At 39.7% G+C, this 288,358-nt stretch overlaps 1 protein-coding gene across 3 annotated transcripts; it reads right to left on the bottom strand.

The window, feature by feature from the left end:
- Positions 1 to 138,675: 138,675 nt before the first annotated feature.
- PID1 (phosphotyrosine interaction domain containing 1) lies at positions 138,676 to 277,290 on the bottom strand. Of its 3 annotated transcripts, none has more exons than XM_089509157.1 (3): positions 277,271 to 277,290; positions 222,607 to 222,753; positions 138,676 to 140,599 (listed from the first exon to the last, which is right to left on the bottom strand). In XM_089509157.1, the coding sequence occupies exons 2-3, from the start codon at positions 222,739 to 222,741 to the stop codon at positions 140,123 to 140,125; spliced, it is 612 nt and encodes a 203-aa protein (XP_089365283.1). In that variant the 5' UTR covers positions 222,742 to 222,753; positions 277,271 to 277,290; the 3' UTR covers positions 138,676 to 140,122. The 3 variants fall into 3 exon arrangements, with proteins under 3 accessions (XP_089365283.1, XP_089365282.1, XP_089365284.1); XM_089509156.1 differs by lacking the exon at positions 277,271 to 277,290 and adding an exon at positions 276,610 to 276,829; XM_089509158.1 differs by lacking the exon at positions 277,271 to 277,290 and adding an exon at positions 235,349 to 235,368.
- Positions 277,291 to 288,358: the final 11,068 nt, after the last annotated feature.

Genomic DNA, 288,358 nt, shown 5'->3' with positions numbered 1-288,358 from the left:
AAATGGCAAATCTAGGTTTGGTTTTTGGAATTATTATATTTTCAAGCAGTTGCTGCTTGATTCTGTGAATTAAAATGGGCTGACTGTAGAAGAAGAAAGAGGAAGGGAAGTATGAGGTGTGAGGGGACAGGTCAGGTATAGGAGCTTATCTCATGAGCAAATAAGCTGGCTTATCTCTTCCATCTTGAATTCAGGATCTGAGATGCCCCCAGATGTTATCATACCTAAATTGCTGCCTATCTATGCAGGATGCTGCCACATGGATGTATCCCGGGTCGAAGCCTTGCTCAGGTAGCTTCCAACTTCAAAGATTGGCCAGCTGAGAGAGGCTTTGTCCCAGGATGCATCTGGGTGATGGCATCCCATGTAGATAGGTGGCAATTTAGGTATGATAACATCTGGGGGCATCCTGGATCCTGAATTCAAGCCGGAAGTGGTAAGCCGGCTTATTTATTCATGGGATAAGCTACATAGTCAGAAGAAAAGGGGAAGGAGAAAAGGGAAAGAGAATAAGAGAAAGTGAAGAGGACTATTGAAGGAAGGAGAAACCATGGCTGGCATTCTGTTAGTGACATATTCATACATACATTACACTATGCATGCTGAGGGAATCACCCACCATAGTACAACAGAGTATTCTGCTGAAAATGGTAGAAGCATAGTTGTGCAAACAATAACATCGTGACTGTGCATTGCACATTGCTGTTGTGCATTGCACATTTCAACTGTACATTGGACCTTGTGCATTGTGGTTGTTCATTGTACATTGACCATTGCACCCTTGCCACCAGTTGTTGACATGTATTACATAACATGGAGAAAAATGGGGAAGGGTAAATGATGGCATTTGACCAGGAGGGAGGGAAGGGAGAAAAGGACAAGAAAGAGAAAGGCTAGGGTTGGGACTGAAAGTGAAAATTTAAAAAGGCAGGAGTTAAGAGGAAGAGGAGGATAAAGGCAAGACAGAAAGAAAGAAGAGGGATTTTTTTTTAAATTAGGATGCACAGGTGAAGAAGGAAGAGGGTGAGAAAGAGAGAGAAATGAAATCAGGGTTAAAAAGAGAAAGGAAGCAGGGCTGAAGAGGAAAGATGTTCATATCAGGTTATTTTACTAGCAATGGGGCAATCATGTGAAATGAAATTAGACTATGGCTTCAACTATTTGGGTTTGATGGAAGGTGGGCACCAATACAGGCAAATTAAAAGTAAGAAAGGAAAAGCCCAAAGTGGCAATCCTGCAGTATCACATTTAATTACTTTTGAGGCAATGAATACTGAGGCTTCTTCTTCTTTTTGACAGACAGCTCCTGTCTCTCCTGATCCTCATGCTGGTTGCCCTTTCAGAGATCCTAAAAGGGGAGGAAGGAGCACAGGCAGATCTCTTGTAGAGTCTGCTGTGTCTGTTCCAAAACAATCTGCAGTAAGAGGAAACAGAATCCACAGTTTTGAACAATGGCATCACTGGGGTTGGTGCCACCCCAGTGCAGTAATTCATTCTGTCTCCCTAGGCTGCCTTTAAGGCAGCAGTTTGACCCTAAGATTCTTCCCCTAATTTTGAGGCCTGGGAGAATGGAGCCAAGATTAAAAACAGTATCCTGGAAGTGATGTCTGAATGCTATAGGCAAGCCATGAGCTAAATCATGATGTATTCAGCCTAAAGCTTTCCAATTCCATATTTGTAAGCATAATTATTAAGTGGAATGACTTTGTGGCAGACCACACAACATATAATTTTGCTTTGTCTTAGAGTACTTCAACGAAGACTGGAATCAAAATTTATTTATTTTTATTTTACTCATGTAAAAATCTACATCCTAGTCTTCTTGTGTTCACCTCTAGGGTTGAATAGCGATAATTAAAGTCTATCATAAAAACAATAAACATCCAGACCTTTTTCTTCCACCTCTAGTAACACCCATATACCAGATCTTCAAATGAAAAAGGCATTCATTTATTTATGCAGTTACTTTATGTTATAACTCACACATATGACTGATTGTTCAACAGTCAGCAGAATTTTACTGCTGAACTACTAGAATGCTTTTCTGAATTCAATATGGTGGTTCTTTGGCAGCCAATATTGTTCAAACCAGTGTGAGTTAATAAAAAATTCATTCCTACAGTCTGATTTCAAGAAAGGCCCTTTTAATTGTTGCTATTGGAAGAAACATATCAACATACTGCATCTTAAATCATCTAGAAAAATGTGATCTTTGGCCATTTTTCCATTGAGCAAAATGTTGTTTGAGGCATAGAAATGGGTCCCATTTCTTTGTACATTTTCAGTGTGTTCTTTAGGGCAGTGCTATTTACTTTGCAAGATCATTGTAAACATTATGCTATTTTATTCGGTAGATTTTTGAAGCATGTCCTGATAGCTATGAGATGAGGTGACTAGTGCTTTTGTAAGTTCTTTGGGATGCATATACTGATATTTCATTAACCTATAAATGTTTTTTTTTTAAATATACTGGCCAGGTTTATTATAGACCTTTCAATAAAGATCTGCCAAAGGTTAAATGATTTATTCAGCAATTTCAGAGAGAACAGCTGAATAGCAGTTGTTCTACAGGAATCACATTAATTTTATTTAGTTATTTTAAAATCCACATCCTCGTTTGCTTTATATGCCAAACAGTACAAAATAAATGGGGTTTTGGAATGGGAAATCTCCAAGCATGTAGCTAGCTGGGTGTGGTTTTTCAGTCATACATATTATTGGAAAGTTGCACATTGCTCTTGGCTATGCAGTGTTGCTAACTGAACTAGATTCCTGATAACGTTGTTAGACTGCACACATTTCTGTAGATGCTTATTTCAGCTGCCAAAATTTTAAAGAAATTGGACTGCTCAAAATTCCTTTAAAATTGTTTTTTTTTTTAACAAGGACACTGGGACATTAGACTTTTCATGTTAAATATTAAAACAACAGATTAAACTACAGTAGGCAAAGACTTTAAAAAATAATGGGAAGAAAAGGATATCTCAACCAACATCTGCTCTTTCGTAGATGAGACATTAGAAAATATAATCAAAATTTTCCAGTATTTACAGGATTCTGCCCATGCTTTCTCATTTAACTTTACCAGGCAAAGCATAGCAAGATTCAACATTTTTCAGTGTTATCAATATTAAATCATTATTCTGCATTATAACATGAACTCCAGTTTCCTGTGTGTCTTCACTATATTAGGGATATATCATTCCAGTGGCATAAGACTCAATGGCAAGACTGGAAAACCTCAAACCTTGGGATCAGTATAGCCCTCCTGGTCTTTCCCAGATGGCTATACTCCCTTCTCTATTACACCATCACTTAGTGGTTTCCCAGCTTTTCCCATTCCAAAAGGCTGAAATGCCTTGCATAAAGTTTAGCTGCTGGCAATAAAATCATTAATAAAAATATATATTCAATTCCCCTCGTTTTTGCTTCATTACCTCTCACATTTGGAATGTGACCCCAAGAACTTATCTGAAGTTGAATTTGGCGAGAAAAAGCTTTTCCACCTTACTTTTCCCCCTTTCATTCATAATGGGTTGCCCTCAAATATCTTCAGGCCAACAAATGTAGTTTGGTTTTCTTAGTTGAATGGTGTGATAGTGGTATGACACTTGGGGTTATGTAATGTATGGATCATTTTATGTTGAGATTTAGCCTAAACCCACTGCAAGCAAGAAGTTTAGAATGCTAGAGACACTGGCTTAATTTTATAATCCATCTATGACCCTCCTTTTACAGAGACTGCTTTGCTTCAGCCATCCCTGTTCTGACAGCCTCTGGCTGGATTACTGCAGTAGGATTTAAATGCAGTGTTCTTTGAAAATAGTCCAGAAATGTCAGCTGGTAACTATTAGTCCACGCCATGGCTTTATTGAGACTAACTGAAAAGAACAGAGCATGCACTTCCAGGCTGAGTGCAAACTGTTGTTTTTGACCTTTAAAATCTTCAGTATTTGTACGGAATCACTTTTCTAGATCCTAAGATTGTCTTCAGAAGTATGCCTGCAATACCTTCCAACATTTCACAGATGAAAACCAAGACAGATGTGGCAAGTAATGTCAAAGTGTGGTCAAAGTGGTAAATGTTATTAATAAGGAACAATGCACAAACTGGGAGACACTGCAGCAGTTTGCTTTCGCATGAGCCTACTATAAAGGGCAAAACTCCACTTCTCCTGTCTTCTTCCTCTACTGAGATAACTGAATTCAAAATACTGTATTTGTACAGTAACTGAAGTAACCTGAGGACAGAGGGGGAGATTGGGAGGAGGAGAAAGATGCTGGGACACTTTAAAAGCTTCTGAAAAAGTGGAATGATGGAGTCTCCACCAAAGTGGTACAGTTGAAGGGCAGAGAGGTGTGGTTGATGTCTATTGATGAAAGTGTCTTTTCAATACCGGTACCCTTGTTATGAAACACCCTGGCATCTATTTGGCTACCATTTTGACACCAAGCCTTTTAGATATTGCCAGACCTTAAAAACCTGTTGTTGTTGTTGGGTATCTTCAAGTCATTTCTGATTTATGGCAAACCTATCACAGGGTTTTCATGGCAAGGTTTGTTCAGAGGAGGTTTGCCGTTGCCTTCCCCTGAGGCTGAGAGCATGTGACTTGCCCAAGGTCACCCAATGGGTTTCCATGACCCAGCAGGAAATTGAACCCTGGTCTGCAGAGTCATAGTCCAACACTCAAATCGCTGTGCCATGCAGGCAGTTGTAGCTGTTGTAGCTTGTTAAATTTATTTGAATCAAGGGCGGGTTACACACCGCCATTTAGTACGTATTCTATACGTACTAGGGTTAGGAAGGGGTGGTGCTTCCGCACCCCCCTAACCCTAGTACGTATAGAATACGTACAAGATGGTGGCGCCCTGTTCATACGGGCGCCGCCATCTTTACGTATCGGACGCTGTGCATCCGGACGTTGCGCGGCGTCTATGACGTCGCGAGTCCGCCCCAAGCGCCTTGCGACGTCATAGAGGCGCCGCAAAAAGAAGCTCCAAAATGGAGCTTCTTTTTTGCTCCGCGTGGGAGCCGCGCGGTGTGGCTGCTGTGGCTCCCTCATGGAGCAAATGGCGCCGGCGGGAGACCGCCGCAAAGTGGCGGTCTGTAACCCACCAATGTTATGCCTCCTGTTTCTCAATTTGAAATCCTATTTTAAATCACTATTGTTATTTAATGTTAATAATATATTAAAATATATTATTTTAAGTTGTAACCTGCCCTGAGATCTTTTTTTTAATGGTGTAGCTGATAATTATAATTCATAAAATAATGATAATGTTGTTGTTGTCATGTGTCTTCAAGTTGTTTCCAATTATGGCAACCATAAAGCCATAATAAGGCCTGAATATCTCCAGAGTTATTCCAGGATAACTCATCCTTATATAGACTATGGAACAGAAGTACCAAGAGGCAGTTTTAGTTACACACAGCAATGAGAGTAGAGTGTGTGAAATTCAGAAGTATGTAACACTAGAGCCAAAGTTGTAAATTCCATATTCTTCTACATATATAGACAGGGGGAAAGTAGAATGATAAACACAGAGCTAGTCATGGGGGCCAACTGGAAAGGAGTAAAACCATGCATAAATGTCTTTTTAAAAGGCAGCTTGGTATTAGACTACTTAGCATAAATATGCAGATAGAATACATGGCTCTCAGCTTTCATTTCCCAATCACATATACTTCTAAGATATAGCAAGCAGAGTTTAGGGTGTAAAATTCTCTATACCTTATTGGCCGAAAAGATTTCTGAATTAACATGGGTAGTCCAAAGTAAATAACCATTCTAAATTTAAGCAAGCTAGTTCCCTATTGTGTATTCTCCTGCTCTCTTGTAATATAAATGCAAAAGAGATGAAAGAGAGTTTTAGGAATGTGCTAAGATCTCATAATAGTGTTTATTATTCATTTAATTACATGTACTGTATAGATAGACCTCCATTTTCATGGCAGACCTTTAGCAAGTCAGATAAATAGATGGGTTTTCACAGAAACATCACAAACAATAATTAAAGCTGATAAAACAATGGTCTTTCCTTAACTAAAATCAAAATAAAGGAATAGAAAAATAATTTTGTTCTGTTTCTTGGCATTATAATTCTTTATTTTAAAGGGACTGAATCGAATTGCTAGTCCCAATTACTGTAGATTGACTGAATCAGTAGTTTGGCAAGTTAAACTTATACTCTGATTGGGAACTAACCACTGGATTTACTTAGCAGTGTTACTATGCTAATCTCTACTGGCAAAAGGACTCATGACAACTGTCATCATATTTCCAAACTCTGTTGAATTCAGGAGGCCACTAATGGTAACTATGATTAGCAATGCAAGCAAAGGGTTTGACACAGATTAACTTAGCTGAATTTATGTCCCATTGAAATTAATGGAACAGACTTAAATCCTACCAATTTCAATGCCAAACAAGTTCAGCTAAGATGTTTTATTCAGACAGGCTTTTGAAAATGAAAGTGTCTGGCCACAGAATGATCGCCCCTCACATCATGTATTAGCCCACCACTCTGTCTTCGTTATATTTTTATTGTCTTAATATATTAATATTAACAGATATTTTAATCTCCAGTTTAATTGTATCATCTTTAATCCAGTTTTAAGGGGGGGGGGAATTTGAGACATAATATTGAATGTGAATATTTTACTGTGTTGTGAGCTGCTTGATTGTATCATCACAGAAAAGTGGGATAAAAAGTATTATTATTATTATTAGTAGTAGTAGTAGTAATTGAATATTTTTGTGAAGGTGTTTTCAACTGTTTCTAGAAGAATTGGGCACTATCTCTTTTATGGTTGTGTTTCTAATTGTATTATAATTTAGTTTTATGTTATATTTTAATTACAAGTTTAATCTAAAATTGTATTTCATTATTCTTAGCTGCCTTGACGACAGCCAGTGTGGTGTAGTGCTTTAAACACTGGACTACAACTCTGAAGACCAGGGTTTGAATCCCCACTTGGCCATGGAAACCCACTGGTTGACTTTAGACAGGTCACATTCTCTCAGCCTCAGAGAAAAGCAAAGGTAACCCCCCCCAAACAATTTTTCCAAGAAAACCCCATGATGGGTTCACAGTTTGAAGGCATATAACAATAAGTTGCTTTGAGTACCAATTTTATTGGGAAGGTAGAAAATAAAATTAAAAAATAAATAAATAGCTGAATCTGAATCTGAAGCCATCCTGAAAGTCAAATCTTACTTCATTGTCTGTTCTTCTTCTTATTATTATTATGGCTTCCAAATGCTGGCTTACTGCATAGATAGCTACTGGGTGAGCTGGAGAATACACACACACACATTCCTATTTCTTTTGTTAAAGTAAAGGGCCAAGCTAGCCATTACACCATGCATACACATACCAGATTATGATGTAATGTGAGATGGACTATAACATAGTATATCTACCATTGTAAAGCATATTACAGTCGGCCCTTCACATTTGTGACTTGACTTTTGCAGATCTTATTACTCATAGATTTGATTAATATGTTATGTCTAGGATTCTCTAGGTCCCCCTATGGTCAAATTCTGCCAAATGTGCTGGAGGATCTAGAGGTTCCTAGAAAGAACACTTCTCTAGGCATTTGTAGATCCTCCACAACAATTCTGTGGTCAACTTCTAGCAAATGTTGCCCATAGAGTTGCTCTGGAAGACCTAGAGATTCCTAGAGAGGTGATATCTCAGATAAAAAAATCTTTTTTTTAATTTGTGGCCCTAACTCCAGTGAATGTTGTAAGCTGTCCTGTGTCCCAGTCTTGGGAGAAGGGTGGGATAGAAATACGTATTAATAATAATAATAATAATAATAATAATAATAATAATAATATGGAAGGAATGTATTTTTATTTCTATTTAATGTATATGGTAAGTAGTTCTGATGGTGGATGGAAAATGGTTGGCAAGTATGGAATGATATACTTGCATATGAATGAAGTTTGACTAGAAAATGAGAGGGGAAGATAGAATTTGTAATGCTGTGATGTGAGCAAGGGTGAAAGTGAGGTAGGTATCTGAAGCAGAGAATTAGAAAAGATAGTTACAAGAAAGCATGTAAAGCATGTAAAGCAGCAAGTCTGAAGGGACATTTCATGAGAAGACTCTCTGTGTGTTCAAGGGAAATCAAAGCATTGTGACTTGTGGGGGCAGAATCACATTTAAGATTGATAAGGTGAATGTAAGAAACATATTCAGGGGTTGGCCATGCCACAAAGTAAAATAACTGGGACTACAGAGTTTAGCAGATAAAGAAATAATCCAGTTTACCTCTTTTGCATTCAATTCAGGATTCAGGATGTCCCTGGATGTTATCAGACATAAATTACTGCCAGACTAGCAGCGATGCCACCACCTGGATGCTTCCTGGGTCGACGAAGCCTCCCTCAGCCAGCACTTTTCCAAAGTCGGAGCTCCTATATTTGGCACATTTTACCAAAACAGCACCTAAACGTTTTCTGGTGCAAGGGCATGGAGAGCTTCATAGAACTTCAGTGTTCACTACCTAATGAAGAGGGCTGTGATCTCACAATGGATGGAGACATAAGTACCTTTTTGCATTGCTAATGGAATTCAGATTTTTATCTCCTAGACTTTGGAATGCTTTGTTCCAGGGACGTAGCCAAGGGGGGGGGGAGTCTTGGGGTCCGGACCCCCCCTTTCCATTAGAAAAATGAATGGTGCGTGCTGCTATGCTGCCGCACCCAAGCACCAACATAATGGTGGCACTTAGTCTGGACCCCCCCCCCCTTTCTAAAATCCTGGCTACGTCCCTGTTTGTTCCCAGTGCCACATGGCCAAAAAGGAGGAGGAACTCGCTTGCATAGGCATTTCCCCAAAAATCAACACCACCTTGAGAAAATGCAAGCCTATGACTAACATCACCATTTTATAATTTTTTTTCTCCAGTATGATTCTTTATACCTTTGCCTGATGAAGAAGCCAGTGGAACTTCGAATGTTTGCATCATGTATTTTATGCATTTAGGTTGGCTGAATAAAGGTATCACTGTTTTGTGGATTTTGGATGTTAGTGAATATAAGTAGCAGCATATGTTCCATGATAAAATTATTTGATAAATATGTGTCTGTAGTCAGATATTGGTTATCCAGTACAACCTTTAACCCAATTTTTTTGTGGTGAAGGCTACTGAGAAGTCAGATATAGTTCTATAATATGCTTATTGTTAATTGACATCAGGTTGGCTTCAGCTTATGAATGAGAGACCCTCAGAGATGGCATTTTTAAGAACTCTGGTCAGGTCTTGCAAACTCAGGGTTGTAGCTTCCTTTGATGAATCAATCTACATATATTGTCATCTTCCTCTTCTCCTATTGCCTTCAACTTTACCAAGCATGTCATCTCATGATATGTCCAAAGTATGATAGCCACATTTTAGTCATTTTGGCTTCTAATGAGAATCCAGACTTGACTTGCTCTGGGATCCATGTATATGTTTTCTTCCAGCACCACACTGCAAACGGGTTCATTTGCTTAATATTGAGAGACTGTAAATCATTATTCTTGTTTCCTTTTTTAAAAACTATGCCAATTTTTTTGCTTACCATGTAGAAAATATAGAAGTACATAACAATGCCTTATATGCTTTTGGTATTAAGTGTAGAACCTGTGTAAAGGTCCTGATGGCATCCTTTCACTGGCTTCCCCTCCCTTTCCGCATTCAGTATAAGCTCCTGCTGTCGACATTTAAAGCCCTCCATGGGCTGGCCCCTCCTTACTTATCAGACCTTCTTTCTCCTCACCTTCCTACTCAGGCCTTCCGTTCTGGTAGTCAAGGTCTGCTGTCTCAGCCCAGGATTTCCTCTGCCCCATCCCGGATTCATCCTTTTTCACTTGCTGTCCCTCATTCCTGGAACCTTCTTCCCCCACAAGCAAGAGCCATCACTTCTTTAACTAGCTTCAAAACGGAGTTGAAAACCATCCTGTTCAGAGAAGCCTTCCCAGGCATTGCATAATTGTCGCTTACTATTTGATGTTCTTATGGTGCCTGTTTATCTAATCATTTCCTGTATTGCTATGTACTGTATATGTATTATCCTACTTGAGAGTATGTATTTTCCCTGGAAGAAGATTAACCATCCATTATGAAGCCAAGCCCTCCCTCCAGTCCATCTGCCTTGGTCCAGGCCTTGGAGGTAGAGAGGAATTGCTGGACCTCTTACCCTTTCCTTCCACCACTCCCTTCTCCTTTTGTGTCATGTCTTTTTAGATTGTAAGCCTGAGGGCAGGGAACTGTCTAATTAAAAAGATTGTATGTACAGCGCTGTGTAAATTTACAGCGCTTCATAAATAAAGGTTAATAATAATAATAATAATAATAATAATAAATGATGGTAGCATAAATTCAAACAGAAACACATGTAAAGATGTTTAGTCAGGGTAGTGGAATGAAACCTACTAACGAGTCTTAAAGGGAAGGAGGTTAAGTAAAAGACAGTACACCATTGGAGAAGGGACAAAGAAAATCGGCAGCATATTTCCTTAATACATTTAACTGGTATGAGAAGTAGAAAAGGGATCAAAAAAGTAAACATATTACATCACTCACAAATGTGTAGATAGCAAAATGCATTCGATGCAAACCTGGTCTGGATTACTGAGAAATACAAACATACTATAAACTCATATAATCCCAAGTAGTCTAGTGAAACACAGTCAAAATAAATGGGGGCATCTCCAAAATGAGGGCCTGAACAGACAGGCAAAAATAAAGCTGCTTTGGCTCACTTTGGAGGTATCCTGTTCAAATGACACATGCATCTTAAGAGGCCAGAAGCTGAACCAAAGCTGCGCACTAGTCCTTAGGATTGGAGCATAGCTTTGGCACGGCTTCCCGCCTCTTAGGACTCATGCAGCATTTAAACAGCATACCTCTAAAGTGATCCAAAGCAGCTTTATTTTGGCCTGTCTGTTCAGGCTCTGAGACGACATTAAACCACAAATATTGAGTAGTTTTGAAACCATAATGATACTAAATGTTGAAACCTCAGTCACTTATCTCCATATATGGCTTAGACCCAGATTATCTGAATGACTTTATCTGCCCATACAAATCTGCCGGAATCCTAAGAGCTTCAGGGGAAGACTTTCTCTTGGTTCCACCACTATCACAGGCTCACTTGGTGAGGACATGACAGAGAGCCTTCTCGGTGGTTGCTCCCACTCTCTGGAACTCCTTCTGTGGGAAGCTAGGCTAGCCACCTCTCTGCTCTCTTTCCATTGGCAGGCAAAGAGTTTTCTGTGTATGCAAACTTTTAATGAGTAATTGCTTGCAGGAAGGCTTCTTATGGAAAGGGACGGTACTTTTTAACTTTGTATGTTTTTTAATTGTATTTGTAATATGTTATTTTAATGTGATGATTTGAATTGTGTTTAAAAATTGCATTGTTATTAGCTTATTCTTTTGTGAGCTGCCTTGCATTCTAATCCAGGAAAAAGGTGGCATATAAATAATGAAATGAAACAAACAAACAAACAATCTAGTAGATAAGGTTTCCTACAGCCTATAAGGTCCAGGAACTAAATAACATTTTTAACATTCTTGCAAACAGAATTTTCATACTTGTGCTCAAGGATAAGGACATGTTTTTCATACTGCTGCCAAATATGGTGTTGAACATAAGAAATTTCTCCAGGAATTGTTGCTGCGGTTGCATATTGAGTAATAATGTCTTGGAAATAATTCTCTTTCCCTTGTTTACATAAAGCTGAACTTTGGTTTATATGCTTTGTTTCCCCACTGCAGTTTTAAATCTTAAACATGGAACAACTCTCTTTTATGCTTCTGAAGTGTAGTGTTAGGTACAGCAATGAAAGAGATAAAGAGAAATGGATGTTGTATAAAATGTAATGTTCTAGCAGTATAATGGCTGCAATGGAAATTAGTAGAATGCCAAGGAAAATCCAAGCTGGAAGTGTTGCCTTCTTTCATCTCTAAGTGCTCTGGAATGAAAGTTAAAAGCATGCTGGAGAAAACAGTATATGTGATGGGCAAATAGAAATATATACACAAGTGAGCTGTAGTTCTGAAACACTATAACAATTCTAATTGTATAATTCAAATTACTTTTGAGCACATGAATGACACATGTGAGGAATTTTCAGAATCCTAATGAATGCCCATTTAGAAATAAGTTCCCACTTACAAATTGTTTCACCGAAAACTTTGAAATATTAACTGTCTAAAGAACCTACCGCTCTAAATGCAATGTATGGAGCCAATAAAACAAGTAATAAAGGACTAGTGCTATCTTTTAGGGAGAGAAGTTAGAAACTAAAAATGCACACCTTCCTAATAAACCTAATGAGAAGAAAGGGAAGGACTTGGAAAATTAAAAGAAAAGGCTGAACATATTTCATTAACCATTAATCAGTCAGAAATGCCAATGTATTTCAGGTGGGGAAATTTTTAACACATTAAATTGGCATTGACTTGATTGTTAATGATAACTTTAAAAACCATATGATTGACAGAGAAAATGGCATAGGATAATACTAGTCAAAGGGTTGGTATGCAGTCTCATCAATCCACCACATTATTTGAGCTTGAGGAACACTGGCATAGTATAGTTTTGTTGGCACCATTACCCATCATTGCCCAGAAGTGGTCCATTTAGTTGTTTGGTTGCAATTTGATTGCCAGGTAAGAATAGTCAGATTTGTAGTCCAACTAATCTAGAAGTGCCCATTTGGGGAAGATGGTCTGAAACCCACCATAGGCCACATGTATATAGATAGCTGATTTATCCATCAAACATTGTGGTTTGTTTAAGAGGCAATTCAATAAAACAAAACATTCCTGACAAAATGTCTCTTAAATAGTTTTTTGTGAGTTTTTCAGTCTATATGGCCATGTTCTAGAAGAGTACTCTTCTAGAATGTGGCCACATAGTCCGAAAAACTATGGATCCTGGCCGTGAAAGCCTTTATCTCTTAAATACTTTTAAAAGTAATATTATAAAGTAGCTAGAAAATGCTTACTGTTGTTGTGAGCCTTCAAGACATTTCAGGTTATGGCGACCCCAAGATGACCCTATCATAGAGTTTTCTTGGCAAGTTTCTTCAGAGGGAGTTTCAAGTTATGGCGACCCTAAGGTGATCCTATCATGGAGTTTTCTTGACAAGTTTCTTCAGGGGGAATTTGCCCATGCCTTCCCCTGAGGCTGAGAGAGTGTGACTTCCTCTAGGTCAACCAGTGGGTTTACATGACTGAGCTGGAATTCAAACCCTCATCTCCAGAGTCCGAGTCCTAGTCCAACACTCAAACCACTACACCACACTGGCTCCAGAAAATGCAACTTGTTATGAAACTAAATTTCTTCATTCCCACCCATTATGCTACTTTTGGCATGTAACTTTGTTATGTCCTCATTATCACCATGGGTAACTTGTGCCATGAACTTTGTGACTTCAGCTCACCATGTCCAAACTTTGTGAGGAAGCTCCACCATGTTCAAAAAAGCAAGTTATGAGGTTAGCATTCAAGGGATTCAAAATAATGATGTGATGAAATAAAAATGTGTATTTGTTAGATTCACAAAATGTTGTCTTCAGTTCCTGGGTTAATTTCATGAATTTTCAATGAATCACTTGTTTGTTTATAGTCCTACTCACAAAATGAACATGAGATAATTTCAATCTGTGGAGCTTCAATTTATCAAAAATGAATGTGATTATGGGGTCAAAATTTAAATCTGTAGGAAATACTAGCTGCAGTACCCAGCATTGCCTGGAGGAATAATTAGCCATTGCTAATTATCTTTCAGATTAATCTGTATGTCTGTCTCCTTGGGTTCTTCACATTGCATATCAGTCTCAGTTGCCCTTTCCCAAATGGTTGTCACACTGCTGTGTATGAATGAAAAATTATTTTCCAACAAAGTGAATTACATGTGTATCACATCCTCTCCAAATCTGGTAGAAATCCATCTACTCATTTTTGTGCAGTACAGTAACAAACATACAAATAGAAACTGTGGCTGCATCTAAATGGTAGAAATAATGCAGTTTGAAGCCGCTTTAACTTCCATGGTTCAATGGTTAGGAATTCTGGGATTTGTACTTTGTTGTGGCACCAAAATTATTTAACAGCAAAGGCTAACTATCACACAAAACTACAAATTCCAGAACTCCATAGCATTGAGTCATGGCAGTTAAAGCAGTGCCAAACGACATTATTTCTACAGTGCAAATGCAGTCTGTATGAGTACAAATGAAGTACCCTGAGGATGCACATCATGCCTAAAGGACAGCATCTTTTTTTGTGGGGGGGACCTGCACTTTTGAGCATTTATTTGTTAAATGAGTTGCTTTGCCCCCACCACCCACCACCCATAGTGTATCTAGTAATGCACCTTTGGAAATGCCTGATTAAAACTTGGTCTTGTTTAAAAGGGGGGAAAAGAATAGAATTACTTTTAAAAGATACCAATAGTCAAACACAAATATATATCTGAAGGGGCTATTGGAGGACAGAATGTTTTATTCATTTACATACAGCAAACACGTTTCATCCATGCTGCCCAGAATTGCAAAATCATTTTGAAACCCAATAGTCTCATTTACTGCAGCTATGAACTAACTAAGCTGAAGTCCCAGAAGAATGTTTGCCTCTTGTTTACATTCCAGGATTATGTTAGAGGGGAAATGTTCTTGAAACAGCATTTTGACCACGTACCCATTTATTCCAACTACTCATTTATAAAATTCTCCACCATCAATTTTACAAGCTTTTAGACTCCAATTCCAGAAAGTGTTATTTATCCTGGCTTTTTAAACTGTATATAATGACTCAATGCTTTTCTTCATGCATATGCATGTCTCCCTCCTTCCACCATGCTCTCTCTCATTCTATCCATAGTGTTTTTTACAATCTTCTGATTATTTTTTCTGGTGTTATGACTTGTATATAATAAGATTTCCCATCCAGTGAACTCTTCCCATGATGATTTTTATTTAGCTTAGTCGGTTTTAATATGTAGTTTTTAATCTTACATTGTTTAATCTTGTTTTAAGGGGGGGCATTGTGTATATATGGATGTATTTTAACCTGTTGTACGCCGCTTTGATTGCCTGGCAAAAAGAAGGATAGAAATTTTTTAAAAAATATTTATTTATTTATTTATTTATTTATTTATTTATTTATTATGTTGCATAGTGATCTGAAATTTTTATTTGATGGAAAGTGGTGTTAAAATTGAAATGACTACAATAGCGTAAGTTCAATTGTACCAAACAAATTAAAATTACACAAAAATAGTAAAATATATCCAGTCCATTCTGATAATTTGGCAAAAATAAAAATATCTTCAGTGGCCTCCAACAGGAGATAAGAAAATAAGATATATAAACTACTGTATATACTCAACTATAAGTCGAGAAATGTATGGCCCAAAATTGACCCTAAAATCCTGGGTTGACTTATACAACCAGTTACAATCAGTAAACTAATACAACTTCAAAAGGTCCTGAAACAAGCAAGCCTGATGTCCCACTCTTGGTGCGTTGGGGCACGTGTGTGTGTGTGTGTGTGTGTGTGTGTGTGTGTGTAAGATGTTCCCAGTCTGATCTACAAGGCTTCTCTTCCCATGGCAAAAACTTCCCATTTAACACCACTTGCATCACCCCAGGGAAGGACAATAAAGGTCCCAGAAAATACTTGCAGATATACAGCTACAAATTTAGCAATCAAAACAGAGATGAAGTTGTACTGTTAGTAGGGAAGATAAAAACCACGTGACCTGTGTGCCTGATCAATCTGATGCCACGCTGCCAACTTTGTATGAACAACTTGAAGACTGCTACTCTCCTTCTTATTGCTCAGATCAGTATTTGACTACAAGTTTATTCAGATGTTGCTGTTTTTAGCACGACTGTGTGGATAATTTCACTTATGCATTCCAATTTTGTTGTTCACACTATTTTTTTTTTATCAGAACTGCAAGTCTGCACATCTCTGTGAGATCTGTGGCTCATATGTCTCAGCACTGCAAATAAAGATGGAGTCAATGATGCAGATGCATCTGACGTGCATTCACGTTATGCAGAGTTTTATTCTGGTTTATCCTGGATCTATTCATGTTGGTTATTCACACAAAGATGACAATGAAAATCACTGCATCAATCCAAGAGAATTTCTTAGGTAAAAATACCTGCAAAACTCCACCTTTTGCTGGTCATCCAGGTTTTCCCCTTCTATAAATAATTTATTTAGTAAGCAAGGGATTTTTTCCATATCTTTCACTGGCTGGGGAGCAAATACTTTTCTGCACAGGTCAATCTGACCTTGGATACCTGTCTGTCCATACAGATATTCTAAAGATAGAATCACATTCTTAATAAATGCTTCATTTTTCACATGTATAAGCTGAGCATCCCCCAAACGCTGAATTATAAGACACTTTGCCTTACAGTTTCTATTTCCTATCTTGAAATGTCTGCTTCATCCTGGGTTGACCTTTCAGGTTTCAAGGCATACAAAATTCTTTCTTCTTCTATCTAATTCTCATTTCTGTAATGCTATGCATGGATGTTGTCTGGCTGCAATTTGAGAATTAAAGTATGCCCATTTGTGTTGGTCTGTGGCATCTCTGCTTGAATAAAAATGTCTTAGCTTCCTGGTGAAAGGAAAACAGGAAGGGCATTCTAGAAAGTGGAAGCAGCTACCAAAATGTCTCTGTCATTAGTCCTACAATCACTCATTGTAAGTCTAATCACATTTAAAATACTTTGAAGGTTTTTAACAGGTTGGCAAGTCACATAGTTTATGAATAAATAAAATTTTCCTTACTCTTTTGGGTGTATTCTACACATGGGTGGAAAATATGATCAGTGTTAAAGATTTCACACAAGGGAAACATGAGAAAAGAAAACACTTACCTAGGGCCTGATCCCTTTCTGTCCTACATCAGAGAAGCAAAAAGACAAGAGAATACAAAAGTTTGCAAATTAATCAAGCGGCATAATTAGTTAAGTAATGGGTACTGTGGTCTAGACATGATTCACTACAAAAGGAAATAATGCTTCATACTGTGGAAGGCAATTCCCACTGGCCCTGAATGCACCCAATGTCATTTTGGCTGAGGGCATGGAAAAACGCACTTAACCTGGTGTATTCGACACCGGGTCCTTAAGCGCATCTTTTTTAAGCACTGCAGTGATCTAGATCTTTGGTAGTGTGAGTATGCTACTGAATCGATCCAGATTGTTCTGCATCATTCCTGGAAATGGAGGCACTTCCATTTCAAATCAATATGTGTATGCTGGAGGCTGCGTAAGGCGTACGACGCGGGCTCACTGTAGTTTTATATATAATTGATTCTGAAGCAGACTATTTCAGGACTTATCACTATGAATTTTAAATCCATACATGTGGGCTTTTTTGCTTGTTTTTGGGGTAGCCTGCCTCTTTTCATGGAACTTTCTAACGTGAGAAGAAAGTGCTGGAGTCTCATTACCAAGTTCCAGAAGTCTTTCAGCAGCGTTCGCCAACAGCACCATATTATGATCAAGATGATGACTGATCTACAGTAGATAGCAAAATAATGTTACCCAGAGCTGCATAGACTCTATGGGTTATGTAACACTGTGTGAACCAATTGATAAATAAGTGCTGAATTTCCTTGCATATTGATAAAAATATGCAGAATTTCCTTGCATATTTTCCCTTTCAAAGACTTATTTCCATTTTGCTATAATGACTCTTGATTTCCTATGCACATCATAAGGGGATCTTTCTGCTGCCATTGCTGTAAAAGACAGGATTACAAAATGGCATCAACATTACTCTCTTCATAGCACATAGATTTCCACTAACCATTACTCATCAATCATTCCAGGTGACTCCACCATTTTTTCTTCTTCTCAAGGAAAAAAAAGCATGGCTGCAGGAATGAAACAGGTGCTTCCCGCTGTTCCCATGGCAACAACAATTTTAGCTAAAATATTGTACAGGCCAAAGATCTGCCTTTGTCTTTAAACAGGAACATAGTAGCGTGGGATTTACATCTAACCTCATTTTAAACTGATGGTGTACGCTAGATTTTTTGGTTGCTGTTTGTTTGTTTTATGTAAACACAAGGCTACATTCCACATGCATTTTAAATTGGAGGCTGATAATAGCTTTGAAATGGGAGTGTTTCACTTAGGCCATCATGGAATGGCTTTTTTGTGGTATTTAATTATTTAAGAGGCTTCTGTGGAATTACTGAAAGAAGGATGCAAGCCTGAGAAATGAGGATGTTGGGAAATTGTTCAGAATGAAGGCAAAAAATGCAATATTTGTTTCAGTAACTGCCACATCTTGGAAATCTACTTTTAAAAAATGATTATCATTATCATTACTTGTCATAGCGTTCTCTCTTCAAAAGTAATGCATTACCATGACATGTTAGAAATCATTATCCATAATGTTGGTTGTTGCACCACTTTGCCACATTGCTTATTGTTCTTCTTTAAAAAATACCCCTGACAATTAGTAAGAAATTTATATAAAACTTTTAAATTTCTTTTTAAATACCTCTTCAAATGCAGTTAAAACATTCAAAAATATTCTTTAAAAGTAACTTATAAAAATAGTATATGGCTAAAGTTCCCCTGCTTTATTTTACTTTTGAAGTAAGCCATTCTTCACTCTCATTACCAAAAAATAAGTAACAAGCTACAAGTAATCATGAAAGGGTGCCATTCTCTCTAGAGCAGCTAACCTCAACCTAAATGTTTGGATCATCATCCCAAGAATCACATGTACAGGACCAATTCCACATGGGCACACTCTAGGATCCTCGAACAGGCACCTTGTATCTACCACCCAAAATACATAAACCTGGCAAGCCTGGATGGCCCATTGACTCAAACACTAGAATCCTCATTTGTTGGAGTTACTGCATATGTGGACTTGATTCTTAGAACATATGCTATCAATACTACAAACTATGTGAAAGACAGAACTGATTCCCTGAGGAAGATATATTCTATCCTCAAATTCTCAGAGAACACCACCTAGCCACTATGGCACACCTAGCCGCAAAACTCTGTCATTTTGTACTCAGTCATAACTACTTCATTTTTAGAGATCACATGTGCTTGTGAGATGGTTTTTTAGTTCCTTTACCCACAAGTCCTTCATCTGCTTTAGGTATGTTGAGATCTTTATCATTTGGACTCATGAAAAGGAATCACTTAGGATATACAGTACATGTGGCCCAACTGTGGCCTTGCCATCCATGGATTTGAGCATCCATGGATGGCAAGCACCATTGAGTTTAATGGTCGCACATGCGCATGGTTCTAGCAGAGAGGCTGCACATATGCACTTCACCATAAAAAAACCTGTGGGACCTCAGGTCCCACAGCTTTTGCAATCTGTGGGGGAATGGAATGGAACCTCTGAGGATAAGAAGGGCCCACTGTACCACCAGAATTTCACTGCACAGGTGCAGAATACCCAGTTGCATGAATTACAGAAGCAATGAGGAAAAACCACATCTAATGGTCCAAAGGATAGATTTTGATTGAACATTAGATGGAACCTCTTGATAGTAAGAGTGGCTTAGTAATGGAACCAATTACCTAGACCAGGGGTAGGCAACCTGCGGCCCGCGGGCCGGATGCGGCCCGGCAAGGCCTTGGGACCGGCCCCAGCCTGGTCCTGCCACCGATTGCCGCCGGGGCCTTTGGGGGGCAATTGTCTATAGAAGCCTCAGAAACATGCATTTATATTAACATTTTTTAAAAAATCAGCAAATTTTTTTCGCGTGTCCTCCATTTTTTTAAAAAAAGTGTCTTCCATTTGAAAATTTTGTCCTACATTTGTCCTGGTTTATTTATATATTTAATTTTTTTTAAAAAAAATTATTTAATTATGTATTTTTTGGCTTCGGCCCCCCAGCTGTCTGAGGGACAGCAACCCGGCCCCCGGCTCAAAAAGATTGCCTACCCCTGACCTAGACAGTTGGTGAGGTTTCCTCCTCTGGACATCTTCAAGGAAGGAAGGAAGGAAGGAAGGAAGGAAGGAGCTGGATGCTCTAACTGGGGATCTTGCACTGAGCAGAGGGTTGGGGTCCATGGCCCATGGGGTCCCTTCCAACTTAATGATTTTATGACTATTCAGACGATTGTTCTCCATATGTAGAGTATGTTGAGAATGTGTGAAGAGGGATGGAGTTAGAGTGACCATCCATGCTGTCCTTTTATGTATAATCAGGATGCAAGGAGAATGTCCAAATACCATCTCATTTTAATTTGAAGACAAACAACTATAAGTGAGATGGGGAAATTTTGCCCATGATTTTTGGCTAGTAATAAAGGTTTGTGGGAGCTGTGGTCCAAAATATCTAGAAGATCAAAATTTCCCACTTCTGTTATTCAACTTAAAACCAAAGACGTCCATTACAATCAATGAGCAAAATGTATAGCCGCATTGAACCAGGAGCTGAATTATAAGGTCCAAAACACACTGCAGAAATAATCCAGTTGGAGGCAGCTTTGACTGCCCTGACTCAGTGCCAGGGAATTCTGGGAACTGATGTTTTGTGGGACATTTAGTCTTCTCTGTAAAAGCTGTGGTGCCACAATAAACTACAATTCCCAGGATTTCCCTAGCACTGAGCTAGAACAGTTAAAGTGGTGTCAAACTGGATTATTTCTGCAGTGTGTTTTTGGACTCAATTCAGCTAGAGGCTAGGTGGTTAAGAAAGGCTCATTTAGAGAAGAAAATGAACATGCCATCTTTATTACAATAACAATAAAAAGATCCCCTCAACCAGACTTGGACTTGCTAGAAAAACCAAATATTAACAGTGTGATAATGGGAAATTTGAAAGAATATCAGCAAGGCAGAAATTGTTTAATGAGAGAAAGGTCTTGAGGGCATGTAAAGGTGTGCTTTCAGGGATTATTCAGGATGAAAGTGATGGGACATGGACACTTAAAAAGTTTATTTTAATATAATGTATGATCATCAGATTAAATACAAATATTGTGCATCTATTTTCAGTTAGTGCATAATTCAAATTCTATAATATTAGAATGCAAGGGGAAAAATACACATTCATTTGTGACTTTTTGTTTGATGGATTTCAAAGGTCATAACTAAATACTGAATCCTTGCTAAGTAATAAGAAATTTTTATATCTCAACATGCTAGTGATGTGTCACACCTTGATCCACTGCTGAGCTTGATATAAAAAATAGTGGCCTTTAATCTTGTTTCCAAATAGATATATCCATTTTCCTGTAGAGGAGTTTTATAACAAGCTCAGGTGGCACATTCTTTTTCACAGAGAGCTTCAGGTTTTGCAAATTACTGTGCTGGCAGTAAAATGTCAGATACACACATGCACATGCACATGCACACTTAAAGAAGCCTGTCATGCTTTTCAGACTGGGATGACATTTTCAAAGCAAGACCCCCTATGAATCTATTTCTCTGTTCATGTTAGTTAGACCTGGCTCAAGATTATTCCAATTCAAGACCTTTCCTGCCATCTTTCTGCTTCACAAGCCATTTAAATAACAGCATTGGCATTTATCGTAAATTAATAGTTTAAATATAGGTAGGAGTAAAAACAGTAAAACAAGAAAATCTTCCTAGGTCTGTGACTAAAAGTTATTCATTGAAGTATTATGAACTTTACTTGCAATTTTGCTGTCATTTTTAGAATATTATTGCAGTGTGATACAGCTTGATACAGCTAGAGATGTTCTCCAAGTTAGGCCTGCAAACTATATTTAGGGCTTGTAAATCCATGAAAGTACCAGTGTTTCCCAGAGTAAAACTTAGGCTATAGTTTTATTATTTGCAATGCACCCTCTGTTCAATTCAGAATGAGAGTTCTTTGGCATTCCAGGTTTTTGTTGGACTCCAGCCAACATGGCCACACAATATTGTTGGACTCTAACCTAAACCTCCCTGGCCAATGGTCAGAGAGTGCAAAAGCTGGAGAAACACATTTTTCTGACTTTCTAATTTACGTAGAAATGGCATCATCTTTCTTACTCAGTGAAACAAAATAACTATTATGTATAACTAAATAAATAAGAATGTAAATGTTTGTTTGTTCAGAATCTTAAGTCTCTGAAAATTCTTCACTGGTTGCTTTGAAATTTTGACACAACGTTCCATTTGAATACACGCATGTTTGTATATACCTACTATGTTTTTATATACCTACTATGTTTTTATATACCTACTATTATATAAATGTCACACCTGTGACAGGTAAAAACATGTTTTTTAAAGAAACAGCGCCATCTGTTGGACACAATAGCAACACATGCTATATTAATATTTTATTATTCTATTTCAATGTTTCCGATTGCATTGTTAAATTGAATTTTCCTAGATTTTCATTTATTTTCATTTTGATTTAATTCTTTAGTGTGACACTGCATTGCAATTGAGCTGTGTCATTTACCATAGCATTCATTTCGTGAGTATACTTTATTTATTTTTTCATTGTTTTTTATTTTGTTTGTTGTTCTTATTTTTCAGTGCTATTGGCAGTGGAACTGAGCTGTGTCGATTGATCTGAGTTTGATCTGAAATATTTTGTCAGTATTTTTTGTTTTGTTTTGTTTTTCTTTGTTTTTTAGTTCGTGTTTTTTTCCTTTTTTAATGTTTTACAATGTTATATGTTTTTGTTATAACTTTCTTTCTTCTTTTTCTCTGCAATCGATCTGCTTGAGTTCACCCAGATAATGCCTCACAGAAGATCAAACTTAGGTCGTCGAACTCGTGGAGTGGAAGCAGTGTGACGAGTAAATGTAAATCAAACTGAGGAAGAACGGGTATCAGTGAACAAGCGAAACAGACAAAGAATGGCTCAAATACGTGCCAAGGAAGCAAGAGAGCGATGTGCAGCCAGACTTCAGGATGTATGGTTGCGAGCATGGCACTCGCATTCTGCAGCTTCAGATCTGCGTCTTTCTCAACAGAATGAACGTGACAGGCTGAGAGTGGCTGAAAGACATCAACAAGAAACAGTAGATCAATGTGAAATATGACTTCGTGCTCACCAATCACACGATTACAACCACCTTGCATTCTGGTTCAACCCAGATGATGATTATAATTTGAGCCGTATGTTCTCATCGCCACTATGACTGAAGTGTATCTTTATTACAAGGCCCTGAAATTTAATGGAGAAATTATATAGAGAGCGATTGTCTGGCAAACCAGACAATCTCTATATCTACACAGACAATGGAACAACAAAAAATATTTTATACCCACAAGCATTGTGAAATTAAATATTTCAGAAACATGCACTTTCTCTTTTCTTCCTTTTCCATTTAACCAGACTGAGCCACAGCAACGCGTGGCCAGGTACCGTATATCGATGAAAACACATCACTGTTAATTCTGTATCAGGCAATGTACCTAGGAAATGTATGTTGAAACAAAGTATCAGTTCAGGATACACATAACCAAGAGTTTATCAAGCTGGAATACTGCTCAACAGAAGACATGATTCCAGACTCCCTTATCAAGACATTGGTCAGAGGCTGTTAGCAAGCTCTACAAGAGAAGAGGAATCTTTGTTGAGAAAGTGGTGTTTGAAGGGCAATGGTGCTCTGTACTGAAGAGTCAAGAATACAAGAATACCTCAGAGTGAGCTGTAGCAACAGGATTAGAAAGTCTTAGTGACCCAAAATTTCCTCCCTGCCTCTCTATCTATCCTACTTCTTCTATGATGTAAACTGATACTCTTAGGGAGGTATTCACCTCTTCTTCTTCCTAGACCTCATTCAGATCTTCCCTAGAAGGCAGCTAGACTAGCACCCTAGGTAACCTTGCCATCTGAGAATGGAGTTAATGTAATAAAGCCATTACTTTGTTTTCTCTAAGCCATTCGTGTCTTTGCTCCTTAGTCAACATCTGTAACTGCTGCACACACTAATTCTAATAAATATACCATATGTAATGCTGAACTACTCGGAGGAGGTGTGAAAATTGGAGGAAGGAACAACAGTACAATACAATCATACTATTAGCATAAAATAGCAAAGACTTGGAACAATTATGGAAAAAAGTCGAGGAAGAAAGTGCAAAGGCAGATTTACTGGTGAACATTAAGCAAACAAAAATAATTACCACAAAACTGAAATAGTTCAAGATTTTCCATATCGTGGCCAGGTCATTAATCAGAATGAAGACACTACAGTCAAGAAATCAAAAGACTAGAACTTGGAAGGGCAGCTATGAAAAACTAGACAAGATCCTGAGTTGTCAAGATATCTTAGAGGCTGTACAGAATCTATCTACATCAGATCAAGGCCACAGCAACCGCACACCGTGGCCCTGATCTCTCCTTTCTTGTTATTCTGTGGGATAAATAGAATTGTATACTTTGGCATGCATTTACTGCCTAACAAGAAGCAAAAGTGATTCTACCAATGTATTTATATTTGGATATATTTTCTAAGTGTTTATAAGTTTTATCCCCTATCCAAAGTCACAGAGATAAGGCAGATTTAAAATTTCAAGAGAAGCATTTGTGAAGGAAGTTCACACCCTTTCCTTACCCATAACTGTCTTCATCTTCCACACTTGCAGTAGCTGCTGTCACACTGCAGAAATAAAGCAGTTTGACACCACTTTAAAATACATGGCTGAATGCTGTGGAATTCTGGGATTTGTAGTTTGCTGGGGCATCAGAGCTTTATGACAGGAAAGGCTAAGTATCTCAGAAAACTACAAATCCCAGAATTCCATAACATTTAGTCATGGCAGTTAAAGTGGCATCAAACTGCTTTATTCTGCAGTGTAGATACACCCAGTTTCAGTAAATCATGAGTAATATTTTCTTCCCATAATTCCAGAAGTAAAGGGAGGCCATCATTTTCAGTAAAAGAACACACAAAGGGCATAACCCAACTAGAATCAAGTGGGTTTATGATAACTGAATTCAGTGATGTTTCAAAGCAATCCTCTCTGTATGCTAAATTGGTATCTGTTCCTTAAGAAAACCAAGTCTGAGATAGCCAAGAAATTTCATTTTTCTAAGACATAAGAGTAACCTTTGAAGAGGGATCCGTTGAGAGACTTTTCCTGAAAGATGCATTCAGAAACAGTTTCTAATAAAGTGCACTGGGAGACATTACTCAGGATATAAAGTACAGATTTAGGATTTTGTCATGGGTTAATAACAATGTCTCTTCCTCTTTCACCTTTTATATTTTAATTTTATTGCCTAATATTAATCTTAAAGAAGTGTTCTATTGAATTTGACACCATGTCATAACTCCACAACTTTCCCCATTGTCCTAATAAAGGCATTGGACTATTTTTAAATCCTCACCCCCATATCTCACCCCATCCCAAAAGCACTGACAGGGCTCCATGAATTTCTTTGAAAGAGAAATGGAAGCACATTCAGATCTTGGAGAATTTACTGAGACAGGAGTAAACAGTTTGGCTGTATCTTCATCGCCTTTGGCGTTCCCTATGTAAAATCAAGTAAACAAACAGAATAGTTTTCCATTAATTTGTGATTTCCCATTTCTTACAAACTGGGAAACTATGGCGCGTTACAGACGTGACGAAGCAGTGTGCTAGGGTTGCCTCGGTACGTATTAGGGTTGAGAAGGGGCGTCCCTTCTGGACACCCCTAACCCTAATTCGGACAGAGCCCATACAAAATGATGGTGCCCATTCCACACAGGGGCCACCATCTTGATGTAGCGTACGTGTTCTGTCCACACGTCGAGTGGTGCAGTGTGCCATTGGCGCCTCGCGGCATCATTAGTGCGCCGCAAAGACAAGCGTCATTTTGGGGCTTCTTATTTGCAGTGCGGAGGAGCCGCACGGTTTGGACGCTGGGGCTCCTTCGCACTGCAATGGCGGTGGCGGCAGACCACCCGTTCTGGGCGGTCTGTAACACGCCTGTAGTTGGTTAACTTCGGAAGAAGCCAGGTTGAAGCCAACTTCAACCATAAAGCCATAGTTGAAGTTGGCTTAAGATCCTGCCTCCTTCTTAAGCCATACTTTTAGGGGAATGGGAAACTAAATAGTTAATTAAAGATTACCTGATATATATTACCTGATATATACATTGGTCTCAAATAAGTTTCTTAAATTGGCAATTCTTAGAGTTCAAACAATTTCCAAAAATATCAGAAGAGATAGGGGTTTATCACACGAGAGGAATTGCTCTTAATTTCGAATGAAAAGAAAATGAGGCCAGAACGCATTCACGTGAATTCGCTAGTTCAGCGAGTTTACGTGAATTTGAATTGCATTCGAACTGACTTCCCATTGCCTGAAATTGTGTATGGTAGTCTATCACGCAATAATGTTAAACCCCATGATTGCATTTGGATTGCCATTGGATTATACTTCCGATTTCCCTTGTCTGATAATGTCCAAAGAATAATAACTTTTTATCAGTTCTATAACAGATCAGAAACTTCAATTGGCATTTACTGTGCTTTACATTAAAATTGATTTTACACTGGTATTACAGAAATCAGTCCAGATGTGAGCTGCTCAAATGGCATATATTATATTAACTTAGTCTGATTCCTACATCCATTTTAGTTGATGTCCTTCAGCTGACTGGGGAAAAGTTGTGTAATACAAATCTGGATCCTTTTTTTTTTATTTTTTTTAATGGAAATCCAGATCATTTCAATAACTTCCCTCTATCTTTTCTATCTCTGCTCTTCTTGGTTTTATCCTTCTTATACCAGGTGTTTAGAGCACGCCTTGAAACTGCCATTCATCATGCACTTCAGTCACATGCATGATTGTCACACATAGCCATCTGGCAAACAGTTATCTCTAATAAAGTCTGCCACAGTCTGCTGCACACAATTTCCAGCAGATGATTATGAAATGCAATCGAATCAAGGCCAGTCTTATCCAGCACCCTCATATAATGTCTCTGTCAGTTTAATATCATACAGAAGCAGCAGTCCTTCTTCACTCAGAATGAGCCCATATTGTTGTCTTTATACTGTTGAGGTGCCAGTGTGTAACCACCTGGAAATGGTAAGGCTGAGGAGAGACAGCTTAGATTTTGGTAAACTGTAAAGAACCAATGGTTTTCCATGGTTGAGGAGGGAGTGAATTCACACCCTTGTGTTGAATCTCAACTTTAAAGAAGCTAAGGTTCTGAACTTTGAATGGCTTCTTTAAAGTTCAGAGTAAAATCCAAAGAAGATACACTGTCCTACTGATCTGGAAGCCATCAGCTACCACTGCTTTGGATGTGACTATCTTGGGCACGGGACAGACTGCCCATAAAACGCTCCACCCCCAGGCAACCCTAACAGGTGACAAGGGCGTCGCAAAGGGCCCGTATGTACCAGGCCTTGGCTTACCAAATCAAGACCCCTTCATTCTCGTCCCCTTCTCTTCTCCTTTCTCTGCATGCCACAGTTCAACAATTCCTGGGCCAGTTAATTAGCTGACCATAGTTTCTCATTATGACTAAAACAGGAAAAACAGTTATCAGAAATTGAACTGCTATTGTTTTAAATCATTATTTACATACAAGCATAGCCAGTGTGGTGTAGTGGTTTGAGCATTGGACTACAACTTTGGAAAACAGGGTTCAGTTCCCTGCTCAGCCATGGAAACCCACTGGTTTGACCTTGGGCAAGTCACACACTCTCAGCTCCAGAAAATCCTGTAATGGGTTTGCCTTAAGGGTGCTATAAGTCAGAAACAAAGTGAAGACTCACAGCAACAGCAACAGCAATCGACAATAAACTGAAAGACCTCCATGTTCATTCCCTTACCTCTTTGCACTCAGGTTCTCTGTGTATGTTCAGACTGTTCTATTCACACTGCAATATCCACTCTCCTTTCACCTTTTTCCTCATCATCAGTCTATATGTGACTCACCTTATTACAAAAACAACTTCCTACCTACCTTAAGAGCTTCAGTTAAAATCCTTCTTCCAATCTCTCTTCAATAAAAGTACTATATATTGTGATGCAACAATGGAAAGTTGGTCCTTTCCACTAAATGATGACTGGTACCAAGTTCAGCAGTACATAGAAACCTTCAAAGATAACCCAGTGAATAAAGAATTCTCAATTTGAATTTTTTTCAGTGTCTCTGAACATGTGCAGAACAGTTTTCATCAAAACTGAACCCTACAAATACTATTTTTGTCTGTCTTGTCTTTGATGGCACTGATCAATGTGACAAATAGAGTTCTTGGTTGATCATATTATTTATTAAAGTTATCTATATACCACTTTTCACCATAAAAGATAACAAGATGAGTTGTCACAACAAAACCAATACAGTAAAATCACTGTAGTTGTTTTTTCTAGACTGGTTTTATTTCAGAGGACCATTACATGTGGCAAGATACTCAGAGTATCATCAAGCTGGCATTAAAATCTTATCAAGTTTGGAAAAAAGCAAAACAAATGTAAATGTTTTTCAATAATATTTTCTTCTCTCTTCTCTATAACTTCTTCCAATTATACTTTTTGTAATAGCTCTCAACCTCACAGCCAGGCATCACCGTGATTAAAGAAGACGGGCACTTCACTGGACTAAATATCACTGTTCCCTAGTGAAATTGTTTTTGTTGTTCATTTGGCACCATATGTAGACAACCTTGACTGAAGGGTATTCTAAATTATCAACTCTGTTAAAAGCTATTTATAACTTCATTGAATGCCAAGGCCCAGTAATCTTATTTAATGCAATGCAGTTTCTCTGTTCCCCTGAGTAGAAATGGGAGCTCACATCCAAACATAATTAGGAACCTATCACATTCAACATAGCTCTCCCAATGCAATCATATTACCTCTTAATCATTTAGCCTTGAGAAGAGACAATTAAGGGGTGATACAATTGCCACCTTTACATATTTGAAGGGCTGTCACATAGATGGAACAAATTTGTTTTCTGTTGCTCCAGAGATCAGGACCCAAACCGGTGGGTTGAAATGACATGAAAGGAGATTTTGATTAAACAGTGTGAGCTGTTTAACATTGCAATAGAACAGACTGCTTTGGAAGGTTGTGGTCTTTCCTTTGTTAAGCAGAGCAGCTACTTTTGGCAGGCCTCCTTTTCAGCTATAATTTCCCCAAAATTTCAAGGATACGCTGACATGGCTGATGGCAGGGATGTTACTAGGGTAGGTGTCACTCACTGCAGTAATTCATGGTGTCCAAGTATCTAAGGTTCTAAGTGTTTTTCTTGGTGTGAATCTGTGTAGATTTTTAAATTTTATTTATTTGTTTGTTTATTTATGTTCAGATTATTGAAATTGGTAAAAATAGCTGTGAATGGTTTTAAATGATTTTATGTGGTCTTTTTTACATTGCTTATCTTACATCTTATAATGTGGGCAGGGCAGAAATGTTTTAGTATTTAGTAGAAGAGCCCTAGTGGTGCAGTGCTTAAATGCTGGAACTGCAGCCACTCACTCACAAATCACAAGGTTGTGCATTGAATTCCAGCCTGGGACTCAGAGTTGACTCAGCCTGGGATCCTTCCAAGGTCACTAAAATGAGTACCCAGCTTGTTGGGGATAATCGGCTTACAGTTGTAAACCGCTTAGAGACTGCTTAGTGTGGTATGAAGTGGTATATAAATGAAGCTGCTATTGCTATTGCTATTCTGACCATTCCAAGGATGTTTTTGGTAGTAGAAGTAACTCCAGTCACATTGGGTCATTTGGTTATATAGTACAGACATGGGGATCACCTTCCAATTTCAGAGAAGTTTGGGGGGGGGTAATTAAGCCATATGTATAGATATGCTGATATTCCAGACTAACATGTCTCTGAATTCTAAATACAAAATGGTGTTTTGGTGTTTCATGTATCAACAGATGTTCTCCTGTTTATAAAACACAAGCATGTGAAAGGTGTTATGTTAATGAAGGCATTAAAGTTTTTCATACAGATATACAAAGGGAACTTGTAGCACCTTTTTGACTAACTGTATCAAAGAAGTTGTAGCATAAGATATTGTAAGAGATGGTCAACAGTGGAACACACTCCCTCAGAGTGTGGCAGAGTCTCCTTCTTTGGAGATTTTTAAACAGAGCTGGATGGCCATCTGTTGGGGCGCTTTGATTGTGTATTCCTGCATGGCAGCAGGTTGGACTGGATGGCCCATGTGCTCTCTTCCAACTCTATGATTCTATAAGCTTTTGCAGACTAGGTCTACTTCCTCAGATGCATGCAAGTACACCAAGTCTATAAAAGCTTACACTACAACTTCTTTTGCACAGTTAGGAGATTATTGCATGCCTCTTTTTGCCCAATCCGGGCATAGTCTGAGCATGGATTTAAACAAGTGAAAATGGATTTTACTGCACAACTTCATACGCAACTCAATTGCATTGTGTACCCAATCTGGTCTCCTGGTGTACTTTTCGAAGAACAATAATTTCTTGTTCTTCAAAAAGTACACCAGGAGTCCAGATCGAGTATATGATGTGGCCAAGTTGAACGTGGAGGTGTACAATGAGATTTGTTTAAGCCTGTGCCCAGCCTGTGTCCAGCCTGGGCAAAAAGGCATGTGATATTTTCCTTAGTTTTATGAATGAGATAGGTTCTTGTTTCTGTTTTTCCAAACATTTGTATATATCATTTGTTGTTTCCCTCTCTTTTTGACTATTGTAGAGTAAGCTTGCTGCTCGTTGTTTGTATATTTTCCTTAGTCTCAAAGATGCTACAAGACATGGTTGCATGCTGATATTCCAGACTAACATTGCTAGGTCTCTGAATTCTAAATACAAAATGATGTTTTGGTGTTTCATATATCAAAAGTTGTTCTCCTGTTTATAAAACACAAGCATGTGAAAGGTATTATATTAATGAAGGTGTTAAAGTTTTTCATGGTAATATTCAAACTAAATCATAGTATGTGTAACTGGTAAACAGAAATAAAATTAAAGGATATTTAAGGGTAATTGTTAATGGTTTCTTTTAATGTTACAATCAATGCAATTCATCCCTTCCTAGCAAAAATATTATCATATAGTTATTGTGTGCCTTCAAGTCATTTCTGATTTATGGCAACTAAGGCAAGCCTTTTTTTTTTTTTGGCAGAATTTGTTAAAAGGGAGTTTGCCTTTGCCTTCTTCTGAGGCTCAGTGTGACTTGCCCAGGGTCACCCAGTAGGTTTCCATGGCCAAGTGGGGATTTGAAGCTTAGTCTTCAAATGTCCTAGTTGAACAATCAAAGCACTACATCATACTGGGTCTCATAAATAAAGTGTGAATGCAGTCCCCATTAACACAAATTATGTAGTCGAGTTTCTCCTATTTGGCAAAATTGCATGGTTCAGCACACCTGAAGTGCAATGGATGAGCCTGAGGAAAAGACAGATTTCACTGTGAATGATGAAAAGCTGAGATTAACAAATGAAGTCTCAATCATAACTATTCACACTACTATTACTGTATGCAACATCCCACAGATCTCTGCAACCTCATCATGTAGCTGCAGTAAGAAGAAAGAATTAAGTTCTTGGGTCTATTTAAGCACCAAATATGTTGACTGAGATCTTGCATGATACTAGTAAAATTTCACTAGGTGCAGCTTCCTCAGTCAATCAGTCTATCTATTTATGAGCTACTTTTTTCTCCTAGAGAAAAGATGCTTTACTAAAGATGTTTTACAGAATAAAAAGAAATACAAGTAAAACTAGATATAGATAAACACATTCAAAAGTGAAGATTAAAATAATAATAATCTGTAGGATTCAAACCATGTGAAATGTTCATTTAAAAGCATAGATTAAAACAGTACAGCAGTATTGTAGAGAATCATTAGCTACTGAAGATCCCTAACTCCAGGAGGATGGTCTCATCTTCATATGTCTGGCCATAGCTCTGTATAGCCACCCCTCATCTTACCCAGACACTAGACTGGAGTGGGCAAGAGATCTTGAGGCATTTTTGTCACATTTTGCTCTCCCAGGCCAATTTGGGCCCAGGAGACGACTGTTTTGGAAACAAGAAGTGAACCAGGTGTCTTAAGTGTTTTTAAAAAAATCTCCTTGAGGGTCTTAAATCACCCAGGGGAAACTAAAACATGGAAAAAATGCCCCACTGAACCCCATACAATGTATTTGTGAACATTTGGGGAAAAACATTTTTTTATGCACGTCTCATGGGGGATTAATGTGGTTCTACACTGTGCCACCTTTGCCCTTGCATACTTTTTCAAGCTAACATCAGAACCTTCAATCCCACAATATGTTATATTAACTCAAGTTTTCTAATACATTAACTCTGTTAAACTTAATGGAACATCTGATCTCTCTCTCTCTCTCTCTCTCTTTCTAATCTGGTTCTGAGTTATTTGGCAGACACAACTCTGCATCTTGGAGTTACTGAATGTCCAGAGCTGCTCTTCAAACATCCTTAACTGACTCTTTAATGGGTTCAAAACGGGGACATAAATATTCTTAGAAACTAGATCTACTTTGATTACATTACCAAATGTCAATTTACCTGTAAAGTTACAGTCTGTGCATGAGGTGCCCTGGCCTTACAAAAGAAGTGTCACATTAATTAATTAAGGTTTTACAAAAATCATTCATTGTTTTTCCAAACATCTTTATTTCTGAGCATCCGTTTTGAATCCCAAACATAAATTAGCACTATATGCATAAAAAAGACAAGGAATGCTGTTTCCCACACCACCTTTTTTATGCCTTGGAGCTAGATTTAATCAGATGTTTTAACCATGAACCATTCAGAAAAGAGCTTCAATTCAGAAGATATTCAATGGCCAGAGAAGATAATCCCACAGGGAGAAAAATAATTTTTCCCTAGCAATCCTCAGGGCTATGGGAAGATTTGATTATTGAGGATAGCAGAAAACAGAGAATACAAATGATGTTATCTCTATTCCCAGTCTAGGTCGAGGGTAGTCAGGAAATTCTTTCTCTAAATTAAACAACTAAGAAGCAGGACAAATCTGCTTTATAAATTATGCATAAGAATCTAAAACAATTGAAGTCATTTATTAAACTGAGGTCATATTTGGCTGCATTATGGCTGCAATTCTATCCTCACTTACCTGGGAGTAAATGAAGTGGGACTTGGAGTAGGCACATGTTTAGGAGTGCATTTTAAGTGTGCAGTCCAATATATATTTATTTAGAAAAAAGCTCTTTTGAACACAATGGGATGTACTTCCTTGGAACCCAGAAAATTATCCTACCACTCCTCCATCAGATCTTGGAAATTTACACTTTATGCTATTAGTGGCCATGCTTGCATGGAAATTTGGGGAACTGCAGTCCCCAAAGTAAAATTTCCAAGCTCAGTTAGGGGCAGTTTTGGCATGTCGGTATGTTTATTCTTCTTCAAAGTAACTTTGCAAGCTTTGAATCACAGTGTTTTAATTGCATTATGCTGGTCTATGTCATTAACAGGATGCTATCTGAAATCTCAGTTGGAAAAAATAAAAGCCATTTTATTCAGGTCCAATTATCAAATTACTATGTGGTAAAGAATTGATTACATTTGTTTCCAATCAACTGATGGCGGGTTGGAGATGGTGGTAATAAAAAAGTTCCAATACTGTAATGAGAAGGGGGAGTGCTATATTCAGCACATGAATATATGATAGCTTCTACTTTTCTAGTTTTATTATAATTATATATTCTGTAATCTTTCATTACTACTGTTATTTTGGTTTTATAATGTACTGTCTCGAGTTATAATTTTAGTTTGAATGTTATATTATTTATATTTTGTAAACTGTAAACTAACATTTGTTATAAGACCATGTAAAATACAATCAAGCAAGCAATCAATATCTATTTTCCTATTGTAATTAAAGTTTATTGACTTGCTGGTCCAAATACAGCACTTATGCCATGACTATTAATTTCTATACACACATTTAACCATGCTTTCTTAACACTGCAATCATATACATAACTACTGAGAAACTACTTTCTCAGAAAAGGAAAATGGTGCTCAACATGAGGATAATGGAGCAGAGGAAAGAATAGGGGAATTTCAGCACAGAATAAGTAAAGAGATAGTACAGGAATATCTGGTTAATCTAAACGAATATAAATTTCCAGGACCAGATGAACTACATCCAAGGGTATTAAAAGAACTGGCAAATGTAATATCGGAGCCATTGGCAATAATCTTTGAAAACTCCTGGAGGAGAAGTCCCAGCAGACTTTAGGAGGGCAAACGTTGTCCCCATTTTCAAAAAGGGGGAAAACGAGGATCCCAACAATTATCACCTAGTTAGTCTGACATCAGTACCAGGAAAGATTCTGGAGCAGATCGTTAAACAGAGAGTCTGTGAACATCTAGAACGCAATGCCATAATCACAAAAAGTCAACATGGGTTTCTGAGAATCAAGTCATGCCAGACAAATCTGATCTCTTTTTTTGATAAAATACAAGCTTGTAAGATGAAGGGAATGCTGTGGATATAGTATATCTTGATTCCAGTAAGGCTTTTGACATGGTTCCCTGTGACATTCTTGCAAACAAGCTAGTGAAATGTGGGCTAGACAACGTAACTGTTACATGGATTTGTAATTTGTTGACTGACCGAACCCAAAGGGTGCTCAACAATGGCTCTTTTTCATCCTGGAGAGAAGTGACCAGTGGGGTCCCACAGGGCTCTGTCCTGGGCCCAGTGCTATTCAACATCTTTATCAATGACCTGGATGACAGAATTGGGAGCATACTTATCAAATTTGCAGATGACACCAAACTAGGAAAAGTAGCTAACACCCCAGAGGACAGGATCAAAATTCAAAATGACCTGAATAAACTAGAAAGTTGGGCCACAGCTAATAAAATGAACTTCAACAGGGAGAAATGTAAGGTACTGCACTTAGGGCGGAAAAATAAAATACACAGATATGGGATGGGGGACACATGGCTGAATGAGGCTACGTGTGAAAGGGATCTGAGAATCCAAGTAGACCACAAGTTGAACATGAGTCAACAGTGTGATGCGGCAGCTAACAAGGCCAATGCGATTTTAGGTTGCATCAGTAAAAGTATAGTATCTAGATCAAGGGAAGTAATAGTGCCACTGTATTCTGCTTTGGTCAGGCCCCACCTGGAATATTGTGTACAGTTCTGGGCACCACAAGTTAAAAAGAATGTTGAAAAACTGGAACGTGTCCAAAGGAGGGCGACTAAAATGGTGAAAGGTCTGGAAACCATGTCCTATGGGAATGACTTAAGAAGATGGGGATGTTTAGCCTGGAGAAGAGAAGGTTAAGAGGTGATACGATAGCCCTGTTTAAATACTTGAAGGGACGTCATACTGATGATGGAGCTGACTTGTTTTCAACTGCTCCAGAGATTAGGACCCGGAGCAATGGATGCAAGCTACAGGAAAAGAGATTCCACCTCAACATTAGGAAGAACTTCCTGACAGTAAGGGCTGTTCAACAGTGGAACACACTCCTTCCTCGGAGTGTAGTGGAGTCTCCTTCCTTGGAGGTTTTTAAGCAGAGGCTGGATGGCCATCTGTCAGGGATGCTTTGATTGAGAGTTCCTGCATGGCAGGGGGTTGGACTGGATGGCCCTTGCGGTCTCTTCCAACTCTATGATTCTATGATTCTATAAGCCCAATTGATTTTAATAGGACTTGATCTGAAGTAACAGTGTAGACTTATCTCAAAGAAGTTGCTAACTGTAGGGAGTTAGGATGGCATACAAACCTCTTCTGCTTGTAGAATGACCTCAGACAAAAATTAGACCAGTGTCAGGGCAAAGTAAGGAATTTCCAACATCCCTAGACTAAGAGAGATGTGGATTCAGCACAACTTCAATTAGCCTAGAGTTGGCTCAGATGGACATTGCCCATCTTGGCCAGTTATAATTTCCTCCTAAGGGCTTAAAAGATTGTAACTTAAACGTCATTTCGATGATAAAGATTTTATTTTTTTATTTTTTTAAAAAAAGAAAGGGTTATTATTATCATCAAAAGTGTGATAAATGATTTAGCAACTTTATTATACTGGGATTAGAAAACGAATGACAATGGGCTATGAAACAATAGTTCAACTAATACAAAAAAGAGTAGAAATTCCTTCACCAAGACTTTGCTTATGGCCTGGGCCTGTCCTGGATGGGGTTACACTTTCCATGAAAGACTGTGTTTACAGCTTGTGGGGTGCTTCTGGATCTGTTGTTCCAAATGACAGCTCAGATAGATGCAACAGCCAGGAGTGCTTACTACCAGCTTCAGCTGTTACACAAGCTGAGCCCCTACCTAGAGCTGGAGCACATAAATACCTTAAGATGGTACTGCATGCATTGGAAACTCAAGACTGGACTTTGTAATCTGGTGTACATTGGGCTACCTCTGTATCAAGTTTGGAAACTACAGTTAATTCAAAACATGACAGCCAGATTGATTACTGAGACATACAGGAATGATAACATTACACCAAAATCAAAATCACTCTACTGGCTGGCAGTTAGTTACTGGACAAGGTACAAAGTGTTGGTTATTACCTTTAAAGCCCTACATAGTTTGGGTCCAGGTTACTTACAGGATTGCCTCCTCCATATAATCTGCCCTGTACTCTCGGGTCGTCTGGCGGACATTTAGTCCAGCCAGCCAGAATTAGGTTGGCAACTGTCAGCCATAGGACTTTTTCCTTCAGCTGCCTAGACAGTAGAATAACCTGCCAGAAGAGATTTGACAGCTGAATATGCTATCTGAATTTAAATGAGCATTAAAGATGAGTCGCTTCTGGCTGTCTTATCCAAATGATTTTTAAATTATGAATTTTAAATGATGCATTTTAAATGTGGATTGTTTTAATATGTATACATTTATTTGTCCTTTCAAATTGACATGTGTTTTAACTGATGTTGTTTGTCTGTTAATTATTGCTCCCCACCTCAACCCATGAGGAAAGATGGGTGTGTTGTTGTTGTTGTTTGTTATTGTTATTATTATTATTATTATTATTATTATTAAAACCAAGTACTCAGTCAATGTGGTGCTGGATAAAAGTTCTGCAAATGCCTGCAAATGAGTCTGAGAGGAAATCAAGCCTGACCTCTGCGTATATGCCAAGATGACTAAAGTTAAAAGTGTTGTACTTTGGACATGTGTAATGAACCTTGGTAAAGCAGAAGACAGTAGGAAAAGAAGTAAACCAGACTGAAGGTGGATAGGATCAATCAAGGCAGGAACGTAGCTAGGATTTTAGGAAGGGGGGGGGGGGTCCAGACTAAGTGCCACCATTATATTGAGTGCAGCGGCACAGTAGCACACACCATTCATTTTTCTAATGGAAGGGGGGGGGTTCCGGACACCAAGAACCCCCCCCCCTTGTCTACGTCCCTGATCAAGGTTGTTGCGGCCCTGCATTTGCAAGATGGGAGTAGGGCTTTTGATAACAGGCTGACTTGGTGCTTCCATCTTCCTGCTCTCTCAACTTTCTTTGGAAAGATGGTGAGATAAATATTTCTTTTACCTGAACTAGATTACATAGGTTCTATGTAAATATAGATTAAGGCCATTAGTAAACTTTTGTTTTAAACTACAAACTACATGTTTGTTGTTTTTTTGGAGTCATTCTCAGTTCTTAGGAAAGCATAGTTAGACAAGACCACATTTCTGCCACTCTGCTAATTTAAAGCTAGACTCTAACAGGCTTGGCTTTGACATTTTTGATAGTCTATGTTTGTTTCCTTAGCAAAGGATGAAGCCTTAGGAAACTTAAATTACTCTACACTTTCCCTTTCTTGTACTTGTACTATGACTCAGTACAAGCCTAGGGAAGCTTATAGTCCAAGCATGAGGTGGCACTATACTCCCAAAGGTTGAACAGAGTCACTTCCTTGCTTGAATCACAAGCCACTCCTGGGCAGCACTCCTGTTGGTGGCAATAAGAACATCTTAAAACTAATATCCTAGCCACCTGTGGAAGGGGTTCAGAGAGTGTGCCTGGGAGGGAGATGAACAAACTCCCCCCCCTCACGTGACTTTCAAAATTGCTTGTCCATCTATAACAAATACTTTGTGTGTGTTGTAGTGGTTTGCTTGACCAGAGGTCTGCAGCACCAGGATGCAAATCCTCACTTAGCCATGGAAACCCATTACCTTGGGCATAATTTTGGGCAAGTTACATTATCTCAGCCTCAGAAATAGGCAATAGCAAGCCTACTCTGAACAAAATTTGCCAAGAAAACCCTGTGATAGGGTCACCTTAGGGTCACCATAAGTTGTAAAATATTGAAGATAAATAACAACAATTACTTAATTGGAAGGTGAAATATATTGAACATAACATGTAAACAGTAAAAAGCTAGATGGACCAATGGGCTACTTTGATGTATGGCAGCCTGTGAGCTAACTTACATGCATATTTCCAGTTGGGCCAATGGCTTCACTTAGTCAATCCAGCCAGAGATAACTGAGCACTTAAGCCTCCTTCTATGTTCATTGCCAATTTGTGCAACCACCTCTATGCACAGCCCTATTCTACAGCTGCAGTGAAATGTTTGTTCCACCATATTAAAAAAATCAGTTCTACATTTCAGCAAGTTCTCATACATTTTGTCCTTTATTGATACATTTTGACCTTTATTGGGCTAAATGGGGATATGGGAAAAACTATTTCTGATGTAAATGGCAACTGACAGGAAAAACAAAAAAAGTATAGACTTGGCTGGCTGATCAAGCTCTGGCAGCCAAACATATAACAGTCTTACCAATTTATTCTAATGTAGATAGCAGTTTAGCTAGCTGTGTAATTTAAAACCATTTTCTTAAGCATGATCACCATCAAATAAAATCATAAATGACATGCTTAACCCACTGTTTTCTTAATTCATTGTGGGTTCATATTTTATCATATATGCAATCTTGATTCAATTTCTGATTGTGCACAGCACTGACTCCACAAACACAATTAAGTCACTATTTTATGTATGAACAATGTGGGAAAGAGAAGGCCATTTCCCCCCCATTTCTGTAAAACACTGGAGCAAGAGAGTTGTTATCATTTATCTCAATCAGTATTTAAGGAAGCAAAACAGTACACCCACAAACTTCCTTTCTCTCTTCTTAAATTTCTCAGTGTGTAATTATTTCTGAAGTATTCTTTTCTGTAAACACTGGAAATACTTTGGTAAAAGAAAAATACTCGTGTGTTTTAGATGTTTCTAACTACTTTGTTTACTAAAATTAGATGTGCTTTTTGTGCTTTTGCTTTTTAACAAAGCAAAACAACTTCAGACTTTGATTTCATTATTCTTCCAAGGAATAATGAAGATCTCTGAGAATGCATCAGGTAGGATCACTCAGGAGACCTGACTGTGCTTTCTTCAGGTGAAAGAGCATGATGGTACCAAATGTCAGTATACTGAATTACATTCTGAAATAATCATCCCTGCAGCAGCGGTGATATAACACGCTGTGAATAAACCACATAATTTCTAAGTGCAATAAAGACATAAAACCCCTAGTACAATAAAGCCAAAGTTCATCTAAACCAAGAGTGTCTTTTTGAGTAGAGAACTCCAGATGTCTCCTGTTAACATATTTCTGAATGTACATCACCCAATGACTTTGAACAACCTCAAATAAAAATATATCAATTGATCATCCAAATGTGAATTTATGCCTGGGCTTGCCATTCTTCCACTTTCATCTGTTGGTTGCCAACCACATGGTCCCATGTTCCTTCAGGTTTTATGCAGTTTTTGGTGTCTTCTTTGCTTGTGAGAGCACATTATCACAATGCCTTCAACATTCATATTGATATTTAAAATCCAGAAATTCCACATGATACTTGTGCAAAAAAGAAAAATCTGAGCAAGCCCTGGGGGGACAGAGAATGAAATGCAGAACATGATATTCTGAAAGAAGTGTATATTAAACCTGCCACATTTTCATGCTGGGAATTTCTGCCTAAGATCTCCTACCATTTTATCCAAGACTCATGATGGAAGTCATCTTATCATCATTACAAGTGGGTTTTTTTAAACACAGAAAGTATATTTTGTACTTCAGTTGAAAGTATCTCTTTTCTTATGCCAAATTGTTTTAAAGGACACAATAGTTTAAATATCAATACAAATCATTATGATCTACATAAAAATGGAAGTCCTCCTGTAAGATAGGGCCATTTTCCTCAACTCTCCCATCAATACAAATGCCTGGGCCATACAGTAATGCATAACATAATGCAAGAGCACTAGAGAATATGGAAAGTTGCAGATGGACCTCTCTCTCTTTGAATGTCATAGTCCTCAAGAGCAGTGAGGATATGGGAGGCATTTATATAAAGGAATTAGAGGAAGATCTGGATATAGTCTGATGAGCAAAAAGCAGTGTGCCACCGCCGATAGTGGTGTGCCGCTGCCGATACTAGGGTTCAGGAGCACACAGTAACTGCACGCTCCCTAACCCTAGTATGTGTGGGTGCTGCCATGATTGCATGGCCCTGCCCACACGGGGTATGCATCCATGACGTGTCCTGTGTGGCGTGTCCAAAATGCGCATTGCACAGGACACATCACTGTGCTGCTGGAGGGCCCTTATGGCGCCTTACCAGCAGCGCAGAAAGGATCTGCATTTCGCTGCTTCTTTCTGCACATGCAGCAACCACATGGTTTAGGGTCGGGGTGCCAGCGGGCATGAAGCCACAAGGGAACCCCTTTTCCGGGCCAAAGAGAAGTGGCACTTTGGCCCAGAAAAACATCGGACTGGGGTCACAAGGCTGCACATGTGGTTGCTGTGGCCTCAATCCTGCGCTTCCAGGGGTGGCAAAGAGCCACCCCTTCCAGGGCTGTTTGTACAGCCCCATAGTCAATGGGCTTTATTACAGAATCTCTATGTAATAACAGGATAATTATTTAGGATACTATATGGAGATGCTTGCCAAAACTGATCTGGTTGGGGAAGGAAGTGAAATAATCCCTGAGAATATCAGTCTACATAATAGTTGGTACAGAACAGGCAAAACAAGAGGGGTAAGCATTTGCTGGATTTTCTTCATCGCTCAGCCAAGGACCAGAGAAACCCTCTCACAGCTGCAGGATTTTACCACATACCATGCAGCTGTGGACAAGTCTACATAGGGACCACCAAACACAGTGTGCAAACAAGAATCAAGGAACATGAGAGACACTGCAGACTGGGCCAGCCAGAAAAATTAGCAGTAGCAGAAGATGCCACAAACCATCCTGGGCATAAAATACTGTTTGAAAACACTGAAATTCTGGACCATGCCAATCACTACCATGTCAGGATGCACAGGGAAGCCATTGAAATCCACAAACATCTGGATAATTTCAACTGGAAAGAAGAAACCCTTACAGTGAACAAAATTTGGCTACCAATCCTGAAGAATAGCAAAATGAGGACTCAGCAAATGCAAATGGGAAACCATTCAGAGTCAGGGGCTTTCCCAGCAGATAATGATCACCAGTTAGCAGACACTAATTCTCTTTTGCATTAGCCTCCCTGCCTGAGGCCTACCATCAGCACAGAACAATACACATGCAAATCACTCCTGCATTCCCAGGCTTACACAGTGTGTGTGTATAAACATACACATACATACACATACCCAACTTTTTCCAGGCAAGCATTCTCTGAAGATGCCAGCCACAGATGCTGGTGAAATGTCAGGAAGAAACTCTTCTAGAACATGGCCACATAGCCCGAAAAACCCACAAAAAACTATGGAGCCCTGGTGGCGCAGTGGGTAAATGCCTGTACTGCAGCCATTCACTCAAAACCACAAGGTTGCGAGTTCAAGACCAGCAAAAGGGCCCAAGCTCGACTCAGGCTTGCATCCTTCCGAGGTCGCTAAAATGAGTACCCAGACTGTTGGGGGCAAATTAGCTTACTTGCTAATTAGCTTACTTGCTAATTAGCTTACTTGCTGTTCACCGCTATGATCTTTGGAATAGCGGTATATAAATAAAACAAATTATTATTATTATTATGGATGCTGTCCATGAAAGCCTTTGACTTCACAATCTAGACTCAAGCCATATAGGGCTTTAACAGTCATAACTAGCACTTTGAACGGGCTTTTTGCAGACTGTAGGTTTTCTTGCTTTTTGCAGACTGTAGGTTTTCTTGCTTCTTTTCATAAAGCGTTTTTGCGCTCCTCTTCACTACCAATAATACAAACCTCCCTTTCTCAACAGGGCATTCTTGTGTTGTGTCATGTATATTTATAAATTCACACTGAAGTGGAGGAAAGAAAGGCAGAACTCTTCTGAGCCCTTTAAAATTTATGCACAGAAGGATGTTGTGCCTGTACTTGACCAGACCAGGCAGAATGAATTCTTCAATAATTCAATATAATTAATGTTGTAACAGAAATTTCAGGAAACTTAAAATTCTAGGCCTGGCAGAGCAAAAGATTGACAAGAGGACCTAGTAAATTGAAAATCCATAAGTTTATTTCCAATTTGTCAACAAAGGAGACTTGAACTCAGTGGAATTCAAAGTTCCAAAATCTGAGGCCCAGAACAAGACAAGATGGCCTAATCTTATAGTCAATTACACAAAGAAAGGTTTTCATCACTTTTCATTGGCCAATTACAATTTAAACATACAGAATTCTTACAATCAGGACAGAGATACATCCATACTGTTCTGGGCCTCAGATTTTGGAACTCTGAATTCCACTGAGTTCAAGTTTCCTTTGTCGACAAATTGGAAATAAACTTATGGATTTTCAATTTACTAGGTCCTCTTGTCAATCTTTTGCTGTGCCAGGCCTAGAATTTTAAGTTTCCTGAAATTTCTGTTACAATGTAACTTAAAGCTGTTGGAGCTTTTTTTAAACCTATTGTCATCTGCTAAGATTGCGTATAACTGGATAATTCCTAAGCCCCCTCCCAAGATAATTAATTGTGCAAATTACCTGAAGTAATACAGTTTTGACAGTTTTGACTCCATATTCAAATTAGTGTATTGGATTTCTATTCTAAAATGTAAAGAAATATAAAGTGTGATCATTTTGCAGTCAAGCTAATTAGCAGAATGGAAATGCTAAAACCAATTTATTAATGTAAAGGAATCTCAGAGGAGTGTGGGAAGACAGAACTTCATTTCAGTTTTAATCCAGACCATTACTTTTATTGTAGTTCTGTATATAATGAGCTGGTGATTCTAGGTGATTTCATGGAGACAGATTTATATTCACAGAGCAGAACTGTCATTTGGTTCCTTGGGACAGGTATGGAGAATAAAAATGCCAAAGGATTCTGCCATCTAGCAGAAAATTCCAGGTCAAAGCAACAACCCAGGTTTTCTTATAAGGCCTCCTTAGAAATTAGCAGGTTAATAGGAATTAGAAAATTGAGAATCATTATGCAGTTAATGTGAGCAGTGTGGTGGACCCAGCCAACAGAAGTATCCATTTCAACTAGTGGATCTCCAACAGTGGGCAAATCATGTACATACAAACCTTTCTGGAGAGCAACAGCTCCTCAAAAGGCTTAACTCTCCAGAACCAGTCGGCCCTAAATGCTTGATACTGAGGATTCTCTATGTTGGGTCAAATATATATGGATGGATGGGTGGGTGGGTGGGTGGGTGGATGGATGGATGTTGTGTGCTGTCAAGTTCTTTCTGACTTATGGCGACCCTGTCACAGGGTTTTCTTGGCAAGATTTGTTCAGAAAGGGCTTCCCTTTGCCATCCTCTGAGGCTGAGAGAGTGTGACTTGCTCAAGGTCACCCAGTGGATTTTCATGGCTGAGTGGTGATTCAAACCCTCTTCTTCAGAGTTGTAGTCCAATGCTCCAACCACTACACCACACTGGCTCCACAAATATTTACAGAGGAGCAAAAGGAGGCTTCCTTTTGGAGTCTCAAGTGTACTTTTTCATTTTAGTGTATCCAAACAGATGTATATCTAGCTAGTCAGCAAGAGGTTTTGAATTATCTCTTACAACACTCCTGCTAAGGAGTCCTGCTTCAAGATTCAGGCTCTTCACTTTTTGGAAGAGACAGTTCCTGAGCCAGGAGCAGCTTGAATGAATGTTGCTTGCTCTTTTCTAGTAACACCACATCTGCAAAATTTAAAAGATACAGATAGCCTAGAAGTATAATGATAATATAAACCTGGTGATATATGATCAAACAAATAAAAATTTAATTGTGGTATAGCTTTTATAATAATGTGCCTGCTTCCAATTACATCCAGACTTTTCTAACTGTAGGTATTTCCCCTTTTTATTATCTGGAAACAGCAAGATACAGTTTGAAGTATGCTAAACACTGTATTGTATTTATCGAATTGTGATCTAAATCCTAGGGTTAGTCCTGAGTAGAGTTCGACCCACTGAATCAATTAGATTCGCCTATGTGTTGATACATCATGCAACAATTAATTCAATGGGTCTACTTTATTTGGGGTCAACCATGTGTTAGTCATACTATTAGACTAGCTAGGGGCATCTACAGGACAGGCAATCAAAAATTGTAAACACTATATATTTTTAAAAGCAATCCTTATCCCATGTGCCACCACTATTTTGTCTGTTTGTTTTGTAAACAAATAGTCCCCCCTCCCCCAGCTTTTTTAGTGATGACTGTTACACTTTTCTATGGAGGAGGAATTTTCTGGACCCTTTTCACTTTGGATTTCCCAGATGGAACATGATTGCTGTCCCAATAAAGAAAAAAAATACAGAAACCCAGCACTTTAGCTGTGACTGAATCTACCTGCAACCTCTAAATACAACTTGGACAGAATATGCAGTTATAACAAACCTGTGCATTTTCTCTCTTTCTCTCTCTCCGTTTCCCTGAGTGTGTGTGAACACATTGGATCTTAATATGATAGTTATCATGGAAATGGACTGGGAGAATTCAGAATTTGACAGCATTAATACACAATGGCATGGGCATAAAGAATTTCACAAATTATATGGAGTAAGAAAGATTTTAAAACAGCAATGAACAGATTTAAAACATTTAATATACACCTCCATCCACAAAAAAGGAGACACAAAAGACTGCAGCAACCATAGGATCATAGCATTAATTTTCCACACAAGCAAAATTATGCTTAAAATTCTGCAACACAGACTTCAAGCACATATGGATAGAGAAATCCCACAGGTGCAAGCAGGGTTCAGGAAAGGTAGAGGTACTAGGGACCACATTGCAAACACACAATGGCTGATAGAGTGCACCAAGAAATTCCAAAATAAAATCAGCATGTGGATTGTAGAGTACAGCAAAGTGTTTGACTGCATCAGTCATGAAAAGCACTCTCAAAGGTGTGGGAGTCCCACTGCATTTGATAGTTCTGACTGGAAATCTGTACTCAGGACAAGAGGCCACTGTTAGAACAGAATATGGAACAACAGAATTGTTTCCAGTTGGCAAGGGGATCAGGCAAGGCTGCATTTATCACCCTACTTGTTCAACAATACAGAAAACATCATATGAAAAGCAGACTTAGACTGAGAAGAAAGAGGAGTGAAGATGGAAGGAAAGAACATCAATAATATAAGATATGTGGATGACACCACAAAGCTTAGGTAAAGAAAGAAAATGCAAAGGCAGGCTTGCTGCTGAACATAAAGAAAACACAAATAATGACCACAGAAATAGAAGAAAGAGAGGAAGACTGGACATGGGATGGATAGACTCAATCAAGGAGATCCCAGGCTGGAAATTACAGGATCTAAGCAGAGCAGTAGAAGACAGCGGTCCAAATGGCTAGACTCAATTAGGGCAGCCACGGGCAGGAATCTACAAGACTTAAGCAGAACAGTAGAAGAGAGAGGTTCTTGGAGATGTCTCATCCACAGGGCTGCCATGAGTTGAGATCAACTCAGCGGCAGTTAACAACAACAGCAAAGACCAGATAGGAAACACCTAAATGAGAAAAAAAAACCTGTAAGAATATACTGGGTATTTTTTAGCATCACTGGCCTTATCATAAGTTGCTAACTTCACAAGATTTGCCAATGAAACACCCCCATGTTTTAGAATGAGGGTTTTTTTTTTCCATCTGGGAAACATAGATGAAGAGATGTATAAAGAGAAACAGTGGGATCTGCAGAAAATATCTTTGGCAGAGGAATAAGATGTGACTGCCTTCTGTCAGGAGTGAGTTCCCTGTTTACTTTCCACATAATTGACAGTCACTTTTCACATTTGCTAATTTACAAGAACATTTACATATCTTGAATTTTGAACTGCACAAATATTTTCAGAGCTGCATATTTTATGTGTGAAATAACAAACACAAAATAGTTTTTAGAGAAGAAGAGGACTACTGTATCTAATAGGCCTGGACACTAGGTCTGCCAAGATAATATCCTGGGGATTTTCTCACATTGCACAATAGCACTATGATTCCACTTGGCCATCTCAATACCCTATGGAATCCTGGATTTGTAGTTAGGTGAAACATTAAAGCTATCTGGCTGAGAATTGTAAGCACCCTTGTGCCTAAACCAAAAATCTCAGGATTCCATAGGATGGAACCATGGTGATTAAAGTGGAATGTGTGTAGTGTAAAAGTCTAAGAAATCTGCATTAGTCAACTTCTCCATTGTTTCATAGTGAGTAGAATTGGTCTCTTGCTTGTCAAATGGTTTACATTTCATTTAGAAGGACAAAGTTATTCCAGAAAAGTTACTTTTTTGGATAACTCCCAGCATATTCCACCCTGTAAGATTCTGGCTTAAAAATTCTGATGACCCAAAAGGATAATGCTAAGTATTCCTTTTGACTTAAAAAAGGTAACTCATGAGCTAAACAGACAGGTGTTTAATGCCAGCCTTGGGGCAGAGTGGGGGTGTGGCACCCAGCTACACCGCAGGGGGCATCATGGTGCTCCTTTGGCTCAGCTTTTAGACACTCTACACCAAAGGCGCACAGAAAAGCTGCCACCACAGCAGCAAGGGTGCCTTTTTGCCAGTGCTAAAAACATTTTGCCATTCTTTTTAGTGCCGGCAAAGCATCACAGCCAGTTGCTGTGGCCCTGATCCAGTGAGGAAGGGGGTGGTGGGACTCCACTCTATTGGGGTGGTCTGTTGAGCCCCTTTGTAATGAATTTGACTATTTGTTTACCTTTTGAGATAAATAAATATAGTTTATTAGTTTTGACCTTTTTACTTATATTCTTTATTGCCTAAGAGGGACGCCGCCGCGGACACAATGATAACAGCATTTTTGGAGGTAAAGGCCACCACTTTAATAGCATAACAAAAGGTAGAACAAAACATGAAATGTAGGGTTGGCTCCAATGCATGAGGTCTGGATCTGTCATCCATCAGCCCAGTGCTGAGTGGATGAACCAAACTGCTTGGTCACGACCAAGCTTCGGGATGGCAAGGGATTATCGGTTATCGCTCATACTCCATATATTGCTCAAGCGATTGATCGCATATCCGCAATGCATATCAACGCATAACTATCCCTTGTCAATGGGGGACGCTGTGCTGCTGATGCCCCCGCAATGGCAACACCACATTGCTTGCAGCACCCCCGTGTCTGAATGGACTCCCAATCCAGCGCTACGCAGCCCTGGAAACCACGCCCACCAGATCCAAGACCTATGCAACCGCCACACAAAGTTGTGACAACAACCCAGACCCACAGAGGGAGGGTGGGTGGGTGAGCAGAGCTGAAATGGCACCGGCTCAAGCGCCTCGTGGGCCTTTTGTAGGCCCTCAGACCAATGGGAGGCTGGGAAAGAGCGGCAAGGCCGGCCTCCCAGCCTCCTCACCAATCCCAGGTGGCGCCAGCTGATGACACCGCCCAATCAGTGGCTACTTCCGCCCGCGGGGCCCGCTGGGACCTGTAGTCCCAGCAGTGCGGGCAGAAGTCCCGCCTCCCACCCCTCGAAGGAGCCAATCGCGGCTCGAGCGGCCCAGCGCTGAGACTTCTGGAGCCCCTCGAGCCGGGAGAGGCTTGCGCCCGTCGTGGGGCCTCCCCCAGAAGCAACCAGGCCATCCCTGCCGAGGCGGGCAGCCTCATTTAGTTCACTGGTATAATTTATTGAATTTAAGGATGTGAAATATATGCCCTTAAAAAAAAAACTCCAGCCCAAATACATAAGGCCAACTCTCTGTTCTGTTTTGTTCTTGTCAGCCACAGGCCCATTTCTGAGATTACTGAAAATCTTCTGATCAATGTAGCTGCATCAGCACTCTGTTCTCACGCACTTTCCCTCACTTGTTTGTGGCAACATATGTTAAAATACAGATCAAAGCAGCTGTATATCTTCTGTGTGGAATGGAACCAAGTTTGCCAAACACTCTTTATACTGTTTAACCTCCAGCTGCATAGCTGTGCAATGAGCAATTGTAGTATTAATCCATCTTCTTTGCAGAAGAATGAGCACTCTTGCTCCAGACAAACATTTCAGATATTACCAGCCACATGGCTGTTCTTTTGCTCTCTTTGGTTTCCAAATTGAAGCAGTCAATCCTTGGAAATAACAGGCATTTTTACCACAATGATTTTTTTTCCTGAGATATTATCCCAGTCAATTCAACTATGTCTTACAATAGAGTTTGCTGGATGTGATGCTAATGTAAGCAACATGGCAAGGCCTCAATTACTTCAGAATTGTACTTGCACAAATCAGAAAGTTTACAACAATTTACAACTTACAGAAACTTACAATTTATTGGATACAGCTTAAATAATGACATTTACACAACACAGCTGTAGAAGTAGAATCTCAGCCCTATCATATGCTTTGAAAACAAATGAAGGTTATCACAGATTTCAAATCTGGTTATTTATGTAGCAGAAAATGAATTGTGTCCCATAGGCTCACTCCTTGACTTTCCTTCTATTTCTTCCTTCATTCACCCAGTTTTGGCACTGGAATCATAAATATTATTAAACCATCACTTAAATATTATTAAACAACCAGATGTTCAAACAAGGAAATAGTGGTTTATCAAGTCAAGATATCAGGAACAAAGTCAGAGGTGTGAGGGGTGAAAGGGAGGAATGACAGAGAAAATGGGACACAAGCTTTGTTCTCAACTAGTGAGTCTATCATACATACCAAGATTATAATGTCTGAACAAGACCATTATCTTTCTTCTATTAATCTATCTCTGGAAAAGCAGAAGACATGTCCATTCTGATGTTATTCGACTGCAACTCCCATTATTCCTCCTCATTGGCTATACTGGCTACACAGTCTCGAGGGTCACCTATTTACCATTCCTGATCTATGCATGTACATTTAGTTCATGCATCACACTGTACCCAAATGTATACCCTGTGAGATTCTGGCTTAAATCACACAAACCTCCTACTATAAGTGCAATATTTGGTATGGAACAATTCCTACACATACAAGTTCACACAGTAACAGAAATTAAATTGGCCATTCTCAACAAAAATGAACTCCAACGCTATTTTCATGATCTTCAGTCTGTTAACTCTAACCATCTTGGTCAGACCCTGGACTCATCTCTCTTTTCTTGGCGACTCTGCTGACTCAGCAATGTCTTTATTTAACTCCACTCTTTCATCGACTCTTGACCACTTTGCCCTTGTCTCTGTACGCACTTCTTCCCCCATGACTAGGCCTCAGCCCTGGCTTACCCCCATTATCAAGTTTCTCCGGTCCTGCTCTAGAGCGGCTGAACGTCTTTGGAGAAAGTCCAAACAGTGGGCTGACTTTATCCCCTTCAAATTTGTTCTTTCGTCTGTCTCATGCGCCCTCTCTATGGCTAAACAAACTTATTACTAATCATTGATCTCCGCCAATGAGAGACGCCCGCAGCAATTATTCTCCACCTTTAACACTTTGCTTAAACCTCCCTCTCCTCCTGTCTCTTCATCATTCTCTCCTATTGACTTTGCTAATTATTTCATCTCAAAGATCACCACTATTCGCTGTGAGATAGTCCCTCCCGATTCTTCTTCTGCTCATAATCTTCTTTCGCCCTCGCCTTAAAAAATTTCTGTGTTTCCTCCTGCTTCTTTGGATGAACTCTCTACACTTCTGAACTCTTCCAAATCTGCAACCTGTCCTCTTGATCCAATTCCTACTCGTCTTCTAATTTCTATAGCTTCCTCTCTTCTGCCCTCGCTTCTACATATCTTCAATCTCTCTCTCTACACAGGCTCCTTCCCGTTGGACTTCAAACATGCGCTCATTTCCCCAATTCTGAAAAAACCTTCTCTTTGTCTAGCTATTGTCCGATTTCTCTTCTTCCCTTCCTTTCTAAAGTTTTGGAATGGGTTATTTATTCTCGCCGTCTTGAGTTTCTTGAAGCCAACTCCATCCTCAATCCCTTCCAGTCTGGTTTCTGCCCAAGGCATTCTACAGAGACAGCTCTCACTAAGATCTCGAATGACCTTTTACAGGCCAAGGCTAATGGCCTTTACTCTGTTCTCATCCTTCTTGATTTGTCTGCAGCCTTTGACACCGTTGATCACTGTCTCCTAGTTGACATACTCTCTGACCTTGGGTTCTCAGACTCTGTTCTCAACTGGTTTAGATCTTATTTGTCAGACAGATCTTTTGCAGTGGTTGCAGGTGGTCAGACTTCATCTCCTGTTCCCTTATCTGTTGGAGTTCCCCAGGGCTCTGTTCTGGGTCCCCTTCTGTTTTCTCTCTGCACACTGTCCTTAGGTAAACTCATCAGCTCTTTTGGTTTTTCCTACCATCTGTATGCCGATGACACCCAGTTGTATCTTTCCACCCCTGACCTTTCTCCAAGGCTTGAACAGCAAGTCTCGTCTTGCCTCACAGCTGTCTCGCAGTGGATGCGCCATCGGCGTTTGAAGCTCAACATGTCCAAGACGGAGCTTCTTGTCTTTCCTCCTAAGTCCACCCTTCAGCACTCCTTTTCTGTCTCTGTGGACAACATTTCTATTCAACCAGTCCAGCAAGCCCGTAGTCTTGGTTTTATTTTTGATTCTTCTCTGTCATGTATCCCTCAGATCCAGACCACAGCCAAGGCTTGTAGATTCTTTTTGTACAATATTGCCAAAATCCGACCATATCTCTCCGCCTTTACTGCCAAGATCCTGGTCCATGCCCTAGTGATCTCACAACTTGATTACTGTAACGTCCTCCTGGCTGGGCTTCCTCTTTCTCACCTCCGTCCTTTAATTTCTGTCCAGCATTCAGCTGCACGCATTATCACATCCGCCCACCACTCTGACCATATCTCTTCTGTGTTGGCATCCCTTCACTGGCTCCCCCTCCCTTTCTGCATTCATTATAAGCTCCTGCTGTCGACATTTAAAGCCCTCCATGGGCTGGCCCCTCCTTACTTATCAGACCTTATTTCTCCTCACCTTCCCACTAGGGCCCTCCGTTCTGGTAGTCAAGATTGGCTGTTCCAGCCCAGGATTTCCTCTGCCCCATCTTGGATTCGCCCCTTTTCACTAGCTGCCCCTCACTCCTGGAACCTTCTTCCCCCGCGAGCAAGAGCCATCACTTCTTTAACCAGCTTCAAAACGGAGTTGAAGACCATCCTGTTCAGGGCAGCGTTCCCAGGCATTGCATAATTGTCACTTGCTATTTGATGTTCTTTTGTTGTCTGTTTTATTGAATCATTTCCTGTATTGCTATGTATTTTATATGTATTATCCTACTATAGAGGCCCCTTCCCCTCCACCACTCCCTTCTCCTTTTGTGTCGTGTCTTTTTAGATTGTAAGCCTGAGGGCAGGAAACCATCCAATTAAAAAGACTGTATGTACAGCGCTGTTTAAATTTACAGTGCTTTATAAATAAAGGTTAATAATAATAATAATAATAATAATAAGTAACAAAGCAAGAATTCTTGAACAGAATAAATTCTGTAAAGCAGAGCTTAAATAAGATTCTTCAATTTTTTTTTAAAGACAAATCAATTTATCTACTAACCATCATTGCATTACTCATGTAATTTGTAATATAGGCTAATGCTGATGGTTAACATTAATTTATGTTACAAAAAAATGTATGAAAAGAGACATTGACTATCCTGTTAACTTCCATGGATTATGTGCATTTCCACTTCTAGCATCTGAAGAAGTATGTCATAACATTTGAAACTCTATGTCATATTTAAAACTAGGTAATCTCAAAGGTACATTTTGACTGAGACATTATACAATTTAAACATTCCATAGTTTTACTAATCAGAAAAATTAATAGTGTATTATCCATCTGGCAAGAGTCTAATTCATACTGAAGTCATATGATGATATACCTTTGTTTACAAAGGATGGAGAACTGGATCCTTTTGTTAATAGACTGGTCCCTGGAAGCCAAGATGATCAAATAGAGCCTGTTGTACTTAAGACACATCGTGAGACTTATTAGAAAAGACAATAATGCTACAAAAGGTTGAGCGTAGTAGAAAGAGAAGACTGAATGCCAGGTGGATAGACTCAATCAGTAAGATCATGGGCCTGAGCCTGCAAGACCTAAGCAGATCAATGGAAGACAAGGGTCTTGCAGATGTCTCATTCACAGAGTCACCATCAATCAGGATCAAGTAATTGACAGTTAACAACAAACAAACAACAAATCAATATATGCTTTCAAAAATACACATGGACTTCAGGTGCATGCAAATTCTTTTCAATTTCTTTGAACATAATGCATTCCTTAAATATGAAATAAGCCAACTAATCTATATCTTTCTGACTTATTTCAGGTTTACTGACAATTTAAGCAAGATCATAATGCCAATCAGGGATACTGGAGATGGAAATTTTAAATCATACCACTTGGGCCTAATCCCCTGAATGCCACTCCTGGACTACATAGTAGATGTAAGGAAATAAGTATAATTACATGCTATTAAACAAAAACATGTTTTCCCCTTCATCATCATTTAAGGCTAAATGCAAGGGAGCGCACATGCTGAGGATTTTTTCAGACTCCTAATTCTGCTGGCAAGTCCAATCACTACACTCTGAAGGTGAAGAAAATCACTCAGAGTTCTATTCTGTGAGCTGGGTGGGATTGCCACCAGGCAGATCTACAGATCTGTGGTAGCATATATGACTGGCAAACGTCCTATGTTCAACCGCCAACTACTGGGTCTGGTTCATCTTGAAGAACCACTTCCATTCTAGATAAGAACTATTGGATTGATCTAATCTGATGTAAGTGTGCTTTCAACAAAAATTAATCTTGCACCACTATTGTCACCAAGTATGAAAAAAAGACTTGCGGGCATATATGAGACCCAGGTTAATTTCACAATACTGTTTTATGTTTGGAGTATTATTTCCTTATGTTATTATTGGAAAATTTAGTATAAACCAAAATACATAAATGGACATTATTATGGAATTCAGACTGGGATAGATCCAGTCTTATATGAGTAGTATTTAACTTGTGACAATTGGTCTACTCTGAGAATAATTTAGAATGTTTCCAGCAGACAGCTACTAGCATTACCAATGAAAATAGATGACACTACTGTTACATTGTTTATATATGATACATTCCACCTTTAAAGGTTTTGTGGGGTTGGATGGGTGGAGAGGGAAGCAACAACAGAAAAACATAGAAGGGCTATAAGTGAACCTCCATAAAATTCTGTGAATGAGTCAAGACAATGTATGCACATCCTAAAATTTGGTCCAACATATTTTTAATAAGGTTTCTTCTAAAATACTTTGTCCTGTCATCACCTTATCTTTATCCCTCTTCTTTTATAACATAGCTAGTAAGTCTCATTGTGCTGCTGTAATGCCATCATAAAGAGCATTCCTATTTCTTTCAGTGATAAATGTGCACTATCTTTGCAGCAGAAAACAAATTAAAAGTATTTTCTAATCAGAAACATTGATAAATGTTAACAGAAAGTATACAGCACAAACAATGAGTGTTTTGTAGTTTGTCACTTATTGAACTCATCTCTGGATATGATTCTAGAACGGAACACTCACACAGTTTTGCCAAAGAACAGAGTTTCATTTTGGGTTTTTTAAATTGCATGCTTTTGCATGTAATATCTCCAACATCTGGCTTCAGTGAAAATAGAAATAAATTATAAAATCTGACTGTTTCAGATATCATTTATTCGACACTTTGTAAAAATGTCTTTAAAATTAAGAGAAACGCTTACTTTTTGAAATTTGACCCCATATCTACTTCCACGAGCATGCTCTAAATCTTTCATGTTTACCTTCACTTTTAAAAGCTAGTTATTTTATTGCCCAATCCAAGAAGAACTCAATTATATTCTCTAATAAATCTTTGCATGTATCAGCAGTTATTAAATCTTCAGCTTGCTCTTTTTCTAAAAGTAAAACATCTGATCCCAAAATATAACATAATAATAGGATAAACATACATGTTAACCTTTCTCTAAAGCATCAAAATTTATTTGAAACATCATTGAAATCACATAAACATAAAGCTGTACACTGATTTTATTTTACTTTTGTAAGAACACTACACTTACTATTCTCTGGCTAGAACATTTTCAATATTGGATAGAAGGATTTAATGGACCCTTTCTCTCTTTTCACTTTTAATAGGAAAACCCAGATGCAGATTTAAGCTTGATTCCAGTGCCAAGCTGACTGTTCTGTTTAATAAAGGGTTTAAGACAATTTAAATCAAAGAAGCAAAGTGCTCCAAGGCATCAACATGAGGAATCTGGAATCTAATTAATTTCCCCCTTTTCACAGTTGTCAGAAAGATTCTCTTTCTTACACATTTACTAACAGGCCATAATATTCTGCAAATTTAACATTTGCATGGACCGTTGAATATCCTCAAATAAAGTACTATTTTTCATAGTTTAAAAAAGACTGGATGCTAGAATGATTCTACAGATTCTGGCTAGGACCACCTTTTGTAGTCAATAGCAATTTGCAAACGTATCTAAATCATATTAACAGCCGAACAAAAAAACAGCTTTTAAAAATGGAGGGGGGGGGGTATGTAAAATTTTGCAAATGTGTTTCCTTCCCACCAAAGCATCTATATGAAATTTGGGTAGTTTAATCCCCTCTTAATGTCACCAATTTTTATCCAGAGGTATATAATCATAATCATAATATACAGTCATCATCATCATCATCATCATCATCCAGTTTTGGTTCCCTAATTAAAATCAAAACAAGACTTTTGTGTGGGGGGAGGGGCTTGTTTTGTTTTGTTTTAAATTAGATGGATTAGATAGATCAATAAAGGATATATAGTATAGGCAATGTCTAATTTGTATAGGATTTTCATTGATGTTTTATTTTAGATGTGTGCGTTGACCGTGAAGAATATAACAAACATATGCCATGTTAAGAATGTATATATGTTAAAAATAATGTTAAAAGAGAAAATAAAATCAAAGGGAGAAGACTGGAGATCCAGATTCCCAAATCTCAATTCAGATTCAGGATACAGAACAATCTGGACTGAATCTGGTGTACATCCAGTTCACCCAACTGGGCCTCCCTTGTTGATGTCCCCATGTGCACCCCTTGTTTAAACCTTGATGTAAATTAATTTTTCCCACTATTACATATATTTCCTTACATAGGGCAAATATCCCACCAATGGCACTACCTTTCTGTGGTGCTGCGATTGTGAGCTTCTGTGAGGCAAGAGGCTATTCTGAAGGCAGCAGTGTGGTTGGTAGGGTCTCCCATGTCAGACAAACTTTTCCTGAGGAGCCAGACTAAATGTGCCAAACATCTACTGGACAGCAGCATTAGTGGAAGGTGACTCTGGTGAAAGATCTGTCTAAGAAACAGCGGCAATGGCACCATAGCAAATTGTTGTTGGTACTGTGCAGAAGGAGGTACATTTTGAACCCCAAGGTGAAACAATCCAAAATGAATCAAGGTCAAATGACACTCAACAAACTACTAGAGAAAAGCAGAAAAGCTGAGGACAAGCAGAAATGACATTCAGCTGTTCACATGCTTAGAGGCAAAAGGAAGGTCTGAAGTTGCCCAACACATATTATAGGAACATAGAATGTGAGAAGCATTAATCAGGAAAAGGTAAACATAGTAAAACAAGAAATGGAATGTATAACCCCCAATACCTGGGATGTTTGAGCTGAAGTGGACAGAAATGGGACTCAGATAATTTACATGTTGTTGTTTTTTAACACGAGAAATGAAAATCTAAGAAGAAATGTCGTGGCATTTATTGTAAGGACAGATACAGGAAAAGCAGTCAAAGGATATAAAACAAAGTCTGATGGAATACTGTAATGTCAATAAGACTTCAGGGAAAATCAATCAGTATGACCTTAATCCAGTTTATGCTCTAACTACAGAGGCAGAAGAAGAAGAATGTGAAAGAATCTATGCTGGAGTCCAAGAGGAAATTGATCATATACCAAAACAGGTTGTAGGCAATTGGATTGCCAAAAATAGGAAACATATTAGAATCAAAGATTGTAGGAACATTTGGCCTGGGATCAAGAAATGACCAACTGATTGAATTTTATGAGAGAGACCAACAGTTTGTTTGTTACAAACATTCTTCAAGCCCAAGAAGTGACTGTATATATGGGCATCTCTGATGGCCAATGTAAAGAAATTACATAGGCTACATAATTGTGAGCAGAAAATGGAGAAGTTTCATTCTTTTTACAAAAACAAAACAAGGAGCAGAGTGTGACATAGACTGTAAATTATTAATATCAACATTAGAGTAAAGCTAAAGAAGAGCATTAAACATTTATGCCACTTTGTGTCCCAATCTTGAGGGGAAAGTGGGGTATACATAAAGTTAATTGTAGTAGTAGCAGTAATACACCATATTGGTATTTCAATATCTATGTATTATAAATCCTTATTTTTATGTTTAAACATTTAATTTAGGACTGTCATTTCAATCAGCCAAGCCAGTGTTAAAGGATGATAAGCTGCAGTCTGGTAACACCTGGACAGTCAGATGCTCCCAGTCCTGATTTGTACATCTATGATGGTATGCTTTAGTACAATATAGATACTATTTATATATTACTGCCTCTTTCATTTATTAGGAGCAGGTGGACACCTTTACTGGGTCCAATGGAAAATTCCCCTTACCCTAAAAACCTACTGTGCACCACTTAGTGAAGCATTTCTGCTTCCAGTTGCAATTTCCAGTGCCAATACTGTAGTAAATCCTTGTTTATAAATAAAGCTGTAACACATAACCAAATATAGATTCATGTCTTCATTCAGTTGTGGGGGCTGGTGGCACGAGTGCTTCACAGTTTAAACAGATAACATCAAAATGTTCAGAAAGAGAATACCTATTGACCCATCAGCCAAAAACTGCAGATGTAGTGAGGCAAGCTTGCAGAGAAAAAATTGATGAAGTTACACTAATGGATCAAGTTCTAAAAATAATTAAATAGGATATAGGTGAGCACACCAGCACTTTTAATGGGAATTTAAGAATGGTTGTCAACTTAAATCTCTATCCAAAGCATTGCTTGCTATTATGAATATGACTCTTTATGGATCATGCATAAAAAAGGATGACATTAGCTTACATAATATCACAATATTTTTCTCACAGATTGTGAGAGGACTGAAAGCACTGTGATACAGCAGACTTGGAGATTTTGTTACTATATACAAAATGTTCAGCATATGAGAAAAAGGGACTGTGGAAACATCGCCTAAAGCTGATCATCACTGGCTTGAACCAATGAGAACATTTGCTGTAAACAAATCACCATTTCTAAATCTAATAAAACTTGTTTGCCTGACAGTAGGATGGTAAAAAGGATGTTAAGCCCCACATATTGTTAAAAGAAAAAAGACAACAGGATGAAGTCACATGATTCCACTCCGTTCACATCAAAGCAATTTAACAAGCTACTAACTTGCAGCTAGAGTTTCAATAGCGAAATTATGGAAATCGGAAGTGGGGCCAACATGGGATGATTGGATGCAGAAGGTGAATGAATATAGAGGACTAGACAAGATATCCTGTCATGAACAAGAGCAAGATATTACAAAAAGGAAAAAGGATTGGAAAAAAGTTGGTTGTATGGGAATTGAGATGGAATATGAAAACTAATATATTGGATGTTTAATAGTTTATAATTCCATGATGACAACTTGCTTAATGAGTTCTTTTTTTCTCTTTTTTCTTTTTCCTTTCTCTTCTATATTCAATATGATACTCTTTATAACTGCATGTCTGTAGATGAACAAATGGCATCCCCAACAAAGCATTTTACACAAGAATAAGAGCTGAGGATTTAAAAATTGAATATGTAGTTAAATAAGCAAGGGCAAGACTTTGTGTTAAGATAAGAAGTACTGAGATTTGTTTTTTTAAATTAGTCTTAGCTGATCTTTATTTATTTATTTTTTATATACAGAGTACAATACATAATGAGACAGTTGGTTTTTCTCATAGTTTAAGGGAAGAGTACTCTTTAAAACTCTAAGAACTCTAAGAACCAGAGGAACATCAATGAAAAGCAGTTAAAACAAGAATACAAATGTAATTTCATTTGAACTTTTATTATAACATAAAATTTTATTATATATAACCAATAAAGATTATTTTTTTAAAAATGGCTTTCTTATCAAATTTTTCAGGACTCTTGTTAGTAAGTAATTTCTGCTAGCAGTCCTTTTAAACAAAATTTGTTCTTAAATTATATGTAATTTTAAGGCCCTGACTTAACAGTTCATTCCAGGGTGGCTAAAAAGTTACTACAAATAGACCAGGTGAGAGCGGCGAGCTCAAAAGCCGGACGCCAGACCTCCCCGCCACGCCCCCTTTGCCTCCTCGCCGGACTCCGCAGCCAAGCCGCGCTTCTGCCGGGCGGCCTCCTCCCTGGGTGTCGGAGGTGCGCATCTGCGCACCGCCCCGGGAGTGCCGCCCACGGACTGGGGAGCACCGCAGCGGAACTCTTTGTTTTTAGGCTGCTTTGGCCTTCGGCGGCAGCCGGGGAGAGGGCCCTTTAAGACTCCTGGGGGGAAGGCAGGGAGTGGAGCTCGCCAGGTGAGAGCGGCGAGCTCAAAAGCCGGACGCCGGACCTCCCCGCCACGCCCCCTTTGCCTCCTCGCCGGACTCCGCAGCCAAGCCGCGCTTCTGCCGGGCGGCCTCCTCCCGGGGTGTCGGAGGTGCGCATCTGCGCACCGCCCCGGGAGTGCCGCCCACGGACTGGGGAGCACCGCAGCGGAACTCCGCAATTGCGCAGCTGCGCAGTTTTTACGGGGCTAGGGAGGCTGTCGGTTAGCTTGGGCAGAGGATGCCTGCAGTGGCTAACCTCTGCCCCTTATTTGCTGGTGTAGGGTGGGTGGGGGGAGGTCATGGACGCGGGGGATGCATGGGCTGGGGAGGAAGGGGACAACATCACTCTGAGCGGAGCTCCTATTGAGGTTGTGTGGGGCAGGGGGAGGTATGGCGGTGGGAGGAGGGACATGCGTTCCAGGGGAAGGCGAGATCGATGCCTCATATCCATCTCTCCTTCCGGTCCCCCTCCCAACCTAAGGGACCTGAGGGTCGCTCCAACCGTGCCACAAACCCTGTCGCTGCTCCTGTGAAATGCCAGATCAATTAACAACAAGACCCACATCCTCCACGACTTGCTGGAGGACCGAAGTTGTGATCTGGCTTGCATTACCGAGACCTGGCTTGGGCCTGAAGGGGATGCTGTGTGGGCTCAGGCCCTGCCTGCCGGGTTCTCGGTGAAGGACCAGCCCAGGTTAGGTGGGCGGGGGGGGGGGGGTGGCCTTGATACATAGGAACACCGTGTCCCTCACTAGGAACCACATAAGACAGACGTCCTATATCGAGTGTATTTACCTGACCCTTAAAGCTAGGGACAGTCTAGGGATTCTGTTGGTGTATCGGCCACCCCGTGCGCTAACGGACTCCCTTAACGAGCTGACACAGCTGGTCGCTGAGCTGATGCTGGAGACGCCCAGGCTACTTGTCCTGGGCGACTTCAACATCTCCCTCATGACCAGCTATGTTCCATCCGGTGCGGCTCGCGAATTCATGGACACCATGGCTGCCATGGGCCTGTCCCAGCTAATCCAGGGTCCTACGCATTGTGCGGGTAATACTCTCGATTTGGTCTTCTGTTCGGATGTGGAAAATCCGTGGGTGGAAATATTTGATATTTCCCCCTTGCCATGGACGGATCATTTCCTGGTTGAGGTGAAAATCAAGGTCTCTACCCAGATCCCTCCCGGGGGTGGTGGACCTATTAGGATGGTCCACCCTCGAAGGCTAATGGAACCTGGTCGGTTCCAGGAAGCCCTAGAGGGACACATGGTTGGTAGTGACGGCGATTCTGTTGATGCCCTGACTGGTATCTGGAATACCGGTCTTTCGAGGGCTATACGCAGTATCGCTCCCAAGCGCCCTCTCAGACCCGCTTCCAAACGCAAGCCCTGGTATACGGAAGATCTCCGGGCAAGGAAGCGGGAGCTGCGACGGCTAGAGTACCGTTGGCGGAAACACCTTCGCTTAGACGACAAGACTCTCCTAGCCCAACGGTTAGAGGACTATGGAGAGGTGATACGAGCAGCAAAGAATTCGTTCTATGGTGCTCATATCGCGTCCGCGGAGTCGCGTCCAGCAGAGTTGTTCAGGGTAGTCAGGGAGCTTACTCAGCTCCCTCCTGCCCTGAACCAGATCCTTGAACCTTCTAAGGCCTGCTGCGACTTATTTAACGACTTCTTCGTGGATAAAACTTCTCGGATAAGCAAAGGTCTTAACGCCGACATTCAAGCAGAACCTAACGTAGAGGCGTCCAGGGCCTCCGTGGACTTAGTTAAGCTGGATCGGTTTGAGTTGGTTAGTACCGAGGATGTGGACAAGATCCTCGGAAGTGTTCGGAAGACAACCTGCTCTCTCGATCCCTGTCCCTCGTGGCTAGCAGCCCAGGGGGGACCGGCTGTAACTTCATTGTTACGCCGGATAATTAATACATCTCTGAGGGAAGGGCAATTTCCATCTGTCCTTAAATTGGCCGTGGTAAAACCTTTGTTAAAAAAGCCCTCCCTCGACCCCCTGGTGTATAATAATTATCGGCCTGTTTCACTGCTGCCATTTCTAGGGAAGGTAATCGAGAGGGCGGTTGCAATCCAGCTTCAGGGGGTCTTGGATGAAACGGATTATCTGGACCCATTTCAAACTGGCTTTCGGGCGGGTTACGGGGTTGAGACGGCCATGGTCGCCTTGGTCGATGATCTCCGTCTGGGCATCGACAGGGGAAGCGTGTCCCTGTTGGTGCTCTTGGACATCTCAGCGGCTTTCGATACCATAGACCATGGTATCCTTCTGGGACGCCTGGCAGAGGTGGGAATCGGGGGCACTGCGCTCCAGTGGTTCTGGTCCTACCTCTCCGGGAGGTCCCAGATGGTGCAGCTGGGAGACGTGTGCTCCGATGAGAGGGCCCTTAAAACTGGGGTCCCTCAAGGAGCCATTCTGTCTCCCATGCTATTTAACATTTACATGAAACTGCTGGGAGAGATCATCCGGAGACATGGGGCGCGGGGTTATCAGTACGCTGATGACACCCAAATAATCTTCTCTATGTCTCCGACTGATGCAGTGACTGAGGATGGCGTCTCTCCTCTCGTGGCCTGTCTGGAGTCAGTAATGGGCTGGATGAGGGAAAACCGACTCAAGCTGAATCCAGAGAAAACGGAGGTACTTGTGATAGGTTCCCCTGGTCCAGGAATGGCGGTGGTTCCACCTGTCCTGAACGGGGTCACGCTCCCTGTGAAGGACTCCGTGCGCAGTCTGGGGGTGCTTCTTGACTCGTCGCTTCACCTGACTGCTCAGGTGAATGCGACGGTCAAGAGCACCTGCTATCAGCTTCGGCTTATTCGCCAGCTGCGCCCATACCTGGCCCAGAGGGACCTTGAAACTGTGGTACATGCCCTGGTAACCTCGAGATTGGATTTCTGCAATGGACTCTACATGGGACAGCCCTTGTACCAAACCCGGAAGCTTCAAATGGTGCAGAACATGGCTGCAAGGCTGGTCACTGGCACGTCCAGGGCCAGCCATATAACACCGGTTTTAAAAAACCTCCATTGGCTGCCCATTCGCTTCCGGGCGCAATACAAGGTGCTGGTAATGACCTATAAAGTCCTAAATGGCTTGGGCCCAGGATACCTGAAGGACCGCCTCTCCCCATACATTCCACCTCGCACCCTCAGAACATCTGGGCAGCAACTCCTTAGGGTCCCTGGGGCGAGGTTATCCTCCACTTCTAGGAGGTCTTTCTCCATCGCCACCCCGGCCCTTTGGAACACGCTGCCCATAGAGCTCCGCTCAGTTACCTCCCTGGCCCAATTCAAACGGGAGTTGAAGACTTACCTGTTTAAAATTGCATTCCCCGATTAAGTCCTTATAGGCCCCCCCGCCGCAAAGGCCGCACAGGCAATGGTTGGCTAACCCGGGGGCATTTGTTGTTGTTTTATATTTGTTTTTGTTTTGTGATGAAGCGTATCGATGTAATTTGTAATATGGTTTTATTGGAATTTTTTATGTATTTTTAAATGCTGTAAACCGCCCTGATCTTACGGAAGGGCGGTATACAAATAAAACATTTATTATTTATTATTATTTACCTGAGGTGTTATGTAATCTTAATTCCCTCTAAAATTCATTCAACTGAAGTAAATACCAGAAGAGATGGTAATGGTAAGACTAACATTTATGTTTTTCTTTTAGCATGTTGATAATTTATCACGTCATTTTATTTCCTGCTTAAATCATCAGATAGATGACATTTGTTGTACACCAGATTACTTGTGGGACTCAATCACAGGCCTTTGGACTAAAGGAGTGATTATAAATATCTGATAATGTAGGGAAATGAATCTTTTTGGCCTGAATTTTTTTCTATTTCCTAAAAATCTTCTAAATAAGTACAGAAAATGGCAGGCCCAAGAAACCCATGCATAAATTTCTGATTGAGGAATTAAACTTTTTTCCAACTACATCATCTCATGTATTCTGAAAAGGTCTTTCAACAGCTCTGTGGACTCTGGTATTGCAAAGCATGGCAGGTCATGGCATAAGGCAACATAACATGGGATGAGAAGCTCCAATAAATCTAAATTGAGAATAGCTTGTGTATTAGTAGAAGTGACTGCCACTCGTGTGATGGATTGTTTGGATCTGATATCAAAGAGCATTAAAATGCATTGTGTCCTAACTGGGCCTGAGAGAGTGTGCATCATGTGAACAATTTCCTTAAGGCCCAAGAATAAAATGAAGGATTTCCAAAGCCAGATCTTATCTGATGATTTTGCCATGTATTGGGCTTCCTTGGAAAGTGAAAAGGTCTTTTTTTAAAAACCCTGTCAGTACATGACCTGGAAATTGCATGTCCCTTCATTCCCTGCTGGAAGAAAAAATCTCCTGGGTCTAAAAGATCATGGTATAGGAAGTATGTTAGACATGCCCCCCAACCCTCTAGGGTGGTTGGGAAACTATTTGGAGAAAAGAAATTGTTGGTTTTTTTAGGTGCAAGGGAACAGTGGAGGGGATGAGTCCCAAGGGCCCTAGAGGGCAGAGCACACACCCACCCACCCCTTATACATGCTCACCACTGCTTTGGGGAAGAACTATAACTCAGCAGCAGAGCAAATGTTTTGCTTGTAAAAGGTCCCAATTTCAGTTCCTACCATTTGCTGATAAGATTAGGCAAGATCTTTCCTAAAAGCCCTGTGGATCACTGTCAGCGTATGTGGAAAACACAGAGCTAGACAGATCAGTGGTCTGTATAAAACTGGCTCTTAACTTTTGTGTTGTTTAGCCCTCCTTTTGAAATAAATAGGATTTAATTTTGGCTGCATTAAACCCTCACTGTATTGCTCATAATTTTACTAATATTTAGGATGTAATTGTATATGAACACTATTATAAATTTAACATTTGATAATCCACACTAGGAACCTCTTGACAATTCCTACATAGAATAAAGGGATCATAAAATGGGGCCACAGGAAGATAAACAGGAAGCCTAAATGAAAAAGTACATAATTTTTAGAAATAATTGTAAGCCCATTTTCATACAGAGTATAAAATAATCAATGTGTTTGAAAAGAAGAATTTAGCCCCTGGGAATCAGTTTTCCTAGCAGCAGGAAAATGAGAAGATGATGATGCCCTAATTGCTACAGTTCTAAAATGTAAAATAAGGGCATTGGATAAATATCATCAAGGCAGCCACTGATTCATTTTAACCTTATTAATACTGGTGGCATTTGTTGGTCCTTTGACATGATGGATTGTGTTCATGGAGCTAGAGCAATTGTCAGACACTGGCCATTAATTAATTTGCAGATAAGCCATGCAAGGAAAGTCACACTGTTCTTGAATATCAGCTTCAACTCCAATTATCAGAGCTTTCTGCCTGCTACTAAAGATCAGGAGAACCAGAAGTCAGCTTGGTGAGGGACCCAGGGTGATTCAGTTCTCCCAGACAAAAGATGAGACAACAGTTCTCAATTTAGTGAAAAAATGTCATTCGGTTTTAGACTTGACTTCTTGTTGTTTTTTAAAGTGTCATTTGTTTTGTCTCCACACCCCACTTTTGCTTATTTTCTCATCAAATTCTCAACAAGCTGAGCCACTATGATGGTGTCTGGATGGGCCAGAATACTGGCAGAGCAGCCCAGAGTATTCTGGGCTCAGAGCTGCCCTAACATCCTTCTGTTACCTGGCACTCCAGAGTAACAGCAGCTGTCTTTTCTCACACATGCCCTGCTGTACTGTCCACCACCAACACTGCTGCCTTGGGTCATTCCCTATGAAGCCAGAAATGAGGCATACAGTGTCAGTCACATATCTGGGTGCCACTTTCTGAGAGGTGCTGCTGCAATTCTTTTTTTTTAACACCCTCCCCACTCCTTTTTATGTTGCAATAGATTAAAACAGCTACTTCTTTGAAAACTGTCTGCCTGGTCACACCTGACCGTGTGTTTACGGATATTTTCAAAATACTCTAAAAATTAATGAGACAGAACTCACTTTCACAAAAACATTGTCGATTCTTTTCTCAGTGATTTACAAAAAAAGTAACTTTTGCAAAGTCTGCTCAATTTTAAGCAGTCATTTTGGCTGATCTTAACCCTTACTTGTTCAGTAATCAGCTAGTAAGTACATTTTAACACCACAGTTGTCAGGCCTTCTGACATAGCACTTCTCTGTGTAACTTTTTCCTATATTGATTCCCTGTTTCAGTAGAGAAGAATATACACTTGGAGTTTATTGGAAAAAGTTGATGAGGTGCACTGTGAATTGCCTTTGTTCTGGAAGTTATTAAAAATACGTTGGCTATGCATCAAAGATGGTCTAGGTGATAATATCCTGCCAGAGCAGAGTTTGGGGTTAGTTGATCTCAAAGGCCCATTTCAAATTCTTGTTAACAAGGTTACTATTATACACTGGGCTGATTTTTGAAACAATGAGTTATCAATCACACAGCAAAGAAAGCTTTCCACTGCATGAGCCAAAACTAACTGACTACGGAAACTTAAGGTTTCCTCCACACACTACTCCACCATCTTGCATGTCTTTAAAATAATTTGCCCACTGAATCTAGCAATTAACTTATTTTCCCAAATTTTAGCTCCACAAAATACTTCCCCTTTCATGATGCTTTTCTCTCCTCTCCTCGCTTCCCCTCTTTCTATGTGTATGTGTGTCTATGTAGCACACCGCAGCATTTCCAACAGTAATTCCTCAGTAGTTCAAACTAAAGACCCTCAGAAGCTGGCCAAGATGTCAGCCACAAATACAGATGCCATTCCTGGAAAAATACCACAAAGCCTGGCAGCTGTACAGCAGACTAGAGTTCCCTCTGTGTGGCCACAGTTGTTGTTGGCTTCCCTTTGCCAGGGAGGAGGCAGAAAAGAAAGACAGAAAAGAGAGCAGCATCCAGCGGGTTGGCAAGCAACCTCGCCAACACATATAGGACTGCTCTGAATTCTTTTCAATACTAGTTTCAACCTCACATGACCTTTCCTTGGAATGGCAAGGCCTCCCTTGTGAACCTGAATCTCCTGACAAGATGAGTCAAGATCATAGATTGAGACTTTTAAAAAGTATTTTCCTTTTTTTAAAATGGTGCATTTTAAACAAAGTTTAATAGCCATATTGATTTTTCTAAATGATCCCATTTTAGTACCACACACTCTTGTTTTTTAAATAGCATTTTATATAAAGTTGGCTTCAAATCTTAATTTTATACACTGGGGTAGCTTTCTATATTAGAAAAAAATTCAAAAAGGGGAAACACAAGTAAGGCATGCTTCCATCATTTGGATTTCTGACATTAATATGAGAAGTGTGGGTTCATGTACCTCCTCTCCAGTGAAATGTGTGTGTGTGTGTGCGTGCGCGTGCACATGTGCATGTGTGTCCCATACACATATACACATACTCAAGATGTAGGTGCAGTTTACACATTTCAGTGTCAGGTAAGATAAGCTAATTTCTTCTTTTGTATGTTATACTTGTTTTTCAAACAAGCATGCTTTTCAATAACAAATGAAACCACTTTTAAGGCATATATATGTGATGGTCTTCTGTAGTGGCATGCTTTCATATTAGAAACATAATCATATCCTTAATTCAGGTTGATACCTTTTAACACCTTTCAGAGTAAGGTGGTAAAGGAGTTCCAGCCCTTCCTTGTCCCCAAATCTGTTGTGCAGAGTCAATCCAAGTGAGACAAAATAACCATATCTAGTTTGCTACAGGGATCTTGTTGTACCTTTGAGCCTAATTGTGCAAAATAAATTTTAGCATATGCTTTCATAGGCTAGATCATAGGTCCACTTTGAGACCTAGTCTATGAATACTCATGCTACAACTTCTTTCACAGAGTTAATCTCAAAGGAGGTACAAGATCACATTGCATAGTCATATTCCAGGCTAACACAGCTATGTCTCTGAATTCAACCCCATGGAAAGCACCTGGTTTGGCTAACATCATCTGTTTTCACATCCAAATAAACCTAAATACATATCACCTTTCCTCACAGAGGAAAGATGCATTACCATTTTAATTGCTTTCCTCTGTGCCTTTTCCATCTGTTCTTTGGAGATGGAATAGTGACTTGTATTGTACACACAAATTCTCCGAGCTTGAGAGATCTTCACATGGTAGCTTTTTTGGTAATGGTAGCCAGTCCAAGGGCTGTAGCCAGAACAGGTCTGAGGAAGATTGGGGATGTGAAACTAAGGGGAGATGTCATGGAAGTGGCTTGGAAGTTCAGATGAAAATTTTCACACACTCCATTTTTTTTTAGCGGCAGCAACCAGCTCTGGTAACAGGGTTATTACAGCTGAAGACACAAATAATAACAAAAAACATTTACTCGTATAAGTGAGGACAAACTCTTCATTAAATAATTACCTCTTTTGGCTGCTGGATATGATCAAGTTTCCATCATAGTCTCTTTTTCAACTGCCTGAACTTTTTTAAATGGGATCCAGATGTTATATTCGTAAGAGAACTGCCTTTTCAAAGGGGAACCATTTGTCCAAACAGAAACAGTCCTTGTAGCCAGTGTATAAGCTCAATCTATTGGCCCCTTCTTTCTCCCCCACCACCACAACTCAAAAGCAGGAATCTCTGGAATGAGCAAGCAACAACACTGAATATCCATTCTCCTAAAAAGCAAGCAACATACATTGGTATTCTCCTTTTTATAAGCCTGCTTCATCTGATCATTTGGAAAATTCAGGACTTCTAAATCTTTTGCCAAATTGCTGAATGATTTTTTCCCCTGTCATACACAGGCAGAACACTGACCCATCACTACCCTTCAAGCCAGTACTGTCCAATTTTTACAGCTGGTAACCACCAGCCACTATGAAAAGGCACTGCTCCTTATTTAAACATGCATCTACAAGTAATCAATACCCATTTGAAGAAGATATATAGCTTTTTAAAAACTAAACAAAATTCCAGAGACAGTTCTTTCATCATCATTCTCATCACAATATTTTACCAGCTTGGTTTAGCAGTCTTCATGAACAATCAGCAAATTGGAGACAGGATAGATGTGGAGATGCATTTTATATTAGGAAGCTCTGGCCCATTTGACCCTTGCATCTCATCCTATTTAATTTTGCCAAGATAATACTGGCCCAGTACACACAGGCCTTTTAGGCACGCTCATCACGTGCTAGGGGTTGGCTGAGGGTGGAACGCCCACGCACCCCAAAACCCTTGCACATGACAAGGGCGTAACAATGGCGGCACCCTGTATACATGGGTGCCACCATTGTTATGTAAGTGCCACGCAGCATCCAGATGGCGCTGCATGGCACTTACATAATGAGCACACCAGTGGCGCACTTGTTACATTGCCACCGCAGCATCAAAAGAACCCATTTTTGCAGGTACTTTTTCCACTGGCGGGAAGCCTCACGGTTTGGCAGCTGAGGCTTCCCTCTGGCAGAAAAACAGGCACCGGGAGGCTGCCTTTTTTGGGCGGTCTGAACCGCTCCATTATGCCACATTGCACATGAAGGCAAGATGAGGTTTTTGGGCAATCAGAGTTTTCCCCCAAAGTCTTACCCACCTACCAGCTGGGGCATATGTATCAGGGGGTTGTGGTATTCGTTTCTGTAGTTCTCATTTAAACAAAAATTTGACTATTTTCTGCTAAATTCCAGCACATGCTGTAACATTTTATTCCCACCCTATAGTGGATTTATTTTCAATTCCAAGACATATTAGAACAAAATATCATCTCCTCTTCTCCTCCTTTATTTTTTATTTAACATCTTAGAGTTATAGCACTACAGTGCATTCAGCACATCAATGAATTTGGCACTCTAACGCTACAGGTATAGCTCAGTTAGGGCCTGGACAAACCGGCACTTTGTGCTGTCCTGGGCCTGAACTAGGGCTGTTGTAGAGTGGAGCGTTCACATGCTCCCAAGCCCTACCGCATGCCATGAACACCCAAATGGTGCAGTGCACGAGGGGCATCATAACACCACACCATGGCAATTTTGGCACCCATTCTGAGACGCATAAAGAGGCCCCTTTGGGGGCTTCTTTTTGAGCCATGCACAGGCCATGGCATGTGGTTGCCACGGCCTGCTTCCAGTTCAGAAAGGGGTGGTGTCTTGCTGCCCCTTTCTGCCAATCTGTCCAGCCCCCAAGTTAGTTGATATGTTACTAGGCATTACTTCTTTAATAGAAAATTTGGTATCAGAGGCAGATGTAATGTGGAAAGAATGGGGATAGATTCCTACACTTCAAAACAGAAGAGCACTTCAGCATGTTTCAGCAAACTTTTTATTGAAAACTAACAACATGCCAGGTCAGGTAAACTTTACATGAGTACCCTAAAACCTTCTGATCCATTTATAGGCCTTTTCCAAAGTTTATCTAGGGGTGGCTTTTCTTTCACCAGCTTCCACTATTCTTGGAATTTGGTGGCCAAACTTATAGATCTATATATTTTTCTTTAATATGCTGTAGCACTTTTTCTTTGTTTGTCTGATCATGCATTCTCAGTAAAGGATTCTGGAGGCAGCTGTTGTTCACTTTGTGTGTTGTATGCAAACACATGTAGAGACAGTAAGATTGGCAAGAGCGGAATCCTGCTCTTTGTGCTGCTGCAATGTAGCACCAAAAGTCCATATTTCTCCAGCCCATCTTGAACATCCTTACATGCTGATCCTACTGAAATACTTGCAGCTAACAGAGGAAGAGAAAGAAAAGGGGTCTAGAAAATAGTAATGAAAAGAATATTCCAAAATATTTTTAAAAGGTGAAAATCCATGGGTTTTATGTTTGCTTCTTTGTTTGTTTTGTGTTTGTTTTTAGTGTCAAATAACCATGATAAGAAGAATTCTGGACTGACAAAAATCTTTGCAGTGCAGGATGTACTTTATGCAAAATTCATACTTTTTTTTGCAAAAAACGGCATTTTTTACACAAGAAACAGCTTTTTCTGTTCTCAAAAATAGCATATCTGTTTTCTATCCAGAAATATGGTAGTGCACAAAAAACTATTGTGCACAAAATTCATATGTGGTCAATTTGCACAAATAATAGCATTTTCAGCACAGGAGCCAACTGCTCCTGTTTGAATTGTATCATCAGATGGAGCTACAGTGATGAAGGTCTGTCTTCATAGCTACTTATGTTAATGCTAGTGGCCCAATGTGCAGCACTTTAGAAATTCCTCAGTTTGGGCACTATCTGGCTTAAGAGGTAGATTTTTGGTCATTAAAAACCATAAGCATAAATTCCAAAATTGATGAGATCATAACAGCAGTTTATGATCTCATAAGCCGCTGTTATGATATCATAAATACTGATCTGGATGCCAACCATTGTTTTCTGTGCCAAACAACCACAAATGAACTTTGTGCAGAATAAGTTCCAAACTGTGAATAGATTTTGAAGACAATGTGGTTTTCGAATACCGTACTTTCTTGAGCAAGAAAAAAATGGTTAAAATTACTTGTACTTCTTTTCCAAAGGAAATTAGTAATAGATTACATCTCCACTTAGTAAGCTTTTTTTAAAGTAGCTTCACTATCAGAGGCTTTGTTAACTGTGGTATGCCTGTATAACTCTAAGAACTTTTAAAAAGAATAAACGAAAGAAAGAAAGAGAAATTTTCCCCTTAAAAGAATAGCATCACCTCAGCAAATTGTATCCCCCATTTTAAAAGAAATAACTTTTGGAAGAGTGCTAGAGTAGATCTGAGACAACACTACAACTAGCCCCCCAAAAGAATGGAATGAGTAGCTATAGAAGTGGCAGCAACTGGCAAACCTTTGAAAAACCCAAGAAACTCTATTGCAAGAACCCAGATTTCTTTTGACTAGTTCGAAAGAGACCATGATTTTTCTTTTCCCATATCCCTCCAACCAAACAAAACCCTGCATTAAATATGGGAAATTGTATCATCAAGGGGCAGGTTTCTCCATTTAAATTCTATTTCAGGGGTATCTAAACTTTTAAAAATCCCATTCTGGAAATGACCTTTTCTAGTTTTGAAAAAATCGATGGATGCAACCTGCAAGGATCAGGGTATTTGTGAAAAATGGAGTGGAGGCAGCTTCCAGACCCTATGCCATTACCCATCCTGATATAAAGCCTTCCCACTGATTCCACAAGCCTCTGCTGCTATCACCAATCAGTGATCAGAATTCACTTATTCTCAGTTAGTGCCCAGAACCAAGCTGAGTTTGCATGTTGTGTGTTAAGATGTGAACACTAGTTTTTGTTCATACAAGACCATTCTTCTTCAGACAAAAAGGTATACTTGTAACACTTTGGAAATTACTCTTTTGGACTACAATCCCTGCACACATATTTTCCCACAACACAACACAGCATGGTCTGTGGCCCTGATAGTTAGCAAATTTTTTTTTGGGGGGGGGTGTCAGAATCCAAAAAAACTTGTTCAAACTCTTTTCAACACAGATCTGCTTCCTCTATTGAAACATAGAAGGGAATGTTTACTGGTGCTAGTATTTATTTCTTAATGTACTATGAGAGTGATGGTCATTATCTCCATGCTATGAAGCATATCTTTCAGTTACTTCTAACACTGTTAAAGTTAGTACCATTTATGTTTGGAGATCTTTGAATGTTCATAAAATTTTCGCTGTTACTGTTTTGATGTTGCATTTCAAAAACGAGTACAAGCCTATGAAAAATACCAAAAGATGCCAGCATCAATGTTTTTGTAAAATGTACATTCCAGCTGAATGAGCTAATTAACTTGGTTAAAAGGAGGCCCAGCCACAGGATTTAAAAAGCAAGCCATTGGAGCTTTGTGATTCAAAAAGCCCTTGCGTTTGCCAGCTAATGGACTGTAAATTATTCATTGCCATCTTATAAATAAGAGTACCCTCATATTCTCAATGCCACATGATTGATGAAAAATATTTGTTGATTTTTTTCCCCAGAAAAATATTGTGTTTTTATGGATTATTTGTTTTAGGATTAAAAAAAAGGAAATGCATTTATTCAGTAATATCCACAAACATTTTATTTATTCCCCAGTGATGAAGCATTGAAATCTTCACTGGAGGCACTCTTTCAGTCCTATTTCTGAGATGAGACAGGGCCTTTCCAGCTGTGACACCCTAAAGATGTAAACTCTTCCCCAGAAAGACAGTCCTGACACATATCTAAATGTCCTTTCAATGACAGAAAAAGACATTTCATTTTCCTCACTTTTTAAAGTAGAGATAGTTTCAGTACTGTCACTTAAATCCTACATTTTATTGATTATATCCCACTTGGTGTACTATACCACACTCTATCTGAAGCTGCTTTTGGAAAATGTTTGGAAACTTCAGCTGGTCCAAAATGCTACCACCAGATCTTAACCAAAGTTACTTACAAGGATCATACTACTCCTCTGTTACAACCACTTCATTGGCTACTGGCCTTTTTTTTTTTTTTACCCCAGGCGTAATTAAAAATACTCATCATGATGACTGTAGAACCTGACCTCCTCACATGAGCCTGTTTAAGTTTTAAGTTCTTGGTGGATGCTCCCAGACTGTGGCAGTTCTTCCCATGGAAGGCTGCCTAGGTTTCCTCCACCTGCCTACTTCCCTACAGGTTTTTCAGCTCTTTTTGATGAGGAAGAATTTGAGTGGGGACAATGTGGTATAATGGTTTGAGTGTTGAACTGCAACTATGGAGATTAGGGTTCAATTCTCAGCTTGGCCATGGAAGCCCCTGGGCAAGTCATATGCTCTTAGCCTCCAGGGAAGGCAATGGCAAACCTCATCTGAATAAAACATGCCAAGAAAACCACTAAAGGTCATAGATAAAATTTTACATAACTAAAAACACACAACAACTAAAATATAATTAAATTGTTAATGGAATTAAAAGCAATTTAGAAGCATACTCACTAAAAAGTAACAAATACAACCAATAAAGCATGTTTACAGGGATATAAATACCGTATTTTCTGGCGTATAAGATGACTGGTCATATAAGACGACCCCCCCAACTTTTCCAGTTAAAATATAGAGTTTGGGATATACTTGCCGTATAAGACTACCCCTCTTCCAACGCACACCAAATAAAAAATTTAAAAACATCAGATTTGATTTCAATATGATAATTTAAATTCAAATGCTTATGACATGCAGGTCCTTAGCAGGAAACCTTGTTGTATATACAAAGCCTGCTTGGATTGATTAGCTCTCCCTGCCTGCCCAGTGCTCCCTGTCTCCAAGACTATCAGAGCGGTAGCTGCTTTCATACAATTGCCGCATATGGCGGAGATGCGGCCACGGCCGTTTTTGAGCTCCCCCTACCATATGCAGCGACCACAGATTCTCCAGTCCAGCTTGGAAGTTTCAGCACCTGCCCTATAAGATGACACCCAGCGTATAAGACAACCCCTGACTTTTGAGAAGATTTTCCTGGGTTAAAAAGTAGTCTTATACGCCAGAAAATACAGTATTCATTTAAAAAAAGAATTGATAGATTACTTTTTAACTCACATTGCCATACTACCCAGGTCTACCCAAGTTCCAGAGTAGATCCAAATTTTGAATGATGATTTAAAAGAGCGCTGGGCATGCTCCACCAAGCTGAAGGCAAGGCATAGCTAAAAAGATTTGTTTCTACCATAGCTAATAAGATTATGGGATTCAAAAGGAAGAGTGATTGCAAAAGGACTTTCTTGGAGGATAAGCACTCTCTCTTGTTCTCGTAGATCTATAAAACTGAATCTCAGTGCTTTCCAGAGTTATGCTTTGGGTTGTGGCAGAGAGTGGGCAATAATCATACTGCTGTAATAGCACTGTTGGATGCCCTACATGTACCTGTCTGGAACCTTTACTGGCTCTAGCTGACTGTATTCATCACAGGCTTGGAGGAGGCAAAGCAAAAACTGGGTAAATGAGGGAAAGATTGCTATCATATAATTAGGCATGCCACTCCAGCCACGACTTGCCTTTCTTATCTAGTCCTGTCAGATGTATGAATTTTATTTATTTTTTTTATTTTTATTTTATTGAATATACAATGGGACATAACAAACAAATAAGGACATAAACAACAATACCAACAACTAACACAACAAAACAAATAGGAAAAAACAAACAAGTAACAAGAAAAAAACATACAGCTTATTTTTCATCTTAAAAATTGTCCCTTCAAGTACTTCCAACACAGTTTGGGGTATTTAACTAATTTTAACATTATATCGTATTCCGCCAAGTAGAAACCTAAAAACAAAACCTAGCTTTTGCTATCTTATCTAAATGTAATCTTCATATAATGAAAAAAGGAGAAGGGAAAAAAAGACACAGAAATATTAATGCCACAATTAATTTACCTTGAAGAGAGAAGGACAAAACTAAACAGATGTAAACATTTTGGGTTACTGTTCTATTAAACCCTAAATTATTTATGGCTTCTTTAATCCACAGTATATTTCCAGACATTCCCATCTTGTGTTAACTTTCTTCACATCTTTATTCTTCATACTCTCTGTTAACATATCCATTTCTTTGGCTTCCCATAACTTATTTAACCATTCTAATTCACAAGGGATTACCTTCTTTTTCTAGTATTGTGCATATATGATTCGACCTAGAGTGACCATATAAAGAATTAAAAAGGACTTCTTTTTTACATTAGGATCATCCAGTACACAAGTCATATTCAACAAAAAAAATGCGAGGATCCAGTGGTATATCCACCTGGAGGATATCAATCATTATTCTATGAATATTCTTCCAAAAGGTTCTGGCCCTTTCACAGCCCCACCATAGATGGAAGAAGGAACCTTCTTGCTTCTCACATTTCCAGCAAACATTACTTGCGGTCTTATACAATTTATTAATCTTAACCGGTGTCATGTACCATCTGTAAAGCATTTTCGTGTAGTTTTCTTTATAATTTTGGCAAACTGTAAATCTTTTCGTATCTTTCCAGGACTTCTCCCAATACTCTAGATCTATAACCTCCTCCAAGTCCTGAGCCCACCTAATCATTGAATGCTTCACAAGTTCATCCTCCAAATATCTTGCTTTCATAATTTTATAGTATTGAGACAAATGCTTTCTTCCCTTATCTAACATGATCTTGTCTAATTCATTCATTTCCTTACAAAAACCTTTCTGCTTTAAATCTGATCTAAATCTATTTACAAGTTGGAAATGTAAGTACCAGTCAATTTCCTGATTTTCTACCATAATTGTGTCTTTCTGTTTAAACGAGATAATATTATCCGGTCTCCAATATATCAGATCCTTATACGTTAGCCAAGATTTACTATAATCCCTGGTTCTTCTAAATAGAGCTTCCTGAGGGGATAACCATAGAGGTAGACCAACATAAAAAAGATTTTTCACAATATTCCATACAAAAAAGAAAGCCTTTCTCAGAAAATGCCGTTCAGATCCCTTATGTTCTTTCATTTTGTCATACCACAAATAGGCATGAATTCCAAATCTTAGGTCCCCACATTCCAATTCCATCAGTCTTTCATTCTGTAATGTAACCCAGTTTTCAATCCAACATAGAGATGATGCAAGATAATACATTTCAAAGTTAGGCAACGCACAGCCCCCTCTAAGCACATCGTCAGATAACAATTTCCATCTCACTCTAGGTCGTTTTCCTTCCCAAAGGAATTTAGAAAATTCCTTTTGCCATATAGTGAAATGTTTTTTATTAGCAATTATGGGAATGTTTTGAAACAGATATAGAAAACGGGGGAGAATGTTCATTTTCAATATTGCTATTCTCCCTGAAAAGGAAAGATGTAGCTTCGACCAGGATATCATATCCTTTTTAACTTCTTTCCATAACTTATCATAATTGTTCTGGAATAAATCAATATTCCTACTAGTTAGGTGGATTCCTAGATATTTGACCTTGTGGGCAACCTTATAATTCGTCCTATCACTTAATACCGTTTGTTCTGCTTTATCCAAATTCTTAGTTAATATTTCTGATTTGCTTTGATTTACCTTCAACCCTGAACACTCCGAGAACATCTGGATGGTACTATTTAGAGCTGGCAACGAGTGAATCGGATCTTCTAGAAAACAGATTAGATCATCTGTAGAGGCTCTTACTTTGAAAGAATATTTTTGTATACAAACTCCCTTAATATCATCATTAGATATGATCTTATTCATTACTACTTCAAAAGCCATTATAAACAATGGTCGATGATCTCCGTCTGGGCATCGACAGGGGAAGCGTGTCCCTGTTGGTGCTCTTGGACATCTCAGCGGCTTTTGATACCATAGACCATGGTATTCTTCTGGAACGCCTGGCTGAGGTGGGAATCGGGGGCACTGCGCTCCAGTGGTTCCGGTCCTACCTCTCTGGGAGGTTCCAGATGGTGCAGCTGGGAGACGTGTGCTCCGATAAGAGGGCCCTCACAACTGGGGTCCCTCAAGGAGCCATTTTGTCTCCCATGCTATTTAACATTTACATGAAACCGCTGGGAGAGATCATCCGGAGACATGGGGTTATCAGTACGCTGATGACACCCAAATAGTCTTCTCTATGTCTCCGACTGATGCAGTGACCGAGGATGGCGTCTCTCCTCTCGTGGCATGCCTGGAGTCAGTAATGGGCTGGATGAGGAAAAACCGACTCAGCCTGAATCCAGAGAAAACGGAGGTACTCGTGATAGGTTCCCCTGGTCCAGGAATGGCGGTGCTTCCACCTGTCCTGAACGGGATCACGCTTCCTGTGAAGGACTCCGTGCGCAGTCTGGGGGTGCTTCTTGATTCGTCGCTCCACCTTACATCTCAGGTGAATGCGACGGTCAAGAACACCTGTTATCAGCTTCGGCTTATTCGCCAGCTGCGCCCATACCTGGCCCAGAGGGACCTTGAAACGGTGGTACATGCTCTGGTAACCTCTAGATTGGACTTCTGCAATGCGCTCTACATGGGGCAACCCTTGTATCATACCCGGAAGCTACAGCTGGTACAGAATATGGCGGCCAGGCTGGTCACTGGTACTTCCAGGACCAGCCATATTACACCTGTGCTTAAAGATCTGCACTGGCTGCCTATTCGCTTCCGGGCACAGTACAAGGTGTTGGTGATTACCTATAAAGCCCTACATGGCTTGGGCCCAGGATACCTGAAGGACGCCTCTCCCCATACATTCCGCCCCGCACCCTCAGAACTTCTGGGCAGCAATTACTTAGGGTTCCAGGGGCCAAACTCTCCTCTACAATGAGGAGGACGTAGTCCATCGTTGCCCCGACCCTTTGGAACACGCTGCCCACAGAGCTCCGCTCGGCCACCTCCCTGGCACAGTTTAGAAGGGATTTAAAAACCCTTCTATTTCGAACTGCATTCCCCGAGTGAAGTCCTAGATGGCCTCCCTCTCTATGTTGACGGCAAGATGGATGGCTGACCGGGGGTTTTTAAGTTGTTTTTAATTTGTACAATGTATGTATTGTTTTATTGTGTTGTTCACCGCCCTGATCAATGGAAGGGCGGTATATAAATAAAAGTTTTATTATTATTATTATTATTATTATTATTATTATTATTATTATTATTTTATAAAAGAGGCGACAAAGGACAACCTTGTCTAGTTCCACGCTCTATTTTAAAATAATCTGTTTTCTCACCATTTACTAAAAGTTGTGCCCTCTGCTCTTCATAAATGGCATATATCCATGTTATAAGATTGTCTCCTAGGTTCATCAATCTTAATAATTCTTTCAGATAACTCCAATAGATTTTATCAAAAGCTTTTTCTAGGTCCACCAGTAACAGAGCTATTTTCTTACTACAATCAAGTTCAGCATGCTCAATGATATTCAGAACAATTCTCAAGTTGTCTCTTCCATGCCTATTCGGTAAAAATCCACACTGGTCCTCATGGATATGATTACCTAGTATTTTCCTCAATCTGTCAGCCAGGATACTAGAATATATCTTGTAATCTACATTGGTTAATGAAATGGGCCTAAAGTTATTTAAGTCCTCTTGATTGTTAGGGTTCTTGGGGATTAACACAATCAAGGCCTCTTTCCATGTCTCAGGTAGACCGTGATCTATTATGTCGTTTATAGTATCTTTCAGAGGACCAACCAGTACTTCTTCCATTTTTTTATAGTATATTGCAGAAAAGCCGTCAGGTCCAGGAGATTTGTTAGTCTTTAATTTCTTAATGGCTCCAGATACCTCCTCTGTAGTTACCTTATGATTAATTTTCAATCTTTCTTCTTCATTAAGTAGTAAAGATTTTTGGTTTGTCAGATAGTCCTGTAATTTTTTCCCTAAGTCATAGCTCTCCTCAGGTTTACTGTATAGATTCTGGAAAAAGTCTTTGAAAAGATTCTTAATACTTCTTTGTTCTGTATATTTTTTTACCATTGTGGTTAATGCACGAGATCACCTTTTTCTCTCTTTGTTTTTTAAGTAAAGCTGCTAACAATTTTCCAGCTCTGTTTCCTTGTTCAAAGGTTCTTTGCTTTGCTAATAACAATTTTCTTTTTAGTTCTTTCACATCCAATATCTTTATCTCCTGTTTGAGAGCTACAATCTTCGCTTTCAGTTCTTTATCTCCCTTTTGTTTCCACTCTTTTTCTATAGTCTCTAACTCTTCTTGCATCTTGGCCCTTTTAACTTGAGATTCTTTTTGTTTGAAAGCGTTTAATTTGATCAGGATCCCCCTAATAACAGCTTTGCTGGCATCCCAAATAGTCTTCCTTTTCATTCCTTCCGTGTTGTTTTCCTTAAAGTAATGCTTCTTTTCTTTCCTTGACTACATCTTCATTATTCAGGAGGTCCTGTGGTAATCTCCATTGAGTATTTCTTTTTGGTTGCATAAGTTCCATCAGGATGAAATTATGATCAGAAATAGACGTTACTTGAGTATCCATAGATTTAACTAATGGTAATAACTCTCTGTTCACCAAAAACATGTCAATTCTGGAAAAAGAATCATGTGTCTCGGAATAGAATGTGTAACATCTAGCATGATCATATTTAAACCTCCATACATCCTGAATCCCATAGTCCTCACACACAGATGTATGAATTTTATTAGTTGAGGGATTGCTCTTGATATTACTGTATCCTGAATTGAAAAGTCCCTTAAGGATGAAGTCACTACTGTTGTTATTGCTGCTGTTGCTGCTCCTCCCGCTATTGTAACTGCAAAAGGAAGCTTGCTGTTGTGGATTTCAAGTTCCCAGTAGCACTCCTGGTCAGTGATTCTCAACTTTTGGCCCTCCAGATACTTTAGACTTCAGTTCCCAAATCCATCTCACTTGGCCATGCTGCAGCTTCTGGGAGTTGAACCCCAAAGACTAAGAATGACTGCTCTGGGACATATGTATATGGATAACTCTTAAATCATAGGCTACTCACGCCCTGCAAATGATCCCATTGGATTGATGCAGATGCCCAAGCTTCTGCTGACACCACTTTCAAATTATCCACGGAAAGATTTTGAGAGAGAGACTGAGATTGAGCCAAGTCAAGCTACAGGCTGAGTGAGGGATAATTATAATAGGAAGGATGGTATGGATGGACAATCATATGCTGTAGTGCCATTCTCCTTACAGTAATCACCAGTGAGCCTACCAAACAGCTCTTTTATAGGTCTACCTTGAGTGTGACTTAAAGAGGGAAAATGTAAGAGCCAGTGTGGTTTAGTGGTTTGAATGCTGGACTAGAAATTCCTTGCTCAGCCATGGAAACCCACTGGATAACTTGAGCAAGTCATAGAGCCTTACCACATACGGTTCCTGGAATGGTACAAAAGGGGCTGGGAAGAAAACCGAATGAGTGAGGGATGCATTTTACCACACACAGGAAGTCCCCGTTCCGTTCCCCATCCGTCCCAGAGGAGGAGATTTTTAAGAACCGTTCTGAACAGTTCTCAAAAATCGCCTCCTCTGGGATGGATAAAGATCAGATGGGAAAAGGAATGGGGACTTCCAGCGGCGGCATTCTGTGTGCAGTAAAATGCATCCCTCACTCATTTCATTCCCTCCCTGGCCCCTTTTGTACCGTTCCAGCCATCCCTGTGTGATAAGGATCAGACTCTCTCAGTCTCAGAGGAAGACAATGAAAACCCCCTCTGAACAAATTTTGCCAAGAAGCACTGTGATAGGTCTGCCTTAGGGTCGCCATAAGTTGGAAACAACTTGAAGGCACACAATAGCAACAATGGTTTAACCTTGGTTTATAATAAACCCAGTTAATTATAAGAGTACTTATGCCCAAATGAACAGTATAATGATCAACTAAAGAAGCCTTGGTTGAGTAATTAAGTTGGGAGACACAAGGAACGGGGCTTTTTCACACAAGCAGAGGCTAGGATAGGATCATGGAATAGACTCGTGGGAGTTTATCCTACGGGGGGAAATTGGAAGTATAAACAGTGGTGAATGGATTTCCCACCATCTAATATTTAACATTATCACATTTTTTCCCAAACTGACATTAGAAGCTTTGCTCCAATTGACAGCAGATGCAAAATTTTGTTTCCACCAGCCTTTGGGAACTGACTACTTTGGGAGAAATGCATTTAATAATGTGCTTTATTGGTTGTATCCATTGCTTTTTGGTGAGTATGCTTCTAAATTGCTTTTAATTCCATTAATAATTTAATTATATTTTAGTTGTTGTGTGTGTTTTTAGTGATGTAAAATTTTATCTGTATCTGCTTTATTTGTTTGTAAGCTGTCTTGAGTATTATGACTGGATAAAAACAGTGAGAGAGTGTGTGTGTGTGTGTGTGTGTGTGTAATGATAACTACATTGCTACAAGTATCTATAAGCCTTTTTTCAGTGCCAGTACTGGTTTTCCTTATCTTATAATCTCTCCTGAAGTTATTCCTGGATGCCTCCAATGGTCCATCTTCGTCCAAGATTATTGTTTTTATTATCTCATTCATTTGCAATGCACAGTTTCTTTTCTCCCCTGACTTTGCTGTTGGAAATGGTGATGATTATCACTTTGCCACTTTGCTATGGTAATCAATTTCTCACTAATATCAGTAACAACTCATAGAACCACCAGCTCCCAGGCTATAATTTGGTGAGGGATTTACAGCACCATTTATCACTCAGTACAACATGAATCACACAGTGCAAAAGACAAGTGTAAGCCTTCTGCTGACTTATGCCTTTGCATGTCATAAGAAACTGCACCTATTTCATTAACACTAATTCTAAGTCAGGGGTATATAAACCATGTTTTCAGCCTAGGCAGGAATAGAATGCATCATACGACTTGTTTATAGCCTCAAATGCCTGCAGAATCCAGGATTTATCAAGTAATTATATAGCACAAAAAGTAGCTAGAGCCTATGTTTTATGCCTGTTGCCAAAAGTCAATTATAACTCTTTCTAAAACTGCTGCCCTCAACTTTCTTTAATTGATAGAATATATCTTGGTGCTGGAAAGAAATTTTCAATCATGCAAGTGCCTATCCCCCGCCCCCCTTCTTTTATAGTAGGAGCCTAGCAATAGGAAGGGTTGCCATTGCCTATCATAAATATTTTCCTTCACAAAATTCAAAGGAACAAAGCAATAGCTCTTGTCTTGCTCAGAGTTTAGAAATACAGTCTGCCCACACCAAGACATCAAGTCCAGGGGGACAAAATGGCACCTGCACCACTCATGGAGCATGCCGCCATTAGAATCAATGGAACTTGAGGTCCTGCATTTTTTTTTGCATAGATAGGGGAGGGTCCAGAACAGATCCCCCGCATATACAAATGGACCACTGTATTAGTTTTGCAGGGGCTTCAACTCCCAGAAACACCCAGCCTGAGTCCAGAAAGGTAACATGCCAGGAATAGAGCCAGGTTTCCAGCCAGTGAGCTAAATCTGACCTGCCAGGGTTACCCTCTAACTTGAATCTTTGTTTGTTAAAATCTCTGACCAGTTGATAAATGGGTCTTTAAAGCTCAGGCACTGAAGTCTAGGCAACTGAGAATTGGTTTGGTGTTGTACTGTGGCTTACTCTACAGGAAATCTAACAATGTTCTTCCCACATTTTTGTGGTCCTGCCTTCTACCTTTAGGCTTATCCTCTGCTCTGATACTTTTTCCAAATTAGAATTCAGCTCTAGGGCCCTAGAGAAATTCTTCTAGCTCTTCTAGAGTCATAGATGGCTAATTATAATGGAAGAAGTGGCACATGAGCAGTTGCCTAGATTAGGAATGGCAAGGCTTCTCAATAAACATTCTTCCCAAACCTGACAACCTCCAGATCTGTAGGACAACAATACCCAGAATCTACACAGCCAAGGCAAAGTGCTGCCTGGGAGTAATGGGAGTTGTAGTCTCCAGTCTGAAGGGTACCAGGATTGGAAAACTGTACCAAGGGAATGTCAGTGCCCCTGCCTGCCACTCCATCATCACATTTCTTCTTGTTCCATGGCTTGTTCAGTTGTGTGTTTATATGACTGCTGTAACAGTGTCCAGTTTTCATGGGTCATAGAATCATAGAGTTGGAAGAGACCACAAGGGCCATCCAGTCCAACTCCATTCCATGCAGGAATTCACAATCAAAGCATCCCTGACAGACGGCCATCCAGCCTATGCTTAAAGACCTCCAAGGAAGGAGACTCCATCATTCTCTGAGGGAGTTTGTTCCACTGTTGAGCAGCCCTTACTGTCAGGAAGTTCCTCCTAATGTTGAGGTGAAATCTCTTTTCCTGTAGCTTGCATCCATTGTTCCGGGTCCTATTCTCTGGAGCAGCAAAAACAAGCTTGCTCCATCCTCAATATGACATCCCTTCAAATATTTAAACAAGGCTATCATATCACCTCTTAACTATCTCTTCTCCAGATTAAACAGGCCCAGCTTCCTAAGTCTCTCCTCATAAGGCATGATTTCTAGACCCTTCACCATTTTGGTCACCCTCCTTTGGACATGCTCCAGTTTTTCAACATCCTTTTTGAATTGTGGTGCCAGAACATGACACAGTATTCTAGGTGAGGTCTGACCAAAGCAGAATAGAGTTGTATTATTATTTCCCATGATATAGACACTATACTTCTATTGATGCAGCCTAGAATCACATTGGTCTTGGGTCATTCTCCAGTTTTGGGGACTTCAGCCCCAAACAAAAGAAGAGGGTTGTTCAAATCTCCAACTCACCAGCTTACTATAGTTTGCAATTGAAGTACCTAGACTGGGCTCTACAGACTAATGGTTACTCCAGTGCAGATATCAGAAGGGCTGCCAGAGCCACAAAAACCCACAGGAGTGAAGACAAACAACCATCCAAAGGGAAGGTATTTTTTACCATACATCAAAGAAGGCACAGACAGAATAGGGAAACTAGTGAGGAAACACAACCTCCAAATGATCTACAAGCCAACCAAGAAAATCCAGCAAATGCTGCACTCAGCAATGGACAGGAGAGACCCTCTCACAGCAGCGGGAGTTTACCACATACCATGCAGCTGCAAAGAAGTCTACATAGGGACCACCAAACGCAGTGTTCAAACACAAATCAAAGAACATGAGGAACACTGTACACTGGACCAGCAAGAAAAATCAGCAGTAGCAGAACAGGTTATAAACCACCCCGGGCATAAAATGCTATTTGAAAACACAGAAATTCTGGACTATGCCAACAACTATCAGGTGAGACTGCTCAGGGAAGCCATTGAAATTCAGAGACACCTAGACAACTTCAACAGGAAAGAAGAAACTCTTAAAATAAACAAAGTTTGGCTACAGTCCTGAAAAATACCAAAATCAAGACCCAGAAAGTGCAAATGAAAACCACCCAGGGTCAGGGGGGTTTCCCAGCAGACAATGGCACACTAATTAAATAGGCACCCTGAGGCCTTACCATTCAACAACAGATCAGCACACAGATTAACATGTAAATAATTTCCTCACAACCAAGGGTCACAAAGTATATTTACCCCACTCACTTCCATGCCAGCATTCTCTGAAAATGCAAGTCACAGATGCTGGCAAAATATCAGGAATAAGCTGTTAAGGAAAAAGCAACATGAGATATACAGTGAATGAAATAAAACATGTATGTGAGAGTCAGGGTGACTCAGCAGAAGCAATTAAGAGCCACACAGGTGTAGAAGGTAATGTAATTAGCAAGTCCTAAATGCCAAGGACAGAAATGCAAAGTGGATAATTGAACACACCTGAGAATTGTTAAGTGGTCAAGGCTGAGATGATGAATTCATTAATTCTGGGTAGAAACAAGAGAACCAATGAGAGTGGATGTACACGCCCACTGGGTGGATACTGACAAGAGTGGGTGGTATGATCCAAGGACTATAATAATGGCTATGAATCCTAATGTATTTTGTGGGTAGTAGCAGTGGATAGTAGTAGTGAGGAGTATTGTTGTATTGGATAGTTTTGGAGCTGTATATAGTAGAATAAAGTAGATCTTTTATATAAGACTACTGAGTTGTCTGGTGTCTTGAGTAAAGATACAAGAGCCAGCTGGGTCCTGAAGAAGTGGGAAGACTTCTGTGGAAGCAAGAGTGAGAAGGCTTGGAGAGTTTGTCAGGGTCTTCAGCCTATTCTCGGTAACTCTGCTGCTTTAGAGCAAAGCTTTAACCACTGGCCAAAACTGGTCAGCGCCGGTGCGTAACAAGGTGGTGAGTTCGAGCCAGAGGTGAAGAGCTACAACTCCCATCATCCCTGACATAAGCTCTTCCAGAACATGGCTAAATAGCCTCCTGAAAAATCCATTAAAAACTATTAATTGATTTGTTGCTGCAATTTACAAAGATTCTCCAGGGGAGTTTATTTACTTAGCTTCCTCCTTCCTTCCCAGTCATTGTAGCTTCAGTGGTCACTCTCTGCTCTACTCTGAATCTACCTTCTGCCTCAGAGCAAATAGGTTAAATAAAATGTTCCTTATCCCTTCTCCTTAAATAAGTGAAAATGAATAATTCTTTTATTTCATCTTGATCTGAGAACAGCCCATTTAACCAATATTTCTGTCTTAATTTCCAAATAAGAAAATATGCTCTCTATGTTGAGAGAAAGAGAGCAACTGTGGTTAATGTATAATGTCTTAATGACATTATTCAGGTGTCCCTAAGTCTCAGGTTTGAGCCTGGAAACCTCAAAACCTGAGAAAATTATGAAGGAGCAACCCTAGTGACTGGAGATGTACTCCAATGCATGCAACCTTTGTAGAGGTTGCTAGACTGCACAAGTAGTATTTCCTTACTCTTTCCTTGCTGTGTTGCCTGTCACTGTTGTGCAAAGCCATTAGATCATAACAGTCCTGCTGGATAAATCAAACGTTTTATCTAACCAAGCATTCTTCTATTCACAGTGGCCAACCAGCTGTGGCAGCTGGGGGGATCCCATGCCAGAGGGGCTGCGAATTGGCTCGAGCCTCAGTACAATTTCTTAAAAGTACGGTTTCTTTATTTTCTAAAAGAGGTATCCTGAGTTTCAAACCCAATCTCCAAAATGTCCATAACTTTTAGATTTTTAAACTTTGAACTAAAGCACAAAACAAATTTGTTACCTTACTAGCATGGGTTATTTGCTCAAGAATGATACCTCATGTTTGCTGCTCCAAAGGAGCAGGGCACAATGGCCATCTGCAACAATTGTTAGTTTCCTGAATTATAATAGTATTGTACCATCACAGTATCTTGATAAGCTCATGATACCATCTCAGTACTGCAGGATATTACATTCCAATGACATCAGTGTGATTGAATCCCAATGTATTTTTGAAACATATTTAAGAACAAACCATTAATGGTACATCCATAACCTTGGAGCTAGAACTAGATACTATGATGTATGTATAAAGCAGTGCTGCTGTCTATTGCTATTACAATCTTGTGCATTTCATCACCACCCACCAGCTACCACTAGCAGCATGTAGCTGAGGCTGAGAACATGCAGAACATCATGAAATATATACTATAACAACCAGTGAGAGTTTTCACCATTTCATCATTTCATAGCACTTCATTACAAGGTAGAATGTGTTGGGGGGGGGTCAATACAGTATTTAAATTATTAATATTTTTGGCATTTAACTTCAGTTCATATCATTTCCAGTTTCTGGATTCTTGACCTCAGAAAAGGTTATTCTTGGCTGCAGCATATCAGTCTTGTATTCCCCAATATCTAGCTATCCTCCCCACAAAGCACACTTTTTTTCTTTTTTTAGTGCTGAATAAAAGAGTGGGATTAGGAAGGAGCACGTTCAGACTGAACTCTTTTCTTCCCTGCCTGTTTTCTTTCTTTTTTTCCCCAGAGATCTGAAACTGCAGAACTAAAATATGTCATTTTATTCTCAAGACCCAGTAGGGTGCTTCCTGTCACCAGGGATCTCCTGCTTTGAAAATAAAGATGAAATAGACACCTGCAAACTCTTCAGCAAATGCTTAGCTCTCACTGGCAGGACTTTTAAACACGCCCATGGAAAAAATGAGACAGACAGAAGAATATTATTCAGCAGCAAGAATTAGTAGACAGACAAATTCCAGACCGTGGCATTTTGTTCCAAAAGTAAGAAGGAATTAAAGAAAGAACACACTACAGCTTTTTGCTTGGAAATGGTTTGTTATTCTTCCTCCAATTTCCTTAGCTTGTTTGTCCTTATTAAATATTTTCTTGGTGATGGTTACAATGTTGTGTAATGCAGTTTGGCTTGAGAATAAGATTCTAGCTAGACTGTAAAACTCCCATTTCAGACTGACTAATGGGAATGGCCTCTGATGAATCAGGTCATGTAGTTCCAAGCCATACAGTGGCACATTCACTCTAGTAAAGAATTAACGTTATCCTGACCACTATAAATCTGTAAAATTGCAAGTGATCTCTCCAAACATTTACATGTGTTAAAAGTAAGTACATTTCTGAATCATTCTAATGTGATTTTAAGGATTTCTTTACTCCTATTTCTTGCCAAATAAATCACAAAGTTTAGGGGCAAGGAACAATAAATTTTAAATCATATAAATGCCCAAGTAATCCAGCTAAAACACTAACAACATAATAGAGCAAGATCCTCAAACAAGTTCTTCCAGTCGCTAAAAGCCTCAATCAAGCTATGAATAATCAGCATATTTTGGGGGAAAAAATAATTCACATTACTTGCTAAAGATGTGATCATGAAGCAGCCAAATTTCTCTGTGTCCTGATTTAACACACATATGCATGTCTTCTTTTCATGGGTGGCCGTTCCCTGAATTTGACACTAACTCACTAGATCACTCCAAGTTCCCTTCCATCAGGGCTTTTGGAACATCATAGTGGCAAGTGACTCTGTAAGTAATTAAAGTATAATTGTTAATTGATTACTCATAGGAAAAATTTTAGCAGCAGAGTGAGTAAGGCTTTGTTAAATTCCAAAAGGACTGATTTTGTCTGTAGGCTTGTTATTCCACATTGAAGCCACATGCAACTAAACCGGGTTAATTCGCAGGACACATCAGATTCTAATGCTAAACTACGGATCTTATCACACTAGACGAATCCAAGGCAGAAACAGGATTTAAAAGTAGAAAAATCCCACAAATGCAGGATGTTTTTCAGATGACATTTCTTCCAAAGAATAATAACACAAAAATAAAGAAAACCGAAAGTCGACAAAAATGACACCTTTTTACTTTTGGGAACTTACAAAATAAAAAGGTGTCATTTTTGTTGACTTTCTATTCACTTTATTTTCGCATTATTGCTCTTTGGTGCAAACACATCTGAAAACTTGCCGCATTTGCTAGTTTTTTCTACTTTTAAAATGCTGTTTCTGCGTGGGATTCGTCTAGTGTGATAAGGTCCTATGGCAATGCAATTAATAGGAGCAAGAGAAGGGAAATTCATCATAGAAGAAGTATAATATCCAGAAGATCTGAGGTACAGAAGTGTTTACATTTTTTTTTTCTTTTCCAGCTGTTTTATCTCCCTTCCCTGAATATTCCTTCCCATTAGGACCAATGGGGAGGAACAATTCTGGGACGTTAGTCTAACAATGTCTAGGGAATGACAACTGGCTTCAAAGCATCCCTTGATCTATTCACAGAATGCAGCTATCAGCCAGAGCTTGGAAAAGTTATATAGTTGGATCAACCTCCCAGAATTTCCCAGCCAGCCTTATAAAAGTGGTTAGGTTTTCTGAAAGTTATAGACAAAAACCTGTTTGCAAGCTTTGATTATTGCCATTAGAGCATCTAGAACAAAGAAGCATGCAAGGGTGAGCCCACTTTACCTATGGGGAAAATGGAATGTCCACTATTCATTAGAAGAATCATAAGATGCTGCTGTCTGTACTCAAGTATTTCTGACTGATGATGATCATGTGGGCTTTTTTGGCAAAATTTGTTCAGGGAGGGTTTGTCATTGCCTTCATCTGATGCTGAAAGAGTGTGATTTGTCCATAGTCACCATTTCCATTTCATTGCCAGTGCCATTTCATTGCCAAACAGGGATTTGAATCCGGGTCTTTCAGAGTCTAGGCCAACACCCAAAGGACCACACTGGCCCTCCTAAGGTTCATTAGTTGCTGTTGTTAACTGCCCTTGAATTGACCTTGATTAACAGTGACCCCATGAATGTGACATCTCCAAGCTCCTCCTCCACTGCTCTGCTCAAGTCCTGTTGATTCATGATACATGCGGAAAGCCCAAAAGTGGGCCCAAGCAGGGCATGCCACTTAAATAATAATGGACAACAATATTCACTGACATTTCCCTGATTGCTTCACTATTTATTCAGAGAACATAAGAAATACATGAGCAATGTATATTGGACTATGGAACAGGAAAGAGAGAATGCAATAATGCTAATTGCTGGGCCTACAAATATTATTTATGAGACTGAATTCCAAAATAAAAATGTTGCAATCTTTATTTCCATGTGTATGTGTATTTTACTAAACTCTCTGTCTGATTAATATATTACAGATAGAAAAATGTGACCAATAAATGCAATAAAGGGAATGATTCATTTGAGTGTGAACTGATTTGTTTCTAGAGTGTGGAAATGAAGGGGTCTACAATTATTTTCAAAGAAGTATGACTACATTTTAGTTGTGTGAACTTCTCCTTTTATTAGAACTCCTATGGTCCATCAACAAATCAATTTACAAAGAAAGAGTGCATGCTCAGGATATTGCGAAAGTTAAGGCAGAGACAAGGGACCCTGCAAAACAAATGAAAGGGAGGACAGACACTCACACCCAAAAACTAGACAGAAAGGGCTAAGCATCCCATAAAGGATGAGGCAAGGGAGACTGCTGTTGTAGTCATAGCTGACTTGATAAAGGCTTAGCACATTTTGATTATAGATTATAGAAAAACCTTTGGTTTTATATGTCATGAAAACTATGGATCATTATTAAAGAAATGCATGTCACAATATTTGATTGTCCTGTATTCAGGACAAGAGGCTACTGTTAGAATACAGAAGAATGAATGGTTTCCAGTTGGTAAGGGAGTTGAGCAAGGCTGCATTTTATCACCCTATTTGTTTTACTTGTATGCTGAATATATCACAGGTACAGCGGTATTAGATTTGGAGGAACGATACATGAAAATTGGAGGAAGGAACATCAACCATTTAATATATGCAGATGACACCATACTACAAGCAGACAATAGCCAAGACATTGAATAATTATTGATGAACGTAAAGGAAGAAAGTACAAAGGCAGGTTTACAGTTGAACATTAAGAAAACAAAAACAATGACCACTGATGATTTACATAACTTTAAAGGAGATGATGAAGATATTGAAATAATTCAAGATTTTCCAAACCTTGGTTCAGTCATTAATTGCAATAGAGATTGCAGTCAAGAAATCAGAAGATTAGGATTTGAAAGGGAAGCTATGAAGGAACTAGAGATCCTGTGTCTAGTGTCAAAAAATATAATTGAATATTAAAGTTAGGATTGTCCATGCAATTGTGTTTCCCATTTCTATATATGGATGTGAATGTTGGGCAGTGAGGAAAGGCTATAGGAAAATGCACCGAGGAGCTTCTGACTGCTCTTGCATATCTGGGGTAAAGAGGTGCAAACTTCACCCCCATATAATTTGTGGAGTTACACGAAAAGAACTTTATGATCTGCTAATGGTCCCATTAGATCTTGTCCCTAAGCTAACTTGTGCCAATGATTGCTTGGACTAGCATCTGGCCACCTAATAGCATTCTCCAAAGCTGAGTGCCACCGTCTTGCTTTCTGCACCTTAAGAGGAGAGTGTTGTTGTGGAGGGCAGAGCAGGGGTGAGCTGATCCTAAGTGGAGGAGAAGGAGGTGGATTCGTGAAGAAATGTGCTTTGATGAAGCTATTCTTTCCATGACCCATTCCCAATGCAAGCAGAAGCTTCAGAGTCAAGATTTTCACCATGACCAAGCAAAAGAGGTAGAAGTTCTCCTCTTCAACTCTTTCACTAGCATCATAGAGTTGGAAGAGACTGCAAGAGCCATCCAGTCCAACCCCCTGCCATGCAGAAAATCTAAATCAAAGCATCCCTGACAGATGGCCATCCAGCCTCTGTTTAAAGACCTCTAAGGAAGGAGACTCCACTACACTCCGAAGGAGTTTGTTCCACAGTCGAACAGCCCTTACTGTCAGGAAGTTCCTCCTAATGTTGAGGTGGAATCTCTTTTTCTGTAGCTTGCATCCATTGCTCTGGGTCCTAGTCTCTGGAGCAGCAGAAAACAAGCTTGCTCCCTCCTCAATATGACATCCCTTCACGTACTGATACAGGGCTATCATATCACCTCTTAATCTTCTTTTCTCCAGGCTAAACATCCCCAGCTCCCCAAGTCTTTCCTCATAGGGCATGGTTTCCAGACCCTTCACCATTTTTGTCGCCCTCCTTTGGACACGCTCCAGTTTCTAAATGTCCTTTTTAAATTGTGGTGCCCAGAATTGAACACAATATTCCAGGTGGGGCCTGACCAAAGCAGAATACAGTGGCACTATTACTTCTCTTGATCTAGACACTATACTTTTATTGATGCAGCCTAAAATTGCATTGGACTTATTAGTTGCCGCATCGCACTGTTGACTCATGTTCAACTTGTGGTCTACTTGGACTCCCAGATCCCTTTCACATGTAGTTTCATTCAGCCAGGTGACACTCCTCCTATATTTGTGCATTTCATTTTTCTGTCCTAAGTGCAGTACCTTGCATTTCTCCATGTTGAAATTCATTTTGTCAGCCTTGGCCCAGCTTTCTAATCTATTAAGGTCATTCTGAAGTTTGATCCTGTCCTCTGGGGTATTAGTTACTCCTCCTACTTTGGTGTCATCTGCAAATTTGATAAGTATACCCCCAATTCTGTCATCCAAGTCACTGATAAAGATGTTGAACAGCACTGGGCCCAGGACAGAGCCCTGTGGGACCCCACTGGTCTCTTCTCTCCAGGATGAAAAGGAGCCATTGTTGAGCACCCTTTGGGTTCGGCCAGTCAAGCAATTACAAATCCATGTAACAGTTATGTTGTCTAGCCCACATTTCACTAGCTTGTTTGCAAGAATGTCATGGGGAACCCTGCCAAAGGCCTTATTGAAATCAAGGTATACTATATCCACAGCATTCCCTTCATCTAAGAAGCTGGTAATTTTTATCAAAAAAGAGATTAGATTTGTCTGGCATGACTTGTTTCTCTGAAACCCATGGTGACTTTTTGTGATTATGGAATTGCCTTCTAAATGTTCACAGACTCTCTGTTTAATGATCTGCTCTAGAATCTTTCCTGGTATTGATGTCAGACTAACTGGACGATAATTTTTGGGATCCTCTTTTTCCCCCTTTTTGAAGATGGGGACAACGTTTGCCCTCCTCCAGTCTGCTGGTACTTCTCCTGTTCTCCAGAAGTTCTCAAAGATTATGGCCATTGGCTCCAATATTACATTTGCCAGTTCTTTTAATACCCTTGAATGTAGTTCATCTTGTCCTGGAGACTTCATTTAGATTAACCTTACTATTTACTTATTCTGTGCTGAATTTCCCCTATTCTGTCCTCTGCTCCATTATCCTCAGGTTGAGCACCCTTTGCCTTTTCTGAGAAGATTGAAGCAAAGAAGGTGTTGATTATTTCTGCCTTTTCTCTGTCCCCTGTTAGCATTTTGCCATCTTCTCCTCACAGTGGCTCTAACTTTTCCTTTTTCTTCCTTTTGCTGCGGACATATCCAAAAAAGTCCTTTTTGTTGTTCTTAGCCTCTCTAGCAAACCTGAGTTCATTCTGCGCTTTAACTTTTCTGGCTTGGCTAGCTATTTTTTTGAATTCCTCTTTGGTGATTTCCCCGTTTTTCCATTTCTTATACATGTTCCGTTTAAAACTTAGCTCAGTTGAAAGTTCCTTAGTCATCCATCCTGGTTTCTTGAGACACCTCCCGTTTTTCTTTCTCATTGGAACTGTTTGAAATTGTGCCTTCAGTATCTCCCTTTTGAGAAACTCCCATCCATCTTGAACTCCCTTCTCTTTTAGTATTTCTGACCATGGGGTCACCCCCAGTATTTCTCTAAGTTTACTAAAACCAGCTTTCCTAAAGTCTAGAATGCATGTCTGACTATGAATGGCTTCTCCTTTCCACTGTATAACAAACTCCAGGAGTACATGATCACTCCCACCTAAGGATCTCACCACTTGCACTCCATTAACTAGGTCATCCTTGTTGGTTAGGATCAGATCCAAAATAGGTGATCCCCTTGTTGCCTCTTCCACCTTTTGGACAATGAAATTGTCTCCAAGGCAAGTGAGGAATTTGCTAGGCCTCGTGGATTTTGCTGAGTTTGACTTCCAGCAAATATCAGGATAGTTGAAATCACCCATTACTACTACATCTCTCCTTTCTGAATGTGTGGTCATCAGTTCTATAATCTAAATGCAAAGGTATATTTGGTGTCACATCTAGTTTTGCCTTTCAGTATCTCTTTCTTTCAACACTACTTTCGAACTGCTTCTGAAAAACCCTTCACCATTCAAGTAAATCTGGCATGGTGATGGCTTGAGAAAAACAAAACAAGCAGCCCATAGGAATAGGGGAAAGTGTAATCTGTGGTTTTAGACATCTGGAGAGCACTAATTGTGAAGAAGGCTGGTGTAAACCCCCTGTAGTTTTGCATAACTGGTTCTATCATCCTTTACATCATGACCAGATTGTTAGGAACAGAAGGCTGGAGAAATATTCATAAAGCTATGGATATCTCAGTTATTAGTATGCAAGAGTAATGTCAAATTGCTATCATATATATATATATATATATATATATATATATATATATATATATATATATATATAATTCTTCACTAAGCCACACAGGATTGGGATGATCAGTTGGCTCACACTTTTATGTAGGGACTCCAGCTACCATCAGTACAGTGTTACCAATGCTTTGGAGCAAACCCCAAGGAGTGCATAATAGCTTAGCATAAGAAACTATCTCACTTTGGCCAGGGAAAGAGAATATATTGTTTAATTAGGAACAATGTTCTCGTGCTGCTTTCCAAAGACTAGGGAGCTGAAACTGGATATGAAATGTTTTTCACAGCAGGGGGAAAATTAGATTCAGTCCAAATTAAAACCTTCCATTAAAAAACCAACAACCCTATAACTTGAATCATTTTTAAAAGCCTTTTTAAAAACAAACAGCTATAAATTCCATTTAACCCAGCTAGAACTTCACGTGTTTTAGTCCTTTAGAAACTTGGGTCACCCATGTTGAAGGAACGGTTCTATTTGAATTTTCCATCTGTAAGCTGGAATTTGGAGTTCAAAAGAATTTAGAGCCCACAAGAACAAACTGAATGTGAAATATCCATTTACTGAGTGTCAAAAATTGGGTTCCAAGGGAGCATGTGATAACTACAGAATTCTCTGACACTTTTACCCATATGATCTTCATCTTGGCACCACAATGAAAAACAAAACATCTTTGGGGGGAAAAAATCAACCCTTTCTTATTTATACATGATTTAATAATCTATAAATGAATACTTGAAACAATTACTTTCATATTAAAAGTGTGATTCATACTGGATTGAACCCAAGTCTTTCCAAGAGGAAAGACATTTAACCACTGATGCTTTCATCAAAAACTTGAATAAACCAACATTTGTGCTCAAAATGATCATGACCCCAAATGTTTGCTCAGCTGCAGTAATTACACAACTGGAGCTAAGCCACTACTCTAGAAAGGATTCATTGAAGAACATTTTGCATTCCACCCCTTTCCTTTAGTCAGAACCCCTGCTTTACATCTCATACAAGAGAACAGAACCCCCAGGAATAAATGACTGCCTCTAGTAGAGTACATTACCACCAGGACGGTTCACTGCTAAGCATGTGTTCATTACGTCTTATTCACATGAGCAGGGCTCTTGCAATGTGGGAAGTGTTGCTTCCTGCAGCTGTTGAATTGTCCCTAGAGTTTTTCAGTCTGTGTGGCTGAATGTTCTTTAACAATTGTTTTTTAAATAATGAATTATGAGCTGTGATATATGTTGTCCACCAGCAACAAGAGCCCCATTTAGCCATTCTTCTTCTAAATATAATCAATACATAGAGATGGTGGCACTATTCCATCACAGTGTTTATTGCAATCCATAACTTGGTAAGAATATATGAAAGTAGGTAAAATGCAGCAATGAGCTTTTTCTATAGTATATATTCCTTGTGCAATTTGAGTGTTGGTTGTAGAATTGAAGACTAAGATATATGACCATGGAGATGGGTTCTTAGAGCTTATCTAATAAAATCTCATACATGAACCTTGTACCATAACACACATGAATCTTTGGCCGCTGCCTGACTGCTTCTTTACATAAGGAACTTGGTTTTCTGTCATTTCTTCCCCTTCCTTTCTTTCTTTCCCATATCAACAATTTCAGGTTTAGACCACTTGAGTTTAATCTGAATAATTTTATGTATCCTATGCCCCTTATATGCTATGTATTTGACTGTTCTATTGGGTCCTTCCCCACAACCTTCTTTCCTCAGTACCTATGAACCTCCAAAACACACAGCATAAATAATGCAGTTTGAGACCACTTTAGCTCAGTGACAGCGAATCCAAGGAATTATGGGCACGTTACAGACTGCCTAAAAGCAGCCAAACCACGTGATTCCCAGGCGCAGCTGGAAAGAAGCGCCAAAATGGTGCTTCTTTTTGTGACGCCGTGAGGCTCTAGTTGTGCACTCGCGGCGTCACTTCCGAGTTGCGACATCCAGACGCTACGCATCCGCGATGTCAAGATGGTGGCCCCTGAGTGGACAGGCGCCACCATTTTGTACGGACCCTTTCTAACCCTAGCATGCCCCTTCCTAACCCTAACACGTACTTTCGGCGCATGTGTAACACAACATAGTTTATTCTGGCATTAGGGCTCTGGCAGAGAAAGCTAAATGTCTTGCAAACCCACAATTCCCAGAATTCCCAAACATTGAGCCAGGGTAGTTAGAGCAGTCTCAAACTGGATTGTTTCTGCAGTGTGTTTTGGACCCATAGACTCTGTCTGTGAAGCTATTCTCTTTTTTGTGGCTACATAAGACTGTTCTTTCTACTATATATTGTGGATGTTCTGTAAGAAGCCATGCTACATGTGATTTTCATGATTCTGGCTCTTAAATCTGAACCAATAAATTACTTTTGTCATCAAACTCTTTAATTTTTCACTGTAATAATTGAATAAGTTTAGTTGAATCATCTAATAAAGATGTTATGGAACTTATTCTAGCTACAGTACTTTACATTTTTCTATAGAATAATGTTATTTTCTCATAGAATTCTTTTTAAATCATACAGTTATTTTATTTTATTTTAATTCTAAACCCTTTAGAATTCAAAGATATAGCCATCTTAGTTTGCAAAATCAGTATGTAGAGAGTTCTTGTAGCACCTTTGAGACTAACTAAAAGAAAGAAGTTGGCAGCATGAGCTTTCATAGACTTACATCTACTTCCTCAGATACATATAGTTAATCTCAAAGATGCTACAAGGTCTCTCTCTATATAAAACTTTTAGTCTTCCTAGGGATCATGTGATATTTTAGATCTCCACCTCTGATGACAAATAGAGAAGTACTGGATATAACTGATTGTTCCATATTTTAAAATAATTAATAAGCCCATGGACAAGTGAGATTTGTGATTGGTAGAAATAGTTAACTTGGACATCCAGAGGATTTTTTTATGACAGCCCTCACTAAAGACTCTTAAGCATTCTTATCAGACTGGAGAAGTCCTGTTATAGATTGACAACTGACTTTTAAAAAGCAAGTGAAAAGTAGAATTAAATGATAAATTCTCAATATGGAGAGATCAAAGAGGAATTCCAGAACTTCTGTTGTCACATTTGAGTTCAAGGAGAGTGGTGAAAAGATAGGCAGGTATAAAATATTGAGAACTGACTATCAAAACATCTTAACTGAGCACTTAGTCTTTGAATTCAGTTGGAAACTTTGGAGCAAATGTGGACAAAATACAGCCCGCTAGATGTTGCTAGGCAGTGTTGCCAGTGTTGAGCAATACTGAGTTGGAGTCCAATAACATCAAAAGGACCACAGTTGCCTGCCTCCTGCTCTGAAAGAATCCCCTCTGGGGAAGCTTTTTTACTAAATGTTTACATATTTCCCCCTAAAGATCATAGCAAAATCTTTAAACATGGAAGCTTTAGAGTATAGTTTAAAGTTACTCTAAAAATCTATGTTGGGTCCAGAAAATTATCTGTGTTGTGTGCATGTGCATAATGAGCACAATCCTATAAATGCCTTATAAGACATAAGCCCCACTGAGTTCAATTGGACATGCTCCCACATAAGTGACTATAATACTGCAGTCTTAAAAAGTCCCTCAATAGGAAGAAATTCACTTTAAATCTTTTGGATTTATGAAGGAATGGTTTATAGCATACTTAAAATGAGTTGTGGTTTACATTTACTATGCATAAAAATCAATAGACTTCTTTAGGAGCTTCTTTGAATTCTTACTCAGCCACAGTCTTTTATTCTTCTATGGGAAAAATGGAAATGATTAAGTGGAGCTATCTTCTAAAAATTATTTAAATCTATAGTACTAATTGAGGAACTGGTTGCAATGGAATCCTGATCTCATTAACATTCCTATTGAGTTTATCATATTTGTGGCAATGGCTCATGCTGGTTTAGATTCTTCTACTTCCTTACACTAAATATTGACGTTTTCTTTCTTCTTTCTTTTTTTGGAATTGTCTGCAAAGTACTGTTTTAGTCAACTTGTTTACAGATAGCCAAATTGGCCACCATTTCGTCTTTGTTCTATTAGCAGGACTGCCCCAAGACATTTTGCTGCCTAACATAAAAGATAATCTGCCATGCCATCTCCATTCCATGTACAGAAATTGACTGAATTAGTAGATGAATCTTCTTTCAGTGTTGGCTGTGGAATATGGCATCCAAACTAGTCTCAGGTGTGCAGCATAGTTAGTCTGGTACAAACATCTCTACCCTTCATGAGAAGGCAATGGTCAGAAAGCAAAGGACAGTTTGTTAATGCAGTCTCCCAGGTTCAGATGCATGAGGAATTTGACTAATTGTAGGATTGGCTCTAAAAGGCAGTGTGGCATAGTGGTTTGAGTTTTGGACTATGAGCCTGGAGACCAGGGTTCAATTCCCAGCTCAGCCATGAAACCAATTTGGTGATTTTGGGCAAATCACATGCTCTCAGCCTCAGGGGAAGGCAATGGCAAGCCTCCTCTGAACAAATCTTGCCAAGAATCTGATGATAGGTTCACCTTAGAGTCGCCATAAATCGGGAACGACTTGAAGACATACAACAATAATAACGACAACAACAAAGGATTGGTCCTAACTATCAGCACTATTCAACAGTAGACTACTTATTATTCATACCTTTGTTATCCTTCAGTTAACAAAGCATTTGGCAAAGAAGCTCCTTTTTAACAGTCTTCTTATGTTCATCTAATCCCTTCCCATTTACTCCTCACACTTTGTCTAGCTGGGATTATTTCAGCAGCACCATCATTAGGAGGCTGCAGAAACACAGACTTTTGGTGTCGGGTTGCAGCAGCATGTTGGCAAACAATGCAATAAAATTCAAGCTAGAAAAGAATGAATTCCAGCATGGTGTAGTGATTTGAGCATTGGACTACAACTCTGGACACCAGGGTTTGATTCCTAGCTTGGCCATGAAACCCTCTGGATAACTTTAGTCACAAGCTCTCAGCCTCAGGGGAAGGCAATGGCAAACCACTTCTGAACAAAACTTGGCAAGAAAACCCCAATAGGTTCACCTTAGGGTCACCATAAGTCAGAAAATACTTGAAGGCACACAACACACATGTGTCTACCAAAACAGTCGAGGTGGAAAGCAGGTGTCTCCAAAATCCTTACTAAGCATGGGTGATCAGAGCGAAAGGGAGAGAGGAGATAAGCCTGCCTCTCCAGCTTCCCACACCATTTTAAAAAAATTATAGCTACTACAAATTTCTAGACATTTGGTCACCAAAATGGAAATCATACAAAAAGTAAAAGCTGATGCAAAAAACAAATAAACAATAAAATTGTCTAAAGTGATCTTCAGAAGCTGCAAAATGTTATTGTGTACTTATGCAAAGCTTACCTGCTTTCCCCCCCATTTCACATGTTTATACTGTTAGCTTTCAATAAAAAGTTTTCTAAAACATGTTGAATTATTTATTTTTTGTGGTATAGGAACCTATCCTTTTCATGTTTTTTCCTGCCTCTGGTACCAAATTTTCTATTAAAGAAATAATGACCAGGAACACATCTGCTTTGTCAACTGAGATATATCTATAGCTGTTGTTGCTGTTCATTTATTTGTTTATAAAATATATATCCATCATTTCTGGCAAAATGACACAAAAGCAGATAGCAATAATATTCAAAATAAAACAGAAATACAATTCAAAGCACATTTATAAAAGATTTGTAACAAAAGAAAAACATATCAGTTGAGGAAGAAAAATACTACTTACTAAATTTCTGCCAGCATCTTAATCAAACATTTAAACACATCAGTTTTGTTTTCTCCTACTTTCCTCTCTCTATATTTCAAGTTCTTGCTAGCCATTTTATAAAGACATTTGTAAATTTTGGTACGTTCTTACACAACAAACAAACAAAAATTACACTCTGTTATCAAGCTCCTTCAAGTCACTTCTTTTGGTGAACCTAAGGTGAACATATTGTTAGGCTTTCTCGGCAAGATTTGCTCAGAGGTGGTTTGCACTTGTGTTCTTCTAAGGATGACAGACTGTGACTTTATAAAAGATTTGAGTGTGGCATTTGAACCCTGGTCTCCTAGACTCAGTAGTCAGCACTCAGACTACTATATCATACCGAGTCCTTTGTGGTCTCAACCCTCTGCACTAGCCAAATTCAAGATTCACAGCTACTGTCAGTATGGAGAGGGCCATGCTTATGCCAGTCTCCCGTGTAGCAATTAAAAACGAGGCACTTAATGTGTGAAAGAAAGAGAAAGAGAGGAAGAACATCTTTAATTCAATACCATGAACATGGATGAATCAATATGTTGGGCTTAAAACCCAGAGTTGAACTCTCAACATTCTCTGCGTTTGTAGAAATGTTTTGCCTTCTTCCACATGCATTGCTTTAATATCTGACATTCCTTCTGTCATGTTTCTGAGCAAATTTGTGAGTTATTCTGGAGGGAAAACCGAATGGAATTTCTACCCATCCCTAGATAGCCATCACCACATGGGAGAAAAAAACCCCATATGTCAAAGAGGAGCATGCAGATAGCAGTTTGGAGCCAGTTGGCACTTAGAATGTGGAAAGCATGATACACACACACCACACAAGAAACCAACCGCCCCCCCCCCCCAAAAAAAAAAGTGAGCTGAAAGTTGGGTCAAGCTGCAACATTTGTGGAGTGCACTAAGCCTTCACTGGAGAGCCTGATGATGCAGGATTTGCATCAATCTCTTGCTGTGTAAATCTATTCACCTTCAGTATATCCTGTCTGTGTGAGCCAGTGTGGCATAGTGGTTTGAGTATTGGACTACAAATTTGGAGACCAGGATTTGATTCCCAGCTCAGCCATGAAACCCACTGGGTGACCTTAGGCAAGTCACACACTCTCATCCTCAGGGGAAGGCAATGGCAAGCATCCCCTGAACAAATCTTGCCCCCCCAAAAAATCCCATTATAGGTTCACCTTGGGTCAGAAATGACTTGAAGGCACACAATACACACATATCCTGTTTGTATAATAAAAAAAGATTATAAAAATACCATGCAAAGTTGTAACAGGACCCCACAAGGGTCACTGCTTCTGCTTGTTGTACCACCACTCCTTAAAGGAAAGGGGATGTGTATGTTATCCTGCAGTGTCCCACCCACCAGCTCTACAGAACTGTATCCCTTGGTGTGCTTGCCTGGATTTTAAGGTATGTTTCAGAGGCATTTACTATCATGGCAATGGTGCCAAGATTGTAAATGTGAATACCAAGCAGTTATGAGGTCAGTATGCAAAAGATCTTGCAGCCCCTTTGAGACTAACTGAAAGAAAGATGCTGGTAGCATAAGATTTCATAGATTACTGGGTTAAAAATAAGTGGTGACCCCTTGCTCCCTTTGCTAATTGGGAACCAATCTGTTTCTCTGAATTCTGTTCTAATAGTAGCCTCTTGTCCTAAGTCTTATAATTATCCTATAATTTTAATATTATAAATTCATATCCTTAATATGAAATATTCATTTGTAAGGTTAGAACTTTGCAGAAAATGGCTACTATTTTATGTCAGCTAGTTGAATCTGCAACTTCTTAAATTATGTAGCTAATCTGGCTTTGAACCCCCATCCAAATCCTGATATATAGGGCAGCAGCCACTCTAAGTGATGGAGATCTTTTCTCCTCTTGATCAGGACACAGCAGACTGACAATGGCATCCCTCTCACTCCAGTGATCTCTAGCAAAACAAGAAGAAGCAGTATCTCAATCACAATTGCTCCTCATACTGGAGATGAAGGGAGGGAAGGGATGGGAACATCAATCTGATGCATTCTGATCAAAAGGAGAACAGACCCCTGTCACTTGCAGTGGGTGTTATCTGGAAAGTAAGAATAGAGAGACTTTTACAATCCCTACATATTCCGTACACTATCAGTTATGAGTACATCACTCTGGGTTACCTATTTGTAACTGTGATCATGAATTCCAGTGAATATGCCTAACTTATTCTAGTGGGTTTGGGTGGGAAAACATGCTTACTTGGGTAGAAGGGGATATTTTGTAACATTTCACTTTAAGTGTTGCTTACAAATGTGATAAAAGGCCAGCAATTTTTCTTCTAGGCACTAATAAATTGCCTTTGCCCTCCAATAATAGTAAAAGTGCAGGTGCTTCATTTGTCACTCCTTTCTCATGGAGATGGTTGATATTTTCCTCCAAAAACTTTGCTGCCTTCCTATTCCAATTTAACTCCCTCATCCATCCTTTACAGAATTTCTGACTTGCTTCATCATTTCCTCTTCCCACCTCTGCAGTATTTGGTATCTTTGATCTATCACCACATTTTTTTACCCATAATCACTAGAAGCTTTCCAAGCCTAGTTAACAATTCCTTATTATTAATTCCCTCTTTCAGTATACACAAATAATAGTCCAAAAGTACTTTAGTGTTGATAAATAATAACCTGTCTACAGGAAACCCTTTAATTCATTAATCCAAATTCCACACCAGCACATCTAAATTATGTCAGATCTGAATTGAGAAATCTAACACAACATACCCCCAATTTGCTTTCTGCTACTTTGATTTATATTTCAGGTGGAATCTCACCTTTTAAATCCTCAGTCAAAGCTGGTTAGGAAAACAATATGACAAATGTCTGAACTTTTTGCTCCAGGCAAGAAAGACTTTCAGCTTACACTTGGCACATTTAAGGCAGTGGTAGAGTTTCGGTCCAAACTGTGTGATAATTCAGCACTGGTGTGCAAAGCAGTACGCAGGCAACCCATCATGGCTTAGGTTTATGGGACAGGGTGCTTTTGCCCTACTGAATTGGGCACCATGAGAATAACACTATGCTAATACTACACACTTTTTTACACCACAGAAAGTGTCAGGCTTAATTTGTGATACTGCATGAGATCACTTGTCCAACAAAAAGAAACCAGAAACTCCATTGTGGATAGAATTAAGTCCTTGTTATGAATGTAAGTAGTCCTTTGGGTCCCAGCCTTTTGTTTTAAATTCTCTAAATATAGGTGTTTACGGAATGTGTGTCTACTTGCTACTAAGTTCTAGTCAAGAGGTTTGAACATCTTTTAGCTGTAAAAATCCTGGCAGTCTGAAGGGTATTTTGTATACATACCTTGGAAAGTGCTCAAGAGTTATTAGTTATTAAGCAAGCAAGCAAATGAGGCCAGCTTTAAAGCACATTTCTCAACCACGTGATATCCATTAAACTTGAATCCACAAGACGGCACAGAGCTGACATTACCTCATACATGTGGCAAAGGGAATGTCATTTCCTGCTTTGAAGTGAATGATGCCAAATATCTTACACATTCCAGCTGACATTGTTGTGGCAACTTTGCTCACCAATGCCCATGATTTATTGTTTGGAAGTAAGTAAAATATTTCTAAGTAGCAATAGTGAACATTCCTAGTCTGCATCTATAGTAGCAGCAAATTATATATGGCACCAAGATTAATCCTGATGTATATTCTTTTCTTCTCCCAACATTTCCTTTCTTTCACTCCCAGCACCACCACCCTTAGCTGGAGAAGAAAAATAGGCTGAATACATTCCTGGAGGGTAAAAACTGGGATTTCTCAAGTAGTTTTTGTAGTGCAGCCACATAATTCAAACCTCTGGTCTCTTTCGATGGTAATACGTACGACTTCACACGCATGACAATCCTGTCAAAGTGTTGCTTCAGGAATCCATAGCAAAACAACCACTACATCCAGCACTTGGTCAGGCTGATGCAAAAAAGCAAAAAGGTAGCAGGTGGAATATGCAAGATCCAGGAGCATATTAAGTGAATGGGAAGGATTCAGATTCAAGAGAATTAACTGATTAGATTCAAAGTCTTGCCCCGTTGGTATGTGTGCCCCCAAAAACTCTTCCCTTGGAAAGATTATTTCTGTAAACATTGTAATTTCCCCCAAGCCTGTTGATCCTGGCTCCCCCACTTGTGTACAGATAGTGTTGTTTTAGCTACAGAAGTAAGCAATGTTGCTCACACACTGAACACTGGAAAGAGAGAGAAGGATGCTACCATTTCAATCTGGCTTCAGGCCTGGCTAAGGGACACAGACAGCTCTGGTATCATCCACCTTGATGGATGATCTATGCAGGGTACTAGTTAGGGGTAAAGTGTTCCTGTTGGTTCTGCTGGATCTCTCAGCAGCTTTCAATATCATTGACCATGGTGTCTTTGCTGGGATAGGACTTCGGGGCAATGTTTTACAGTGGCTCCATTCCTTCCATTCCTTCCAAACCAGAAGAGGAACCTGGGGGGCTTCTGTTTGACTCCTTGGCCATTGCCCTGTGGGGTCTCTTAGGGTTCTCTTTTGTCCCCCATGCTATTTAACATATATGTGAAAACATAGGGAGAGAGCGTTGAGAGTTTTTTGGTGCAGTGTCATCAATATGCAAATGTCACCCATCTCTACTGCTTCCTTCCACTTGAATCCAAGGAGATTATTGCACTTCCTTTCATCCCAGCCTCAGTGTGGGATGAAAGTTTTTTAAAAAGTGTTATCACATACCTCAGTGCTCAGCCCAGAGGCGTTGCCCAGATCTCGTCCCTGATCTGTACTCCTTCAGCACTTTTTGAAAGAACTGGAACTGATAAATAAATAAATAAATAGTAATCAAATTAAATAATAAATAAAATATGAGGAACATTACAGTAAGACAGACTATCTTTTCTAAGACTGTTGGTGGCTGACAAAGGCTGTCTAGGATTTTACTCCAAGACTTTTCCCAGTTCTGTTACCCAAGAGCCTTCCCACAACTTGGTGCTCTTCAGAGGTTTTGGACTACCACTTCCATTATCCTCAGCCAACATAGCCAAAAGTCAGGATAACAGGAGCTGTTTTTCAACTCATTTAGAGAACAACACATTACAGAATACTGTTTTAACCAGACTTGCCAGAGAGTGAACCATGTAAAAGCATATGGTCTACCCCAATAAGACCCTCCCCAAAACACAGCCACTCTGAACTCAGCACATCTTCAATTGTAATAAACTTTCTTCTAGTCCAGTGAGTCAGATCTTTCCTGCTTTATACTATTTCACAATCACAGGGCTCAGTTCCATTCCATTAAGACTGATTCAAGATTTTGGATTAAACAGAAGTATAAACACACACACACACATAGAATGTACTCTGCACTGCAATATTTTCTTTTCATCACAAAACCATACCCTTCTAGCAATTTGATTCATTTTAAAATCCACAATCACTGCTTAAGGATGAAGTATTGGTGGGCAGGATATGCTACAGTACAATTCACTCTCTCTCCCTATCTCTCTCTTGCTCTCGCTCTCGCTCTCTCTCCCTCTCACACAGAGTGCTTCGAAAATACATGGAATTAAAAGAAACCAAAAGTTGGATGCTGAAAGAAGACAAAAACCTTTGGGGTTGTTTGAAAAAAAAAGTAAATGTCAAATCAACTGGAAAACACAGTCCAGATTAGGTGTTTGCTTGCCAAAGATGGAACAGAAGACTGCCGTTCATTATAGCTGGATGATATTTTTAAACAATACCTTGACACTTTGAACAAAAGAAATGGTCTAGCTGGAGAGTGTCCCAGAGTCCAAGAAGGATACTCCATGACAATAACCTTGATCTCAGAGCCAGATTCTCTTTTGCAGAGCAGCAGAAATGAGTGTATGCAACGTATAAGCAGACAGGTATGCTTTAAAATATTATATTTAAGATATAGGAGACAACCTTGTAATGTATATCACAATCTAGCTAAAACCAGTTCAGCAGGCCTCCTATTCAGTGAAACAAAAGGCTACATTATTTGGGGCTTTGAATGAGTAACAAACTTTGGAAATTAGGCCTGCAAGTTTTCTTTCATTCCATAATACCACAACCAGGGAAGTGGGGTGTGATTCAGTAATGATGAATGGTGGGAGATTTGGGAGAACAAAAGGAAGTATTTCTTCAGCCCATATCTGAGTAAGTAATAGAATCCACTGCCACAAGATATGATAATGACCAGTAGCTCTGGACTGGCCCTATCATTATGCAAAATAAACAAGTACCTCTAGCGGCAGATGCTGAAGGGAACATAGGAAGTTGAATTATACTGTGGCAGATCTTTCATCCATTGAAACCAATATTTTGGACTCTGATTAGCCGTGGTCTTCAGATTTTAAGGCAGGATTCTTTCCTAGTTCTTTCCCAGTGCTTCCTAATAGTCTCTCGTCTAGTCTGATCAGGCTGGACACTTCTTAGCTTCTAGGTTTTTATGAATTCATGTATGTTCAGAGTGGTAAGCCTTTGTTATTCTCAGGCCATTCTTCCTGGCCATTCCTGTCCATTAAGGATAGAGGTGTGTTTGCCCTATTGTTTGTCTCATAGAATCATAGAATTATAGAATTGAAAGAGACTGCAAGGGCCATCCAGTCCAACCCCCTGCCATGCAGGAAATCTAAATCAAAGCATCCCCGACAAATGGCCATCCAGCCTCTGTTTAAAGACCTCTAAGGAAGAAGACTCCACTACACTCCAAGAGAGTTTGTTCCACTGTCAGGAAGTTCCTCCTAATGTTGAAGTGGAATCTCTTTTCTTGTAGCTTGCATCCATTGCTCTGGGTCCTAGTCTCTGGAGCAGCAGAAAACAAGCTTGCTCCCTCCTCAATGTGACATCCCTTCAAGTATTTAAACAGGGCTATCATATCACCTCTTAACCTTCTCTTCTCCAGGTTAAACATCCCCAGCTCCCCAAGTTGTTCCTCATAGGACATGGTTTCCAGACCCTTCACCTTTTTGGTCACCCTCCTTTGGACACGTCTGCTTAAGTAGCCTGTTGTCATCAAGAATAGTCGTGAACATTTGTCCCATTGATTCTAGTTGGACCAGAGGCCTGAGGGGAGGACATTATCACACACATCTTTTAAAATTCCATAAAAGTAGGAAAATAGTGCCTTTGGCATTAACTATCACACAATGCCATCTCCGTCTCACCACTGCCTTGTCCTTAAAGCATCATCAGAGCTCACCTTGCCATAGATTGGGAAAACCCATCAATGAGTTCCCAACTGTACTAGTATAGCATTAGCCCTCAGGTGCAACAAGTTACTCCCATGACAGTTCTGGGATTGGGAAGTCATGTGATATCAGTATCTCCTCCCCCTCCCCCTTACTATTCACAACAGCCTGTTGGGTTTGTTTGTTTTTTCAGTTTTATTTTATTTGTTAACTCACACTACATAACTCTAGAATTGTGTTAAAAAACAAAGCACACAACAACAACTAAAAATCCTAGAGCCATACTGGGTAGGGCATAGGGCTGCCAGGTGAGGTTAAGGACGAGGGTAAAAGAAATCACACCATACCAGCAACAGGTCAGTTGTGCTATTGAAGAGATGTGCAATAGGGAGTGATCTCTAACTGTTGTGTATGCGCTTCCTTTCATTAATGCAACTGCAGCAAGAATGGGGGCCATGGTGGTATAAATTCCTACATTTTGCCTCTGTAGATGAAAGACTAGCCACTGTTTTGTCAATGGCCTTAGGTAGCAGAAAGTCTTGGGCTGGCCCTACAGCAGCACCAGGGTAGGTTGTGTGGGAAACAGGATGAATAAGCAGGATACAGGAAAGCCTAAGCAAATTCCCATTCATGAAACTATTGAGACCAGGTCTGAATAGGCATCCCAACTGCATCTATGAAGCAACACTGAAGTGCATGGGGAGGGGAGCTCTTCACCAATTCAATGTGCACATCACTGCTCATTGTGGTTTGGGTGAGCATGCTTATGTTTGATGAGAGTGATATTTAATTCCTTGTTATTCTCACATGTTACGCTTCAAGCAAAACCATGAAACAAGTTTTGAGTGTTTGTCAGTAAAGGCAAGAGTGTTGCTTAATTTCATTCTTCTTTGTGTGTACACACAAATGAATGAACAATTTACTTTGGGCTCTATATTTTGCTAGCATTATACACAAGCAATGTTTTTTATATAAGTAATGGAAAATCCCTTCTCAAAGGATTTGAGAAAAGAGGACAGTCAAGGAGAAAATACTGAGCCTTAAAGCTGTGGCTAACTGATAAAGCTGTTTCTGGGTCTGCTGCCTCAAGGCCACACTAGCTGACTGCCTAGTGTTTTGATTGTTACTACTTTGTTTATGATAATGCCAGCAATTTGGTGCCTTTGGGCTAATACTTATAGACGTCACTTTTTATCCCATAATTTAAGTGCAGCTGATTCAGGTTAGTAAGACTTCTTAAAGGCAACAAATCCACGAGAACATACTGAAGAGAGTCACAAACATCCAAGGCAATATTATTAATCCATACAAACACTGTTACATTTTGTAATGTTTCCTCCATGCTCCCCCCCACTCTATGTAGTTACTGGCTAGTAAGAACTTTTATGTGTTTTGTGAAAATGACAGGTGCTTGCCAAGATTTTGTGTAGACTGAATAGGCTTCAGGACAACAAATATATTCTCTTTTTATCTCTGCTAGCAATCCTGTCAAATAAGCAGAGTTTAAAAGACTTACTTTCTTGGAACACAACTCCCAGAATGCCCCAGCCATCATGGCTACTGCTAGCTGCTGGTTCTGCAAGCTGTAGTTCAAAATGGTCATATTTCCAAGATCCGCAAACATGTGTAACACCTTGAGAGTATATCCTTATGCTAGATGCAGTTGTCTTAATGTTCTTAATGCCTCTCCTTCATATTTTTAAGCATGGCTGCCCAAAATTAACATATTATAGTGAGCAGATTGATGGAAATGGATTAAAGGGCTCAGCTATACTCTGCCAGTATTCCATGCATTTCTGACCTAAAGTTGACATCTTCTTCTCACAGGCAGAAAGGATCAGCTGTAGTGATGCTTAATTTTGGAAGGGTAGGTTTGAGAACATGAGCTTCCCTCTTGTTTATAACTTTACATCCCATTATGAACAAAATGTCTGTTTCATTACATTTTTTTTACATGTACACTTTCCCTATTTTTCAATTAATCAAGATAGTGTACCCAACCCCACTGACAATCAAACTAACACATTAGGCTCAAAGAGACTGATTAGCCCAAGGTGACTCAGTGAGTTTCATTGGGATTTTAATTAGAGCTTGACAGCATGGTCCCAAATATTAAATGGGAAGTTCCTCAATTCCCCCAAAACATAGCAAGCACTGGAAGATTTTTGCTGCACTGTAAAAACAAATAATTAAATATCAGTGGCCTGTTCCTGCCTGACCCAGTGGCATTATTAGAGGGGTGCGGGGAGGGTGCAGGCCACACTGGGTGACAACCCAGAAGACTGGTCACACCCGGTTACCCCCACACCTCAGTGCCATCACCTTATTCTCCTCATGATAATGAGGAGAATGACACGGCAGCACTGAGGGAGTTGAGCACCCCTTCAACTCGATGGTGATACCTCAGCACAGGGCACAGCAGAGAAGAAGCGGGCCCAGCCCCACCACCCTGCCATGCACTGCTCTACATGTGAGTAGAACAGCACACTGCAGAGAAGGAGCATGCCCAGACTCCCCTGCCTGCTGTACATGTGTAGAGCGACACATGGCAGAGAGGTGGGCAGTGCCCTTTTGGCCCCACCCCCAGAAGCCTTGCCCCCCACATCAGGTGACATCTTGAGCAGCGGTGCCACTGCTCTGACCACTACCCCCATGGTAACGAGCACATTCCTTCCAATGTTTTGTTTTAAATTGCATTGGATTCACCAGTACTGCAGTCAACCAGATCTCCTTGCCAGTTCTATCTCCTTTTTGGCCAAGTAAACTTGGAACTTTAGGAGAGCCAGTAGTATGGAAGGCTGACTGGTCTTGAGAGAGGCTATGGATACCTGTTCCTCAGAAAACTTATATGAGCCTGCTAACAAACATCATCACCTTTGGGGTTCATGGTTCTCACTGGTGAGCTGACCGAACTGGGAATCATCAGCAACTGCAAAGTGAGCTACTTGAGAGGAACAGGCAAGAACAGCTAACAATGAGTTAATCAGGACTTAGTTTGTCCAATATCTTTTGAGGAAAGCTTGAAAGTATTTAAGGCCTAGTACAGACCACCGCAAAACGGCAGTCTGCAGTTGCCTGATTTTACTCCGGAGGGACGGTGCAGCCATCCCTCCGCATGCCATCACACCAGAGTAAAAAAAAATCTGGAAAAACGGGTTCTCTTTGAGTCACCATAGTTACGTTGTGCAATGGCGCACTTGATACATAACTGGCGTGGTGCGACATGTGGATGCTATGCGTCTGTTATGTCATAATGGCAGCACGCATGTACATGGGACGCCACCATTATTGCACCACCAGCATGTACTAGGGTTAGGGACCGTGCGGTTACCGTGCGGTCCCTAACCCTAAAATCGGCACCAGCACGGTGCTTTTGCGCGGTCTGTACCACGCCTAACTTTCCCTAATTTATTTTTTCTGATTCAGCTTGAAGAAAGCAAATTCATTACGCTAGATCACCTTACTTTCATTTGCTCCATCTTATCCTATTTTGGATTCTTCAGTCAGAACAATATTTCTTTGATTTTATTGATGAGGCATACCATATAGTCTATGAATCTATTTCACAGCCAAAAGGACATCTGGTTATCTGTGACAATGTGAAGAAGGTAGAGGAGCTATGATCTGAGTTGCAGGAAATCCCCCCTCTCCACTTATTTTGTTTTCTCTGACATATAGAAATTCACCATTTGCCTCTTATTTACTTTTTTATTGCATTTTGTCTTATATAAAATGAATGTTTACAATCATATCCACAGTGACAGAGGTAGAGCTTTGCATAATTCACACCTATCTCATTCATTATTGTTCACTTCATGCAGTCTGTTTGACATTTAGGTTAAGTAAGTCCCAGGAAGGGAGCTAAACTGGAACATCTGCAGTGAAATAACTATGGAACTATAAAATGGTTGCAGCATAATAATTAGGACAAGTTACCACCTCATCTCAGCTGGCATCCTGTTGGTATTTTATGCAAATGTTAAGTTCCTTTACTCATGCAGTTGTCTTTTTAAAAAAAAACCTGTAGATAAATATTTATATTCAGTTCACAGTTGTAACTGTTGCACATGCAGTTGCTTATTCTTAGATAGTACCTAATTATTCTTCAGTGTACTACTGATTCACTGGAATTGGAGGAACAGTTAGTACATTCACAGAACTACCACTTAACTACATGAACGGAGATGTATGATATGCAGGCATGAGCTAGGCTCTTGGATGGTGGAAATTACAAATTGGTAATTACATGAACCATCTAATCAATGAAAAATGAGACTTCACACTTGCAAGTGATATGGTGCTAATATTTGTTATATGTTGTTGTTTTGAAGATGAGAAAATATTTTAAATGGTAACAATCACATCTGGCCTCTCTTCTATTGTTGTTGTTGTTATTTTCCCACTTTTGCCCCCAACTGGGGTGATTTACTTTGGTCCTTTCCTATGATCTTACATAGATGGGAATCCTTCCCAAGCTGGAATTAAGCTCCTGGACCAAAAAAGGTTGCTTCGCTCCTGTTTTATATAGATATTCAGAAATAAAATCTATGGGTTAGAAACTCCTTAGTGTGTCCTACTTATTCTCTTTCTTTCTGTCCACTCCTAACTCTCTCTTTTTTTTGGGGGGGGGGGGTCCCACTGTTTGTCTTTGTCTCCATCCCTCATCCTTTCTTCTTCCTTGTGTTCCTTCCCTTATATATCAGTCTCCCACTTCAAGAGTTGGAAGAGTTCAAGGCCTTGCAGAGAGAAGCTGCACAGGAAGATGCCCAGAAACCCAGAATGGCCAATCTCCAGCCCACTATAGGGGAACTGACCCAAGTAGGTGAAAGGAGGAGACAGTGGTTCTTTATAGAAAGGCCCAACCTGCCTAACGGAGGCTGTTGTAAGAACACTACTGAAAAATATCTTTCCTCGATCTCACTGCATATGAAAACTACTAGTCAGTCTTCAGTGTCGTGTTTTTGGGGAAGAATATGTTGTGGCTTTTCCACTCTAGGGGCTTCTGGACGAAACAGATGATCTAGATCCATTTCAGTCTGGCTTCAGGTCTGATTATGTGATAGAGATTGCTTTAGTCACCTTAGTAGACTTATTTATTCTAGGCACTACTAGGGGTGTGTAGACCACACCGTGTGACATCCCAGGTGAGTGACACTACTGCTTCTCAAATGTCTGTCTTTTGGCAGAAATGGGCTATGGTATTTGCCCACATCCCTTTAAAATGCTGGAGCTCAGCAGAAGAGAAGGCATGCATAGGTGAGGCTTAGTGGGCGTAGGAAGGAGGGGTTTATTATTTTACTCTTTTATAATTTTCTTTAAAAACATCAAATTTTGACAAATTTTCACTTTAACCACATGCAACTATGTAAATGTAAATGCATTTTAGGTTCTGCATATGATATTGTAATTTAAAGGTAAAAAATTAATTTATCTCAGTGTTTATGTCACAACTAGTGACATAACATTCAGTGATATACAGGAATTATGATTTACAAGTAATATTAATGCAAAAATAAAGGATTCTGTAAGGTGTGGTATGAGAGGAAGTCAAGGGCAGGCGACACCATGAGGTACTGCACTGGATGACACCAACCATAGTGACTCCGCTAACTGGATGGGAGAATGGGTCCCTCTTGGTTCTCCTGGATCTCTCAGCAGCTTTTGATACGATTAACTATGGTATCCTCCCAGACATGGGGGTGAACAAATTGAAGCCTAATCCAGACAAGGCTGAGGTCAGTCTCAAGACAGATCCAGTAATAGGAATTCATCCTGTTTGGGATGGGATTATACTCCCACTGAAGTCGTAAGTTCACACAGCATTTGAACACAAGTTGACACATGTTTCTGTGGTAGCCAGGAGTGCATTTAGCTGAAGCTTAGTACACCAACTGAGCCCATTCCTGAAAATGTCTGATCTGATCAGGGTGACACATACCTTGGTTATATATCTTCTAGATTACTGTAACATGCTCTGTGTTGAAACTGCAGCTGCTCCAAAGCTGGATAAAGAGAGCACACAACTCCCTTGTGGCAACAGCTTCACTGGCTGTTTATCTTTTTCCAGGCACTTTTCAAAGTGCTGACTATGACCTGTAAAAGTTTATAGGGTTTGAGTTCAGGCTATCTGAATGACTGGATCTTCCTGTATCTACCAATGCTTTAAGATCTTTGAGGCAGACTTATCTATCAGTCTCCCACCCTTCCCAAGCACATTTGGTCAGAATATAAAGGAAGGCCTTCTTGGTGGCTGCTCACAGGCTTTAAAACTCCTTTCCTTCCCGGTGCAGGCTTATTTGGAAAAACAAGATTTGTGAATAATTCAGAATTTTAGCATGTAGTAAATGGCTGAGTTAGTAATTAGTGTACTATATAAAAATAGAAAGATATTTATTAGACTTTAAATGATCTGTAAGTCTACAAGATGCAAAGAGAAAGGAATGTGTATCTTGTTTCCCAGCCCTGCACTGTGCATTATGTATATGGACAATAATACTAAATGTAGAGAAAATATGGTATAGAACAATCACTCTCAGTTTTGTAATTATAAAATTTACTAAGAATTGCAAATGCAGTGATGAAACTAAACTCAATATGTGTTTTTCTTTCTCTCTTTTAAAAAAATTTCCTTTAATTTAGTTCAAAAGTCAGGAGATTGCTGCAAAGGACTATTAAAACATTACAAGTAATGACTGCTTTGGTTTTTGGAAGCCATTCTAATTTGTGTTTTTGTCTGACGTGTGGATATGTTTTATGTAATTGTGTCTCACATTGGTCTCATAATTTATGTGTATATGTTGTTTTTTATACAATAAAGATTATTATATATATAAAAAAAACTTCTTCCCTTGGGGAGGCTAAGATATGTCCCTCTTTGTTGTCCTTCCATTAAAAATTGAAAACCTTTCTGCTTTCAGAATTGACTGAAGAGGCGTTTAATGGTATTCTATTTGACTGGTTTTCATGCTTTGTCTTTTAACGGATTTGTTTTAAATGGTTTTAATTCTATGGATGATTTATTTTCTTCTTAACGATGGCTTATTATAGGATTTTTTCTTTATGTTTATCACATGAGGCTTGAAAATTGGAATTAGAGCAGGATAGAAGCATTTGTGGCTCTACCTGAACAAAAGATGCTGTGTCTGTCCAGTAACTAGACTGTAATCCATCCACTGCTGGTGCGTTCCTACTCACTGATAGGCAAAACCCATTAATGCCTTCCAGTTGCTTTTCCACTACTGACGCACATATGTTAAGTTTCTCGCAAAGCAGTTCTCATGTGCAGGCATGATTATACTCCTCTCCTGCTCCTCCTTGCTATTCCTAAGCAGGCTATATTCCTTTCCTTTTTTTTTTTTTTAAATCATTTTCTTTTATTTATTTATTTCAAACTTAATAGATTGGCATGATCATGCAATTCTGCTAAACAGACCAAAAAGCATACTGGGAAGGGCTTAGAGTAGGCAGGGAGGGATACGGATGGCAGCAAGAGGAAGGCAGACGCTGGGACAGAAGCATCATCATGCAATTTGGAATTGCTGTGAAATAATGACTGTTCCCAACCCGACTTGTTTGCATTTACAAGACTAATGCGGTGCCCTATGAGCTTGGTGTCATAAAGTCCTATGTCTATGTAAGTGTTTTAAATGGCATTTCTTTAATTTTTGTAAGTAGCCTTAATTCCTAATATTGGCAAAAAGGTAAGATATAAGTGAATTGAATAAGAAATTATTTAAGTAGCTATGTTTCTCTTAGTTCTATGCTCTAATAAAGAAAGACATACATAAATAGGTATACTTTTTTAAATTTAGATTTAAAGAACATCTTAACACTCACTTGGATTTACTTGGCTTTTGAAACATTATATTTGAAAAAGAATTTCTACTGGAAGTTCTTTTTAATTTCATGGACAAGAATCAGTTAAAGGTTTGTGCCTTTGCGAGACAAAGGAGCATGCTTCTTCTTTTTTAAAAGAGCTGATTGTTGGCTGTTGCTAATAACTGCAAGGGTCTCCCAAGAAGATGTCAAATACTCAGATAGATTGGGTTTGTGTTTCTTTAATGTTTTCATGGCAAAACAAGCCCAGCTCCTCCAATTAACTTGCAGTCTGATGTGTCAGTTCTGTGGTTGAACTTTGTTACTTCATGACCACCTAGGGAAAGAAGTATGTGTTCTAAGGGAAAGACTGTTTTCAGCTTCTCAGTGGCGATTAACAGTTTCAAAATATGAGACGTTACAGAGAGAATACTAGTAAATCTACAAATCTCTTTGGGAGATTTCAAATGTTTTATTAAGGATAATTTTTCATGCCCTTGAAGTCCTGAACAGTATTCAAAGAACTAATAAAAGACCTAGGTTTATGGGCAATGGGAGACCACAAAAACAGAGAACTAATAAAGTACTTCATGATCTCTGTAACATTTCTGATGTATGTTTCCTCTGATGTGAAGTGGTCACATATAAATGGTTTACTGAACTGCTTTGATTTGCAGCTTTGAACAGTTCACAGGTCTCTCATGCAGCCCATCCTCAGTGTATGAAATGCATCTCCAAATGGGTGCAAATACACATCTATGGTGTATGTTAGCATACATTATTAAAGAAGGTTGTTAACTGCTCAGAAAGTATTCAAGAATTGTTAGCCCTGTCAATGGCCTTAGGTTTTACTAGGAATCAATATGCAGATCACAAGTTATTTGTACTCTGAGCCCCATTCAAGTATTTGATATGTGTGGATAATAAACATTCAAGGAAGGGATGCATACAGCTGTTATTCCCCCAAGGGTAGTGTAGCAAGGATGGAATTTTCCTTCCACTCCCAAATTTCTAGCATTGCAGCAACCTACAACAGCTACCTAAAGGTGAAGTTTAGAAATACAGTCTAGTATTCAGTATTGCAGTTATGAATTCATAACCTAGTTATAGATCTGTAACTGATCTGTATTGAATAAGACTATATAGCCTTACTGTAAACCTATGTAAATGTCATCCTGATCTGTCTTAAGAAGTAACTTCTGGATTGGATGTAGGAGGTCCCTTTAGCATTTTTTTAAATATATATATATAACATATGGTCACTGGATGTTAGGCTTTCTAAGGACTGAACCTTTCTCTTTCTTTATCTGGCTTTGTATCTTGGCCCCTCTTATTCTCTCTTTAACTTTGTCAAGGACATCAATTGTCTAATCAAAATAAATCAAAACAATGCTCACTCCTGGAACCTTCTTCCCCCGCGAGCAAGAGCCATCACTTCTTTAACCAGCTTCAAAACGGAGTTGAAGACCATTCTGTTCAGGGCAGCATTCCCAGGCATTGCATAATTGTCACTTGCTATTTGATGTTCTTTTCTTGCCTGTTTTATTGAATCATTTCCTGTATTGCTATGTATTTTATATGTATTATCCTACTAGAGATGCCCCTTTCCCACCACCACTCCCTCTGTGTTGTGTCTTTCTAGATTGTAAGCCTGAGGGCAGGGAACCGTCCAATTAAAAAGATTGTATGTACAGCGCTGTGTAAATTTACAGCGCTTTATAAATAAAGGTTAATAATAATAATAATAATAATAATAAATGCTGCTGACTGTCTCTCATTTATGACATCCAATTAAAACAAAGATCTTAGATATGAGGCAATCACTAGGAGTCTCTACAGCTGCCAGCCAATTCCCATTGCATCAGCTATTACATCTGCTTTTGTAGACGTATGTCTTCTTCCTCAGATGCATTTGGTGAATGCATCGCCAAGGAGGCAGGCATGCTGGTTGAGGCATCAGCTCTTTCCCACCTTAATTTCTCCACAATAATTTAATCATTTACATGCATTTAAATATTTATACCCTATATCTCAGGGTGGTGTGCAAACAATATCAAACAACATAAAACAATTAAAAATAAGTCAATAGAATAAACACAGGAAAGCACAAAAGCTCATGACCCAACCAACTAGAGTCAATGGCCCCATAAACTCAGGTTCTAACTTGATATTGAAAGGAGATCTAGTTGGTGTCAGGCAAGCCTCCAAGGAGAGGGCATTCCACAGTCAGGGTGCCACATCAAAGAAGACTTTTTCCTCCTTCTCTGCACAATGTATTGCTCCCAGAGAGACACAAAGAATGGGTTCCTATGGGTTTTTGGTGAAACTATGGGAGAGTATCAACAAATCCTTCTCTGTGTATCACAATACTATTCCACTTTCTATCCCACTTCCCCTTAATGGCGGAGTAGTTAAAGGCTAAAGCAGATAGATTGGGTGGATTCATGTGTTTAATGTCCTGTCTCTTTTGGCTTGGTGTGGCAACCATTCATATCTCCAAAAATGCATACAAAGGTGGAGACTCATGAGAATTTTAGACTTCATTCCTAGAACTTTTGATTCTACTCATGAAGAAACCAGTCTGTTTAGATCCATCCTGGTCAACCTATTTCTTGGTCAAACTGCACTGTGACAGAGTGTTGAAAGAAAAGCCAATAGTGTGATTTAAATTTTTACATATATGGATTTTTGAAAGGTTTTAAACCAAGGTTTGAATAGCAAAGGACTCTAATGTAAATCCTTTCTTCCATCCACTCCGTTTGCACAGGGGAATGCAATATATCCATTGTGCACCACATTAATCTAAACAGGAGACCAATTACTAGACCATTACATAAAGGAAGGAGTATTAATTGTGCTTTTTCAGAACTGTGTGGGACAGAATAGTTGAAAATGAAAAATATATTTCCGCCTTGTTATCCCTACAGCCTCTTTAAAATGTTGAAGGTGAAATAAAAATTAAAAGTAGCATGCCAACTGACAAAGCAAGAAAGAGCAAGCATGAGATCTCATTTGCAAAGATTTAAATGCACAGCCAAAGGGAGCCTAGTTCTCTGTTTGAACTTTTAGTACATCCATAAATAAGACTGAGTTTCAGTCTAGGTTGCCACAGACAAATAGTTTTGTGGTTTTGTCAAGTGCAAAAGAAATTCATTCAGGCTGTAACGTACCAGACCTAACTGTTTTGCAATGAAGGGTCGGATGCCAGAAGTGGACATTCAGCATCTGTCCCATTTGGTTACATAATCAGAAAGTTATGCAGACAAGAAATGAAGGCAGATAAACCTAAGCATGATTTGGGTCAGTTGGATTCACTGTAAGCTCTCTGGAGAACTTTTGTTATTGAGTAGGATATAATATTTTAAACAAGCAAACAAATAATTTAACCGATTTCATGACTCCAGTGCTGGTTACATTTGACTTGGAGTTACCTGTGACTTTTCTGCAAGCAGAGAAATTTGAGAGAGAGATTGGGAGAATTGGTTAAAAATAAATACATTCCTCCTAATTCGTTAAAATTTCAATAGCAACTTTAAAATACATTATTTTAATAGCCAGATGTCAGTGCTTTTGGATTTTGAGGAATGGTTGGATATTTTTGTTGCTTTAAAAGATATACAGTGATTTAACAATCAGGGGCTATACAGACTGCCCCTTCCCTGACCGGATCAGGGCCGTGGCAACCTCATGCCGCAGCCCCGATAATTATTATTATTATTATTATTATTATTCATTTATTTATTTATATCCCACCTCTTCCGCTTTGAGGATCGAGGCTGGTAACAGCAGAGTTAATACAATATACAACAATAAAAACAACAAACCCCACAAGACCCCGGCCCAACTCTCCCTCCCAACTATAAAATTAAACAGTAAAACATAGTTTAAAAGTACATAACAATACATCAAAATTTAAAAAAAACAAACAGCAAATAAGAAAAATAATAAAAAATAATAAAAAGATGGGGATTCAAGTGGTTCTGGACATTATCAATCGGGGAAGGCCTGCCGGAAGAGGGAAGAGGGTGCAAGAAGGAGCTGCAAAAAGCAGCCCCTTTTTGCGTCCTCCAAAGGGTGCCATAGCTGTGGCAGTGTAGCTGTATAGTGCCCTTCTGGATGCAGCACTAAAGGCATGCCATGATGCCATGCACCATCTAGAACTGTGTGCAGCATTATGATGCCCTGGGGGCAGAGTCAGGACAATCAGCATCAGGATGCTGTGCCATAACTCCACCCACAGGCAGGCCTTTTGGCCGGTGTGTATCGGTTCTGATACACTTTCTTATGTCCCATATCAATGAATGAATTTTCTTTTAAAATTTTACTTTAAGCACAAAAGCATAGATTTTGACTGGCAGAGCTGCTTAGAGGAATGTTATTTATTTATTTATTTATTTATTTATTTATTTATTTATTTATTTATAATATTTGTACCCATCTTTCAACCACAGAGGTTCCTGGAACAGCTTAGAATTAGTTAGTTTAACAATTGCCTTCACTCAGAAATAAGACATGGCATACAAGGAAAAGGGGATAGTGGGGTAGGAATGAAAAGAATACACTAATGACAGTTGGAATGAAAAAAGGGCAGTTTGAATGAAAGCCAGGTATGATGAAGCTGGTCCTTGCTACTCTGCTCTCTCACAGAAGCCAGAATAATAGGAGAGCATGGAAAGAGGGCTCTCATGAGCCGCTGAGATCCAGGCATGGTTGGATCCAGTATAGGAGTCCATTATTCTCTCATCCATACTAATTATCAGTTAATTTTAGTACATTTAATTTAATACATTTTAATATCTCTATACATACTTATTATATTAATAATAATTTCACTGATTCAAAGTCCCTAACAATGGAAACCTGGAGCTCCCTAGTGTGGGGTCCGCCCCATTCAACTCAGTGGATATGTCATGAGCACATTCAACACTGCTGTGGACTACTAACTTACATATAACTGGACCCAACAATCCTTCAGAAATGTTATCTGTCTCCTTTGAGAAGCTGCCCGTGCTGGGAGAAGAACCACTGAGTCTCGCTTCTGCTGCTGTGTATCAGCTTTGTGACACGTGAACAGGGCTTTTCCTGGCAGTATCATTTGACATCTTCTCCCTGGAAATATGCAAGGTTTTTAGAAGGAAAACAGAAAATCAGCACATTCTCATTTTGGGTAACATAGATCTTTGTATGCAAATTATATTTGTTTCAATTAGTTTATTAATCATTTTGCTGTTTTATACTTGGAGTGAGAGCAAAGGAGCAAATGTTTAATACCGGATTACCACTTCTCTTCCTCCTATTGCTGGTGGGAAATATGTGATCCTGCAGATATAGTTGAACTGCAACTCCCAACACCCATAGGTAATGGTGAAGGATAACAGTGGTTGCAGCCTAGTAACATCAGGAGGGCTATACATTTCCCCATTCTTGACTGAAAGCACAGAGTGAGTTCAGTGCTCTTCACTACACACATACTAACTGAATGGACAGTTGGTACTAAGGGCTTATTAGCAATTCTCTCATTAGGTTTTATTGAACCTTAAGACTGGTAGCTTAGTCAGATATGATTTCCTCTAGGATTAAAGTTTCTAAGATCCTGTATATTCAAACATCACTTTATCTACTGGATTGGAGTTAATTATCTATCTTGCTTAATTAACTTCATTGCATTGACCAAACTTACTTTCCTTTCTTGTCAAGTTGCATTCAAGATTCCATTTGGAAAGATTCCAAATGACCTTGGTGAAGTTATTGGCCAAAGAGCTGTGAAAATATATATGACCACCTAATATTTCATTCTTCTAGGTGAGGCTGGGGGACAGTGAGGCTGGGGGGGGGGGGCAGTTGCTCTTCTAGGAAAGAGCTTACATCTGGTGTCCCTCAAGGTGCCATGCTATTTAACATTTACATGAAACCGCTGGGAGAGATCATCCGGAGACATGGGGCGCGGGGTTATCAGTACACTGATGACACCCAAGTATGTTTCTCTATGTCCCCGACTGTTACAGTGACTAAGGATGACTTCTCCCCTCTGAACCCCTGCCTTGAGTCAGTATTGGGCTGGATGAGGAAAAACAAACTCAAGCTGAATCCAGAGGAAATGGAGGTACTTGCCATAGGTTCCTTAGGCCACCACTCCTTGATGGGGTCACACTTCCCCTGAAGGAGGAAAGTCGCAGTTTGGGAGTACTACTGGATCCGTCTCTACGTTTGTCATCTCAAGTGGATGCGACGGCCAGAACTGCGACCCTACCTTGACTGAAGGGACCTTGAAGCAGTAGTACATGCTCTGGTAATCTCTCGTCTTGATTTCTGCAATGCGTTCTACATGGGGCTACCCTTGGATCAAGTTTGGAAGCTTCAATTAGTGCAAAATGCAGCAGCCAGGTTGGTCACTAGTTCTTCGAGACTTAACCATATAACACCTATCTTGAAAGATCTACACTGGCTCCCAATCAGCTTCCGGGAGCAATACAAGGTGTTGGTTATTATTTAAAGCCCTGCATGGCTTGGGCCCGGGTTACCTACGGGAACGTATCTCCCTATACAATCCGCCCCGCACTCTTAGAACAAGTGGGAAGAACTTGTTGGAGATACCAGCTACCAAACATGTTTCTACTTCCCAAAAGGCATTCAGTATAGCTGCCTTTCCCTAAACTATGGAATGGACTCCCAGAAGAGATCTGCCTTGTTACATCCTTGGAAACTTTCAAGAAGGCAGTAAAGACTGAGCTCTTTCGCTGCACATACCCTCCTGACCTCCTATGAAGACCTCTAGTATGGAACGAGAGCAGCTGACCCCGTGATTGACCGATGCTTATGTTTTTATGTTCCTATGTTTTTATGCTGTTAGCTGTGGTTTTAATCATTGTAATTGTAATTTTAACTTGCTGTGATCCTGCCTCGATCCATTGGGAGAAGCGGGAAGATAGAAATAAAAATTATTATTATTATTATTATTATTATTATTATTATTATTATTCTGCAGAAGAAAAATACATTAAAGATTTTACTGTTAGCTCTTGCAACAACTTTAAATTTATATGAGCCTGTCTGAGTTTTTCCTCATTGTTTAGGGTGAATTCATGTGGATGAATTCATGTTCTTTTTTGTTTGTTTGTTTTCTGTCGGTTTATGTGTTTTTAATTATGTTTTGTATTTTAATATGTTGTAGCCCACCTCGAGCCTTGAAGAGAGGGAGGAAAGAAATAATAATAATAATAATAATAATAATAATAATAATAATAATAATAAATGTTCAGCAGGAAGCCTGTCTTGCACTTTGCTCCTTGACCTTTCTTAGTAATTGTTCCAAGTCCTTGATGTTTTCTGCTAGTAGTATGGTATCATCTGCATATCTTAGATTGCTTATATTCCTTACTCTCATCTTTACTTCTTCTGCATACAAGTAGGATGACAGAATGCAGCCTTGCATGAGTCACTTGCCAACTGGGAATATTCTGTTTCTCCATATTCTGTTTTATCAGTAGCCTCTTGTCCTGAGTACAGATTTCTCATCAGGACTAAGAAATGTAATGGCACTCCCATGTCTTTAGGAGCCTTCCATAGTTTTTCATTATCTATGCAGTCAAAAGCTTTGCTATAGTCTATGAAGCACATGCTGATTTTTTCCTGCAATTCTTTGGTATGCTCCATTAGCCATCATATGTTTGCATCATAGTCCCTAGTGCCTCTTCCTTTTCTGAACCTTAGTTGCACCTCTGGAATTTCTCTCTCCATGTAAGATTGGAGTCTATGTTGTAGAATGTGGGGCATAATTTTGCTTGCATGGGAAATTAATGCTGTGGTGCAATAGTTGCTGAAGTCTTTGGTGTCTTTTTGTTTTGTTTCCGGTCACTGAAGCTACCGCAATCAGATTGTTTCCAGCCACTGAAGAGAACTAGGAATGGGAAGGGCAGCTATGAAAGAAATAGAAAAGATTCAAAGGAATACTAAGCACTAAATTTAGAATTGTACAAGCCATAGCACATAGAATCATACATCCATCACCATGTAAAGATGTGAGAGCTGAACAGTGAAGAAAGCAGAAAAGAAGACAATCAATTCATTTGAGATGTGGTGCTGGAGGAAAGTGCTTCAACAGATTACGTCTGAAATCTCCCTGGAGGCCATGATGATCAAATTGAAGCTGTCATACTTTGACCACATACATCATGAGAAGGTGTGACTCATTGGAGAAGTCAATAATGCTAGGAAAGGTTGAGGGCAGAAAGGAAGAAAGGAAGACCACACACTAGATGGATAGACTCAATTAGAGAAGTCACGGGTATGAATCTGCAGGACCTAAGTAGAGCAATGGAGGACAGGGGGTCTTGGAGATGTTTCATCAACAGGATCAATATGAGTTGGGGCTGACTCAAGGGCAGTTAACAACAACAACAACCCTAAATTTTACTGTCTGTAGAGTAGGGCTTTCTTTCAGTCCCACCGCCATCCCAGGCACATTTGGTGAGGACATGTAAGAACCTGGAAATGACCTGGTTCGATGGGGCCGGGTTCAATGGGCTGTACCTGAGAAAAGGTCAGTTAGGAAGTTCATTTAGCGATTGCATGTTCTGTAATGAATTCCAACCTCCTCAACAATAAAAAAGAATGTGAGTTATAATGGCATAAGTCTGACTCACACAATTGACGGACAGGATGTCAGCCCCATTTTTGGACTACACCTGCCAGATCCTCATCTACCCCTTCAGCAATCGTGGCCACTGGTACACAAAAAACACAGTGGGAGGAAATTCTGTAACATCAGTGCTATGGCACTCTGGGAGAAAAGCTCTTCTCTAGTCAACTTGCTCAACAATTGTTTGAAGTGATGATTAACAATTTGTCTCTCCTATGAGACATGGAATTCAAACAGAAGAATTCACCATGGTAAGCATTTGAAGAAGTCTCTATGAATGGTTATGCAACAACTCTGTGTTGTTGAACCTTTGAGCTTTGGATTAATGAGGAGGGAATATAAGGAACCTCAAAAGCAAATCCAGTAACTTATAAATAAGTTATTCTCCTCCCATTTGTATAGATTTTTAATAAAAAAAAAAGTCAAGGCTGAGTGAAGTTTCACACTGGATTTCTTTTCCTTTGTAGTCAAAGTTTTAGTGTGTCTCATTCATATTCAGTAACTGGCATTCTTGATATGTTAATTGAATTTGAGTTCTCCTGCGCGATAGTTATCAGGTTTCTGTAGTTTTTTTCTTTTGAAATCTTTTTAGGTCTTTTATGGTTATAAAAATAGATAGCACTTAATCAGTCCAGCTTTTCAAGAAGAGATCTTTGATGTTGTCCCTAGATTTTTATTATTCTTCAAGGTTTGTGAACAGTTTTTTTCATTGAAGTGCCACAGAATACAGAGTCTATTAAATGTGTAATTAACCCAATAACAACACTAATGGAAATACTGAGAAAGGCAAGGTGGTATTTATCATGTGCACACAGACAAACACATCAAGATCAAAAGTGCATCAGTTATAATAATGGAGGTTAATTATATAAAAGTACAAGTAAACAAAAATGGAAATGAAGCCAAAAATGAACAGTAATTTCAACATGAGGTCAATGCAGCAGAAGCATTGACAACATAATAATCCGGTCAAAAAGCTAAAAGAGCTAAAACATTAGTCCAGTCCAACACCCTACTTTTCACAATGGCCATTCAAATATCACTGGGGACCCCTACATGTAGTCATCAAGCAGCTGATATTCAGTGCCATGGTGCCTCTGATTTGTTGAAGCTTGTGGCCATCACAATTTATGGCAATGATTTTCATAAATTATGTACTGTGTAAAGAAGTAATTGAGCAAGTATATAGACCAGTCACAGTTTTTAGGATCTACCTGTAACAAGAAAAATAAAAGCTAACCCATATGATTTCTCTGGATCAGCTGATTTTTATCTAAATCCTCAAAGTGTGTCATCTTTCAAACGGGTTCTAATATGCCCAAAGCTTGGAAACATCAGTGTACAAGAAATGATTACTGTAATCCGTTCCTTATCCCGTAGATCCTGGCATCATTTTACATCATTTCTGTAACTTAATGATGGCTAAATTCACATGGGAATAGCCTAACAAAATGGTAGAGTAGAAATATCATATGGTTTGTATGCTGCTTCATACTGTGTGTCTTGCAGTTGTCTCACGCAGTATTGTGGTTGTTGAGGTGACACTGAGGTGGATGAGAAGAGGGTGTGTTTTGTGCCACAGATCAGCAACTTGTACAACTCAAGTGTTTACATATAAGTTGCTTTTAAGAAATAGGAAAGTAAATATTTACACTAAAATTGTAGGTAAAACTGTAGCTATTCACTTCATTGGGACTTTAAACTATATGTAATTACTTTTAAAAGTAACTTCTAAACTCAAACAATGGCTACCTGCTTAATTGCAGTTTCTTAATCTGTGAATGTTACTGGACACAGGGTCCACTCCCAGGAAGGGAGTCATGACATTTAGCCTCAAGAGTAATGGACAGAACGATGAAGGGAAGGGAAGGGAAGGGAAGGGAAGGGAAGGGAAGGGAAGGGAAGGGAAGGGAAGGGAGGAAGGAACAAACGAAGGAAGGAAAAGATCTACAGAAGATTACAATTCCTACATTATTTTTTTCATGAATTACATAGTAGTATGATGATGTCTGTGGCTAGGGGCAATATGTTCAAAGAAAATCATTAGTCTGGAGATCCTGAATAATACTAGAAGGTGAAGAGAATAAAATGAATACAGAGTTTTTTATTCAGTACTAAAACATTTTTAAAAAAGATGTAATAGTAAATACAATTTGTCAGAAAGGACAAATATTGAAATATAGACAATAATGGAATAGACAAAATATCTGGTGTAATGAGTAAATGGTTAGAGTATGAGGGAATATGGTATCATATTCATAGAGTGTCTTTCAGACTAAGTTATGGGTGTAGTCTGGGCCTCTCTCCTTCCGGCCCCTCTCCTAACCAAAAGGACCTGAGGGTCATTCCAACCATACCACAAACCCTGTCTCTGCTCCTGTGCAATGCCAGGTCTATTAAGAACAAGTCCCACATTGTTCATGATATGCTTGAGGATAACAACTGTGACCTGGCTTGCATTACTGAGACCTGGCTTGGGCCTGAAGGGGAAGTTGTGTGGGCTCAGGCCCTGCCAGCCGGGTACTCAGTGAAGGACCAGACCAGGTTAGGTGGGCGGGGGGGGGGGTGTCACTTTGATCCATAAGAACACCTTGTCTCTTTCCAGGAACCATGTTCGTCAAACTTCCTACATCGAGTGTATCTACTTGACCTTGAAGGCCAGGGACAGTCTAGGGATTCTGTTGGTGTACCGGCCACCCCGTGCGCTAACAGACTCCCTTAACGAGCTGACACAGTTGGTCTCGGAGCTGATGCTGGAAACACCCAGGCTACTTGTCCTGGGTGATTTCAACATCCCCTTCGCGGCCAACTATGTTCCATCTGGTGCGGCTCGGGAATTCATGGACACCATGACTTCCATGGGCCTGTCTCAACTGGTCTCAGGTCCGACGCATTCTGCGGGTAATACACTCGATATGGTTTTTTGTACGGACATGGAAAATCCGTGGGTGGAAATATCTAATATTTCCCCCTTGTCATGGACGGATCACTTCCTGGTGGAGGCAAAGATCAAGGCCTCTACCCAGATCCCTCCCGGGGGTGGTGGACCTATTTGTATGGTCCACCCTCGAAGGCTGATGGAACCCAAAAGGTTCCAGGAAGCCCTAGAGGGGCATATGGTTGGAAATGACGGCGACTCTGTTGATGCCCTGACTGGTATCTGGGATACCGGTCTTTCTAGGGCTATACACAGTATCGCTCCCAAGCGCCCTCTCAGGCCTGCTTCCAAACGTAAGCCTTGGTATACAGAAGATCTCCGGGCACGGAAGCGGGTCCTGCGACGGCTAGAGCAGCGCTGGCGGAAACACCTACGCTTATCCGACAAGGCTCTCCTAGACCATCTTTTGGAGGACTACGGAGAGGCGATATGAGCAGCTAAGAATTCGTTCTATGGTGCTTGTGTTGCGTCCGCGGAGTCGCGTCCAGCAGAGTTGTTCAGGGTGGTCAGGGAGCTAACTCAGCTCCCTCCTGCCCCGAACCAGATCCTTGAACCTTCTAAGGCCTGCTGCGACCAATTTAACAACTTCTTCGCGGATAAAACCTCTCGGATAAGCGAAGGTCTAGAAGCCAGCATTAGAGCAGAACCTAGAGCAGAGGTATCCAGAGCCTCCATGGACTCAGTTATACTGGATCAGTTTGAGTCTGTCAGTACCGAGGATGTGGACAGGATCCTTCGGAGTGTTAGGAAGACGACCTGTTTTCTCGATCCCTGTCCCTCATGGCTAGCGGCACAGGGGGGGCCGGTTGTGACTTCATTGCTACACCGGATTATTAATACATCGTTGAGGGATGGGCAATTTCCATCAAATTTGAAATTGGCCATAGTAAAACCCTTATTAAAAAAGCCCTCCCTTGACCCCTGTTGCATAATAATTATCGGCCAGTTTCGCTATTGCCATTTTTGGGAAAGGTGATCGAGAGGGCGGTCGCTCTCCAGCTCCAATCGATCCTGGATGAAACGGATTATCTAGACCCATTTCAAATTGGCTTTCGGGCGGGCTACAGGGTTCAGACTGCTATGGTCGCCTTGGTCGATGATCTCCGTCTGGGCATTGACAGGGGTAGCGTGTCCCTGTTGGTGTTCTTGGACATCTCAGCGGCTTTCGATACCATAGACCATGGTATCCTTCTGGAGCGCCTGGTGGAGGTGGGAATCGGGGGCACTGCGCTCCAGTGGTTCCGGTCCTACCTCTCCGGGAGGTTCCAGATGGTGCAGCTGGGAGACGTGTGTTCCAAAAGGAGACCCCTAACATCTGGGGTCCCTCAAGGAGCCATTCTGTCTCCCATGCTTTTCAACATTTACATGAAACTGCTGGGAGAGATCATCCGGAGACATGGGGCGCGGGGTTATCAGTACGCTGATGACACCCAAATAGTCTTCTCTATGTCTCCGGCTGATGCAGTGACCGGGGATGGCATCTCTCCTCTCGTGGCCTGTTTGGAGTCGGTAATGGGCTGGATGAGGGAAAACAGACTCAGCCTGAATCCAGAGAAAACGGAAGTACTTGTGATAGGTTCCCCTGGTCCAGGGATGGCGGTAATTCCACCTGTCCTGAACGGGGTCACGCTCCCTGTGAAGGACTCTGTACGCAGTCTGGGGGTGCTCCTTGACTCGTCGCTCCACCTTACATCTCAAGTGGATGTGACAGTCAGGAGCACCTGTTATCAGCTTCGGCGGATACGCCAGCTGCGTCCCTACCTGGGCCAGAGGGACCTTGAAACTGTTGAACACGCTCTGGTAACCTCTCGCCTGGACTTCTGTAATGCGCTCTACATGGGGCAAGCCTTGTACCATACCCGGAAACTGCAATTAGTGTAGAATATGGCAGCCCGACTGGTCACTAATACATCCAGGGCCAGTCATATAACACCAGTGCTCAAAGAACTGCACTGGCTGCCTATTCGTTTCCGGGCGCAATACAAGGTGTTGGTCGTTACCTATAAAGCCCTAAATGGCTTGGGCCCAGGGTACCTGATGGACCGCCTCTCCCCATACAATCCGCCCCGCACCCTCAGATCATCTGGGCAGCAACTTCTAAGAGTTCCGGAGGCTAGATTAGTTTCTACCTCTAAGAGGGCCTTTACGATCTCGGCCCCCAGCCTCTGCCCGCAGAGCTTCGCGCAGCCACCTCCCTACCCCAATTTAAGAAGGGTTTAAAAACCTATTTATTCGGTCAGGCTTACCCCTGAATATTTCCTCCTAGACTATTATTCTCCCCCCCCCCCCCTCTGCCAGCACTGTAGACTGGCATGAGGTTGCAATGTTTTTAAAATGTTTAGCTCTTTGTATACGGATTTTGTATTTGTATTGGCTTAGTGTCTACTGTTTTTATATGACTTTGTTGTACACCGCCCTGATTTGAAGAAGGGCGGTATAAAAATAAAACTTTTATTATTTATTATTATTTATTTATCGTCTCTTTTAGTAAATGTTTCAAAATGACCTCTGTAATTTTACTAGCTTATGTTGTTCTGGGCCTTGGTCCCATTAACAGCACATGGTTAGCATGCATGTGGCAAGCTGACTTTGAAAATATTCCATAGTTATATCAATTGAAAGCAATGCCTTACACAGAACACACAATTATTCTATCATACATTTTGATGTGTCTAATCAGTGCAAACCTCATTAGCATACACTGCATACTTCAATAGCATGATTTGCACCATGTCAAGAGCACATTGTCAAAGCAAAGCAAATCTCACCCTACTCCCAGGAGATAGAACTATTTATCATAAACCTATCCACCCTGGTTTGGGTTAAATTAGCTTACTTCCTGTTCACCGCTATGATCTTTGGAATAGTGGTATATAAATAAAACAAATTATTATTATTATTATTATTATTATTATTATTATTAAATCATTGGGGGGGGGGATCTAACTGGAGCTTCTTTCTCAGGATGAAATTGATTATACAGCCCTGATTTGGGGACAGAAACAGCCTGGGTAAACTTGATGGGTGCCCTACATCAGAAACTGTACAGGAGGGGTGAATTCATTCAGTTTTGCTGGACCTCTGTTTGACATTTATTACTTGGATTATGGTATCCTTCTGAGTTGTTTGGCTCAGGAAGATCATTTTGTGATTGTTCAGACCTTCTTTGATAGAATGCTCTCCAAAGGTGGTGCCTAGGGATTGTTGTTAAGCCGCATGGGCATTCCCAATGGGCTAATGAGATTCCTTACATTCAAAACACTTTCCTATACTTTTTCAAGATTTACATGTACAGTCAAGTCAGCCCTTCATATCCATGGGGGTTCTGTTCCAGACCTCCTCCATGGATTCCAAAAACCACGGGACCTGAAGTCCCATTTATGTCAATGGTGACGCATCTGGCACATGGCCATGTGCATGTGCCACCATTAGAGACAGTCGGGTGGGGCCATCCGTGAATACTCCAATCTGCAGTTGGATAGACAGGGTGAACTGTACCATGGGGGAATATATCTGGAGTCTGAATGACTGGTCTCACCACAGACTGCTGGAATCCAGGTCTGTCTCTCTTTCTCACCTGAATGCTAAGTATGGAAGTTCTGGATCCAGCAAAGGCTTGGATGTGGGTGAACAAATTGAAGGTCAATCTGACAAGATCAATGTTCTGCTGGTCAGCAGGGAAACCATCCTAGTATTGGGATTACATGTTCTGGATGGCTTTCACTCCCTGTGAAGAGCCATGTTTTCAGCTTTAGGGAAGCTTCCAGGTAGCTGCTTTTGCCTTGGCCCAGCTTTGTTGGCACAGCAAATGTATCCAAGTAGAAAAACTTGATTTGGTCCTAGTAGTAGTAGTAACAACAATACTGGTGACCACTTTATCAGTTCATCCAGTAAAATCATGCGGACTGAATATATGAAACACCATAATTGGTTGTAATTGAAATCTATGCAAAAATATGATTTACTATCCACAAAGAAGTGGTATGGACATAAGCTTGAAGAAGATGTCAAAAATAGTTCCATAAAAATTCTATTGACAAACAATCAGAACATAATATGCCACACACTTTAAAAAATATCCTTCCAGCTTCCCAATTGTTGAGGTATGCTCTTACCTGAATGCACAAGGTCATGAATTCCTAAGTAATTTAAATAAAACAACGGACATATGCTTGAGAATCCTCTTAAATTTATGCATGAATGAAATTATGGCCGAGTCTTTTTTTTTTAATCCATACATTTACCTTATACATTATACATTACAATATACTTCTATATACTTCTGTACATATACCAAAAGAGAATAGCATCTATCTGTAGGTCAAGACTAAATTTACCTTTAATTAGGACTATGCCTTACTTAATTTTTCTTTATATGAATACAAGGATATTTCCTTGATTCCTTTGCAAGTTGTGCAGAAACTACAAAGGCAGGACTGGGATGCATATGATATAATGGATGCTTTACTTTGCAAAACAAAATGTAGGAAATTTAAATTTAAAAGCTGTATTTCCTTCAAAGAGAAAACAAGCTTTTCTGTTTTAATGTGTAGAGGTGTGTTTTTTTGTTGTTTTTTGGCAGTTCTGAGTGTAGCTTTCATGTTTGCATACAGACTATGTTTTGTTGGAATAGACATAGGAAAACACACATCAAGCAGACATTTCAAACACAAATGTCCTTAGTGCTCTGGAACACTGGAAATACCCCCCCCCTTTTTTTTAACTTAATACTTCAAGATATAAACAAAGCACTAACATCGAACAATAGCATGTCCTTTCATATAACATATCCCTACTGATATTTTCGGGACATATATTCCTTTCAAGTAAGATAGAATTGGCTCCATTAAATCCATTCAGGGAAGGACCAGTGTGGTCTATCATTTTGAGTGTTGGACTAGGATTCTGGGAGATCAGCAATGGAATCCCCACTAGGCCAAGGAAACCCACTGGGTGATATCCAATGATATTAAGACAGACACTGACCTATCCTGCTTAGGGAGAACATTCTAAAAATAGGGTGCTACCAACAAGAAGGGCTCTTCCACTGTAAAAACAGTCTGGCTTGCAGTTTAATAGGATATTTATTTAATATATTCCTGCTTTTCTTCCTGACAATGGGCCTCCATGGTGGATGGCAGTAAGTAAAAGTGAGTAAATAGCAATATAATAAGTTTCTTTTAAAAAGCCAGCATGTGTTGATCTAGGACTCCAGAAGACCAGGGTTTTACTCCCTGCTCAGCCATGGAAATCTGCAGTGTGACCTTAGAATCACAGAATTAGAAAAGACTGCAAGGGTCATCCAGTACAAGTCTCTGCCATGCAGGAAGACACAAAAAACTCCCAACAGATGGTCATTCAGCCTCTGTTTAAAAACATCCAAAGAAGGAAACTTCACCGCACTCTGAGCCAGTGTATTCTATTTTCAAACAGCTCTTATGATCAGGAAGTTTTCCCAGTGTTTAGGTGGAATCTCTTTTCCTATGGTTTGAATTCATTGTTCTCCATCCTAGTCTCTGGAGAAGCAGAAAACAAGCTTGCTCCATTCTCAATATGACATCATTTCAAATATGTAAACATGGCTACCATGTCACTCCTTAACCTTCTCTTCTCCAGGCTAAACATACCCAGCTCCCTAAGCTGTTCCTCATAAGACATGGTTTCACACCTTTCACCATTTTGGTCACCCTCCTTTGGACATCCATCAGCATGACAGCATCCTTTTTTGAACGGTGGTGCCTAGAACTGGACACAATATCCAGGTGAAGTCTGATGAAAGCAGAACTTCCCTCAGTCTAGACACTGCTTCTATTGATGCAGTCTAGGATCCTATTGGCTTTTTAAGCTGCTGCATCACACTCTTGACTCATGTTTAGCTTGTGGTCTACTAAGATTCCCAGATCCCTTTCACTAGGTACTGTTGTCAAGCCAGGTGTCACCCATCCTATATCTGAACCTTTCTTTTTTTTTTCCTGCCTAAATGTAGGACCGTACATTTCTCTACCTGTTGAAGTTTGTTTTATTAGTTTTGGCCCAGCTCTCTAATCTGTTAAAGTCATTTTGAATTCTGATCCTGCCCTCTGTGGTATTAGCTACTCCTCCTAATTTGATGCCATCTGCAATGATGAACATGCCCTCTTGGGCAAGTCACAATCTCCCAACCTTAAAGTAAAGCAATGGCAAATTTCTTCAGAACAAATCTAGCCAAGAAAAGTTCATGACACAAGTCATCATAAATTAGAGATTACTTAACGACACAAAACAACGGGAGCAGCAACTGTTGGTGTGTGGGTGGGTGGGGTGGAAGTAGAGCTACTGAATGTGCTGCTTGTCCTCTTTCCTCCCATTGCTGATTACTAAGATTTCAGCTTCAATGGAGGGGTTACAAATGAATTGCTCCAGGTGCTGAAATCAACTGAGTAATTGTACATGGATTCATGTCTATTTGCAAATCCATGGGAATTGCTCAGAAACTTGTTTACACACAGCACGAGGTTTGAATGCATAGTGATGCAAGAAATAAAAGCATTATTCCCATTGTTCAATTTGCTACCAGGTCACCCTCCCCATCAGTTCCCTACCCTTTCCCACTCGAATGCAGGGAAGGCTGGTGATATCAGAGTTTTTCATTGCTTGCTGGATTGGGATGCATGAGAATTCTAGCTTGCATTGCCTCCTGCCCCAATTTTGTTGGGGTTTGTTAAGGCCCAAAGCAAACTACAATTCCTGTACAACACAGCAGCAATGGCTATTCAAGAGCATGTAGGCTTTAGGCAGCACCACGAAACTGGTGATCTTTTAGTATTCAATTTCCCATCAGCCCCAACCAGTCTAATTGACAGTGAGCCATGATGGGACTATCCATTCATCAACATATGAGGATCACATGTTCCCTACCACTCCTATAAAGCATTTGTGTAGCCAAATGTCTTTTCTTGAAACAGCTTCAACATTTAGAACAGTAGGCCTCTTTGGGAAACATGCAGACTTATGGGAAGGGTTGAGAGGGAGAACCGGTATTCCAAACTTTCTTGGAAAATTCCTGCTTTTAAAAATATTGGGTTGCAAGGTCATCAATTTTAAAAAAAAATCTTTTTGGGGCAAGCTTTAAAAAGCTGAGCAAATTAAGAGTCAAACCAGAAAGAGATTGCCCATTACTAACCATGTGCAGTTTGCAACCCCAGAGGTATGTCAGAGTATTAAACTTCATAATGATTGTTTCCATAGTAAATACAACATTTTAAGGAAAATATGCTGTAACCAGGCCAACATACAGTCATACCAAAGCTCTTGAGACAATGATAAATGAAGACTGGTCCCTGATGACTGGAAGAAAAAGTCGAATATCAAATTTTCTGTGTTTCCTCCTGCCTCTTTGGATGAACTCTCTACACTTCTGAACTCTTCCAAACCTGCAACCTGTTCTCTTGATCCAATTCCTACTCGTCTTCCAATCTCTATAGCTCCCTCCTTTCTGCCCTCGCTTCTCCATATCTTCAATCTCTCTCTCTCTACAGGCTCCTTCCCGTTGGACTTCAAACATGCTTTCATTTCCCCAATTCTGAAAAAACCTTCTCTCGATCCCTCCTCTTTGTCTAGCTATCGTCCGATTTCTCTTCTTCCTTTTCTTTCTAAGGTTTTGGAACTGGTTGTTTATTCTCGCTGTCTTGAGTTTCTTGAAGCCAACTCCATCCTCGATCCCTTTCAGTCTGGTTTCCGCCCAAGGCATTCTACTGAGACAGCTCTCACTAAGATTTCGAATGACCTTTTACAGGCCAAGGCTAATGGCCTTTACTCTGTTCTCATCCTTCTTGATTTGTCTGCTGCCTTTGACACTGTTGATCACTGTCTTCTAGTTGATATACTTTCTGACCTTGGGTTCTCAGACTCTGTTCTTGACTGGTTTAGATCTTACTTGTCTGGCAGATCTTTTGCAGTAGTTGCAGGGGGCCAGACTTCTTCTCCTGTTCCCTTATCTGTTGGAGTTCCCCAGGGCTCTGTTTTGGGTCCCCTTCTGTTTTCTCTCTACACACTGTCCTTAGGAAAACTCATTAGCACTCTTGGCTTTTCCTACCATCTGTATGCCGATGACACCCAGTTGTATCTTTCCACCCCTGACCTTTCTCCAAGGCTTGAACAGCAAGTTTCGTCTTGCCTCACAGCTGTCTCGCAGTGGATGCGCCATTGGCGTTTGAAGCTCAACATGTCCAAGACGGAGCTTCTTGTCTTTCCTCCTAAGTCCACCCTTCAACACTCCTTTTCTGTCTCTGTGGACAACATTTCTATTCAACCCATCCAGCAAGCCTGCAGTCTTGGTTTTATCTTTGATTCTTCTCTGTCGTGTATCCCTCAGATCCAGACCACAGCCAAGGCTTGTAGATTCTTTTTGTACAATATTGCCAAAATCCAACCATATCTCTCCTCCTCTACTGCCAAGATCCTGGTCCATGTCCTAGTGATCTCACGACTTGATTACTGTAACGTCCTCCTGGCTGGGCTTCCTCTTTCTCACCTCCGTCCTTTAATCTCTGTTCAGCATTCAGCTGCACGCATTATCACTTCCACCCACCGTGCTGACCACATCTCTCCTGTGTTGGCATCCCTTCACTGGCTCCCCCTCCCTTTCCGCATTCAGTATAAGCTCCTGCTGTCGACATTTAAAGCCCTCCATGGACTGGCCCCTCCTTACTTATCAGACCTTCTTTCTCCTCACCTTCCCACTAGGGCCCTCCGTTCTGGTAGTCAAGGTCTGCTGTCTCAGCCCAGGATTTCCTCTGCCCCATCCCTGATTTGCCCCTTTTCACTAGCTGCCCCTCACTCCTGGAACCTTCTTCCCCCACAAGCAAGAGCCATCACTTCTTTAACCAGCTTCAAAATGGAGTTGAAAACCATCCTGTTCAGAGAAGCCTTCCCAGGCATTGCATAATTGTTGCTTACTATTTGATGTTCTTTTGGTGCCTGTTTATCAAACCATTTCCTGTATTGCTATGTACTGTATATGTATTATCCTACTTGAGAGTATGCATTTTCCCTGGAAGATTAACCATCCATTATGAAGCCAAGCCCTCCCTCCAGTCCATCTGCCTTGGTCCAGGCCTCGGAGGTAGAGAGGAACTGCTGGACCTCTTACCCTTTCCCTCCACCACTCCCTTCTCCTTCTGTGTCATGTCTTTTTAGATTGTAAGCCCAAGGGCAGGGATCCGTCTAGCTAAAAAGATTGCATGTACAGCGCTGTGTAAATTTACAGTGCTTCATAAATAAAGGTTAATAATAATAATAATAATATCAAAAGCTGTAGAAAGCTGTAGTGCTGGAAACTTGTTTAAATTGTTGATGAAAATGTATCAGAAATATATATTTTCTTTCCTACCTTTTGTGAAGTCAGTTTATAAACTAAAATAGGATTTGGATTGAATACTTAGACCTATGAATAATTTGTCATTGAGGCTGATTTATACTTTTTTTGCAAAAAAAAAAAAAAAAATTGAACAGGAAATTAAATGTTGTGCATTCCAAAAAGGAAGAGGAAGAATAAAGCTAGCACTCAAGTGACCACAGTGGTATTCCTTCAGTATCTTGATTATTATTAATTTTTTGCCACTAAAATTAGATTTGGTGGGCACATTGAGTCATTCCCAAGATTGCTGTCTCATTCTTGAAATTGGATGTACTTGTGGTCAAAAACTGACCTTTGGGTCCTGCTGACTCAAGGGCTAGCTTTCTTTAGATCCCATGTATATTCTGAGAATCATTTACCACTTGATCCCTTGTCTTCTTAAATCTGCACAGAACCAGTTTTGAAAGCAGAAAAATAATTCAATAATTTCCAGTGCGAGTGGGATGACTATCAAAATCATACAGGGAGTTTCAAAATTAGAAGGATTTATTGAAGAAAGTAAGATTAAATAGGCTGTAGTAGATTTTTAATTCCTCCCACAGCTATTGTGCAATCCTATCAGACTTTGTTATAGGTAACTATCATAAGACAGTTTTTGTTTTATCTTTGCAGTGGCCACAAAGTTACAATGCATACAAAACTCCCTTGCTTCTTTGCTTCAGCAGATAACTCTGTTTGAAGTAACAACAGAAAGTTCTGTTTGATTATACAAGGCAAGTAGAACTGGAGATTAAGGGGAGTTGCATTGCTTGTTTCAGTCTGGTATTCTTTTGAAATGAAACCACTAGAAGATACATTTATCACATTTGTTGCAGAATTGGGGAAAGATAGCTGTCATAGCACTTGATTCTCACTTCAGTATCTTACATTTCGTATGTTTTGTTTTGCAATTGTTTACTGGAAGGCAAAATGAGGCTTAATTTGCAACTCTCATTGTTGAGGTTATGGATCTCTGAGGAAATCCCATTCTGGCAAGGAAAATCAGTTGACCATAGTCAGTACCCATTTCCTGTCAAGTCTGGTGTGTGTCTCTTCAAGTTGCCTGTTGACTTATGGTGACTCCACAGATTGTATAAGGTTTTCTTAGGCGAACACTCAGAGGTTGTTGGGTTTTTTTACAATTCCGTCCTCTAAAATATAGCCTACAGCATCTGCTATTCATTGGCACCCAGGTATTAACCAGGGCTGACCCTGTTTAGCTTCCAAGATCAGACAGGATCTAGTGCCTTTAGAGTATTTAGGCTGCTGATCTGTGGAGGCAGAAGTAGCAATTCAGATCAGTTAAGAAGACTTCAAAGATGACCTGAGATAACATAAGTATGTTCACATGGGCCAAAAGTATTTACAACTGATCCTTGGAGGCAAAACTAAGCATTTTTGGCTCTAGTGAACATCCTTTTATTATTCCAGGTATTTAGTCTTTTTAACTGTTCTTTTACGCTGCTTTCAATGGCTATTAGAGGGTATCCGTATATTTTTTTGTACTAGTTTATGATTGTGCTTATAAACCTCCTTGAAAATTGATGTTGAAATGTTTTGTAGAAATTATAGCCATATTTCATTTCATAAGAGTAATCAGTTAGTTGTATTTATTGTCTTGGATCTTGTTCGTCTTCAAAACATTTTAAAGGAGACCACTGAAATAGCTTTTAATGAGATGCTAATTCATAAAGAGGAACTGTATGTTTATGGACATAACAATCGCTGTTGACCTATACATCAAGTAGATTTGGTGTTTAACCAGTTTCATTTCTGATTTTGGAAAAGAAAGAAATGTGGAAAAGGAAACAATTTCCTGTAGTAAAGATTGTGATGGTGATAATTTCAGCATTTCCCTGAGCTGGAGATGGACAATGAAAAACAATCTAATTGGAAACAGGCCTGACAAGCCTAGCCAATGCAGTTTTTGCTAGTGTGTTGTTTTTACAGCAGGCTCCTCAAAAATGTCAGACATTTTCATGTTTCAGTTTATATCTATACAGTCCCATTTAATGAACAAAGATAATTAAGGCTTCCTTTATAATGAGCTCAACCACATTTAGTTGTGGAACTACTTTAAGGAGTGTTTTTGTGCACTGCTTTTCAATGTATAAACAACCTCAAAGTTGTTGGATAGTGGGGTTCAGAAAGATCATTACTTGGGACCTGGGAGAGCTTTGCCAGTCAGACTAAGCAGTACAACATTAGAGAGATCTAAAGGGCCTCTTATGTTCTTACATTACTCAAAATAGTGAAATTAAATTCCATCATCCAAAGCTATATACATTAGACTGCCAGATAATGAAGACAAACAGACAGAAATTATTTCCATCACACTATTACCATAGGATTTTGGATGGCCAGTGTTGGAGCAAAAAGGACTTAACTACCCGGAGTGTTGTTCTGAATCAACTGAGGCACATTTTAAAATACCTTAATATTACCACCTGCAGTGCCTGGAGACTGCTGGAGAAAATGCAATTCTTCACAAAATGTATAATCAGTTCATGAATGAGGTTGGAGGGTAGTATTAATAAGAAAACAACACAGAAATTGAATACTCCTGTAAAACACATTTGAAACTGCTCCTTTAAAGTGAATTTTGAAGGCAACTATAAAATGTTGTTTGCTAGAGCAAAAAAGGATATTCTGGGCCATCATTCTGAGCCTGAAGCTCCAACATTACCTGGCACTCTGGAGTGATGGCAGGTAGCTGATTACAAACATGCCGTTCTGCTGCCACAGGCCAAAAATGAGGTGCCCAGCATTGATTATGTGGCTGAGCACTTCATTCTGACCTGAGAGAGAGCAACTTGTGGTGGCAGTGATAGGTGGCATAGCAGGACACGTCATAAACAGCTGTCCACCACTGCTCCAGAGGGCTCCAGATGTCCTAAAACATCATTTTGCATTCTTTAATGACCCAAATTAGTTTGGCCTTGTCAACAAATCTGGCCACTTCACTGCTCACTTCTAACTCTGTATCATTTATGAAGATGTTAAAAAGCCCTGATCTCAATATAGATGCTCCAAATCTATGTGGAATAAGTGCACACAGGAGGGAACATGATAATACTGCCTCTCCTGTCACAAATAAAACTAAATGCGTTTGCAGTCATTTCCCAAACACTGAGGAAAATTTCTGAATAGGAGAGGCTGTATTGCCAATGATGGCTCACCATTTCAGTCCCTTGGAGAGTATGCATGGGTAACACAGGCTCTCCTGTTCAGAAAGTTTCTACATGTGAAGGATGGTTGGAAACTCTGATCGAGAGCTACTGCATTTTCGTTTCTCACACATTTACATGGCACAGAATCCAAAAGCCAAAATAAGGATATCTGGGGTGGGGTGAGATTATACTTTTTATGTCCCTTACTTATGAAAACTCTTATAGGAGATTGTTGAAGCTGGATTTTGTTTGTGGATCTCAACATTTTGTTTATATGTAGATGTGGCGAGACATTATCTCAAATTCAAAGATCGCTGAATGAGCTTATAATTTGCCTGGTTTGTTAATTAGAAAAATAAAACTCTGAAAAGTTTTCAGGGAAGCGGGGATGATAGGCTAGTCAAAATTAAGAACTGCTGTTTACAGACCAAAATAAGACATAAGATAATTTTCTAAAGCAATAACTAAACAAGTGGAGCTATGTTAAAAGTATTTGATTGTCTCGGTTGAAGTTACTGCCCTGAAACTGAGGCTGGCAGAGCTATTTCAGGTCTTACTAGCTTCTGCTAAATTCCAATACCACATCCTGGAATTCCCTTAATTAGAATTTGCAAAACAGAATATTGAAAGTGGTTTATGAAACAAAAGAAGAATGAGCATATAAAATATTGGAGTCCCAAATTATTTTTCTACAATTCAAACTTTTTTTTATTAAAGTATGAATGCCTTTATGTTGCAGAATAGTTTACATACATTGGAAAGCAATAAGCGCATTTTCAAGAGGCTCATGTCCTCATCTGTAGGATCCCATGATCAATCTACATGCTGTAACACTGATCGCTCACATACATACACACACACGCACGCACACAAACATACAAAGTGTACATATTCACACACAATGGAACAGACATCTATAGCTATCTGCTTTGATTAGCTTTCTTTTAAGGCTTCTGTAAGGTGCCCTAGTGCTCCCAACTTTATCACGATTTATGAACAAGACGGTATAAAGGAGCAGCATTACCTGCAAACTTTTTATCAGCACTTGGCCTTTAATTTTTTTAAAACCAGCAAGTTACTTAAGTTAGGAATCCATTCATTCATGAACAGAAGAGGATTCTGGAAATACTACTTTTGAGTTTTGAATCAGAACAAATCATCTGCATTTAAACTTGAACCCAAAGGACCCTTGAATTTCCACTACAAAATGGCTGAGATCACTGTGATAGCTCAAACCTGGTCCTTGAAAGTAATGGGCACCAGACAAATAAACCAATACGGAAATGATTAGTGGTAGGACTAAAGTTCTCATTTCATGCCATGACTGAAGGAGGACATGTGACACAGCCTAGGGCCTTTACAATCTCTCTCTCTCTCTCAACCTTCAGCAGCAACCCTAGTTGCTGAACCAGGGATTCAAAGAGAGTGAATTCACAATCAGATTTCCCACCCTTCACCCCACTTTTTGGTATCCCTGCAGTATTAAAAAAATAATAGGGCTAAGTACAAGGTGAGTGGCTGCAGGTGTGTTAAAATGGAAAAAATGACTAAAATAAAATATATCATATGATTATAAGGTGTAAATAGAAACATCTTTCAAAAGTCAAACTGTGAAATGTGAATTAACTGTAGGCTGTCAGCCTGCTTCCCTAAAAGGTTGCAGGTAGCTATTTCAACCAGGTCAACAAGATTAGCTGTTGGCCACCAAACTGTATTCTCTCTATCCACCATTTTCTCTGTAGAAAAAGAACACACTTGCTAGTGTATTAGATACTAGCAAAATCCTAAAATGTTCTTATTGTTAGAACTGCTCAGTGGATTTCAATAAGTAAATAGAAATAATTTATCATCATTATGAAGTGAGCCTGAACAGTAAGGGCTGAAATGGAACTGGAAGATAAAATGATCAAAAAAGAAAACAAGCTTTGTCACATTTTTTAAAAAAAAAACAGCAGCAGATTTCATTGTGATGCAGTTATTATAAAGATGCATATATTTAGGGAATTTACTGAGCTTCTTGTATTTTATTTTGAAAAGCTGATCAGTCAAGTATTGGGAGTCCTATTACTCTCAAATTGAACTGTTGCTTATTCATCCATATGCTTTTATTCCCAGGGCCATTTCTACTTTTGCTTAACCATCAACAGGTTAAAGTCAGCCATCATCAGATTCCATTTCTTGAGACATTTCTTCAGATGAGCTATTTCTGTGGATCCGGCCATCACTCTTCATGCTATGGAAAGTCTTCTTAAAGGCCTCCATCATGGCATGAGCCAACTTCTTGGCTTCTAGCTTGCTTTCACACTCTACAGCGTGGCAGTCCATTTGGTAGGACAAATCGTCGTTGATCTCCCGATAAACCCAAGCAAAAATGTTTGGGCTGACATTATGGTCGGCAGTGCAGTAAGCAATACGTGCAACCTGAAAGGTATCCATGTGGACAGTGGCCTCTCCTTTGAGGTCCAGATGGTGAAGCCAAACTTGGAAAGGGCGGATTTCCAGGAGAGCATTAGATGGGAAGATGTCCTCTCTGGCAAGAGTGTGGTTCTTCCACAATTCAATGACTGGTTTCTCTGTACAACCTGACAAAAACTGCATTCCTGTTGTGGAAACTTTACCCAAATATGTAACCTGAGAAGAGAGAGGGAAAAAGAGAGAGAGAGAGGGAAAAAAAACAAAGTTTATCAATTATACACTTTTGTGTTTTTATTTTAACATCTTAAATTGTTTCTACAGAACGTCTAAAGAATCACTTCTCATCACATGTAGCTTGTTTATTCAGATCAGGCTATATTTAGCAAGGGATCTTCAAAGCTCAGCTGACATTAAATCAGTGCATTATATTTCATCACTCTCTAGTGCATGGGTGCCCAACTTGGAAGGAGGTAGGGCACCAATAGATTTAGGACAGTGAAATGTAGGACATTTAGCAGAAATGTAGGACATTTAGCAGAAATGTAGGACATTCAAGCAAAATGGAGGACACAACCAAATAAAAGCTGGAAGCATATAAATATAAATCTGTACTTAGCCATGCTCAAAATGGAGGATATTGTGGAATCCCTCCTCCTGGACAGGAAGACCGAGATGGGAGACATGTCCAGGAAAAGGAGGGAAAGTCTGGTCACCCTACTAAGCAGCAGACATCCCCTCCCTCCCTCCTTTCTTTCTTTCCATGCTTGCTTCCTTCTTCCCTTCTTTCTTTCTTAGTGTCTTTCTTTCTTTCTTTCCTCCCTACCTCTCTCCCTTCTTTCCTTCATTTTTTACTTCCTTGCTTCTCTCCTTCCCTCCCTCCCTTTTTCTTTCTTTCTTTTTTTCCTCCGATCCTTCTTTCTTCCTTTCCCTGCTCCCTCCCTTCCCTCCTTTCTTCTTTCTTTCTTTTCTCCCTCCCTCCTTCCTTTACTTTGTTCTTTATTTCCTTGCTTCTCTTTCCTCCCTTCCTCCTTTCTTCCTTTCCCTCCCTCCCTCCCTCCTTCCTTCCTTTCTTTTTTCTTTTCTTCCTCCTATCCAACCTCCTTTCTTTCTTTCTTTCTTTCTTTCTTTCTTTCTTTCTTCACTTCTTTGCTTCCTTGATTTTCTCTTTCTTTCTTTCCTTCCTTCCTTCTTTCTTTCTAGAGGAGGAGGGGAACGAGACAAGGACATCTGCACGCTGCATTGTCCTCCTCCTCCTCTGCCGAGTCGTTCACCTTTGAGCGGCCTGGGGATTTTGCCAGGTGGGCATCCTCGCTGACTCAGCAGAAAAGGAGGAGGACAACACGCTGGGCAGGTGTCCTTGTCTCTTTCCCCCATCCTCTCTTGTCTTTTCCCCCCATCGCTGGGCGAGCAACCTTGTGAGGAGGAGGAGGACGGGGGTAAGATACAAGACAACCCGCCCACCACATTGTCCTCTTCTGCCAAGCCTTTGAGTGGAAAGGCTGGTAAAAACCCCAGGCCACTCGAATGACACAGCAGAGGACAAGGAGGACAATGCAGTGGTTGGGTTGCCTTGTCTCTTTCCCCTCCTCCTCCTCTTCTGCTGAGTTGCTGACCTTTGAACGGCCTGGGGGCTTTGCCAGGCAGGCAGCCTTGCGTGGATGAGGATCCTGAATCCCAGGCCGCCCAGCAAAAAGGCACGGTGGTCTCTTCCTCCTCCTCTCCCATACACACCCCAGTGAAGACCCTGGGCCCCTTACCTTAATGAACCAAACCCCTGCCCTCTCTCACTCTTTTGCTCTCTTGCTCCCTGCCCTCCCGGTTCTACTCTGCTGCTTGCCCTGCAAAAAGCTCCTCCCTCAGGGCCTCACTCCCTCTGGAGTGAGAGGAGCTGTAAGCCTGCCCCCAGCAAAAGCTCTCCTGGAAAGTCTGGGGGAAGACTCCATTGCTCCCATCCTCCAAAGCCCTGTGCAATCAGGGAGGACTCTGGGAGCCGGGACATCCTCTTCCTCCTGACTATTTGGCCCCGGGCCTCCAGAAATCCTTTGGCAGGCCGCATCTGGCCCCCAGTTGTGCAACCCTGCTCTAGTGCATCTAAGGGCCAATCTTTCTGTCACTTTAACAATTATACTAAAAAGCTGAAGACTTAGGGCCCAGTCCAGACAGGCCAAATACGCTGTTCTAACAGCGTACTAGGGTTAAAGGACCATGCAGCAACCACATTGTCCCTAACCCTAGTACTGCGTGGTGCCGTAACAATGAATTGGCGCACTCAGTCATAACTGGCGTGGCACAAAAAGAACCCGCTTTTCGCAGGTTCTTTTTTCTCCACAGGGAAGCCATGCGGTTTGGTGCCGGCGGCTTCCCTGCGGAGGAAAAAAGGCACCGGCAAGCCTCCCTTTTTGGGAGGTCTGTACCAGGCCTTAGTTACTGAGCAGATGTGTTTCACACTTGCACTTATCAAATTTTTTTTTCCTATTTTTACTTAAGAACAAAGTATCAGAAATGGCATTGCTTCAAGGGACATTTCACTTTCCTGTTGCAACTATTTCTACCACCTTCCATTGATTGTTTCTATATCTACGAGTCCATCAACAGAGGGCACAAACTCTGTTCTTACTAGATAAGTGCCTCACGTTTTTCCTCCTGTGCCATTATTGAAATAGAACATCCCGCAAATAATCTATTGGTACATTATAACAAACAAATTATTGGTGTAGCATAAGAACTACAGCAATTTTAGTAGGCTGCCAGTTTGGTGTAGCAGTTTGAGTTTGACTAGGACTCCTGGTGTCCACAGTTTGAATCCCTACAGCCATGAAAACCCACTGGGTGACCTTGGGCTGGTTATTCTCTCTGAGCCCCAGAGGAGGACTATGTCAAAACTTCTCTGAACAAATTTTGCCAGGAAAATCCTATGATAGGCTTGTCGTAGTGCCACTATAAGTCACAAACAACTTGAAGGCATAACAAAAACAGCAACTTGCACAACTAATTATGAAATATTGTGCATGTTTCTTCAAAAGTATTCCCACTGCATTCAGTGGAACTTACTCTTAATTATTAGGACCTAAGATCCAAAACACACTGCAGAAAAATCCAATCTGAGACTGCTTTAACTGCACTGGCCCAGTGCTAGGAAATCCTCAGAATTGTAGTTTAGTGTGGCACCAGAGCTCTCCTGACAGAGAAAGCTAAATGTTTTCAGTATTTCCTAGCACTGAGCCAGGGTAGTTAAAGCAGTCTCAAACTGAATTATTTGTGCAGTGTGTTTTGGACTTCTGAGCAGAGATGCAAATTTGAGGGATAAATCCAATTTTAGTCCCATCTAGAGGCCTATTGAACTCAATGGAACTTTATAGAAATGGTGATAAATAAGGGGCTGTAGGATGCCGCCCCTTTCTTAGCAGGATCAGGGCTACGGCAACCTCATGCTGCAATCCTGATCTGGCCTTTTGAGGGTGCAAAAAGGAGCTACAAAAAGCAGCTCCTTTTTGTACCCCCAAAAGGGTGCCATAGCCGCGTTGCCGTGGCTATACAGTGCTCCTTCAGCACTGCGTCATATGGATGCAGTGCCGAAGGAGCACCATGATGCTGTGCACCATGTGGAGTGGCGCATGGCATCAGGGCACCCTGGGAGTCGGAGTTGGGTGTGCATTGTGAGGACGCTATGCCCTGACTCCGCGCCCCTGCCAACTGTTATGACCAGTATATACAGGGCCTGAGTCCCCATCATTTCTTTTTGAGACTAGCATTCATTTACCCTGCCCCCTGCCTGAGTGTCCCTGGTTCAAATCTTACTTCCAGCATTAAGTTGAAGCCACACCGTAAGAAAAACAATGGCGCGCACGCACTGCACTGCCGCTGTGTGCACGTGCCCCCTTGTTTCCAATGTGACGCGAGCATACGTGGATTCCCCCTTACGCATGGGGATCTGGAATGGATCCCCTGCGTAAGGGGAGGGCCCACTTTACATCTCTGTTGTTGTTGCACCTTTGGAGAGGTGTTGTTTTTTTCCTCTCCTAAATGAACAGGGAGTGAAAAGAAGCCAGGAAAGTGTATACAAAAAGGGGAAAACAAGTGCAAGGCATGCAGGTGCATGCATGGTCAAGAACTAGGTTTAACCTTTGAAAGAAAAATGTGAGCTGGCACCAATCTCTAATACTAATTTTTTAGAAAAAATATTTTAGTGCAGAGAGGAAGAACAAGTGGCCTTTAATATACTGTTGGCCTGTAACTCCCGTCAGCTGCAGCTTTCCTAGCCAATGATGAGGGGTTATGAGAGCTGAATATCAAGCACATGTGAAGGGTCCCATGTCCCTATTTTAATGAAAATTTAAGGTAACAAAAAGCAGTATCATTTTAAGTAGTCAAACATCTTGTGCCAACCCTAAGTTACATAAGCCCAGGGCTGTGGCAGCTCCTGGTTATTATTTGGCAGGCTACATGGGATTGAACCAGACATGGCACTTACTAACATTACATTATGTAAAGGACAGCCCTGGAGAAGCCTGAGCAGCCTTAACATCACAGGAAAAGAGGAAGGTAATTCTTTTTGTGCTTGCCATAGTCTGATGAAAGTTAATTCTCTTCTCCTGCATTTTGAGAAAAGTTTCCCTTCCCCAGAAATGCAAATAGCACCTTTGGAGAGGTGATCGTTATCAGATCACAGCAGGAAAAGGGGAAAAAATGCAATTTTAAATGGAGAGAAAAGTTATTGCCAGTTGCATTCTTGTTATCAGAGTTATGTGTACTTTGACCCATATGTTCTCTCTTTTCCTGGGTTCTGCTCTACCTACACTCAAGCATTTTAAAAAAGCCCCAACATAATAGTAGTTTTCAAGAGTCATCTGTTTACATCAGGCAAAACTGTAAATACTGTGTAATGAACAAGAACTCAGCATGAAAACAACCCTCTGTGTTTCTGCAGGAGTTATAACTTCTGTTGGTGTCACAACAGAGACCCAAATGTGTGTGTAACTAAATATTAAACTTGGAGAGCATTACTGTATATTCACCACGGCACACTCATTGCTTGACACATCCCGCCTCCAATGAAATCTCAAAATAGAAAGCCATAAGTTGTCTTCCAAAAATATTCATGGTATGTACTCTTGTCTCACAATCATCATTCCTATATATTCATTAATTTTTGTCAGGGAGGGGAATACTATAGTTGCAATAGTTAAAGCTGTTAACGAAGATCAGGGACCTTTACATCATATTGTTCATCCAAGGAGATTAACCTCCCTATAGTATTACAGTAGTACTTAAAAGCTCTAGCAGCTGTTTAAGCAAACTGGATACATCTCCCCTTCCTGTCCCTTCTGAGCAATATCCTAAAAGTCCGAGGGTCAGTAGGCATTGGAAACCATTGTTGTAGAATATAAGGTAACAATAAAAAGCCTATGTCCACAAACAAAAGTAATTTTTATAGATCAGTTCTAATAAACTTCATACTTCCACAATTATTATTTAAAAATGCACACTGCACCCCTCTTCCACACACACACAAACACCCTCTCTAAAGTCAATGACAATTACTCCCTTGACCAAGGGCATATGAGATTTTGCTTTCAGAAGATTTCTCTACCCACAAATTTGGAAACATGTAAAGCTTAAAACACTGACTTGTTTTGAAAAAGTAGACTCAAACTGAGCATAAAAACATCTGACATTGTCAGAAACCCTGGTGGGAGAAAAATGCTTTGATGATGATCAACACATTAGCAATTCTTGTGGAGGACACCTGCCCAAAATGGGGCTGATCAACTGGAACAGAACTCAGAAGATTAAACAAATACAAAACAAAACCTATGGCCTTTTGGTTCTCATCAGCTTCATGGTTCTTTGCAAAAAGCTTTCAGAACTAAGTTTCAGTGACTATGGAGAGAAAATCATCTCCCTGGCATGCACATTTACCTTTGAGATTGCACTATGTACCCTAATATGCAGAGAATAATAAGGATGCCATGACAGAGAAAGCAATTTGCCCTTCATACAACAAATAGCAGCATTTATATAGTTGCTATATTATAGCACTTCTCAAGCTAAGCACTTCACATACATTGTGGCAGCAATCCTTCTAGTGCCCTTATAATAAAATACATGTTCTATAATAATGAAAGAGGATGTATATATGTGTGTTTCTCTGTCTGTCTTTCTCTGCTATAGCTCCAAGAATGTAATACCTACACTTTGATACTAGACTCTGGGGCAGTGCATCTCCAGGTGATTTGTTTTTTTTTTTTAATGGATTAATTAATTTTAATTAACTATGATTTTTCTGTGGTCTGCAGGAACATCTTCAGTCATTAGATACCAGTAAGTAAACCTCATATATAAGTCAAGAGCATGGTGTAGTGGTTTCAGTGTTGAACTACGACTCTGAAGACCAGGGTTCAAATCCCAGGTCAGCCATGGAAACCCACTTGGTGACCTTTGGCAAGTCACAGTCTGTTAACCTCACAAGATGCCAATGGCAAACCCCTCAGAAGAAACTAGTCAAGAAAATCCCATGCCTTAAGGTTGCCATAAATCAGAAACTACTTGAAGGCACACAACAACAACAGAGACACAGCTAGAAGCAGGACTCAGGGACTCAATTCCCTATAGGGTCTCTCCATCTCTATATGATGATGCTTCTATGCTATGGTCTCTGAACTCTTTGAACAGTTCAGAAAGAGAAAGGAAGACTTTTAGCAAGTGGCTGGTAGAAAGAGTAAGTGCAAAGACCAAACAAGCATGTGTGAAGGGGGAAGGAAAGAGCACGTGCATTGATAGAGTTGTAAAATTTCCAGAAACACTGAGGCTGGAAGAGGGGGTGGATAGTATCAGAACCCTTTACAGATTGAACCACTTTGTAACTTTAGGGATATAAAATATATTACCTATTTTGCATCTATAAGTCAAAAAATTTAAGCCCCAAAATGGGCTTCAAAATCCTAGATTGACATATATACTGTTCAGGTCAATACGGTAATACTTCTCCGTGAGCCTTGGGAAAGCTGTGGAGAAGGGAGGGAGGAGACAGAGGAGAGAAATCGGGGGTCTGTGTCCCCCTTTTTGCAAGCCATCAGCCTTGGGGAAAGTTGTGGGGAAAGGAGGGAAATCAGAGGGTTGTGTCCACATTTTGCATGCCCAGACTGTGACCCTTGGGAGAGGTCAAGAGAGGGAGAATGAAGGAGCGAAGTGGTGTCCCCCCCCCCTTCATTTAGATCCTTTGTTACATGCCCCTGAGTTTGACCCTCGACTTATCCATGGGTCATATCAAAATCCATGATTTTGCCCCTAAAACCTGCACTTGACTTATATATGAGGTTTACTTACACACGAGTATATATGGTATCTATACTTCTTTTTGGTCTAAAATGATCATTTTTAGTATGTCAAAAGAATAGTTATTTAGACAATAATTAGAAATTGATTTTTAAAGTTCCCCCCCTCAGAAATGCTGCTACAAGGTCTTGATCAAAGAGTAATCTCTTTGGTTTGGAAGCTTATAAGAGGGAAATGCAATAAAAACAAAAGAAAGCATCAGCATTAGCAAAGAAGATGAAATTATTTTGTATCCTTTACTCCTTCAGTGTACCAAGCAATCCTAAAGCATTCCTTCTTATTAATGGAACTAAGAAAGGAAACCAGGACAGGAAATTCAATGTACACTGTACAACGTTTTACACAGAAAAGCCTTCCTGTCATGTAATTTTTAGAAATAATTCAGAGACAGTAATTATACATACATATGAACATTTTATTAACCTGCCTAAAGAAAATATTCCATAATCCATTTTCTCAAGTTTCATTTTTCTAATTTTCCAGGCTTCAGGAAAAAACCATGAATTTAAAAAAAAAAAATTCCCAGTGTCTTCACATCTTTATACAGGAGCAGAGAAGTGATAGAAAAACACATAAGAGGTGGGACTGAGGAGTTTTAAGCCATGTGTAGTTTGTACTTCTGCTAAGACATAAGTATATGGCATTGCAGCATGGTGTAGTGGCTTGACCATTGGATTATTACTCTGAAGAACCCCATTCAGCCATGGAAAACCACTGGGTGACTTTGGGTGTGTCACACATTCTCAGCCCAGAAAACTCCATGACAGGTTCACTTTAGGGTCGCCATAAGTCAGAAATGACTGGAAGGCACACAATAACAACTACAAATTATTATTCATATGTTGCATATGGGTTGCCTTGACTGAAAGTAACCTAAGACTGAAAGTGACTTACTGAGCACTACTTCCTCTACTAGTTATCAACATTTTCAGTCCTAAGACTATTATTTGGATGTTCTTTTATTTTGTTCTCTGGTCAAACTACGCACACCCCTTTTTTGCTTTTTTTTATTGGAGATAGGTAATGTGAAGGCTGGATACAGCCACACTCTGCCAATCTCCCTTTCTCTTCCAAAAAGGATGAATAACCTCGTCTGAAAACTTTTAGTCATGATTATTTGCTTTTTCAATTTGGTGCAAAAATGCTTATTTTTCAAAACCACAACCAGACTTCTTGCCATATCTCTCTATCCCCTGCCATATTTGGCCTTTTGGAAGCCTGTGAAGCTCCTGGAAAGTTCAAGGGGCAGAAAACTGGCCTCTGGATATAGCACAGTTATCCATTCCTTCTCTACAATAAATATATATGGTCCAATCCAGAGTTTAGGTAATTAAGGTATAAAAATAGATTAAGGATTGAAGGTTTAAACTCTCCTACCTGCATGTGCTGGTCCCAATCTGGATTTTATTCTGAAGTAGAAGAGATAGTGATCTTAAACTGCAAACTACATGTTTAACATTTAGTATGTTGATTGATTCTGTTTTCTTCTAAGCAGGATCTCACCATCCCTTTCCTTTTTCCTTATTACTTTCTCATACAAATCTTAACCAAGCAAAAAGGGGAAAATCGGGTTGTGTGCTTCTAGAATGGCCAGTGTCAGGGCTAGTTGTGGTCCAGTTGATGGTGAATCCAAATGCATTAGCTGAGCAAAGACCACTGATCAATAATATTTTGGAGTGAGATCAAGGAACTTGTGACCCCTAATTCACATTCCTCTCTTGTATACTATACAAGCTCTATTAAAGTGCATTTTATTCAACTTGACTGAAAATAGCTTAAGTGAATAATGAAATCTTCCTTCATTCCTCAAAGGTCTAGCACTGCAGTAATTTAAAACTTCAGTTGAACATTTAGACACACAGTTTAGGCATCCAAAGAAAAGGAAGAAGCAAAGTTACCAAAAGAAAGTGAACATGATGATGCACTACAATACAATAAATTACATAATCCACAAAACAGTGATAACTTTACTGAGCCAACCAAAATGCACAAAATACACCATGCAAGCTTTCAAAGCTTCATTGGGTTCTTCATCAGGCAAAGATGTTAAAAATCATGCAGGAGAAAAAACGTGATCATGTTACATTACAGTCCTAGGCCTACATTTCATCTAAGATGCTATTTCTGTTGCCAGTTAAGATGGTCTGGAGGGATCTCAATGCAGGCAGAGGTCATGCCCCTTCAGCCATGTGGGGATAAGTACAAAGGGCAGTAAATGACAGGTTATAAAATTTCAACTCCATTAGTAACAGAAAGTAACACCAAAAATAACAGCAAATATAGGACATCTAAGTGTAAACTATTTTCAGTTATTCACCCTGTGCAACGGGAAAAAAAATTGGGGACAGTTGGGAAATGTTGAACTAATTGACAACTATAGGCCAATATCTCTTTTGAACTTAGATTACAAAATATTTGCTTCGATACTGGCCGATAGGCTTAAACAAATCCTGACACAATGGATACAAAAAGATCAAGCAGGGTTTCTTCCAGAACGCCACATTAAAAACAATACAAGGATATTAATGAATATAATCGAACATTATGAAATCCATAAAGGGAAAAAATTAGGCATTATCCTGCTGGATTTAGAGAAGGCATTCAACATTGCGAACTGTTTTTTCTTGAAAGAGGTGTTAAAACAATCTGAAATCGGAGAAAGGTTTTCAAAATGGGTTAGCATGATATATACAAGTCAACATACTCAGGTGTTAATAAACGGCGAGAGATCTGAAAAATGTGAAATAAATAAAGGAACCCGACAAGATTGCCCTTTGTCGCCACTCTTATTCATAATGATGATCGAAGTTATACTTAAAAGAATAAGGGAAAATGACCAAATTCAAGGATTACAAATTAAAAATCATCAGTATAAGTTAAAAGCTTTTGCAGACGATATAGTTCTATTTGTAGATAATCCCATTAATAATATTGTTAAAGTTGAAGCAACCTTAGCAAAAGCATTTAATATGGCAGGATTCAAGATAAGTAAACAGAAAAGTGGTATTCTGATAAAAAATATGTCTAAGTTAGAGGAAGAGGAACTAAAGAAGAAAACAGACTTAAAAATTGTGTATAAAGCAAACTATTTGGGAATTACCATTACAAACAAGAACTCTGAATTAATAGAAAATAACTACACTGCAACATGGGAGAAAGTGAAAAATAACTTGAAAAAATGGAAGACCCTGCAGTTATCAATATTAGGGAGAATAGCCCTAATTTGAATGTATGTACTCCCAAAAATGATTTTTTTTATTTCAGACCATTCCGGTTATAACATCCAACAAAGTTTTTAAATTGTGGAATAAAGACATTTGTGAGTTTATCTGGCAGGGGAAATTTCATTAGGAGACAGAATGCTTATTTGGAGAGGCAAAGTCCCCATTTGCCCCCCCCCCCCCCCCGCACTTGATATACCCCTCAACCTTATGTATGGCTACAAAGAATGAGTCACATGAATATGATTCTAACTTGCTTCTGAAAAGAAAGGCCTAGCTCTGTACCTCCTTCTAAACAGATACCTCCTTTTAAAGAGGTGTGGTTCTTTGAGAGACAAAGGCGGGTTACAGAACGCCCGTTTGGGGCGGCCTGCACTCGTCCTTTTCCCTGCTGTATCAAGGCCTCAGATGCCAGACCGGCAGCCTCCCATGCCCCGATCCGCCGCTTTGCAGGCCACGGGGAAGCGGCAAAAGGCCGCTTCCCTGCAGACTGGAAAGGAGTGTCCTTGGGGCTTCAAGCCCCAAGGACACCCGGCGACGGCGGGGAGGAGGAGAAAGGGGCTGCTTGGGCCTTTTCTCCTCTGCATTGCTGGGCGCAGCCATGTAAAGGCTGCGCTCAGTGACGCAAACCCCAGAAGGAGCTCCGTTTGGGAGCTCCTTCTTGCGCCGCGGAAAGGGTGTTCTAGGCGCCCTTGTGCGGTGCAAAGACGTCACATCCGCGCCGCCTCGTTTGGAGGCGGCGCGGTGGTGATGTCGTAATGGCGGCGGCCGTGTGGAACGGCTGCCGCCATTTTGTACGGACTGGGTCCGAATTAGGGTTAGGGACGTAGTTATTTTCTAACCCTAATACGGACCCAGTCCGTATTTTCAGGCCCGTCTGTAACGGGCCAAAGTTAGAACCATAAGCAAGTTACTGCATTTTATGAAAAAGCAGATGCTAGCTTTAGATGCTCTTCCATACATTACTCAGTCATGTTTTCACAAACATTATCTCATATTCTCTCTCTCTCTCTCTCTCTCTCTCTCTATATATATATATATATATATATATTTTTTTTCTAAAAAGTAGAACTGATTTCATAATCACAAGCACCTAAGAAACATCACAGAAAAGCCACAAGGCTATAATAATTGAAAAAGTAAAGTAAAACAAAAGCTCTATGGAGCTTTCTGAGGATAGAGAAACTCATTCTGCCCAAAGAAGGCAAACACACCCAAGACTGGAAGTGACCAAAAGCCAGTTTAGATAATGGGAAATGGTGGATACACTTTGGATTTTTCTTCCTCTTTTTGGTTCCAGAATACACATTAAGTGCTTTTGACCTTATTTAGGCCTGGTACAGACTGGCGCCGGCCTGGGGCTGATTTTAGGGCTCAGGAGAGCAGAGCATTGACATGCTCCTGAGCCCTACTGCGTGGCACGGGTGCCATCATGGCTCGCCCCTGTCCATATGGGGGCCGCCATGATGATGTCTGCACAGTGCAGCGTCCAAACGGCACAGCGCCACACATACATCATTGTTGAATGCCCTGGGTGCATTCCAGAAAGCCCCTTTATATTGAAACTTACATTGACAACCTGAAATGTTTAGGCAAGTTCAGGACCAACAGGCAGAATTCATCTTTTTAAAAAATACATAAATAAAATGTTTTTGGGATACATTTTGCAGTATACTTGGTGTAAAATAAATGTTAATGATACTAGGTGCTACTACTCAAATATTTGGTTCATTTACATCAACTCAGACAGCTGGGAAAATTTCCTAGATTTATATATTTTTCTCTTGGACATAATCCAGTTTATAAATCCTAGTCATTCTGTTCTGGAGCATGGCCAATCTCGATTTTAGTTTGATATGAGTGATCAGTGAAGTCTCTCACTGTCTTCAATAGACTTAGATTAATTTAGTAGTTCTTAGTAAAATCTGCTGATATCTTTCATATGATATAGGAAATTGGTAGTGGTGGGGAACCTCCACACCATTTTATTAAATTTTAGTAATAAAGGGGCTTTTACTATCTCACTATTCTCCAGGTACAACAGTATGCAGTTTTATTACATCTTGTAGTAGCTGAAGATCTCCATATCATTTTTCATAGTTTGTAAAATGAAGGTATCCTACAGAACTTTTTTGGCATACTATAACTGTCTATATTCTTCCCGCCCTTTCTCCTGTCAAATGGGGATTTCTATCCAAATCTTTTCTCCACTGGCAAGCTTTTGCAATGAGCTCAAGCACAGCTGCAGTTTCAGCTATTAATAGTTATTAGGTGTATGTGAACATGCTAACCTTTGGGGGAAAACACAATCCATTTCAAAGACAAATTCAGCTCCCACTGTGAGTACTGGAACTGAATATCAATATTTGACTCAAGGTGTAATCTACAGAAAACAGCAGCACCTAGAGTTTCTCCATCAGAGGAGATGAAAAAGCTATTTGGTTTGCCGAGATAATCAGGATAAAAAGTTTCACCTTAATGAAATCAATGGAAATTTGTTACTACTTTAATTCAAAGTTGGCTTTTCCTTGTGTGCTGAGTTCATAAAAGGTTACTTTACAACAGTGAGCAGCATACTTTCCTGCAAATATTCTGCAGGAAGAGAATGGGAAGATAATACGTATGCAGTACTGCAATGGCCTGGTGTGGGTTCGCCTCAAGTGAGCGAAGCTGGGGGATGAGAAAACAGTTCACTAGTGGGAATTTGACTACCTGGTGTATGCAACATTACTTTCCAATATTCTTAACCCCTATAATGCACAATAATAAGATATTATGGGCATTCTAGCCCAGAACATTTGGAAGAGATGGAGTTTATGTAGGCCTCTCCGTGCAGGCAATAAATGTCCTCTTACTAATATCTTCAACAAGGCCTAACATTGGGGGAAATATATCTACTTGGAGGTTGTCTCCTCCAGTAACTTTGGAAGGGCTTAGTAAGTTGTATGTTATGGTTTTGACTAACAGTTGTTGTTGTGTTGCCTTCAAGTTTTCTGAAGAAAGAAGGGATACTTTTTTTAAAACTAATTTGCCATCCTGTTCCATAAATCTCTATTTGTGCTACAGCTTGGCCACCAATGGAACCAAACATTCTTTTGTTTGTTTTTCCTAAGCAACAAAACAAAGAATTCTTAAAAGTAACTGCAACATATAGACATTCACACTGAATTTATAAAGTACTGCTTGGAGTGACTGTGTATTAAAAACTTCATTGGGTACAACAGGTACAACACTTTGTTAACTCAGACATGAGCATACCTGGGAGCATGAAGGTCCACACTGGCTGATGTTGGATGTTGCTAAGGCCATTGTGCCTTGATGTAGCTGCCATTTTGGATTACTAGGAGTGACATCACATCACATCACTCCTGGCAGCCTTTTGAATTATTGAGGGATACCTTGCTGATTCAGAAAGCATATTGTATTTGAATATATTTTAAAATATTTTTGGACAAAAATGTTTTTAAGGAGAGATTTGGAAATTTTAAGTGGGAATCAGTGGGTTCCTCTGTGCTAAGCAAAACTGATAGTACTGTACAGTAGTATAACTGGTCAGAGGATCTGGTCTCTTGCCAAGCTGGATGTAATAGCAGAAGATGCCTGCTGATATGACTACCAAATTATTTTAATATTCTCTTGTTGTTTTACCAAGCTTAATTATTATGTTTTAGCTCTTTTTAAAAAAGTAGCTTTGTTTTTGCAAATGATATTGAAAGCAAAATGAGTTGTGACTCATTATATAAACAGATTACTAAAATAAAATGTAAATATTTCAAACAGGTGAACAACAACAACAGCTGGACAAGACAAATATATTTTGATCTACAGGACTACTGAGGGGGCAGAGGCAGGATTAGTCCATTCATCCCTAGTGCACCTGCCCATTGGCACTATTTGGTGGTGGATAAAGACACAGAAGCAAGCATACATATGGGATCTGAATGCTTTCCTAGCAAAGGGGTGTATCATCCTGAAGGACTGTGGCCCTAATCATTTAAAGTACATCTCCACTTAGTATTACGCTGTTTAAAACAGCAAGGATCATTGCTACATTTTGTAGCATTCTGAGCCCTTATTCATGAGACTTGCCTCATCTACACACATTACTTGCACAGAGGATTTTCGATTGCAACAAACCTGTCCTTAATTCAATGAAATATTTTATAATCTATGCTCCTTTTTATCACTTCTTCCCACTAGTTTATTTTTATGTTAATCTACATTCCTCAGACAAGGTAGTATGGGTTTATTTTCAGCAGCTGTGAATTTTTAACTGAATTTAGAAGTGTTAATTTCTTAGCCTATTACAAGATTAACGACTGGTTGGCTTTCTAATGGTGCCCAGCTCAATGCATCTCACCCTGTAATCACACTGGGAGGGGAAAACTTTGCAGAATGGAACAAAGGCTGTAATTTATTTAGGCAAACTCTTGTTCATTCCACTGATCTAAATGTTGGTTGTCCTTGCTGACTAATTAGCTGAGCTATCATTTGAGAAAATACTCCTTCCCTTAAATCGAGAAATGGTACACAAACAGCAATTTACAAGGTTTGTACATATTACATTACACAAGAACAGTTGCCCCATGAAGTTTGGAACAAAAAGCTTTCACAGCTATTAGTCTGGCTCCTCAGCAAAAGCCTGTCTGGTGTGGGAGACCCTACCTACCATTAGCATAAGCTGTTGCTTCATAAAGCCACCGCTAGAGAAAGGTAATGCCATTGTGAGGTTCCTTTGGTACCTTCTGTATAAGTATGGAAGCTTAGGAAAAACAGTGGATCTTTGTGCCACTTAAGATTCTGGTAAGGACAGGATGTGCCTCAGACCAACCTTATTAATCATCTCTCAGTTGATCAAATTCAAAGGTATAGCCATGTTAGTCTGGAAAAACAGTATGCAAAGGGATCTTGTAGCACCTTTGAGACTAACTGAAAGAAAGAAGCTGGTAGCATGAACTTTTGTAGACTTCAGCCTACTTCCTCAGCTGCATGTTTTATAAAAACTCATGCTACCAACTTATTTCTTTCAGATAGCCTCAAAGGTGCTACAAGACCTCTCATTGATGATTTCTTAAGAAGACACTTGTGTCTCAACAAAGTCAAGCAGTATCAGTATCTCTGAAATGCTAAGACACTTCACAAAGATTAAAAAACACTCTACAAAATGAAGTTTAAAGCAAAAGAAAAACAAAGCAAAAAAGCCTGCCTTCAACTGAAGTAGGTTACCAAAGAGATAAAGTTCAGTCTAGCAGTTCTGAATATCTCCTTCGTGGTTCAATATGAGATGACAGCATTCAAAGTTTTAAGTGCTTAAATAAAAAGGGAGGCAAACTGAGTTGGGAAAATGTCCCAGTTTATGTTTGTTCAAAGTTATATTTTAAGAGTTAGAAGCTGATGTCAAAGTCAGTTCAAAGGCTTTTATTGACTCCTGAAATTTGTCCTATAAAATAAACCACTTCTACATGATCAAAACCATGTTATACCTTCTGTTACTTCCTTGGACAATAACTTTTAGAATCCTCCATCCAGCAAAACCATTGACCATCCTGGCTTGGAGATTCTGGGAGTATAGTCCCAAAAGTAACTTCCCAAAGTCTCGTCTTCTCAAGGTTGTACCACAACGGTCTGGCTGCTGCCATGATGATAATATACAGTGAAATGACTGGAATTGTGCTAACCTAGTATAAAAAATAGTGTAAAAAATTATTGAGTGTTAGAGGACAAGGAGCATTCTATACTCCACAGTTCAGCACTTATTCTGCACAAAATTTGCATGTGGACTTTGGTGTCTTGTTTTGTTTTTGCAAAGAAAACAGGATTTTCTGTAGGGGAAACAGGAATTTCTGTCCAAAAATATTATTTTTTGTGCAAAAAAAATGCTATTTGTTTCCTAGGCAGGAAATGCAAAAATACCATGTGCAAATTTTTCAAAGGAGTCTATCTAGAACTTTCACCAGGGGGAAAAACTGCTGAAACTATTCATTGCTTCCTTTGAGACCAAAATTTGTGAAGAATGACACACCTTACCAAAAGTGTTAGAAAACAAGTATCAAAAGCAATGTTTCAGACATTCCAATTAAACTGCTTGTACACTGCAAAATAATGTAGTATCACAGTGTTCAAGAAACAATTCCACATATTTTGAATGGCAGAGATGTAGACACTGGGGAATCCAACCCTTTCCCACTGTCATGTTGCTAAACATGCCTTTATTACTGTGAGTAGCAAAATGTATTTGTGTTTGCCTCAAGCTGATATTAAAACATAAGAGCTTATGTTGACAAATACTTCAAGTGGAATAATTATCTGTTTGGACTACAAGTCTTATTTTTAAAGTAACAAGATTCTTAGAACAAGACAAATAGGCCATAACCTAGTTTGTAACAATGCTGTCAAACTGAAGCAAAATCACTGGCGTATTGTGACAAATTTAAATGGAGAAGCAAAGAGAAGATAGCCTCCTGAGCAGCATGGTAAATACCTTGACTCTCCATTTGAAAATACTGCATATTTACATACCATTCAGTGTTGCACCATGACTTTGAGGTCATGGTGGAATTGGGCATTTGTCCAATAGGAAAGTCAACATAGACATTTTCTTTAAATACAAAATAAATGTTGTGGTGAAATGCATCTTTCGCTAGTACAGGGATGAACAGAAGGTAGACTGTGTTCTGACAGTGGTCCAAAAGCCCAGTTTAGATGGGCTCCCTACTGTTTGCTTACTGTGAGATTTTTCTAAAGAGTTATGGGCTAGGTGGATTTGATCCAATTTGGCACTTAAGTTCTCAGGGAATCAGATGGAATTGGGTGCATGCAAGCGCATTGTGGTAAGAACAGTAGAAAATATGTAAAATTTGCATTATGCCTTTGTAGGTTTGAAGCACATCGCATGCAATATCCAGTTCTAATCTTTATTATGGGGTTGGGGGTCCTGTCATTCCTCCAAATATTAATTAACTACTCCATATCATGCTTAATCACTGCATGGGTTGTTGGGAATTTGAGGTCAGTAATATGTGAAACTCTGGAGGGCTACAGGTTCCTCACCTCTGCTTTACAACTGTAGAAAGTAACTTATTATTATCCCAAATATTGGTGGGGGAAATTGAAGCTTTGAAAGGGTTGCTTGTCTTAGGCCACATAATGACTTACTGCAGAGGTGAGATTTAAACTGAGAACTTCCTGTTTCATACATCCTTCTCAGTTATGCCTTACTAAAAACTGCATATTTAACACAAGCTGGTGCACCATGGCGATTCTAATAATAATAATAATAATAATAACAACAACAACAATAATGAAGAAGAAGTAGACCATGCAAGACTTAGGTCAGCCCACTTCTGCTTTTAAATAATGATATGCAAAAGGAACTGGTGCCTTTCAACAATACTAGCCTGCTGCCTCAAGCTGTTCAACTACATCTAGGAACCAACTGCAATAGCAAAGACATTAATGAAAGCAATATGTTGTGTAGTATAAGAAGTGCCACAGAAGTAGTGAAGACAGACATCAAGAAGAAATGTTATATTTTTGTTCTCCAAACATAATATTTTATGGGGAGCAGAAGTATAAACACATTAAATTCCTGCATGCAACCAATACAGCATTTCAGCAAAACAGCTCAGGGGACAAAAATATATTTGTGTAACTATCATTTGCTGCTCCAGCATTAGCCAAAATTAAATCGTTATGTCCAGCACAGCACAAAGCAGTTGTTGGACAAATTTAAACTGTAGAAAGTGTTTCACTTTTAAGGTTAGACATCAAGCAAAATGATAGATCCTGATGTTTGATGGATCTTTTTGCTGGCTCCATGAATGAACCTTCTTGAAATGGCCAGTATTCATGGTGAATTCATCATGAATACATTTGCAAAATAATATTGTGAAATTTGAATCAGACATCTCTGATGCCTTGGATCCCATTTTGGGGGAAAGGTTGGATATATATGTAATAAATAAATAAATAAATGCCTACAAAGGGCAGGTGCATTAAATGGTAACAGAACCTCAAAATCTGTACACTTATTAATGAAAACAAATGCCATCTCAATTAAGATTTTAAAAAATCTGCAGCAAGAATGTGACTAAAATGTTCACTGATGAGCAAAAACAGGATCATAGTTCAAGTCCATAAAATGACTTGGGATAGTCACTAAGGCTGCTCCCACACTACAGAATTAATGCAGTTTGACATTGCTTTAAACATCAATGGATTCATCCTATGGAATCCTAGAATTTGTAGTTTGTTGTGGCACCAGAACTCTCTAGCAGAGAAGACCAAAAAGCCCACAGAACTACAAATTCCAGAATTTCATAGCTCTGAGCCATGGCAGTTAAAGCAGTGTCAAACTGGATTATTTTTGCAGTGCGGATGCAGCCTATGTCTTCCAGAACCTGCCACACACAGTTGCTATGAGGATAAAATGGTGGAGAAATGTTACCATGAGCTGGGCTTGTAATTCTTCACTAATTTTCTTCTCAAAGGAAGCAACATGTAACATTAACAATTTCCTTCCCATTGCAAAAAAAAGTATTTGAAAACAGTGAAGTTTTCAAAGCCTATTTGCAATTCAGGTCTTATTCTCCACAAAATCCAAAATTAATACATGGTTCTTTTGCAATAAAAACAGCAATTTCTGATCAGAAAAAGGATTTTCTGCACAGCAATTAAGATTATTGCACAGAAATATTTTCTGCACAGGAAATGCTGTTTCCTTTGACGAAATGATTTTCGACACAAAACAACCACATGCAATTTTTTTTTCTACAGAAAACAACCACGTGCAAATTTTATGCAGAATAAAAACTGAATTGCAAAGATTCTTGTCAGATCAGGATTCTTCTCTTCAGGGTTTCTCAACATTTGAAAACATTTGAAAACCATTGTTCAAATATTTTCATATATTCTTCCCATCCTTACTATGATTTTTTGGAAGAAGTGTGGGATACGAAAACTGTGGGGCAGAGAGGCCAACAGCTGAAGTTTGGCCTAAGTTGTGGGAATTGTATCACAGTTCCTGACAATACTGAAATTAAAGACAAATAAATAAATAGAAAGTTAATTTCTGGGTTCATGTGAAGATGACTATAGACCAAGTAGATTTATTGGTGAAGAAAATGCAAACACCCTTTCTTTCCTGACAGATACATTAATTTTCATTGCTTGGTTATGTCTCATTTTTTCCTTGGGTCAAGGTCATGATATTAGCTCCTACCCTTTTGATTCTGGCACCAGTCCTAGATGATGTCTTGCCAAGTTTGATTTACTGGTTTATGTTGTATATGCAAGTGTTTACTTTTGTTTCTTTCTTACTTAAAGTATCTTGGCAAATGAGTGAACTATAAATTGTCAAAACAAACAAAATTCTTTTCTTAACAGATACAAATACTAAGTCCATGTAATGGATTTGTTTTTACTGCATTGTCACACACACACCCACTTCTCTCCCTCCCTTTTTTTCTCTTTGCTTTTATTACTCTGTGAACCAAATATCTGAAGGAGTATTTCCTCTTATCTGTATTCCTTTGACATAGCATCATTATGAGAATGCAAGAGCACTTCCCCAACTACCTTGTCTATATATCAAGGGAGACAGATGGCTAGTTTAGGATCCTCCAAATTTGGAATAACACCTGGTCGGGTTATAAATTTCACCACTACTGCAACTGTTTCCTTCAGAAACCTTTTCTTTGCCAAAGCATTTTAAGAGTGTCTGACTTAGTCTGTTTTATTGGTTTTGCTGGTTTTCCTGTTTGCAGTTTTGTTTTTGTTTTGGAGCAAGACTCTTTTACTTAAATAATACAGTTGAACAGAAACTATAGAAAATGACAAAACAAAACAGAAACAAAAAACCAATAACCCTGGAGAAACATCTATGATGCCTCCTAAAAATTGGAAAGTTTTTTAAAAAAACAGAATCTATTTCAGTAGTAATATTTAAGATGACAGCAACTCATTTCAGAGGTTGGTGTGTGACCTAAGAGGCTGACAGTATGTAGCACACTTTTGACACCATATGAAAGAAGTTGTAGCACAGCTTTACAGACTTTACGAATGCTTATGCTATAACTTGTTTTGCACAGTTTCAAAGGTGCTACAATATCCCTTTCCATACTGATATTCCAGACTAACAGCCTTATGTGTCTGAGTTCTAGGAGGGTGAAAGCTGCTTTAATTATTATGGGCATGTTCAATAAATGGTAATCCAAGCAATTTGTGCTTTCAGGTCATGGTGGTTTGTAAACCATATAGGTGAAAACCTATTTTAAAGCAACACCTTTTTTTGTGGGTTTTAGCAGTAATAAATATGCAGCAGTATTACTATGTATAACATAAGGAACTAAGGAATTTATGAGATGAATTAGTGAATACGTAGCTTCAAACACTATACTGCAAATACTTTGACAGAGTGCTTGCCCTGAACGTGTGCATCTCTCAACAAAAGTGCCAATTAGTTCTTGTATAATCTAGCATACATTTGCATCTGACAGACAATAATTTACGATAAATCCAGTTTCATCCAGTTATAATTCCCACTGTTTACACTCAACAACATCATTACAACTTATTTTAATTATTGCTGTGTGTATTTTTAAAACAGTACACCTGCAATCTACTTATTCAAGTGAATGGTAAAGTAAGTAATTTAGTGCTGACTGCAACAAAGTTTCTGAATGGGCATAAAAATGTCACGTCTAATACTTCAGTCTTGATACATTACAGTCACTGAATATGATAGAAATATCTCTTTTTTGTAGATGAAGTATTGTAACAAAGAGAGGAAATAGTTCATATTGCCTGAAAAGCACAATCTAGTTTATGATATTTTGCATTAATGGGTTGTTGTTGTTGTGTACTTTAAGTCATTTCTAACGTATGGTGGCCCTCTCATGATTTGTTGTTGTTTTTTTCTTTGCAGAAATTCTGAAAACAATCCAAATGCTATTCAAGCTGGCAGAGTCTGTAGCACAAGGCATCACTCATATCAGCCACAGCTTCTTTCTTACAGAATTATTTCAACTATCATTTTCAATATAATTTTAGTGGCAGTCTAAAACACACAAACCAATTAAAAGGTTAATTCCACAGATTTGGGCAATAAAGAACTTGAGATACTGCTTCATGATGTTATTAAATGAAGGGAATCTGTTTTATGAGGGATCAAGAACAAACTTGGAAGCCAACAATCTTATTGGTGCTTGCTGCAGTTTGCTGCAGTGGGTTACAACACTCATTGCTAGTCCACATGACATTCATAATTAAAACTACACTGTCTGGCACATTTTGAAGATATGGATACAGTGAAAAAATTATAATGTTTTGTAATGTAGTTTAGTCAGTGTAGTATAGTGGTTTAAGCACTGGACTAGGACTGTGAGAGATTATGGTTCAAATCTCCACTCAGCCAGGGAATCCCACTGAGTAACTTTGGGCAAGACACATTCTATCATCCTCATACGAAAACAATGGCAAATCCTTTCTAAAAAAAATCTTACCAAGTAAACCCCTGTGACAGGTTTGCCTTAGGGTTGGAAATGACTTGAAGACATAGAACAAAATTAATAAAGTAAAAAAGTTTTTGTTCAGCATGAACTTAAGCACAGAACAGAATTATTACAAATATCCTGCAGGCTTCAATAAAGATTTAAAAAGAAACACCACCAAAATAATCTTCAAGCACAAATGTAAACTCCTGCATGTGTCTCAGTTAGCTCATAGGTTTTAAACAGGAATAAGTAAGGGCCAAAATAGATGGCACTGAAGGGGCAGCTTGAAGCTGCCCCTTCTGAAACTGGTTTGGGGCCATGGCAACCACACACTGAAGCCCCAATCCACCTTTAATCTAACCAAAAAAGGAGTGGCAAAGAGCTGGCTTTTCTTGTCCCGTCATGTCCAGAAGCCAGCCTGGGCAGCTGGGTGGCTTCAAAATAGTTTCTGGGCGGATTCAGAGCATGTAGCGTATAACCGCCACGCTCGCAAGCTACCCGGACAGTGGTACAAAAGGGCTGTCTGTTTCAGTCCTAAGTCTCTATTACAAGTAGAAGAATGCAAATGAATATGGATGTAACACAAAAGTACTATAAGTAATGGGACCTAAAGTCATACAACATACCAAGAAACTATGGCATGTTACAGACTGCCAAAATAAAGCTGCTTCGGGTCTCTTTGGAGGTATTCTATTTAAATGATGCATGCATCCTAAGAATTCGGAAGTTGCACCAAAGATGCACTCCAGTGCTTAGGAATGGAGTGCGGCTTTGGTTCGACCTCCGGACTCTTAGGACCCATGCATCATTTAAATAGAATACCTCCAAAGAGACCCGAAGCAGCTTTATTTTGGCAGTCTGTAACAAGCCAAAGCATCACAGAAATAGCCATTGTACAAATACGCTGAGTGACAACTCTAATCTGTAGGACTCAACTTCTCCATTTCATTGGAATGAGTAATGGGTACAATAAATGTATTATTATTATTATTATTATTATTATTATTATTATTTACCTTTGATACTGTATGCCTTTCAAAGTAATTCACTGTACATCCCTCAGATTTATGTTTAAGCAATTTATTGGGGGCTCTATACTACTCAATTTTTACTTAAAATTATGCACCTGTGATTTGCACAAGGTAGATTTAATTTCTCAGATCCGAGTACGTATGACGTTTTATCTTCTGATTCATACAAATAACTGGCAAACATGGACTAATTCAGAAACTCCTCCACGGGGCAATTTTGATATCAACCTAATCTGGAACCTCTTTTAGGATGGACTTCCTTTGGTTCTTTATACTTGAAGAAGGAAGGGATAGTGCTTCTTGTGATTTCTGCTGCCAGGATGGCTTGGCACACAGTATCTTGTCAGTTACAATTTCATCCATATAGTCATACTAAACTGACAATATGGGACAACATCAATTTATGTGCACCTTATTAAAGAACTTTGTTGTAGAGAGGCATATATGTTTAAAAGAATACCAGGAGATTTTCCCTCTTATGACTCAAGCAACTATGATTGCTTTGTCACAATCTTACTGCTCCCACTTGTCTATTTTAGCTCACACCACCAAGTAAAATTTGTTGTTGAAAGAGCAGCTGTAGCTCCAGGGTATGCATTGAAACTTTGCAGTGATGTACAGGGGAATAAAAAAGCCCCCCTGCTCTCCCTTCATTTTGCACTCATCAAATGTCTCCAGCACATAATTTGCCATGTCAACCAGCCTCCTGATGTGTGAAGACTGTAGATAGTGCGGCTGTCATTGGTGAAGTCTGAAATGATTTATTTGCAAAGCATTAAAGTGTATCTCAGGAGACAAAGGCACTTTATAAAAATGACACCTTGGTAATAGGTAGGTACTCTCCTTTGTCTTTGTAGCCAAATTTGTCTACCTTCAAGTCAAAACAAAAGGCTGCTCCTCTCACAGGACAGAAATGCCCTTGGTCACAACATTCAGACAGAAGTCAGGGAAATCCACACCAAAATCTTTTTAAAAAGCAGTCACCTCTCATCTGCATTCATAGATATTCTCCCCAGCTGGGCGTTTGGAACCATCTTCCTTGTTAGAAAGAGGAGTAGGATCATTTAATTTTTGGTGGAGGTATCATCTGTCTTCCCAATGGTCAGACACTATCATTGTGTAGAAAGGTCCCAGAAGGTTGGAGCCCTAATTGGAATGTCATTACAGCGACTTCAAGAATGGACAGGTTGCCTGGCTATTTTGTACAGATCCACCGAAGCCTGTGTTTGAACTATGAGCAGCTGGTCATTATAAAAAATTGTTACTATTTTAATAAAATGGTCTCTACATTGATTTGTTCTTCTTTCCCCTCCTTATCTGCTTTTCCTTTTTAGGTCATGTCTTAGGCACTTTTGAAATAATAATAATAATAATAATAATAATAATAATAATAATTTGTTTTATTTATATACCACTATTCCAAAGATCATAGCGGTGAACAGCAAGTAAGCTAATTAGCAAGTAAGCTAATTTGCCCCCAACATTCTGGGTACTCATTTTAGCGACCTTGGAAGGATGCAAGCCTGAGTCAAGCTTGGGCCCTTTTGCTGGTCTTGAACTCGCAACCTTGTGGTTTCGAGTGAATGGCTGCAGTACAGGCATTTAACCACTGCGCCACCAGTAAACCAAAGGGCAGAGACTGTCTTGTTTTTTATTGTTCATTACACTGCTTGTGCTAGAATTCTTTCCAGCTTCATTAAAAATGCATTTATTAAACATGTTTTAATAAATTTATTTTAATGTTTAAATTAAAAAGTAAAATAAAATAAATTAGTCTGCAGCCTTTTTTGGGAATAATACTGGTGATAAAAATAACTTCAGGACAGAATTTATTTTCTTAAATAAATGTGAACAGAAATGGCCAAATTTAAAACTCAACAGATAATAAATGTAATACTCTGTAGAGTATACACAGTAAAAAGGAAACTTATCAAAAAGGAAATGTGCAATCATTCAGTGACAAATTCATACAACAGATTTCAAACATTTGTTGTTGTTAACTGCCATCAAGTCAACTTTGATCTATGCTGACCCCATGAGAGAGACCTCCAAGTCACCATTGTCAAAGGGTTAAAGTCAGCACACTGGGAAATGCTTAGATGTGTGTGTGTCTGACCATGAGCATCCAGCACTGGGAAGGACAAAGCTGATCAAGCACAGCTGATGCTCATAGGCTCAAGGACACTCTGGTGCCTGCGTGCACTAAGCCTAGATGATGAATAATGTGTCTGGATTGCACAGGAGGACACTTTACAGTGTGGGACAGGAAGTGGCTGAGTTTGGGAGACCGCATGGTCTGAAGGCTATATAAACTCAAGGGCTTCCAATAATTGCTTGTGGGTTGTAGTAGGAGTTGGTATTCGTGTGATCTGTATTATAGCGTTGGTGATTTGGATAGCATTCTGTAAATAAAGATAGCACTTCGGGAGACTTGGCTTGTCTGGTCATTAATCAGCTGAAGCCTGGCACCGGCATCGGTTGCTGAGAGTCCCCAGAGATTCCTGCATGCCTTCAGTTCCTGGAAGACATCCAGTTGCTGTTATCTCTACTGAGGAATGTGAACCACGTTTCTGAATTTGCCAGTTATACTCTGCTAATATGCCAGCATTAGTTATATGGCTCAGATGAGTTGCTGACAACCATATCCCTAAGAGTCCTCCTCAGTTCTTTCAGAATGCAGTCTTCATCTTTTCCTATTGGGTTCTACCTTACCAAGCATTATTGTTTTTTTCTAGAGAATCATGTCTTCTCATGATATGACCAAAGTTCAATGGTCTTACTCCAGCAATCTTGGCTTCTACAGAGAATTCATGCTTCATTTGCTCTAGAATCCATTTACTGGTCTTTTTAGTAGTCCACTTTATCTGTAGAATTCTTCTGCTGAGCCACATTTCAAATGAGCTGGGGGCCCGAACGGACAGCCCAAAATCAAGCTGCTTCAGGTCACTTTGGAGGTATGCTATTTAAATGGTGCATGTGTCCTAAGAGGCCAGAAGCCGTGCCAAAGCCACGTTCCCATTCCTAAGGACTGGACTACAGCTTTGGCGCAGCTTCTGGCCTCTTAAGATGCATGTGTCATTTGAATAGCATACCTACAAAGTGGCCCAAAGCAGCTTTATTTTGGCCTGTCTGTTCGGGCCCTTGGTTTTCTTCCTATCAGTTTTCTCCACTGTCCAGCTTTCACAACCATACATAGAAATTGAAAATTCAATGGCAAGGACAATCCAAACTTTAATATTCAATAATATTTTTTTTCACTTCATGAACTTGTCTAGCTACTTCATAGCAGCTGCCCTTCTAAGTTCTAGGAGTGAAACAGACCACAGTCCCAATCTGCCTTTTTACTGCTCAAAAAGGAACGACAAACAGCCGCTCCTTTTACACTTTTCCACACCATCATGGTGGGAGGCTGGCTTTAAGGTGCTCCGGGGTGTGTGGCATATAAACGCTGCACCACCAGAGTGCCCAGAAGCTAGCGCTCTTATAAATATCTTGGGAGCTTGAAATCGACTTTGGGCAACTTGGGGGTATGCGTCATCTGCATGCCAAGCCTACAAGCCGTCTGGAAGCTGGCTTTTTATGCCAGTCTGTTCTGGCCCCTAGTCTCCTGATTTCTTAACTACAGTTTCCATTCTGAATAATGACTGAGTCAAGGTATGGAAAACTTCGAACTATAACAATGTCTTCACATTTAAGTGAAGTAATTAAATTGTGATCATTACTTTTGTTTACTTAATGTTCAACTGAAAACATGCCTTTGCAACTTCATCCTTGACTTTCTTCAGTAATCAATCCAAGATTACTATTTTTTGCTAGTAATAGTAGTGTCATCTGCATATCTTAAATTGTTGATGTTCCTTCTTTCACTGTTCATGCCTCCTTCTTCTGACTCTAATCCTACTTTATGTATGATATGTTCAGCATACAAGTTAAAGAGACAGGGTGATAAAATGCAGCCTTGCCTGATTCCCTTTGCCCATTGGAAACCACAGAATTTCTCCATATTTTGTCCTGGCAATAGCCTCTTGTTCTAAGTTCAATAAAATCAAATGTTGTGGCACACCCAATTTTTAAAGAGCAATCTATAGTTTTGATCTACAATTTTAAAGATTTTGCTATAATTTATAAAGCACTGGCTGATTTTCTTTTGAAATTCTTTGGCACCACAAGCACCCTTCAGTGGCGCCAAGACGTAACGGCTGTGCCGCACCGTTTGGACACGATGTGGCCATTACGTCAAAATGGCGGTGCCCATGTGTACAGGGTGCCGGCATTTTGATGCCGATAAGAACAGATTAAATCTTTTATTAGAGAATATTTAGGAATACAGTTTAACATAAAACAATAAGTAAACACATATCAAGTCCAAAGAATGCAATTGCTTCTTGGCCTTTTGGCTAAGATCAAGTGTGGCATTTGGACGCTGCGTCCTCAGCCAACCCCTAGTACGTGATGGGAGCGACGCAAAGGCCCGTTTAAATCGGGCCGATGACACCTTTTTAGAACAGATGACCACACACTCAGAAAGGAGAGATGTAGTAGTGATGGGTGGCTTCAACTATCCCGATATTTGCTGGAATTCAAACTCAGCCAAATCCTCAAGGTCTAGCAAATTCCTCACTTGCCTCGAAGACCATTTCATTGTCCAAAAGGTGGAAGAGGCAACAAGAGAGTCAGCTATTTTAGATCTGATCCCAACCAACAGGGATGACCTAGTTAAGGGAGTGCAAGTAGTGAGATCATTAGGTTGAAGTGACCATGTTCTCCTGGAGTTTGTTATACAATGGAAAGGAGAAGCCAGACACGCATTCTAGACTTTAGGAGAGCTGATTTCAGTAAACTTAGAGAAATACTGGGGGTAAAAGAGAAGGGAGTTCAGGATGGATGTGAGTTTCTCAAAAGGGAGATCTGAAGCCACAATTTCAAACAGTTCCAGTGAGGAAGACAAATGGGAGTTGTGTCAAGAAACCACATGGATGACTAAGGAACTTTCAGCTGAACAAACTTTTAAATGGAACATGTATAAGAAATGGAAAAAAGGGGAAATCACCAAAGGGGAATTCAAACAAATAGCTAGCCTATGTAGAAGTAAAGTCATAAAAGCTAAAGCGCAGAATGAACTCAGGCTTGCTAGAGAGGTTAAGAACAATAATAAGGGCTTTTTTGGATATGTCCGCAGCAAAAGAGAGAAAAAGGAAATGGTAGGGACACTGCATGGAGAAAATGGCAAAATGCTAACAGAAGACAGAGAAAAGGTGATATGAAAGCCCTGTTTAAATATTTGAAGGGATGTCATATGGAGGAGGGAACAAGCTTGTTTTCTGCTGCTCCAGAGAATAGGACCCTGAACAATGGATGCAAGCTACAGGAAAAGAGATTCCACCTCAACATTAGGAGGAACTTCCTGACAGTAAGGGCTGTTGGACAGTGGAACACAGTCCCTCGGAGTGTAGTGGAGTCTCCTTCCTTGGAGGGGGGTTGGACTGGATGGCCCTTGTGGTCTCTTCCAACTCTACGAGTCTATGATTCCATGAGTCTAGGATCTTGGAACCAAACCCCAGCAACAAGGGTCCACTGTATCCCCTTTCTCGGCTATAATAAGCATTTCCAGACTTTCAGCCATTGTTTCTTTTTCCATATTTATTGACAGATTGGAAATAGAGTAGATTCTGTCTTTGTGGATTAAAGCAGTTCTGTTCGTCTGCCATAAAAGCAAGTAGCAGAGGGAAATACTCTGAAAATGGAAGAGACATGCCATTCTCCTCCACTCCCCACCCCTGCTTGTATAGTGAAAGATGCTCCCACTCTCTACCAGTGCCAGAGTTTCCACCAAAGATAACAGGAGAAAGTTTGCCCACTAAGGTTCCCATGCAAAAGAACACACTGGCACCTTTATGAAGGGCAAGAGGCTAGATAGCTCTCTCCTGTATCCAAATGGAAGCTGCTACCAACTACCTATGTTCCCATTCCAGTCCCCAAATGGGTTTTCTCCTTCCCTCAAAACTCAGGAAGTAGAGTGGCAAGAACTGGACACCATTTAAATGGATGGAAAATTCAAAGAGCACAGTTCTCATTTTGGTTGTGCCCAGTCAAAGGCTGTTCACACATATAAAAATGGCAGAAAAGAGCCCTTTACATTCCAAAGATGTATTAAGATATATATCTTCTGCAAATGTTGTTGCTGTTGTTATATGTCATCAAGTCAACTTCAACGTATGGTGACCCTATGAATCAACTATAAACGACACTTTATAAACTAACTGCTTTTCCCTGGTCCTGAAAATTCTGTGGCTTACTTGATTGAATTACAAGTCAGAATTTCTTTTTATCAAATTCAAAAAATTTTAGATAAATATTTAGAACTGAGTTTCACAGATGAACTAACATTAGTACATTGGCCTCTCATACTGAAATCAAGTGTTCTCCATTACAGAATACTACAACCTGTGTGCCTTGCCTTCCCACAGAAATGGCTGCTCCAACAGAAATATGAACAATAAAATCAGCAGTAAATATCTGCCAGTACTATTTTATAAATATCAGAAATTGGCAAACTGGGCTAGCAAAGCACCTGATGGATCAGAGCCAGTAAAAATTATGCTGGCCAACATTTATGAATATAGACATTTTGGAAATAAATTTTCACATATCCACAGCCATACAGTGAACCTTAATTAAAAACATTTAATCAAACTCTAATAATTGTAGTTTCATTCCATTATCTATCATGGTTTCTTATTCCAGACAACATGGAATTAAATGAAAATATGGTCTCAGTTATGTGCTCAGTCTCTCTAGATCATAACTTTTTAAAAAGCACATACTCTAAAGTTTTAAAATTCTGTAATTTGTACACAGCCAGGATTCCATTTTTATTTGTTTAGGCAAAGGCTTCCAAATCTATTGGCTACACATTGGCAGGTTACACACCGCCATAAGGGACGTCCTCAGGACGTCCTAAATTTAAAAAGGGGCGTCACTTCTTGAAGCCCCCAAGGCTAATGCATCCAGAGGACGTACAAGATGGCGGCGCCCCATCTACATGGGGGCCGCCATGATGGCGTCACGTTAGATGGCTGCGCCCAGCAACGCAAGGGAGAAAGGGGCCAAGCGGCCCCTTTCTCCTCCTCCCCGCCTCCGCGGGATGTCCTTGGGGCTTGAAGCCCCAAGGACACCCCTTTCCAGGCCTTGGGGAAGGGGCATTTTGCCGCTTCCCCGCGGCCTGGAAAGCGGCGGATCGGGGCCTCAGCAGCTGCTGCTCTGGCCACTGAGGCCGCGATCCGGTGGGGAAAGGGGCGGGTGCAGGCCGCCGCTTTTTGGCGGTCTGTAACCCGCCATAATAACCTTTTTTGCAGATTATTTTGCTCTCACCTTTACAGTTGGGCAAGTTACTAAAGGAAGACAGGGTTAAGAGGGGCCAAGAGCATAACACTCAGAGATCCAACTAGAACTGACAATGGCCACAGCTTTATTGCATACAGCTGTTAGGATCTTGGTACAGCAATGGATCCAGGTTTTGATTCACTCACCTGCCAACCAACCTTTCTACTAGGGAAATCCAAGGAGTGGCAGTAAATGGGATCCACATGATCAAAAGTCACTGCTTGCTTCCTCTGCTACCTGGGAGTGAAGTAAGTACAATGGTCTTAATCACTGCATCTACCCTCCAAGTCCTGCTCCCTGGCCAGCCACCTGATAGTCCAGGTGCACCAAATCCAGGGAGTCCAAACTGGGTGCTGGATGGCACTGCTAGCAGAAGGGTGGTCTATCTTCACTCATCTGTATAGCTGGTAGAAAAGGCTCTCATAAACCTGGAACCCATGCTGTATTTAATGATTAATCTGCAAATTGTTACTATTTCATATGTAAGCCTTACTATCAGGCAGAATACATCTTTGCTCTTGATAACCCTCCTTTCTATATTTACATAGTACTAAGGTGAAATGTAGCTTTACAAATGATGTGCACATGAAGACAAACATTTTCCCTTGCATTGATTTACCTGTTGGGTGAGCTAAAATATTAGCCCCCTGTGTCCACCAGAGTAGACCCTAAAAATACATTTTACGTTAACAATCCCATATACTTATTGGCGGGATACAAACCACCATGTAGTACGTATTCTATACGTACTAGGGTTAGGAAGGGGCGGTGCTTCCGCACCCCCCTTACCCTAGTACATATAGAATACGTACAACATGGCGGCGCCCCTTCCACATGTGGGCCGCCATGTTTACGTACTGGACGCATAGCGTCCAGACGTGTCGCGGTGCCTATGACGTCGCAAAAAGAAGCTCCGAAATGGAGCTTCTTTTTTGCTCCGCGCGGGAGCCGCGCGGTTTGGCTGCTACAACTCCCGCGCGGAACAAATGGCGCCGGTGGGAGACCACCGCAAAGCGGCGGTCTGTATCCCGCCGTTGTTTCTGTTATAACAAACAACCAAACTTCTCATAATAAAGTGCAAGGCTTATTTTAAAAACCTATAAAAAATATTCTACAGTTCTGTAAAATGATGAGCTCATTGCCTTCATCTGGCTCTAATAATTGGCACAATATTTTTTACATAAATATTCTGGGCACAATGCCTTAACATTTCAAATGAACTTCTTTAGGAGATGTTCCTGGTAGATATTACCTTATGTTTTCATTTTGCTTTTCCAAGGAGTAAAGGCCAAGAAACCAAATACAAGTTCATGACAAACAGCTCACATTTAAAATTCATTATTACAAAGAGCTTAGGCTGATCATTCTAGAATGCTTAATCATTAACATGTTGAAAAATGATTCAACATTGGCCTTCATGTAATTACGAGGAATAACTAGTTGTACTTGCATACTTGTATATACAGTTGGCCCTTGCCTTACGCGGGGATCCGTTCTGGATCCCTCCGCGTAAGGCAAATTCCGCCTATGCTCAAGCCCCATTGGAAACAATGGGGCTTGTGCACTGCTGCACGGCAGTGCGGCGGCGCGCGGGGCGCAAACGCCCATTCAATTGAATGGGACGCCCTGCCCCGCGCGCGCCCTGTGGCTTGAGCGCATAAGCTCAAGTCCACATAAAGCGCGCCCGTGTATGATGCGGGTGCGCTGTAATGGACAAAATGACCCACAAAACATACTGAGTTGATATGAGATGCCCAGATAGTTTTACAGTATAATGTGGGAAGATATGAAATCAAGATAGAACAATGGGCATTTCTTGGACTGTAAATTAATAATTTGAACATCAGTAACTAATTTGATATTAATAAAAATCCATTTAATTGAGGTCTTGACGAAAGTCAAATAATATGAAAGAATATATACACAGAGGACAGAATTGGATGTTCATTTTTTCTGACTCTTTTGGAACTTATCGCATCAGAACCTGTAACGTTCCCATCGAGTCCCAGAAACGTTCCGTGGGAGAACGATTTGGGAACGGGACTCATCGCATTCGAGAAGCAATAACAGGATGATAACGTAACAGGAACACATTTTATCACACAGTACCACTCTTTGAATGGGTACTTTTGCTGGGTACATTCTCATATTGTCCTGCTGTTATATAAATATGTACACATAAATATTTTGCGTATATAGTATATACAGGTATAATATATTTTGGACATTAGATAGATAGATAGATAGATAGATAGATAGATAGATAGATAGAGCTATAGATATATAGATATATATAGATATATCAATAACAATACTATATATACACATACACATACATATATAGATACACATACACATACACACACATATGCATATGTGAATATAGATAGATAGATCCATAACAATTATATCTATATATATACACACACACATATACATATATACACATACATATCTACAAACAAACACACACACACACTGATTATTTTTATAACAATTTATAAAGAATTTGCGTGTATACATTTGTTTAAATATGGTGTGGGGAAAACCCATTTGAGAAAAAAAACTTCTGACATGATAACATGCTGATTTGTTGTTGTTGTTTTAAAAATGGCACCATGTCATACTCGGAAGAACATTAGAGTTTGTAGATGCTCTAGGATGGCAGAAGAGGAAATTGTCCCAGCTAATCAGAACACAAGGATGGAATGGGAATGGATAGGATTACTGCACTAACTTCTCTTGGACTGGTATGGAAATGTTCCAGTTGGCTGTGAACTGTTTTTTATGGTTCTCACCCTGGAACGCTGTTGGGACACTTTGAGCTCGGAATGGAAACTCAATGGGAACCAAGCCGTGTGGTAAAGTTCACAGCGTTCTGCTCTCATTAGGTTCCAAGAACATTATCAGAACGCTGTGCGATAAGCTTATGTTGGTGGTCTAAGTTATTCCTGGTCAAAGCCTTGGACCACATTTGGAAGTTATTTTTTTGACTATAAAACCCAGAATCAACCAGCTATAATAGTCCAAAAGAGTAACTTTTCAAGCTCTGATTAGCTCACAATGAGGCACAAGTATCTGGCCTAGGTGCTTCAGCCGCTAAGGAGCATCACCATCCAGGTGACTGTGGAATAAATCAAAAAGACAGATCTACATTTTTCAGAATCAAAATAAGAAGTGTTTCAGGACCTTTATCACACAGCTGGCCTGCCATGATATGCAGTGTTACTCTAGAAGAGGATACCAGCATATGTTTGATATTAATTTGTGTTAATGTGTTCTACAATACTGAGAGAAAATGATGGGACATACATTGAGGGCATTTATTGCTAGAGATTGTTGATCACATTTCTTTGTAATGAACGAGTAGAAGGGAGGGAGCTGAACTTGGCCAGAGAATACCCAAGATCACTTTCCTGTAATGTGGGCAGAAAAAGGAGGCATCATAACAAATACTAAGTTAGTCTGCCCAATGTTTGAAATTGCATGTGCTTGAATTGTGGGAGCCAACATGGTGTAGTCATTTGAGTGTTGAACTAAGACTCCAGGGTCCAGGATTCATTTCCCAGCTTGGCCATGAAACCTACTGGGTGACCTTGGGCAAGCCATATGCTCCCTGGTTGGAAGACAATGGGAAACCTCTGAACAAACCTTTCCAAGAAAACCCCATGACATCATAGCCTCAGGGTCACCATAAGTTGGAAATGGCTTGAAGGCACACAACTAGTGATTTACTTGGGCTTTGCTAATGGTTGCTGTTTAGTTCTTACAACAAATATCTCTGATATACAACTCTAGTTACTGAACAAAGTTTGTTTTTTTTTAGTTTTACTACTGAAGCCTAGATTTCTAAAATTAAGGGGGTTACTTGACAGAGGCTCAGAAAGAATGAGCTGCTCTTTCAAGAACCTGAAGGGACAAATGTTCTCAATCAGTAATCACTGGATGTTTGAATGAGTTTAAGATAAGAACCTTCATCAGTTCACAAGCTCTATACATACATATAGTACTGAATGGCATAGACATCCAGTGATATCCTTCCAAAGGTAATCAAAAACCAGAGAAGTAGTTTTTGAAGAAAAATGGGAGGGCATAGCAAAATTAAGTGTTATATGTAATAGGATTCTAGATTCATTTCAACACCAAGGTAACCTATGAAAGACAATTCTGAAAAAGTCAAAGAAGTTTAGTCTCTATCTACCGAGGTAAAGCTATTCTTTATCATGATATAAGGCAGACACTTAATAAACTCTCTGGCAAATAACTGGGAAATAGTTGTTTTCAGCTATTTTTGTTTTATATTTGTCATTTTGCTATGAAGAATCAGGAGGTGACACAGAGAAGGACACTGAGTTTTTCTTAATTTGCCTGAGGTAAAAGACAATAATGCTCCTCACACAGACACACTTCACCATGCTCTCTGCAGAATTACTTCATGGAAGGTGCTGGATACAACAGTCAGGTTTACATATTTGAGCTAATTAAATCAAATCTATGAAATGTTTACAATAGTTTTGGCAGATTTGTACTAGTTTTTACCCAAGGTAATGCACTTGGAACAAAATAATAGCAAAAACAGCAGGCTAGCCACAGTGATTAGAAAATCTGAGTAAATAAGGAAACATGGAGTCAATCAGTTGTTTGAAGACTTGTCATTTTGGATCATAAAGGCACTACTTCTTGAGTAAAGAGTTTCTTTAGGACATTTAGGCCAAGACTGTATGGTTGAAAAGACTATGGTTCCACGTATGGTTGAAAAGACTCCCTGTTCATCATAAAAATATCCTGTCTTCTGTTTGACCAAAAGCATCTTAACTGAAGTCACAGGATTAATAGTGAAATATTTTTTCTCTAGTAATTGTAAAATGTGATAGAGTTTTATCTTTCATGCAAACTGGCTTCTAATTGTCTATTCTGACTACTACCATACATACATTGCAAGATAATTTTAAAGATACTCTGTTTGCTACTTATCAGCTGGGTGTGGTCAGGTTCCAGTTCAATAAGAGCCAACCTTTTTCTGCAGTGATGATACTTAGGAGTTAGACAGCATATTTGAAACACTCAAAACTGTTCACATATGTTATTACAGTGATCTCTGCTACATCTGTGTAATATAAAAATATGAATGCAAAATATATTAATCTATATGAATCTGCTGTCCTTTAATAGACATTAGCAATTTATTAAAATCATGTTTGAGAAGCTTCCAGCTGATCGAACCCTGGCTGCCTAAGATAAGAAAATAAGCGACTGAGAGGAGGAGGAGAGGAAGGGGTCACACTACTTACGCAGGAGCTTGAAACCCTCAAATAGTCAAAACAGCAAATATCAAGTCCGTTAATGTGGGGGATTGACTGTACATGTGAACAAAAATATGCACGCTAAACAAACAAAATATTTTTATTGATATACTAAATATATTTTTATTGACATATCAAGTGGGGGATACAATTCTGATGATCAGAAGACCAGAAAGTTGGCAGTTTGAGGCCCAAGTGCTGCATGACGGGGTGAGCTCCTGCCACTAGTCTCAGCTTCTGCCAACCTAGCAGTTTGAAAGTATGCAAATGCAAGTAGATAGATAGGTACCACTTAAGTGGGAAGGTAAAAGCATTCACTGCAGTCATGCTAGCCACGTGACCACCAGAGCAATCCTCGGGGACAACATTGGCTCTTCAGCTTAGAAATGGAGATGAGCACTGTCCCCTACAGTTGGTTATTCATGTCAAGGGACTACCTTTACCTAATATATCAAGTGGGGGACACAATGCCATGCAGATGTGAAGGGGTCACAAGGGAAAATAGTTTGAGAACCACTGCACTGGGGGTGCGGGAAGCATCTCCATCATGTTTTCAAGAATCACTGGACCATTTTAGGCCAAGGAGAGACATTTTTTTTTACATCAGGATGTAAGCAGAAGTCACTTCCTGTTCATTTGTTGCTATTAAAAAGGCCTTTTCTAGGCCAAAATGGTCTTGAAGGCAAAAATAAATAAATAAATAAAAAATGCCACTCCCATTTTAAGGAGTATTTGTTGCACACTCCAACTTTAGTGGTTTTAATCTTTTTTGAACCCTGCTGTTGTTACATTTATATCTCACCTTTCCCCCAGTATGAGATTCAAGGTGACTTTGAAAAGTGAAGCAGACAGAGCTTAAAAAATCAATTGTATAAAAGGTAAAAATATAATGAAACTATCAATAACATTAAAAGCAAATAATTAAAAATCATTTAAAAGCGCATTAACAATTATAAACAGTTTAACATTGTTTGCTGTAAAGATTCCTTTACACTTTTGCTGAAGCTATGGAATCCCTGCTTGATCGCTTTATGTAAAGACAGATGGAAAACTTAAAATACTCAAGGAAATTTCACAAAGTCAAAGTCCATGAAGTGGTTAGTTTGCTAACTCAAAAAACTGTAGTAATTGTTTTAGCTTTATCTCCTTTAACTTTTCTATGTTAAGTGTCAGACTGGCTAATAACGCACTCCCAAACATCATGCGCTGTATCTAGTGGGTTTTCCATTCTGATTATACAAGTCAGGGCATCTAATTCCTGCTGAAACTGGCCCTGCATCATACTGGAAAGCCGAGATCCTTTTGGACCAAACTTTGGCATATATGTAAAGGTCAGACAGTGGAAAACAGATGCTTAAATTGCACAAACGTAAGAGTTTGTTTGCTAAGTCAAACCCACTTTTAGATGCAACACTGCAGTATATACAATATCATGGGTTAAAAAATAAACTAACTTGGACTCCTCTTTCTTTCACAAAATAGATAGGAAAGAAGCTATGTCATGACAAAGAATCAGTTGAGCCAACATAAATATCTTTTGCTTGTGTTTAACCAAGTGGAAGCTCAGCAGAACAGCTGCATTATACTACCTCTCTGAAGGAGGTGGGTGTCCTCAAAACCTTGCTCACTTGGCTTCTGAAGCATTCTGGCATGGTAAAGTCTAGTTAAGAATATTGTTGATCACAGAGGGGATGCAGCTTTTTGTTCAGATCAGTCAGATAACATTTCTGACCTTTAATGTGAATTGTTTTTCAAGGACTGTAGCAGGAGGAAGGAGAATAATTGTCTCACAGATGAGTTCCAGTCTGCAGACTCCAAAAGTCACTTAGAAAAAAACCAGCTGCCGTATCTCAGAGTAGGATCCTGAGTCTCACATGCCTCAAGTTTTGACCTTTCAAATTCACAGAAGGGATAAGTAGTATGTATAGCTCAGTCACTGTGAGTTAAATTACCCTTTTCCGTGGTCAGAATAAAGAAAACTGGAGGTGGGGGAAGCAACTGGAAAACCCATGCCTTTCTAATATTGCACAGGAATGTGTTTTATTCTCTTGAAAGTGGAACTTTGGGATCCTAAATGTGATACAGGCCAGGTTTGAGCAACCAGCTTGTCCAGTGTTAACTTGGTTTTTGTTACAAATACATAGACCCCCAAGGTTATCTTCTCTGGACCACTCCTTTTCTGATAAAAAGGGGAAACTCACCTTTTACAGCCCCCCCTGCAATATTCAACATAAAAAAAATCTGGTTTTCAAAACTGGAAATGGATTTCCAGCCACCTCTGCTTTGTTAGGTGTTTTTTTTTGGGGGGGGGGGTGGGTGGGTTAGATTTTGGAAGTCTATATAGTCACAGTGAGTCCGAGGTGTAAAACAAAATTGGTCTCCACATCCACTGAAGTTGGTGATAATTGAGATGCCATGTTTGAAGAGTGTCGGAACAGTTTGTTGAGAGCTGGTAAAGGAGAAAGATCAGTTTGATAGAAACCTAACAGAAAACCTGAATTTCTGATCTAGTGTTGAGGACAACCAAAAGCTGTGTGACATGGCTGTGGTGAAGCTTCATGCAGGTAGTACCAGAAGGTTTTGGGCAGAGGTTTGACCAGACAGAACTTCAGTGAGAGTCCTTGGTAATGAATCATTCTAGAAGTCAGAGACCAATAGGAAGAGTTGGAGGTAGAGGAAGTGTGTTAGGGCCCAAACAGACAGGCCAAAATAAAGCTGCTTTGGGTCACTTTGGAGGTATGCTGTTTAAATTACACACACGCACCTTAAGAGGCCAGAAGTTGTACAAAGCTGCGCTCCAGTCGCCTCTTAGGACGCATGCATCATTTAAATAGCATACCTCCAAAGTGATTCAAAGCAGCTTTATTTTGATCTGTCTGTTGAGGCCCTTCATTTGTGTGGTTCTGCCCATATATTGGTGTCTTATATTATTATGTGTTAATATGATTTTTCTTAAAAGGAACACTGGGTTTCCACATCAGCTATATATGAAATTGTCATCAGCTCATCAGGGCCAGCATGATACAGCAGAGGGGTGGGTAACTGTGGGAAACTAGTGGGGGCAAGTTAGTCCCCTAAGAGGCATTGGAAGCTTGCATCTTTCACTGGAAAAAAAGTATTTTGCCTCCAAAATCCCATCAAACAAATTGTGCTTTGTACTTTCTTTATTGTTGTAATCCGCCCTGATTCCTTGTTATTGGGTGGGCTATAAATGAATCCTTATTATTATTATTATTATTATTATTATATTTTAAGACTTGTCTATTTATGTCTTTAAAAAGGAAAGGCCTGTCCTGGGCCTAAAATAGTCCAAGGCAAATCAAAGTCATGAGACAAATGTCCCTACAGCTCGTAGAGGACATTTGGAAGGGGACTGATTTTTTTTTTAACAGCATTTTGATGTAAAATAATTCAGAACAACCTGGTTTGCATCTCACTAAGGGGGCAATCATCTAGTTACAGCACTGGTTATAAAAAACACAGGAAAACAAAATATGTGATATAGTTTCAACTATTTGCTGACCACAGTGGCAAAATCGAACAGAGGTGGGAAGTCCAGCAAATTTCCGAAAAGAAGGTTTGAGGGAAACAAGTTGCATCTTGTCTTGGAGAACAAAATGTGATATCTGGGACAGACAATTTTTTTTAGGTAAGAAGGCTGACAGAAGGACCAGGAGAGCAAGGTGAAATAGAATTGGCCCTAAGACTGCAGAAAGCAATGCCCCAGAGTCTCTGACTTAGCAGTTTTAGTGCCATGTCATGGCCTAGGTTTAAAAGCTGAGATTCTGAAAGACTAATAGAAGCAGTTTATGAGCAACATGTTTAGTCCACCTGCTGATGTAATGATCATCATCATTGTCACTGGCAGTTAAAATTAGATAGAGCAAACTAATAAAAAGGGGTCTGACTAATGGATCCATATGCCAACGCTATAATTTTATAATTAAGATAATTTCCAATGTTGTAACCCAATCTGACAACTTAATTTTACTTTTAACTTTCTGCATTTTAATGATTTGATGAAACTTTTTATTTCATATTGGTTTTATGTTTTATGTAATCTTTCCATTTATATGTTTTAAGTTATTGTATGCTTTGACAGGTCTATTGACTGCAAATAAAGATTGTCTAACTGACGGGGGTTTTTTTTAAACCACTGAGGGCTTTGGGGATACAAAAACAGCTTGGTTGGGTTGCATGCATTCCATGGCCCGTGTTTTGCCCAGGGAAGTGTAGTTTTAAAGTATTTGATTTGGTCCAGGGAAGCATAACTACAAATCTCCATTCACTCATGAAGCTCGCTGGATCATATTGGATCAATCAGTGTCATTCAGGCTAAACTACCTTATAGAGTTGGTGTTAAAAGGAATGGTAGTATGATATGACCATGGATGATAAATGAGTTTTCCTGAAGGGAAAAGGCAATTAAAAGCAATACATAGTTAACTAAAAACACAAACTGCCACCAAATGTGTCTCAGTATTGTTATACTGAATATTATTATATAAGTCACCCTTCATTTATAACATTTTTATTTTATTTTCCACTTTACTCTGATGAATCAGAGTATCACTGATGAATCATTGTCATTGTCCAGAACAGATTCAGAATTTTTGCTGATTGGTTCTCAGTTTTAATAGTTAAAAGTAAAAAATACAAAACAAATAAAAAGCCTCACTTATGTCTAGGGTATTCTACAGGCTACACCAAATCAAAACAGAAATCCTGTCTCAAGTACTCCTTCCTGATACACTTTATGGTAATATCATATTGGGCATTTTTGTATTCTCTGCCCCCTCACCATCTATAGTCAACATGGAATGGAGACAAAGCACACATGATGATAATGTCCTCATGTTAAAGGGAAAAGGAAGGAACCATGCCCCCAGGGCTGCTTTTTTTCCAGCAGGATTCCTGTGATCAGCCTCACATACATTTCAGATATGATAGGTTACGATCTTTTTTTCTCTCTAAAGCGCTGCCATAACAAGATAAATTGTTGCTTGGATAAAATACAAAGCCAGTGAAGAAGCTGCTCTGTGTATGCACATGTTACTCAATAGCACATGCTCTCCTTGTAAGACAAAGATGTTTCTGCACATAAAGATCTTTCTGTATGCTCACACTCAAGTATTATTGCACAGAGAGACTTCTTTTTTATTGTTGCTGTAAATTTTCATTCTTCTGACTATTTAAAGATAGAAAATTATAATCAAATATTTGAAATATCATTGAAGATAACTGACTTCACCTCATTGTTCATAAATTTTATTTTACTTGAACAATGTTATCTCTTCAAGATTCCAGAGAGGAATAAAAGTAAGTCTTAGGCGGGATACAAACCGCCATATAGTACGTACTGTATACGTACTAGGGTTAGGAAGGGGTGGTGCTTCCGCACCCCCTAACCCTAGCACGTATACAATACGTACAAGATGGCGGCGCCCCTTCCACATGGGCGCCGCCATCTTTACGTACTGCACGCATAGCGTCCAGACATGTCGTGGCGCCTATGACATCGCGAATGCGCCAGCGGCGCCTCGCGACGTCATAGAGGCGCCGCAAAAAGAAGCTCCGAAATGGAGCTTCTTTTTTGCTCCGCGCGGGAGCCGCGCGGTTTGGCTGCTGCAGCTCCCGCATGGAGCAAATGGCGCCGGCGGGGGAACGCCGCAAAGCGGCGGTTTGTATCCCGCCCTAGTGATGCATGTGTCATAAACCCCCTGTTCTATATACATGAGTTTCAGTAATGCAAATATTTTTCTGTGAAAACTTTTCAGCTACAGATGTAAGGCAAAGCAGAGCCATCCATCAATTTATCAACCAGAAAAAAGGTGGAGGAGGAAACAGGGGAGAAGATATAAGATAATTTGATTGATAGCATCTGTTTTCAGGCACAATTATTCCATCAGACAGAAACTATTCATGGTAATGAAAACTAGCTGTAAACAATCTAATCTGGAAAGTTAGATAAATGATATGTGGCAATGTTACATTACCATTTAATCCTTATTTTATTCTGTGGGCCAAAGTAAAGTATCGTGTAAATCTTTATTAGAATTATTAATCAGAACAAGTTGTGCTGTCTAGTCAAATCCAACCCAATTCAGAATTTTATCAAAGTCAGCCTGAGGGTAGAGTGGGGAGACAGTTTAAGCCTGAATTATAATAGGTGAGGTTCTCTACATGTAACAATCTTATAGCCATAGATACATGTAGAAAGTAATTCATGGGTCACAAGGGCCAAGCTATTTCCTGATGGCTAGTGTATCATTCTTCTTATGGTCTTTATGATCATATTGGCTTGATAATCATGTTCTTTAAAGCCTGTCATGTTAACCAAATGATGAAGTTCGCAGTTTGGGAGTACTCCTGGATTCATCTCTACAGCTGTCATCTCAAATAGATGCGATGGCCAGGTACCAACTTTGGTTCATATGCCAACTGCGTCCCTACTTGGACCAAAAGGACCTTGAAGCAGTACTACTTGCACTGGTAATCTCTCGTCTAGATTTCTGTAATGTGCTCTACATGGGGCTACCTCTGTACCAAGTTCAGAAGCTTTAATTGTTCCAAAATGCAGCAGCCAGATTGGTCACCAGAACACTTAGTTCGGCCCATATAACACTTGTGTTAAAAACTCTTCACTGGCTGCCGATTAGCTTCTGGGTGCAGCACAAAGTGTTGATTACTACCTTTAAAGCCCTTCATGGCTTGGGCCTGAGTTACTTGAGGGACCGGACCGCCTCTCCCTACACAATCTGGCCCGCACTCTCAGAACATCTGGGAAAAATTTATTAGAATACCATAAGCCCAGGTTAATGTCAACTTCCCATAGATTGTTTATGGCCGCAGCCCCCAAACTATGGAATAGCCTACCAGAACAAAAAAACATATTTTTACCTGTCACAGATGTGACATCTATATATAAAAACATATTAGTTTTATAAAAATGTGTGTATTCGAATAGATTTTGAACAAACAAACATTTACATTTTTATTTATATAGATTGATTGATGGAAAAGATTGTGATGGATTTGACTCACATTGGCTCAATCTTCCAGTCTTAAGATCTGGGTCAATAAACTGACATAAAGCCACCGTTCCCTGTTAAAGTAACAAGGAGCTATAGTTTAAGATAGCCAGAATTGGAAACCAGCAAACAGAAGAAGTCAAATGTTGGTGAGGGGAGTGTATAAACCCAATGTATAAGCTGTAATCTAACAAAGGTGGGAAGGTGTGTCTGAACCAGGGCAGAATGATTTGGTTTGCTAAGAATAAAATCAAGATTCTTCTCTACTTGATAGGCTGGTAATGTTCTCAAGGAGTAGCCTAATATTTCAACTTTCAGACTCTTTATATTTTCTGTAAGATTTCAGCCAGCCTTTTAAGTGGAAGAACCTCCCACAGCTCCACATATAATAAAAAAAACCCATTTACTTTAGTGAATGATTACAAACAGAAGCCTCTTGAAAGAGCTCACTCTCCAACAGAGACCTTTAAATATTTACAGTGTGCTTGTGGACACATAAGAAGACTCCAGTGTTGTGACTCAGTACAGTGCCCACACATAATATGTTGCTTAATTTTCTGTCATCTCCTGGCCAAATTTAAGATAAAAGATTGACACAGTCAAGCTTCCTCCTACAACAATCTTGCCACTCATTTACATGTATTCCCATCTGTATTTCCCCCCACAATTCATATGGCACTTATTTCAAATGCACATAAGAGCCAGAAATGATATTTGCATTACTGTTGACAATTGTTAGTCATAACTACTGCTGAAAAAAAAGAGAACAAAAATGACTTCCAGATATTAAATTCAAGTATTATTTTGTTTTTCCAAGATAAATTGAAATTACTGTGTTTGTACAGATTACTTGTTTCAATGAGACCAGCATCTTTGGTATATTTTTAAAGGTCTTCAATTCATTTTTTATATTTGGAACGAGTTATTATCATTATTATCCATTTTGAAGATATTGATAATTCTTACTTTCATACACAGTGCTACCAATATTATACAACAAAACTAAGGCATAAGGATGTGTACCATAATTTAAAATTTCTGTTCCATTCATGTAATTCTTTAGTGATGGGTGGAAGAATCCTTGGGACATTTCTGGAACCATTCTTGAGAAGCTAAGTTTCATAATCATGCAATTTCTGCACACCCATTATTTATGGAGCTGTAATTGGGATTCAATCTAGTCAAATTATACTGGGCATAAGAACATAAGAAGAATGCTGCTTGATAAAACCAACACCATTGCTATTTCAGAACTTTGTTATTACAGTACCTAGTTGGATGCCTATGGGAAACCCACAAATCACTCTCCCATTTGTGTTACCTAACAGGTGTTATTAAGATACTGGAGGCAATATGTGGCCATCACAATGAGTAGCCCTTGACAGACTGATTCTTGATGATTTTGTCTCCTTTTAAAGTCATTTGAATTGGTGGTCATAACTTTATCTTTTAATTGCAAATTCTATCATTCAGCTGTGTGCTCTGTGAAGAAATACTTCCTTTTATCCATCCAGAATCTCCCATCATTCAGTTTCAGAAGATAATCTTGTCTTCTGATTATGAAGAGCAGAAAAAACCTCTTACTATCCTTTTCTTCACATCATGCATATATGTATGACTATGCACCTGTGTTGTTGTTGTTGTGTGCTTCACGTTGTTCCAACTTTAAGGAACCTTAAGACAAACTTATCATGGGGTTAGTGTGGGTTTCCATGGCAGAGTGGGGAACTGAACCCTGATCTGCAGAGGCATACTTAAATGCTCAAACCACTACACCATGCTGGCCCTCATGCCCCCAAATAGTTTTCAAACTTATGGACTGTGTAGTGCTGAAAAGAAAATGAATACGCCCCTGCACACTAATTTTCTTTTTTAAAGCTAAACAACCCAACCATTTGAAACAATTGCTCATAGGGCACTTGCTTTAGCTCTTTGCTAATCTGGTTGTATAGATGATAAGAATATTTTTTTAATGGTAAACACACACACACACACACACTTCTCAAAAATCTAAAAACCCTAATGCAAAGAATCCCTGACTGATGAGGATCTTTGCAAATTACACACAATGGTTTTGCAAAGCATTTTCTGGGCAGAAAGCTTTTTTTCTGTGCAAATCAATAATGTGCCATTTCTGCACAAAATAAATCCCAAATTATGAAAAACTGTGTAGTTTCTAGAGAGTTTCTCACAAAGGGATGGCAATTATTTAAGTTATTCAATTATTGTTATTATATTATTAAAGATATCCATTGCTTTCTTGAGAAGAAAATTAGTGAAACATTACATCCCTATGTGGTTACCACTTTCTGGACTTTTTCCTGCATGCTCTCTAACTCAGGGATGAGCACTTGCCAGGCTTTGAAATTATACAGCCCCCCCCCCCCCCAGATTATGGAGGGCTGCACCATATCTCCTGGTGGTTCCCAAAGTGGGGGAGTGACACCCCCCCATGGTTAATAGTGCCTCCATCCGCGGGAAATGCTGTTGACCATTTCCCCATATTTTAAGGTGTTTGGGTGCAAGCACGGGCTCCCAAATTATTAAAAGCAAGACTATCCAATAGCATCTACAAAGAGGCCGAGGGTCCTATTGGCCATTTGAGCACAATATGTTTTAAAGGCCTCATGATTTGGGGGCATGGGAACCCTTGAGGAATGCAAAAATGGTTCCTGGGGGCCACCTGTAGTCTACAAGATGCACTTTCCCCTATACTATAGTATCCTTTTGAGATGTGTAACCAGCTCTATCTGCAGTACTGCAAGTGTGGCTGTGTCACAGATTTATGTCATGGCTATGATGATATTAGCATCCTGTTTGCTCTTAATTGAAGTAAATATGAGATAGGTCTATTTATTAATAATGGGAAGCAATCTAGCCAAAGTTAAAATGCTTTCAAGACTATACTTTAATAAGAGATACCAACACATTTTAGCCTCTGACCCATGGGGGGGAAAAACAATTAAAATTGTTCTTTGGCCACATTGTTGTGAGCCATAAACTAAAGATGCTAACTTTATATTTATATTTGTAACCTAGCTGTTACAGTTCACTGAATCTCACCTCCTGAAATTGAGAAACTATGCCCATTTTGCTCATTATTTTAGCTCACACCAAGGGTTTTGACAACATGAAATTATGTTGTACGTATAATGAGCAGAAATAATGGGGAATAAGACTCATGTGTATGCATATCAGTAAAAAGTACCAAGCAACAAAGTGAGATTCCCCTTGGATTTCCCAAACACAGTAATGGCTCGCAACAAAAGGAAATAATATAAAAGTGTGTAATTCCCAGAACTCATTCAATCAGCACAAATAAGACACATAATTTCTGTCTGTCAGTAAAACAGATGGTATTTAACCAGAAAGGGAAACTACATAATATTCCTGCATGATGGTACACTTACAGTTTAGTACAAATGTGTTCATAAGATAGCCCATGCATGTGCAATTTGTGCTCCAAGGACCATATGAATTCCCCATCTTTGCAGCCCCTGCCATCCCTGCTGAAACACTGCTCCATCCCATTGACTTCTACATGTTTTAAAGAATTCACACCCCACAAGCCTCAAGACTTCTCTTTAAAATCAGTGCACCTTGTGTAAAGTGAAAATGTGTTGTCTTATTCAAACTGGAAGTGGGCTCTGTAATTTCTGATGCTAGATTTTGGTGATGTGTAGTGGGAAAGGTGTATCCATGTGCCCCCTGGCAGGTTCTGCAAGGGAAAACTGATCTGTGGATCTGCTGAAATACTCCTCCCTAATTCAAAATTACACTACTGATTCAGATTTTTAAAACACACACACACAAAACAACCCTAATCTATCTTATCATCCTATTTCCTATGGAGGCCATATGGATGCCTCTGGGATAAGGACCAATTGTCAATTAAATATAATTTAACCAAGTGTCTTTTGTTTAAAATAATAATATGGAAGCTACTGCACAATGGTTTGTACGATTCTAACTTCCATGCTCAGTTATTTATCTTTACAAGTTTATCTTTGTCTTTTCTAGTTCTTTCATAGCTGCCCTACCCATGATCATACAGGAGTAAACAACGTGCCTTTTGTGAAGTCGAAGGCTTTCATGGCCGGCATCCATAGTTTTTTGTGGGTTTTTCAGGCTATGTGGCCATTTTCTAGAACATGGCCACATAGCCTGAAAAACCCATAAAAAACTATAACATGTCTTTTGTTTTCAAATGCTCCATTTCTTTGGTAAAAACCCTGTTTTTCTAGGTAAAAAATACTGCTGTTTCCTTTGGCAAAATTAAATTCTTGCAGCTTCCTTCCCAAGCTTTTCATTTTGTTTTATCAGGATGTGTTCTTTCTTTTCATCTTTCTTCTATCTGAATTACAGCAAATCCATGTATCTCTTCCATATTCTAATCAGAATGTGGTAACTAATTCTGTAACACACACGTTTTTAATCATTAACCCTAACATTGAAAGGTATACAAGCTGTTCTTAAAACAGCTTCAGATTGTTCATACAAAAAAGGAGAAAGAAAAAAATGTGAGCCAGTGACAGCACAAGATTTTTTTGCAGAAACATCACAGTTAGTACAGATGCTGCCATGAAGGGGGGAGGGGAGGAGTTGCTTTTCATAAAGGATCAGAATAGGTAAGTGTAGCCAAGTCAATATTTCTGATGAAAACAAAATAGAAATCAAGACAAAATAAATGAATACTCTACAAGGCATGTCTTTTAAAATCATAAGAACTGCAATCTTTCTGGATCCTTTTATGGGCTAAACTGTCTACTAAGAAATTGTTTTAATGCATAAGAAATTATCTACGTGATTGGGAGAACAAACATCAATTGCATAATGCCTGAAATGTTCAGCTAGAGCAATGCCAAGTTTAGAACTGGGCTTTGGGGCAGAAGTGCAAGGAATCCTAAATCTAGTTTCTATTCATCTTGTTGAACATCTGGAAGGGAGAGAGGCATGTGAAGTGGAGAGGATCTTTTCACTTCTTGTCATCTCTCTCACCCAATCATTGCCCTAGGTAGCTTCCACTCAGAGACAGAGCCCAAGGTAAAGATAAAAAGGAAAGGAATGGTTGCAGCTCCTGGTGTCATGTGCACTCACAATTGTGTTTCCATCTGCTCAATGTGTTGTTGTGAAGGGACGCCAGTACTCCAACAGGTAGCTTACAACACCGTCGCTCTCTTATAAATGGCTACTGTAAAACAAAGTTCTCCAACTAGCAAGTTCTTTTAGAGTCTAATCTCACCATCTATGTACATTATGTACACTATATTATATTATATTATATTATATTATATTATATTATTAATACTAGTGCCTGTAAAAATGCCCGTTATTTCCCCCCACATTTGCCTTTTCTCTTATTCTGAAACAAAGGCCTGTTACAGACAGGCCAAAATAAAGCTGCTTCAAGTCACTTTGGAGGTATGGTATTTCAATGATGCATGCGTCCTAAGAGTGCAAAAGCCGCACCAAAGCCACCCTTCTGTTCTAAGGACTGGAGTGCAACTTTGGTGCGGCTTTTGAACTCTTAGGACGCATGCATCATTGAAATGCCATACCTCCAAAGTGACTCGAAGCAGCTTTATTTTGGCCTGTCTGTAACAGGCCAAACATACTTTAACACTGAACAAAAGCTTTCCTAAATTAAAGACAAAATACATTATCTTGGATAACGAAACTGAAAGATGCCTGGAAAAATAAAATAAAATGCAAATAAATTACAAGTCAAACAATACTAGTCTCTGCCACTGAAATATGAAGCATGCTGAGAAACGGAATAATAAAATCTTTAATACACACAAAGCAGAGTTCCAACAGTGTATGAGTTCAGCTGGTCTTGGAAAATAACATTCTACTGTTTTCTTCCTGGGCTGAATGTGGAGTGGGGAATCATTACGGAGAAAGTGTTCAGAAAATGGTATACTGGAAATTGTTATTGAAAACATCACTGAAAAATTAACATCAACAGGATTGTTATTAAAAACAATTTACTTAGCGAACTATTCTCAAAATTACTTTATTAAAAGTACACTGGGTTTTAAAAGCTTGAATACAAGCTGTATAAAAATATTCTAGACATCTTTAATTGTTGCTTTAGTCAGCTTAGTACTTGCAAAACCTTTCACCATCTTTTGATCATTCCTGTAAATCATAATGGTAAAATTCTGAGGTTTTTGAAATCTGTTTTCTTTTCTTTCTCAGATTCCCAACAACTCTACCCTCCACCAAACCACATGCATAGGAGGTTCAAAAGATTGCTTTTTCTGGCAGGCTTTCCTATTGTGCTGCTAGAATGTCATACATTTCTAATAGCTCCCCCTCTTCTTGCCTGCTCTTCCCAACACAGTTTACCTTTTTTCTGCCTTTACACTTCATTGCATTCTGATTATTGAAGGCTATGATGAAGAAAAAAAGATCATCTTGTATTATGCCATCTGTATTTAAAAGCACACCATGAAATTAGTTATGATTCCTGCTCCATCATTTAACAATTCATGTTATCTGGAACTATGGAACTGTTTGGAATATAAACACATCTCAAATATGGCCAGTAAGGCCTGAAGGTCTTCTTTGTGTTTTCTCCGGTATGCGTGGCAGCCTTCAAAGTTGGCTCTTTAGCTTAATAAAACAATAATCTGAGTAGAATCACTCTTCTGAGTGATTAGAATTAAGAAGATGCTGCATTATGTCTGGTTTTCCTCCCTTTCAAAATTTTGTATTTTAATGATTCGATTCAAAAAGTCCCATAGTGCCTTTGGCATGTGTAAAGATGCAATTAATCCAAGATGTATATTTTGAATAGTACACACCACTTGTGAGTCTTGCTTCAACTCATGATGCCACATTCAGAACGTGGAAATAACATATAAGTAATGACATCATTTTTCTTTGAAGCATCAAGCACACCAGTGGTGTAAGTAGGGTGGGGCAGCATATGCTGCAGTCACTAGATGAGGATGCCTCCTTGCACCATGGCAAGGCTATATCTGTAGACTGAGGGATTGAGTGTCCTTGCACTTGTCAGATAATCTGGATTCTATCTGAGGTTCCGTTATTACCTTATGGCCACTGGAGTGTCCAATTTGTGATGGTGGTTAAAACTTACAGGAAGGAATAACATCAACACTCCACTTAAGCATTCTTAAAACTTAGAATTTTAGGGTATTTTCATGGGAAAATGAGAGTCCTCTTCAGTAATCCTTTAGGCTATTTATTATATGCCAACACAGACACTCCCCTTAGGGAGAAACAGACACATTTTAATATCCAGGCGCATTGCTTTAGGAGCCCTGGTGGTGAAGTGTTTAAATGCCTGTACTGCAGCCACTCACTCACAAACCACAAGGTTGTGAGTTCAATACCAGCCAGAGGCTCAGAGTTCACTCACCCTAGCATCCTTCCAGGGTTGCTAAAATGAGTACCCAGATTGTTGGGACAATTAGCATACACACTGTAAACCACTCAGGGAGTGCTTAAGTGCACTGATAAGCGGTATAGAAATATGCTTGCTATTGCCATTGTTTTTATCATGTTACATTACAATGCATGTCAGGCATCATACATTCATTTGTTGCTGTTAACCACCCTCGAGTTTATCTCAACTCATGGCGACTCTGTGGATGATACATCTCCAAGATGCCCCAGTTTCGACAGATTCATACCCATGAGCTCCTTAATTATGTCAATGCATCTAACATGTGGTCTTCCTCTCTTCCTAATTCCTCCCACATCCCAACATTATTGTTTTTTCTAATGAGTCATGTCTTCTTATGATGTGACCAAAGTACAACAGCCTCAGTTTAGTCGTTTTTGCCTCCAGGGAAATTTCACGTTTAATCTGCTCTAGGCCTCCCTATTTATTCTTTTTGCTGTCCATGGTATCCTCAGCACTCTTTTCCAGCACTGCATCTCAAATGAATTTATTTTCTTTTTGTCCATTTTCTTAATTGTCCAGCTCTGGCATCAATACATGGTAATGGGGAATACATTCATTACATCATATTATATAGCAAGTAAGACATTACAATCTCATAAGGACTGATACTTTATCTCTCTCTTTATCTCTTCAATAGGTGGTTACCAATATAGGAATATTACCATTTTAAACCTTATAACTCTGCCATAAATCCATCAACATCATCAGGTTCTTTCACACTTTCCATAGGATCTGCTAAGACATTATATAGACATTTCATAAAGGTTTCAACTTGTACAGAAATCTGTCCCTTGCATCATACTCTTAACCATCTGTCCATCAAAGAATATTGAAGCACTATAAATCTCTAAATAGGCATCTGTGTAAACATAGGTATCCAAGGAGTTAATAACATTGAGCACTGCTACATCTTATCTGTTATATCCAGAAGCATCTTATCAGGCATCCCTTTCAATTATATTGGGACAAATATCCATTTTAGCATGTCTAGATGTTTGTCTTAGCAGTATCATCTTTCACTTACCAGCAGAATCTATCTTTAGCAGCACGTCTGGGCAGCTTATTAGTCTATCAGGAATAGCATGGTTATCATGAACAATGTTCTTTACTGGTGCAGAGTGCCAAAAGCAGTCTTATTTGATAGCTCTATCTTGGCTCAATTTATTCTCTCTCCAGTCACACTGAATCTATCAGCTATCCAATCAAAACAAATCCAAAGAAAGATGCTGACTGTTCCTCATTTATAATACCTAATCAAAACAAAGTTCTCAGCCATAACCCCACCTGCAGTACAGTTGGAGTCTTTGGCGCGCGCGCACACACACATACTCAAGTTTTACCATTGAGGTTTTGTTCATCAGTGTGTCACAGTTCTTTAATTGTTATGTTTCCAATGCCATGTAAGGATTAATTCAGAAACTTTCCCCTTCTGCCTCCAGTAATAGAACAGGTCAGAACTCCAAAACAACCAATCTTGCATTTCCCCCCCATGGGATTTACATCTTGATAATCTTAAACTGAAGAAAATTATTACCTCACTAGTTTTAAGGTTTCACGTATATCACTTCAAGGCATCTCTACTGGCCTTTTCTATGATATTCATGTGAACTCCACACAACAAACATAAGATACATATGGTAGGAGAATCTTTTATGAGATACACATGACAAGTATCTGAGCTAAGAAGAATAATGACAGGGAAAGAGATGCACATCAGGAATCAAGAGAACTGGGCATAAAAACAAACTTAGACAGTTACATCATCTTTTCAAGAAAGAAAAGATGCCAGTAAGACTCTTCAGTCTTTGAGAATGTAACTTACTGTTCATATGTGATTGTTTTTCTTATTACTGTATTGCACAGTCTTTTTTATCTATCAGCTGAAATGTAATTCAGTATTCTCATGGTCCAAATCCCCCCCCCCAAAAAAAACTGTGGTTATCATCTAAAAGCAGGCTAATAATACTGCACAGACACAAACACACACATCAAATGAGTTAGTCCTTACCCACTATCATTTTTGAACTTCTGTTTATCAAGTAGTGCCTACAGCAATATTAAAAGATTACTGGATTCAAGCCAAGCAGTTCAGTACATACCATTTCCTACACATCACCTTTGTCTACTCTGAATGTCTAAGTTATCACAGAACCCTAGGATCAAGACAATCCCAAAATTTAAACCATACAAAGCACTTCTGTTTACACAGTATTGAGATAATCTGAAAACTCAACTTATACTTGAATACAGATGTGATTGAAACACTCCTACAATAGAGCTACAATTTATTCACTGTATTGGGAAGTTAGGTATCTGGGCCTTCAGGTTTAGGGCTGAATCTAGGGGAGCACCCAAGCTGCAAACCTGCCTTTAGGGAGAGTGTAACCCTTATCCAGCACAGGGTGAATCCCTGATCTCCAATCCAATTTTGACAAACCAGGAGCACCTCTGTATTTTGTGGATCAAACTTAAATTTGTTAATTTAATAGAGATAGGGCATTTGATCAAATGGCTGGAATGACAAAAATGGCTTATAATCCGCCCCGCACGCTTAGAACATCGGGTAAGAACCTATTGGAGATAGCAACCTCTAAGTATGTTGCTACTTCGCAAAGAGCATTTTCAACAACAGCTCTGAGAATCTGGAACAGTCTCCCTGAGGAGATCCGCTCGGCGACCTCGTTAGAAACATTCAGAAAAGTGATTAAAACCGAGCTTTTTAGCCGAGCATACCCACCTGATATGAATACCCCCCTGATATGAATGACTTGTCCTATCTGTGTATGATCCCTGCCTTGTTTGTTGATGCTATTGTTACTGTATGATGTTGTATATTTTATTGTTTTTAGCTGCTTTTAATTGAATTTTTAATGTAAACACTTTGTGCTTTTTTAGTCTGTAACCCCGCTTCAATCCACTGGGAGAGGCAGGGAAACATAAATATTATTATTATTATTATTATTATTATTATTATTATTACAACTCTGACTCCTCACCTCCATTGCACCTTTGCTGCTTTACAGAGAAAAATGGTGGGAAAAACAGAAAGAGATTAACCCTTGGGATGTCATCCAAGCACATTTCTGGTTATAAAGCTGGTCAACTCGCTCACCCAGGATCAAGTCTTAGGTTGCATCCTCACTACAGAAATAATCCGATTTGACACCACTTTAACTACCATGGCTCAATGCTATGGAATTCTGAGAAAAGTAGTTTGTTGTGGCACCAGAGCCCCCCTCTCTCTCTTGTGTTCTCCCATTTTCTACAAGAAAGGACTCAATTTCTGATTTTTAAAAGGCCTTTCCTGATCATAAAATGGCCCAGAAGTACCCCAAAACATTGCAAAAATGTACTCTATGTCCCCTAGATGGCATCTGGGGACAGTTTGTACTACAGGTGTGTATTTGAGTGAGGGGAGCCATAAAATGGACCTGAGGTCACATGCAGCCTGCAGCACACCCTTTACCCATTCCTATTTTAGACCTTTTAAACTGGTTTTACAGGTTTAAATTAATTTAAATTGTTTTTTGTCTGTACACTGTCCTGAGTTCTTTTTCATATAGGAAACAATACATATGAATGAGTATATGAATAGGATGTTGATATGTGGCCTAACTCAAGGACAGAAATATATTACACTTGGAATTAAAGGATTAGATAAGAGGAATAAAAATGAATTACGTTTATAATCGTTTTAGCATGAACAACAAGAAGAAATCAAATCTCAAGGATGAAAAGGTTCATATGATCACCAGCTTCTCCTGGCTCCAGTTAAACACTGCAAAATGAGATATACTATTAAATCCTTTTAAAGAAGGTCTTTGCTTTTTGGCTTGTCAATGCAAAACATCTGGAACAAATATCTGGAGTCAGAACAGCAACTAGGCTTACCTGAATTTTGCAACTGCATATTTTTTCAGGGTAAAAAGGATATGAAGTAATCCCTGGGGACAAGGAAATATCCATTTCTTCCCCATGGTTCATATTGATTAGCAATTCTCATCAGTATGTTACCCTCCCTCAGGGTTCCCTTCTTGCCTGACTGATCCAACATATCAGGCATTATGTCTGAATGTGATGATATCATGACACTATGCAGCCCAACGGATATGTGCTATTCCTACATTAGGCAAACTAACAGAATACTTTCCCTTTATCCTACACAAGGAGGGAAGGGAACATATTCATTGACAAGAAAACCATACTGCACAAACAAGATAGCATCAGTTCAGCTAACTTAGCAATGAGGATGCCTGAGAGAAACATACTTGATCACTTTCAAGTCCCTTTCCCAGAACAAAATTACTGGAAAACTTGCTGTCTGCAGCAGGTGACTGTATTTCTCATAACTGCTCCATTCTGGCTCAATATCAATAGCAACCTGGCATGTTTTTAAAGAGTCATGTTAAGTGGACCAAAACCCCTATTAACTCAAGGATAATACACAGTATCTAAGGTTATTACTGAAAATGCTTCCCGCTGAATATATCTCACCTACCCACTGACTCATGAACCCATTAAACTGTCTGCTATCCTCAAGCATTTAGGCTGCTGTTCAATACTCACTTAAATAGAGAAGTAAATCCCACTGAAATCAATAGGACTTACATCTGTAAAGATACACACAGGATTGTGTTATTTTGTTACACAATAAAAAGTAACTCCTTAAAAAACATAAAGTTTGAACAGGATAGCCTGATTTTTGCATTCTCATTTGAAAACATATATTGTATGGTCCTGGTACCTCCAAAACCTGAATAACACGAAGATCAGATATTACAGGACAATCACATTACACTGTACAACTGAGAATTTTGACGGCTGAGGTTCTCATAATAGATAAAAATAGCAGTTCTTTAATCTATTTGCCTGGAAATATATCCTGCAGCACCCCCTAAAATGCCTATTCCTTCTGACTATGTCTTAAATTTCTTCAGTTTCTTAACTTTGATTCTCTTCCTGTTACCTCCAAATGCTTTCTTCTGTTTCAACTTTGCAGTTCAGCCAACAGAAGGGGTTGAGTCGGTTTCCAAATGCTAATGCAGTTTCACTGGGAACATTGACAGTCACAATCAATTTTTTGAACATCAAGAACACAGAAATATTCCAGGGAATATTGATAATCACCATATTTGAATTCTGTCAGAAAGTTTTATTAAATATAGAAATAAAGTAAACATCCAAAAACTGTGGGAAAATATCTTGTTCTGGATATTCACAAAATTTATCAACATCATATGTGGATGTTGACAATCACCAAAATTGTGCACATTCAATGGATCATATCTGCACAGACATGCAAGTTCTAAACCACTGATAGGCAACATGGTGTCCACCAGATATTTTAGACATACAAACAGTATGGCCAAAGAGCAGGAATATTCTGGAGTATGTCTTTTTAATCTGAAAAGCAAGTCACCACTGAACTGCACATGCTCAGTGGGTTATTCTTAAATTTAGAGTTTCTTACAGTTAAACCATACTTTATGTCAATCACACAGCATGTACTCCCACGCTTTGTGATGTAGGATCACTATCTAGACCACTATACTCAGTCCTGACATTTGCTCATTTCCATTATCGAAAGAAAAGGAGTAAGTGAGTATTAAGCACTCAAAGGAATTTCAATTCAAACCATACTGTGTTATTTTGTTATAGTTATTATTCATGTTCACAACATCCTCCTGTATCAGACTCCCTATCAAATTATTATATCGATGGATGTAATTACATGCACTAATTTCCTCTGAGTCTGCTTCCATATTAGCCCTTTTAGTTTGCATCCCAGGAAAGTAAGAGAAGATTATAGTACCATCATGTCTTAGACTTCTCACCATTTCAGGAATTAGTTTTAGGAATTATTGCTACACTATAAATGAAAAGGGAAAGCTATCCAAAACCTGATAAATAAAATAGTATCAACTGAAATAATAAATAAGGGAATTAGTTTGATCACTGTTCTGATGTGGTATTGTAATGTATTAAACATGTATTTCTCATTCATAAGAACTGCATTTTAATATGAAAGTCTCAGTATTGGGAGAGCCTATTTGTTGCCTAAAAAGATTACGTAGGTTTAATTTTTAAATTCAACTTTAAGCAACAGAGAAATGAATCTAACCATTTTCCTGGAGGAAAAAAATCAATAAAAACAAAAAACAAAAAGACACAAATCCATGGTTGAGAAGGGATTTGAACTCTCATCTGCAGAGTCATAGGGGCTGGATAGATGGGCAGAAAGGGGCAGCGAGAAGCTGCCCCTTTCTGCCCCAGATGGAGGCTGCAGCAACCAAATGTCGTGGCCTCCGGGAGGTCTAAAAAGAACCCACTCCCGCATCTATTTGTATATGCATACTTTCTAACTGTTAGGTTAGCAGATGCTGGCCCCATCATGCAGCACTTGGGGCTTAAACTGCCAACCTTCCGATCTTCCAATTATCAGAACTGGCATCTTCACCACTAAGCCATGGCATCCCTGAGAAATATCAACATGAAAATATCCAAAGAAATAACCCACTATTGCCACATGTACCCCAAGTGCAGCAGATCTTCCCAGGTACAGTGGGCTGTAGGAAGAAGAAGGAATTAGCAAAAATAGTCTGTCCTTTTCTACAGTGAGAATGTCCTGTGAGCAGAGTTCCAGTCACCTAAGCCACTGTCATTTTATTAATATGATATGTATGCTAGGTGCAGAATGCAATCATGGAAACCCAACTTGATACTGTCGTAGGCACAAGGGAAGTAATAGTTATATTGTTGCAGTTTCTACATGCAGCTCTACAGAACAAGCTTCCTCTTCATTTGTCAGGAAGTCCATGTTTTTTAAACAGTATAGCTTTTTTTTAAATCCACCCCTTTAGCTATTCAGATGTTATACCTCACACTTCCAAGAATGCTGAGTCTGAAATAATCCCAGCATTGGATTGAATTTACTCACATTGAGCTGTGTAGGATTACAGCCTCAGTTAGCAATAACACAAACTGAATTATCAAGTGCTAATTAAAACAATTCAATGTCTAGTTTGTATACTTGCCAGATCCATGTTTGTTAATTACATATCTATGTTGCTGGATACCAGTAGTTGTATGTTCCCTAAACCCTGTACAATTACAAGCATTGGGAAATACGCAACATTTGTTCCAAATATGGCATGTATCTGCTCATCCATACACACTTCAGTTATAGCTTGTGTAGGAGGAAAGGTATGGCATCCTTCTCTAAGACTTCTCTTAGCAGCAAAATGTGCTTGCTTTGAAAAAAAAATCATAAAGCACACATGCAGGCTTCAAATAGGCTTCAAGTCCATCATTCAGAAATTCCTGCCCACATGATCCCACAATTCAAACTCACTTCCACATCTATAGCCTATTGTCACCTATGCCATCTTTACACTTAGTTATTTGTTCTAAAAAATCTGTTTTAAAAATGACTCAAAGTGGGCCAACCTTAAGATGGGGAGACCACACCAAAAGTGTAGAAAGGAGCCACACAAAAAAGGGTAATAAAAAGAGAAAAGCTCACAATAATTTTTATTGCTGCATTCTTTCTAGCTTCAGGTTTGGAAACCATTTGACATCCATGATGAAGACATGTGATTGACCGATAATCTTCTATATCTGTAAAATGCATTATCCTTGCTCTAAAACAGAGGTTTACACTTCATTTAGCCTTGGGCAAACAGATATGGTCAACTTGATTCCAGACATCTTTTTTAAAAAAAGTATCAGACACTTGTTTTCTACAATACATGTCACATGTCTGCACAAAAGAACATATAGCTTCCTTGAATGTTGTCTGTCTTTATACAGACTTCTTTTTCCCAAGTTGAGGTTAAAAGGTTGACATCGAAGCACTGTGTAATCATGCATTTTTTTTAAAAAAAAAAAAAATCTTTTCACTTTCATTCCACAGCTATCAAAAGCAAATTAACCTGGAAGGCCAATTTATACATTAAATTCACTGTCCTGACAGAAGAGCCAGCACACTCACCTATATTGTTCAAAAGATCTGGTTGGGAACTAGATATCCCAGTCTTAGAGGCTTAAGAACTAATAGTACAATATAGTCGATCCTCCATATCCTCAGACTTCTTTATCCATGGCATCAAGCATCCATGGATTAAAAATTTTCCGAAAAATTTCAAAATTACAAAAAGCAAATTGTGATTTTACTATTTTATATAAGGGACACCATTTTACTATGCAATTGCATTTGATGGGACTTCAGCATCCACAGATTTTGTTATCCACATGGGGTCCTGGAACCAAACCCAGTGGATAACAAGGGTCCACTGTACACTGAAATGTTGGTGCAAAGACTATTAAAATTATTATGGGAATGTGCCATAGCTGAGGACAGTTCATAGCTCACAGCACATAGATGGTATTCAAGATGGCCCAGGTCTGATTCCTAGCGAGGGCACAAAAAGGTGGCCAGTGACCAATGTCCATCAGTGTTTCTTTTGTGCCATACGTCACTTATGGTGACCCTATGGTGAACCTATCACATATTTTTCCGAGGTTGAGAGTGTGTGACTTGCCCAAGGTCACCCAGTGTGTTTCCATGGCCAAGCAGGCATTTGAATCCTGGTGCCCAGAGTCACAGTCCAACGATCAAACTACTATAGCACACTGGCTCTTCAATGTACTGCACACAGTGCAAAAACAGATGGACTAATGGTAATTATAAAATTAGGAGGTGGCATCATGTGCCACTGCCTCTTCCCCATGTGCTTACTTTTAGAATTATATACTTACATTTATGAACATCAATTCCATGTCTAACATGTATACTTGCCAGATCCAAGATTGATAATTAAATTTCTATATACTGTAGTTAAACAGTTGTATGTTCCCTAGACCCTGTACCGCTACAAGCATCAGGAAATGTGTTGTTTATAAGCATAACCATATAATTCTAAAAATAAGAACATGGAGGAGAGGCAGTGGCAAATGACACCATCACCTAAGGTGAAGGCATAGGGCCTAAACTCAGTTTACACCCGTGAATCCAGTGTACATCCAGCGCTTCAACTGAGCAGATCAAATGCTCTTAAATTTGAGGAAATTAGGAATAATTTTGGAACACTCACAATTATCTGAAAAGCCCTGCAGAAGGCACAGAGCTGCACATGGCCCATGCATATAATACATTCTTGAGTATACAGAGTAATGCCTTTTCTGCTACATTTGAAGTGTATCTCCAGAACTTACTCCTGAGATTTTGAGCCAGCTGCAGGTACTCAAGAAAGGTTTTAGGGGGAAATTTATAACCCTCTTAACTCCCACTGTGAAAACACTGCAGGGAATAGTAAAATACAAGGGAGGAATAGAAGAAAAGAAAGGCATTGAAGCCCTACAAGTGGCCAACAGTGTGAAAAGAGAGAAAAGAAAGAAGTGCACAATACCTTTTAAGCAGAAAAGCCTCCATGGCAAAACTGATAATTTAGAAATTCCACAACCACAGGGCTAACACCTATTTTGGGTTTCTGAACATGTGGAAAGATCTAACACTCAGAGGTTTCTGAAAGAATGACTAGCAATGATGCTTCCAGATCCTCTTTCCCAATCTTTATTAATGAAAAGGTCCCTTGAAAACTATTCTTTCAAACTGCAGAATGATATCACTGCTCTGATTATGATGATGTAGAAACATTTTATTAAACCTATCTAGAGCTAAAATGCCAGGATCATAATAGCCTAGCACTAGGGATGTGAGGAAAGCTCATTACTGTTCATTAATCATACAGGAGCTTTTGTTTTATCAATGCTAGGTTCAAGTATTTATGAACTCTGAAATCTGGCACCTGCTTGACTAAAGTGTGAGACTTTGCAGATACTTCATTTGCAAAAGAAGCAAGGAGTGGGCACATCAGTGAGAAACTGTATTTTCAGGATAGTGGGTCCTTTATGCAGTGGTGGGCAGGTGTGTGAACACCCACCAACCCCTGAGCCAGCCTGATGACCCAGGTGAGCATAGCACTGGCCAAGCTGGCCCATCTGCTCAGTCGCTTAGTCAAGGCAATTTGAATTACTCCACTAAGTTGCAAGGGGGAGGGGGAGGAATTCAGTTCTAAAAATAAACACAGGCCATCCTTCCTTGTTAGACACTGTGGAAGGGAAAGATAGCTGAGTGTTTTATGCCAATCTCCAGTCAACCACCAAAAAATCCATTCAAAGCATAGAAGTACATGTATGCATCTATATTTCACATGCACTGACAGTGTAGATAACCATATGTAGCTAGTAGGATCACCTAGATAACCTGACACTCCTCATTTTAATTCTGTCAATCTCAGTCAAAACAATATGAACTAATACACTGGATTACAGGAGGGGAGAGAGGATAAGGGGAGACAAAATTCCATCATACAGATAAACACAGCCCTTCCTTCTTTTAGATACTGCGAACTGAGTTTTATGGTTTACATTGCTAATTGCAAGAAGAGTTATGAAGGGAAAGACAGTAGATTGTTTTATAGCCTTCATGTTTTGGGAAATTGTCAGGAATGTTTCCCTTCTCTGTGAAGCCTGACCAAGTTGAAATATCTCATTCTCCACAGAGGAGCTAGAAGAGTAATAAAATTTCCCATCCTCCCTTCAGGGATGGGCAGAACATCACTACTAGCACTTCAACACCTGGCAGTAGTCACCCAATGTTATAAATATAGACTTTTATACTATTTAGCAAAAGCAACAATTATAACCCTATAATTGTTGAAAAGACAATTAACAAGTTCAGTATGATTTTCTATCAAGAATGTGTTTGGAAACTTCAAGAACCTATATTAACGGACAAGCCCATCCATAATATGAGAAATCTTCAACTCAAAGGCTTTGCAATTCTGTGCACTATGATTTCTAATTTAGACCCAGTACAGACTTCCGTTTTGCGGTGGCCTGGAGCCGAAATTAGGCTGGGGATTGCGGAGCTTCCATATATTCCACGCTCTCCTGGTGCCATTCTGGGCGTGCGCTCATCCACATGCCACACGCACCAATGATATGTCTTATGCGCCGTGTCCAAATGGGGCAGTGTGAAAGAGACATCACTGAGCCGCTCCAGGGTGCTAATGTCACCTTGGCAGCGGAGCGGAAAGGACCTGCTTTTTCGCAGCTCCTTTTTGGGGCAGGTTGTTGCCATGCCCACATGGTTGGCGCAGCAACGATCCGGGGTAGAAAGGGGTGACGTCTCAGTGTTCCTTTCTGCCCATCTGTATCCCCCCTTAGTTGGCTGTATTTAATAATTTTCTTCACTTTTTAAGGCCCCACTGATTACATTTTCAGTGTACTGAAAAAAATACTATGAAAATATTAAGTTAAAAATAATAAAGCACATAAAAATATGAAGCATTACTAGAAGGTACAGACTGGCTGCAAGTAATTTTGACCTTTAATCTGAGCAGAGATAGAAACAGCTGATCCTTGGACCAGCTGCAATACTATCAAGAATGTTTAGCGTATACAATTTAAACTAGTTTTCAACATATGTTACAAACAAATGCTTTGCCTAAAACTGCAGAGGTTCAACCCCTATCTTGCTCCAGTAACTAAGGAACATAAAATTCCAGCAAGTTGCTCCATGGTTAGAATAGTTGCTCTTGCTTGTGTTTGCCATTAGAATGTGGAAAAATTTTCATTTCCATCTGTTTAACAGATGCTCAGATCAGCATTCTGCAAGACAACATTTCATATAAAAACATCTTCAAAATGGTTAGCACGCATCTAAGTTAGTAAAAGTTTGGGAAGGCTACATGTTAAGAAAAACATAATCTGCTGAGGAGGAAAAAAAACCTTGAAGAAAACTGGAATACGTCTGGGATCTTTTACTGCATTCTTTCATCTATCATTATCCAGCTAACTGAATCATAGAATCATAGAATCGTAGAGTTGGAAGAGACCACTAGGGCCATCCAGTCCAACCCCCTGCCATGCAGGAAATCCAAATCAAAGCATCCCTGACAGATGGCCATCCAGCCTCTGTTTAAAGACCTCCAAGGAAGGAGACTCTATCACCCTCCGAGGGAGTGCATTCCATTGTCGAACAGCCCTTACTGTCAGGAAGTTCCTCCTAATGTTCAGGTGGAATCTCTTTTCCTGTAGCTTGCATCCATTGTTCCGGGTCCTGTTTTCTGGAGCAGCAGAAAACAAGCTTGCTCCCTCTTCAATATGACATCCTTTCAAATATTTAAACAGGGCTATCATATCACCTCTTAACCTTCTTTTCTCCAGGCTAAACATCCCCAGCTCCCTAAGTCGTTCCTCATAGGGCATGGTTTCCAGACCCTTCACCATTTTTGTCGCCCTCCTTTGGACACGCTCCAGTTTCTCAACGTCCTTTCTGAATTGTGGTGCCCAGAACTGGACACAATATTCTAGGTGGGGCCTGACCAGAGCAGAATACAGTGGCACTATTACTTCTCTTGATCTAGACACTATACTTCTATTGATGCAGCCTAAAATAGCATTGGCCTTGTTAGCTGCCGCATCACACTGTTCACTCATGTTCAACTTGTGGTCTACTTGGACTCCTAGATCCCTTTCACACGTAGTTTCATTCAGCCAGGTGTCACCCATCCTATATCTGTGCATTTTATTTTTTCGCCCTAAGTGCAATACCTTACATTTCTCTGTGTTGAATTTCATTTTGTTAGCTTTGGCCCAGCTTTCTAGTCTATTCAGGTCATTTTGAATCTTGATCCTGTCCTCTGGGGTATTAGCTATTCCCCCTAATTTGGTGTCATCTGCAAATTTGATAAGTATGCTCCCAATTCTGTCATCCAGGTCATTGATAAAGATGTTGAATAGCACTGGGCCCAGGACAGAGCCCTGTGGGACCCCACTGGTCACTTCTCTCCAGGATGAAAAGGAGCCATTGTTGAGCACCCTTTGGGTTCGGCCGGTCAACCAATTACAGATCCATGTAACAGTTCCTTTGTCTAGCCCACATTTTACAAGCTTGTTTGCAAGTATGTCATGGGAAACCTTGTCAAAGGCCTTAGTGAAATCAAGATATACTATATCCACAGCATTCCCTTCATCTACCAAGCTGGTAATTTTATCAAAGAAAGAGATTAGGTTTGTCTGACATGACTTGTTTCTCTGAAACCCATGTTGACTTTTTGTGATTATGGCATTGCCTTCTAGATGTTCACAGACTCTCTGTTTAATTATCTGCTCCAGAATCTTTCCTAGTACTGATGTCAGACTAACTGGACGATAATTGTTGGGATCCTCTTTTTTCCCCTTTTTGAAGATGGGGACAACGTTTGCCCTCCGCCAGTCTGCTGGGATCTCTCCTGTTTTGCAGGAGTTTTCAAAGATTATTGCCAATGGCTCCGATATTACATTTGCCAGTTCTTTTAATACCCTTGGATGTAGCTCATCTGGTTCTGGAGACTTAAATTCATTTAGGTTAAACAGGTATTCCTGTACTATCTCTTTACTTATTCTGTGCTGAAATTCCCCTATTCTGTCCTCTATTTGTAGGTTTTTTAAGAAGATAGATTCTACAAACCCAGGGGATGTTCAGCATATAATCTGTCATATTTTTACATATATTTTAATAATCTTAATACAAAAAAAGGGAGGGGGAACCATGGACATTGGCTGTGTTTGGATAGAACTATATACAATAGTTTATTCATTTATTTATTAAAATATTTCTATCCTGCCCTATGTCCAAAGATCTTATGGAGACTTAAAGAATAAATAATAATAAAATTATTTTAGAAGATTAAAAATGTATTAAATAGTTTACCAATTTTAAAAAAACAGACATTTTAACACTGGTTGAAACAATATTGAACAGTGCAACCTTTAGTAGAATGAGCCTAGATAATCCTTGGCTTGTGTGCTTCTCCCACTCCTTCTTCTGTCTGGTGCGTCAAAGAATTGGAGATCCCATTTCTGATAAACCACAGAGCCCCTCTGGTGCCACATCAAATTACAATTCTTAGAATTCCATGACATTTAAAGTGGTGTCAAACCTGATTATCTCTGCAGTATGGATGCAGCCAGAGTGAGAAGGTAAGAAAAGTCCTTCTCTCTTGTGGCACTCTTGTTGTGGGATGCCCTCCCCGTACAGGCCCCAACTGGCATCAAAGATGGATTTATTATGGAATCAAGTTAAAACACAGCTGTTTATTGAAGTCTTTAGGGTCTAGTGATTTAATCCAATTTATACAGGTAAAAGGTTTTACCTGTGTTAATGTGTCAGATAATCAACTGTAAATACTTTTACTGCCCTGTATCTTTAATCATTTTCAGAATTTTATTGTGTGCCATGTTAAGACAACTGGATACAGGACAGGATATAAGTATTGTAATAAATTAATAGATTAAATGAATGTCAGCCAGTCTCTTTGTCATCATTAAAGTAGAGTGAACTATGCTTACATTTATTGTTATTGTTGCTGTTATGTGCCTTCAAGTCAACTCCAACTTATGGTGCCCTATCATAGTGTTCATTGCAAGATTTATTCAGAAGATGTTCACCATTGCCTTCCTCTAAGATAATGTAATCTGCCTAATATCACCCAGTGGGTTTTCATAGCTGAGCAGGATTCAAACCCTAGTTTCCTGGAATCTCAGTCCAACATTTACACCACTACAATATATTGGCTTTCTCATGTACTAGCATGAATTAAACTCTCCCCTTTTAAATTTCCATTAAGAATTATACCAGCATCGAAGTTAATTTATGTTAAGCTTAATCAGAGTTATTTCTTAGCTGTGGTCTGAGGTAATCACAGATTGCAGTCCTAGATTCTTTACCATGGTCAAAGTATAGAACAACATTATGCCTACAATTAGTTAGTTAGTAGTCTCTCCACTATATAAATGAAAGTGTAGTTCCTGGCTTTTTCCTCTTACAAGCAAACTGAAGCACAGCATGTGATGTTAGTTCAAAATATGGTATGTTGTCCATTTTCTATTCCTTGTTTGGTTAACAACAGATAAGTTCACAATTCAAAGAGAAAACAGAGTACAAAATTAAATTTGTATATTATGTTCATGTCATAGACAGCACTGCATAAAATTCCTCTCCATTTATCTCTCGACTCTTAAACTGGTGCAAATGCATTTGAATACATGTGTATTATGTAGTGTTCATGTGGATTCACTTCATTATCATCATATGACATCATGAGGGAAATAGAGAAGATTCAAAATCTGAATTTCTACTAATTTTTGCCCCAAACCTGAGATGTTTGTGAGTGAATATTAACTAACCTAGCTAATATACAAGCAGAGCAATGAGAAATATGTAGGTTAGACCAGACGAAGACAGCTGTCATATAGCTGCTAAGGCTTTTGGTTGAGTGTTTTTAAACTATCTATCTCAAAACCTTTTCCAAAATATTTCAAGAATCAAAAAAAAAATGCTGAGAGTATTGAAACCAAACATAAGGTTTTCTGTTTACAGCAAAATAAACAAGAGTCCTTGTTTCCTCAGTGAATTATAGGTTCTCCTTTTACACTAAATCATAGATATAACAATGCTATCCTGATCCCCTCAGGATAGTTTTCTTGCCAAGTCTACATTTTGGAAAACACTCTGGAAAACTATTTTTCTGAAACCATTCCGATGTATTGACATTGCTGGTGGTGGGAAGGCATCCAGTGAAAAAACTGCTATTCCATATCTTACATTGCAGATAATATAAAATGGCTGGCCTCTTGGATGATACTATTCAGATGCTTCCAAGTTTTCCCCATGGTTTCATTTACAGAGCAGGATTGTCCATCAGGTATTTGACCCAGATTAAAGACAAAGTGTGCACACATACTCACAAAAGAGAGAGGGGGGAGGGAGATTTCCATATTTAGGCTGCATGGGCCAACTGGAAGTAAAATTCAAAGCCACTGGTTTAAGGTTATTCTGTGTTAAAGGAAATAACATCTATGAAGAGCTGTAAAAACCCCAAAACACTGACTGAATCAAAACTCTATAAAAGGGGAAAGTTGGATGAGGAGCAACCTCGTGTCTCTTGCCAAGCTAAGCAGCAAATGTGCAGAGCAGAAAGTAGTGTTTTGGATTTATACCTCCTATTCGAGTTCTGAGTAAAATCAGTCAAACTTGGTTTTAGCCACAATGAGAACAGCATAACACCAACCCACACCACTAAATTTAGAAAGAAGGTTGCCTTCTAAAACTGATGTAGACAGAGACTTTTTATTTGATGGAGTTCTAAGAAGGAGAAATAGAGAACAAAGAGCCAGGTTGACTAGATTAAGCATACCCTGAGGGATGTACGCTGTCACATACAGATGAAGGCACCAACAGCAGTTCTGCATGGATGGCACTTCCCTATGTCTTCTGGAAATCCCTAGAGTCAGTGGTATACGCATTCTCCTCTTTAGCTGGACTTTCCAAACTGTTCTATTTATACCAATATAAACAGCTTTTCTCTCTTTTTTTCCTTGTTCTTTTCCTCTTAATCATTTAGTAGTACTGTTCTCCATGCTTGATACTAGACAAAAATACTGTGTAGTATAAGTAAGCTTCTTTAGTTTTAAACAGTGTACAGTACTAAAACATATACATTTGCAAATGTTAACATATACATTTACAAGTTTAACTGTCCCTCTGCCCCAAATCTTCAAAAATTTCACTTTAAATCTTATGGAAGAATATTTTAATAAAGAAAATGAAGCAGTCATTTTAATTTTAATTGCTTGCTTACTTGTTTTACAAATTTAGAAAATAACAAATATTGATGTTCTTATACAAACCTATGCCTCTACACGTGAATCTACTGCCAGCCATAATGAACCAACATCAAGAATTATTCTCAAGAATTACTCATATTCATAGAAGAAAGTGTATTTTCCATTTCTGGCAGAAGTCTGTAATCTGCATGAGCAAGATTTAAATCAAAATAAACAGGATTTGCAAAAAATAATCTGCAAACTGCTGCTCAATGAGATTGAAAGTAAAATTCTCAGGTTCAGAGCAGCTAAACCAATCCTCATTAGAGGAAACTGTTAAGTGCCCTGATATCTCTATGATCCAGCAATGTTTTTGATATCAAATTGCTGTCACTTGCTATTTGATGTTCTTTTGTTGCCTGTTTTATTGAATCATTTCCTGTATTGCTATGTATTTTATATGTATTATCCTACTAGAGAGGCAGGCTAACGCCAACAGGCCATCCATTAAGAAGCCAAGCCCTCCCTCCAGTCCATCTCCCTTGGTCCAGGCCTCGGAGGTAGAGAAGAACTGCTGGCCCTCATCCCCTTCCCCACCACCACTCCCTTCTCCTTTTGTGTCGTGTCTTTTTAGATTGTAAGCCTGAGGGCAGGGAACCATCCAATTAAAAAGATTGTATGTATAGCGCTGTGTAAATTTACAGCGCTTTATAAATAAAGGTTAATAATAATAATAATAATAGAAGGCCAGTATGGGCTGCAGAAGATGTGATGAATTACAAAATACCGGAGAAGACAGTATTGTGAATATAGCATGTAGACACTGGACATGTGGAAGGCTAAAATAATGGGAGAAGGGACTTGAGAGAGAGGAAGCAGACTTTCCCAACACTCTGCATTTCTTTCAGGAACTGAATATCATAAGATGAATTCTGACAACTAGACCAAACCAGAACAGGATTCCCTTTAACCCCCTGATTTGGTCTAAACCCCCTCCTGTCCACTTGTGTTGAGATACACCAGATCTTGTCAGGGTGTTGTGAAGTCAATGAGGCCACTATCAGTCAAATTAGCCTTTTCCATTTTTGGGATATCAAAAGCAAGCCATCATGTCAGGAACCACTTTGGTTCTTTCAAAGAGTTATCAAATCTTTGTTTTCCATGAAATCACCTTGGCCTGAGGCTATTTTAAAGATATAAATATGCCCAGGAAAACAAACACACATACACCGCCCAAATTTTGATGGTGGCTGTTTCCCTCAGACTCTCGGTCTGGATCGCTTCTGCTTTCCACGGACCATTCTTCAGGACAGGTACTATATATACTCATGTATAAGTCTAGAAATTTTAGTCAAAAAAATTGACCCCAAAAACCTAGGTCGACCTATCCACAAGTCAATGTAAATACTATTTTTAACTCTTATTAAAAAGGAAACCATCCCCTTATTAAAGGCAAGAGTGCAATCTGTCCTGGAGGCACTGACCTCCCTCTACTCTCCCTTCCATCCAGCCTCTAGTGTGAGCCAAAACAGTTATGCCTGCCATAATTTTGTAGGTTCTTTGGCATTGTTTTCCATTGCTTCATCATTTAGGTCCTTTGTTGCACGAACCTAAGTTTTACCCTCGACTTATCCAGGGGTCATATCAAAATCCATAATTTTGCCCCCAAAACCTGCAGTCGACTTATACAGGAGGTCGACTTATAGTCAAGTATATATGGTAGATATTATCCTCAATCCAACCCTAAACTGTTTCTCTTCACTTTTCTATTTGAGTTAGCTCTGTATGTTGGGAAATAAGAGTGAATTTATCTCATGCGTGTGTTCTTTCTTATTCTTCCTAAATAAAAGTTAAATAGTTCATTTGTGCCTGGAGTCTCAGAGCCCAAATAGACAGGCCAAAATAAAGAAGCTGTGCCAAAGCTACACTCCAGTCCTTAGGACTGTAGCGTGGCTTTGGCGCAGTTTCCGGCCTCTTAGGATGCATGCATCACTTAAAACAGCATACCTCCAAAGTGACCTGAAGCAGATTTATTTTGGTCTGTCTGTTCGGGCCCTTACTCAGAGAGAACTGGCATAACTAGTGCTTCAATCCTGGTGTTACCCCCCCCCCCGAAAAGACAATACAAATTTTCCCAACTTATTAAAGATAGACTGCTACTAGCATGGAGCCTCTCCACACTTGTGCATCACTGTAACAAAACTGTGAAATTTCCACACGCAAATCCCCTTAGACAAAGTAAGTCAAAAGAAAAAGATGGCATAACCAGAGGACACAGGGGTCAAATAAAAAATTGTGAATGACTGAATAGATCAGAACACACTACCATGAAAGGCAAGTTGACATCCTTCAAGTTAGAATGAAGGGGACTATCCTACCAATTTATTTGTATTGACTTCAGAATTTTCATACTGCAATATTGTATAGACATACTGTACATTTCCCTTTAAAAATGCTTTAGATTATTAATGCCAAAAACTATTTATAGCTTCTGAAGGATACCAGAAAGTGTCATTTCTTAATTTCTCTTTTCTTCTTCTTAATAATGTTACTTTTTCAACAATCCAATACTTTTATTTTAAAAAGCAATGATGAAGTGACAGAAACAGTTTCCCATTACTCATAACAGAAAAGGAAATTCTGGCTAGGTTTGTAAGAATTCTCAGACACATGAGAACATACAGCCTCACTTAAAGTAAGGGTTTTCAAGTAAGTTTTGCTCATGCCAGCTCTGATTTTGTACTACCTGCAGTGTAGTAAACAGAATCAAAACTTATTTTTTTAATCAACATATGTATCCACCTATATATAAATAGAACATAAAAACTAGGGCAATACAACCAGACAGAAAATGAAGCATTCAAGCAAACAAGAATCCAGAAGTTATCTACAACTGTGGTTTCTGCACTAACTCTCTCCTGGGCATCTCCTAAGTAAGTGTTATGAATATAATGTTAAATTATATATGCAGTGATGCCTGCCTGGGACTGCATGGAAGTCTTTTTTTTATATATTTAGGATTTCAACAATCCTTAAAGCATATCTTGGGTCTGGAGACAGAAAAAGGATAGGTTCCTTCTCTTCAATTGTATGTCAAGCTGCATTAATCTATAAAACTTACTGAGGAGTGTTTGCATTTCACTTCTAGCAGCTCCATTTAATTAAGAGATTGCTCTCAACTATTTGGAATTCTACATGATTCACATTTTGGGGCTTGAATGCTCAACTAATGTAATGACTATGTATTTCCATTGATATAAAAGACAGTAAAATATGAAATAATAATAGCTTAAGATGAATTACACAATTATCAACTGCATTATATATTAGACTAAAACATGCTCTTTCCACTGCTATCTGCTTACTGAAGTTTTGTCTTATGTGAGCCACAAGTAAACATATCCACTCATCTGGACATTTAAGTTATCTTTTCTAGCCATGGATTTAAGCATCTTCAGATATTGCCAATGCTCACAATGCACAATACATGAGGCTCTGATACCACAATGATTCCAAACATAAGAAATATCATCAGTTGTTACTGCCAGACTAATTTTTGAAGTTTGCATTACTGAGTAACAAGGAGAGGGTATTCTATAATTGGAGCAACTGCCACTGAACTATGGTTCCTTGCCCAGTTTTAAAAATTAAGTATGGGATCCCTGAAACACCTTGGTGGTTTAATGGCACAGTACTTTAATGAGCAAACCCAGAAATATTCCCACCCACCACAAACCCAACCTCTTTTAAAGTTTTCCTGAGTCTGAGGAATTGACAAGAGTCTGAGGAATGGACCTGGGAACCAGATGCTGCAAGGAGGAGGTGCTGCAAAATTCTTTGAGCATATATTGAACCATAAACAGATACAAATGCTATTCAAGGCAAGAGAGCTACTTCAGTGTGGCCTTTTATTAAAATTTGCTTCAGATGATGATTTTCCTTTTCCATTTTTTCAGTAATACAATTCCATTAAAGGCAAATGAACTGTTTGGGACACATTATCACAATCAGTTAGCAAGTATTACACATAATTCATCACCACATGCAATTCAAGAATAACTAATATAAGAATGTCTAGCTTGCTAAGGATCTCTGCAAGCACAAGCAATCCCATTTTTTGTCTACCCAAAGGTGAGCCATTCCAAAAAAACATTTCCTGAAGAGCATCTGCCTGGTCCATACAATTTGCAAAAAGTTATCTAAACAAAATGCCCATACCAGTTGGCATTTATGGCTACATGAAGAATATTCAAGTGCATTCCCTATTACTCTATGACTGGAGGGTGCAACATCGACCTGTTATAAAAGTATCTGAAATCTCTATTTATTTATTTATTTATTTACGGTATTTATGCCCTGCCCCACTGTCAAATTTGGCAATATTACAGTGTGATGTAATTTTGTTTGAACACAAGGCATGTGTAAAGAATAACTCCCAAAGTATTCCTCTAGCATCCTTGCTCACCAAAGTGCTTCCCCCCTTTTGTTTTCTTTTAATATTCCCATAAATGTTTCAAAGCAGATATAAAATTATGTGCAATCACGACTAAACTCAGAGTGATTATCTCCTGGAGAAAAGGCTCAATGTATCTTATTCTTTTTTCCTGGAGTCCTCCAACACTTGCTGCCACACCTTCTCCTCCTCCAAAGATAGGCCTTCTCTTTCTCCTTAGAACAGACCAGAGTTAACCCAAATGAGGTCCTCCAATTTTTTCACTTTGCCCATAGACTATTTTTATTATTTCTATTATTATATTTACATCTATTCCACCTTTTACAACAAATTAAAAAGCCCCTCATTAAAAATTCACAAGATATAAAAGTTAAAATGAGATTAAGCAATCAAAAGTTAAACTAGATTAAATCATACATCACTTAACACATGCATGCACACAAGTACACATATGCGCACACACACACAAACACACCAGCACAACAATTAGCAAGAACCTACTTAGGCAAGATAGGCCTTGTATAGTAAATCATCAAAGGTCTGTCAGAATAGAAAAATATTTGCAAAAAGAAAGGGGGAAGGATGCCAGTCTAACTTCCCTGGGAAGGGAATTCCAAAACCAGGGGCAGCCACAAAGAAGGTGGGACAGCGGTGGAAAAGAAAGAAGGGCCTTCTCAGCAGATCTCAAAGAATATCCTGGTTTGAAAATAAGAATACAGTCCTGGACCTGAGCCATACAGGGCTTTATAGGTTTAAAAAAAGCCAGACCTTTGATTTGTTCCTGGAAATGGACTGGCAGTTTGTGAGTCTGTTGCAACCAGGTTCAATGGGGCCTCCTTATCCATGGACCTGCCATCCGTATATTTCAGCATCCACAGATGGCAAGCCCCAGTTGTCCCCAATGGCAGCGTGGGCATACAGCCTCATCGCCATCAGAGACAGACCCCACTTGCACACACCACCATTTAGGACAACATGCATGGGGGGGGGGGGGGCAATCTGGAACAGATCCCCCCTAGTTGTATAGCTAGTTGTATAGGCAGCCCCAGTAGCAATCTGGCTACAGCTCTTTAAATCAGTGGAGTAAATTATGCTAGAGATAAAATAGGATATCAAAAGAAGCAAGGAAGAAGGGGTGGGCTTGCTCAGATAGGCTATAGCCACCTTGGACTCTATGCACTGTAATGCAAGAACAGTGAGTTCTGCATAACTGTGTGGCTCTGCACTGAATGTTTGCCACATCCTTAATGAAATTTCCTAAATAAAGTTGATGTGTCATCTAGAAATGCTTATACAGTCAGCCCTCCATATCCATGGATTTTTATCCATGTCATGAAAACATTCATGGTTTCATCCATGGCATGAAAATATTAAAAGAAAAAAAAAACCCAAAAGCAAACCTTATTTTTTGGCATTTTATACAAAGACATCATTTTACCATGGCACTGCATTTAATGGAACTTAAGCATCCATGGATTTTGGTATCTACAGCGGGTCCTGGAACCAAACCCCAACAAGTACCAAAGCTCTGTCCTATTTCCTATATACAGGGCCAGCTCTACCATATAGGTGACCTAGGCAGCAGCCTAGGGCGCCAAAATTTAGGGGGGTGGCATAGCAAGGAGGCCAGAGAGAAGTCCCAGAAGCCCCACCCCCTTCCCCCAACAGGCCTGAGTCACGAGAGGAGGAGGGGAGAGGCTGGGAGGGAAAGGACTCGGAGGCACCCAAAAGCAACAACAAAAAGAAAGAGCCTCCTCCTCCTGCTGATGCTTTTGGCCCTGGAAGGCAGGGGCTCCAGACCCGCTAGGCTGGGGCAAGCGGGGCAGTGCCCCGGGGCTCCCAACCAGAGGGGGCCCAAAGAGACGCGGCTCCCCCAGATCAAGAGAGCTGCAGAAAGTGCTGAAAGCAGCAGAAAGCTGCTTTCTGGCCCTTCACGGAGCTGCGAGAGAGGAGGTTTGGATACTTAAAAGCAATGCCAAACTGGAAACTAAAGTTGGAAGCCTGCGCTAGCATTCCCAAAAAAGACCCTCTCTTTCCCACAATTAGCCCCAGCTGGGTGATCCTGGGGGGCGGGAACGGCAGGCCTGGCATCAGACCTGGAGAGGCTCAGCAGGAGCTGGCCAGCCAGCCAGCCTTCCTCTCTCTCTCTCTCTCCTTCCTCCCTTCTTTCCTTTTTCTCTCTCCTTCCTTCCCCAATCTCTTTCCTTTTCTTTTTCTCTCCTTCCTCCCTTCTTACCCTTTCTCACTCTCTCTTCTTTCTTCCCCCCCCTCTCTTCCTCTTTTCTTCCCTTCTCTTCCTTCTTCTTACTTTTTCTCCTTTCTTCGTTTCTCCTCTCTCTTCCCTTCCTTCTCTGCAGCACCCAGACTTCAAGACCCCTTGGAATTCCCTCCTGGGCAGAAGGTTGGAATGGAGGACAAGTCCTGGGAAAAGGAGGACGTGTCTGGTCACCCCATTCCTTCATCCTTGGGGCATAGGGCATGGAAGAAATATGTAGGACACAGTCAGATAAAAGCTCAAAACACACATATAAAATATAAATGCCTGCTCAGAGTGGGGGGGCTTTTGGAATTCCCTCCTGGGCAGAAGGTTGGAATGGAGGACATGTCTGGTCAGACTTAGGCTGTATCTACACTGGAGAAATCACTCAGTCTGACACCACTTTCACTCTTTCCTGGCTCTAGGCTATGGAATTCTGGGAGTTGGGCCCAAAACAAACTCCCAGAATGCCATAGCCTTGAGCCAGGATGCTTAAAAGCAGTGCCAAACTGGGTGATTTCTCTTCTTTCTCCTATTCTTCTTCTTTCTCCTCCTTTTTTTCTTCTTTCTCCTCCTCATCATCATCCTCTTCTTCCCCTCTTCCTCCCCTTTCTTCTGTTGTTCTCAGTATTTTTTATAAACTTCTGTGCACAAGTTACCAGTGCTCCTTTCTATTAATCATAATGCAGTTCAATGCAATACTGTGTGTATGTGTGTGTAGAACTGTAAGAGACAGAACTAATAATCCATATGACTCTCCTATCTGTTTCACAAGAGAGCAATGTCTAAAAGCACTGTACAATAAAAAAGACACCCATCTCAACAAATTAGATTTATTTCAAGTGTTAGGAATAAAGGATGGTCCATCTACTAAAGCCAATTCAAGGCAAAGATACAGTGTCTGCACTAATCACCACAAAGAGCCAACAGAGTAGTAACCATAGCAACCCAGCCGAGGTATCACTCATACAAATTACACCAGAGACTTTTCCAGTGGTTTTATCCAGAAAGCGAAGTGGTTACACAAAGGTGAGAACATTTTTCAAGGGCGTTTCATAGCAAGCCAATGGACAGTGACAGCAAAATCTGCTCACAGTAACCACAATAATAAATTTCAATATTTCTCTATCATTTGGTGTCAGAAGGCATTCCATGGAACAAATCTGAACCCTGCTTGTTATATCTATAGACTTAGTTATCTCCTGTAACCAATGTGCCCAGTATCTACCGCACACAAAAAGATTGATAAGCTGAAAAATGCTGTATCACATTTTATGTAAATAGTTTAGTGAGTCTACAAAACTTTGCAACTCTTTAGTACTTCACTTTTAATTTTTATTTTTTAAAAAGGGAAGCTGATTTTGTTGACAGAGCAACTGACACAAAAGCAAGTTCAGTGGCTAGTCAAAAGACATGCATTATAGGGGTGGAGGGAGTGTAAAAGAGAAAGAGGGTACTGATCAAGTTGCTTTTTAAAAAAATCCTGCATTTTAAGTATGAAATCCAAAATTTAATGAGATATGGACAGAACACAAACTGCTTCTTTGCTGGCATGGGCATGTGGAATCTAAGCAGCTGAAGCTATCACACAACCTTAGCTGCCATTCCATATCACAAGTTCCCAGCTGGCAACCAATGTCATCAACAGTGAAAAGAAATTCAGGTACCATCATAACTAAGGAAGATCTGTTCTTTGTAACTTCAGCTGTTGCTCCTGCTATGAAGTTAATTCTTCATGCACTCAGACAAGCTTATCTGTACTGTTGAAACTGAAGTGATATTAGCAATGATTTTTTTCTATGAATAGTTACAAAATGTGATTTTCATTTCATAGCTGCTATAATAACATTACCCCTACAAAATCACTTTGGATTGTTACTAATGTATGTGTACATAGAGTGGCATCCTTCATAAACAAGTCAAAGCATTTCACAAAACTCTGCTCTACTAACATGTTGTGAATTAATGTTACTTAATCAAACCCACCTAAAATTCATAAAGTGCATACCAAATCCACCACCAGATCCACTTCTTGACCTTAGGCCAACTTTTCCTATAATCTTTGGTTCTGCTCTGTTTCCTGCTTTTGCATTTCAATCCCCCATGATCATCAATGAGTCCTATTTGGGTATGTGATCATATCACAGTCAAATAAAGCTACACACATTATGGCAAAGACTAAAATTTTTGAAAACACAACATATTTTGTGTTGTTTTAAAACATACAGTCATATCTAAGGCACATCTTTTTGGTTGTCAGCCCTCTGATGAAGCTAACTTTCAAAACCATTTGCCAAAATTAAGGTCTGTACAAATTCTTCTTTTAGCAAATAAAAAAACTGAAAGAGAAAGCACAGCAGAATGAATATATGAAATGTGCTGAATATATGAACTAATGTAGTTAACAATGAGAGTTGATATATCCCAGGCAGAAAAGAAAAAAGTAAGTCTCAGGAATACTCACACTACATGCAATATCAGTTTTAGGCTCAGAATAAATTACAGTCGAGGCCCATAGATTATGCATCCCCATTTTCCCCACAAATATACCAATTTTGGTAGCAGTATATGGATACTGTTTCATAGTTTAAGGCCACAGTATGATTTGAGGAACTTGGTTTGGCATGAGGAAGTGGCGGGTTTATCTGTGATATTTAATTTATAATCTGCCTTTCTTCCATAGGCCTCTAGGTTTCTAGGCACCTTCATTCTGTTTAGTTTAAGAGAAATTATTTCATCTTGTTTTGGGGAGCTGAGCCACATTTGTGTAAGAATCTCCCTTTACCCTTTCATTAAAGGGGAAGTGGTTGAGAGCAAGTTACCACTGTACAACATAGCTAAAAGAACTTGCTGGCTCTTTTCATTATTTAGTGAAGTGGCTACTGACCACACATGAGTCACACACAAAAAATGACTTTAGAAATACATGCATCAGCTAACCAATGGTGGCTAACACAGACATGAGTCAACCACAGGTGACAAGGATTGGGTTGGCAATTACACAATATGAGCATGCACACTTAAAGGACTAGACTGACAAGTATGTGAGATTTTAAGAAGTAAACATACATGTTGAATAATATATTAATGCAACTTTCTGCTGAAAATAAATGTGAATATATGGTAAGAAGGACTTGGAGGTCTCTTATCCATAGAGTCACCATAAATTCAAGTAAACCTGATGGCAGTTAACAACAAAACAAAATTATGTAAATTTGCTTTTAAACTTTTGTTTTTATTATTGCAGTTCTCCCCAACAGGGATAAATTTATCTTTCCTCATTTCTCTAAATCTCTTTTAACTTCTCTCCAGACTTTTTCATAATTATTTTTGAAATGATGAACTGTTCTTCTTTATAATTATAGCTCCCAAATATATGATTCCCAAATATATGATTTAAAGTTAGAAAGGGACTGTCAGTTCATTTTCTCATTCTAAAGTCATATTTTTAGTCAGCATTCTTTAAAACCAGAACATACCCCAAACACTTTAAGTTTTTCCAGCAACACCATCACTGAATCTAATTCAGATATTCAACCGCTGTACATTAAACTTTCCACTTTATCACAAGCTGGATTTTCCTAGAATCTTCCTATAAATTTAATATAATTTAATATAAACCCTGAATGTATATTCATATACAAGTACATAGAAAAGGGCACTCAGTGCTTCTCAATTCAGAAAATAATATCCTCTGTGATCACAAAATAAGTTTAAGGTCTTTTGAGATCATAGGGTTGTTGTTGGTTTTTTAGTAGCGTTATTTTAGCAATAACAATAATAGTTAATAACTTGACATCACAACCCCAAAAAAACTTATCTGTCATATTCTAAATTATTCTACTCTCCTATATCAACCAGTCTAGCTGAAGCAAACAAATAACTTGAAATTAATAGTTTTCCAAATAAAGGCATACACAGTAAAAAAGCCATTTTAAAAACTGAAAACTGACATCTGGATCACTGCAAGCACACTTCAGGAACTTTCTTTAGCTTAAGCTTCTCAAAACCTATGCAAGTGTCAATCTGAATTTAAATGAACATGTCAGGTAGTGCGATGGAAACAAGACAAACAACATTTGCTTCTCAAAAAGGGTGACTACACATCTGACTGATACAAGAACTGACTCTGGTCACTGTACAACACTTCCTTCACTTAGGAGAATTTCATAAAAGTGTTGAACTTGTGACAGCAACTACACAAGTTACAGGCAACCTTTTTAACCTCTGTCTTTCTGTATTTGTGTAACGAGTGGTTCAGAAATAACACAGTTCAGAAGAAGCACTCCAATATGATCATTAATTAGTAAGGTCTTCATGCATAAGAGGGCAAACATATAGAGTGGCACTGTCTGAATAATCTGGGGATAGGCAACTGTGGCTTTCCAGATGTTTTCAACCTCCAAGTCCCATCAGTCCTAATCAGCCTAGGTTATCATGAGCAATCGTGGTAGTTGCAGTCCAAAGATACACTGGAGATCCACAATAGCCTACTTCTGGTGGTTCAGAAATAACACAGTTCAGGAGTGCTGTAGAATATTGTAAAATCATTAGATTAATTACATTCCATTCTTCCTCTAGGGAACTTTTGGTGGTATGCATGGAGCTACTCACTTTTTAGCTCATTCACTCAATCCATGAGTAGGTTAGAGGTTGTGACATCAAACATATCCAGTGACTATCATATTTGAGTAGAAATCTGCAAAATTTTAAAGTCCTGCATATTTATATACAAATTTGCAAAATATTGTAAGATTGTATATTTTACTATATTGCCTTACCTGCTGCCACAAAAAAAGTTGTTGTTTTTTTTTGTTTTTTGTTTTTTTTTACTTACTGGTTAATTTTATTGTATTTCAATGTTTTACTGTTGTAAAACAGAGAACCAATTAATAAGGCAAATATCCTCTGCAGCATGCCAACAGTACACACAGTAAAACTCTAGGTCTAAGAGAACTACAGGGGATAAATCTCTGCTGGTACACCCTGGAAATATACAGCACTAGTAATTCTACTGGTCCCACTTGCAAATTAAATATTTGGAAACATTCCAATCACATTTGTATTATGGAAACCGGCTCCGACAGAAGTGATAATGGAAAAAATGCCAACAACTTGTGTGTGCCAGCCCTGGTTTGCAGGGATCAAAAAGAACAGCAGGTGCAGCTTTGAGGCAATACCTGATATAATCTAGTCATAATTCTGACCTTATTAATTTTGTCCCAGTATAACTAGACCCTACAAAGTAGCATGAAGACTGCAAGTGGAGCATATTGTTCTTAATATTAAGAATTCAAACGGATTAAAATCTACTTATTGTTATCTGAAACAGAAAAGATGTGTTTTCAGCTGAACTTGATCATTAAACTTGGCCAACAAATTTCACACAATATGTGCTAACATTTTGGAAATCAATAAATAATTAGGATACTGGTCAATGCCAAACAGGCACACTGAGACATCTGTTCTCAATGTGGCCACATTCCCAATCATAACTTTCTTTCTGGCACGTTGTTATTTACAGGGGCATGATGAATCAGCATATTTAGTTTCTCTGTTCAGGACTTACCATTCTGTTTTCATAGCAACCTGTGCTGTTCTTCCACTAGTATCCAAAAACAGAGCTTAACACATCAGTTAAAAACAAATGCAGATGAAGTAAAAGGACCAAGCCTGTTGACTTAGCTGCGTGATAAAGAACTGTGCCAGGAACAGAAATACAGTTTGCTAAGCTTTACATCTCAGTGAAGTTCAAACCACACCATACATTACAGTACAGTAAAAAGCAACTAAACCTGAGCAGAATAATCTATGGCTGCATTTGGATGTCACAATTTATTAAACAAGCCAGGAGTTGCTTTGCAAACAACAGGCAAAGATGTTTTTATTTTATTTTAATACTGTATATAATAGAGTCTGGGAGGCTTTTATATGGGGTATGTATTTTAGTTATGTTTTTAACTTATATACGTTTGTGTAATTTTATACTGTTTTAGCTAGTTGGTTTTAATTGTCTTTTAAATTTATATTGTAAAGTTTTTAAACAGTTTTATTTATGAGCCGCCTTGGGTCTCTTTCTGGGAGAAAGGCAGCACAGAAATGAAATAAATAAATAAATAAACTACAAAAAGTGTGGTTTATCTCTCCCTCAAAAAATAAAATGAAAAATATCTGGCCTTTATCACATGTGCCTTTGCAGTCAGGCACTGGCACTCTCTCACAATACCCAAACATTCCAAGAACCCATCCCAAGACATACATAGAATAAAGAAGATTTTTCTAAAAAACCTTACAATATTGGTGAAGGATTTTTTTAAAACCTACTGAATTCCAATGGATGGTGAGGTAAATGTTCCCATATTCAATGAAAAGTAATTCTTTATGCCAATTTATTGATAAGCAAGCAGAGCACATCTTTTTATAATGACTGCATCATGTTCTGTTGCCCCATAGACATAAGATGCCTTTTGTTCCAGCATGTTACACTGGTTGGGACAAAACGTTATCCCAATGGTAAATATCAACAGATTTGTTGGGAGGGTTGGGGGAGGTCCCTGGAAGCATCTTGTATCTAGAAAGAAGTGTAAGGGGCAGGTTGCTGAAACTGGCAAAAACATTTTATACAGAGAAAATGATAATGTCCTAGAAGGACTACATGGTAGGTCTTCTGTTAAATTCAGCAAGCAAGGCTGCCATCTGCATTGCAGAAATAATTGAGTGCAGTCACATTGTGTGAACTGAGGAGGTGATATATTAGTTATACTTTGAATGTTGGCAGGCCACTGAGGAAGACGATAGTCGAAACGCATCTGGCCTTGAGTTTTTAATACTATAGCAGTTTATTTTCTCCATTTGCATAATTTTAAAGGGGTTTGTTTGTACCCATTTTTGATATTTTACTGGCTTTTTTCTTCCAGGGTTTAGTTACTATGGCTTTGAATTCTGAAATTTTTAATATCATTATATATTCACTCTTTGCATCTGCAGACTTTTCAGTGGGGTATTTATACCCTTTTAGAAATAATGTTTTTTTGTTTGTTTGTTTGTTTTGCTCCAGGGTTCAGTTATTCTTCTATTTATCCTGGCTATTTACATTTTTTGTTAAAACCCTTTGGTTTGGTTTGTTTTAGATCTTGGGGTTTTTTGGTTTGTAGGGACTTCGGTTGGTTGGAAGTTAATATCATCCATTTCCCTTTGCCCTGTAATTTTTCATGCCTTCTTCTATGTCCTCCTTAATGGACCCGTAATGCCCAAGAGCAGCTGGGCTGTCTTGCTGAAAAGTTCTGAAAGGTGAATATGCTTTTCCATATCTGTGGGCAGAATGCAGACCATCATCTGAAATTTTGTTTAGATGGGCAATAGCAAGGAAATATTTTCTAAAAATTAGAACAAGAATCAGCCTTATATAGAGTCACACTAAGAAGTCCAAATATGACACTATTTTCTATTCAATCACCAGCAGGTCTCTGGGTGCTTAGGCAGAAGACTCTTTTGCAACTTTATTATGTAAGGTGAGTAACTAAAAACACCATAGAGCTTACATGCACTAATACATTCCCAATAGGAGCCCTGGTTGTACAGTGGTTAAATGCCCATACTGCAGCCACACACTCACAGACCACAAGGTTGTGAGTTCAATACCAGCCAGGGGCTCTAGGTCAATTCAGCCTGGCATCCTTCTGAGGTCACTAAAATGAGTACCCAGCTTGTTGGGGGCAATTAGCTTACACTTTGTAAACTGCTTAGTACATTGGTAAGCAGTATATAAATATACTTGCTATTGATATTGATAATATTGTTATTCATACTCATGTACCATATATACTTGACTATAAGCCGATCTCATATATAATAATAATTTTAATAATTTGTTTTACTTATATACCGCTATTCCAAAGATCATAGCAGTGAACAGCAAGTAAGCTAATTAGCAAGTAAGCTAATTTGCCCCCAACAGTCTGGGTACTCATTTTAGCGACCTCGGAAGGATACAAGCCTGAGTCGAGCTTGGGCCCTTTTGCTGGTCTTGAACTCGCAACCTTGTGGTTTTGAGTGAATGGCTGCAGTACAGGCATTTAACCACTGCGCCACCATATATAAGTCAAGGGCAAGTTTGGGGGCCAAAATTATGGATTTTGATATGACCCATGGATAACTCAAGGTTAAAACTTAGTGGGATGTAATGAAAGATGTAAAGGATAAAGCAAAGGAAAACAATGCCAAAGAACTTACAAAATTCCAGCAGGCATAACTATTTGTACTCATACTAAAGGCTAGATGGATGAGAGAAGGGGGACAAATGCTTCCAGGGCAAATTAAACGCTTCTTTTCACCAGGGGTTGGTTGGTTGGTTGGTTGGTTGGTTGATATATATATATATATATATATATATTTATATGAGTTAAAGTACAGTACTTGACCCATGGATAAGTCGACTCAGGTTTTTGGGGGCAATTTTTTAACCTGAATTTATCGACTTATACATGAGTATATACAGTATGTAAAAAGTTTTAATTTCATCTTCTACAGATTCAATTATTTGGGATTTCCTCAGATAGACACACACACTCCACTTTGCCTCTTCATTTTCATAGCAGACAGGTAGATTAGTTTATGCATTGTTACATACCTTGCATCCAGCATGCGCTCGGGTCTTCATTAATGGAGTTGTGGTACATAGCTCAATAGCTTCTGGTTCATGGAAGATTACTGTCGGAAGAGGTTCCTTCCGAAGAGTTAAAACATTTAGCTTAGTCTTCAACATGGTCTGAAAGTGCTAAACAAAAATAAAAACAGAAAGACAATTTTTTTTGTTGTTACATCTGAATTCAAGTCAAAATGAAAGTCGATATTTCTGTCTGACAATTTGTGTAGCGACACAGAAAGGAATGAAAACAGACAATTTCAAACCCACAAGACAGATAGGGAGATCAGAAAGCTACACTCTTCTCTATCATTTTTAATTGCTAAAAATACAGTAAGTGGGCACTTGGTATCCACTGGGGTTTGGTTCCAGACTCCACCACTACCCCCGATACCAAAATCCGTGGATGCTCAAGTGCCATGGCATACAGTGACATTGTACAATGGTGTCCCGCATTAAAAAATGGCAAAATCAAGGTTTGCTCTTTTGGAATTTACATATTTTTGGAATATTTTCAATCCGTAGATGGTTGAATCTGTGGATAAATATCCCATGGGTATGAAGGGCTGACTGAAATTGGCAGGCAGGCAGGCAGGAAGGCAGGAAGGCAGGAAGGAATCTCTTAGAAAGTCAGCATATAAATCCAATGAAGAAGGAAGGCAGGCACCAAGATAACACTGCATAGTGAAAAATCCTGCCTGCATATTTATGCTGGATCTTTAGTTCTGATGGAGGCATCCAGCTACATACAGATGAAACAGCAACAGCAGTCACACAGCCAGGAGAGCTTCTTCCAGCATTCACCTGCCGGCCTCAAAAAAAATCAATTGCCCTTTCAACCTAATGAAAGAGGAAATAGCTTCAATGGACTAGGCAAACCACTTGTGCAAGGAGGCATGGTATCTTTCTTTGCACAAGATTTCATTAAGAGCCTGACCAAGCTATAAACATATATAGGGCATTGTGAATCATGTATGCTTGGATCCAAACCTGCTCTCATGCAAGTGGAAGGCCCTTGTTTCTGCAAAAGATAGGTCCTGCATTTCTAATAACCCGACTACAATCTTGCACTCCATTTCTTTATTTAATATATTCCTTGGTTGCCTTTGAAGATTCTGGTATTCCCACAGTGAATTACAGTATAAACACAGTACAATTCAACTCATAAAAGAATTGTAAATAATTTCAAAATAGGTCAGTAAAAATAAACTAGCAAACTACTTCCAAGTTTAGTTCAACATCCTTATTATAGTGTAATATTAAAGAGTAACTCAGATTTTACAGATTCAGACAGCTAAATGTTGATCTAATAAAAACATTATTTTAAGCAACATTTTACTAATTGGCAGGCTACATTAAATCTTCATTTCAAACTTGTTTTTCCAATACATTGCAACACTCATTCTGGCGGTCATGTTATAATAAATTGAGAAAATGGTTTATACATTTCTTCTAACTGGGCCTTTGATAATTATTTAACAAGAGAAATGGGTCCATTGCAGAACCTCTCTCCATTGCGATTTCCATATTTACACCCCTTCCCTAGTTCCCACACTAGCATTACGGAAGCATAAATTCTGCATAGTACCTCAAAGAGTTGCCTGTTACATTATGAAACATACTCTTTAATCTTGAAAGAGTGCAATAGCATTTAATTGGATGAAAAACTGCCATAATTTTACTAATGAAGTTCCATTTTATATAGTGAAACCTTTGTTCAAATCCACTATCAATTTCTTTTTACTTTTATCTTAACATAAGATTTCCATTAAGATGTTATACATTTTTGGGAACACCTTTCTTTGAATACAAACATTCAGGTTTTGTTAGACTTCTTGTAACTTGAATATCTCTGTGGATTTCCAATTTAGAAACTAAACTTTCCAGATTGAATTTCTTAAACAAAAATAATATAGAAAGGGAACTGGGATATTCCACATCCCTTCTTAAGGACAATTCATGTTTTAATCTAAAAATAATAAGTAATGGAATAATACAGATCCTTGGTTACACACAACTTAACAGCTACATAATAAAAGCATATCCCTACATTCACATTTAATATCACATAATAAGTACTACAGACTTTAAACCCTGAAAAGAATCTGAAAATCATTCTCTCTGAACTCTAGTTTCTTGATGTCATTAAAACATAAAAACAAAGCATATTTTATTGCCTTGAGGTTTCCTTAGAGAACACAAAATCCTAGAAGCAAGTATCTGTAAATTGGAATTAATAGTTAAGTGTTATATTGGAACTTGGAAGGCCCTACTGAAGTTAAAATCAAACTTTGGTGACCATTGGAGCAGTCATTTTCTCAGTTTGGCTTACTTCACACAGTCATAGAATCACAAAGTTGGAAGAAACCACAAGGGCCATCCAGTCCAACCCCCTGCCATGCAGGAAATCCAAATCAAAGCATCCCTGACAGATGGCGATCCAGCCTCCGTTTAAAGACCTCCAAGGAAGGAGACTCCACCACACTCCAAGGGAGTTTGTTCCAATGTCGAACAGCCCTTACTGTCAGGAAGTTCCTCCTAATGTTGAGGTGGAATCTCTTTTCTGTAGCTTGCATCCATTGTTCTGGGTCCTGTTCTCTGGAGCAGTAGAAAACAAGTTTGCTCCCTCCTCAATATGACATCCCTTCAAATATTTAAACAGAGCTTTAAATCCACTTGCTTCTCTTTCTGCTTCCTTTTGCAAGAACTGGCTTCCCATGGAAAAACCTCTCCATTCACATCCACTTGCTTCTCTCTTGCTGCCTTTTGCAAGACCTGGCTTCCTATTTTAAAAAAACCCTCTCAGTTTAAAACCATGTCTCCAGTCCATTTTGCAAGACCTGGCTTCCTATGGAAACAACTCTCCATTTAAATCCATTTGCTTCTTTCTCAATCCGATGTTAAAACCTCTCCTCCAGCACCCGGGAATCGGTTGGGAGAGGTACAGAGAAGGAAGGACAGAAATGGTATTTCCCTCTCCATCCTTTCTTATAGCCCCCTAAGTTTTAAACTTGACACAGGTCATAGCAAAATCCAGGATTTTGACCCTGAAAACCTTTCCTCGTCTTATACATGAGGTCGACTTATACAAGAGTATATACGGGGAGGTCTATCTTAACTACATTACTTTTACTGGAATATATATTTGAATACATAGTGTGTACTTTCCATTGGAAAAACAAAAACGAAATAGCACCAAAATATTCACATTTGGATGGACATTAAATATATGTTGACAAACTGCAACTTTTACAGGTCTTCTTTTTTAATTCATGTAGGTATAAATGTCCCATGCAGACTTTATTTGTAAATGGCATGAAAAGTTCTTAGCAATGAAGATTTCATAATACTTTGCAGAGACATGACTTTGACAAAATAGAGTCAAAAGAACCTGAATGAAAAATTTGCCACCTTTGCCACATAGAAATGAACTAATCTGACAGAGTGGTAGGCTGTTATATACTTGAAAACATAAGATGTCTGTAGAAAATGAACACAAAAAGAGTGCAAACTCTGCTTTACTTCCTAGAGCAAGTAGTTCTGGCCAGTCACTCTTCAGATTTACAGGCACACTAGAAATTTCACTCCTATTTTGCCTGAGGATCTGATTTTCCAATAAGCTTCTAGAACTGTAAGGAAGTTACATTTTATTCCATGAATTTTACCGTATATACTCGCGTATAAGTGAAGAAATTTAGGTCGACTCAAAAAACCTGGATCGACTTATACACGGGTCCATGGGTAATTGACCCGACCTTCTCCCCAGCCGGGCTTTTTCCCCAGGGAGAGAGCCTGGCTGGGGAGATGTTGGGCAGGGTGATCGCTCTCCCAGAAGCCTCTCTGTCGCCAGGCTTTTTCCCCAAGGAGAGAGCCTAGCTGGGGAGATGCTGGGTGAGGCGATCGCTCAGCCCCGCTACGGAGGGATTGGGCAGGGCGAGTGATTGCCCTGTAGCTTGTCTGCAGCCTGGCTGCCTTGGGAATTTTGGTCCCCAACTTATCCACGGGGCATACCAAAATCCATACTTTTGCCTCCAAAAGTTGACCTCGACTTATACATGAGGTTGACTTATAGTCAAGTATATACGGTAACTTTAAAAAAAATCAACTAAATTGGTATTTCCTGTAATAAATACAATTCAAAATTTACTGCCCAATGAGTGGTGAACTTTCCTCAACTCTCGGTTATCTCTCCATCTTTTATTAATATTCTGGGCTCATTCTGATCTTTATGTATGTAGCTAGCCCTGCCCAAATATCTGCAGGGATTCATAAAATGGGCTTGCCAGAGATAGACTGCTTAATTGTTAATGCCGTCTTCTTTTATTTTTCCCAAGATTCAAACTGGAAGGATTAGTATGGATGAAAAGTCAAAGTAATTAAAATTAAATCAAGGCAATTAAGAAGAACAGGCACATTTATAGGACCCCCTATAGAAATCTTCAGCAGAGACAACATAATAAAAATAACAAAATAACACAAAAGTACTTTAAAATTTTCAGATATCCGAAGACTCCTCCACTTTCAACTAGTTTCCTGCAATCAGTGGTCAGAGGGACATGCCATCCATATATTCCCCCAATGTAGAAATCATAAAAATACAATTCCCTCCAAACCCTGGCACCAAAATGGGAAAAGTAAAAGAGCAAGGAACTCTGCTAAGAGTTTTGTTAAGAACAAAATTAATAGAGTATGCTCACAACAAGCACAGATGATAACAATCATACCCCTTGCGATAATGAGGAGTCCTCTCATTATCAGAGCCTTCTCTCCAGGTAACAAAGGGTTAAATATGGGGAGGAGATAGAGTTACATGTTAATAAAGCTCAGCATCAGAGATGATTCTGAGAGGTTTTTTAAAAGCCTGAAAGTACCACAAGATTTTTGGCCCAGTACAGATAGGCAGACAGGAGGCAGCTTCTGGCCACTCCGGGGGCATGGCATTTAGATGACACATGCCCCCAAAGCTGTTGGAAGCTGTGCTGTGGTTGTACCAGGGCTGCCTCAGGAGACCCAAAAGGAGTGAATATTTTCCACTCCTTTCTGCGGTGCATTTGGAACCGCAGCAGCAGGCACCTTGGGACCATGGTATGTGGTTGCCGTGGTCCTGGGGCAATCAGGTCGGGAGCAGCCTCTGGCTGCTCTTTCCTGCCCATCTGTTTTGTCCCTTTGTCTCACTTTCTCCCTAAACAGGTCATAGAGGCTTAAATAAAGGAACATCTGGAGCAGCGCTCCATTTGGAAAGGCTGGTCAAAGCTGGACAATTGAGTCCAGGCTCTCAGCCAACCCATGAACTTCAATCTCTTCTGATCTGTGAATGAGATTAGGAGAATGTAATAGCCAGTCACATTAGGATATTTTGATTCTTTTCTTGATTTGAAATCTACTCTGTAACTTATACAGTGGGCCCTCTCCTTACGCGAGGATCCGTTTCAGATCCCTCTGCATAAGGGGAAATCCATGCGTGCTGCAGCCCCATTAGAAGTAATAGGGCTCGTGTCTGTGGTGCTCTGTGGAGTGCACACGTGCCACAGGTATCCACACCATTACTTTTTCCGGGGTGTGCAAGGGGCTTTTCTTGGCACACTGTATTTGTGCCTGAAGAACAAGATGGTTCTTCATGTAAGAGATATTCTTTTCCTTACTTAAAATAAATGTTTTCAATAAAAGTACTCACTCTTCCTGCATGGCAGGGGGTTGGACTCTATGATTCTATGATTCCATGATTCCAACAATATGATTCTATGATTCTTATGCTGCCTATTTCACACTCCTTAGCTCGGCAAGAACTAGTTCTTCACCAAATGTGGAAAGACAGAGGGAAGAGTCTCTGCAAAGAAAGTACTAAAGGAATCATCAGCAATGTCCCAGTGCATTGCTAAGGAGGGAGGAGCCAAATCATCAGGTGGTGGTGATGGGTTCTTTAGATAAATGTTGGCCTCAAGGAGTCCCATCCAGATCAGGCTGAAAAAGGAAAGGGGACCCAAAGAAGCCGCACGCCCCTTCACGTGTGTAAATAGTTATTTTACCCCAACTGAACTGTTTGGAGTCGGAAATAATTACAGGACCATAACAAAAGGGTATGTTATTATTGTTATGTGTCTTTAAGTCAATTCTGCCTTATTTTGGCCCCATCATAGGGTTTTCTTGGAAAGATTTATTCAGAGGAGATTTGCCATTGTCTTCCACTAAACCTTGCCCAAAGTGAGTTTCAATGGCCAAGGAGAAATTCAAATCCTGATCTCCTAGAGTTCTAATTCTCAAACCAACAGAATACAGTGCGCCTACGTCATATGCAGGCGCCTTTTATACGGCTTTCAGCTTATGCTGAAATCCGCACAAGGGAAATAAGATGGCGCATGCGCATGCGCATGTGGCATGCACACCGCACCACACCACATGCACAAACCCTATTATTGTCAATGGGGCTCGAGCACACGCGCTATTTGCTTTACATGGGGGGGGGGGGGCGGAACAGATCCCTGCATAAAGCAAGAGTGCACTGTACAGTGGTTCTGTCACAGTTCAACTTTTGTCTGTATCCTATGAAATTGTGAATTCACTACTTAAAATGCAGCAATTTTTTAAAAAGTGAATCCGCACTTGCTTGCACACTCCTCTCTCCACATATGTACATGTCTTCTGAGTGCAACCACTGAAATTATTTTTGTGACATTTGTTCTGTAAATGAAATAATTTCATTTTCCTAAATGGAGTGCAAAGAGCCTCACAGCTCTGAAGACTATTTACATGACACATGGTACAATATTTCTCAGCCTCCCAATCTTTTCGTTTGTGGAAAATACTGAGTACTTCTATATCTGTGGTTATAATAAACAGGATTTCCACTGCTGAGTAGAGTTTTGAACCCTGGTCTCTCAGAATCCTAGTCAAACACTCAAACTACAACAAGATACTGATTCAATTCAAGGATACATTAAGAAAGTTGTTCATGGCAAAGGTCTGAGTCACATAGTACAAACAACTGCCTAAATCTGGTATGAAGAGTTTATACAGCTTCAGAGGCTGTACAGTAAGTCTGGGGAGAAGTGTATGACTCAGTCTACAATACATCTGGAGATGCGGTGGCTCAGCAGTTAAGACACTGACTGACAACTGCAAGATCAGCAGGTCAGCAGTTTGAGACCCAAGTGCCACATGACAGAGTGAACTCCCATCACTAGCTCCAGTTTCTGCCAACCTCGCACTTTGAAAGCATGTAAAAGTGCAAGGAGATAAATAGGTACCACTTTGGTGGGAAGGTAACAGCATTTTGTGCAATCATGCTGGCCACATGATTATGGAGCTATCTATGACATTGCTGGCTCTTTGGCTTAGTAACAGAGATAAGCACTGCCCCCCCCCCCCCATTGTTGAACACAACTTGACAACCTTGTCAAAGGGGAAACCTTTACGTTTAGCATAGGTCTGCATGTGGAACGACTACATTATGCTGAACCACACAGAACTGTAGCCAAAGACAGACACATATAGACGCACTGGGCAGAAGGGGAACGTCAAAAGAGCCCCACTTCTTAATTATATTTTTGATATATCACAAAGCTGATTGTTTTAGCTGTAATTGTTTTTTTAAAAAAACTGATGAATTTTCAGTGTAACTATTTTTATTGTTTGATTGGAAGCTGCCTTGAATAGGTTATTACCATTGAAAGCACGACAGCACAGCTGTTTGAGGGGAGGCATGCCTGTGAGAGAGGCACCTTTAAAAGCCAGCTCACAGACTTTTGTGCCCAGGAACACCATTCCAACCCAGCTATTTCAGGGAAGGTGTGCCTCTGACAGAGGCACCAGTGACATGGTGGTAGTGAAGGGAGGCTGTGGCATATCATTGTTACAATATGGACTCCTTTATTTAGCGGAGCCCATAAACTTTACCCTCTCACTTGTCCTCATAACATCACTTGCCAGCAGTGGTGGATATTAGGCTAGGGACATGATTCTCCCTGCATCATTTATATTGTGATTTTGAATTGTGATTTTATTGTTATTTGTATTTATTATAGCTTTTGCTGTAATACACCTTGATTCCTCCGGGAAAAGGCAGAATATAAATAAATTATATTATTATTAAATTATATTATTAGTAGTATTAAAATGTTTTAAACTGGCACCCACTTACACAAGACAGGAATTCTCAGGTGTGGGGGGTCCACAATGGAGTGTTACAGTATCTATAGCTTAGGGTAGGGATGGGCAAAATGAAGCCCCCCCCAAAAAAAAAAGCCCCCAGATCTCCCCACAAACATTTTAGGGGAGAGTTTTGGACACTTTTCCACCCCAAAGTCGGGCCAAAGCCTCAACATTAACCCACAAATGTGATGGCTTGTGTCTCTCAACCACCACTTTAAAACCCTAAGAGAAAAAAATCAGCCAAAACAGTGCCTGGAAGTGATGGTATGTCACTTCCAGCATGCCAGAATATGCAAGTGCAGCCCTACAGGGTAGTGGGGGAAATGGCACTTACTTTGTCCACAGATGTCCACTCATGGTTTAGTGGGTGAGAACACCTTGAAAGCACACCTGGGTCAAAGCATACTCAATGGATACAGTATGCTGATAAACATTTTAGTGAGGGAAATGGAAAATCATGGTGAGGGGCAACATGGAATCAAATGGAGTGCAACGAAGTAGCTGGAACTAAACAACAGCACTTCATATGTGTCTACACATGGTGAACAGAGTTAAATAAATCATATATGGAAACAGAATCCTGACAACTTTAGGAATGGATCATAACCCCAATAATGCCACACTTCAAAGAAAGAACCTGGGGGTAACTTGAGATATGTAAGCCTAACTAAATTGATGTGGAGCATATTAAAAGCTATACAATTTTAAATATAGAACATGAGCTGCTTCCAAGTTTCCCAGGGGAATTTATCTGGCTGAGAAGGAGCATGTTCACCTGTGAATGGACCTTTACTGTGATCCAGCAAAGCCATGTTTACATTCTTTTATGAAACTTTATCAAATGAGTTTCTGGTAGCAGCTGCTACTTATTTCACAGTCTTGGAGGGTTGCTAAGGCAATAACAAACTCATGCATATTTCCCTACTACCACACGTAAGTAATATTACTGAACTCATGTCAAAAGGCCAGACAAATCAATGGACAGACTTCCATTTACTCCAGCACATTTAAAATTAAGTTCTCAGTACTGTGAGTATACTATCTGGGGCAGTCTGATGTCTCCAGTTGCTGGACTGTTCAAATATATTGAATGTATTAAAACTGGCTCCAGAATGTCTCGTCTTTGGCACTGAAAGAGGTATTTCAGAGTTGGCTAATTTACTTCAGAGCACTGTCCCTGCATCTAATATCCTTACCTCCTATCCTAATCTAGGCTTCAAAAAATGGTATTTAGATAGCATGCCAGTAAACATAGTTGAAAGCCATGCATATCTTGACATAGTACAGGAACACTCAGCTTAGCAAGTATGAGAACTGTGTTTACAGATCAGCCACGTGTTGAACTGTACCTTGATTCAAAGGTTATAGGTAACTGTGTCACACCAAGAGAAAAGCATGTATTAAGAAGAGAGTTGGAAAAATCTTTGAAGCATCACAGTATTCTTCAATGGCCATGGAGGGAGTCACAGCTTTGGTACATTTCATGATTATGACCACCTAATAGAATTGTGGCAGTTTTTTTTAAGTGTGTTGTTTTTGTCCCTGCTGCTGCATATATTACTGAAATTACCAATTTCCTGGAATGTACAGCCCTGATTGCTTGTTGGCTCACACAGCTACAGCTCCCTGATGCAGAAAAGAAAAAATTTGTCCTGGAAGACTTCCAAATTGTTTTAATGAGATTTACAGTTCATAATCTTTTTGAAAGTTTATGATCACTTATAGTTAATAATCTTCAAAAACTTCACCAACAGACACCTTCAGCATGACTATGGTATGCAGCTTTTATTGGCCAAATCTATCCTTGGCTTTTTAAAATAATAATAATAATAATAATAATAATAATAATCTTAATACCTGATTTTTAACACAGTTCTTGACATCTCTATTATATCAGAGTAGACAACTGTAATTATTCCCCATGGTTTGAGAGAAAAATAAAGACAGAAAACCCATATTTTATATGTGAGCAACAGCAACTTAATTTGGACACACTGAATTAAAACTACCATGCACATATATAAATGCATAAACTTATACTGCAACTAGGTTTAAACATATCCATATATAACCAATACAGCTTATTTAGTTCAGGAATTATTTCAATTCATTTGAAATTGTCCATTCAGCAATTCTGTCAGAGATTGTTTCACCATAATATGGGTTCACTTATTCATAAGCAAATCATTAACATTCTTGACATAGATCCATAGTGTGTAGCAATTCCCAGCTATGATCATGTTTTACTACATTTGCTTGGCCCATTATGAATGGCACTTTTGTTCATATAAACCATTGGAAGGAAGGAAAGAAAGAAAGAAAGAAAGAAAGAAAGAAACCACAAATTATGTATTGTCAGAAAATGGTTGGTGTGAACAGCTTGCACACAAGACAACTTCATTATCACAGAGACAATCTGCTGCTAGGATATTCTCCTGGTCAATCTCCTCTTTTTCCATACCATTCAGACTGGCTATAAGAGAACTTCCTACTATTCACTTCACTGTAACTCTGTGTGTGTGTGTGTGTGTGTGTGTGTGAGAGAGAGAGAGAGAGAGAGAGAGAGAGATGATATTTTCCTGGTAAACATTAAAAACAGACTTGTGTTCTTGACTGAGAGAAGGTATTTGCCTATCACTGGGGACATACTTGTCTTCCTATCTTTTCTCATTGTTCAACTTACATTTTCAAGGTACACCCTAAAGATAAGATCAAAGGAAAAAAATAATGTCCTAAGCACTAAAAAGTTAGTGAAATAGTATGTCAAGTTGTTGTATTAAAGAAAAAATTATTGTTATATTAAAGAAGAAATTTATTTTCTTTTGTCTAAAGCTTGAAAAAATTCACTTTTTGATTACAGTTCCCATAATTCCCCAGCAGAGATGGCCAGTGGCTGGTGCAATCTGGGAGTTGTACCAATGTTTCTAAACTTTGTTACTAATATGCTTTCTAACCATGGTTAATCAGAATCTTATAACAGGTCAATAATCTGAATCAAACTAAAGATTATATCATTATCCCAAAGGACTGAGATTGCTCTCACTGCTTTAAACGTTTTGAGAAATCAATACTATACAAGAGAACAGAATTGCAGCTACCTATTTCAGCACAGTAGTAGTTTTTTATAAACTGAGGCTAAATGCTTAAAAATGGGCTGAATATATAGGCAATCCATGACATCATGCACCACCTAAAACAGACACAATCACAGAGACATAATAGCTTCATACGAACTCAATCTCGCATATATGAATGCTTCATAAAAACACAAAACTATGGCCTGCGTTTTATTAGATCTGACTTAAATGGAATGCCAAATCAAAGATACACACACTTGTAAACATTACAAGGAAGGTGTATTCTCAGAGCAATTAAGATGATCTCCTTGAAGTTTCAGCTGACAGAACAAAAAAATCTGAAGCTAGATTCCACAGGATCTGCCTTGCAAATCACTTGTTGGGGATGTGTTGCAGCTATGCAATACAATATACAATCTTGTCCTATCATAGTTCCATTTTAGTAAGAAGAAAGGAGAACTATTTTTGTTCTTGAGAGAGCATTGAAATATTAAACTGTAAACTTAATTCCTGGGCTATATACTATCTGTGTAGAAGATTACATCATGCCAAAATTAAAGGATCTATCAGTGCCATAACAGCAAGGCAGCCCCACCCTTAAATACTGGAAAGCCTACTCTTTTTCCCCATTTCTGGGAATATTGAGATTTGTGTTTGTTTCATTTATGTTCACTGGGCTTGGGTCATGGGAGGCTGGGAGAGGTTACCCAGGAAAGAATGGGAATTCCTCCCCCCCCCCCCAAAAAAAAAAAAACACCACCATCCTTCAAATATTAGAATGCAAAACAAACTCTGAAATGAAAAAAACCAAGAACAAAATGAATGTTTCAAAGTCTACATTCATTATGCAGTCGCAAGTTTCATTTCAATTCCAGGTTTCAGTATTTATTTGAAAAGTCTACTTTTAAATCACTTCAGAAAGTTGAACTGCCTGTGAAATAAATTTATTCACTGATGGATATGGAACATGTTTAAACCTAGCTCAGTGAAATAAAAGATACGGGTTCTTTGAAAAGGAATTGCCTAGAGCAAATTAAGCCTGAACTCTCCCTGAAGCCAAGGCAACCAAACAGAGACTGCCATACTTTGGTCATAACGTGGGACTCCCTAGAAAAGACAATGCTTGTTAAGGTAGAAGGCAGTATGAAAAGAGGGAGACCATATTCCAGATGAATAGATTCAACTAAGGAAGTACAGCCTTCAGCCTGCAAGACCTGAGAAGAATTGTTGATGATAGAGTAACATGGTGGTCTCTCATTCATGGGGTCACTATAAGTCGAAGTCAACTTGACAGCAGTTAAGAACAAAGTCAGTGGGAGGGTGGACTGAAACCTCTCAAACATCTGCAGTCATTTTCAAGCTTTAAACTGCTGCCACTTAGCTGTTCTTATACATTCTAATTCCAAATCATCATGCACCATCCTCAGACATACCTCTCCTATACAGCCAGGTTTCAAAACAATTCACTGTGCCATTTTCTAAGTATAAGCCACAGCACCTACTGTTCACTAATTCTGGGTATAGTAGAATTCAGTTCATCTGTCTTGACTTTAATGTGGTGCCATTTTTAATTCCTTTTTTGAGTTTGTTCATCTCCCTGAAAAATTAATTGTGATAATAAAATAAGTTATTGCAACCATCTGCTACACACATTTACATATAAGTCTCCTTGATTTCATTGGAAAGAAGTGTGCTTAAGACTGTTGACAGTGGGCTCTTTGAGACAGTAATATTATATTAAATTATGAAAGTGTGTAATTTTCTCTAGACATGCAATTAAAAAGAGGAACAGCAAAGCTTGACTACTCTATTTTGTCCTTCAAGCTTGGGCTTATGAAGCAGCCTACATATGAAGTTAAGATGCTTGTAATGTTTCCTTCCACCCCGTCCTACGTTCTATAAAAGGTGAAGGGAAAATACACTGTAAATATTTATTTTTCTCACAGATTTTCTGAATACAAGTAAAGTCTTTAAAAGAGAGGATATGATGCCGTGCCAACTCAAGTCAGAATAAAGAGACTGATTGATTTCAAGCTCAAATTAAAAGCTTTAGAACTACCAGGACCTCCTTCAACAGAAGCCAGTTCACATCTATTCACTGAGTTCTATGATGCCTTTCTACATTCCAAAGATCTCTACCACCCTCCAAGTAAATAAATATGGTCTGGAAATAAAGAGAATGCATCTTGCTGTCCATTTACTAGTTGCAATAAAATACCAAAGTTTATCATATGGCCTAAAGTTTCATTTATTGATTTATTGGTAGATACTGAAATTAGCAGCACAGAGACTGCTTACTGACATTACAAAAAAAATCTTTCATCAGTGACATTTTCCCACAAACTCTATTTGAAAAAGGGAACAGCTCACCAGTAATGCTCAGAAATCTAAATAAAGTTTTGCAGATCAACACTGTCATATGGAAATGAAGCTAAGTTTGGAGTGTAGAACTGGGTATGCAGCAAGTTCTGCTATACACTTGAAAATCAAGTTTCAGTGTGACAAATTAACAGCAGGGGAACATCAAAAGTAGTATACACTTTAACACTCTGACATACCCATGGGTGGGCCTCTCCTCTCAAGGGTAAGGACTTCATAACCAATCCTTAAGTTAAACAAGACAGCTTCCTTCCTTTACTTTTTAAGTAACTGATTTGACCACAAAGTACTTGTTTCAACTCCTGTTGTCTGATCTTTGCACATATCTTGCTACCAGCCTTTCTGTTCAGACCTAAAACAGAGAGTATAGTCACATGCTAAAACTTTTGTTATGTTTCCATCTTGACCATCTCAGTGGAAGACAGTAGTATTCACTTTAACACTCTGACATTCAAAGTAGTTCTTTGGCATTCAAGGTATAGGATTTTATCTGATGGATACACACCATTTTTCACAAGACTATTCTGGAGCAAGACTTAATACACAAGAATGGTTTCCACAGAGAAATTGTTTTCCAAATAGCTGCCACAATTCTGCATGTACAGCGCTCCCATTCCTTATGCGGAAGCCACGCTGCAATACATGGATTAGTGCTCACACACCGTGCAGTATTTGCCTTACGTGGGGGGGGGGGGGGCTGGAACAGAGCCCCGTGTAAGGCAAGGCTACACTGTATTTATATACAAGCAAGTAGAATTACACAGAAATAATGCAAAGTCTTCTATACCTAATGCTCCAGATATTCCCTAAGAAATTTGTCAATTCAGATATTGTTTGATACATCTAAAGCTGATGGTAATTGAAATTCTGGATAAGATGAACAACCTCACAGTCCCTAGCCTTAATATAAAAATAACACAAAACTAGTACTGATTAGCAAGCAGCTAGATGTTGTTTGTAAGTTCCACAGTCTTAGACAACTCAAGATAAAATTGATTTATTCTGGGCACTCCTGCCTTCCCTGCTAACACCTTCCTGGGATTGACTTCCATCAGCCAAGGAAGGAGAGCAGTAGCGGCAAGCACCAGGTGCACATGCTTCTTACATTCTTCTGGGAGCATGCCAGCTGCTGTTTCCATGTTTTCAAGGAAAAAGCAGAATCACCACATCCAAAGCAAGAAGAATGCATGCCAGGTGCCCATATCATGCCCTGTTTCTAGAATCCTGGTGCAGACTCTGATACAGGTAGCGAGTATTCAGACAGAGAGACAGAACAACAGGAAGAAGTGCCAGAGACAGATCATGAGACTTCCAAGCAGCCACAGCCTTCTGTTGTGGAGAAAGACACAGACTGAGACACAGACTTGGCACTAGCAGAATGTCATCAACAGATGGAGGGGGTAGAGATGATCTGAGAGTTTATATCTAAAATGCTCAGTACCTTCTGGCGGCGACAGCAGGGCAACAGGTCACTACAGACGAGGCTTGTTTTAGTGACGACCAAGATAGGTGTACAGGGTTCAATATCCCTATCAATCCAGACTTAGAGAGGAGATCAGAGAACAGGGTACAGTTAACCATTACAGCAAGAGGAAAATGGCAGAGTGAAAAAAGGGAATAAAAGAAAAGGCGTTAGATAGTCTAAACAAAAAGACCCCATTACATGACAAAGATCTAAACAGGAGTGGAATGGAAATAAATCGAGAAAGAACATGACATTAGAAGATGGGGATTGTGACACCAAATTTTGGTAGACAGAGAAGAGAGGAGTGGAGAGAAAAGTGGTGACAGAAGGAAACAGGGGATGGGGCAACAAGGAAGTGTACAAGTTTGAGATGAAAAGAGATAAGAAGGACTGCGGCGGAAGGAGGACGAGGGACGAGACATCTGAGTTAACCAGGCGAAGCAGAGACAAAAAGGTGGACGAAAAGGTGTAGATAGAAGACAGACTTGAAGAATCAGAGAAAGATTTTGACGGAAAGAGGACGGGGGACGAGACTGCATTTAGAAGTAAAGTATTTAATATAAATAAAATTAATTAAGATGGTGACATAAAATGGAAGAACATTAACTGAATAATTTTTGTTCTTATATTTTTAATAAACTTTTTAATTTATACACACACACACACACACACACAATTAGGATATAACTTACTAGATACATAATCTTTAAGAATTTATATAATTAAATAACCTATGAAATTTCTATATGTAATTAATTTGTTAAATAACTTTCCTATATCTTGAATTGATGCATTTATGAGAATACTTTGATATATTTATCTGAATAAGGAATTGATTAATTAATATATAAAATTAATTATTTTTACTATTAGAAAAGCTTGATAAAAGAATTTAATTTTGTTAAAACTGATGAAATAATTTGATTTGATAAGATAAAAATGTTTTTGATAAACTGATACAGATTACAGGTTGAAATAGAAATAATAACCATCTATTTTTATTTTTTATATATTCCTTATTAATTAATTAATTAATTAATTAATTAATTGTGTTTATATAAGGTATTTTTAAAAACTCATTTTTGTAAATTAAATTGGTATAATTTATTGTAACAAATAGAGGAATTTATTGAGGTATTTTAAAAATATATCTACAATTTAACCACATGTGTAGTAAAAGTATAAGAGAAGGTGTATATAAATTAATTGGTTTTAATAGATATATAATTAGCAAATCAAGAAAAAATTTGAAAGACTACATTTTTCTTTTGTAAACCAAAATGATGCAAAAAGAAAAGCCCAGATGACTTCAACAACACAAAGAAGGGGTTCAACAGATGCTACTGCCAAAAGCCCAGGTCTCTCCTTGATCTTTCTAGAAAAATTAAAATTTAGAGAGGAAATGTGCTTTGAAATTAATCAGGAACTGAAAATTTCTAGAAACGAAGCTAAAGAAGACATGCAACAGGAAATAAATAATTTTGGAAAGAAACTAGATAGAATTACTAAAGATATTGAAGGTCTACAAACAGAAAAAAAGAAATTGAATGCAAAGACAGATGAGTTGGAAAATTTCACAAGAAATCCACCAGATTCTCAGAAAAGGCAAAAGAATAAAATTCTCATGCAAGAGATTAGGTATTGCAAAAAATGTTTGAAGCTTCAAGGAGCCTCAAGGAGTTGTAAGAAGACTTGTATCATTTCAGAGTTAATGGACTTCACAAGACAGATGAAGAGGAGATAAATAGCGCAACAGACTGTCCTGGACTGCGGCCAGCACACACACAAACCAATGCTGATAGTGATGGCTCAGCAAGAAAGGAGCTGGGAGACAGTCTACAGATCTTTCTGTTAGTCCGAGAGAAGTCAGTTCGGTCCAAGGTCAGGGCAGCCAGAAGGTAGCAAGAGTCCAGTTTGTTCCAAAGTCGTAGTTCCAAAACAAACAAGGGTTCAGGAAACAAGAAGCCAGTGCTGACAGCAATCACCAAGAAGGATTCTGCAATAATTGCTGGCAAAGGGTCAGCGTTCCCCAGCTGTTTAAATGTGAGACGCCCTCCCTTGTGCCAGCTGTGGCTTATCAGCAGCTTGCCTCTCTGCAAGCCTCCTGGATCGACGCACACCAGAATTCTCAGCTCTTCTCTGCCTAAAGGAAGGAACCTCTAGGCTTGGTTCTTCCACAGAGTCACCACTAGGCTGCTGAGCCTCAAGAGGAATCCCCACAGAGCTAGGACCTGGCTGAGCTTCAACCCCTGAGGCTGGGAGATCAGGGCTGGGGTCTGGCAGGGCAGGATTAGAACCCGGTATAGCCTCCATCTCCTCTTGCTCTTGGCTGGCCATGACACAGACAGAATCTTCAGAATTAATTTGATTGTGGCGAGAGAGAGAAATTGCCATGCGATGTGGTAATATCTTTTATCAAGTCTAAATGGAGAGACCAAATCTTGCAGAAAAGTTTCTACAGGACCTGATGATAGAAGGGAGGACAATTAAGATTTACAAAGATATTCCACTGGAGATCCTTCAGAAATACCAGGATTACAAATTTTTGACACATGAACTAATGAAAAGAAAGATTCCATACTCATGAGAAAGAATAGAAGGTGTCTCAGTACCATACAAGCAAGAAAGAATTAATACAATCCAGAAAGCAAAGGATTTCTTAAGGAGGTTGAGAAATGAGCAAGAAAAGAGTACAAGTGAGGGACCCAGAATGATGATGAGGAGTGTGGAACAAAAGACAATAGAGGACAATGAGGGAGAAATGAAGAGTGGGGACAAACCTTCAGACCATGAAGACTGAAACCAGGAAGAAAAAAGATCAGAGCAGAAGAGTTCAGGAGAAGAAGAGGAGGGAGCTGCAATTTAAAGAATCAATATTGTTGTTAAATTCAGATCATGGAATGTGAAGGGGTTGAACTCAAAATTTAAACATAGTAAAAAAAATACTATTTGACCAAGAAAAAAAATTGATATGTTTACAAGAAGTCAAAATAAAACAAAAAGACACCAAATACTTGGATTATGAGAATATTTTTCTTGTTGGAGATTGGAATGGGGTAATGAATCCTCTTAAAGATAGAGCATTGGGGGGGGGGGGGGGACAAGAAAACTTCCCAACAACTTTCTTTGATTTACAGGAAGAAATTATTGGTTTATAAGGTTAATAATAATAATGATGATGATGTATGGTGAAAACTCTATCCAATGGAGCAAGATCATACTTTCTATTCAGAGTCCCACAAATCTACATCCAGAATAGACATGTTTTTGATCTCTGCCCCATTACTAGCAAAGACAATAAAAATGGACGTTCTACCCAAGTTTGTTTCAAATCACAACTTAATAACTTTGTCAACAGAACTAGGAAAAAAATAATTTAATTGGAAGATGAATTATTCCCTTCTAAATAATAATGCTTTCTTAGACAAATCTAAAATCACACTGAAGAATTTTTTTAAAGAAAATATCACAGGAGAGATCACAATGAAGACTGTATGGGATGCAAGCAAAGCGGTAATGTAAGGCCTTTTGATTCAATGTGGATATGAGATTAAACATAAAGCTAAAAGAGACCTTCAAAAACTGGAAAAGGAGATTATGGGGGTGGAAATGAAATTAAACAAGGGCCCAATATCTGATAGATTGAGTAAACAGATGAGGTTCCTGAAAAAGCAATTAGAAAAAAGAATAAGTAATGAAGTGGAAAGGAAAATGAAATATACCAAGCAAAGACGTTTTGAGAATGCAAACAAGGCTGCAAAGTGGATGGCAAATAAATTAAGACAAGAAAAACAGAAAAAGACTATATTGGAAATAAAAGTTGATGGAGAAACAATTAATAATCAAGATAAGATAGAGGAGAAATACTATACTAATTTGTACAAAAAGGACGAAGTAGTCTCACAGACAATAACAGACTATTTGGATAAACAAGAAATAAAAAACTTCTGAAAAACATTTGAAAATTTTGAATGTGGCATTTACAGTAGAAGAAGTGTCAGAAGTGATCAGAAAATTAAAAATAAATAAAGCATCTGGCCAAGATAGATTTACTGCTTGGTATTATAAAAATTTCTAGGAGGAAATTAAAACTCCTTTACATATGGCACTTAATGAAAGTAAAAGTAAGGGACTTCCAAATTCTTGGAAGAGTGCTGACATAGTTTTAATTCCCAAAGGAAAGGACATTCAAGAAATGTCAAACTATAGACCCATTTCATTGATTAATAAGGATTATAAGAGTCTTGCAAGTATTTTGGCTAAATTATTTAAACAATTTTTGAGAGAGAGTACATAAATTGTGACCAAACTGGATTCTTCCCAACATCAGATGAAAAATATCATTAGATTAGTGATTAACATTTTGGAATATTATGAAAAGAATAACAACAAAAACTTAGCTCTAATATTTGCTAATGCAGAAAAGGCATTCAACATTATCAGTTGGAATTGTATGTTTGAATTATTAACAAGAATGGGTCTCAGGGAGAACTCTATCACCTGGATAATGAAGACGTAAAAATCAAAATGGAAAAAAATAAAATAAAATTTGAAATATGGAAAGAAATTCAACAGGATTGTTCCCTATCCCTTTTACTGTTCATAACAGTTCTAGAAATTTTGACTAATAGAATCAGGAATGACAAGAAAATCACTGGTACAAAGGTCAAAGGACAAAAATATAAATTGAGGGTTTTAGCTGATGACCCTGTGATCAATTTGGAAGACCTCAACTCTCAGAAAGGAAAACTGTTTAATATTATTTGAGAACTTTGGTAAAGGCTTTAAAATTAATAGACATAAGACATCACATATACGGTAACCAAAAACTTTCTGAAAAAGGAAGAGCAAAATATTAAAAATGTACCTAAATATCAGATAAAAAAGAAAGTATAATACCTAGGAATATGGCTGAGAAATAAAAATACTAATCTTTATGATAATAGCTATACAATTAAATCGAAAGAAATTAGAAAAGATTTAATTAAATGGGGTAAATTGCAGTTATTCTTAACAGGATGAATTGAAGCTATCAAAATGATGGTCCTACCCAAAATGAACTTTTTGTTTCAAAGTATCCCAGTTTTGAATAATGAAAGATTGGCAGAATGGTATTAGAAAATTTTTCTAGAACAATAAAAGGCCACGGGTAAAATGGAAAACTATGCCAAGACAAATTGAAGGAGGAGGAGGCGGAGCACCTGATCTGAACCTGCACTAGCAGGTTCAGATCAGGTGCTCCGCCTCCTCCTCCTTCAATTTGCACTAGCAAGCAAGCAAATGTGTTAAATTGGCTGGTAGATTGGACAACCCTTGAGAATACAAGACTGCTCAATTTAGAGAGGTTTGATAACAGGTTCAGAAGGCACAGTTATCTCTGGTACGGCAATGCAAAGGCTGACAGTAAATTTAGGCACCACGTAATGAAAATCGGTTTCATTTCATTTTAAGAATATGGGAGAAAACTAAGATGAAGTTCTACAGGAAAATGCCTCTCTGGATTTCACTGCAAGAGGCCTTTATGGGTAGATGAAAATCATTGGACATATGGCTCACTTATAAAGACATTTTGCATAAATCAGGAACTAAAAAAATTGAAATGAAACCAATAGATGACTTGACATTACTCGATCCTAAAATGCACTGGTTTATATATACACAACTAAAAGAAAGATTTAAAATGGACAAGAAGATGGAAGAATTTGGAGAAGACTTGTTGGAATTAGATAAAGAATTTATTTAGTTCTGAAAGTAAGAGAGTAGCCAAAATATATAAACTTTTACGGAGTTGTGATCAAGAAGAGGAATATCAGAGGTGATGAGCAAACGGGCATTGGATGGTGGTTACTGCATAGATTAAAAAAGTTGGAAACATGCTAGAAATAAAACTAAAAAAAAATACTAAATCACAAAATCTAATTACTGGAAAATGGAACAGAGATGGCATTTAATACCCAATAAAATTGCAAAGATCTACAAAACTGCCTAAAACGTTTGTTGGAAATGCAGCTCGGCTAGTGTTACTGAAGAGACTCAGGAAGTCAATTTTTATGTAAAGTTTCTGTTAGGGGTTATATTTGTAATAACCACTTTTTCGGAATACAACTATAAGAAGCATATACTTTATGTAGTTCTGAAACAAAAAATATAAAAATAAAAAATATGCTCAGCAATCAAACAGCACCTGCGGATGGCTGCCAGACCATAAATAGCCCAGCATCTCCCTCAGGAAGTTGTAGCTGGCAACTGACCTGCACGGTAGAAACAACAGTTATGCCTCCTGTTTCTGTTCAGGCTGATAGCCTTACACCTTACTCTGTTTCTTGACTAGGTTTTTGGGGATCTCCCATTGCACTGTTGCCTGGATTTATTGCTGGACTATGTATGACTTGGATTGAGCCGACTTAATTACTTCAACTTCCTTAATAGTGAGCCATGCTTCTCCTTGTGTTTCTCTCAGGCTCTGTATCTTCTTGGCTTCCCTTTCTGAGGGTCTGTCTTGTGATGAGCCCAAGACAGCCTGGGTTTTGCTGCCACAACCTTGCTACTGCCCTGAGATCACTTCTCAGCCTGGCTGCAGTCAATTGGTGGTAATTTAAACGTTTAAACACTGAAATTAGCATCTGCATTTTTTGGTGTATGTGTGGGGTCCTGGAACCAAACTCCTGTGAATATCCAGGGCCCATTGTACATAAAGCAAGTTTATCATTACCTTCTATGAGGCTTGGTTTTCTAGATATACTACAGTTAAGTAGAAGACACCATATACCAAGAAGATAAGTAATTCTTATTATGAAGAAATCTGTTGACATATATAGTAGCACAATGTTCCAGATCAGTCCATAACACTGTGGTTTGTCCTATGTTCATAATTTTCAAAATGTGAACTTGGATACCTCCCACTCCTTTAGCAGGACCAGGAGACTGAAATCCACCTCCAATTTTAAATTAAGCAGAGACTGTTTAGACAGGCAGCATGATGCAGTGGTTTCATTGTTGGATTACAACTCTGGAGATCAGAGATCAGAATTGAAATCTGTGGTGTGTTCCGGATGGGCCCTATGGGGCGCCGTCGTTACGTGCGAGGGGCAGCGCTTCCCGATGCGCCTTGCCCCTCGCGCTTAACGAGTACGTCAAAATGGCGGCACCACATACAGATGGGCGCCACCATTTTGACGTCGCAGACGCACAGCGTCCTGACGTCGTGCGCTGGAAGTGGCACCGCGAGTGCGCACCTCGCACCTTGCAGCGCCTTTTTCGGGGCGCAGGAAGAAGCGCCATTTTGGCGCTTCTTTCTCGCTGTGCCCAGGAACCACGTGGTTCGGCTGCTGCGGTTCCCGGACGCAGCAACCGGCAGCAGCGCGAGACCGTCCGTTTTGGCGGTCTGTAACACGCCTATGAAAACCCATTGGGTGACCTTGAGCAAGTCACACTTTCTCAGCCTCTGTGGAAGACCACAGAGAATCGCGGTCTCTGTTACAACATATCCACACCCTCTTCCTTAGCATCTTCGCAAAAGAAGAGAACAGGTAGTAATTGGATGCAGTGGGCTCCACATGTGATAGCCCCTTGGCTCTGTCTCACCAGCTGCTGCCACTTCATTGCAAACCATTTCAGGCATTAAAAGTGCGATAGTATGCTACAAACTGAGGAAGAAACCTTGAACTAAAGTAATAGTTAAGGAATTTGTGCCCACAAACATTTTCCTTTTCCATTGCTCAGTAACATTTTTCCAGTCCAAGCCTGTCATATGTTATTACTTTCATGACTAACACTTGATTTGTGCACTGTAAGAGAGCTCATCAGAAGTTCTGGAAAGAGAACATTGTTATATTATTCTTAGACAAAATTCATCATGCCATATATCTGCAAAGACCACATCTTAGCTTTTCTTAGAAGCAGGTTATTTCTTAAAGGCAGATCTATTATGTTCTACTTCAAATCTCTCCTTAGACATGTGGTACCTATTACAGTTTTTATATATATTAGAAAATAGAGCATGCAGAGGGAAAACAACCTTTAGCTTTCATGCTAGAGAATAGTCATCCTGGAGCACCGGAGCTACAGACATTCCTTAGCAATTTTCATTCGCTGATTATATGGTTCTCTTTTAATGCACTGTAATAAGCACTTAGACCATCCTCTGGATAAAACCTCAAACATTAAAAACAAGGTAAGAGCCCCTGCCATGTCCTTGAAAGACAAGGAGTACTCATTTTGAATAAGTGCATTAAGACAATGTTCTTAGAATTAACTTGCTGATTAACTCATCATGTTATTAATTCACCAGGCCTTTCTAATAATTTCATCTACCTTTCTAAATCACCTAGTAAAGCTGATTTAAAAAAAAAAAAAGGGGGGGGGGCTTTGGAGATAATGAAATCAATATGTGAACTTTATTGATAAATTTGCCTGGATTTTAATGATGTCTATATTTTGTTGAAAGCATTATTACTGTAGCATTTTGATTTTTTTAAAAAAAAAATTAATGTTCTCCCTATGAAAATTTGCCTGCTGTTAATGTTGTTTTTGTTTTTTCATTGGTAAGGTTATTTTATTATCCCATAGTTTTAACATCTCTGCTATTTTTAATCCCTTTTATATGTCAGTAGTTTTAATTACTGCTTTATTTTATGTGTGGTTTTATCATGTCTTGTTTTTACTTTATTTTACTGTGATGACTACACGTTGTATTTGCATTATGTCCACACGGTTATTGTTACCACTTTGATAAATAAAAATGAATAAAATTACATTCAGTGATTAGTACGTTAGAATTTTAAAAAAATTTGATAAGGTGGAGTACCTCTCTCTCTTTCATGATCAGGAAAACAAGATGGCCTGCTACCTCAAGATAAGAAATGTTAGAACTGAAAGAAATACATCATATTCATCTGTTGTTAGACAGTATGATCTGTGTAACTCCTTTGAGAAGACAGAAAGTACAAGAGGGGGAGGGAAGGAGAGAAAACCTTTTGGAAACTATGTCAGAGTAGAAGGGCTGGGTTTGTGGCACGAAAGATGAAATGAAGATTTGAAAAAGAAAAAAACGAGTCTTGGAACAGAATGATGGTAGAGTGGGCAGAGCATCTGATTGTTTGGCAGGAGACCAAGACTCTAAAGTAGCCATAGCGCTTCCACAATGGCAGGCTGTATGAGCCTGAAAAACAGGTGCTTCTCATCGACCTATAGTGAAGCTAAGTGTTAGGGAATCCTAAGGACAGTAACTTTCTGTTTTTAAGCACAGGAATTTTTCTAGGAGGTGGGGTTGCACAGTCACTTTCTTCAGTAACTTTTCCTCTTCAATTGATCATATATTGAAATGGTTTACAGTGCATACTATTGTCTATTGTTTGGTGTGTGCCTTAAAGTTGTTTCCAACTTTTGGCAAGCCTTTTGTGGGTTTTCTTGGCAAGATTTGTTAAGAGGAGGTTTGCCATGGTCTTCCCCTGTGGCTGAGAGCATGTGACTTGCCCAAGGTCACTCAGTGGATTTTATGGCCAAGTGGGGGAGTTGAACCCTGGTCTCCAGAGTCATAATCCAACACTCAAACCACTATACCATGCTGACTCTCATTGTGAAGTCGAAGGCTTTCATGGCTGGCATCCATAGTTTTTGTGGGGTTTTTTTGGGCTATGTGGCCATGTTCTAGAAGAGTTTCTTCCTGACGTTTCGCCAGCATCTATGGCTGGCATCTTCGAAGTTCACAATACACATGCAAATCACTCCTGCATTAATATACCTAACTCCTTTCCAGGCAAGCATTCTCTGAAGATGCCAGCCACAGATGCTGGTGAAATATCAGGAAGAAACTCTTCTAGAACATGGCCACATAGCCCAAAAAAACCCACAAAAACTACTGACTCTCATTGTCTATTAAACAATTATTATATATTATTATTTGAATTTAGCTGCAATGAACACCACTGCCATTCTTTGGTATTTTATGCACAAGGTGCTAAGGTCTTGAGTCAACACTTTTCCTGGAACCTCTCCTTCTCTAGGCTTCCTCCCCTCACTCTCCCCCTCCCCCCCCCCCCACCATTCTGTTATTTATTTAACTCCTTAAGTGAGTCTAATGAAACACGCAGAGGGCTTTGGTATGGCCGGAGCTTGGTAAAAAGATAAAGCTAGAAACATTCATGCTCTTCTACACTTTTTATGTCTCTTTTTGAAATCTATACAGAAGTAGATCTTGATCCAGGGACAGATGTTCTAGTTATCCCCTTATTACTGTACTTGTGGCAGATCAGTATCTTCTACCCAGAATAAACCATTCATTATTAACATTTAACAAACAAGTAATTTGATGAGTGACTGAAGTGTCCTTCCTGCTGGGAGTGGAAAAAAGAGAGAGATGCAGATAAGTAACAAACTGAATTGAAGAGTCTATGAGATCCCATGCTTCTTTTGAAGAAGGCAATAATGTTCTTCTAAGGTAAACAGTGACAACAATTTTCTGTAAATCCCCCAGTCTGGCCCAGTACTAACATTCTGATCAACAAGTTAATTAATGATCAACTAACTAATTAAATATCCCAATTATTAGTGTTTATGGTAGTGAGTTACTTTCCTGAATTAACTTCCACATTATTTAATTGATTTTCAAATTTAATGTTTCACTGCAGTGCTATAACTGCACGGTGCCACATTAACTGCCAGTTAATAAGCTATTTCAGCTAATGGATGAATTCCAGAAAGCAAATAATTGTTACTGTTGCTAAAGAAATGTGTTCTGCCTTTCAAGGAGGGCTATAGTGCTGTATAATTTAACTGGAAGATATTGTGCTACTGAAAATTTTCTGAATATGAATGAGTATGTCTGAATAAGAAAATAAGAAATGTGCTAAATCAGACCATAACCCTATCTAGTCCAACTGTTTTTACACAATGACCACTGTGGAGAAGATAGATGAATTACGTTTTATCTGTTTTCACTGCTGAGGATGTAGGACATATTTCCACACCTGAACTGGAACTGAGGAACTGAGGTGAACAGTGCTGAGTATGGAAGATCTGTGTTACCAAATCCCACCCCCACCCCCGGCAAAAAAATAAAAATAAAATCTATCACTAGTTCCAAACCCCACAAACAGATGACAAGCAGATAGATACCAAGAGTTCTTGAAAATCTCAAACGTTGAATTGTTGATTTTCTAACTGAAATGTCTATAAGCGAGTATATAGTGTCCAGTAGAGCACTAGCCAATGATCAGGGATATAAATATTACTAGGTGATTAGCATCTGTTCCAGGTAAATGGTGAAACATATTATTAAGACATAGGAGTGTTACAGACCGCCCCTTTGGGGCGGCCTGTAGGCACTCCTTTCCCCGCCAGATCAGGGCCTCAGCTGCCAGAGCGGCAGCCTCAGAGGCCCCAATCCGCCGCTTTCCAGGCCGTGAGGAAGCGGCAAAAGGACAAACGGTGGTGGCAGGGAGGAGGGGAAAAGGGCTAAAGGCTGCGCCAGTGATGCAAATCGCGGAAGGAGCTCCGTTTTGGAGCTCCTTCTAGCACCGCGGAAAGGGCGCTCTATGCACCTTTGTGCGGTGCGAAGATGTCATGTCCGCGCCACCCTGTTTGGAGGCGGCACATTCGTGACATCGTAATGGCGGCACCTATGTGTATAGGGCACCGCCATTTTGTACATCCTGGGGACGTACTAGGGTTAGTTGCGTGCGTAAGGCACGCACTTTCCCTAACCCTAGTACGTCCCCAGGACACACTTTACGCCCATGTGGAACGGGCCATAGATATTATCACAGTAGGCCAAGCCCTGCTGTAAAACAATCAGCATAGCTTCTGCAAAGCTAATTCCTGTCTCATTGGCCTTTTAGAGTTCTTCGAAAATATTGCTAAATACACAGATAAGAGTGATCCAGTAGACTAATTTGGATTTCCAAAAGACCTTTAATGAAGTTCCTCACTGAAATCTCTCAAGCAAACTTTACAATCATGTGACAAGGAAAGAAAGAATAAGACCTCTTATAGACTGAAAGTGTAAAAACTATTATAAAGTAATGCATTGTGTTGGGCTAAGAAGTTGTGGATTTAACTCTCCCACATAAGCCACGGATCTCAGTGTTAAGTCTTGAGAAAGCCTCAAATCCAGCCTCATAATGAAGTAGAAATAAAATAGGGATACACCCGCATATTTTCCCCCCAAGCTCAGTGGAGAAAGGGCTACAAAACATGATTTTTAAAAAAAACAATGAAATAAGTTTTCTCACTGAGCAAGTTTTATCTGTTCTACAATTTATGATTCACAATGATTCATGCTTTGCAATTCCTTGAAATTCCAGTTTTGTACAGACACTGCATAGTAAAGAGATATGTGCTTCACCTTGAGTCACAACATGGGTGGCCAAAAGCTGCAGCTGAAACATTTTTAGTTCAGATCTTATACAATCCTGTAACTACTATGTCTTAAGCCAAGTAGGGATGGGTTGTGTGATTCTTTTTGAAGCATTTCTGTGCCTTTACCTCCTGTCTATATGATAACAATTTCTCAGCACTGCATCTATACTGAAGCTGTAGTGGTGAAGAGGATTTGCAGGCAGCTTGATACTTAGGGCTTTACCTCACAAGCGCCGTTATTCACATATTGCACTAGTCAATGAAACCGGAATTATACCTTTTTGTATTCATTGCATTCCCGCAGTCTTTGGAAATGAGCAACTGCCACCATCACACTCTCTTCCTCACTCCCTTTTAGCCCCATCTACCTGCCCTATGCCCTACCCAGCATACCTTTTGGGTTTTATTATTTTTGTTTTCACTTTGGAAGGGGCCACTTTGGGACTCTGCTACTACAATTTAAGTTTTTAAAAAAACAAATGAGAAAAAATAAAGGTACTCAGGCTGCTTGGGAATAGAGTGAAGGGGGACAGAGGGAGAGGATGGAACACTAACATCACATGGCTACCAATAACACAACTACCCCAGCAGTGACGTTCACACCTAGTGGGAACTAGTAGGGATTATGAGCTCATTGACAGGTTTCCATCAATGAAAAGGGGCATCCTAACTGAGCTTTGGGGGATGTTAGCAGCTACAGGTCACATGTGACGATGTGCAAATAGGTATTGCCAAAACTGCTTTCACATATAATTGCAGTTTAAAAGCCATGTATGGACTTATGCCTCTTCTGTATACTGGGGGGGGGGGGGGGGGAATCAAGACATCTAAACAGTCACCATTCTACCACACAGCCTTATGATTTCAAGTTTCCAGGTTCAAGTCACAGTACTGTGGTTAGCTATACAGGCAGAAACAACCTGGACTCGACTTATCTCAAGGAATGCATTCTTCTTATTAATCATCTTGATTGTCAAGCTCTTCTGGGCCTTGCTTTAGTGATGCAAAGACTGGGGGAGTAGAAAATATTCAGGAAAAAAGTTCTCCAAACTTTGCAAGGGGGTGTCTGTTCATCTCCCCCAAAAAAACTTTCATAATCTGTGTTTAAATCTTGCATCACTCTCATAACAGCAGCACTCGCCTCCTAATTTCTCTTTTTCATTGTTAACTGCAAATGAAGGCAATATAGCTATTAAAATGTATTTACCAAGCCCCTTTTTATTTTAATTTTGGTCAAGGGAATTTTAACTTCAGAAGATAGGAGCAGAGAAATTTTCATGAGCAATTTTTCTGAAATATACCACAATAAGTCCTTGATATCTGCTGAGGTTTCATTCCAGGACCCCCCGTGAATATCAAAATCTGTGGATTATCAGTTCCCATTAAATACAGTGGCATAGTAAAATGGTGTCCCTTATATAAAATGGCAAAACAAAGGCTTGCTTTTTAAAATTTAGATTTATTTATTTATTTATTAGTATTTTCAAGCCATGGATCGTTGAATCCACAGATAAATAATCTGTGGATATGGAGGGCTGACTGTATCTGTACTTTTCTTACAAATTTTTGGCGGGTTACAGACCGCCACTTTGAGGCGGTCTGCCACCGCCGCTGTTTACTCCGTGTGGGAGCCGCAGCAGCCACACCGCGCAGCTCCCGCACGGACCGAAAAAGAAGCTCCAAAATGGAGCTTCTTTAAGCGGCGCCTCTATGATGTCGCGAGGCGCCAGGGGCTGACTCGCGATGTCATAGACGCCGCAACACGTGCAGACGCACAACGTCCGATACGTAAATATGGCGGCTGTCGTGTGGAACGGCCGCCGCCATATTGTACGTACAGAATACGGACTAGGGTTAGGGGGGTGCGGAAGCACTGCCCCTTCCTAACCCTAGTACGTATTCATTACATACTAAATGGCGGTTTGCAACCCGCCATAGCCATCCTTTGTGAAAAGAAAGAGTTAAGCTCTGCACTCTAAGCAACCTATTTTAATTATTTAATGCAATAAATAACTTGATGTTTGTATAAACTTCAAAATAAAACCAAATACTGGATTTATTGCAGTGAGGTTCATTTTATGCTACAATAACCAATATTAGCATCTGAACTATGCATATATACGAGGCCACTGTTTATCCTCAAGTGACCACAACCACAATCATAACTCAGTTGATAACATTTTAATTCAGCTAGTAATTGCCTCTGAAACCCTACTTTCATTCAGCATTAGCTATTCCAATGCCAAACCACAGTCGCTCTGTTTATCTTGGAAAGATTCACATATGCCAAAAGCCTCAAACCATAACAGAAACAAAAGGTCAGTCAATTACTCTACAAAAAAACAAAATAAACTTAAAATCAAACAGCATTAGACATTTCCATGACTAGGTTTGTTTATTGTAGAAATCCTTTTATGCACACACACCCACATGCCAGTACATCCACTTAAACAAGAGCTTAATATTAATAAAGCGAATTTTATATTTAATAAGACAGCTTGCCAAATTTCTACCTAAGACCATTAAACTTGATGAAGTTTGATAGCCAACACCATGCAGTCTGACAATCCAGCTTTCTGCAGATAAACATTTTGAATCTACATGCTTTGAAAACAGAATATAAGCAATATGTAAAAATAAGAAATACTGAGGAAATATACAGCCTTATCATATACATACATATTTAACAACAAGTTTCACTCTATTCAGTGAGATCAACTCCCAAGTACCTATTGTACAGAAGAGCTGGAAAACCTGTGGTTCTCAATATGTTATTGGACCAGTTTCCATAAACCCCAGGTACCCTGGGATGATGAAAGTAGCATTTCGTGAACAGCTGGAGAACTACAGGTTCCTAACCACTAATTTGGACATCCAAAGGGCTTCTGACAGAGTCCCTCACCAAAGTCTTTCAAGCAAACATTACAATCCTGTGACAAGAAAAGAAAGAATAAGTCCTATTATAGACTGAAAGTGTATAAAACAGAAGACTAAGCATATTTCCAAATTTCAAGGAAAACTAAAAGCCCTTGTTGGGATGGAAATATTTGTTTTTTTAAAAAAAGATAATTCAGTTATAAAGAAATAACCCATATTTTCTTTACAAATCAGTGTTTTAATATTTCAAAATCACAGCTGGTTTTTTAAAATTGTTTCTCTAAAGAAACAACAACTCACCCACCTCCCAATGATCCACCTCTGAAGCTCACTAAAGAGGTATACAGCCAGGCCTCCACATCTGCAGCTTTGACTTTTAGAGGTTTAATTATTCACAAATTTGATTAATATGTTCTCTCTAGGAAACTCTAGGTCCTCTGGCACAATTTTAGATTGTAAGCCTGAGGGCAGGGAACTGTCTGATTAAAAATAATAATTGTAAGCCGCCCTGAGAGCCATTAGGGCTGAAGGGCGGGATATAAATACCTAAATAAATAAATAAATAAACAAACAAACAAACTCTGCCAGGAGGTAACCATAGAGTCACACTGGACAACTGAGAGATTCATATAGAAAACAATTCTCTAGGCATTTGTAGGTCCTCCATCATGTTTCTATGGTCAATCTCTGGCAGATGTTGACCACAGAGTTGCACTGGAGGACCAAGAGATTCCTAGAGAGATGTTCCCTGAGGTTAAAGAAAACGTGTTTTTTTTTAATTTTCAGTTTTCCCACTTTCATGGCGGTGCTGTGCCCCTGACCCCAATAAATGTGGAGTGCTCATGTAAACAGAAGCTGAAAAGTATTAGGATCCACAAGAAAAAGAAGACTTCTTTCTTCTATTACCTGTGGACACTAAAAAGTACTGTATACCTGCTTAATAGAATATACCAATTTGGTATTGGAATCAACAAGAATCTTGCAATATATGCAAAGTTTTGAAATTCAGAAAATGACCGCCAATATTCTACATCAGCTACTTACTATGCATAATTAAGTAAAGTCTCCTGTCCTGACTCCGAAAACCAGTCATCGGATCAGGCGGAGAAGCATTCGGCTTTCGCTCCTGGTGCAAGGATGACATTTATTCTTCCCTCCAGCCAGTGAGCAAGGCTGCTACAAAGACATGCAACAGCAGTCCTGCTTCTAATGACAGCAGCCTCACTTACTAGTGGAAGAGGATGGAAATATTATTTTCCTTGAAACTAAAAGCCTTGGGGGTTGTTCCCACTATGGTTTAAACCGGATTGTGATCTAGTTTAAACCTCCATAGTTCCCACTTAACTCGAATCCCTCAAGCGATTCAGAAAGGGGGGCATGGTTTTTAGCCATCTTTACCCATTTAACCCACATCAAAAAGACAATGGTAAAATAGTATGTTTTTTGGGCTGAACTGATTTATTTGGAAATAAATCTTTTCAGCCTAAGTGGGAACCAGGCAGAATCGAATTGGATTCGAATCCGCTCTGGTTCCCACTGGCAGCAGCTCTCCCAGCCTGCCTCTCTCCTTCCACCCTGGCATGCCTCAGTCATCCCAGCCTGCCTCTCTCCTGCAGCCCCAGCCTCCACCCCCGGTATGGCCAGGAGGACAGAGGTAGACATGGTGGGGAAACCACAGCTGTTGCTTCCTGCACTGATTCTTGAAACCGGTGCAAACATAGTGAGAACCACTGTGTTTGCTGAACCTGTCTCAGGAATCGGTGCAGGAAGCGAATCAAGAGGTAAGTGCAAATGAGGTTTTCCTTCACCTTATCTAGTTACTAGCTCTTAAGGTAGGCTGGGATGTCAATTACATAAGTTTATAGTAAGACTACATAGACTTATTAAATGTAGAACAGTTATGGATTTGTAGCTCTAGGTTGCAAATCCATAGCTATAATACTAAATGCCAGCCAAAATAAATAAACCTATCTAGCCATTTTCTTCTTATAAATCAAATAGTGGTTTTTTATTTGTACATTTTCCACATTCATAGGGATCCTGTATCTCTAATCTCAGGGAATGTGGAGGGTCCACTGTAAATAGGAACTGAAAAACACATAGTAGGATCCACAGGGGAAATAAGACTTGTTTCTTCTGTTTCCTGTGGACACTACAAAAGGTATACCTGCTTGATAGAATATACTATTTTTTTGTTTAGGTACTGGAATCAACAAGAATAGTGCAATACATGCAGAATTATGAAATTATACACACTCTGTAATTACAAAATAAAATAATAACAAAAAACAAAAGGAAAGTAATTCACAGTGAGAATCCTCAGGCATCCATACTCTTTATAATCTTTATATTTAATTCCATCCACTTTCCACAGCAAACCTACAAAAAGCAAGGGAACAGGAAAGACCACTGGTTGCAACTCGACTTCAGCTACTTGCCGAGCCAAAAGCTAGAGGCGTGAGGAAGACTTATGAGCCATTCTATCTGGTCCACCCCATACAAATTACTACCTCCTCCTTGAAGACTGTGAATACTTTAAAGTACCAGTCACCATGACCTGATGGTAATTGATTATTTTCCATTTCTATGGTATCTTTTCTGATGTGCTCCCTATAAAACTAGAAAGGGAGAATGTTGTAGGAGATATACTTTACTCCTAAGGCAGCTCAGGCTGAAGTGAACTTGCCTGATAGGACATCAGTTAGGATTCCACAGATTCCTGAACACCAGCATTAAAACTGGAACCTGCCCCCCCCCCAATATAGTAGTGCAGCACCCCTAGACTTTGCCAGCTCTGAGGATCTTTAGACCGGCCATTAAGGCCAGCCTGGGAGTGGAGTTGGAGCATTGTATCCACACGACACATTGCCCCCAGGGCGCCATGACACCGCATACCGCTCCACACAGCGTGCAGAGTTACAGCGCTCCTCCGATGCTGCATCCATATAGCTGTGGCATCATGGCTATTGTGCCCTTTCCAAGGTGCAAAAAGGAGCCGCTTTTTGCAGCTCCTTTGCAAGCCCTAGAAAGGCTGGATTGGGACCATGGCATGCGGTTGCTGACCTGATCTGGCTGAAGAAGGGGTAGCTGGAGGCTTTGGGGCTGTTTATACAGGCCCTCTGTCTTCAGATTCCAAATGAATGGCCCCAATGTTAATAATAATAATAATAATAATAATAATAATAAATTATTTATATCCCGCCTCTCTACACAATGCAATCGGGGCAGCTTACAAAGTTAAAATATACAGTCCCAACCCCAACCCATTCCCCCTTAAAATACAATTAAACAATGTGAAATTTAAAACATACTTTAAAAACAATTCAATAAACTGTGGTGAAGTCAGAAGTCGGCATCTGATTTCCTTCTGATGGCCAGGGGACTATTCAGGAAAGGCCTGCCGAAAGAGATCCGTCTTTATAGCTTTTTTAAAGCTATTTAGGGTGGTAATATGACGGTTCTGGTCTGTCAGGCCATTCCACAGTCTGGGAGCAACAGCTGAGAAGGTCCTCTGGGAGGTCGCAGACAGCCTTGTTTTACAAGGCTGTAACAGATTTTTCCCAGAGGATCTAAGTGTGCGGGGAGGATTATATGGAAGGAGGCGGTCCCGAAGATAGGTTTGACCCAAGCCATTTAGGGCTTTAAAGGTAATAACCAACACCTTGTACTGGGCCTGGAAACTGATGGGCAGCCAGTGCAGTGATCTTAAGATCGGTGTTATATGGTCTCTTCTGGATGTACCAGAGACCAGTCTGGCTGCCATGTTCTGAATTAGTACAAGTTTCCGGACCAAGCACAAGGGTAGCCCCGTGTAGAGTGCATTGCAGAAATCAAGGCGTGAGGTTACCAGTGCATGTACTACAGCAGGGGTAGGCAACCTGCGGCCCGTGGGCCGGATGCGGCCCGGTGAGGCCTTGGGACCGGCCCCAGCCCGGTCCTGCCGCCGATTGCTGTCGGGGCCTTTGGCCTCTCGCACGCAGGGGCAAGGGGAGCAATTGTCTATAGACGCCTCAGAAACATGCATTTATATTAACATTTTTAAAAAAATCAGCAAATTTTTTGCGTGTCCTCCACTTTTTTAAAAAAAGTGTCCACCATTTGAAAATGTCCTACATTTGTCCCGGTTTATTAATTTATTTTTAAAAAATTTAAAATTATTTAATTATTTATTTTTTGGCTTCGGCCCCCCAGTTGTCTGAGGGACAGCAACCCGGCCCCCGGCTCAAAAAGGTTGCCTACCCCTGTACTACAGTCTCAAGGTCCCTGACTTCCAGAAAAGGGCGCAGCTGGCGTATCAGCCGGAGCTGATAACAGGCACTCCTGACCGTCGCATTCACCTGATTTGTCATGCGAAGCGACGAATCTAGGAGCACCCCCAGACTGCAAACACAGTCCTTTGTTGATCTTAAAGGCATATGTTTCAATACTTATGTGCAGCTGGCTATCTTTGAATAGACATTCCCTGCTGCACACAGACAGTTCCAAATGACTCAACTTACATTCATCAGGTAAACTAGCTAATTTCAAAGAATCTGCCATCCATCATCTGCAATTGGTGTTCTATCAACAAAACATACCAAAATCCCTCACACATATGCCTTTCCTGCCAAACCAAAACCACATATGAAGAAGAAATTTATTATAAAAAATGTAACAGATTTAGATCACGAATTCCAAGGTCACACATAATGTTGAATTTAAAAAATAACAATATTTCACTTTGAGGCCTTCTCTGCAAAAAGTCATCGAGGTCTCTATAATTTAAGAAATATCATATCTGTCATGCAACTGTGGTAAGCGTTACCCATGGCCTGCTTCTGCTTTCAGTAGAGCTCAAATATATATATTTTAAGGAGTAGCACAAATGAAAATTGGAATATGAATATAAGTACATTCTGGGCATAACTATTTTCTAAGCAAAGGATAAATTAGTAGCAAATATGTTTCCTAGCTTCCCTATAAAAACCAGATACCACAGAAAAAACATTTAAAAATTCTTAAGCCTCTGTGTACAGATGTATAAATTAAACACTGGATATATTTGTGTTTTTAAGATTACAAATCATGACAATGTTCATCTTTCTAAAGAGTTTTATACTGTTTTATAAAGATGGATCTCTGAGAATAAAATAAGGGTTTTAAGAGTTTCTTAACCTTTTCTCCTTTGATCACACATTAAAGATGAGAGAGATGTAACCTACTGCCAAGCCTATACTGCCAAGCCATAATTACCCATTTAGAACACTTCAAATTATTTTCAGATACATTGAAAGAAAGCTGAAAAGTGCTAATTGAACTGTATATGACAACTAGAGAAAAAGCCTGCAAATGGCCCACAGGAGACATGACCCATTACCAACTTTAAGGAATCCATGCCAAATAGTTTAAGAATAAGACCAAAGCTGGTCACACAACATAAAGATAAATAACTTACATCTCTTGGCAATATGAGCACTACATGTTTTTGAAATGCAGCTACCATCATCACTACTGGCTATGCAGGTTAAAAGTGCTGGGAGCTGCACTCCAACATCACATAAAACACCACAAGTTGTTAGTTCTTTTCCAAACTATAGGCTTTGTTCAGCCTTAATGGTTGTCTAATGTAAGGTATTTCTAATTTCAGTATATTTACAGCTCTCTGAAGACAGTGCAGTGTCCAACTCATTTTCAGTGTTGTTCACATCAAAGCCATCTTTCTAATACTCAAGGCTAAATAAAGGATGCTATTCAAATTTATCTGAATCTTTCAAATCTGAATCCTTCTTACAGATTTCCTACCCAGTATTAGCTCAAATATTAAAAGCATGATAGAAAATCAAGTAGTCAAATAGGAAGGATCAACCCAGTTTCCCTCCATCACATTCTGATTTTGAGAGTTGTTTTAAAAATAAATCTTTGTTTTCTAGCATTAAAGGCAGAAAGTAATATAAACAAAATTAATTTATTAACTCTTTTTGGGGCAAAATTTAGAAAGAAGTAAAAATAACAACAAAAATAGCCCTGAAAGAGAGACTAAAGAGAAAAGATTATACCTCCCCACTCCACAGAATAAACTGAGATGAAAAAAATTGCAGAGTTCAAAGAAAACTTCATTGCATGATGTTGGAACAAGTGTCTGGCTGCTGTAATGGACTGAATGAGGGCAAACAAATTGAAGCTTAATCCAGACAAGACAGAGGTGCTCCTGCTTAGTTGAAAGACAGATCCAGGAATAGAGGTGTTAGATGGGGTCACACTCCTCCTGAAAACACAGGTTTATAGTTTGGGGGTACTTCTGGATTCAGCACTGATCCTGGAAGCCCAGATATCAGTAGTGACCAGGAGTGCTTTTGCACAGCTAAAACTGGTGCACCAACTGCGTCCATTCCCGGAGGAGTCAGATCTGGCCATGGTGGTACCTGCCTTGATTACATCCCATCTGGATTACTGTAATGCACTCTATGTGCAGCTGCCTTTGAAAAGTGCTCAGAAATGTCAGCTGGTCCAAAGAGCTGCAGCCAGACTTTTAACTACAGGGAGCATCCCTTGTTGCAACAGCTCCATTAGCTGTCAGTCCATTTCCGGGCACAATTCAAATTTGACCTATAAAGTCCTATATGGCTTGGGTCCAGGCTATTTGAAGGATCGTATTTCCCTGCACAAACCCATCAGAGTATTGAGATCATCTGGAGAAGCCCTTCTCTCTGCCCCACCACCCTCTCAGGCATGTTTGGTGGGAACAAGAGAGCGGGCCTTCTCAGTGGCTGCTCCCAAGCTTTGGAATGCCCTCCTTAGAGAGGCCAGGATGACTCCATCCCTTCTCTCCTTTTGGTGGCAGGTAAAGACGTTCTTGTGTTGGCAGGCCTTTGCAAATCAATAAGGTCAGGGAATGTTGCGCTATTTAAATTTTAAGTTTTATCCTGTAACATTTGATTTTAACTTATAACTGTTTTAACTTTTTAAATGGTTTAATTGTTTTTTAAATTTTATAGTTATAAATTTTAATGCTGTCCGGTTTTTAAATTGAATTGTTTTTTAAAAAATGTTTTAAATCTGCTTTTTGCCGCCTTGAGTCCCTATATATTGGGAGAAAGGCGGGATATAAGAAAATAAAATAGTAACAACAATAAAATAATAGTAAGAGTTTGTTGTATATCCTGTACAAGACTAAAATGACTACTCTTTTGGAATGGGAGATAGTTGTCGACTTTACAAGCTGCATCTCATAAGCATCAAGACGGCCTGGAAATCAACATTCTGCCTTTATTATGGCAACACAAGAGCCTTTTTTCAGCCAACATGAGCTAGAACTTTTTCTTCTCATTTTTACCAAGTACTAATACAAGTCTAATAATATACCTGGGTTTCAAAATATTTCCCTTGATACAAATAGATGAAAGGGCATGGGGGAAATATGAAACTTTAACACAGGGCCCAATCCTAAGGGTATTCCCATATAAATGTGCAAAAGATTGGCATCAAAGATAATAAATTCTTCTGGACTTTAATTAGCTGATACTGAGGAAACTATAAAGTTCAGTCATTAGATGAACTGTTAACTTTGTAAGACTGTACACTGTAAATGAATGCCTAAGATTAAGTTTCCCAAAAAGCCTTTCTCACAAAGGACTCACTGACTTTCATTTTCTTTGGTCAAACAGTACTTCCCCAAATGTGCTCTTCTAGAGCGTCTCATTTCCTACAAAGTATGACAGACCTAGAAAGGGGGAACTGCCCTAACCTAACTGGTACCAGATGAGTGCTTTGAAATCCCAGGCCTTTGTTTTCACTTTTCTGACCCCAAACTAACTCAAACAGTAAAGGCAGCTCTTTGCAAAGCGGAAAGTCAATTATAAAACAACAACAACAATGGCTTTTAAGCAAAGCCCTCAAAATTTAACTGGCTGTGGCAAAAGCTAGCCAAAGGTTGTAGACGCTTAAGAGGAGATCAAGAGGTATGAAGCCCTTGCTGACTTAGCATCTCAAAGCATCAAGTAAACATTTAAGTATAGAGTTAGTTAAGTACCTGTGTGCATTTTGAAACACAGCAATCTGTCTGCCAACATGGGATCTCAACTTTCCAAGTAAACATGCTAAATGAACAAAAAATCTTTATAAAGGTAGAAACCCAGCAAGGGTATGGGAATTACCAGTGTATTACAACAAGTGTCACATCTACAATTATCTGCTAAAAGATAAAAATTATCTTATGACTCTCAGGGAAAAACAGGTTCCCTTGAGAAAAAAAGAGAGTGTGACAGTACTGTGCAAAACCAGGATGACAGCTTCTTTACATGGAGACTGAGGGTTCTAGAGAATGTCGCTATGGTCACCTTAGTGCAGTGATGGCGAACCTATGGCATGTGTGCCAGAGGTGGCACCCAGAGCCCTCTCTGTGGGCACATGTGTCGTCACCCCAGCACAGAGTTTGCCAGAGTTTGTTACTAGAAAGCCAGAGGGACATGGCACTTTGCAATAAATAAATGGGTTTTGGGTTGCAGTTTGGACACTCGGCCTCTAAAAGGTTCACCATCACTGCCTTAGTGGATGATCTTCTCCTGAGCAATGAGGGTATCATTCCAGGGAAGAGAGAAATTACACTAATCTCTCAGGCCAGGGCTATATCTTTAGTATTCTGGTGGGTTTGAAATAGATCTAGAATCACTTGTACCATCCAAGACTGCCTGGAGTTGTGATGCAACTGCCCATTCAATCACATTGCCCAGAAAAGGAAGATTTGATACTGGCATATAGTTGTTAAAGTCAGGATATCCAGGGATGAAATGGTCCCAGCACTGCTTCTTTTAAACATGATGGAAAACATCCGTCCCTGAGATATGTGATAATAATATATTGTAATTTATATCTAACTGCACCTCCTACCTGAACAGCCAGCTAAGAAGGACAGGGATTGAGAGCACATCTTCCTTACTTGCCCTAGCAGCTTGTCCAGATCTCACCAACTGAAAATGATCAGTATAATCCTACTCATAAGAGTCACTGGTCACCTTGTTGTAGACTTCTGCCATAATGACAGCCTTTAAATCAGCTCTTATCCAATAAATTTCATCTGGAAAGTGATTATTACAGCATCACAGTGAACTGCCGAAGGCTCTAGAATTGGATTCAGGGGGAGGGTGTCTGACTTAAACCTTTCACCACCCTGAACAATTCAGCTAGACATGAGTTTGCAAGTGCAGCACATACATGTATTGCCATTTTACAGGAACAAATATATTCTCAATATTGTGTCTTGTCAGTAATAAGTCAAGTTTTCTGACAGCTACACTCCAGTCATGCTTAGTTTCAGGCCCTCTGTATTTCAAGGAGCCCCAATTAGTAATGGGTCAGCGAGGACATTTGGGAAAGGTCATGTCAGTAGTCAGGTCTTGATTCCATTTATTGAGCAGGGCTTCAACAGGACTGTTGGTGGTTAACAGCCATAAAACTGTCCAAAGCTTTCCAAAATCCTGAAGGATACATTGATCTTCAAGAGGTTGTTGTTGTTGTTGTTCCTATCTGCCTTCCAGTCGACCTCAACCAACAGTGACCCTGTGGATAAGACATCTCCAATTTCCCCTATGCTCCACTGCTCTTCTGCATATTCAGTCCTGTGACCTCCCTGATTGAATCTAGCCATCTCCCTCCCATTATTCTCTTTCTAACGAATCATGCCTTCTCATGAAGTTTCATCATCTTGACATCCAGGAAGAGTTCAGGCTTGATCTGTTTTAGGATCTGCTGCTGTCTGTCTTTTTGGCTATCCACTGTATTCTCAGCACTCTTCTCCAGCTCCACAGCTCAAATGAGTTTATACTCTTCCTATCCACTTTGTTCACTGTCCAGCTTTCACATCCATACATGGGGGTGGGGAATATAATGGCCTGCATGATTCTAAATTGGGTGCTCAGTTGTATATCTTTACACTTTAAGATTTTGTCAAGTTAACTTGACAAAATACTTATTTTCCACCATAATTTGCAAATAAATTCTTTCCAAATCAAGATAAAGTGATTGTCTGGATTTGTTTTCTCATTTTGTCTCTCATAGTTGAGGTCTACCTATGATGTCAATTACAGGCCCCTCTCATCTTTTTAAGTGGGAGAACGTGCACAATTGGTGGCTGACTAAATACTTTTTTGCCCCACTATACATCCAGTGTGGTTCAGCTTCCTAATAAGTAATCTGGCCATGTTAGGATGATCTTTACAGAGCACAGCTGCTCCATCCCCCTCCCCACTTTCCTTCACCTGCTCACTAACACAGTACACTGCTGGGAGAGCCTGTGCCCATGTTGGATCACTATCCTCTCCTAACCAAGTTTCTACACAGCATGCCAGGTCAGCCTCCTCATCAGTAAAGAGATCATAGATTGTATGCACTTTATTTTTATATATAGCACTGTGATTCTGCTTGAACTGTCATGGTTTCATTCAGGTAGAATCCTGGGGTTTGTAGTGTGGCTAGGCACAAGAGGTCCCTAGTTGAGAATTCTAAAAATACCTCCCTAAACTGCAAATCCCAGGATTCTATAAGATGGAACCATGTCAGTTAAAGTGGAACCACAGCGCTACAACTGCATAGTGTGAAAGAGCCCTGGGTTAGAGGAGGCAACTGCACAGGAATGAAACCCTGTAATTATCAACTTTAACTGTCTTCTGGGAAACTGGGAAGGATTCAAAGGGCCGTGTTATAGATAGCACCAGAACACAAATGAAAATTAAAGTTAAGATTATGACTTCATTTTTTGACATGTTTGTGTACTCTAACAAGTGCACTCTGCTTGTTTCTATTACTTCAAACTGCCTGACAAAACAGAAGAAATTATCACAATGTTCTCCATATCATGCAATTAAGGTCTGATAAAGTACCCACTCATCCATGAATATGTATAAGTCAGATCTCCTCTATCTGAAGTAGGGAAGCCTTGGGCCTAGACCACAGTATTTTCTTTAGAGGACATCTTGCTTGAGAGACTACTGTGTGAGAGTTTTATGCTAACAGAAATAGCATTAAAAGCTAACATTTACCTCCATTCTTTAAAATAAACAGATCAAGTAGGAATATTGGGGAAAGAACACTCAGCTTTCTTGCCTCCCATTATGAAGACAGCTAAAGGATCTTGATAACAAAAGCAGTTAAATTAAGTGGCAAATTGTTTTTTTTAAACAATACAGTCTGTACACACGTCAAGCTTGGATAAAATAGAACATGCATTGTTTTTTGCATAGAGAATGACTGAAATCAATTTTATATGCACCTATGACAGCCTTCTGAAAGGTATAATATTTGTACATATACCCTGGATGAAAAAAATCCAAAAATCAGTATGCAGTTCATCACCATCAAATGACAGTTTTGCCACAGCTGAGCAGATCTGATAACTAACTCTAGAATAATCCTCTTGAAGCCAATTAGAGTGTCCGCCAGTAAATAATTAGAGGGCTTGCATGATACATGTCCCATTTTACCTGAGATTAGTAATGTAGCTTATTTATATGCAAATGCAATGCCAAGGAAATAACAACATAAATAGCCTAAGACAGAGCTTACTAAGAGGCAAAAAGTTAATTCCTAGAAACAAAAATGGCATTTTTGGCAAGTATGTCAACATTTCAACACTAAGCTGCCACAACTGATGCAAGTGCAACATCTGTTAGCTTTGATGCAGAACCATCTGTTTCAAAAACCATGAAAATTAATGTAAATGATTCATTTTCATCTAACTCTATAATATTGTTTTATTGTAATCTATTTTAGCACATCATTGTACTATAATGTTGCTTTATCCAATAATTCTAATACAATTTCTGTGCATGGTATTTTGCGCAGAAACTTTGGCTAGCACCCTGTACAGAAGTCATGTCTTCATAAGTGGACTTACATATGCAGAAATTAGAAATGGGCAGTTTTGTAACATCCGTATCCAGCAGAGAGAGCTATTATGTTATTATGTAGCAGAACTGGCAAAGTAGCTGTTGCACAATGCAACCAATGCATAATGAGACTGATGAACAATAGGAATGATGCATATTGGGCACCAATGTGCATTGAACACTCCTGTCAGTGTGTTGATACGCATCTTCGCAATTCACTAACAGGGTTTCTTTCTTAGCATCCCTGCTACTTAGTTAAGTATACATAAAATTATATTAAGCAGAAGGTGATATAGGATTCCGGCATTTGTAACTAATTTTAAATGAAGGGATTAAGTAACCACAAGCCCTCCTGAGTTCAGTACCATGTGGGCACTGGATAGCCACTTCTCATTCTCTGATGTCGATAGTCATCACAACAGTTGTAACAAGCATGTGAATTATACAGAGCAACTAGCTGTTATCTGTCAAACCTTTGGCACAGACAGGGTTGCACATACATATACTGTATTGAGGTTTCAGAACCAAAGGAATCAGTAAAAATAATTTAAAATACATAATAATGCATTTTATAATAAAACATTTTTGTCTTAGAATTGTGTAAACTTACAGTAATCTCAACTGAACCAACCAAATTAAATCAGGACTGCCAAAGGTAAATGATATTAAAGCAGAAATTACATAACAGTTATCTCAGAACAGTGTAGTCACTTGAACATTAGCAAGATTGTGATTTCCTGCATGGCAGGGGGTTGGACTGGATGGCCCTTGCGGTCTCTTCCAACTCTACGATTCTATGGTTCTAAGATATGTCTACACTAGAACTTTACTGCTTTGGTATAACTGGCAGTGTTTGCATCTTATTATTTCACTGCCTGATGTTCCACAGCAACATTTATCTGGTGTTTCAGCCACAAGAAAGAAAACTGTGTCTTGACTAACATTCCTGCCTACCTCCCACCACCATCACCTAATATATCACACTCTGTAGTGTTGCCTAGCTAAGAGAAAACACAACTTTCAGGGGAGAAAATGTATGGGAACTGTTGTTGCTGTTGTGTGCCTCCAAGGTGTTTCCAACGCATGGCAATCTGAAAGAAATCTTATCTCACCTTTTTCCCAGTTTGGGACTCAAAGTGGCTTACAAAAAGTTAAAAAATACAAGATACAAATGTTAAAGCAAGATACAAATGTTAAAGCAAGATTAAACAATCAAAAAAATTAAAACCAGATTAAAACATTTATTGTTAGATGCAAAATGGTCCAAAATACACTGCAGAAATAATCCAGTTTGAGACCGCTTTAACTGTCCTAGCTCAATGCTAGGGAATTCTGGGAACTGTAATTTTGTGAGACATTTGGTCTTCTCTGTCAGAGTTCTCTGGTGCCACAATAAACTACAATTCCCAGGATTTTCTAGCACTGAGCCAGGGTAGTTAAAGCAGTCTCAAACTGGATTATTTCTGCAGTGTGTTTTGGACCACAGACACACCAGCACAATGATATGCAGGATGCAGTGCATTGGTTAGGAGCTGAGCTTTATATAGTCATTCATCAAATGCCTTTTGAAACAGAAAAGTCTTTATTTGTCTCTGAAAAGAAAGCAGGGAGGCCAGACTAACCTCCCTGGGAAGAGTTCCAGAGCCTGGGGGGCAGCCACTGAGAAGGCCTTCTCCCATGCTCCCACCAGATGTACCTGTGAGGACAGTGGGACAGAAAGAAGGGCCTCCCCAGCAGATCGCAAAGCATGGGCTGGTTTATAATGGAGAATATGGTTCTTCAAATAATCTAAACCTATTTCTTGGCAAGATTTGATCAGAGGAGGTTTGCCTTTGGCATCCTCTAAGATTAAGAAAGTATGCCTTGCACAAGGTCACACAGTGGGTTTACATGGCCGAGCAGAGAATCAAACCCTGGTCTCCAGAGTCCTACTCCAAAACCTAAACTACTATATCATGCTGAATCTCTGTGTGGGAATGTAACGGAGAGCACTCCCAGCTGTCCAATCAGAAGGCAGCTGAGGACCAGCCAATAGCCTGTAGGCTGGAACTTTTGAAGATTCCGAACTGACAGTTGGGGAGTCAATTGGAACCGGGACAGTTTAGAACAGCAGTTAGGGTTTAGAATCTTGAGGAGAGAGGACTGAGGTCCAGGAGTTCCTGCGGGAATGTGTTAGTTAGGGGCTGGGATCCTGAGAGGGAGGGTTCCAGGGCTCGAGAAGGACGGTTAGGGGTAGAGTTTGTGTAGAAAGGACTCCCTACCGTTGCACTGCCAGACCTCTAGGAGAGGGAGGGACTGGAGTGTAATATCCTGCGGGATATGGTTAGCCTTGGTGGCTGAGTTAAGAGAATGAACTGTCTAAAGAGAGGCAGGAAAGTCTCTAGGTGATAGAGGGATATCTAGGGAAAAGTAAAGTGACAGTAGCTGAGTCAAATAATACAAGTGTAACTAAGTAACCTGTGCCTGAACTAGCACTTACATACTATCATTCAGTTCAAGAAAGAGATGTTCAACCATTCTGTTTAATAAAGTTTTATATTTTGGTTTACATAAAAGCTTGTCAGTCATACATATCAGCTCCACGCTACTATATTAAATAAGGTGAACCTGCCAGAGGGAAGGGGGTTCATATTACATAATTGGGTGGCAGCGGTGGGATAACAAAAGTCCCAGGTGCTTGCCATAAAAAAGAGAAGGCTTGTGGTTTGGACATCCGGTACATAAATGGTGGCAGCGTAATTAGGTGGCAGCGGTGGGATAAGTAAAGCCCAAGCGCCTGCCATCATTCAGAGGGGGTCCGTTACAGGGAATTAGGAAAGTATAATTAAGGGGAGGGAGAAGAGAACACAAACATTCTCCATCTAATTCTTCATTTCATCATTTAGACGGTAGGAAAAATTAATATGAAACAACAAAAACACACAAGGTAGTATTTTCACAGTCAAACCAGTGATTACTGGATGGAGCTATTTGAGGTCATACACTACTCTAAATGTGCTGCCTGGTTTACAGATAAGAACTCATGATTAAGATGAAAGGTACCGTACTTTGAAACATGTACCATTTTACTGATATATTATGTAAAAACCTCATGCCTCACTATTAACCCCAAAGAGGAACTTGCACATGATTTTAATTTTATTTCTCTTGATAAAAGAACCTTGGATGATCATTACCATGGATGAGCAGTCACTACAATGGCAATGCAGGTATGAAGAAAACAACAGAAATAATGCAGTTTGAAATGGCTTTAACTGCCATGGCTCAATGAGAAGGAAACCTGGGATTTGTAGTCTGGTGCAGCACCTGAGCTCTGACAGAGAAAGTCAAATATTCTTTGGAGGTTTGTAAACAGAAGCTGGATGGCTATCTGTCTGGGGTGCTTTGATTGTGAGTTCCTGCATGACAGGAGTTTGGACTGGATGGCCCTCTTCCAACTCTATGATTATATCTCACAAAACTAGAAATCCTGGAATTCCATACCATCGATTCTCCATCATTTGTTGTTGTGTGCTTTCAAGTTCTTTCCAACTTAAAAAGAGGATGGATTGGCATTTTCAGGAATGCTTTAGTTGTGTATTTCTGCATGACAGAGGTGGCCCTTGTAGTCCCTTCCAGGTCTAAGATTCTTTTATTCTTTGACCTATTTCTTCTTTTATAAACTCTAACTTCGGAGACATCTAAAGGCATGGGAGGGCAGGGGGGAAAAGAGGAACAGGTGTGCACCTGTTCCCCCTCTTCCCCTGCCCTCCTGTCTCTCCGTGTGCCCTCAGAAATGGCTTTGTGTGCCAGACAGGGCATGCGTGCCATAGGTTTGCCACCACGGACCTAGAGATTCCTAGAGTGAACATATTAATCAAAACTGCAAATAATCAAATCTTCAGAAGTTAAAGCAACAAATATGGAGGGTGGGTTGTATTATTATCTCACCCAATAAAAGCTGCCATCTTGAACCTTAGGAGAAAATGTTTTCTTTAAAAAGCATATATGAAGCAAGAGGTCCAAGTAAAGGAATTTAAACAAAAAGACTACAAGAGTAAAAAAACAAAAACAAACTAAAGACCAATGAGCAATCATCCATTACTGCACTGTATCATTACCACCTTCTGGCAAACTCATGCCCCTGGCGGATCTCTCTTTCACTCAGTTTTATTTCTATTATCAGGGCATGTCTCAGAAGACAAGCACTTGCAGACAAACAACAAGCTGGGAGGGGGGGCGGAATACCAGCCCATGCCCCACAAATTTCATCCCCCCTCCCCCATAGACACATAATATTCTGATCCCCACCCCTGCTTCATACACACAGTATGACTGGGACAGACTCACATTCAAACAAAAATGTTTGCCATCATCACATCTACCTTGGATTTCTGAATGCCATATGTATGCCAGATGCCATAATGTACTAGAATGCAAGATTTTTCTCTGAAAAGCAGGGTAAATGTACGCTAAGTTGCTGAAAATATTAACATTTAGAGAGACCAAATTTAACTGAATTGCACCAATTCAAGCCTTCAGATTTTCTGCTACATTCTTTGAAGTTAATTCTTCAGTTCTGTCTGTAGAAATAATAAAACCTCAGTCTGCTAGGGAACAATGTCCGTGGTCTAATATGTTCAGATTTTTCTTTTTTAGATACTTTAAAAACTCTATGAGGTTGGTAACAGGGAAGGTACAGCAAGCCTTAGTATGCCTTGTTTTCCATGGGCCTTTTCTTTCCATGCATCTTTATTTATTTACTATATGAGTAAAATACGTGGAAAGTAAAAAAAAAAAAATAATGATAATTTCCAAGCTATAAACAATTAACTAGTTGTAACCCTAAAGGTACCAGTTCCTGTCTGGTGTTGGAAGCTAAGCAAGGTCAGCCCTGGTTAGTACTTGGATAGGAGAAAACCAATAAATGGCAGGAGCTATAGGCTATATTTCAGAGGAAGGAACTTGCAAAACTACCTCTGAGTATTCCTTGCTTAAGAAAATCCTATGAAATTCATGGGGTCACCATAAGTCGCCACGCACCTTGAAGGCACATATACACAGATTGCTTTCCAGATGTGTTTTGACAACTTTTCAGTCTTTAAACGATTCTAGCAGCTTTTTCGAATTAAGACATTTCAACATGCAAATAGCCTGTATGTTTTATTTTAAAAATGGCTCAGTTCCTATTGCTAGCAATCTTTTCCTTTGTCCAATTTTTGCTTTGCGTATTTAAGCTTCCATGCTGAAGTACTACCATTCCCCAGTCAAATACATACATAAATCTTTGGTCTGATATAATTTGAGCCAACACCCTCTCAAATTTCACTCCTATTTTTTTTTTAAAATCATTCTGTATCAGCGATTTTCCAGCATCTTCACTCTACACCAGTGCTTCCCAACCTTTTCTATGCCCCACACCCTTTGGTGTGATTAATGCTCACACTCCTTAAAAAAGCAACATCAGATTTGAAAATGAAGTCTAATTTCTAATTATTAAACCACAAACTGAACCACATATAATACTGTTGGTGAACAAACTAAACTTTAAAAATAGGCATTTAACTCAGTGCATAAAATGCACTCTATATTGAGCAATTAGATTCTAATTTATTCAGAAAAAAATGAGTGATGACTCGTCACTCAAATATAATCACTCAAGGACACAATCCACTCTTTATCACCCCTGAAACTCCATTGTGTACCCCCTGGAGGTGTGGGCAGCCCAGGTTGGGAACCTTTGCTCTATACTCTCCTTCTTAAATTTACTAAGTATGGTAGGAAAGGAAGAAAACTGTCAGCCAAGAGCACTTTCCCAGCTGTTTCTGCATTGTTGGCATATTTTTTTTCAGTTCAGTCCTCCAAGTTCAATTCAATCCTCCAAGCACTGTTGGCATAATTTTTTTCAGTTCAATCTTCTGGTAACTGCAACTCCCAGAGTTTTCCATAACTGAACAGAGGCGGGATGGCCATCTGTCCGGGGTGCCTTGATTGTGTGTTGCTGCATGCCAAAGGGTTGCACTGTATGTAGGGATGCCATATCCCACCTGCAGGCGGGACAATCCCGCTTTTGGTGGTGCTGGCCCGGTCCCAGTCCAGTTTCCCGCCAAAAGTGGGACTGCCCTGCCCGCGGCTCATGCAGCCAGCTGGCCACCCACCTCCATGTCCGCCTCCTCCTCTGCCTCCTCCTTCTCCTCCGCAGGGGCCTGCCGGGTCCCTCTGGTGCCAGCGGCGCCTGCGATGGCCCTTCTGCTTTGCACGCAGCTGCTCCTGCGGCCTTTGTGCTGTGCTGCGCTGTACGCAGCGCGCACAGTGTACAGTGCGCTGCTGTTGAGGCTGCTGCTGCCAAGGCCTTTCGCTCAGGCCGGCAGCTTTCAGTTGCCCTGCGCGCGCTTTCAGGGCCGCGCACACGGCTAAATATGAGGAGTTTCTCCTCCCGGGGCTGGCTGACCAATGGCTGCTGGCAGGGGGCAGGCTGTTGGAACTCCACTCTGCCCCCATTGGCCAGTCAGCCTCAAGAGGAGGAGCTCCTCCTCTGGTCCCCACGTGGTCCGGCCCGGGCCCGAGGAGGAGGAAGGAGGGAGGAAGGAGGAGGAAGAGGAGGGAGGAAGGAGGAAGAAGAAGAGTAACAAGAGGAGGAACAGGGAGGAAGAGTAGCAGGAGGAGGAAGAGGAGGAAGAAGAAGAGTAACAGGAGGAGGAGGAGGAGGAGGAGGAGAAGGATTTCCATTCTATTTGTTCAGATCTGCTTTGTTTTAACAATAATAGTGGTGGTGATGATGATGATGATATCAGTCAGTTTCTGAGGCATGCACTCACTCTTTCTGAAGGCAAGACAGTGTGACTTTCCAAATGGTGCTTTCTGTGTATTTTTGGAGCTTTTAATGCTAACAGGTCTGCCTTGTTTTAACAATGATACTGGTGATGATGATGGTGGTGATGATGATGATGATGATATCAATCAGCTTCTGAGGCATGGCCAATGTAAGTTGCTCTGATGTTTACAAACTCATGCACAGTGAAGAAAAACTAAAGTCCCTTGCCCAAGTACACACTTCTGAGAAGTAGAGTTGAATCCGAGGGCAAATCCACTTCTTGTTAAACCAGCTTGACATATTCAATATGCATAGCCATGTGAACCCATGTTCAGTGTGAAATGCAAAGAGTTTGGTTATGCAATAAGCCTCTGAAATATACAAGATGTTCAATGCCCAAATGTGTTGTTTGGAATGTGGGGAGGGGGGGGTTGCCCAGAAAGGGAAGTCCATTTGTCTAGGAATAATGCCCAAATGTCCTCCATTTTGATCATGCCTAAGAAACATGCATTTATATGAACATTTTTTAAAAATCATAAAAAAAAATTGCATGTCCTCCATTAAAAAAACATGTCCCACATTTGAAAATGTTGTCCTATATTTGTCCTACATTTGTCCCGGTTTGGAGTTCCTGACTTATGGCAACCCTAACTGTATGGCCCTTGTGGGCTTTTCCAACTCTATCATTCTATTATATGATTCTAATATAGGGATCAAGCATGTTCAGAATCCCTCATCACAGAGAGCTGTTCTCTCTCTCCTTTTTCTTAGTACAAATTCTTCCAAAAGTCCAAGAGTGATCAGCCCACACGCAATCAAGGAGAACATATTTTGGTCAATTCTGTTTTGAGAAGCAACCACCTAGAACCTCCAAGGAACAGTGATGTAGCTACATTAATCAATGCTGTGGAAAGGACTGGGTAGGAAACTGATCCCTTGCATGGCTACTGAGACAGTATGCATCACATGGTAAGCTCAACTATTCACTTTATATCTGCAAAAGATCAGATATAAACCAGTGGCCCATTTTTAAGACCTATGTGTTCAACGTTCACGAATACAAAGAAATGTGGTAGTTGCATTGTGGAAGAAACCTCAGTAAAACTGACAACAGCCATCAGAATAACTTAGGATGCTAGCCGTTTTTAAAAAATCCTTGATCATGGGTGACATAAGAACTGTATCTTTTTTGCTAATAATTAAATGCCTCTGAAATAATCACTATTTTCTGTTATTCTACAGTTCTTGTGTCTCAATACATAGAAAAATATCAGGAACAAGCTTTGCTGATGCATTTAGAGTTGGACTTTGCTTCTAGACAGAGAGGTCAACAGACAAGATAGTATGGGAAATTCTCTCTTCGTCTTCTGCTGCAAACACGATTTATAAGAGTAACACACTTTAAAAAGTTCAGGGTAAATAGACTGTCACAATGATTCAGATGATGCCAATTTTGAAAGAGCCTAATTATATCTGACAAGTAAATTCTAAATTGGGAAGTGCATGAATCATGGTACACTGCTAGAGAAGTTACAAAATTAATAACAATGAGCTCCATTAACTTAGCCTAAACCTCACTGCTGCATAATCCAGATAATTATAAACAGAAGTTCTAGCATCTGAAGCAGGATGGCTTGAGGTAAGGGTGTCATTTTATCGGTGGGTTTCATAAGGTTACAGAATGAATTTCCTTTATAAAAAAATCTCCACAACTTATTGCTTAGGGCTTCAGTGTGCCAACAGTTTTACATAACAGTCTGATTTCGGAAAACAATATTACTAAAATGACAGTGTACACAGCAGGGAAAAAAACCTTAATGGATGTTATTTCCAAACAGCCACTGAATAAAAAGGTAATGTTTCTGGTATGGAAACAATATGGAATACAAGCCAGAACAGTCCGTTTTCCAAGAGTCATATACTTTGGACCTTGAGGGAAGAATGTCATGTCTGACTGAGTAGGATTTTATTTTATTTTAAGAGTAGCAATACTGGCCTAGATTTGGGGGGGGGGGGGGGGATCACTAAGACATGGCAGCTGCTACTTGGACAGGATCTTCACAGAAATACCTTCAGAGGGCTTTTACACATCTAGCATCACATAAGGAGATCCTAACTTCTCTCTAAAGACCTTCACTCCACGTATCACACTGAGACGACTAAACTGAAACTGTCATACTATGGATGTATCACAAAAAGACAGGACTCACTAGAAAAGACTAGGGACATTATCAGACAAGGGAAATTGGAAGTATAATCCAATGGCAATCTGAACGCAATCATGGGGTTTAATGTTATTGCATGATAGACTACCACATGCAATTTCGGGCAATGGGAAGTCAGTCCGAACGCAGTCATGGGGTTTCACGTTATCGGCTGAGAGGTGATTACACACAAATTTGGGCAATGGCAAGCTATTTTGGGGCAATGGGAAGTCAGTTCGAACGCCATTTGAATTCACTTAAATTTGCTGAACTAGCGAATTCACATGAATGCATTCTGGCCCCACTTTCTTTTCATTCGAAGTTAAGAGAAATTCCTCCCGTGTGATAAGCTCCGTAGGGTGCTTGGCAAGGTAGAAGGCAGTATGAAAAGAGGAAGAGTGAATTACAGATGGATAGACTGAATCAAGGAAGCCTGGCTGTGAGTCTACAAGATCTGAGCAGGGCTGTTGATGACAGAGTGACTTGGAGGTCTCTCATCCATAGGGTCTCCAAAAATCAAAATCAACTTGATGACTTTCAACAACAACAAACCATTGTGAGGGAATATCTTCAGAGGAAAAGTGAGATGTAGATGCCCCACGTTCAAAACGAAAAACCAAATTTCAGAAACTCAACCCCACGTCAGCTCAAAAACGTTCCACAGAGTAAGTGTACTATCACTGCAATACAATGATTCACACTTGCTGCGAGAGTGTGTAAGTGCACGTCTCCCACCCATGTTACGCTATGAACTATTATTTTGCATTATGTTGTTGTTTTTTCTTCCTGCCCTGCCTTTTCAGCCATCCAGACATCAAGACTGTTTTGTTTTGCCACTTCAGAATTTCTTCAGCGTTTACTCTGAGATTTAATGCAGCTTTGGCCTGCCAAAAAAGTTTGTCTGTGGGATTCCATAAATTTATCTGGCAGTCTTTCTGGCTGACCATCTGGAGAATATTTTAGGGGAGGAAGAGTCAGACAGAGAGAGGGAAGGAGGGACCTGCAGCAAGAACAGTCCTGATTCCTCCCCACTAACACACTCCTCCCAACACACAAACACACACAAGGGACCTCAGTATCTTTTTCTGCAAATGACTCTTCCTCTGCAAGCCAGGGGTTTGTGTGTGGGGTTGAGCAATGCTCCTCTTACAGTCTACAACAGACCCCAGGACAGTTGTTTTGTGCAGCGGGCGGGAGGTCAATAAAACTCCTGGACACCCTTCAGACAGGATGACCAGATGTCCTTCTTTTCCAGGACATGACCTACATTTCAACCGTCTGGATTCTGAGCAAAACTAAGAAGCATGCATTTACATTTATATGAGCGTTTTCAGCTTTTATCGGGTCATGCCCTATATTGTTCTTGAACGTCCTACATTTCTGTGGTGCCTTGTCCTCCTTTGTGATTATGACCTCAGGGTGACCAGACATCCTCCTTTTCCAGGACAGGTCCTACATTTCCACCTTTTGCCCAGAAGAAATTCAAAATGTCCTCCATTTTGAGCAGGAGTAAGAAGCATGCATTTACATTTGTAGGAGTGTTTTTAGCTTTCATTAGGTTCATGTCCTACATTTTTCTTGAATGTCCTACATTTTTGTGGTGCCTCCTTCTCCTTTGTGATTATGACATCTGTCCAGGGTGACCAGATGTCCTCCTTTTCCAGCACGAGTTCTACATTTCAACCTTCTGTCCAGGAGGAATTCCAAAATGTCCTCCATTTTTTTAGCACCAATATCATCTCTGTATGAATGTTTTTAGCTTTTATATGTTGTAATGCCCTACATTTTGTGGTGCCTCTGCGATTGTGACATCTATTCCAGGGTGACGTGTCCTCCTTTTCCAGGACATGCCCTCCATTCCATCCTTCTGTCCAGGAGGAACTCCCTGACGTCCTCCATGTTGAGCATGAATGTGCATTTCCATGAGTGTTTTTAGCTTCTGTATGTTATAACGTCCTACATTTTTCTCGAAAGCCCTATATTTCGCGATGCCCTGTCCTCCGCTGTGGTTGAGACATCTAGTCACCTTGCATTCAGATCTCTCCTTTTCCAAACACTGGTACACATAAAAGTAATCCCCTTCCTTTCCTTTCCTTTCCTTTTCCCCCTCTTCCTCAAGGAGGAGGAGGTTTAAACCTTCAACTAAAGGTATTGAGAAAGCGAGCTTAGGTCAGAGCTGGTGCTCTCAGGCTGTGGACTGCAACTCCCATTGTCCCTGTCGGCTAGGGATGATGGGATGTGAAACCCGAAACATCTTGGGAAGGCACTAGGTTGGGGAGGTCAGAAAGGATGCTTCCTTACAGCTTCTCCAAAGGCGGCCCTTCTTTTGAGCGTCTCAGGGAAGAAAACAGACTCCATCCACATTGCAGCTTAAAGCAATGCCAAACCAGGTTACTGCTACAATGTGGATTTAGCCAAGATCTCCAAAGAAGAGACAAACCCCCCTCAAGATCTGCAAGTCATCCATCCATAGCTCCGCCGTGTGCCTACGTGTTTTGGTGCTTTTGCCAAAAAGAAGAAAGAGAGAGAGAGAGAGAGAGAGAGAGAGAGAGAGGCACATCTGGAGTCAAGATTCCCCAGTCCTGCCTGGAATGCAACCGGGGAGCTGCAAGCCAGGGATGATGGTCCAGGCAAAGAGCCTGGGCAGTTAAAGCGGTGCCAAACCAGGTTACACCGCTCCGCTCTGTAATCCCACAATGAACTCCAACTCCCAGAATTCCAGCCTTGAGCCACACAAAAAAAAAGAGTTGAAGCGGTGCCAAACCGGGTTATTTCTCCCATGTGGATGCAGCCCCTGGTACATTACAGATGTGGCTTTGAGCGACCCTACCTGCAGTCTCTCAGTCGCCGGTTGCCACATATTTCTCTCCCGGGCGCTGCTGGAGCGTCGGGCGGGCTGACAGAAGGGATGGCTGACTAGGGAGCGGAGGCTGCAGAAGGGGCTCTGTCCAGGCTCGCTCACATCTGCCCGGCGGGAGTCAGCTCCGGACAGCGGAGGCTGAACCCGAGTGAGCTGCTCGCAGCCTCTCCTCAGCGGTGCTGGCGCGCTCGGCTCCTCCGCCTCAGAATGCCCCCCCTTCCAAGCGCAACGGGGAGGGCCGCCCCCACGCCCCGCCCTCAGTCCCGCCCCTTTCGTCATCTCCCCGCCCTCGGCCCCACCTCCTCCGCCAAGCCCCGCCCTTTATCCCCGCCCCTCTCGGCCCCCAACAACCAAGCACAACGGCTGGCTCTACGTCACGCCCCCTCTACCAAGCCCCGCCCTCTTCGTTCCCGGCGAGCGCGCCCTCACTAAAAACCAAGCCAACGGCTGGCTCTACGCCCCGCCCTCTTTTCGCCAAGCCCCGCCCTCTTTCCGCTGTCATCTCGCGCGCTCCCCTACCAACAGCCAAGCTCCACGTCCCGCTTTCAAACCCGCCCCTCTGCCAAGCCCCACCCACTTTCCTTTCCTCTCAGACTCTCCCCTTCACACAACAACCAACGGCCGGCTGTACCTTCAGTCTTCAGCTCCGCCCCTTCCACCAAGCCCTGCCCTCTTTCTCTTCCAACAACCAAAGGCTGCCTCTACGCCACGCCCCCTAAGCCAAGCCCCGCCCTCTTTCCTTCCACAACAACAATCAAGCGCAAGAAGGAGGTCTGGCTCCACGCCCCGCCCCCAGCCCCGCCCCCTCGTCCAAGCCCCGCCCTCTATCTCATTCCTTCAAGGTCCGCCTCGCCTCAGGAAGAGGAGAAGGCGCCACAAAATGGAGGAGCAGGGTCACTAGACACATCCTCCTCCTTTTTCCAAGGCATGTCCTCCATTTCAACCTTCTGTTCAGGAGGAATTCCAAAAGGTCCTCCAATCTGAGCAGGACTAAGAAGCATGGACTTCTGTTTATAGGAGAGATGGTGGGTTTTTTAGCTTTTGTTGAGCATGCCCTACATTTTTCTTGAATGACCTGCATTTTGCATGCCTTGACCTCCTTTGCGCTGAGGGCGCCTGGTCATTCAAGAACACTCAAGAAAAATGTAGGACGTGACCACATAAAAGCTAAAAAAAAAGCATTCCTATAAATATCAATCTGTGCTTCTTAGCCCTGCTCAAAATGGAGGACGTTTTAGGAATTCCTCCTGGACAGGAAGCTGAAATGTAGGACATGTCTTGAAAAAGGAGGACATCTGGTCACCCTCAGTCTCCTTTTCCAGTACCTGTCCAATATTTCATCCTGTCTAGGAGGATTTGAAAATGTACTCCATTTTCAGCAGAGCTAAGATGCATAGTTTGATATTTATAGGGGTGGTTTTTTAGCTTTCATGTCCTACATTTTTTCTTCAATGCCTTCGCATGCATCTGAGGAAGTAGGTTCAAGTCTGCAAGAGCTCATGCTACCAACTTATTTCTTTCAGTTGCTCTCAAACGTGCTACAAGATCCCTTTGCCTACTGTTCAACAACTGATAGAATCACAGAATCATAGTGTTGGAAGAGGCCATCCAGACCAACCCCCTGCCATGCAGGAAGCCACAGTCAAAGCCCCCCCCCCCCAACAACAATAGCATTAGCAAGTACATTTCTATACTGCTTATCAGTGCACTAAAGCACTCCCTAAGCGGTTTACAATGTGTAAGCTAATTGCTACCAACAATCTGAGTACTAATTTTAGTGCCCTCAGAAGGAAGGATGCAAGCCTGAGTCGACCCTGAGCCCTGGCTGGAATTGAACACACAACCTTGTGGTTTATGAGTGAGTGGTTGTAGTATAGGCATTTAACCACTACACCATCCAGCCTCTGTTTGAACACCTCCAACGAAGAAGACTCCACTACACTCCAAGGGAGTGTGTTCCACTGTCAAACAGCTCTTACTGTCAAGAAGTTCATCCTAATGTTGAAGAGGAATCTCTATTCCTAGAGCTTGCATCCATTGTTCTGGGTCCGATTCTCTGGAGCAACAGAAAACAAGCTTCCTCCATTGTCAGTGTGACACCCCTTCAAATACTTAAACAGGGCTATCATCACCTCATAACCGTCTCTTCTCCATGCTAAAGATGCCCAGCTCCCTAAGTCTTTCCTCATAGGGCAAGTTTTCCAGACCCTTCACCATTTTGTTCGCGCTCCTCTGGACGTGCTCCAATTTGTCAACATCGTCTTTGAATTGTGGTGCCCAGAACTGGACACAGTCTTCCAGGTGAGGCCTGAAAAAAGCAGAATAGAGTCGCACTATTACTGGGTCTGCTCTACTCCACTTGCAACCAGCCAACAGGACTCCAGCCTCTATGTGACTCTTATGTGTCTGGAAACATAGGAGTTTATCAGACAAGGAAAACTGGAAGTATAATCCAATGGCAATCCGAATGCTATCATGGGGTTTCACGTTATTGTATGATAGACTACCACACACAATTTCAGGCAATGGGAAGCTATTTTCGGGGAATGGGAAGTCAATTTGAACACAATTCAAATTCATGTAAATTCGCTGAACTAGCAAATTCACATGAATGCGTTCTGGCCCCATTTCCTTTTCATTTGAAATTAAGAGAAATTCCTCCCGTATGATAAACTCCATAGAGGGAACAAATTAAAGACACAACCCTGGAGAGCTTCCATCCAAGTTTTCTTTTCTTAAATACTTTTCTCTTCTTTAATAGCTGAGTGGATTTTGCAGGGATTCGTCTCTTGTCCTAACTATTTCCAAGCAAGGCTGTTCATCAGTCTTCTGAGCACGTCTTAATGTCCCGGCTGTATTGTAATGCAACCTGGATGCTATATGTTTATTGCCATCTCTTCCCCCTCCCCACCCCTTCTTGCCAGTAGAAGGTAGAAAGATTTTAAATTGTTTCTTCTCAGCCCACTGATTCCAGCCCCATTATACAGATATTGGGGAAGGGTGACGAGTGTAATGCAAAATTTAATGCTTCGAGATATCGCCATCCTTTCAGTCTTTGCATTCTAAAAATACCAGCATTTTGTTCTTGGTTTGCTGGTTTGTGTATGAAATTATACACAGATATTAGAGACAGTGCTACCATCTGGTGCATGGCTGGGCAATCATGTTTTTTGTTTGTTTGTTTTAAATGAAAGGCCACATTCACTTTGGGATAGTAGGTAGGTGTAACATGCCAACCATGAATGAGCCTGAAGCCTATTGGGACCAGAGCCAGAGTTCATCCACTTTCCCATGGCAGTTGGCTTCCATGTCAGTGGGACAATGAAACCATTGTGGGCTTTAGTATAAGCATCAAAGGTGCTAAAAACCTGTTTTGTAAACAGTTTGGACTAAAACCCAGAGTAGATACATTGTTCTAGCTAGCATAGAAGCCACCAGTTGCTACTTCCCTTTACACTTCTTTTGACACATTCTCTCTCTTTCTCTCTCTCTCTTTCTCTCTCTCTGCCATCCATTCTTTTCTGTTCCTCCCCTATTACATTCCACTTACTGGGCTGCTAGAATGGGGCACATCATTCCTTCAGAGAGCTGACCCAGTCAGTTGCACAGGTTTTTGAAGTTAAACCAGGAGCGGGGAGAACCCCTAAGAGCCCTTGGTTGCCCACCACCAGTTTATGTTTTGCACCCATGCTTTCCATACAAAGCTGTCCTTGTCTGCACTGAATAGGATACTCTACGTGGCTGACTGCAGTATCCTGGTCCCTGCAGCTTCCCCAACCAGGCCCACATCAGACAGCAGAACATCTCTACCTGGAACTTAGGGCCCATATAGACAAGCCAAAATAAAGCTACTTTGGGTCACTTTGGAGGTGCTTTTTAAATGATGCATGTGCCAAAGTTGTGCTCCAGTCCTTAGGACTGGAGTGTGGCTTTGGCGTGGCTTCTGGGCTCTTAGGATGTATGCATAATTTAAAAAGCATACCTCCAAAGTGACCCGAACCAGGGAGAGGCGGGAAATATAAATAAAATTATTATTATTATTATTATTATTATTATTATTATTATTATTATTATTAGCTTTATTTTGGCCTGTCTGTATGGGCCCTTAGAGAGCTATTTTAGGTCTGTGCAAACACTGGACTAGAAAACCTGATGTTCTGGCTCAGTACAAAGCAACCTTTCTGTGTTCTGTATTTCATTGCTCTGTGGATTTTCCTTTTGAATGCCAATGTGTGTTTTTTTTCTTTCTTTTTAAAATAAGGACATTCCTTAGAATACATGAAAACCATTCCAAGGGGTATTTTAAAGAATTCTTAATTCTATTTTTTAAAAGCAAATTGCAGTTTCTTTCTATCAAGAATGATATTTCTATAGTTTTTTTGTGGGTTTTTCAGGCTATGTGGCCATGTTCTAGAAATGTTCATTCCTGACGCTTCGCCAGCAGCTGTGGCTGGCATCTTCAGAGAATGATATATCTCTTTGAGCATTTGCTGTGATGAACATCTGATCCATTTTAAGCATGAAACTCACAATTACATCCAGACAATGATACATTTATTCGGCCAACCAAAATTCACAACTACATGTAAGCTTTCGAAGTTTTTTGGATTTTATTAAATTTAGAATTTCAGCATATTTGTAGTTCAAAATGTTGTGAGGGTTCACCACTCAGGTTCAGCAATCCCACTGACTGCTTTGATGTGATTGGATTTTTCTGTATTTCAGAAACTTGATGGACAGAAGAACAAAGACTGAAAGAAGAAAGTGGCTCCCAAATACCCATCTGTATGTAGTGAAAGCTGCATGTCTTTCCTCCTCCCATAGACAATATGTATTTGTAGATGAGAGTAACAGAGACATCTGCTGGTGGGTGATAAAAGCATTTCCCCTCATTTGCGAGGAAAATCTAAAATGTAATAAAAATTTCCCACACCACACTGCAGACCACACAGAAGTAAACAGCAATCTGGCATGGGTGATATCATCTGGTGTTGATTGTGGCAAGTGTTCTCTTAGTTATTAATTCTCTTCAGTGTTCTGAGGGAGTCAAAGTTTGGCTTTTAGGTTTCAAAATAAAGGGGCAAAGAAAGAGCACAGCATTTTGCCAACCCTCAGGATTTCTTTATTCAGTTTGTGATTAAAAAAAAATGACAGCATGTTAAAAACCAAATGTTGAACAAAAACTTGACAGTGTGTCATGAGCAATATGTTGTTGTTTGTTGTTGTCATTAGCATCTGGGAAGAATAAGATACTTACAGCCTTTCAGATTTTTGGATTTAGTACTAATTTGAAGCCTGCTTCTCATTTTCTTTAGCCTAAAAAATAACAGTGCTCGTGGGATGTTGGCTTTGCAAATGGCCAGTGCTCACATAAAATGTAAAGTTATTTCTTTACTGTGTCTCCACTAGTGTCAGCTTACAGAAACTTCTCTGCAGGCACGTAGCCAGGATTTTAGGAAGGGGGGAGGTCCAGATTAAGTGCTACCATTATAATGGGGCTTGGGTGCGGCGGCGCAGCAGCACGCACCATTAATTTTTCTAATGGAAGGGGGGGTCCGGACCCCAAGGACCCCCCCCCCTTGGCTACGTCCCTGTTCTCTGTGTTATACTGATTAATGAGTATGCCTCAATGTGTGAGGAAGGATGCTTTCTATAGTCTGGAAAGACTTGGGATTTTTAGGGCAGTGTATAATCTCATTTTCACATAAACTTTATAGCAGTTGATTTGACTGTTGATTCCCCTGTACTTAAATCAGATATTCTTGATGCCTTCAAGTCATTTCTGATTTATGGTAATCCTAAGGGAAACCTATCACATATTTTACTTGGGAAACTTGTTCAGAGGCTGAGAGTGTATGACATGCCTAAGATAACTCAGTGGGTTTCTATGGCTGAGTGGAGATTTGAACTCTGGTTTTCCAGAGTCTTAGTCCGACACTCTTAGGGCCCATTCACACTATGAAATAACCCAGTGTGGAAATTGGGTTATTTCCATGGCATTCATAGTTGCCCCACATGCACTCAGTGTAGTTTCCAGGGGAGGGGGGGCTGCCTGAAAACTCAGGATACCAGGATTTTTTCTGCTTCTTTTGAAAAGATGTGGATTGCCGCAAATGAGAATGTGCTGTCATTTGATTCAGAGCATTCTGAACCAATTCTTCCAAAACAGGAAGGAAGGGGTTACTTGTAGAGAAGTGAAACATACCCATCTCATCTTGCCAATGAAGACACTGGCTCCATAAATCGTATCGGTATTTCCACCACCGCCCCCATTTCCCCCAGCTTAGCATCAGAAGGCTTATTTAAACATTTATATGTTTATTTGTGCTTGGATTCGAACTACGGAAGCAGAGTCATGTCATCAACAGTGAAAGCAAAAGTGGAATAATGAAGATGCACATCACTTGATTGACATTAAAAAAAACAACCAAGAACAATCGAACACATCGAAATGGAGGCTTCATTTTAAATTGATACGCTAGCAGTGTGAATGGCAACAGGGTTAAAATGCCATGAAGAGATCTGGTTGCAGTAAATGTAGTGGGAACTTTGGTTCAGTATTGCATCACTGAGGAGATTCTGATATCCTCGATACAAAAACTTAAGTATGAGCCCTTTCTCTGACCACTGCACCACACTGGCTATTACTAAAATGAGTATCTAGAAAAACGCCAAGGCTTATTATAAAATATGAGGTAGCACCTAGGAGAGGAAAGTAGATGCTTAGGGAAACCCATGCAATGCTTAGTGCTCAAAGTGGGGTGGGAATGCCATCCCAACAGCTGCAAACTGTCCCACTTTTGGGTTGGTGTAAAGGACAATTGAACAAATTAGCCCTCCAGATGTCACTGAACTTCATCTCCCATGATCCCTTACTATTGCATGCTGGCAAGAGCTCATGGGAATTACAACCCCAAAATGCCTGAAGGGTCACAGTTGTCTACCTCAGTATCAAACCACTGCTAGCCTCCACACCCTGAGTGCTTTACAAAGTATTTTCAAGCAAATATTGTGAACAGTCACTTGCTGCAGGGAAGATTTTTTTCTTCAGTTCAGAACAGCAGGCACCTGTAAAAATAAAAAAAAAGATCACTATTCCTCAGTGATTTAAGCCCCAAGCCAAGAAAATACTCTTTGCCTTAGAGACATAGAAATGTGACTATCCACGTGCCTTTGTGCTTCTGTAGTACCTAGTGTTTGTGAGGTCTACTGTGTTTAACACAAGAAATTTAAGATTCACCAATTGGAGCCTAGTGTCAAAGTAAAAAGAAAAACATAATTAAAGGATTTGAGGCCAGAAATTATTCTGAGCAGCAAAACTATAAATCAACCTGAGAGTTGTTCCACGCCACAAAAATATACCCCTGGTTACTTCGGGCTTTCTTCCTATTATCAGCATAATGCATGGAGGGAGCAGTGTAGTCAGATGGCTGCTATTGCTAAACAGATATATCAGAAACCAGAAGCCCTTTTACTCTAGACAATTAATATGTTTATTCCTGGCAACATCCTGTGGAATCCTGGGATTTCCTTTTTATGGGAAGGGTATTTAGAATTCTTAAACAACTCCACTACTACCTCACCAAACTGGAAACCCCAGGATTAGATGGAATGCAGCCATGACAGTTACATTGGAATGATAGTGCTATAACTAGATAATTTGTGATGTAATGTATATATCTTGTGGAACCAGTATTAACTATGAGTAACACTCAGGCTGAGATCTCTCATTGCCTGCTTAGTTACAATGCATAAATAAGTGCTATCTTCTGGCTCAGCCCCTCGAAACTTACCTGTTAAACTTACCTGCCAGCAGCTGCACCAGGCTATGGAGATCCATTTTGCTGCCAATTGAGATGTAGCAGGATGATGTTTCCAGCCCTATCCTACTAATGAACAAGGCTGCAATAATCAGAAGCAGGACCTCTATTGCAATTCCTTGTTTCAGCCTTCCTCACTGGGGATGCGGCTGGAAATATCCTGCTGCATGCTAATTGGGAGAAGAATAGACCTCCTTTGCTCAGTGTATCTGCTGGCTGCTCAGGTAGGTTAGATGTGTTTATAATTGTGTCAATAGTGCCATGATTATGAATATGTAGTGTTAGTGAATATGGAGCAGTTATGGATTTGTAACTCTAGATTGCAAGTTTACAACTGCAATACAAAATGCCAACAATTACTTTTAACTTGTAAATTTCAAGATTTATTTAGTACATTTACAAGCATATGGGGAAGCATCACATAGGCCTGAAAAACTGTCATTTCATACTTTCAATCAATAAGAAACTGTCTATTTCTTTTGCTTTTCACTGAATTGCATCAGTTCGCTTTTCCTGCCTGTAGTTTTCCAGACAATTACTCGTAATAAGAAGTGCTCACAGTCTATAATTCATTCTTTGGAGTGCCTTTCTAGTGAAATCCTTCATTCTTCCACTATCATACTCCATGTATTTCCACTGTGCTCCTAGCAGCAAATCAAGATTTTATAGACACCGGCCAAATTATTACTATTATTGCTTCTCATTTGTTTTTGGAATTCATGACATATATTCAAGTAAATCTTTTCTCAGAAGAGCTTTGAGTCCAAAGATGGACATGTGGGAGGAAAGAAAATAGATAAAAAGGGAATGTGATGAAGAGAAAGAAACATAAGTGCATATGCTATACTAAAAGTCATATTCTGAACTAAATTGGGAAAGTATTAATGAAGGAAAGCTGGATTATTTCAAATGAATAACGGAACAACAAAATATTGATATATTTTCTTATACCTCTGTGAGTTGTCCCCTGAAAGAGGTGGTCTGAGCCTCACTTTTCCTTAGAGAAAACAGCTCTAACCAAGCTCCCACTCCAGCAGCTACATGTTTGGGGGTGGTGAAAATTACTCACCTCATCATTAGTGGACCTTATAGTTTTTAAATAGAGGTTAGTTGAGCTTATGTCAATGACACTTTTGCAATGGATTTCCTGCACTGGCATGATTTGGGATAGATAACTGCTACTGAAAATGATGGTCCTGGAACATTTGCTGATCTCTGGAGAGTTCCCAGGAAAGAAAGAAAGAAAGAAAGAAAGAAAGAAAGAAAGAAAGAAATGTAGCCAGTAGATACAAACATAATACTGGTCCTTAGCACATTAGGAAGGAAATTGCCCATCTTCCACATCATATAGCCTGAGGAGTGAGGATTACTGTGTAAGATGATGTTTGGGGTCTTTCCCAACTGTAAGTTCTATGTTTCTGTATTCTATGAACTCTAGGTCTGTGACTAACCTGACAGCAGTGGTGGATCAGTGTAGATCCAATTCCACAATGAAACCTTACCTCTGGTTCTAATCTCCATGCTGTACCTATCTACCTTAAGATACCTTCAAGGGTTGAAGAGCCATTTTACACTAGACAATTATGGTATGATTATTCCACTTTGACTGCCTCTTTGTTCTATCAGCCTTCTTTGATTGCTGGCTCCTTGCCATTTTCTTGTCCCTGGTATTAATCTGGCCCTCTGTTGCTCTCCTGTCAGCTTCTCTGCAAACAGAGCTGTTTTTTCAAGCTCTCCCTGGGAGATCTTTAAGCAGGGAGATTTTGACATTTTTATCAATTGTTAATATGTGTTCCCTTGTTTGTGCTAACCCATGTGCAGCTGAGAATTTTCTATATCCAGCTGGTGAGGAGAGGAGAGGACAACAGAGGAATGTAATGGGCTTCAAGGAGAATTTAACTTAATTCTAAACAGAGATGCTAGTTTTCACTTATATCTGTCCCTGTGAATAGGGATGCCATAACCCGGTGGCCCCATGACAAACCCGCTTTTGGGGGGGCCCTCCCGGTCCCAGGCCAAGGTTCGAGCTTCCCCTGCCTCCTCCCCGCCGTCCTGCGCGCGGCTGTGCGCCACTCTCCCCACCTGGCGCACTGGCGTAGCCTAGAGAGCAGCTCTTCAAAACATCTGGCACTCAGAGCTATTGGCCAGCCCACTTGGTATATAAACCTTGCAAGAGGCATTACTTTCCAGGTTACAGTAAGAAAAGAAAAAAAGGCCATAAATCATTCATGTTGTCTGGGAGTTTAATTGCCTCATCTTTTAAATGTATACCGCGTCAATATTCTTGTAATTCTTTATCACAGGATCGTTTTTGAGGCCCTAAACACCTTTACTTGTAATATGCAAATTTCTCCCGAAGCTGACCAATGGGAAAGAAGCAATCAGCCCTCCACTTGGGTTGGTTTTCAATGGCTTGGAGAAGGAAGAGATTTTGCCTTGCTTGTAAATAGGAAGGGCTTTGGGGTAGCAAAAGGCTGCAGAAATAGTTTGACCCCCCCTTAAACATCCATGGCTCAGTGCTATAGGATTCTGGGAATTGTAGTTTCTTGTGGCACCAGAGCTCTTTTGACAAAAGGAGGTGTTGCCTGGGGGCAGAGCGGTGGAAGAGAGGAGGCTGCGATGATGAGGAAAAGCAGGGGCTCCTCCTGTGGTCCTGACCACTTCCCTTGGCACCCTCCCTCCCTCCTCCTTCTCCTCCTCTCAGAGTAGCCACAGCCTGAGCTGCTCATTCACACTACCCCCCCCCCCGCCCCTGCACTTTGAGACCCCTTTAACTGCCAAAGCTCAATGCTCTGGAATTCTGGTGTCTGTGAGGCATTTGGCCTTCTCTGTCAGAGAGCTCTGGTGCCACAATCAACTACAATTCCCAGGATTCCATAGCACTGAGCCCTGGCAGTCCAAGCAGTGTGTTTTGGACACAGAGATCCTCCAAATGAATCTAGTCCCTAGCTTTTATATCTCTCTCACACACTGCAGGAATAATAATCCTGGAAATGTTAGTGTTTGGGAGACATTGAGACTTCTCTGTCAGTGATGGCTCTGAGGCCACAATAGACTACAATTCCCAGGATTCCCCAGCACTGAGCAGTCTCAAACTGGACCATTTCCTCAGTGTGGATGCACCTGGGGAGGAATTCTGGGCACTGCAGTTCAACTAAGTTTGGAGGGTTATGGGACTCCCTGTCAGACATAGCTCTGGGGCCACAGTGTACTACAATTCCCAGCATTCCCCAGCACTAACCCAGGACAGTTAAATCACTCTCAAACTGGATTATTTCCTCAGTGTGGATGCAGCTTTGGTGAGGAACTCTGGGCATTTCAGTCCAGCATTGTTTTATTTCAGCAGTGTATTTTGGACCAGAGACAAGGTGACCAGGCATCCTCCTCCTTTTCCAGGACATGTCCTCCATTTGGATCATGGCTAAGAAGCATGGATTTATAATTACATGGGTGTTTTTAGCTTTTATTTTTGGCCATGTCCTACATTTTTTTGCTTGGGTGCCCTACATTTTGGGGTGAGGGCATTGGTCACCTTGGTCAGAGAGCTTTCCAGGGGTTTAACTGCCATTCTGCTGTGGAGCTGGAACAGAGCACCATTCCCAGAATTCCATAGCATTCAGCCGAGGCAGTTAAAGTGGTCTCAAACCAGATTATTTCTCCAGTGTAGATGCAGCCCAAGCCTTTTGCCTCTCTTATGCCTGAGATTTCAAAGCCCAGCCCTGGCACCACAACAAACTACAAATCCCAGGATTCCATAGGCTGGAGTGATGAGAGTGAAAGCAGTGTGGCAGCAGCCTAAGTGTGCTTAATGCAGTTCTTAACATGGTGCACCTCTTGCCTACAGAGTCTCCCAGGCCCCAGCGGGGCCCTAGAATCCTCCAAGGCCTCGCTGGGGCTTG

Source organism: Sceloporus occidentalis, unplaced genomic scaffold (assembly GCF_023333645.1).
Source record: "Sceloporus occidentalis isolate IW3139 unplaced genomic scaffold, rSceOcc1.0.p SCAF_2, whole genome shotgun sequence".
NCBI lineage: Eukaryota > Metazoa > Chordata > Lepidosauria > Squamata > Phrynosomatidae > Sceloporus > Sceloporus occidentalis.
This window is presented reverse-complemented; position numbering and strand designations above follow the sequence as displayed.

What these genes read in the sequence shown, in the direction of transcription:
- PID1 (XM_089509156.1), bottom strand. Translation starts at nt 276,639, where the DNA reads ATGTGGCAACCGGCGACTGAGAGACTGCAG. An exon ending in CGGCGACTGAGAGACTGCAG is followed by an intron (nt 222,754 to 276,609) that starts GTAGGGTCGCTC and finishes ATTTTTGTTTAG; the next exon opens with CACTTTCAGACCATGTTGAA. An exon ending in GAGCGCATGCTGGATGCAAG is followed by an intron (nt 140,600 to 222,606) that starts GTATGTAACAAT and finishes CTCTCTTCTCAG; the next exon opens with GTTACATATTTGGGTAAAGT.